The sequence below is a fragment of the Bos indicus x Bos taurus genome, chromosome 25, assembly GCF_003369695.1.
Source record: "Bos indicus x Bos taurus breed Angus x Brahman F1 hybrid chromosome 25, Bos_hybrid_MaternalHap_v2.0, whole genome shotgun sequence".
Taxonomy (NCBI): domain Eukaryota; kingdom Metazoa; phylum Chordata; class Mammalia; order Artiodactyla; family Bovidae; genus Bos; species Bos indicus x Bos taurus.
The window spans coordinates 4,368,104-4,651,092 of NC_040100.1; the positions used below are offsets into that span (position 1 = coordinate 4,368,104).

Below are 282,989 nucleotides of genomic sequence, written 5' to 3' on the forward strand. Positions count from 1 at the left end.
CATGAAGGGGGAGGTTGATTCCTGTCTCGGGGCTACAGACTGTGAAGTCAGTCCGTCCCCTCCTGGTAAAACAGGCAAGGAGGGCTGTGTCCTTTGGGTGCAGAGGCAGAGCTGCCTGCTGGTCCCCGGGGTCCGGTTCGGTGAGACCCCGTTCGAGTGTGAGGGTGTGTGCAGCGGGTGTCAGCAGTTCCTGTGGAGGGACGGAGCATCTGGCCAGGTCCAGATGCCCTTAAACTGCTCCCTTCCTGGGTCGACTGTGAGCACACAGCGGTTTTCCGTTATGGACAGGCTCCTCACCAGGGAGCTGGTATGGTGAGCATATTAATTCTAGTACTGCCTGTCCCCTGGGATAGGTCCATAGTTAACCTCTGAACTTGCCAGTCAGCATGAAAGCGATGAAAGTCACATTTCTTACTGTAAATGGATAATCGGGCATGCACATAAATTGAAACATAAATTGCTCAAGCGTGACTCCTGTGTTGGACCTGAGAGGTGGGCCCACTCCTGGCACATAAACAAGTCCAGCTTCTGGGCTGCAGGGGCCCTCTGGTGGCGAGCACCCCTGGGTGAGGCTGCTGGTGGGAGGGTGCCCCTCTGCAGAACGCTGTCACCGGGTCCCGCGAATTCTGAGCAGGGCTCCTACTTCCTGCAGAGCCCTGAGTCCCTGCTCCACGGGGCCCCCTGTCAAGAACACCCTTCAGTCTGGCTCCGTCCCGCTCAGCTTCCAGGGCACTTGGGCAGGTCCTGAGGCCCTTAACCTGCCTCCCTCCCAGTTCAGCCTCTTGGGCACACAGCGGTTCTCCATTATAAGCGGGCCTCCTCCCAGCCCTCTCTACCCTCAGTCTAAAGTTCCTGCTGTTCTCTCTCTTCCCTCGTAGAACTATTGTTACTGTTCAAATAATAATAATAATAATGTGTGTGTGTGTGTGTAGGGGAGGAGTGTTACCTCACTGGACAGAATGTGTGAGCCGGGCTGAGGCCTGTAGTCTTGTTCACGTGTGTGGCCCCCTAGTGCAGCAGTCCCTGCTCAGGGCAGGTGTTGAGTAGTGTTTGCTCAGCGAATAGAGCCCTGGGTGTGGCGGTTACAGGTGGGAAGGCGGAGACCTCGAGAGGAATCCGAGGAGTGAGCTGAAACCCCGCCAAAGGTCGTGGGGGCAGGTGCCTCTGAACCGTGGAATAACATCATCGATTTTCTTTTTTCTGATTATAAAAGTATAAGCTCCTAAAAAAAAAATTCCAGAAAATTACAAAGAGGAGAAGGAAAGCCATCTATAATTCTACCACTATCACCATTTGGTTTGTATAGCTTGACTGTTCTGTGGGTGAGTATATATGTTTTTCAGAACACGAACACAATTGCATATACTTATGGTTTCCTCCCCAGCTCTTCTCATTTAATTGCGTCGTAGACATCCTTCTGTGTCATCGAGATCCACGTTGGATTGGCTGCATGGTATGGTCATTGGAATGCAAGCCTGTCTCCTGTTGCAGTTGTGTAGATTACATTGGTTTTTTTTTTTTTGGCCATGTAAATTGCACTGTGATGAACAGTCTTCAGATTGTCATTTCAGTCCTCCAAGACAGAACCTTCCTTGAGTCTGGTGGCGGGTGGAGTAGAATGCAAACTGGGCTCTAAGCATTTCTTTTTGACCGGTTTTGTCTCCTTTGCATGAGTCATTTGATGCCCTCTGTAGAGCCAGAAATCCCCCAAAAAGTGCCCCTCTTCGTCCAAGAAGAAGGGAAATAGGTATTTTAGCTTTAGGTGCCTGAGGCTCTGCTTGAAGGAGGAGAAACGCGCTGTGAGTCCCTGTCTAGGTGAAGGATGTTAATAGCCGGTAGAATAGCAGCAGCAGCAGCGACGGTTCTGGTGGTCAGTTATTAGTTGTCCACGACGGGCCCCGTGTTGCACGGGCACTTTGTGTTTGGAGTAGGAGCTGCTCGGTTCTCTCAACAGTCCTTGAAATAGGTGCTACCGGCCCCCATTGCACAGATGAGGAAACCGAGGCCTGACCAGGTGCGATGACTTGCCTGCGGCTCGGGAGGGCAGTGCTGAGCCGTGGCCCCCCCGCAGCTGTGTGTTCCTGGGGTCCGCCCTGGCGACCACACCCCACTCGGTACCTCTCAGGAATATGAGCTCACCTGGCGGCCCTGAGAGGTAGTTTCCCTGTAAAGTGACATTAAAAAGACTTTAAAGACACCGTGTCTGTAAAAAGAGAAGCAGAAGTGTTTTAACATCTGGGGGAGCGTATTTAAAATCCAGGTGTGGCTGATTCGTCTGTTTGGCTGGAGAGGCGGTGGGGGAGAGCAGGGCCGTCCGGCGCCCAGCCGCGTGTTTCCTCCTGGGTTTCCCCCACGCTCTCTCTGGCTCGGGCCGCTTTCACCTTCCGCTCCTCTGGTCTGTGCTGTCGGTGGACAGCTGCTGGACATCTGTTGCTGAGGATGCGGTGGACGGATGTGTCAGCGGCTCTGACCTGGCCAGTATCGGCGCCGGGAGCCGAAGGGTCTCCAGGGGCGCTGGGCCGCATCTTCTGTTCCCTCAATCACCCAGCTACAGGCGCTGCCACCGCCCATTAAGATGTCTGACAAAGTTAAGGGCCTTTCTCCATCGCAGGAATAGAGGAAAAGATGAGACAAAGGGGAAGGAAATCTCCCATTAAAAAAGGACGGATTTTACATTCTTGAACACAGTGTTCTCCAACGCGAGGGAATCCTCTGTGGATCTGGGCTGCTGGAGGGGTGGCCGAGGGGGAGAGGGGCCGGGGCTTCCAGAAGCTAAAATGTTAAAGTTGAGCATGGCTTGGATGCAGATAAGAAGTTCTTTTGCCTCCTCGACTTGGTTTACAACCCTCATTTTTTATTTTTAAGGTCATCTGGGGGCAGTCTCTCCACTTGCAGCCTGGCTCTTTCAGTGTGGCCTGACCCCCGAGTCCAAGGCCTCCCACACAGCTTGAGAACTCGATTCTTTGTTCACAAAGACTTCTTCCCAGCCCCTTTCCTCCCCTCAAAATACTCCATATTTGGAGTGAGTCTTATGAACCAGAGCATGGCCAGAGGACACGTATGTATGTTCTTCTGTCCCGTAGACAACGGAAAAGTCCGCTCCTTAAAGCATGTGTGTATGAACATGGAAATGTCCCGCCAAGCCCGGAGCACACGGTTTTATGAATGTGCCGAGCTGTGTGATCTATATGCTGCTTATCTCTGAAACTGAAAAGAAGGTGATCCGCGGTGGTGTGAGATCGTAAAGGGGGCTGGAGAACCAAGGATACAGGTCCTTAAACCGTTGTTCTGTGAGCCTGGGCTTAGCAGTCAAACCCTGAAATGGGGACGTAAAATAAGGGAAGCGTCACATTTTTACATTCATTGTTACATGATTTTTTTTCTTAATAGGAGAATCTGAGTCAGAACGAGCCTGAGCTGTGGTCTGGTTTGTGAAATCAGCCCCACCTCCCACGTTCTTCTGATTAAAGACACAGAGCCGAAGCAAGTCAGCGGCTCTCGTTCTCCAGAAAGCTAGAGTTTTTATCCCCTGGTTCAGCCGGGGTCCCGTAAGGTTACTTGTTCACACGCATGGTGGAATTTTCTGCTGGAGGAGTCACAGTATCAGTCTCAGAAACATTTGCAGTAAAGTTTACGAGATGATGTTGTCTTGGAAGACGCGCAAAGACTCTGACAGCCTGTTTGGGTGGAGAACTACAGATCTGCTAATTATTGGAAACTTAGTTGATGTCAGTGCTCCTTCCCTTTGGAAGCCCCTCAGAGCTGCGTGGGTCGGAGGCAGCGTCCGACATGGCCGCGCCTGCCTCTTGGCCCGTCCTTGTCGGGAGCGCTTCCAGGTCTGCTGAGCGTTGTAGGTTTCTGCCAGAGATCCCTTGCCGGGGTTAAGAAATCTCCTATTCTTAGTTTACTGCATTTTTTTTTTAAATCAGGAAGGGCTGTTGAATTTTATCAAGTGCTGTTTTTCTGTCTGTCTGAGACAGTCATGTGTTTTCCATTAGGCGCCTTTCTGTACTGGTCAGCTTTCTCAAAAAGCCATTTGCGCGTAGTACACCCACTCACCGAAGGCTTAGAGCGCCTTTAGAGCCCTGACTGTGTGACTGCGCGTGTTTTTCCTCGAGTTTGATTTCTCCTTCATTCTGTACCTGTCTCCTTTCCACTTTGAGGTGATCCCTTTATTTCTAGACTGTTCGTGATTCTTCTTTTTCCAAAAGCCTCTCCTGTCATTTCACTCGTTTAGGGGAGAGGGAAGCACACATCCCTATGCCCGGGCTGCCCTTTGACCTTGGGCTGCCCTTTGACGTCGTCTCAGGGACTTTGAAAAGCAAAGGACAGAATTACCCTTTTTTCTTTAAAAAAAAAAAATATTTTCAGCACAGGTTTTCTCTGCCTTTAGTTTTTTTGCAAGCCTCATATCATTTAACATCAGTGGAATCATACAGTGTGTGGTCTTCTGTAGCTGGCTTCTTTTGCTTAGCATATCTAGTAGCAGGAATCAGTAGTGGGGTTTTTTGTTTGTTAATTTTTGTGTTTTTTTTTTCTCAATAATAATCTCCATTTTGTGGCTGTATCACAACCTGTTCATTGGTAGCTGGACATTTGGGTTGTTGCTGCCTTTCAGCTGTTGTAAACGGTGCTCCAGGAATATTCGTGTACGAGTATTTGTTTGAATACCCGTTTTAAGTTCTTCTGGGTGTATTCCTAGTGGAGTTACTGGGGCGTATAGTAATTGTGTGTGCAACTTTTCGAGAAACCTTTAAAATGTTTTCTGGAGTGACTGAACCATTTTACATTCCCACCAGCAATATATAAAGAAGGTTCCAATTTCTCTACATCCTTGCCAGCACTTGTTAGAACACTTCCTTGGTGTGAAGTACCACCTCATCGTGGCTTTCATTTGCATTTCCTAATGACTAGTGATGTTGAGCATCTTTCCATGTGATTCTTGGGTGTTTGTATGTCTTCTCTGGAGAGATGTCTGTTCAAGTCCTTTGTATTTCACGGGTTGTTTGTCTTTGAGTTGTAAGAGTTCTCTGTGTATTCTGGATGCTAGACCCTTATTAGATACATGATTTACGGATATTTTCTCCCATTATTCTGCAGGTTGGCTTTTCACTTTTTGATAATTTCCTTGGATGCACAAAAGTTTTTATTTGATAAAGTCCAATTTATCTTTTATTTTCTTTTGTTGTCAATTTATTTTCTTTTGTTGCTGGTGCTTTTGGTATTGTATTTAAATAATGCCTTGCCAAATCCAGGGTCATAAAGATTTACCCCTTCCTGTTTCCTTTTAAGAGTTCAATGGTTTCAGCTCTTATATTTGGCTCATTGATCCATTTTGAACTGACTTTTGTATATGGTGTGAGGTAGGGGTTCAACTTCTTTCTTTTGCATCCACATCATTTGTTGTCCCAGCATCATTTGTTGAAGAGACTGTTCTTTTAAATACTTTTTATGCACAATTCTGTCATTAGACTCTGTATACTGTTCCATTGATCTGTTTTTGTACCAGTACCACACTGTTATTAGAGCTTCAACGAAGGCATACAGACTTCAGGATATACCTACTGATACAAGCTTATTAATAATACTCAGATTATCTGTGTCTTTAAGAACCAGAGAGAAAGTGCAGGCTACTCTTTCTAACAGTTTATGTGAGGAGAAAGGAGATTGTGTGACAGCGCTGAAGGACAGCAGTAGTTCAGAGGGCTGGGGTTGGAGAGATTCGATCCAAAGAAGCTGGATGGGAAAGATAAAGGTTAAAGATAAAAGAGAGAGAGGCTGTGGCTTTGGGAGCAAGATTTTGGAGGAGGAAAGGAGTTAAAGTCAAAGGCAAGGATTTCACTGGTGGTCCAGTGGTTGGGACCTGACGCTTTCACTGCCGGGAGCCTGGGTTCAGTCCCTGGTTGGGAAACTGAGATCCCACAAACCACACTGCAGCCAAAAAAGAAGAAGGGCAAAGGCTTGGGCTTGTGTGTACTGAAAGATGCTGTTTACGCCCTGTGAAAGCGAGAGATGTCGTACTGTGGAACAGTAACACGCTTTGGTTTTTGTAATCTAGATGGGGGTAGGGGGTTGTGGCTTGAAAATTGGGCTAAATTTAAGTATTTGAAATTAAGTGGCTGTGTGAAAGCTAGTCATTCTTTTCTGTGTTCGAATTGCTATTAGTTTTTCCTTTAATGAGCACAGTACAGTCTTTCTCTATGGGGAATGAGTTTCGATTTAAAATAAACTAAGAAGGACTAAAATAAATCGTGACTTACCAAACTTAGTTTTGACCTGAAACACATGTCTCAGTCCTATGATATGAGATTTAATTTTGTTTTTATTGCTTATCATATCATTACAAAATTTCTTACAAAGGGTGGAATGGTGTAGTGCTGCTTTGTGTGGCTAGGAGGAGAAGTGATACAGAGAGGTGCTAATTATAAGAAAGTAAGCGGCACTAAAAGTGGAGCAAGACACCCCAGTGCAGCCTGGACCCCAGGTCGCCTGTGCCGTCAGTCTGTCGTGTTAGTATCATCCCGTTAAACATCCTTAAAGGTTTCCGTTTCTCTTTCTGTCTATGTATACCTGTGTATCTGTATCCTAGAAGGATGAATCTAGAATGCTAATTGTGGTTATCTCTATATGGGGGGTTGTAACTGCTTTTTCTTTTGCTTCTCATTTGCTTTTTCTGCATGAGCATGTGTCTTTGCTTTGAGTGAGGTAGAAAGATTTTAAAGATGGGTGAATGGGGATAGAGTGGTGAATCAGTGAGAATTATGCATGGAAACAGAAGACCGTATTTGCCCCACTCACAGGTTTTAATGATTTGACTGCTGTAAGTCACACTCATTGTCTGTTCTTGAAATCTTTGGAGAATTAATTTGTGTATAAATACCTACTCTCCATGCAAGTGGAGAAGTGAATATCCTTACTCACTTTTACCTGCTTCAAATAATGGAGAACATTACTTGCCTGTCAGTAAAGACTGCCAGCAGGTGTTCAGTTCCTGTTAATTACTAGATTCATTGAGTATTTTGAACCCGGCTAACCGAAGTGTTGTATGGAACTACTTTATAAAATATTCTTTTGTTATATTAGCTGTGTTGTCAGATAAAAATTAACTATCACCCCAAATCTGCAACATTTCTTTGTTATAAGGACTTAAAATCAGTTCAGGTGACGAGCCCTCGTAGTGACTTCTGTCTGGACTGCTGCTTCCCTGGATGTTAAGATGATAACGCTCCTCCAGCTGGGCGGGCATCCTCACCGACTGCGCTGCAGGGGAGGAAAGCCAGGCTCTCGCCTCCCTTAGTAGAGTCGGGGCTTCTCTGTTACCGGCTTGTTCCCATCTGATGGAGTGAGCATATTTAAAGGAAGCGAGACCTGTTGCTCCCTCAGTGACCTTGACAGTTCTGCTCTTGAAAGTCTGCCTGCTGTTTCCTTAGCACTCCCATCCCACCCCATTCAGAGACTGGGATGAGCGCTGATGGGGGCCTGCGGTTTTCTGCTCTAGAGCTCTTCGCGGACCCCCTGCCAGTCTTCCCTGAGGTGGCTCGCGGGACCCGGGTAACCGAGATCAAGGGGATAACGAGTTCCTTCTGTCCTGTCACATAGGTATAGAAACACCTGTTTTTCCCCCTCTAGGTGATGTAATTAAAAAAAAAAAAAACTTTTAATTTTGAAAGAAAGGAAAAGGAAAGTGAAGTCACACAGTCGTGTCTGACTGTTTGCGACCCATGGACTGTAGCCTACCAGGCTCCTCTGTCCATGGGATTTTCCGGGCAAGAGTATTGGAGTGGGTTTCCATTTAATTTTGAACTAATTATAAATTGACAGAAAGTTGCAGAGCCAGATCTTACTTGCTCTTCACCCATCCCTGCTCACTGGTTACGTCCCATGTAGCTAATACAATATTAAAATCAGGATGTGGGCATTGGTATGATGTGGGTGTAGCTCTTTGTCATTGTAACCCTCGTGTCGGTTGATGCAGCGACTGGTGCCATCAAGATGCAAAACCACAGAGATCTGTATCTTTCTCCTGCTGCCCCTGTAGTCCTCCCCAGGCAGTGACTGATCTGTTTTCCATCTCTATAGTATTGTTGTGTCAAAAGCCTCACGTAAATGGAACCATACAGTAGTAACCTTTTGAGATTGCCTTTTTCCACCACTCAGCATAATGCTCTTGAGTTCCGTCCGACTTGCGTGGATCAGCAGTTAGTTCACTCATATTTGTTGCCGAGTCGTAGCGCATGGTATAGATGCACCAAGTTTATCTCCCTACCTATTGTAGGACACTGATTGTTTCTCACTTGTAAATGTCGTAAGTAAAACCGGACATTTGTGTATAGGTTTTTGTGTGAACGTAAGTTTTCTTTGGGATAAATGTCCAAGAGTGGTGTTGCTGGGTCGTATGCTCAGCGTGGGTCATTTGGAGGAAATTGGTAAACTGTTTTCCAGAGGGCTGTAACAATTTATAGTCCCACCAGCCACGTAAGAGAGACCCAGAGTCCTGCATCCTGTTTTCAATGCTAGCTGTTTTAATCGGTGTGGTGCATTTTTCTAATGACTAATGTTAAATATCTTTATTTCTGCTTATTTGCTGTTTATCTTCTTCAGCGAAATGTTTCTTTATGTGCTTGCCTGTTTTCCAATTGGATTGTTTATTTTTAAAAATACGTATATTTATTTTTGGCTGTACTGGGTCGGCCTTGCTGCGCAAGGGCTTTCTCTAGTTGGGGCAAGTGGTGGCTACTCTCTGATTGCGTGCCAGGCTTCTCATTGCGATGGCTCCTCTGTGGCCGAGCACTGGTTTAGTTACTCTGCGGCATGTGGGATCTTCTCAGACCAGGGATTGAACCCACCCCCCCGGTATTGACAGGGAGATTCTTAATCCCTGGACTACCAGGGAAGTTTCTGTTGAAGCATATTTCAGTGTGGTGAATCTACCAGTCAGCAGTCTACCAGTGAAAGCACTTAGTCTCATCCATTTCTTTCTGAAAGATACGTAAAGTTGGAAGGAGAAAAGCGGCTTTCCTTAAGCATGGGGGCCACTGCTCAAGGTGGAGTCTGAGGTGGTGTCAGTATTCCTCAGAACCGGTCAGATGGATTGGAAAGAAGATGGACATAAGCAGATTTATTTTGGGGACGTACTTACTTGATGCAAATTTTATGCATTTTCAGCCAGAACTCACCTATGGCTTCAGCAAACTGGTTATAAAAATGTTCTTATCTTCCCAACTTAATGAGAAGCTTTCAAAGGCAGAGTTTTTGAAAAGAATTTAAGTGAAAAGAATAAAATGGCATCTTAAATTTTAGGTGATGTTCTTCTGACATCATGGTTGAAAATCTCGTTTGGAATCTGATGAGATGCTTCTTTCATCTTCTGTCTGATCTTTAGAGAAAGTTTTTGGGAGTCGGGGCTGATTAAAATGCCAGCGCTGACGCCCATAAAATTGTTTAAAGAATACTATTTGGAAGCTTTGGATGTCATGATCTTTTTTTAGAAACATTATTAATAGAGTTTTTTGGGGGAGAGTTTTAGATTTACATTAAAAATAAAAAACTGAGCAGACAGTACAGAGTTCCCATCTGTCCCCTCCCTGTCAGGTTTCCCTGTTCGTAACATCCTGTTAGTACTTCGGTGTGATCACTTTACTGTTGATGAACCAATGAACTCTCGTTACCTGAAGTCCGTAGTTGTCAGTAGGGTTCGCTCTTGGTGCTGTCCGATCCTGGGAGTTTTGACAAATGCGTAATGGCGCGTCTCCGCTGTTAGGGCGTCATCCAGATTCGCTGCCCTGAACATCCGGTGCTCACCCCTCCCCGCTCCCTGAGCCCCTGGCAACCGTTCATGCTTTGACTGTCTCCATAGTCCCAGAGGTCACGTGCCTGGAATCCCACAGTGAGTGGCCCTTTCAGACTGATTTCTGTCGCTTAGTAAGGTGCCTTTCCCATTCCTCCGTGTCTCTCCACGGCTGGATCTTCATTTCCTCTGAGCACTGAGTAACATTCCATTGTCTGTTTTACCACAGTTTACCTGTTCACCTGCTGAAGGATGTCTTAGTTGTTTCCAGTTTGGGGCAGTTGTTTTGTTTTTTGGCCATGCCCCTTGGCTTGCAGAACCCTCGTTCCCTGACCAGGGATCAAACCTGCGCCCTCAGCAGTGAAAGTGCAGCGTCCTAACCACTGGATCTCCAGGGGCACTAACTCCCTGGGCAGTTTTGAATAAAGGTGCTGCAAGCATTCGTGTGCAGGTTTTCACGTGGCCAGGGAGTTTTCAGCTCAGTCGGCGAATTCCTGGGAGTGTGATTGCTGGATCGTATTGTAAGGTGGTGGTTAGCCTTGTCAGGAGCTGCCGAACTGTTTGCACACGATTTTTATTCATGCGTGTTTGTGAAGCTGTTCCCACTCTGTCCTCCACCACCGATCACAGCTTCTGCTTGGGAAAAAAAAGAATCAGTTGCAGGCTTGATGTGAAAAGTTGTTTGCTTTTTCAGTTATCCAGGGTAGAAATAAAAAGTCTCATTGTTTATTATTAGTTATTCGTGATTGAGGTTAAAATGTGTCTTTCAAGATCTTTAAATGCTTCTTGCTTCAAGATGCAATATTTATCTTGAAATTTCAAGTAATGTTCAAGAAGAGCATTAAATTTTGATTAGCTTTTGATGAGTAATGTGGGGACTATCCTATCACAAGTGAGGCAGCTGAGGCACAGAGAGATTAGGTAAGTCGCTCAAGGTCACACACTAGTAAGTGGCAGAGCCAAGCTTTGAGCCAGGCGGCCTGGCTGCAGGACCTGGGCTCCTAACGGTGTTGTCTGTATTTAATGCATTGCATTCCTGGTTTGTGTTGAGGACTTACCGTGCATAGCTACATTTTAGCAATGTTCAACAGAATCATTTAGGAAGTTCGTTAAAATTCAGAGTCCCTCGCTCCTACCCAGAGGTTCTGATTTGATAAGCATGAGCTAGGGCCTTGTAACCCTATTTTAGCCAACTGCCTTCACAGGTTGCTGATGAGAAGGCCTGTGGACCAGTGTTGAGGGAGAACAGCTGTAGATAATGAGCTGGGATTGCTGATTCAGATGAGACCCAACTGATAAGACTTCCAGAGAGCTGGCTGAGTCCTTGGCTGTATGTGTACTTTCGCTGGATGGAGCCAGGGGGGTCACTGCCCTTCGCCACTGCCTTCAGTGGTACACACGCCACTGTGGAAGCCCTCCCGTCCCATGGTGGTGGTTGGCCCTTCACCCAGCAGGAAAAGCGCCCATTGTGGGCTGGCAAGTGGTCATCCAGAGGACGTTGATACATGAGTGTCGAGGCTTGTTTGGTGAAGCGCAGCCCCATGTATTCAAAAAGCTCGCAGAGCCTGCTCTCGTTCCTAGCTTCTTGCTGACTTGACCTGTCATCTCTGTTGAGCAGTGAGTCTTAATGGGCCCACCCCAGGATCGATGCGCACGCCTGAGGGGAGGGGGCCTTTGGATTCACAGCCGTCGTTTTCAAAGGTTTCTCCTTCTAGAGCTGTTAGCAGTGGTTTTTATCTGCTCTGAAAGCAACTTAGAATTGAGAAATCCTATTCCTTTATAAAGTAAGCGTTCTTCATAGCTCTTCTGCCATTGATTCTAGGATGCACATTTCAACCTCTCTAAAACTGGAATGCGTCTTACAGTTGGGCATCTTAAAATTAAACTTGGTAGTCTTAGGGCTTTTTCTTTCTTCACAGGACACAAAATAATAAGGGGACTGTGATGACCTTGGAGGGCTGGGATGGAAGGGCGGGAGGGAGGCTCCAGAGGAGGGGATGTATGCGTGTATATATATACACACACACACGTATATATAATAAAATATATATATGTTTATACATATAAAATAGCTGACTCAGGTTGTTGTACAGCAGAAACTAATGCAGCACTGTAAAGCAGTTATATTCCAATTTTAAAAGTTTAGAAAAAGAATTTAAAAAATGACGGATTTTTGATTTTCTGAAATAGGCTAACCTTGGAGACATCGCAGCCAGGCCACCGACTCGGGTTTGTACCTCAGACCAGCCTGCCCTGCCGTCGTCCCAGGTGGGCGCGCATCCGTTTCTGTCGGCACGGCAGGTGCGAATGCTCTTCCAGGGTCTTTTCAAGGAAATTCTTCCTTCTCTCTACTGAGGGTTATACGGGGCCACTTCTCCAAGAAGCAGACCTGCAGGGCAGTGAGCACGATGCCCAGCGTTCAGTGCAGCAGAGTCAGGCTGTTCTCCACGTGTAAGCACACACACTGTGCCCCTGCCACCCAGGCCCAGACACGGAGCGCGCGTTGCCCGCAGCAGGCTGTCCTGTCTGACTTCTCATTCCGCAGCTCCCCCCACCCCAGACGAACCCCTCCTCTGGTTTCTGTTACCACCAATTCGTTTTGTCTGTTCTTAGCCGGTTCTGGACATTTCCTGTCAACGGAGCTGTACAGTATGTGGTATTCTGTGGCTGGCGTCTTTCCCCTTGAGCATACCATGTCTAAGTATCAGGACTTCGCTCCTTTTGTGGCTGCACAATATTCCGTTCTGTGGGTGTGTCACACTGTGTACCCACTCATCACTGGGTGGACCTAGGCTGTCTCCGCTTCTGCCCTCTTGTGGGTGCTGGTGCTGTGAACGGCCGTGCGCTGGTGTCTGTGTGGACACGTGTTCAGCTCTCTTGGGTGAATACCTGTGAGGGGACTTGCTGGATCCCACGCAGGCTCAGTGTGGAACCTTCTGAGGAGCTGCTGGGCTGTTTGCCAGAGTGGCTGCACTTCACTGCCTTTTTAAAATGAACTTCTTTTCTGTTTTATTTTCTCCTTTGGGTTTTAAACTGTTACTTTAAGGTGAATGCTTATCTTTTCATCTTCAGCGTAATTCTTAAAGAAGCATTTCAGGTTGTGAGTTTCTAAGGACTGGTTTAGCTGGGGCATATAAGTATTGATACATAGTTTTTTTTATCATCATTCTCTTCTCAGAATTTTCTCATTTTGAGAAAATGCTATCTTATGGTATCTTCTTTGACCAAGGAATTATTTACAATTATGTTCCTTAACTTCCCGTCTGTTTAATGGGTTTTTCTAGTCACTTTGTTACTGATTTCTAACAGAATTGCTCTGTGCTCCGGAGCATGGTCTCCAGGCAGCGTTGTTGCAGTGAGTTCCACCTGAGACAGGTGAAGCCGGCCGAGTGTCTGGAGCGAGAAGAGAAAATGTCATTGGGAATCAGGTGCTGCTCACAGCCCTGGAATGGCTGGAGGACTGGGCTCTGGCCAGGTCTCCAGAGTTGAGTCACTAATGAGGACCCTGGTAGGCGGCCCCTGGAACCATTGAGGTCCGCCGGGGGTGGGCCCACAAGCCTGGATCTGGAAGCTCTCTGCTGCAGCCCCACCTCGATTCCTAGCAGCCCCTGGAGAAGGAGCGCGAGGAGGCTGTAGATGAGACCCTCTGCTTCCACATCCTCAATGGCAGGCCGGGAAGCCTTCTTTAATGCAGGAGGACCCCTGCTTCTCTTTGCTCTGTGGACTCCTGGGTTGTGCGTCCCACGCAGAGAGCCCGCTTCATCTTCAGAAGTCTAAACGTGAGCGAGTCCCGGGTGTCATTTTGACCTTTCAGTGGAGCAGAGCCAACTCATTGTTTCCACCACTCTGGTCCCATGAGAGTTCGTGCAACTTTTGATGATGGACAGCGCACAGTCACTTTTGCATAAACATCCCCCGGCGAGACTGCATGCCGCCCAGCTGCAGGGGTGTGATTGAACCTCTGTCTCCAGTCGTTGTAAGATGCATCATCATTTTATGTTCCATTAAGGAAAAAGCTGTCAAACTAGACTTAATGATTTCTTCTCCCTTAGGATTTTTTAAATTTATACTAATTGAAAGAGTTCTTGGAACTTCTTGAAGCGTTGATTTTTTTTTTAAATAGCCTTTACTAATTATTTACTAATAATTATTTTATTAGTAGTAGATTAGGTTATTTACTAATAACCTTTACTATCATGTATACATAAAGTGAAATAGAACCAAAATAAGTTGGTTGAGGTGGTTCTAAAACGTACTCACGATCAGAGCTGCACTCCACGCAGAGGAGGTGTTTGCGGGCACACACAGCCGTGTCGTCCTCTGCTGCTCAAGGGGAGGCTGACCCGACCCTTCTTAAAGGGCTCCTCCTCATGCTGTCTCGGGGAGTTCTCCAGTTCTGCAGGTTATCATGTTTAGACTTGGGGGATCTTTCCAGAGGGTACCCATGAGCAGTCTCCAGCCTCCTATCTCTTCATCAGATGGCTCTTACGTCGTGTTCTTCGCAGAACCATCAAGGACTGGCACATCAGCAGTGCCCCGGGTGGTGGGAGGCTCACTCCCAGACGTGAAGGCAGTGACCTGTATGTGTCACATTGGATTTCAGAGATGCGCAGACGTGCCTCTTAAAACTGACGGAGCGGAGGATGCCTGTTAGTTCAGCTGGTTAATTAGTCACATCTATAGCTCTTTCTTCCACCTTTAGGAAGAGTCCATTTTTACAAGTACACCTGTCAGTTTTTGCTGTATATGTTTTGAACCTGGCGTGTTAGATGAGTAGGTTTCAGACTTGTTAATTTGGGGGTTAATGGAACAATGTCAGTATCTAGTGACTTTATCTTTGGTCTCTTTTACCTGCGTTCCTGTCGCAGGGCCAACTTTCCTTTGGTGTATCACTCCCTACCCTTCTGCCTTCAATTGTCATGTATTCTTATGTTTTAAATAAGCCTCTTGTATCTAAGTGGTAGAGATGAACTTATTGGCAAAGAAGAAATAGAGTCACAGATGTAGAAAACAAACTTAACGGTTACCAAGGCGGGGGAATGTGGAGATGGCATGAATTTCAAGATTGGCATTGACGTATATACACTATGCTAAGTCGCTTCAGTCGTGTCCGACTCTGTGCAGCCCACCAGGCTCCGTCGTCCCTGGGATTCTCCAGGCAAGAATACTGAAGTGGGTTGCCATTTCCTTCTCCAGTGCATGAAAAGAGAAAAGTGAAAGTGAAGTCGCTCAGTCGTGTCCCACTCTTAGTGACTCCATGGACTGTAGCCTACCAGGCTCCTCTGTCCATGGGATTTTCCAGGCAAGAGTACTGGAGTGGGGTGCCATAAACTAATGAGAACCTGCTGCACAGCACAGGGAACTCTGTGGTGGCCTAAATGGGAAGGGATCTAAAAAAGAGGGGATATATGTATACACATAGCCGATTCACTTTGCTGTATAGCAGAAACTAGTACAGCATTGTAAAGTGACTATACTCCAATGGAAATTAATTTTAAAAGAAAAAAGAAACCAGGCGAGTTTGTCCCTAATTATACTCAACAGGCTACACAGCATAGAGGTGTCCTGTTTTGTTAAAAAAAAAAAAAAAGAGTCCACAATCAAGTCAGTTAAGAATCTTCTTAGGGACTTCGCTCCTGGTCCAGTGGTTAAGAATCCGCCTGCCAGTGCAGGAGACACAGGTTTCCTCTCTGGTCTGGGAAGATCCCACCTGCCGCAGGCCAAGTAAGCTGGTGCGCCATAACTGCTGAGCCCGCGCTCTAGAGCCTCCAAGCCCCAACGAGAGAGGCCACTGCAGTGAGAAGCCCGCTCACCGCAACTGGAGAAATCCTCACGCAGCAACGAAGACCCAGCGCAGCCAAAAGTAAAAATAAATACATTTAAAACATGTATAGAATAAAGTACTCTCCTAGTTTAATAGTTAGTTTTGCTGGTGCTGCTTCTCTGGTTACAGATTTCATGGCATCTCTAACCATGATGTCCTCAGAGCGGTGATGCATGACATTGGATTATGGAGCAAATCCATGTTTGTGGATTTAAATTTCAAAAATTTTACTCTCACATTCATAGCAGCATTGTTGACAACAGCCAAAATGTAGAAACAGCCCAAACATCCATCAGTAGATGAATGGATGAGCAAAACGGTGGCTTCCTCTGACCGGGACCCTGATGTGGCTGACATACTGCTGGCCCCGCTAGCCACGTGGGCTCCTCTGTCACCACACGAGGGGCAACCAGTCCTTAGGGTGACCAGACCCGGAGGTCCAGCTGCCGACGGCCACAGTGTCTCTCGGTGCAGCCACACCATCAGAGCAGTGGGCCCCTCCTGCTTTAACTGCCTATCACGTTTTATAGTGTTCCAGGGAGGTGTCATTTGCTTGGGTTAAACCACACTCCCCTACAGAGTCTCGGGAGTTCATCGAATTCATTCATCGAATGAATTAACGGGACCAGAGGCCAAACCCTTGCTTTCCCAGCATTCTTAGTGCCTGCAGCATTGACCAAAACTCTGAAAAATACCGTATCATAACAGAAAAGTTAGCATTGATTAGTAGTCAAGGTAACATAAAGGTTTAGGTGACATCAGTTTCCATTAGGGCTAGGTACCAAAAGTACACAGTTGCGAGGCATCTGCACGTGCTTGTTTAACTCTGTTTTATCACCTATTATCAAATTTGTTAAATTTATTAAATTATCAGTTTGATGTTGAGTGGCTAAAACAGTGAGGGTTTCTGGCTGTAGCCCACATCTGTGGAGCATTATCATCTTCTAGGAGAGCTACTGATTAACCTCATAGAGTGTTGCGTGTGTGTGTGTGTAAGATTTGTAAGGCAGTCATTAGATAACTATAGCAATAAACCAAATTGCAGCTTCTTGGTGGATCGGAATCTGTTAGCTAAATAGGTTATTAATATAATTTGAAAATTAGAACATACTTGGAGATACCATCTGCTTATACTTTGATCAGCATATATGATAATCTCCCTTTTCCAGTGATTCTGATTTGCAAAAATTTTCCAAATCTTGACATCACTGAAATGGATGTTATATTTGATGGGATCTGAGGTCTTATTAAACATCATAAAGTGTGAAAGTGAAGTCGCTCAGTCGTGTCCGACTCCTAGCAACCCCATGGACTGCAGCCCACCAGGCTCCTCTGTCCATGGGATTTTCCAGGCAAGAGTACTGGAGTGGGGTGCCATTGCCTTCTCCATTTACTGCATACTAGGTTAATAAAAATTTGGTCATTTCTACTGGCAATATGTGAAACCATTTCTCTGCTATATTTTAAGGCTGTATTAATACATTTAAAATATTTTATCAATATATTATTTTCAAAAAGTACTCCATGGTTAAACTTGTTTTAAAAACTGTTCTGTGTAAAAACAATGACTGCTGTGCCCAGTTTTGTTCACTTGTTGTCATGTTTCTCTAGTTTTTCTTTAAAATTGGAGGAAGTTGTAGTTCAGTACACACAGGCAAAGTCATATCCGACTCTTTGTGACCCCATGGACTGTAGCCCACCAGGCTCCTCTGTCCATGGAATTCTCTAGGCAAGAATACTGGAGTGAAAACGTCATAAAGTGGTGATTTAATCACTAAGTCGTGTCTGATGTTTGTGACCCCATGGACTGTAGCATGCCAGGCTCCTCTGTCCATGGGATTTCCCAGGCAAGAAATACTGGAGTGGTTGCCATTCCCTTCTCCAGGGGATCTTGCCTACCCAGGGATTGAACCTGTGTCGTCTCCTGCATTGCAGGCAGATTCTTTACCGACTGAGCCACTCTTATTAATAAGCTATTTTTGCATGCTTTATGTTTGTGGTTTATTTTAGTTTTTAATCGGTAGTTCTTCTTGGATATTAGATACTTTTAGTTTATCAGACTCTACTATCAAATAATATCACGCCACTTCACATCCAGGGTAGGAGCTCCTCACAGTGCAGTTGCATTTCTCCCCTTCCAGCCTTTGTGCTCATGTGTTCTCAACCCGACACACTTTTTTTTGTTATTTTTGCCTTAAACAGTAGCTGTAAATGTTTTTAAGAGATTCATATCATGTGGGGAAAAGGTCTACTCTCATAGTTGGCATTTACAGTATTTTCCATTCTTCCATGTAGATGCAGATTTTCTTCTGGTATCTGTCCAGCCCCACCCACCCCCGTCCCATCAAAAGGACTTTAAACATCCCTTAGTGGCTCAGCAGTAACCCCCATCCCATCGAAAGGACTTTAAACATCCCTTAGTGGCTCAGCAGTAACCCCCATCCCATCGAAAGGACTTTAAACATCCCTTAGTGGCTCAGCAGTAACCCCCATCCCATCGAAAGGACTTTAAACATCGCTTAGTGGCTCAGCAGTGAAGAATCCGCCTGCAGTGCAGGAGATGCAGGTCCAGGCCCTGTCAGGAGGATGCTCTGGAGGAGGAAGTGGCAACCCACTCCAGTATGCTTGCCTGGGAAACCCCCTGGGGAGAGGAGCCTGGCGGGCTACAGTCCATGGAGTCTCCAAGAGCTGGACACGACTGAGCAACTACACCACCACCACATCCTCAGGTCACCTCGTGATAAATTCCTTAAGGTTTTACTGCCTCAAGACGGCTGTTTCGCCTTGGTGTTGAAAGCTACCTGGCAGGGTGCACAGCTGTGTCCATTGTTGCTGTTGTTTCCGACAGGAGGGTAAGTCTATCCCTGTTACTCCGTCTGGGCTGAAAGCAGAAGTTCTCACTTCAGTCCTTTAATTAAATCACACATCCCGAACCCCAAACACCGGCCTCCCACCCGCGAGCCTCCATTTGTGGGAAGGTAGTGACTTGTCTGTGGAGAAGGAAATGGCAACCCACTCCAGTGTTCTTGCCTGGAGAATCCCAGGGACAGGGGAGCCTGGTGGGCTGCCGTCTATGGGGTCACACAGAGTCGGACACGACTGAAGTGACTTAGCAGCAGTAGCAGCAGTGACTTGTCTTACTCCTTGGAAGAAAAGTTACGACCAACCTAGATAGTATATTGAAAAGCAGAGACATTACTTTGCTAACAAAGGTCCGTCTAGTCAAGGCTATGGTTTTTCCTGTGGTCATGTATGGATGTGAGAGTTGGACTATGAAGAAAGCTGAGCGCCAAAGAATGGATGCCTTTGAACTGTGGTGTTGGAGAAGACTCTTGAGAGTCCCTTGGACTGCAAGGAGATCCAACCAGTCCATTCTGAAGGAGATCAGCCCTGGGATTTCTTTGGAAGGAATGATGCTAAAGCTGAAACTCCAGTACTTTGGCCACCTCATGCAAAGAGTTGACTCATTGGAAAAGACCCTGATGCTGGGAGGGATTGGGGGCAGGAGGAGAAGGGGACGACAGAGGATGAGATGGCTGGATGGCATTACTGACTCGATGGACGTGAGTCTGAGTGAACTCCGGGAGTTGGCGATGGACAGGGAGGCCTGGCGTGCTGCGATTCATGGGGTAGCAAAGAGTTGGACACGACTGAGCAACTGAACTGAACTGAACTGAGTGACTTGTCAAGAAAGGCGGGTGCCTGGCCTGAATTACACAAATTGCTCCTGATTCTTAATCTGAAACCTCACTGGCAGCACCTCTGTACTAAAACAGGGCATTTCTCACCACCTTCCCACACTGCTTTTTCCCCGTGAAAACATTTGTATTTGTAGAAACCACACCTGCTGGTCGTGGCTAACGGAACTGGCCTGAAGGGACGTGAAGAATAACCCTGTGTGTCCGCCTCCCCCGTCTTTGTGTTGAGACTTGAGCAAGACCCTTATTGCTGGAAAATCAGGAAGACTGCGATCATGATTGGAGCGTTCAGCTGCAGTGAATTGCAAAGAATTCTTACCAGCAGGTTTCACTTAACTTGCTTTTTTTAAAAAAAGCTTTTATTGAGATTGGAAGGAAATGTCTCATTGCATGCCCTTTTGTATATGTTCAGAGAGCTTGTGCCTCTGTGTAACCATATCCATGTATAACTTTTTCAGTGAAGAAAAAAAAAAACTAGCTCTTAGGAGAAAAATCAGCTGTAGACTTTCATCTTACCTAACAAATCCAAAGTGACAAAATGTGGATGATAAGCAAGCCAAACCCAATTTTTGCCTTCACTGGGAGAAGGCTGCTGAGTTGTGGGAGAGGTGGTGATAATTAAGAACACTTTCTTTGAACATGGCTTATCTCCCCATTTTTTCCCCATGGCACTTGCAAGTGGTAACCTGTGCATGACCAGAGTCTGTGACCGCAAAGTTCCTTTGCACACCAAGAGATACCGATAGGCTCTCTCTGACTACCAGCAGAACGTTGGTATTCACCGCATGTTTCGGCTGCCGTCTCTGGGGTCGCACAGAGTCGGACACAACTGAAGCGACTTAGCAGCAGCAGCAGAAATAATCGGATAGCGAGATATTTCAGTGAGAGCTTGAAGAGATTGGCCCTGAGTATTTCATTATCTCCTTCTATTCTTTCTATTTACTAATTCTTTCAAGTGTGCCAGGGAGCATCCCATTATTTCTCATTAATACTTTAGCCAAACACCCTGAAAAGGTGCCATTTGTACTTGAAACCTTTTTTTTTTTAACTTATGAAAAATTCTAAACCCTTAGAGTATAAAATAGGTGATGCATACCCATTTATCAATCCAATAGGTTTAACAGTTGCTACCATTTTGCTTAATTAATTTTTGGCTGAGTTATTTCTAAGTATGGATGTAACAACATCACAGCTCATCAGTTGTGCAGTGTGAATAAGGACACTTTTAACATAGTCCGTGTCACTGTCCCACCTCACAGAGTCTTTCTCTTAGAGGTGCAAATTCTGGCCAGAGTGACTGTGAAGTAAATGGTTCTTGCTTTAACTCTTCAGGGCCTTAATCGTATAGGACAAGATGGGCATTACTGAGAGAAGGTCAAGGAAGTCCATTGGTGATCATGGTTAGAAGTTTCAGGACCTTGAGTTGAATCACCCCTGTGTTTAGACTCTCTTAGGATGTACCTTCACTCTGTTATCAGCCAACCCTATTTATCATCAGGGTTGGAGGGGAGAAGCTGGAGGTGGGTTTTTTAAAACCAGAAAGTCTGTTGATGATTGAACTACAGCCCCACCCTTTCAGACTCTTGTTCTCATATATCTGCACAGGTGAACTCAGCAGAACAACAGGTTTTTTTTTTCATTATGAGGTCCCTTTTGGGAGCCCAGTCTGTGCTCTGTAGGTGTGTTTATTCTTTTGTAACAGGATGGTGTCAACCAGTTGGTTTGTTGCTTTCAGATTTCCTTCTTAATTACATTAAGATGCTTGCTGGTAGGAGTAATTCCTTGGAAAGTTCAAGGATTGGCACATCTTTGCTGTCTTGGTTTTGGAAGCATCATTCTCTGCTGGTTCTTATTTTTCCTCTTGATCTGGATACTTCCCCACCTCATTCCCCATGCATAAATAAGAAGCTGCTGGAAGCCACTAGCAGCAGCTTTAGGATGAAGCTGACACTTTGGACACCAGGATGGAAAGACCGTGTCCATGGTGACACTCTTGAGCTGCTGGGCCCACGTGTAACACACTCTGGGACCTTGTGGGTCTTTGGGTTTATCCTGCTTGGAGCTTGAGCACCTTGGACATGTATGTTCACGTCTTTTATCAAATACAGAACATTTAAGCCATTACTTCTTCAAACATTCTTTCTGTATCAGGGGAGATCATTAGATGTCTCTTGGCCTATTTCCCTAATTATAAAATTAGGATAAGAATGGCTGCTCTCAAAGTTATTTGGTGTGGGGGGAGGGTGTGGGGTGTGTGATACAATTTCCTACTCTGAGTTTATAAATACATTCTTTCTTTATAAGAAATTATGTGAACTTAAGCCTTTATTTCTACTTGGAACTGATTAAAAATATGACGATCATCAGGATTCAGTCTCATTTTTTCACATGGAGATAACTGACACGGCGCGTGTCGTGCATAGGAGTCCGCCCTGCCTCTGAACTGCAGTGTTGGCTCTGCTGAATCAGTTTCTGTAAGCCCGTGTGTATCTTTCTGGCCACTGTCTTCCAGTTCACTGGTCCAGTTGTCTGTCCCTGTGCCATGATCCCATTATCTTAACTTGTTTGTAGAAGCTCTGTGTGTTCTCTTGCTATTTGCTCAGATTCTTAATCTTTTGTTTCTTTATACAAATTAATAAAATAGAAGTTAAACACACAGTAGAGGATTATTAAAATCAGAGGCTGTTTTTCTGATAAGGTTTATGAAATAAGTCAATTATAGCATAAAATAAAGAGAATATAGACGTAAGAATGGAAAATGCTGCAGGGGTTAATCATTAATACCAGGATATTATGAAGAACTCTGTCAATTAAAATTAAGCAAGTATCCGCACTCCAGCCAGCCTTCACCCGCTGTGTTGATGCTTCCTGATGTCCTCCTTCCCTGTAGCTCCAATGGTAAAGAACCTGCCTGCAGTGCAGGGGACCCGGGTTCAGTCCCTGGGTTGGAAGATCCTCTGGAGAAGGGAATGGCAGTGCAGTGCAGTGTTCTTGCTGGAGAATCCCACGGACAGAGAAGCTTAGCAGGTTACAGTCTGTGAGATCGCAGTTGGACATGACTGAGCTCCTGACACACACACACACACGGTATCCTTCTGCAATGTACTTTCTCCCACACCAGCCTACTCAGAAGGAAGCGGTTTCGGGAGTGTGGTGCATTTACTGATGCTCTGCTGTGCATACATGTCACCCCCCTGGAGGGTGCCACATCCAGTGTCTGTCTGCTGCTTTTATCTTCTTTTCGTCCATCGTGAGTTTCATCTGTGTGAAGGACTGGGTTCAGCCATTGGTAATCGTGTGGGATTCTGTTCCATAACTATACCACAGTTTATTTTCTTATTAGTGGCGACTCCGATTGTTTTTCTCTCAAAACAGCGCTGCTGCGAGTGTCCTCCATGGGGTCTGCAAGCGGGGGTTCCTTGGCTCCTTTGGATAAATAACTGGGCACAGAATTGCTGGCTTGCACATATGCCCATCTTCAATCTCAGTGGCTGTCTACAGATTGTTCTCCAGAGTTGTTTAATTTGATTTATTTTTTTAAATTTCAGTGCCTGAAGACCTTTCACTAGAAGAAAGAGAAGAACTTTTAGACATCCGTCGAAGAAAAAAGGAACTTATTGATGACATTGAGGTAAAAAAAAAATGTCTTTTCATTTTTGCTCTTAGGTAAAATTGTAAATCAAGTAGCTTCCTGAAAATGTGAAAAAATGGATATTTAGTGTGTGCATATTCGAACCACACAGGGAGGCAGGGAGTGGGAGTTACCCAGGCTACTGGAACAGAACTGGTGCTCGCCAGGCAGACAGACTCTGGGGTGGAGGAGAAGGCCCGACTGGAGTCTAGAGCGAGTGACTCCTGACTCCAGCGTCACAGAGGGCGTCACGCGTGCTGCCCTTGGGAATTGTAGGACGAGCCCCTGTCTCGTTGACCAGTGTCCCCAGCACTTAGGACACTGCCTAGCATGTTATTGGCACGCAGGGATCTTTTGAATAAAGGGCTAAACCTATATTGAGTTCTGGCCATGCGCCCAGCACCTACCAGCTGGTGGGTGTAGAATGACGGATAAACGCAGACAGACGGGCGTTGCACCTTCTGCCCTTGTGTGATCAGAGGGCGGGTAAAGGGCTCCCACGGGAGGTGCAGGGGAGCCAGCCACAGTCTCCGAGTTGGTGTGTTCGTAATATTTGTAGAAATCGATCGGACGTGCGGCTGTTCTCTGAGCAGCTTCCTAACCACTGGCGAGCCCAAGTCCGCTCTGGCTCCCCGGCCACTGGCCGTGGGACTGAGCCATGTCCAGACAGCAGTTCCTTTCTAGGTGCTCACAGTTTGAGTCTGGAGTTTCTTGGCACGTAAGAATCATAGGATCTTGATAAAAATTTCCTTGTAGTTGAGAGAGAGTTTGTGAAACTTTTTCTTCTATGGTTACCTGTCATTCTTGGAAAAATCAGGTAACCCAGAATGTGTGCTTTGGTTGAAAGTATATTTTAAGGCTAACATTCCAGTGTACATTAGTGATCGCAGTGCCCCCGGAGCCTCGTGTGGTTCTCACGACCACACTTCTGAGCTGAGGCCGCCAAGGCCCAGGAGCTCAGAGCCGGCTCACTGGGGAGGACCTGTCCCTCCATGAGGCCTGGGCTTGCCTGAGGCCACAGGCGAGAGCCTCGACGCCTCCTGGGCTCTGTCCATGGTGCCGCATCGCACCCCGGGTGACAGAAGTCATCCAGAGACGGTGGCTGGGGCCTGGTACTGACCTGTGTGTGTCTGGCCCAGGCCATCGTGAGGACCTGGGTGCCAGCGCTGGCAGGTGGGCGTGTGGTGGCGTGGCGGGGCCTGTTGCTCCCTTTTGCCGTCTGTATCTTTTCACCCCTGATTTTACACACACGCACTCTAGGCTCTGCCTACTGGGCCCCTCTGCTCTCGTTCTGCTGGGAGGTGGACAGGCGGTCATTTTGTTTGCTCCCGAGTCAGGGTGGCTCTGACTGGGAGCTCTCTATGTCAAGAAGAGGTCCTGGTATCTCCACACTTGTGTTGTCCCGACGCACCCGAGGGCGGCTTGAACCTAGGGGCCTGAAATGTCTCCGGGAGGCAGAGGCCCCTGTGTCAGCCCCACAGCGTGCGCTCTCTGTCTCTACAGAGGCTGAAGTATGAAATTGCGGAAGTGATGACGGAGATCGACAACCTCACGTCGGTGGAGGAGAGGTGAGCGGCCATGGCTGCCCCTTCAGGCCGCCGTGGTGACGGCAGCAGAGAGGGCCGGGCCGGGGGTGCCTGTGCAGGACTGGCCCTTCTCCGCCACCCCTCACTGTCCGGCCTTGCCGCTGAGGACGCGGGCACACACCCCTCAGAAGCACCCTGCCCCGACGTGCCCTCTCTCTAACCGGGAGCTCTGCTTCCGCTCAGTGGTTCATCACTATGAAGGGAAAGAGCCTTGTGGCCGCCCTGATCTGAGCCCACCTGGGAGACTGGGGGACCCTCGGACAGGGGCGCTGGGGGGCTGTGCCTGTTTCCTCCCGAGCTGTCCTGTCAGGAGGGGACACAAACTCCCTGTGCTCTGTGCAGACTTCCAGTAACAGCTTCTTCATTGTTCCACACGCACAGCAAAACGACTCAGAGGAACAAGCAGGTCGCCATGGGGAGGAAGAAGTTCAACATGGATCCCAGAAAGGTGAGCGGCCAGCCACGAGCACGGCTGCACGTGTTATTTACAGATATCCACACCATGAGTCCCTGTTCAAGGGTCTCCAAAGGGAGTTTTCTTCAGATACAGCACGTCTGTAGGCACAGGAGAGTCTCATTTAGCTGGGTGTTCAGGCCCCTGTGAGAGTTCTCCTGTTGCTTCCTGCTGCTCTGCTTACAAGGTGTGAGTCAACTCCAGATCGTCAGGGCAGTAGTTTTGTGAACTTGATGATGATCTGATATTTGGGATTTGTAACGAGGTTTTTGTTTTTTTTCCCTTTGGAAGTTGGGTTTACAGAGTAGATGTACCAAGCACTAGAGGGCGATGATCTAACAGGGGGAAGTTTTCAAGACCAGGCTTTAAGTTCTAGGTGCTGCACGGGGAGGCTGTCCAGTTCACGGAGAGAGTCCGGTTTTCTCTCAGAACAGACAGGGCGGTGTCCGCGCTCGGCCTGAGATGCTCGCTGTCAGGGCCTAGGAATCCGATGAACCCTGCATCACACCTGCAATGACGAGGAGTAAGGTTTGCTGAGAAGTGACTCTGTCAGGAGCTGTGCAGAGGAAGCACTTAGTCCCTACCACACCCTCCTGGTTCCAGGGAACTACTGGAACATTTCAGAACTGGAGTAAGATCAGCTCCTCAGACTCAAAGGGGTCACCAAATGCCAAGCGGGATATACGGTTTTAAAAGGCCTGCACGCGTCACTGTATCGAGTGAAATATCAGGAAACTTATGGATAAAGAGAAGCTCAGGAAATTTCCAGGAAGGAGAGACCAGCCTCTCTAAGAAGAAATGAAAATCACAGCCAGCTTGTCCTCAGCCTTGCTGAATCGAGGATGAAATAATGTTTTCCACAGTCTCTGGAAAAGTGATTCACGTTCACCGCTAAGACCTTCTGTGGTCTTCAGAAACAGTCATTGGGATAGTACATGTCTAAGCCAGAAGCGAACCCATGGGTGAGATGCCAGATTAAAAAGGCCTTTTTCCAGGTGGTCCAGTGGTTAAGACTCCACACGTCCACTGCGGCGGGCGAGAGTTCAATCCCTGCTAGGGGAACTAAGATCATGCGCGGCAGCACAGCTGAAAAAGAGAGAGCAAAGAAACCAGAGCTCCCAGGAAAGTCTGGCAGCCACGGCCCCACCATGGGCCCACGGCCACGAGCACCCTCAGCAGGGGAGGCAGCCACTGCGGGGGGCTGGCAGCCACGGCCCCACCACGGGCCCACGGCCACGAGCACCCTCAGCAGGGAGGCAGCCACTGCGGGGGGCTGGCAGCCACGGCCCCACCATGGGCCCACGGCCACGAGCACCCTCAGCAGGGGAGGCAGCCACTGCGGGGGGCTGGCAGCCACGGCCCCACCACGGGCCCACGGCCACGAGCACCCTCAGCAGGGGAGGCAGCCACTGCGGGGGGCTGGCAGCCACGGCCCCACCACGGGCCCACGGCCACGAGCACCCTCAGCAGGGGAGGCGGCCACTGCGGGGGGCTGGCAGCCACGGCCCCACCACGGGCCCACGGCCACGAGCACCCTCAGCAGGGGAGGCGGCCACTGCGGGGGGCTGGCAGCCACGGCCCCACCACGGGCCCACGGCCACGAGCACCCTCAGCAGGGAGGCAGCCACTGCGGGGGGCTGGCAGCCACGGCCCCACCACGGGCCCACGGCCACGAGCACCCTCAGCAGGGAGGCAGCCACTGCGGGGGGCTGGCAGCCACGGCCCCACCACGGGCCCACGGCCACGAGCACCCTCAGCGGGGAGGCAGCCACTGCGGGGGGCTGGCCCGGGTGGGCCACTGGGCACCACCCTTGCCAGTATCACAGCCACGGTGGTCACAGAGGCCTGCATCCCCAGGGAGCTTCTGCCTCTGTGTCCTGGACCTCGGGCTCCTCAGAGGCCCGCTCCCTGCAGTGTTGGGGGCACAGAGTCTACTGTCTCGCCCACAGCCCGTCAAGTCCTGACGATGAGGACTCCAGCGAGGCCGCGGGGGGCGGCCCTGCCCCTGACCCCTTGGCATGGATTTGAGGTCAGGCAGCCTCTGCCCAGCCTGCCTACCCTGCCTCACTCCGTCCCTCACCCGGGCACCGCCCTTGTCCCCGGCCTTGTTTTCCAGGAATCTGGGTGAGGACTGTGCTCACCTCTCATCAGAACGCTCTGTCCCAGCGTGTGTTCACACTCTGAAAATGGTACCCAGGTGGCTGTACCCACTTAAGCTCCCACCAGAAATATAGGGCAGTTAATTTAGGATTGTCAGACTTGGTTTCTTCAGTAAACTTTTTTTTTTCTTTTGAAGAATAACATGGTGCACAGATTTTAAACGTACAGCTTGAAGAATTTTAACAGATGCAAATACGCGTGTTAACTGCAACCCAGACCAAGATGCAGGGCCCCTGAGTGTTGCCTTTTTAAAAGCTTACATAGGTGGAATTACAGTACACCGAGTCTTCTTACTCCGTGTCACGTCTGTAGATTTTATCCGTGCCTGTGTTTGTTCCATCTGGTCCTATGGCTTTTCATCGTGTGAATGTGCTAGAATGTACTTGATGGTTCTCTTACTGACTGCTGGGTTGTTGCCAGTTTTTAAAAATTCCACATGAGGCTGTTGGGGCTGTTCATGTATTTAAAAAATTAATAGACTTTTCAGATGGATCGTGCAAGGGAGCCCTGGCCTTGGGCCTTTAGGCTTTTAGCTAGAAGGCCATCTCTGCATTTGTAGAAACAATCTCTGGGCAAACAGCAGGATTCCCTCCTCCTTTAAAAGCTTCCTAATGTGTGTGTTGAAACCAGCTCAGAAGCTGTGTCGGAGGTAGACTTTTGCTCTCATTAGGGCTTCCTGCGAGCCCGAGCGCTGCTAGTTTGGGTCCAGCAGGCACTCGTAGAGACTGTTGGCCAGTTCCCGTAGGTCCCTCCTTGGCTGTGGATTTGACTGCCCGAGCTCAGTGGCACGGTGACCGATGAATGTGTTCAGCCACAGGTGGCGGTACATCCAGGAAGACAGCTTACACCTCAGGCTGTCTTCTCACAGCAGAGGTGGCCTCACGGTGTCGAGTGGCTCCCAGGACCCAGGGTTCTGTGTTCTTCCTGGCGTTTCCCTGTGTTGCCAGCGGCTGCCAGGGCTCCTGCCATCACATCTGCATTCACGGCAGGAAGGAGGAGGAAGGAGCCGTGCTGCTCAGGAGTCCCCTTTTATCAGAAAACGAGCAGCTCTCCAGGGTCCTCCTCACAGACTTAATCTGTTTTTTTGACCCAATCTGTTCACAAAGTCATTTCAAGTTGCAAGGGAGCATGGGGAAGGGGGTGCTTGTGACCGGTGTTGGGTTGGCCAGCCACATACGACGAGCTCCTCTCACACACAGCACAGACCCTTTTCCTGAGCTGGGCAAGTTCTGTGTTGTAGCTCCTTCCGCCTTTATAATGTCTGGTGACACTTAGGAGGGCTTATTCCGCAGCCTGTCTGTCCTTAACCCGCTTGCTTCCCAGGAGGCCTGGAAGCGCTTTTCTTTGATGGGTGAGATGAGCTCGGTGATGGGAGCACCCCACTGTGCTCTCGTGTCAGTTCGGCTGTGTCCGAACCAGCGAGGCGGTGACACGTGGTCTCTGGACCTTCCTCAGCGCTGCTTCCTTCACGCTCCTCTCCAGGGAATCCAGTTTCTAATAGAGAACGACCTGCTGCAGAGCTCCCCGGAGGATGTGGCCCAGTTCCTGTATAAAGGGGAAGGCCTGAATAAGACAGTCATCGGGGACTACCTGGGTGAAAGGTGAGTTCAAGGGGAGAGGGCCACCTGCCTGCCCAGGCCGACCCTCGCATCGGGGTCTGTCACGTGGGCTCCGGGGTTGCCCGTGCTCCCCAGGACCGAGCGAGCCCTGCAGAACCACATCCTCCCCTGTGTCCTTATGAGCAGGGGCAGGGGCGGTCCTGGGGCCAGGTGGGGTCTACGCTCCTCTGGGGCCCTCTGCTCAGCCTGGGGATGGGGGCAGAACCCAGGAGGCCGCTGCTCGCCCCAGAAACCATCGTGACCTTCTTGGGACGTTTTGCACAGAAGCCTCGGCTCTCTCGGTCGTCGTCTTGCCCCCGTTAGTTGGGGGTATGAGGAAGACTTATGTTGCAAAGATGGCAACTGCCTGCACCTTGATAAACAAATCTAACATACTCCCTAGAAAATCCAAGCGAACTTCTTTGTAGAAGTTGACAAGCTCATCCCATAATTCATACAGATATTCAAGGAACCCAGAATAGCCACAGCCGTCTTGGAAAAGAAGAACAAAGTTGGAAAACTTACACTTCCCAATTATAAAACAGACTAAAGCTCCACGAACGAAGACAGTCTGGTGTGCTGGTGTAAGAACAGACATATAGGTCATGGAACAGAGTTGAGAATCCAGAAATAGACCCTCACATAGACCATCAAACGAGATGCCAAGTCTGTTCGGTGGGGAAGATAGTCCTTTCAGAATATGGTGCTGAGACCACTGGATATCCACACACAGAAAGATGGCACTGGATCTCTCACCAAAGACCTAGATATGAGCACTGAAACTATAAAACACTAAGAAGAAAACCTAGTAATGAATCTGTGACCTTGGATTAGGCCAGGGTTTCTTAGATATGACAGCAAAAGAGAAAAACAAAATCATTAAATTCCAAAACATAAGTTGCTTCGTAGGACATCATCAAGAAAGGGAGAAGACAACCCACAGAATAGGAAGAAATATTTGCAGGTCAGAAATCTGATCAGGACTTGTATCCGGTATATAAAAAGAATTCTTACAACTCGGTCATAAACAGACAGTCGTCGATGGGCAAAGGGTCTGAGTAGACATTCATCCAGAGGATATACATACGCAGGCGTATGATAGGGGACTTGCCTGGTGGTCCAGTGCAGGGGACGCAGTTCAGTCCCTTGGGGAACGAAGATCCCATGTGACGTGGGGCAACTAAGCTTGTTCCTGCACACCGCAGCAAAGCGCCTGTGCAGCCAGAATAAACAGGCGTTACGACAAGGCCATAGGCACAGTGGCCAGTAAGCGTATGGTGACGTGCTCAACATCATGAGTCATCAGGGAAATGCAAATCAGAACTAGCGAGGTAGCCGTTCACATCCACTAGGAATGGCTGTCATTAAAGAAGATCATAAATGCTGGTGAGGATGTGGAGAAATTGGAACCCTCATATGTGGCTATAAAAAACAAGGGTGCTGCCATTTTGGAAACTCAATGGCAGTTCTTCCAAATAGTGACCTTACCGTGTGAGCCAGTAACTCTACTGGTATTCTACTAAACTCTACTCGGTTTAGTTTTTAAAAGCTAGTTATTATTGGAGGCAGCACTTCCAAACCATCTTCCTCTCTGAGCCCAGGACCTTGCTTTTTGGCTCGTGACCCTGGAGGAGCCATTTCCTGGCTCTGAGCCTCAGAATCCCTCCTGGGAGGTGGGAACGGGACTAGCGCCTGCTTCGTGGTGGCCCTGAGGTTGAGACTCTGCACCACACACCTGGGTGGGTGCCTTAGTGCTCAGCACAGGGGACTCTCAACCTTGGCAGTCGGGCTCGTATTTGGGGTCTTACCCTGACTCGTACTGATTGTGAAGTGAACTCCACATCCTACTGGGTCGTCTCCTTTGAGCTAAGCTTGAAAACAAACGCACCATGAAAAAGAACTTGTCTTTTAATCATATGACATTAAATCTCTTGAACACTTGCTTTCAGTTCAGTTCGCTCAGTCGTGTCTGACTCTTTGCGACCCCATGAACCGCAGCACGCCAGGCCTCCCTGTCCATCCCCAACTCCCAGAGTTCACCCAAACTCATGTCCATCCAGTTGGTGATGCCACGCAACCATCTCATCCTCTGTTGTCCCCTTCTTCTCCTGCCTTCAATGTTTCCCAGCATCAGGGTCTTTTCCAATGAGTCAGCTCTCCGCATAAGGTGGCCAAAGTATTGGAGTTCCAGCTTCAACATCAGTCCCTCCAATGAACACCCAGGACTGATCTCCTTTAGGATGGACTGGTTGGATCTCCTTGCAGTCAAGAGTCTTCTCCAACACCACAGTTGAAAAGCATCAATTCTTTGGCGCTCAGCTTTCTTTATAGTCCAACTCTCACATCTGTATATGACCACTGGAAAAACCATAGCCTTGACTAGACGGATAATGTCTCTGCTTTTTAATATGCTGTCTAGGTTGGTCATAATTTTCACTTGCTTTAGGAAATGTCTAATAAAAGGACTGAAATGACATGCAGTGAGGCTGTAAAGTCCATTTTCTTTCTTAGGGATGAATTTAACATTAAAGTTCTTCAGGCTTTTGTGGAACTCCACGAGTTTGCTGATCTCAACCTCGTACAAGCCTTAAGGTGAGCATTCATCCCCTGCGTGTGAAGGGAGGCTGGTTGGGCGAGTGGCTGGGCGGTGACCCTGTGGGTAACTCCAGCTACCAGAGAGAGAAACGGGGTGGGGGGCGGGGACGACGGGGACGGGCCTCTCCTGCCTCCTTGTGGCCCAGGTTCTGGCTTGGCTCCCTGTTGCTTTGCCTTCTCTCTCTTTGCCTGGTCTTTGGCAGTTGTGGGTGCCTCCGCCTTCCCACTTCTGGGTGCAGTCTCAGTGCCGCCAGGCCTGGGCCCACTTGACGCCACATTTGGCTTTGCCCACTAACCACGTGGAGGCCTAGCGTGTGCCGAGGAGGGTGTGGCTTTTGTGCCCAGGGAGGCCGCCCTGACCCGTGTTCCCAGCCTCGTTGGTAGGTGCTGGTCTCAGCCTGTCTCCTCTGCCGCAGCACCTCCCCCCAACTCCCCCCGCTTTCCTGGTGACTGCTCCCCCAGCTGTGGACTGAGGTGGCCGCTGCCTTGCTGTGGGCTCAGCCCCTGGCCTTGGCTGAAGGCCGCGCTTGTGGGTCCAGTTTTAAATTAAGCGTTTTGAAGACGGTGTCTTGGGGAGGGGCAGCCCTGGAGAGCCTGGGGTGCGCCCACAAGGACCCTGTTCTCTTCATCAGCCGTGGGGGCTCCCGCAGGTGGGCAGGGAGCGCAGACAGTGGGCGCACCTCGGTGTCCAGGGGGTCAGTGCGCTTTGGCCGCCCGGACAGGGCCTCTGCTCTCGGAGATGCCCACCCACCCCCCTGTTCTCGCCCCTGCAGGCAGTTCCTCTGGAGCTTCAGGCTGCCGGGCGAGGCGCAGAAGATCGACCGCATGATGGAGGCCTTCGCTGCTCGCTACTGCCTGTGCAACCCCGGTGTCTTCCAGTCCACGGGTGAGTGTGCGCGGCGGGTGGGTGAGGCGCGGGGGCGCCCGGGCTGGGCCTGTGCTGACGGCCCGCGGCGCTGACCCCCCCCAGACACGTGCTACGTGCTGTCCTTCGCCATCATCATGCTCAACACCAGCCTCCACAACCACAACGTGCGCGACAAGCCCACGGCCGAGCGCTTCGTCACCATGAATCGCGGCATCAACGAGGGCGGGGACCTCCCCGAGGAGCTGCTGCGGGTGAGCCGCCCCGCCATGCTCCTCTCCTCCCCATGACCCCCTCCTCCCCGTGCGCCCCTCCTCCCCGTTCGCCCCTCCTCCCCGTTCTCCCCTCCTCCCCGTTCCCCCCTCCTCCCCGTGGCCCCTCCTCCCCGTTCCCCCCTCCCCCCCTTGGCCCCTTCTCCCCGTGTACCCCTATGTCCCCCGTCCCCTCCCCAGGTAGCCGCCCCCCTCCCCGCCGTGTTCCTCTTCACCGGTCCGTGTCCTCCTCGTCCCGTCCCCACCTCTGGGCTCAGGAGCATCAGGCCCTGCCCTTGCGCCCAAGTGGGACGCCTTTAGAGGGGCCCTGGGCACGCCCTGGGGGGCTTCGCGGGGCGGCTTGTGGCGCTTGGCCTGAGCCCCGGCCGCCTTCCCTGCGCAGAACCTGTACGAGAGCATCAAGAATGAACCGTTCAAGATCCCCGAGGACGATGGCAACGACCTGACACACACGTTCTTCAACCCCGACCGGGAGGGCTGGCTCCTGAAGCTGGGTGAGCGGCGGCGCCGGGGGCGGGACCCCGCCGTGGCCCCTCTGCCTGCGCCCGCGCCGCAGCCCCCGCGGCGCCCGGAGCGCCTCCCCGCGCGGCCGGAGGCGTCGGCTCCCCGAGGTCCCCGCACAGCGCCCCCTAGCGGCTAGGCGCGCCCGCGCGGGGTCTGCTCCGGCGGCAGCGCCGCCCCCGGGCGCCCGCCGCCTCTCTTGGTTCGGTGTGGCTGACTTTCGATGCGTGGTTTAAATGTGCCTTCTTGTTGTTTTCCTTCTGCCTGTGGCTCCCACCTTTCTGTTCTGTGACGGGCTGTCCCTGCTTGTCCTGCGTTAGGAGGTACGTACCCAGCGGCTTCCTGCCCCTTGCCAGCTGCTCTCTCCTCTCCTCTCCTCTCCTCTCTGTCGGTTCGTGTGAAGCTCCGACTTGCTTGCCATCCATCTGGCCCTCGTGGCTTCAGACGTGCCGGGCTCACTTCATCCTCCACGCAGGGCAAGGTGCCGCGGCCGCGTCGCCCCTCCGCGGCTGGGCGAGGAGTGAGGGACCGAGGCGCGTGGAGATGCCGGGCGGAGACAAGCTCGCCCCTCCGCGTCCTTGGGCCCGAGCGCATCGCCCGCCGCCCAGCCCGCTAACCAGGCAGTGCGTGTTTGCACCACCTGTGCAGAGTCCAGGCGCGTGTGTTAGAACGCGGGTGCTCTCGTCTGACCTCGGAAGCTAAGCAGGGCCAGGCCTGGTTAGTATTTGGATGGGAGAAGCGTGTTAAGAATCTCTTGACTATTGACAAACAAGCAGAAGCGCATTTATATATACTGGGCCATCTTAGGGATCCATAGGGAGTTATCATTCTGGTGGGGGTTGAGATTCCTCCTTCTGGTGACATTAGAGCCTGTGAAATGAGCCAGATGAGGCAGGCACTCTGCAGACAGTGTCAGACACCAGGGCCTACAGGAATGCTGGTGCTTTGAGTCTAACCCAGAGAGGACGAACATGGGCCTGGTGGCAGTGTGGCCGGCGTCAGGGTGTGTAGCGCGGGGCGGCTGTCCTGATTGGGGATCTAGCTCTGACCTTTTCTGGCTGTGCCAGGGTTCGGAAGACTTCTGGATCTTGGCCTAAAAAGCCAGAACCGTAGCAATGGCCGTGAGTAATGCCCGAGTGACCTTCCAGACACACCTGGCTTTGAGATCCCTTCCAGCCTGTGGGGCTGGGATGAGGGCATGAGGAAGGTGCCCAGAAGAGCAGCAGCTGCACTTGGGCCCTTCCTGTTCTCTGTTGCCAGCAAGTGCCCCCCCAGGATGGTGACAGCACAGGCCTGCCTGGCAGCCAGGGCGCTCCCAGTGCCAGCTGGGTGACTCTAAAGACTGAACTAGATGTCTGACACCAGGGCTTGTGTTCCATCCTGTCATCTGGTCGAGCAGATAACCGGACCACAGCGTTGCGGCAGAGCACCAACAGGCACAGGGCCGGCTGGTGCCCAGGGGTGTCCCAGGGTCCCGGGGCCTGCTACTCCCCCGTTCCCGCAGCCCCCGCTGTGTCCTCAGACCTAAGACTGAGGGCCACAGAGCTGGTGATGGCACAGGTCGCACCTGTAGCCCGGAGCCTCAGCCCCTGGGGCTGTTCTGCTCTCAGAGCTGTTAGCGTCCCCGGGGTGTCCAGCACACGGCCGGCCAGTCAGCGCGCCAGACTCCTGCCTACGGTTCTGACCCCGCGAAGGGTCCCTGGGTGTCGGTCCCCTAGGGACCCAGGAGGCGGGTGCTGAGGCCGTGTTAGGCTGGGCCCGGGTGCACACCTGTACTTAGTGAGGACACAGCCCTGGGCCCCTGAACAGCCTACACACACAGGCAGAGAAGCCAGCACTGTGGCCATGCATGTGCTAAGTTAGGAACCGGAGGTCCTAGCGTGACCTTGTTTGGGGGTTGGTTGTCGTAAGTTAATCTTAGAGGAGACCATGCTTTCAGGAGGCCAGGGTGCCCCGCCAGAGCAGAGAGCCCGGTGGTGGTGCTTAATGATGGTCCTGTAAATACTGTGTAGTCACTGTGTTTTGAGAGTGAGTCAGATGTGTTAACACAGGAGTGTGGTTGGCACAGAGCTGGCGTGGAGAACAGGCTTGCGTGGTATGCACGAGAGCCTGTGTCTGCTAACAACCATGCAGGCAGCAGGCGTTTACAAAGAGAAAAGGGCTGCTTCTATCCATTCTAGTCAGGAGCAGCCAGGCTCCTTCCTGCAGGGGTGTGTATGTGTGTGTGTCCCCTTGTCCTGAAGCCCAGCCACAAACACATGCTTGAGCAGAGCTGGTCCGTCTCCCGCAGCAAAACCTGCTGGAGCTCAGAGACCAAGAGTGTCACCGCCGCCACCCTGAAAGGGGGCTTGGGGCTGGGCCAGGCTCACGGGTCCACCTGACCACACACCTCTGTCTCAATGCCCACTGCCCCCGGCGCAAGAGGCTCCCCTGGTTGCAAGACCTGGACCAGGGGTTGGGCTCCTCCAGACGTGCCGCTGAAGTTGGGTGTAGCAGGGCAGGAGTCTAGGTGCAGAAGAGTCAGAGGCCTTCCAGGAGAACAGAGAGCCCTGCCCATGGTTCGAGACACACCTCGAGGGAATGGAGGCCTTGGGGGTTGGAGGCATGAAGGGGCCTCAGGGTCTGAGGGCCCCCAAGGACAGTGGAATTTGGACAGATGTTTCTGACGGGGATGGAAAGTGAGATTAGGGGAGCGGGGGAATCTGGGGACCCTCTTCACAGCATGACTGAGGCTGTCGCCCCACATACCTGCCCTGCCTGCCCAGCAGCATGTGGCCATCATGAGGACAGACGTCTCGTCAGTGACCCAAGGGTGAGGGTCCCAGTCTCCGAGGACCCCTCAGTGGCACTGAAACCGCAGGCGGGGCTCCCTCCCTGCAGCCGGGTGTCCGAGTGTCTCCTACCCCCAGGTCTCCCCAAATGTCAGCCCCTGTGCCTTGATTTCCGGACAGCCTTCATGTCCCCGTCTTGGCTCCTCAATCTCAGGGACCAGGTCCGTGACCCTCAGCCACAAGGGTCTCAGCTGTCTGCACCCGGGGAAGCAGGGGCGGGGCAGCCGCTGCTCACCTCGTGCCGGTGGATCGCAGCCATCTGTCACCAGGCGCATGTTCTCTCTTTCAACTTTTGTCCTTAAACTTCATGTCGGAAGCAGAGACTAGAAATAGAAGTGGAAGCCAGTGGGTTTCTACTGAATATTTGAGAGTAAAAGATTTTCTCTTCTGTAGTTTAAGGAGAGTAGGTGCAGATGAGCTCTGTGTGTGTGTGTGTGTGTGTGTGTATGCATGCATGTGTGTCCCAGATCTTGTTAAGAGATTAATTCAATCTAATAATTCCCTGGGCCGAGGCCATAATCGATTTTGATGGATCCCAGGGCCGCCCCAAGTCCTCAGTAATGCGATGACGGCCCTGACGTAACGGGATTAAGTCCTGGACAGACCGGCAGCGGCGCTGACTTCATCCTGTTGTCATTTCCATGTGGGGAAATTAAGGCCATTCATCACGACTAACTCTTCCAGGAAGCAGACTTGGGGAACACTCGGGTCATCTGGGTGCCCGGCAGGCGGGCGGGGGTGCATGTGGGCCCCCCGGCAGCCACAGGCGGGCCAGGCCGCGCACTGTGGCCAGGACATGGGGCAGAATGTGAAACGTTTTCACGAAGGAGGAAGTGTAAAACCCAGCTCAGCCCCAGTGGCATTTCTGAAAAGCACAGTAGCTCATGTAGGGCTTGCTCTGCCCAGACTCACGGGGTCCCTCTGCTCTTAGGGGGGCGCGTGAAGACCTGGAAGCGGCGCTGGTTCATCCTCACCGACAACTGCCTCTATTACTTTGAATACACGACGGTAAGCGCAGGGCTGGGGGTCCTCCAGGTCGCGGGACCCTCGGCGGGTGTGGGGGAGGCTGGCTGAGCGCTTTGTCCCGCAGGATAAGGAGCCCCGGGGGATCATCCCGCTGGAGAACCTGAGCATCAGGGAGGTGGAGGACCCACGGAAACCCGTAAGCTGGCTTCCCTGCCACCCGTCCTTCCCTCCCGCTCCCCCAGCGCCTGGTGACAGCCCTATCTGTCTCCACCAGAACTGTTTCGAGCTGTACAACCCCAGCCACAAAGGGCAGGTCATCAAAGCCTGTAAGACAGAGGCGGACGGCCGGGTAGTGGAGGGCAACCACGTGGTATACCGCATCTCGGCGCCCAGCCCGGAGGAGAAGGAGGAGTGGATGAAGTCCATCAGGTGCGCCCGGGCCCACCGGGGCGGGGCCTGGGCTGTGGGGCGTGTCAGGGGGCGGGCTTTGTGCGCTTGGTAAGCCAGGAGGGGCGGACTCTAGTCTGTGGGCGTGTCGGGCCAGGTAAGGCCCGAGCTGGGGCTGTCAGAGGGGCGGGGCCTGCGTGGTGGGTGGGGCTGTTGTGCCAGAGGGGCGGGGCCTGGGGCGAGGGGCGCTCTTGACGGGGCCTTGTGTGTAGGACTGCCCCTCCCATCCTAACCCAGTTTTTTTAACTCTCTCTCCCAGAGCGAGTATCAGCAGGGATCCTTTCTATGACATGTTGGCCACGAGGAAAAGGAGGATTGCCAATAAGAAATAGAGCTTTCCTGGTCTGAGCAGCAGGTAAAAGTAAACTGAAACCCCACAGCAGAGTGACTGGGGGCTCCCCGCGACACCCTGGACCACCCCGACGGCCTGCCCTGTCTCTGCCGGGACAGCAGCCCCTGCTGATCTCAAGAGGCCTCACGTCACCCCTTCCCCCCGCCGCCCTCCTGGCTCCGAGGACATCCTTCTCGAAGTCCCGGCCTGCAGCTGTGCCTGGTGGTCCAGCCTTGAATATCCGCGGGCAGACAAGGGGCCCCACGTGCTCCTTGGTGGCAGTGGCGGTGTTGGCCGTTCTGGAAGCCGCTGTTTTGTGTCATAACAGGAAAGGAAAAGCTACCACTTTTTTATTGAGTTTTTTTCTCAGATATATAGGATTATAGCTTTTATATGCCTTTTTATATTCTGAAATTATAATGAAAGATACTTTCTAACAGTAGTATTTTTAGAATGGCAGCTATAAATTTAACTTCTGGACACACGTATATACTGTGCACTGAGAACAAGTTACATATACACACATATGCAGCAACTGGGGAGTTGGGTGCCGTGCTCAAGGGGAACCCGAGGGCGCCCCCTTGTGGAGGGAGACGCCCGTGTCCTTGAGGACACGCACTGGGCAGGGTAGGGTTCCAGGGGTCCAGTCTTGTGAGTCACCCAGCTCAGTCTTCGTGGCCCCACAGATAACTTTTCTAAAGACACAAATCATAAATTTTGGTTTGGGGTGTTTATCCTGTAACTGCTGAATCCCAGGACGGACAGTGTATGTATTGAACCACATGAAACTGCTCACATTTGACCCGTTTCTGATACCCACAAACAGCAGTGTCACATGGTCCAACCAGACACATGGTTCAGGCCAGCTGCGACCCCTGTCTTCACTAGTTAAGGCCTGTTGGCCAAACGAATACTTATAATGATCAGATATGTTAATGTAATGTGTAGACATATAAGGAACAAGAGATAATCTTCCGCTGTGTTTTGAGAGATTTGATCTATTACAGGAAGGGGAAGAGCAGGCTGGGGGATGAAGGTGTATAGCACTTAGGCTTTTTTGTAAATAGTTTAAAACCCCAAATATGCACTGGTGGTCAGACTGGAGAAGATCCCTGACCAGGAGGTTGTCAGGTGCCGCTGGCTGAAGGAGAGGTGCTCAAGCGTGCAGTGAGGAGCTGGGCCCATCATGCCACAGAGATGGCCCAAGGGTGCACAGGTGGGGCATTCAGGGCCGGGCCAGTGACATGCCTTTTAAGTTTCATTTCCACCACCAGGACCCCCGCACATTATATGTAGGACTCCCTCGCCCACATGGGCTGTTTCGGTGGAGGGTCCCTTCCCTGGGGGACCTCTTTCCCTGTCCTACTGCGAAGACACCCACCTTGTTCAGTCTGTACGCCTGAGAGGTCATCACCTCTCCTGTGCAAAGGCCAAGTTCAAGAAAGACCACCTCAGCCTATGCATGGAGAGGTGAAACAAAGAAAACGTTTCCTGGGAGTTGCCTCGATGCTGAGACGGAATGGCTGTTGGCTCCCAGCCTCGTGCAGCTTAAAGTCACACTAGACTGCAAAGGGGGCCACGCCCAGGACCCTCCACCAGGCATCAAACTGACTGTTTTGGTTCATTCCCAAGCATTTAGGCTTTGCTACTGTACCGATACCTCAGATTCAAACCTCTAGTTCTGAGAAAGGCAAGTCAGCATTCCTGAAAACGCCTGACTGGCATATATGCAACTCTGGCCCCAGTCTTCCATGAAAAGACGCTGCCCAGACCACCCGACCAAACACTGCTGACAACAACCGGCAGCGCCCTCCCCTCGGGCCAGCCACGCTCCTGGGCTGCCTGGGGTGCCAGCTCCATCAGTATTACGCGTGGGACAACCGATCTCTCTCTCCTTTGTTTGATCCAGGTAGGACCCTGGGGATCAGGACTTTGTCTTTTGGGTTTGCATCAGGGTGGGGTTGAGAGAAGTGAGCAGGAAACTTCTGTAAGAAATTTTCTCTGACCACTTGTGAAGGAGCCTCACCGGACGGCTGTTTGCCTGGGATGATGCAGAAGGCCGTGGTGCTCAGGATCTGTCCCTTGCCCTAGAAGTGTTACGTGAAGTCATGGAATTCCAGGTTTTGTCGTGACAGTATTAACCTGACAGGCTTACGGTGTCCTCCCCCACTAAGCCCTCAGATGGCCTGGTCCAGAAGCCCCGCTGGGTCAGGGCTGTGCGGGGACAGGTTGTGGCTGGCGGGCCTGGTTACCTGGATCTCAGTGTGATCCTGTTCGCCCCCCTGCCACCCTCCCGTCTGCACTCAGTGCTTGAATTACTCGCCTTGTCCCAACTCTGGCCAAAGAGCTTCCCTCCAGCGATAGAGGGCTGGAGGCAGGGAAGGTCTGCTGGGTGGGAGGCATGGCTTCCACAGCCCCACTCGCCCCCATTGACATGGGGGTTTAAGTGGACAACCCTGGGCCCAGACAGGCAGGTGTCCTCAGGATCACAACATCCTTGAGCAGTTTAACGTGGTACCAAACGAAGTCCAAATAGGAGCTATTTATAGATGAAGCAGCATTTAATGCTGCATATAAAGCAATGCATATTTTTCAAGCTAAAATGCATATATCTACATAGATGTGCTTTGCTGAGAAGTTAGGTCTGTTGTAGACCAGAAACCACACATTGTGATTTCTCGTTTTATTTTTTCTTAGAAAACATTTCTATTTACGGTAAATAGTTAATATGTAAATAATGTACATATATGTTGACTTCTGGAGTGTTTGTTACAATGTATATACTCCTACAATGTGCATGAAGAAATATCCTTTATCTATTGATAATTTTGTTGTAAAGTGAATGGTAAGCCTGGAGAGTGTATGGCTGTCAAATGACAAATACTGTGTTCATTAAATAAAAACATTGTTAAAATAAGATTGCTTACAGCTGGGTTCTTTAAAACGGGGGGATTGTTGGGTGAAGCAGCCCACGCTGGACTCTCTCTCACCAGCGGGGCTGAGAGCCCATGGCTGGAGCTTTAGAAGTTTTTAAGAAAGTAAATGCAGAGAAAGAAGTCGGTGAGAAGTGTCTGCAAGCACATGCGGAAACAGCAGTAAAAAAATAAGACACAAAAGGTTTAATTTGCTGCCATTTATATACTATATAAATTTTACATGCTGTATATTTACAGTGGGGCAAGTGCTTTTTTAATCTTTAAAAAAACAAAGATCAAACTTTAGACATCTCTGAACAACACAAACTGTATAAACCATACAGATTATTCAGATACAAACTGTATTAAATACAGTTTTCCCCACTCCGTCTCCTGATGCAGGACCAGTGAATTATAAGTGTATCACAGTTTGATAGCATATCCATATTAAAAATAAAATCACAGTATGATTTTGTCTGTAACTAGAAACTTTAAGGGACCAAGCTGACAACTCAGACTCCAATATCATAGTCAAGACGAGACACTGTATAAAAAAGTGTTATGTAATAAAAACATACTGTAGGCCTTACAAATAATGTTTGGATTATACATTCATAATGTAAATACTCATCATAACTGGTAAATTGATTGGAATAGTTCCACAAAGTTCAAAAACAGAACTTGTCTATAAAATACATCTTCAAATCTTGAATACAACTAAAATATGAAGCAAATTAGTTTCTAGTATCAGACATTACAGAAAACAGGCTGCTCTCAAAAGTCTGGTCGAGAGCTTGTGAATCTTTAAATACGTCTTTAAATTAAATATACACGCTGTCAGTTTGTACTTTTAATAATCCCACGGTTTCCCGGTTGGCCTTGCACCGGATGTCTACCTTGGAGGAGCATTGCATGGAATACGAGTGGTCAACCTGAGTCTGTGATTAAGCAGCATTTGAGATGTTCTAGTCCAGGGCGTTATTTTCAATGTGATTTATATACACAGTATTTTACAATGGTCAGCAGTTGTAGAAAGTGTTCATCCGTTTGGAATAAGGGTAATTAAGAAAAGGTAAAAACTAAAAAAAAAAGTCCTCCATGGTAAAATCTGTACAGTATTTACTAAAGAAGCACCACGCAGATTTGAACAAAGTTATTTTCTCTATTTATAATTTAAGCTGGGTTGGGGATGGCTTCTGTTGAACACGGTGAATCTGAAAGACAAGAGGCAGCCGCGTCAGTGGTCCAGAAGCAGGAAGTGGAACCCAGGGCCTGGTGAGCCCAGGTGGGCTGTCTCTTCCATTCCCGTCCTCCCGCCCCTTTGCAGGTGCCCCAGGTCTCTAGGAAAGCCCCCGTGCCTCCCTGCAGGCAGTAGCTGGGAGGCCAGCGGGGAGGGCGCCCTCTGCTGGGCACTCGGAGCCGCAGCCCTAGGAAAAAAGTCTGCGAATTCCTTAACGGGCCTCAGGGCTTTCCCCTTGAGGACTCGTTAAGTGTTCACTGACCGCACGGTGGTCCTCTGTAGACAGTTCACTCAAGCCTCACCTCGCTGAGAAGTCACACATTTGGACGAAAGTCCCTCCCCATTCCCCATGACCACTCCCCACCCCCACCCCCACCGGGGCCACTGAGCACCAGGCCTGGAGATGAGGCTAGAGGCTTTGATTTGCTGTAAAAAAGCACCCAAACCTCATTCAGATCAAGCCAAGCCCTTACTGTCTGAAACAAGTGCAGGGTGGGGAGGAGCGGGGCACCCAAAGCTCAAGGACAGGGGTCTTGGGAAGGGCCCCCTCCCTCAGGCCCTCAGGTAGGGCTGTGTGAAGAAATGACTTCTCCATCTTTCAAATGACTTAAGCTTCTGACCTGCCCTCGTTTTCTACAGCGAGGGAGAACGTGTCTAAGGGCCTGAACCTCACCCCCCTCAAGGGCTGACTCCCCACCTGCTCCCCTGCAGCCCCAAGCTCCCTCCTCAGGCCCCTCAGCGGCTCCACAGACGGTCAGGACAAACATGCAGAGAGGAAAAGAGCTCACCATAACTAGTGAAGTTTTTGTTTTGAGGCCAAGTTTTCAATCACCTAGAAAGCAAAGGTTAGGAAACATTTTAATAATGTTTTTGCAAAAATTTTAGTGCCTGTGCTCTGTGCGTATCACATCATTAACTTAGAAGCAGTTCTCAAACAGGTTTGTTGCCTGAAGTCAGTCCTACACGAGCTGTGCTTCCAAGGGTTTCACTGAAAACGCTTCATGGTGACTTGAGGGCCACGTCCCCGTGGGAACAGCCCAATCTGATCCCAGCAAACCAATCAGCATTTCACGTTGGGTCAAAGACCTCCAGAGCTTGATGATGCCACAGAACAGGAGTCTGGAGGAAAGGAGAGTGGTCAAGGCGCCAGCACAGGCAGGCAGGCAAAGAGGTCCGTCCTCTGAAAGCTGACAGCGGTGCTGGGCCTGGGCCCTCGGGGGTGGCCCTTGCCGGGAGGTCAGGACAGTATGGGCGTCCAAGCGTCATCAGATGCCATCAGATCGAAGACAGGAAAGGGTCCCCCCGCCTGCAGCCCCTGGAGACCTGCATGTGGGCCACCACATGTCCACTACTGGGCTTCGCGTGCCACCTACTGTCCCCTGAGCCAGCTCTGTGGGTGAGCCACGCCCATGGTGGGCTGGCGGCCTCTGGCTGTGTTCCTCACCACAGACCTGCAGCCTGAAGGGGAAGATTCAGGCAGACAGGCAGAATTCCCGAGGACCTGCCCGGACCACTTCACCCCACGCAGTCAGAAGGGACTCATCTCACCCAGCCCCTGCCCCAAACTGCGGAAATGTTTGTGGAAACCAAGGTGGAAATGCACACTGTTGCCATCTTAACAAACAGAGCAAAGGACACATAGCTTCCCTTTCCTAACGGCCCCACGAGTCTTCTCATTTGCTCCAAGCACCCCCGGCATCCACCCCTCCCCAAACACCCCACCTCTCATGATCTCTGCTTCTCCCAAACGCCAGGGCGCTGTGCGGCCATCTGTCCCTCCTCCACCAACCATCACGTGACTGTGGGCCATTGGAGGGGGTCCTCCCCGAACCAGCATGACTCCTCCCTGGGTCCAGGACACGGTAGAGAACCCATGGCCTCTGGGGCTCCCGGACGGCAGGCAGGGTCACAAGGGGGCACCTCGGGGGTCGGGGTGGGTGGGGGGTAAGCATGGAAGGCCCAGGCCGGGCTCCGCCAGCTCCGCAGGGCCACGGACGGGGCCTGGGCTGCAGCGCAGCTTTACTGACACATCAATTTCACAAAATTTTCATGTGAAATTAAAGTCTTCTTTGGACTCTTCCAACCATTTAAAGGAGAAGGCAATGGCACCCCACTCCAGTACTCTTGACTGGAAAATCCCATGGGCAGAGGAGCCTGGTGGGCTGCAGTCCATGGTGTCGTGAAATGTCGGACACGACTGAGCGACTTCACTTTCACTTTTCACTTCCACGCATTGGAGAAGGAAATGGCAACCCACTCCAATGTTCTTGTCTGGAGAATCCCAGGGACGGCGGAGCCTGGTGGGCGGCCGTCTATGGGGTCGCACAGAGTCGGACACGACTGAAGTGACTTAGCAGCAGCAGCAACCATTTAAAAACGTCCAATCCTTCCCAACCGGCAGGCCACGTGAAGGCGGCGCCCCGCCCTCGGCCCGGCCCCCTGCAAGGCTCAGCACTCCTTCTAGGGTCGAAGGTCAGGGGAACACCTGAGAAAGCCAGAAGGGCTGCCTCCAGAGCGGTCAGAGCAGGAGAGACTAGGAAGTTACAAGTGGGCCAAGCCCTGCAGGGCAGACAAGAATCCCAGCGCTCGGCAGCCTGCGGTCACCTGGGAACCCCACCGGGAGCCAGTGCCCGAGACCCGGGCCCGAGGCGTGATGCCTGCGCACCGGTCACCAGACAGACTTCCAGGGTCTCCTCACAACGGGCAGAGGTTCAGGACCCGGGAGAGAAAGGAGGTACCACAACACTTCTGTCAAACATGGCGTATGAACAGTTCTGTCCCCAATCAGACGCCCAGAGCCACACACTGCACAGGCTCCTGGCTCTACCTCGCTCAGCTTTCCCACCAGCCTCGAGGGGCCGCGCGGAGGCCTCGCGAGAGCCGGGTGAGGACGTGAGGCGGGGCTCAGCGAGACTGACAGCTGCTCCGCCCTGTGAGGCTCCTCCCCCGAGCGACCGCCTCCTCCCCAAGGGAAGGGCGCCTGAGGCCACCACTCCCAGCGCGCCCCTCACCACTGCCGCTCTCCCAGCGCGCCCCCTTACCCTGGTCGCACTGGGACAGACGACACCTGACCTCCCGGCTCTCCATCCTGAAGTGTTTGGTTTTCTCACAGAAGGGTGCCGCGCCCTCCAGCGGCAGGCCGTCTGCGAGGGGGAAGGCGCCCTCGGCTTTCCGGAAATGGTCCACAGTCTCACAGCTGGCTGCCTTGGGCAAGCGCGGTTCTGAATCTCGCCCAAAGTCCTCTGATTTCCTCGAGTGTCTCTTCTTTTTCTTCTTCTTCTTCTTGTGTCTGTGGAGGTCAGCGTCAGAGTGCGCTACGGAAAGGTCTGAATCCTGCTGATGCCTGTCGAAGACAAAGCCAGGACTAGGACCACCAGGAAAGCAAGCCGCCCCAAGGAGAACTGGTCCTCTCTGACTCACACCCCGTTCTGTGGACCTTCACTACACACACACAAGTGAAACTCTTTCCTAATCAAACATGCGGTTTTCACTGTAATAATTTAAGTCCAGGGTCATAAACTCACCAGTTTCAACCTGTCCCCACCGCAACCTTCAACTTTGGGGAGAAGAGCTCTGGCCAAAACACCAGAGGAAGAAAGGACTCCACCAACTTATCCTGCAACTAGTTAGTGGCTGAAGGAAAAAGTATCTTTACTGGGTGTGTCAGGCACACAGAGGAAGGAGGTTTGATTTCCTTTTCCTTCAAGTAACCACTCTTCACCTGTGGCTTCTGGTAATCTCTTCCCAGGGTTTCGATCTTAAGAGACACCAGTGTGTAGTAACTGTGTTTGTGCTCAGTCCTGTCATCACGGAGAAGTCATTTTCCAGAAAACTGCTGACCAATTTAGCTTTTAAAAAATACGAGAACAAACTTCCCAATGAGATTTCAAACTGAGAAATGGAAACTCAGTTTGAAATCTCATTGGACAGTTTGTTGGAGATTATCAACAGACATAGAACTATAACTACATCTGTGAATAAATAGGTTAACACTCAATCCTAAAGAAAATCAACCCTGAATATTCTTTGGAAAGACTGATACTAAAGCTGTAGCTCCAATACTTTGGCCACCTGATGTGAGGAGCAGACTCATTGGAAAAGACCCTGATGCTGGGAAAGATTGAGGGCAGGAGGAGGAGGAGACGACAGAGGATGAGATGGCTGGATGGCATCACAGACTCAATGGACATGGGCTTGAGCAAACTCTGGGAGATGGTGAAGGACAGGGAAGCCTGGAGTGCTGCAGTCCATGGGGTCGAAAAGAGTCGGACACAACTGAGCAACTAACCACCACCACCACCGTGAAGTCGGAGAATCCCAAGCTTTAACCTCCCGAATGCTGCACGTGTACTCAGTTACAAAGCACCAACTGAACGCAGCAACATCTTGAAAGACCAAGTTTTTAGGTGTTTTATAAAACTGCATAATAAGATACAGCTTAAAACAGAGCTAAGGAATCGATAAAAACAGGGCAGTCCCAAACCCACCGAGATGAAAGCTACGCACGACACAGCCCTCACCCATCCCCAGGCTGGGTGTGGAGGGCGCGCCCCCCACGCATAGCCGCCCCTCACCTGGAGTCTCGGTCCCGGTGTTTGTCTTTGGATTTCTTCTTCTTCTTCGACTTTTTGTGCTTCTTCACTTTGGGCTCCTCTACAGGGTCCTTCTGTAAGCTTCTCCAGGCTTTCTTTTCTACGTGACTCTCATTCTCGAGGCTATCGTATCTCCGTTTCCGTGACTTAATGTTGTCATGTTCGTGAAACCGTGCGGCCAGGTCGCAGCTGCCGTCTTCAGCCCCGAAGCTGAGCCTGTCGTGGGTGTACTTGGCGGCAGGGTGTGGAGGGGGCGCGTGGGCCATGCCCGCCCGGGGGCTGCTGAAGCGGTGCCGGTCCCTCTCTTTGGCCACCAGCTCGTAGCCCTTGCGGCCTCTGTAGTGGTCCTTGTAAGGCCGGCCGCCATAGGGCCCGGCCCGCTCGTACTCTCGCTCGGCGTGGAAGGGCCGCCAGTCCCGGGGCTCCCGGCTGGGATACAGGGGGGACCTGTCGTGATGGTACCGGCAGCGCTCCCAGCGCAGCCTGTCCGGGTAGTACTTCTCCCGGGTCCAGGCATGGTCGCCCTCGGCGTGGTGGTAGCGGCCCCACTCCTGGTCAGGGGCGCCCCTGCTCCGGGAGTGGTGGTGGCCTGACCTGGCCAGGGAGCTGGGGCAGGGGGGCTGCGGGGCCAGGGCGCAGGGCTCCGGCCGGGGCCGCTCAGGCCGCGGCCGCTCGTGCTCTCGGTGGGGCCGCTTCCGCCGATGCTGCACCTCGGTCCTGCTCCGGCTCTCCCGTGCATGCTCGCCACTGGACGAGCGGTCCCTTCGGCTGCGGTAATGTCCTCGGTCGACCTTTCTTAGGCTGCTGACCTTCTCCTGGACCAGACACGGCTCCGGGGCCTTCTGCCCGGCCTTACTGTCTTCCCCTCTCTCACTGCTGCTGCGCTCGGGGGGCCCCTCAGGACGGTTTTCTGTGATCGTGTCTAGCTGCGCAGAAGGCGCCTCATCTGTGGACACTCCCATGCTCTTAGAGGGACCCTCCGCATCCGAGCCTCTGTCCCGACCGCTGTGACCCAAGGGCTCGGGCTCATGGTCACCCTCAGAAGGCACAGAGGGACCTGGGCTCAGCCTCCCTGCGGCTTCCGCGGCCACCGGGTCCTGGGGCCGCTCTGGTAACGTCCCTCCCACGTCCGGGGACGGTTTGCTCTGATCGTCTGTTAAATTCCCAGGGTCACAGGGTGCCAAAAGCTGATCGTCCCCGAGGGCGTCCTTGTCGGGGTTACAAAAGGTGCTGGCACTCGGTACAGCCTCCTCAGGTTCTGCCGAAACACGTTCAGAGACTTCTTCTTTGGTAGGTTTGATGCTGGGGTCCGAGGGCGGCGAAGCCTTCTTGAATTTGCTGCTGAGATTCGAGACAGACTCCAGGTTGTCCCGGGCATCACCGGGAGGGGAGCGGCCAGCCTCCAGCTCCGCCTCCGGATGCTCCAGAGGCCTCTCCTCTGAGCCAGGTGTCCTGCAGCCCCGCAGAGACAGAGAAGGACAGGGGTCATTTACTCATTTGCTCTCTGGGTTTTTGTCAATGGGCTACAGGGACAAACACTTCATTTATTTACTAAATATTTTATGGCTTTACTGTATCTGGCTGAAACCTAAAACTGGGCTTATCATTTTTGGAAACTTCAAGTTTTCTCATTGTACATAAATGTAAAAATTTCTATCAAGCCTACTTCATTTTTCACTAATAACTCTGCAATTCTAAGTGCCTCTGGTTTTCAAATATTTTTCTAATTCTTCTCAGTAACTAAGTCCAGACCATCAAAAAAGTCAAATAATGACAGGGCGCTTACTTTTTCTCTGGATCCCTTTTCTCCAAATTTTCCTGGAGCCTCAGAGGCAGAGTAGTTACCTCCCAACAGAGCCAAGAGCTCCCTGAATTGCCAATAAACTGAGGAATCACTGCTGCAGTAAACGAATTCTGCTATGCTTTTGACGGACTCCTCAAGTTAAGGAAAGCTGCCAGAAAACAAGAAAAACCCTAAAGCGGGCCCCCTTTTTGGTCTGGGAGAGAGAAGACACGCGAGGTCACTACAGAGGTTCAAGGTCGCACGTGCAGCTGGGGTGCGCATGGCTGGGGCGCACGTGGCTGGGGTGTGACCATCACAGGTCATCTGTTCTGCTCACGCACGTTCCATCTGAAGACAAGCTGAACCAGATGAGGGGAGAGACGAAGACAGCCGTGGTGCCAGGGACTGAGTGCTCAGGCTGCCCCCTTTTTAGGCTCGACTGGGAACATTCCTGACTGGGATTCTTGCTGAGGGCATGTCCCCCGCAAGGGCCCTTCTGACATGGGGTGCATGGGGGTTGTCCCTGTGATGGGGGAGACCACAGCACCAGTAGGGAGGGGCTGAGGCAGGCAGTTCTGCAGAACAAGCCAGGCGCCCACAGCCTGAGGTCCATGTGGAGAAAACTTCAGCTCTGTTACTGGCTGCTTCACAGACACGCCCAGGTGTCCAGCTAAAGACAGTCACACCTTGGCCGAGAGCTGTCCTCCAGGAGGCCGTCACGGCACTGACATGAGGTGCCAGGTCCCGGGCTGTCCCTCTGGTGATCGCAGCTGCCGCCTCACGGCCCTGCCTTTACTCCCATCACGTTATGTACGCTAAGGTCAAGACACTGACGTGTGTTTTTTAAGCATGGAGACACACCACACTGACCCTTAATTTAATCTCAGAGCTCTAGAGAGAGCATAACAAAGCCTTTGCTCCTGAACAGAGCAAGACTCCCTGCCCAGCCCCTCTGCACACCCTCGGGCGCCTGTTGGGGGCGCTGAGTGGGACGTGCTGGCTGGTCAGACATGTACCAACAAGGCCCCGGCAGGGGGAGGCTCTGCGGGAGAGGAGGTGGGCGCTGGACTAACAGGCCCCGATAACTGTTTACCTGACTTTCCCACCAGGAAAATCAACGAGTTCTACAGATGATTATTCAAGAAGGCTCATTCCAGGCCTTCTGCGAGCGGATGCACCCTGGTCCCACATCCTGCTGCCCTGAGACAGCCGTCTTACCTAGTCTCCTCTGCCGAGCCTTTGGCTTTGCTGCCGAGTTTGAAGGTCTCTAAGATTTTGTCTTCTGGAAGAGGTGGCAAAGGAGCAGGCATCAACTAGGATAGAAAAAAAAGATGTTTTTCAGCAGTGAGTGCCACGCCTCTGCCTCCTGTAACCCAGCCATGTGACCCGCTGGACACGAGGGCAGAAGGGAAGCCCGCCTGCCCGCCACCCCACAGCCGCTCACCTTCCCAGGGAGGCCGTTTGCCTTGGGAAAGGGGTGTTCTGAGTGCAGCGCGGGCTGGCCTGGGCAAGGGGCCCCGTCCGAGGGCAGGCCGTTTTCCGTCGGGTCGCTGTCCAGACCAGTAGCACCATTTAGAGCCACAGGTTCTTGGAGCTCGTGCGGGGAGGCGTCGCCGTCTTCAGCGTCCAGAGCAGGGGAGCACGCGCTCTCGGTCAGCCCGCGGCCGTTCTCCTGGCCGAGGCCCTTGGCCTCCTCGTCAGACTCCTCGGAGGACTCGGCGCCGTAGGGGACCAGCACGCCAGCGCTCAGCCTGGGCCTGCCGTTCATCATGGGCCTGGAGCAGGCCTCCCTCGGGGCCATCTGCTTTGGGACCTTACTAGAGGCGGGCGGCGTGGGGGCACTCGAGGTAGACTGTATTGCAGAAGAAGTGGTAATGGTAGAAGAGGGGGCGGGCTTGTTGGGGTGCTCCAAAGAATTGCTGTGAAGGTTAGACTGAGACTGACCTTGGCGCACAGGTAACTTGTTGTGAATACTGATCGTGATTTTCTGTTTCTTGGGGTGTTCTGGAATAACTGAGGGCCTGTTAACTGACCAGTTCTGAACAGACGGGGAGGCGCTCACAGGACCAGTCCTGCTGACGCTGGAGTTCCCGCTGGGGCCTGACATGGGGCTGCTCGGCGTCTCCTTCAGTGGTCCCGTCCCGTTCAGGTGAGGGGGGTTCTGGGGACAAGCAGACCACAGTCAGGTGAGAGCTCCAGAAACCACCAGACTCAAGACCTCAGGCGGCAGGCCTTTCCCACTCCGGCCCTCTTTTCTCTCTCTAGGAGGAATGAGCAACACCGCCCTCTCACGCGGGCCTGTCCGCCCCGGACCTTCACAGGCCCCAGTTTTCTGGGAGTTCATTTCTGGTAAACAGGGACAATGGCTTTTGTCGGAGAACAACTGCTCTGGCAGAAAGCAGCAGGTCCTCCTGGGCATGGCGTCACACAGGTTCTCCTTCGTGGTTCTGGGAGCCCCTGGCAGTTCAGGCAGGAGGAGGCCAGCCCTGGGGACTTCCCAGGGCCCCAGGAATGCGGCGACAGTCATGTGGACGGACACGCTCGCTTAGCCATCCCTGCCTCTTTGACCTCCCACCCTTACTCAAGTAGTTATTTCGCTCCACATCCCAGCTTTTGCTGCTAAAACCCAGAAATTGCACACCGGTGGTCATGGGTGAATTCTGCCTCATAGAGGAACTTTGGCCTTCAAAATGTTTTCTTAAGTATCTGAATTAGTTGCTAACTTACCACTGGATAATGGCTCAGCTGATAAAGCATCTGCTTACAGTGTGGGAGACCTGAGTTCAATCCCTGGGTTGGGAAGAGCCTATGGAGAAGGGAAAGGCTACCCACTCCAGCATTCTGGCCTGGAGAATTCCATGGACTGTATAGCCCATGGGGTCTCAAAGAGTCAAACACGACTGAGTGACTCACTTTCACACTAGAAGTCTTAGCCGCTCATTTGTACCCAACTCTTTGAGACCCCATGGACTGCAGCCCACCAGGCTCCTCTGTCCATGAGATTTTCCAGGCAAGGATACTGGAGTGGGTTGCCATTTCCTTCTCCAGGGGATCTTCCCAACCCAGGGATCGAACCCAGGTCTCCTGTACTGCAGGCAGATTCTGTACCAACTGAGCTACAAGGGAAGGCTTCATAGTTAAGCAAAAACATTTCCTGACAAATCAGCAGCAGCAGCCGCCCTTCCACACAGGGCAGATGCTCTGCAGTTGGCCTGTCCCACGTCACTCAGGCCGAGCCCAGCACAGGACCTGCTGCCTGGCCAGCTCCCTACAGCACTGAGGCTGTGGCTCCCTGTCAAACTGAAAGGCTGTTATGACACCATGGCACAGGTGGCAGGATTATTCCACGGTGTGTACAAGCTATGTCAACACGTCTGCGGTCTCAACATTTACGTCAAGCAAAAGCCAGGCCTCCACTGAGGACGCTGATGTCACAGGAACCAGAGAGCATACCCTCTGCTCGCTCTGAGCAGCCCTCAGGGGTGTGATAGGGCCCAGCCAGACAGCAGGCAGAAAACGTCACACCCCTGAAAGGGCTAAATGGAGGCAACGCGACTGTTCTTTCTGTACAAGCATCTCTTCCTGGAGGCCAGCATGAATCGAGAACCCCTCAATATTTACTCCATGAAGTGAACGGAGTCCAGGGTGGGAGATCAAATCCCCAGTGTTTAGACAGACTCATACCCCTACTTCCTTCTGGATCACATTGTTCGTCCTCAGAGATTTCCCCTACGTTTGAAGTATTTTCTAATAAACGGCCTGAATCCATTTTTGTGGATACGAAACTCAGCTGTGGACGAGGTCAGGGCCACCACTGCAGCACTGAGTAGAGGGCTGGACCCTCTGCTCGGGAGGTTACCTTCATCATGTGCGAGGGGAGCTGTGGGCCAATGAATCCCGAGGCTGCCTGTTTGCTGTTGACAACCCGCTGACTGATGACCGGGCGGGGCGAGGACTGGCCGGGGCTGTGGGCGGAATGAGTAAGTTCGCCTCCATTTTTCACATCGTGGGACCTGGGGACAGACAGTGACAGTGCTCAGGGTAACATGGGACACCCCCCAAAGAGCTCACGCACACCCCACCCTCGGCAACAGGAGACGCGACCTGGGGAAGTGCACAGAGTCCTGGCCCAGCCCAGGCTGGCACTGGGAGCTCAGGTCAGCAGACAAAGGGCCACTGTGGATTCTGATCTGATATCTATGTATTCTAGCTGAAAGGTTTTTTTTTTGGGGGGGGGGGTAATTTTTTTAAAGCTATTTTTCTTTTGTTTTCCATTTTTCTAATTCTAAATACATATCACTTAGATCTGTGCTATCCTGAAAAGTCAGAAAGAAACAAAGACATTCTGCCTCCCCTCACCCCTTCAAGGAACCTGCTATCCAGATTTTGTGGATTTTCCTCCAGGCTTTAGCCTGGACTGATCTCCTCAACATCAGCGTGTAAAATTTCAAACTGCTTTTCCTCCATATATAGAGCACTTTCTCATAGCATTTTAAAAAACATCATAAAAACCACTTTTAACAGTTGCATTGTATTTCGTCACATGCACACGCTACCATTTATGTGATCTGCTATTGTTGGCAATTTGAGGATGTTCTGAATTTCCAGTTACTACCAATGGATATACCTTGGAGCACTCAACGGACTGCCCCAAGGCCCCACATCTCCAGGAGGAATTATCGAATCAGTAACACGCAGCAGCAGGTGGGGGCAGGCCCGGGCCTGGCCGGGGGCGTGGCTGGCTGCTGGTGCCCGGGGCTGAGAGATGACCACACCAGGCACTCAGGAGTCCCCTCACAGGGCCTCTGCTCACTGCCTCCCCGGCCTGCCAGCCCACCCGATTTGCTGCCAGCAGCAGAAGCCCTCTGTGGCTTCTCCCGTCCCTTCTTCTGTGCATTTCTTTAACCTGCCGAAGAGCTGAGAGCTACAGTAAACGTATGGCCCACTCTCAAATATACCTTCCTTACTCTCCCCACCACCGAGATGCTGTTTAACCAAACAATGGAATGTAAGCATGCTGATGAAGTGAAGCATTCTTTCTGACTTAACAGAAAAGGTGGAAGTGCACTTTCCTGACAATACCTGATATAAAAGAGGACGTAAGCTTGCTGGCTGAGTACCGATCTGATATCACTGGTAGACACGATGGAGTCGTTCATTTGGTACCAGAGGCCGTTGCTAGCCTGTAAGACAGCCAACAAAAGAGATATCAGATTCGATCAGGTACATGGGGAGCCTCAATCCAGAGACCTGTAAGAAAAAGGGGCTACCACAGGTCAACTGGAAAAGCCCCCCTTCCCTCCCAAGAATGCCAGTGGTATCTTACAGTGTACTGTAAATAGAGTAATTAAGAAAATCCACACAACTTACTTTTATGTAGCAGAAGTAATGGCCAGCATGGCAATTAAAACCAGTGTGTACCAGGACTGCATACAAAACATAAATGATCGGCTCTCCGTTTGGTTGAGACATGTACGGTCGAATATCAAGATACTCAGGGTATTTCACATCCTACACAAGTATGAAGAGAGAAAAAAGGAACATCATCTCTGAAGGTGCAGATCATCCCGTCCATACACGCAGGGCAGGGCGGGAGGCTCAGGGCACATGGCGCCTTGTGGTGCTCCAGCAGGGACCCAACACCGCAGCCTCATTTTGGAAGACAGACCTAACCCGGAGACGCCTGACTCTACGTGTCTTTAGTGCAATCCCCCTGTATTTGTTTTCTTTACGCAAGTAAGGATCCAGACTATGTGAGTTCTCCAAACCCATCAAAGCGGACAGTTAACAATCACAAGTCTGGACTTGAAGTCATTGCTTATTTTTAACAATTCAGGAGCAGGTTATTTATTCCGCATGTTACTGGATTTCTGACCACTTTCAGTTTCAGAAAGTGGGAAGAAAATGGGAAAGGTCAGTATACTACCAATCAGAAAACAAACGAATAAACAAGCAAACAAACTCTGGTCAAAGAATGGCAAGGTCTGGCTGGGAAATCTTTGGACTTGAAATGCCATAAGCGTTCCCTGAACCCACTCAGCACCTTCACCAACTATGACGCCCAAACGCGGATAAAAAGCACCAGGTGTGACCTTCAGAAAGTCTAGTCAGCTAAGGGATACAGACGAAAACACACACACTCTGTAAACACACACAGCAAACTTTGAGCTCAGTTCTTTGACATTTTATTCCACTAACAAGTGCTGGAAGAACTTAGAAAATCAGGTAATAAAACTTCCATGTAGCTGCTGGACAGTTAAGCCTTGAAAGGCTCAGCATAAACAGTTGTTAATAATATTATCTACCCACCTTAGCAATTTTTCCACCAGTAAAATTTGCAAAACGTTTCAGAGAAAGAGTAAGAACATTAGAAGATCTATGTATAGTGAATCTCTTTGAAGCTGGAACCATCTTTTTACACCTTGGGGAAAAAAACAAAAACAGATGTTTAAGAAGATTCATGTGGGTTGGTTGTTTTTTGCTTTTTTCGTCTTACCCTTGTTATTTCTCTACAACAGTCTAATTAAGTGTCCAAAAGAAGGGTACTGGATGAGAAATACCACCCTTTTCATCCAACAGTGAAAATATTAAAATTTGAAATTTGGGAGATGGCTTAATTAGCATGAGTGAAAGCCACAGGGCAGTTCTGAAATATCAGGCCACTGACATCTTAAAAATTAGATTTATAGAAGTTTCTCTCAATTCAAAACAAACTGAAAAACCGGCTGATAGAAGAACTCTGTGAAAACAAAGCCCAGATACAGAAGCAAGGAAAAGCCTAGAAACGTCCGTGAGGTTTAAAACAAAGGAAGCATCCCTCTGGTCTTAGGAGGAAAGGGGGCCTTCTCCCCAAAACAGTGAACCCAGGTACCACATTTTACTGCCCTCTGAAGATACTGTATTTTTCACACGCTGAAGGTTTGCGGCACCCCTGCGTGGAGCAAGTCTACTGGGCCATCCTTCTAAAAGCATTTGCTTACTTCAGGTCTCTGTGCCACATTTTGGTAATTCCTGCAATATTTCAAGCTTTCTCATTATTACTGTATCTGTTATGATGATCTCTGATCGGTGACCTTTGATGTTACTCTTCTAGTTATTTTGGCATTTTTAAACAAGTATTTTTAAATTAAGGTTTGTACACTGTTTCTTAGACGCAATGCTACTGCACACTTAAAAACTACGGTATAAGGTAGACGTAACTTTTCTATAAACTGGGAAACAAAAAAATTCATGCAACTCGCTTTACTGCAAGATTTGCTTTATTGTGCTGGTCTGGAACCAAACCAGCGGCTATCCCTTAAAGGGAACATCTACTTAAACCATAAGAAACAGGGCTTTCTTAAAATAGGCCCTCTTGACTTCATGGGGAAACAACAGAACGACTCAAACTTGAGGATTCTGGCAGGTACTGCCCCAAATCCTGGGAAACAACCATGAAAGAGAGAGATCCTTGACTGCTCTGGGACAAAGCAATGCTCCACCCGCCCCAACCCTTCACACCCGGGTCCCTGGAGATGCTGTGACACACACGTGCCACCCCAGGCACCTTCACACGCGGGGGCACTAACATGTGGATGGTCTTACCCCTCCCCTCCACCCAGCTCCCCAGGACTGAGGCCCCGCCTCCCCCGGGTCTAAGGAGTGTTAACACTGAGACTCGGGTGCCCTGGCCCTCGGGGAACAGAGCCAGGGTCCTCTCAGGCGGTCCTGGAAGCTCACAGGAACCTTGCCGGTCAGGCAGACACGCCAAGCCCTGTCACCCCAAGCCTGCCCTCCCCGCCCGCCAGCACCGCCATCGTACTTGCTGCACTTGTACGAGTTTTCTCCGTCGAGCTGTTCCGGCTTTACAAACTGCTCCAAGGCCTTGTTGACACTCTGAGCAGCCTGGGGACAGAAGAGCACCGAGAGCACATGACCACTCACTGCCGCTTGTCAGCAAAAGAAGAGAGGCCTCCAGAGGATAAAGCCAAGCGCAAATTTTATGTAAAAAGGCTTTTTTCATTATAGTGTTCAGTTTTACACATGTGCACACCAAGCTATTGCCCTCCCCACCCCCAATTAAAAAAAACAACAGGGGATTCCCTGGTGGTCCAGTGATTAGGACTCCATGCTTTCACTGCCGAGGGCCTGGGTTCAATCCCTGGTCAGGGAACTAAGATCCTGCAAGCCGTACAGTGTGGCCAAAACAAAAAAACAGAGGTTGCCCACCGCAGCATTATTTACAGTAGCATAAAACAGGGACAAAATCGAAGTATCTACCAGGAAGGAAGCAGGCATGGAAACTGGCTGACGCACGGCACGCAGCAGGCCCAGCAAGATGGAGTGGAAATAGCAAGTGGCCCAACAGACTAAAGGGGTAATCCCGTCAGTGCCAACAGTAAACAGACGCTCTGGAGCAGTTTATATCAAACTGTTAGCAGTGTTCATTCTGGGGGACAGGCTCACACATGTCTCTGCAGCGTTTCTCATTTTTATCGTTAGCATGTATCACACTTGAGATCAGAAAAACAAAAGTTTCAGACAACAAAAAATGGGAGAGTTCGGAAAATGCAAGAAGCAAAAGACAGTTTCTAAAGAAATAACCACCACCTAAATTTGGCTGATATAGGCATCACAATCTGGTTTTATTAAGATTAAAGGTCAAAGGGTTAATAAACATTAACCCTTTAATGTTAATAAAGGTCATTTAATAAAATTATTCAATGTTTTAAGTTTTTTATGATGCCTAATACAAAGTTTCAATAAGCTCCTCTAATTAAGTCTTAGCATATTAAAGTTTTCAATTCATATTCTCTAACAAGTGTAGTCTAAATTGTAAGAGAACTATAAATAAATAAACTATAAATAAATTATGACTAATTTTTGTTTAACTTGACTACCACCACAACTACCAAACTTACCTTTATCTCCAAAGTTATATCGAGATAGGGATCAAAAGTATCTGAAACACCTTTGCAATTTAAACATTTGACTGAAATAAAAATAAAACACAAAGGATAAGCAAAGTATAATCAGCATGGCAATATCAACTACTGAAATGACAGAACACACACACACACTTACAAAACAAAAACCATAAGGTACTTTTCTCATCTATCAGACTGGGCAAAACGTGTTCCTACTACACAGTGGGAGCCACTGATTTGGTGCACGCACACTGCTGGCCGGAGTGTAAACCGGTATAACCTCTTGGAAGAGCAATATGGCAAAACCAGAATTTGAAATCACATATCCTTCGATACAAAAATTGTAACTAATTGTCGTGCGTACACTTTTACGTGCACGTAGCGCTACGTGTAGACGAGGGTGCTCGATAAAGCACTCGTGGTGACAACAACGACGGTCAGAAACCACCCAAAGCTCCCTGGTGACTGGACGGAGCGCTACTGCAACCGCGAAAGGCCGTGTTAGACCTGCGTGTGCGGAAAACGCTAGAAAGCTTCCGGTGTGAGAAGAACCCAGGCTGTTCAAGCACAAGAAGCTCCTGGGAGGATAACCACAGGCTGGGCCAGGGGCTGACGGAGGATGGGGATGGGAGTCTGGGCCAGCAGGGAGACACACGGGCCCTTCTTAAGCCTTTCGGAGCCCTTGCATCCTTTTACACCACATGCCAGACCACAGTTATCAACCTTTAAAACCAAGAGTTTACCTCTAGATCTTAGGTAGCCTCCAAATATCTGGCAGACGAGTGTGGTGGCCTGGGTGTGTCTGTCCAATCTGAAAAAAAAATCAAAGAGTGAGATGAGAGAAGCATTCTGCAAAAATAAGAGGTGCTGTAACTGATGCTAAAACCACGTACATCCATAAAAGAATGAGAATTCACGCAAGAGAGTCGCACGATATGGGGACAGCCAGAGAACAGCCTTGCCCAATCAAAGATGTCTGGGGCAAGGAGAAGCGGTCGGATGGTATTAAGAAGGGATTCGGAAATCAGGGCAGGACTCTGGCCCTGAAGCAGGTAGCAAGAGGCAGTCACCCAGAGCAGGACTGGGACCCAAGTGTGAGGACCCTGCTCTGCAGCCCAGCACCATCCAGACACTGAGCGCCCGGCCCCTCAGCCGCAGGAAGGGAATGCAGGCCTGCCAGGGGTGTCGAAGCAACAGCAAGTGGGCTACGACGTGTCTGTTTCTCCATCCTTCTCCTGAGCCCATGTTTAGATTTTAAAGAAGAAACTTCAGGGATTGGTAACTGACCCCAATGACAAAGGGAACAAACACAGATTTCAAAGGCTAGAGATAGGAAGTACACCTTTTAAACTTTCAACCATTTTAAAATAAGGCAAACCACTTGAGGAAGAGGCTGCACAAAGTCTAACGGTGAAGCTGACAGGGGGCGGCGCACCCCTCCTGGAAGGCCGCGCTGAGTTCCGCCAGCCAGCAGGGCGGCCGGGGCGGGGCGGCGGGCGACTGATGCTGTGTTGACTCACTTATTGCTGCCGTTCAAACATGCTTTTTGCATAGCATCAACAGTGTACTGAAGGAATTCGTGGGCGTCTTCTTGGTTTCCAAAGCGGAAGTGCCTGGCTATGCCTGTAGAATTTGAGGAAAGACAAAGCCTTATCATCACCTATCATACGCGCAGGCTGTCCTCCCCCTCGAGGTTGTATCTTATGACAGTATACTGGTTAGGTAACTATTTTATGAGGAAACAGCATTAATAAGTTCCCCCTGAGAACACCTAGGATGAGCCCTACAGACCGCTAAAAGCCCACATGGGCTGGAGTTTCTGAGAGCCCAGAGACTCTGTCTTCAGCAATAAAATGATCTTGAATAAACTCAACTTTAGCTGTTATTGTTTCAAAAATTTGTCTCAAATGTTATGTTAGTGCACATATCTTAACTTGGGTGCTAGAATTCCCTAAGAGAATCTATATAAAACACAAAGTGTGAACCTACCTAATTCTATTCCAATAACCTAGAGAACATATCATATTCTCCACTGCACAGCAACATCTCAGTCCTATTTCTAATTGACTAAATAGCCACAAGCCAAAATGACAATGAAAAACAATACAGATGTATAAATATTCATATAATTTTATGTGAATGAATATATAGATATGTATTAACTTGAATCATATGAAATTGACCACATCCCACAAATTCTGACCTACAAAAATGACAATTTCATTATTTAACCATATATGTCTAGAGTTGGGGGGGTGTGTGTCCGTAGATGTATGTACATACACACACCAATAGCATTCTCTTAAAGAACTAGGTTTAAAAAAATTATGTCTGCCATATATGTGTCCATGTCTGTATACATGTGCATATCAGTATATGTAATATAGACATATAATTCAACAAACAAAATCACCCCTGGCTAAAATTTTGCTAAGACCCAGCAATGTTTAAAAAAAATTTTCATGGTCTTCTCCAGCCTGTTAATAGTACCAAAGGCCAAGATAACACTTCTTTATCCTCAGCAGCTTTTTAGGCAAAAGGATTATAAATTGTCACTGTGTAATTATCCATCCCTATAATTACCCAGCTAGATACCAGATTAAGAGTCAGGTTTTTATTTTTAAGCATTTTTTATTCCAACTCAGTTAATTAAAATAATACAAAAGCTTACTGCAAAAAACATGCAGAAAGTGCATAAAAAATTTCATGCAACCTATCAGAATCATTATAATGCAAGAGGAGATTGTAAAGTCATTAAAAATTATATAGAAACTTGTGAAATTTATCCACAAATCTGCTAAGTTCTGAGTATAAAATGTTATTTAAGAATATAATTAACTTTATTTTGATAATTCCTGTCACTATGTATAGTTAATACTTATTTATTGAATTAAAGCTAACTGAAAACTATTTAAAGAAATCGGTGGGACAATAGTTAGTATTACTCAGCATAGAAATCCAAATATCTAGGAAAAATGCTGCAAAAGTTATCAATTTTATTAACAAATTTGAGGGTTTTATAATTTTTATTTTGTTTATATATCAAACTGAATACCACCTTCTTTACTATATTGTCATCTTTTGCTTTAGGTTTCAAAATGTTTTTACATAATAAATGGTTTGCTAAAAACCTGTTATTCGTTAAAGACATATTCATACACAATAAACTGTTTGCTGCAATACCTAAGGAGCTCATCATTCACCAGTCAGATCATTAAGACCAACTGGCTAACAAATATTCATATGAACTACTACAAAGGATACTTACGCCGCATCTCATTAATGACAAACATCGGTTTAATAACATCCCCAGGATTACTGAGTGCCTGGGTGATATGTGCTTGCATTGTACACATCATGCAAAATCCTTCTGCATGACCTGAAAGATAACAGATGATAATCCTCCAAGTTAGCAAAATATGACACTGTATGTACACCAAGGGGTATTATAAATAACACAAGCACACTCCTGAAACAAGGATAACAGAACTATGTGTCCTGTTATTGAGCTATATACTTTTACTCATTTCCATTTAATTCTCCAACAAACCTAAGTGATAAATGTATATTGGCTCTATTTTACAAGACAGGTTCAGAGAGTTAAAATTTGCCCAATGCCAAATAGTGATTAAGGGGCAGGCACATAGTTGGGCTCAAATCATACCCTTCTAATTTTGAAGCCTGTGCTCTTAACTATTGTCTATACTAGAGAAATTAGAAGTTTCTTTCCTTATGCTACCATTTGTCTCAAACAGTAAAGGAATGTCTCCTTTCAAAATCTCAAGTGTTCTAGCTTTTCCACATACAGAGGTCTCTGTTGTACTTTTTTAACAGCTTTTTAAAAATATGAAAACCACCTTAGCTCATACTAAGTGGTGCTGCTGGCATCTAGTGGGCAGAGACCACAAATGCTGTTCAACACCCTACAGCAAGCAGCCTCTACAATGAAGAATCATGTGGCCCCAAAAGCCAATGACACTGAATTCAAGAAACGCCTAAAACTGAAGGCGGCTCGGTCCTGCCTAACACAGCTTGTAAAGTCTCAAAAGGTCCAAACTATTTCCAGTTAACATTACCGCGTCCCAGAGTAAAGCTCAAAAATATTTACAGGAATAAAAAGAAAATCTAGCACCCAGCAATATAAAATTGTAACCGAAGAGCACAAGGCATGCAATAAGGCAGTAAAGACCAATAACAGGGAGCAGATAAGCAGAAACAGACCTGGAAATGTCCTCAAAAACAAGGACAATAAAAAAAGACAGTTTATATATATATATATATATATGTATTTCCATGCTCAAGGATGTAGAAAAAAGGGCATGTTAAGGAGAGACACAGAAATAAAACCAAATCTACTTTACAGATGAAAGGTAGGGTTTCTGAGATGAAAAACACAACAAGTAGACTTAATAACAGATTAGAAACAAAAGAAGGAAAGACCAGCAGATGTGAAGACTCCGCAGCAGAGGTTCTCTATTATGGAACACAAGCCTCAAAAAAAAAGAACACCTCTCAAAATAACAGGAACAAAAAAGCGTATCAGTGACCTATGGGACCACCTCCAGCTATCCCCAGTACACATGCAATTGGAGTCTGAAGGCGAAGAGACAGGACAAATATTTTAAGAGATGACTGTTTCCCAAGGGCCAGCGCAAGGCAGTTTTGAAGAGCGGCAGAGCAGTCGTGCATCTGACAGGTGGTGGTTTACGTGCACTTGTACCTGTATTAAAACTCATAAAACTGACCCCCCAAGTTAACAGAGTGTACAGTAAAGACGTTAACCATATAGTAATTATAATAATTCTTATAAATGTTAATTTATTAATGTTAATAAATATGGGGCCTTCCCAAGTGATGCTAGCGGTAAAGAACCTGTCTGCCACCGCAGGAGCTGTAAGACACACGGGTTCGGCCCTCGGGTTGGGGACATCCTCTGGAGGAGGGCATGGCAACCCACTCCACTACTGCCTGGAGAATCCCACAGGCAGAGGAGCCTGGTGGGCTACAGGCCACAGGGTCACAAAGAGTTGGACACAATTGAAGTGACTTAGCACAATTATAATAAACATTTTTTTTAATGACTGAAAAGGCATACAAACGCAAAGAGTAAATTTACAGTTCTATCAACTTCAACAAAACCCAAACAGAAGGCTACTTATAACAGTGATAAAAACAAAACATTTAAAGCAGGTGGAAATAAATGACGTGTATAAGAACAAAGGTAAACCTGACAAGAGACTTGTTGGAAACGAGCAAGAGAAGAGCGCAGAGCGACAACTCTCACGCATAGAGAGAAAAGTGTCACACAGGATTTCCATCCCCCAGGAAGACATCTTTCGAAAACAAAGATGAGCCGTTCCACTTCTCAGATGACTAGTGGTACTTTTTCCTACTCCTCCCACTAAGTGCAACAACAACAACAAACCCTCTGGACATTGCATATGAAGCAGACATAAGAAAGCTGGGAAAGGTGGAGAGAAAAAGACAGATTCACAGTTTCAGAGCCCAAGGAATGACATGGCAGTGAGTTTTCTGGTTTTCTTTCTGCTTCATATATTTCCGACTTGGAGCAGAAGGAGCCACCAACCTGGAAATACCAATAAAAGCAGGGAACGATGCCACAGTGAAAGCTTCTGGCGTAGAGTTAAAAAAAGGGAGATTAGGAATGGGAACTTTCATCCATGCTGAGTGATAACAAACCACACCCCCACCTCACAACATCAGTGAGGATCAAAAGAGGGGCCTGGACTTCCACCCCCAAACCCAGTAGTAAAGAAGCATCCCTCCATATTCTGCTAAATTTAAGTAAGTCAGACACAGAAAGACAAATGCTGTTATGGTAACACATGTGGAATCAAAACAATACAACACACTAGTGAATACAACAAAAGGTAACATAGTCAGCTACAGAGAACAAATTAGTGGTTACCTGTGGGGAGAGAGAAGGGGAGGGCGTGACGGCAGTAAGAGATTAAGAAGTACAAACTATTATACATAAAATAAGCTGTAAGGATAGTGTACAAGTGTGCTTATAAATGGAGCATAACCTTTAAAATTGGGAATCACTATACTGTACACCTGGTAAAGAAGGCTGAGCACAGAAGAACTGATGCTTTTGAACTGTGGTGCTGCAGAAGGCTCTTGAGAGTCCGTTGGACTGCATCAAACCAGTCAATCCTAAAGGAGATCAACCCTGAATATTCAGTGGAATGACTGAACTGAAGCTGAAGCTCTACTTTGGCCACCTGATTCAAAGAGCTGACTCAGAAAGAGCCTGATGCTGGGAAAGACTGGAGGCAGTAGGACAAGGGGACAACACAGGACGAGATGGCTGGATGGCGTCGCCAAATCAAAGGACATGAGTTTGAGCAAGCTCCGGGGGACAGTAAAGGACAGGGAAGCCTGGGGTGCTGCAGTCCGTGGAGTCGCAAAGAATTGGTCACAACTTAGTGACTGAACAACAACATGTAACACTGTAATGAAGTATACCTCGAGAAAGAAAGAGAGGGAAAGAAAGAAGCATCTGTCCAGCTTCCCACTGGGTAGTGTCAGAATTAGGACTCTCGCCATCAGCCAGTGGTAAAAAGCCACTGCAGTCTCCCTGGAGACCGGGGCGGGGGCGGGGGGAGTGGAAAGCCCTGCTCCCATCCAGCAAGAACGTGGAGCCCACCCCCACCTCAGATGTCAACAGAGGCTGAGTGTGGAATCTGGACTTCTATCTCCACCTAATATTTCTTCCTTTGCCAGAATGGTGTCAAGAGAAAGCCAGCCAAAACACAGGTCAGATAAGATCCAATATTTAATAGCATAACACAAAAATGTCCCGGTTTCAACTGAAAATCACTCATCATACTAAGAACCAAGAACTTCTGAATGCTGGAGAAGTGAATAAAAGACAATGAATAGATACCAACCCTAAGATAATAAGATATGTTAGAATTATGTAACAAAGGTTTTAAAGCAGCCATGGCAAAAATGCCTAAACAGGTAGTTATGAATATACCAGAAACAAATAAAGCAACATAGAAAGACTCAACAAAGAAACAAAAGATATAGAGAGCCAAATGGAAAGTTTAGAAATGAAAAACACAGTAACCGAAGTAAGAAGCTCTGTGGATGAGCTAAGGAGAAGACTGGAACTGACCGAGGAAAGCATCAGTGAACATGCACACAGAACTCGTGCACTCTAAACGAGAGAGCAAAACAGACTGGGAGAGAGAAGCGGCCAGAGCCCAGGGGCCTGAGGGGCTCCAACAGAAGATCTAACGCACATGCTGTCAGGGTCCCAGAGGAGACAAGAGAAGACTGGGTTCACAGTGTAAGAAACGAGGGTGGGAATTTCCCCAAACTTGGCAAAGGATGTAATTCAAGAAGCATTCAAACACCAAACAGGAAAAAGAACAAAGAAATAGACACCAAGACACATCACATCAAACCTGCGAACACTAAAGACATAGAAAAATACCTTGGAAGTAGTGGTAGAAAAACACCACCTTACCTGTAAGAGAAAACTTGAATAGAAATGGATTTCACACCAAAAACCATGGAGGACAGAGGAAGTAGCACAAAAATTCTCAAGTGCTGAAAGAAAGGGACTTTACCCAGAATGCTACGGCCAGTGGAAACGTCCTTCAGGAGTAAGATGAGATTAAGACGCTTTCAGGAGAAGCAGAACGAGGACAATCTGTCACCAGCAGACCTACCCTAAAAGGATGACTTAAGGAACGACTTAATGAATGACTTCCTTAAGTCAGAAGCTCTCTAAACAAAAAGGAAGTGATTTGGGTTTTTGGTTGTTTTTTTTTTTTTAAAGCAACCCTGGAACATCAAGAAGGAAGAAAAAAAACATGGTAATCAAAAATATAGACAAATACACTTTCCTTCTCTTGGGTTTTCTAAATTATGTGACAATTGAAATAAGGATTATAACACTGTCTCTAAATGTGGTTCTAAATGTACGTAAAGGAAATATTTAATTACACGGTAACCAGGGAAGAATAAAAGAGACAAAAGTAAAGTTTCTGCGTTTCCCTTGAATTGGTAAAATGACACCACGAGTAAACTGTGAAAAGCTACACATAAGGAAAACCTAGAGGGACCTCTAAGAAGACTTAAAGAGATACACTCATAAACACAAAAACAAATTTTAAACGTAAGTTTAAAATACTCAAGTAACCCACGAGTAGGCAGAGAGACAGGACAAATGAATAACTGAACAGAAAACAAAAACAAAATGGCAAACTTGAGTCCTAATGTGTAAACGACTACCTTAAATATTAATAAATTTACTAATTAAAAGATCTAAATTAATAAAGCAGATTTAAAAACATGATTCAACTATTCTGCCTGTAAGAAACTCACTTCAAATGTAGTGATACAAACAGGCTTAAAGAAAAAAGATGGAAAAATATATGTCATGCAAACACTAACCCGAAGAAAGCAGGAATGGCTATATGAATGGCAGATAGAGTAGACTTCAGAGCAAAGAAAGCTATCAGAGAAAAGGACGTTATATAAAGGATCAATCCATCAGAAAGACAAGCAATCCTAAATGTGTTTATACCAAACAACAAAGCTGAAAAATACATGACTCAAACTCTGACAGGACTGAAAATGCATACAAAGAAATCCACAACTACAGCTGGAAACCTCAACATCCTTCTGTCAACAACCGAACAATTAACCAGAAAACCAGCAAGGAGAAGTCGATACCACCAAGAGCCAATGCGATTCCATCAACATTTATAGAATACCCCACCCAACAACAGAATACACATGTGTTTCAAGGCCTCACAGAACATACACCAACACAGACTATATCCTGGGCCACAAACAAACCTCAAAAGATAAAACAACAGAAATCATAAAAAGTGCGGAATGGAAAATCCTAAAAATCAGTGATAGAGAGAATACAAGAAAGTCTATAAATACCTGGAAACTGAGTAACACTTCTGAACAACCCGTGGTTTGAAGGGTTAAAATAAAAATTGAAAAGACAGCATATCAAAAGTTTGGAGACACAGTTAAAGCAGTGTCCAAAGGGAAATTTACACTTATAACAATATCAGAAACAAAAACAAGTAAATCAACACAGACCCTGCAGACACCAAAAGAAAAACAAGAGAATATATATATATTCTGTAATTAACTTGAAACGTGTAAATTTGACAACCTAAGAGAAACGGACCAACTCCTCAAAAAAGTGGACTACCATAACCCATCGAAAATAAAATAATCTGAATAGCCCTATACTTACTAAGGAAATTAAATTTGCAACTTTAAAACTCCCCCAAAAAAGAAATCTCTAGGCCAAAATATTTTCACGGATGGATCCTACACTAAATGTTTACATAAAAATTTACATCAATATTCTATACAATCTCTTCCAAAAAATAGCAGTTAACATATCCCAAACACATCTTATAAAGATCAGTTCAGTTCAGTCGCTCAGTAGTGTCCGACTCTTTGCAACACCATGAATTGCAACACACCAGGCCTCCCTGTCCATCACCAACTCCCGGAGTTCACCCAGACTCACGTCCATTGAGTTGGTGATGCCATCCAGCCATCTCATCCTCTGTCGTCCCCTTCTCCTCCTGCCCCCAATCCCTCCCAGCATCAGGGTCTTTTCCATTGAGTCAACTCTTCGCATCAGGTGGCCAAAGTATTGGAGTTTCAGCCTCAGCATCAGTCCTTCCAATGAACACCCAGGACTGGTCTCCTTTAGAATGGACTGGTTGGATCTCCTTGCAGTCCAAGGGACTCTCAAGAGTCTGTTCCAACACCACAGTTCAAAAGCATCAATTCTTTGGAGCTCAGCTTTCTTCACAGTCCATCTCTAACATCTATACACGACCACTGGAAAAACCATAGCCTTGCCTAGACAGACCTTTGTTGGCAAAGTAATGTCTCTGCTTTTCAATATGCTATCTAGGTTGGTCATAACTATTCTTCCAAGGAGTAGGCGTCTTTTACTTTCATGGCTGCAATCACCATCTGCAGTCATTTTGGAGCCCAGAAAAATAAAGTCTGACACTGTTTCCACTCTTTCCCCATCTATTTCCCATGAAGTGATGGGACTGGATGCCATGATCTTCGTTTTCTGAATGTTGAGCTTTAAGCCAACTTTTTCACTCTCCACTTTCACTTTCATCAAGAGGTTCTTTAGTTCCTCTTCACTTTCTGCCATAAGGGTGGTGTCATCTGCATATCTCACGTTATTGATATTTCTCCTGGCAATCTTGATTCCAGCTTGTGCTTCTTCCAGTCCAGCGTTTCTCATGATGTACTCTGCATAGAAGTTAAATAAGCAGGGTGACAATATACAGCCTTGATGTACTCCTTTTCCTATTTGGAACCAGTCTGTTGTTCCATGTCCAGTTCTAACTGTTGCTTCCTGACCTGCATACAGGTTTCTCAAGAGGCAGGTCAGGTGGTCTGGTATTCCCATCCATAGAAGAATTTTCCACAGTTTATTGTGATCCACACAGTCAAAGGCTTTGGCATAGTCAATAAAGCAGAAATAGATATTTTTCTGGAACTCTCTCGCTTTTTCCATGATCCAGTGGATGTCGGCAATTTGATCTCTGGTTTCTATGCCTTTCCTAAAACCAGCTTGAACATCAGGAAGTTCACGGTTCACATATTGCTGAAGCCTGGCTTGGAGAATTTTGAGCATTACTTTACTAGTGTGTGAGATGAGTGCAATTGTGCGGTCGTTTGAGCATTCTTTGGCATTGCCTTTCTTTGGGATTGGAATGAAAACTGACCTTTTCCAGTCCTGTGCCCACTGCTGAGTTTTCCAAATTTGCTGGCATATTGAGTGCAGCATTTTCACAGCATCATCTTTCAGGATTTGAAATAGCTCAACTGGAATTTCATCACCTCCACTAGCTTTGTTCGTAGTGATGCTTTCTAAGGCCCACTTGACTTCACATTCCAGGATGTCTGGCTCTAGGTAAGTGATCATACCATCGTGATTATCTGGGTCGTGAAGATCTTTTTTGTACAGCTCTTCTGTGTATTCTTGCCACCTCTTCTTAATATCTTCTGCTTCTGTTAGGTCCATACCATTTCTGTCCTTTATCGAGCCCATCTTATAAAGCTAGTATTATCCTAATACCAAAACCAAACAAAGGTGGTATAAAAACAAAAGATTACAGACCGATACATCTCATGAACAGATGTAACAACCCTTAATACAAATTCAGCAAAATATAAAAATCATTAAACATCATGACCAAATGTAGTTTATTCCTGAAATACAAAGCTGACTCAATATTGGAAAATCTACCAGAATATTCTACCATAATAAGGAAAAGAAGAAATTCACATGATCATATCAATTTGATACAGAAAAAGCTATTGACAAAAATCAACACTATTTCATGATAAAAAGCAGGAACTTTTTAAAACAGGGGGAAAAAAGGAAACAGAGAAGAACTTCCCTGACTTGATAAACAGGATACATCAAAAACCTACAGCTAATATCAAACTGAATGCTCTTCCCCTAAGATCAGAAATCAGGCAAGGATGTCACCTCTGATCACTATTTCAACACAGTGCTAGAAGTTCTAGCCAGTGAAATACGGCAAGAAAAGGGAAAAAAGGATACAGATCAGTAAAAAGTAATTAAAAATGCCCCTATTTACACATGGCATGATTCTCTAGATAGAAAAATACAAGGACTCCACCAAAAAAAAAAAAAAAAAAAGCCTAGAACTGTTAAGTGAAGTCAGCAAAGTCAGTATATAAAAATTTACAAAAATGAAATGTATTTTTATATGCCAGCAATAAACACATGAACACCAAAATTAAAAATATAACGATGCCTCTGATTCCTCAAAAAATAAAAGAATTAGATGTATAACTAACAAAACAAAATATGCTGATAACTATGCAACACTGCCTATCAAGTGGGCCTTAGAAAGCATCACTACGAACAAAGCTAGTGGAGGTGATGGAATTCCAGTTGAGCTATTTCAAATCCTGAAAGATGATGCTGTGAAAGTGCTGCACTCAATACGCCAGCAAATTTGGAAAACTCAGCAGTGGGCACAGGACTGGAAAAGGTCAGTTTTCATTCCAATCCCAAAGAAAGGCAATGCCAAAGAATGCTCAAACGACCGCACAATTGCACTCATCTCACACACTAGTAAAGTAATGCTCAAAATTCTCCAAGCCAGGCTTCAGCAATATGTGAACCATGAACTTCCTGACGTTCAAGCTGGTTTTAGAAAAGGCAGAGGAACCAGAGATCAAATTGCCAACATCCACTGGATCATGGAAAAAGCAAGAAAGTTCCAGAAAAACATCTATTTCTGCTTTATTGACTATGCCAAAGCCTTTGACTGTGTGGATCACAATAAACTGTGGAAAATTCTTCTATGGATGGGAATACCAGACCACCTGATCTGCCTCTTGACAAATTTGTATGCAGGTCAGGAAGCAACAGTTAGAACTGGACGTGGAACAATAGACTGGTTCCAAATAGGAAAAGGAGTTCATCAAGCCTGTATATTGTCACCCTGCTTATTTAACTTCTATGCAGAGTACATTATGAGAAACGCTGGACTGGAAGAAACACAAGCTGGAATCCAGATTGCTGGGAGAAATATCAATAACCTCAGATATGCAGATGATACCACCCTTATGGCAGAAAGTGAAGAGGAACTAAAAAGCCTCTTGATGAAAGTGAAAGTGGAGAGTGAAAAAGTTGGCTTAAAGCTCAACATTCAGAAAACAAAGGTCATGGCATCCGGTCCCTTCACTTCATGGGAAATAGATGGGGAAAGAGTGGAAACAGTGTCAGACTTTATTTTTCTGGGCTCCAAAATCACTGCAGATGGTGACTGCAGCTATGAAAGTAAAAGGCGCTTACTCCTTGGAAGGAAAGTTATGACCAACCTAGATAGCATATTGAAAAGCAGAGACATTACTTTGCCAACAAAGGTCTGTCTAGTCAAGGCTATGGTTTTTCCTGTGGTCATGTATGGATGTGAGAGTCAGACTGTGAAGAAGGCTAAGCGCCGAAGAATTGATGCTTTTGAACTGTGGTGTTGGAGAAGACTCTTCAGAGTCCCTTGGACTGCAAGGAGATCCAACCAGTCCATTCTGAAGGAGATCAGCCCTGGGATTTCTTTGGAAGGAATGACGCTAAAGCTGAAACTCCAGTACTTTGGGGCCACCTCATGCGAAGAGTTGACTCACTGGAAAAGATTCTGATGCTGGGAGGGATTGGGGGCAGGAGGAGAAGGGGATGACAGAGGATGAGATGGCTGGATGGCATCACTGACTCGATGGACGTGAGTCTGAGTGAACTCCGGGAGTTGGTGATGGACAGGGAGGCCTGGTGTGCTGCGATTCATGGGGTCGCAAAGAGTCGGACACGACTGAGTGACTGATCGCTAATGCAACACTGATTAACACTGATTAACTAAGTAACACAGTGTTACTTAGAGATCTAAATAAATGGAGAGACACTCCACATCCACAGATTGGAAATGTCAGCACAATAAAGATGTCAATTCTCCCCAAACTGAGATATAGGTTTAAAAAAATTCCTATCAAAATCCCAGTAAGTTATTTTGTAAATACAATCAAGATTATTGAATAATTTATATAGATAAACAAGGGAACTAGAACAGAGAAAAACAATTTTGAAAAAGAGTAAGTGGATGGAATCACTCTATCTGATGTCAAGATTTACTGCACAGCCACAATAACAAAAGACCATACTGAGGGTCAGATACTAACAACAGAACAGGGGGCCCAGAGACAGACCCACACCCAAGTGACTTCACAAAAGTATGAAAGCTCTTCAGTGAAGGAAAGCTAGCCTTCTCAACAAACGGTGGTAGAGCAACTGAACGTCCACAAACATACAAACAAAAGAACAAACTGAAATAAAAAGGATCATATATTTAAACGTAAAATATAAAACTATAAAACTTTTCACAAAAAAAAAAAAAAAAAAAAAAACGGGAAAACCTTTAGGGTCAAGGGCTATGCAAAGAGATCTTATACTCGACAGCAAAAACACAATCCATAAAAGGAAAAACTCACCTTCACCAATATTTAAACCTTTTGTTCTGTGACAGATCCTGCTAAGGGTAAGGGGATAAAAAGACAAGCTTCAAACTGGCAGGAAATGTTGGAAATACATACCCAGAAGACCTACTATCTAGAATACACAAAGAAGAAAACAATAAGATAAGAACAAAAGAACACAACTGAAAACGAACAAAAGACACAGAAAGACATCTCACCAAAGAGGATATACAGATGATAAACACACGGAGAGGAGTTCAAGACCTTGAGGCATTAAGGAAATCCGAATTCAAACCACAATGAGATATCATTGTATGCATAATTAAAGTATGGCTAAAATGAAAAACAGTGACTACATCAAATGTTGGCAGCAATGAAGAGCAATTGGAACTCTTCATACATTGATGGCAGAAATGCAAAATGGTCAGCCGTCTAAGAAACAAGTAGGCAATTCCTTATAAAACCAAATATGCAACTACCTCGTGACCCAGCAACAGCAGTCTGGGCACTTATTCCAGAGAAATAAAGACTTGTGATCACACATATGCTCTACACAGTAATGTTTACAGCAGCTCTATTCATAATATCCAAAACTAGAAACAACGCAGACGTCCTTTAGTGGACGAATGGTTAAACAAATTGTGGTTCATCCATACCGTGGAGTACGACTCAGCAACAAAAAGGAACAAATTACTGATGTACACAACAAAGTGAAGAAATATACAAAGACGTAGGCTTAAGTGAAGGAGCCAATTCCCTATTACATAACTCAATAGATGCAACATTCTTGAAATAACAAAGTAACATAACTGAAAACCAGTGGTTGCCAGGGATTAAGGAGGATGTAGGGCCTTGAGGGAAGTGGGCTTGGCTATAAAAGGGAAACATTTCCTTAGGAACAGCAATGTTCCATACCTTGACTGTATCAGTATTAATATCCTGGTTGCAAGACTGAACTGCAGTTTCACCACTCGGGGAAACTGGGAAAAGGTACACAAGATGTCTCTGTGTGATTTCTTACAACTGTATGGAAATCCAAACTTACCTCAAAATAAAAAGCTTAACTTCAAAAAAGGCAAAATAAAGACATTTTGGACCAAAAATAAAAAACAAAGCAAAAATTAGCAAAAATAGTTAAGAGAATTCCTCCAGGCATAAGAAAATTCCAGATGGTACCTGGATCTACACAGAGGAATTAAAAACAGCGGAAATGGTAAGAGTAAGAAAATATAAAAGATTTGTAAAGAAACCTCAACAAACCTCTTAAAACTTTCAACTTTTATTTAAAGCAAAATAACACAACATACTATGTGGTAACAAGATAAGCAAAAATAAAATGTATGACCACAGTAGCACAAATGCCTAGGGAGAGCTCACGAAAGTACACTGTCATACAGTCCTTACAAAACATGAGGAATGGAATTGTATTTTAAAGGAAGCTGCGATAACTTAAAGATATATGTTAAACCCTAAAGCAACCACTATAAAGAGAAAACAAAGTTGAGAAGATACGCCAATAAAGCAGAGGAAATATCACATAATCACTCATTCCAAAGAAGGCAGAAACAGATGAAAAAGGGAGCAAAGAATACAGGACAAACAGAAGACAAATAGCAAGATGGGAAATAAAAAACCCAATCATATCAATACTCTCATTAAATATAAATGATTTACACTCTAAAATAAAAGGTAGAGACTGTAAGACTGGATTAAAAAATAAGAACTATAGGCTATTTATAAGAATTTTATTCCATGTATTTTATTTCAATGTATCTCTCTCAAAATTTGACAGAACAAGTAGACAGAAAAGCAGTAAGGACATAAAAGACTATCAACTAACAACATTATCAACTAACTAAACATAATCAGCATTTACAGAAACTCCAACCAGTGCAGAATACACATCCTTATTAAGTACACAAGGAATATTTAACAAACTAAACCACATTCTAGTGCATAAAACAAGTCTCAAGTTTCAAAGGATTCAAACAATAAAAATATCTTCTCTGACCACAATGGAATTAAATTAGTAATCAGTAGCAGGACAATTTCTGAAAAATCCCCAAACATCTGGCAACTGAATGACATGCCTCTAAGCAATCACATGGGTAACCAATCAGGTAACTGTATTAAAAAATAATAATAATAAATACAAAATTAAGGAGCTCGCAAACTTGTAGGATACGAGATCAATAAACAAGAGTCAGTTGCATTTCTACGTTCTAGCAATAAACAATCAAAACTGGAAGGTCAAAATATATATTATCATTTATAATAGTTTTCAAAAATATGAAATACTTGGCAATAAATCGGATTTTAAGATGTGCACACTATACTTGTATACTGAAAGCTACGCAGCAGTGTAAGAAAAGCCAAAGGGAACCTGAATAAACAGAGATGCGCACCGTGCTTGTGGGTCAGAAGACAACACTGTTCAGATGCTGCACATCTCAAACTGATGTACAGATTCAACACAATCCCAGGCAAACTCTCGGGAGGCTTTTTTGTAGAAATTGACAAACCGATTTCAAAGTTAATTTGGAAATGCAAAAGACCAAGAATGGCCAAAACAGCTTTGAAAAAGGAGAGCAAAGTTGGAAAAGCTACCTAGTTTCGAAACTTTTAAATACACAGTAACCAGACACTGCTGTTCTCAGGCTGTGGGGCAACTTAGCCCGAGGGCCCTCGAGCTGTGTTCGGCAACGAGAAGCCACCTCATGAGAAGCACCCGCACCCCAAGAGACAGCAGTCACCACTCGCTGCAAAGAGAGAAAGCTGGTGCAGCAATGAAGACCCAGTGCAGTCAAAAATGCAAATAATAAATAAAAGAAAGAATCTGTTTAAAAGACACTGTGTTATGGAGTCAAGACAGAAGTGGATCAGTATAACAAAACAGGTCAGAAACAGATCCATATGGATACAATCAATCGATTTTTGACAAAGGTACAAAAAGAATTCAGTGGAGAAAGGACCATCTTTTGAAAAAACAGCGTTGGAACAACTGGATATCCATATTGAAAAACATGAACTCTACACCACAGACAAAAATTAACTCAGAATGGATCACTGACCTAAACATAAAAACCAAAAGCATAAGACTGCTAAAAAAAAAAAAAATAGAGGAAATCTTTGCGACCTTTGGTTAGGCAAAGATTTCTTACATACAACACTGAGCACACAACCAACAAAAAAAGAAAAACGCTGAAGTAAATAAAACATGTTATTTGAAAGACAGTGTGAAGAGACTATTTTCTCCAGTTTGAGAAATAGCATTTGCAAATCATGTACTGGATAAAGGACTTCTATCCAGAATATATAAAGAACTCTCAAAATTCAACAAGAAGAGAATTACCCAATTTTAAATCAGGCCAAAGACAGGAGCAAACACTTGGGCAAGGCAAACACACAGCTGCTGAAGAACCATATAGAGGGATGTTCAACACCATTATTCACTACAGAAATGCAAATTCAAACCACGGTAAGAGACTATCACACTACACACCTGTTAAGAGTTGCTAAGATCAGAAAGACTGACCACACCAAGGATCAGGGAAGATGTTGCGCAAATGAAACTCATTCACTGCTGCTGCTAAGTTGCTTCAGTCGTGTCCAACTCTGTGGGACCCCATAGACGGCAGCCCACCAGGCTCCCCGGTCCCTGGGATTCTCCAGGCAAGAACACTGAAGTGGGTTGCCATTTCCTTCTCCAATGCATGAAAGTGAAAAGTGAAAGGGAAGTCGCTCAGTTTTGTCTGACTCTTTGCGACCCCATGGACTGCAGCCCACCAGGCTCCTCCATCCATGGGATTTTTCAGGCAAGAGTGCTGGAGTGGGGTGCCATTGCCTTCTCCGCATTCACTGCTAGTGGGAATGTAAAATCTCATAATCCACTTCCCAGTTTGTAAGTATCTTAAAGTCAAGCGTACCCATATTATGGGACCAAACCATTCCTCTCCTAGATGCTTACTCGCAAGAAATGAACACACGTCCTTATGAAAACCTCCCAGCAGCTTCACTTGTGATGGCCCCGCAAGGGAAATAACCCAAAGGTCCGTCAACAGGTGAATGGAGAAACAAACTGGGGTCCGTTAATCCATACAATGGAATACTACTCAGCAATAAAAAGTGACTACCGATACAAGCAGCAACACAGGATGATACTGAAATAACTGCTGAGTGAAAAAAGCCAGGCGTTATAAACAAAAATACTGTGCAATCCCCCATATATGACATTCTAGGAAATACAAACTCATCTGCAGTAAAACAGAAAGCCCATCAGTGGCTGCATGGCCTGGAAGGGATGCGGGGCAGGAAGGGCTGGAAGGACTGATTTCAAAGCCACACTGAGACTTTCAGGGGCGATGAAAGAGTTCATTATTGTGGCAGTCGCTTCATGGGCGCGCACAAACGTCAAGATGCATCGGACTGTGTATTTTAAGTATATGCAGTTTATTGTTCATTGATAACGAGGGAAAACTACCGATGGCCTGTAAAGGACGGGCACCTGACTCTGGAACCCCAGGCAGCTGCATCTTTGTCTCCATCCCTCTCTCTCGAGGTCCAGGTGCCAGTGCGGGACTCTCATTCACACCCCCGTTTTATTAAGTGCAAAAATGATCAGAAAGCTGTCTGTGTTATGTCAATTATTATATATTAACATAATGATCAACTATGGACTGGGAAAAGGAAAAAATGAGGGCAAAGAGACCTTCGTTCTGTAATCTGAACCCCATGGAGAGCAAACACCTCTTGGTGGTCGACAGTCTCAGTGATTTTCCTTTGGTTACTTTAAAATTTTCTGTACTTTCCAAATTCTTTACACAGCCATTATTTTGCTCTTTGCGGGGGAAAAAGTTTTAGAAGAATGCGTCTAAATTCTCCATCAAGTAAAGGACTATTCGGGAATTTCCTCGTGGTTCAGCTGTTAGGACTCAGCACTTTCACTCCCAAGAGCCCGGGTTCAATCCCTGGTGGGAGAACTAAGATCCCACAAGCCACACACACAAAAAAGTAAAGAACTACTCAGAAAGAAATTAAGGGCTTTTTTTTTTCACCCCAATAATGAAGGCCTGGCACCTGAATATTCACATACACATTAATGTAGACCAAAGAACAGGGAGTTTTATTTATAAAAGATGAAGGGCGTTTATAATACTACATGTACAAGTTCAAAACCTCAACAAAAACGGATACATTCTAAATTCTGAATTGCACTAGTTGACCACTGAGTTGACTCTCCCCCAGTTAAAGTAAAACATGCTCTTTGAAAGACATAACATGCTTTTAAAGACGTTACATGTTTTAACGAATTTTCTGCCCTCTAGGTTGGAAACTGAGCTCACACACCAAAGGGAAAGTCCTGCACAAATTTCCAGGCATTAGGAGCTGTGACCAGAGGCTCCTCTTATGCCTGCTGCTAAGTCGCTTCAGTCGTGTCTGACTCTGTGCGACCCCACAGACGGCAGCCCACCAGGCTCCCCCGTCCCTGGGATTCTCCAGGCAAGAACACTGGAGTGGGTTGCCATTTCCTTCTCCAATGCATGAAAGTGAAAAGTGAAAGGGAAGTTGCTCAGTCGTTTCCGACCCTCAGCGACCCCATGGACTGCAGCCCACCAGACTCCTCCATCCATGGCATTTTCCAGGCAAGAGTACTGGAGTGGAGTGCCATTGCCTTCTCCGGCCTCTTATGCCTAAAGCCTGTAAATGAATCAAGCCTTCGACACAGGATGGACGCCAGGAGAGGCAGGACTCAACTCTTCTTGTCCCAAGCTGTTGGCAGTAGATATTTATGGCACGATTTTTAGCAAGTGTAGAAAGTCAGCAGTGTATTCAGAAACGCCAAATGCCGAAAAAAAAACACGTTTCTTTTTAAATAATTCCACAGACTAAATTACACGCAAAATGTTTTTCATGCAACCCGAATGCAAACCTTTGAGTCTTCCTCTGTGGTTTCTAAAAGAAACCAACTTAGTGATGACCAAATTCTTGACTTAATTCTTCACTTTCATTTCAGAGAAAAAAATGCAAGTAGGTTAGCATACCCCATCACCACACGCGTAGCGTGACACAGGACACTTACATGTCTTGGAGTGCTCGTGTGATAGCATGTAGTTGGCGAGAGGCGGCGTGTAAGTTAGACACTGCAGTGCTGCGTTTGCAAAACAGGTATTGCCCAAGTTCTGGAGCCCAGCTCCTACTCTGTGAGTCTGCTGCCACTTAAGACAGATCTTCTCAGATGGGAAGAGAACTTTTTGTGGAGGAGCAATGCCATCACCTAGGGCTAGAAAAATAAACATTTAAAACGGAAGCTTTGTACATTTCTCAAGCTAAATAAATAACAACAAGTCACACCTGAATCTGACCAAGATTCTTATGACCAGCTAACCAGAAACGCAGGGGAGAAAGGGACATTTTAAAAGAAAGCCCAGAATGCGGGAAATTCTAAACGATTGGGTTTTTCTGATAAATAAATTTCAAGGACAACAGTGTGTGCGTGGGAGGCGGGACAGTATTTAACACATTTTAAAAAACGTAAAAAAAGACTTTCACCAAATGCAAAGGGTAGACCTTGTTTGGAAGTTGGTTTCAATGACCAACCGTTAAAAACCATTCTATGACGACCGGGGACATCTTAATATTGACTGGACTTTTCACAGGAAAACATTCTAATTTTCAGAAAAGAATGATTTAGATAAACACATTAAAATATTTACAGATGAAATAGAAATTCTTAGATTTGCTTTAAACGGTTGGGAAGTGAGGAGAGGAGTTAAGTGGGTGGAGGTATGAGTGGCCAGGAGTCGATAAACAACGCTGACTGAAGGGCGCCTGAGAGTTCATTACAGTTATCCTCTTTTATGTCTACTTAAATCAACACCACCACAGCAGCAAGGGCAGGGAAGGCGACGCGGTGACACCTGCGGCGGGCGCGGACCACCCGGCCCGCCAGTGCCGCCGCCCTCCCGTCTCACCGAGTCCTCACTCGCTGACGGTCAGTCTCGATTCTAGAGGCTGGTAGTGACATCATCCCAGCTTTACCAGAAAGGAAGTGGGATTTCAGGCACCAGGGTAACATACTCGTAAAGATACTACACGAACAATTTTAAAAAATACTTTTAAGGCTCAAATGGCGAATTGACAACTATGCTAATAAAACTCAGGTGCAGCTCAAACACAACTTATTTAGGAGAGGCCAAAATCATCCACAGCCAGAGCGCTCCTTCAGAAGTCTGCCGGTTCCTCAGTGCCACCAAAGACCAAGACGCACGCTAGATGGTTCTCGGCCTGCAGCAGCGATACTGAGCATTTCAAGCACGCAAAAAGGCAGGCTTCAGCTTCGGGAAGAAGGGAGAGCCAAATTAGGAACAGAGACATGAGCCTTGAAAACGTGTGGCAAGGGCCCCAAAAAAGGGCTGGGTGGGGCGACACCAAGTCAGTCCTGAGGGAGAGAGGGGCCCCAGCAAGGCGAGAGGAGGCTGGGTCTGCGAGAAGATGTCCTGTGGCAGAGTCCTGCTTATAAAGGTCTCTAAACCTCTCTGGACACCAGTCAGGAAAACTGTTCTGTGAGACAAAGTCCCCACCAAACACCTTCAGCAAATCGCACCCCCCAGCCCACATCACAGCATCACATGTACCAAGAGGACTCAAACAATCCGAGGGCCAAGCCATCCTCCGTGAACAATGTCCTGAATGGGAATCAATCTTTTCTTACAACTTCAAAGCTATCAAATCCCCAAGTTTTAGGAGTGCCAGCTAAAGTGTCCACATCTTACTTATCTGGATGAGTTTTAACACATGTAACCACATTTATATGGTTTGATACATAATGTAATATTTACGTGATCTGCTCTCTTTCAAAGAGCTTTATGACTACAGATGACTTTAACTGGGAAAAAAAACAAAGGAAAAATTGAAAATAATGTTGGGCAGAGCACACTTGTCAAAAGTCAACTGTTTTTAAATTTTTAAGAGGCAGACATTTACTTAGGGCACGGTAGTTAATTGACAAGTTAACAAAACGCTTGTCCATCTCGATTCTCACCAGAATAAAGTTTATCCTTCAAAAAATTAGGATAATTAAAGAAATTAATAGTAACTAAAAATAATCTTACCCTGTTATGATACGTATGTTAATCATGAAGCAGAAGCAGAGGAAAATGAAGCCCGTCAAATAACGTAACTCTGCTGGCCACTCAGGTGGCAATAATTTATCTTGCAAAATAAGCCCCTCTCTGAAACTACCAACTTATGGACAGTATTTATACAGGAGTTTCCTGTGGTGATTCCGTCTTTTAAAAAGTAATACCTTGATCCTTTTGTGGTGATGGTTTTGATTTTTCAGGTACAGATGAACTTGAATAAACTACAGCACCAGGTACTGGTCCTAAAGAAAGTGTGTGATTTGAAACATCATTTAACGAAGACACAGCACCCCAGCTGGCAGAACCTGCATCCATGTCTCCAGGTGAGACAGCCTCAGAACTGCCAGGCTGGTTCTGATAGGTTGATGGGTCTGAAGATTCAGAAGCTTTGTCAACTATGGTCATTGTTCAACTCTGTAAAACACAAAAAGCATACATTTGCTTCATAAGGTCAAGAAAAGTAATCTACTTATTCTACCATTAAATCTTTGAAAATAATTAAAAGCAGTTCGGCTAACTTTCCAATCAATCACTCCAATATAAAAGCAACAGTATCTTTTTAGCTCTGTAGTAATTTTCTTGGGGTATTTACCACTGTGCTAATCTGCAGATGCCAACAATTTTTCATCATAACATCAACAGTGAAGTATTTGATTAGATCGTGTCATTCTATTTCATGCCCTCTGAAAATCTAATATTTTGATTTACAATCAAGTACCTCAATTTCCAATTCTCTACATTCACGAAGTATCTTTTTCTCTCTTTTGCTTAAACCTAGAATGTGAAATGCACTAATACTTTTGGCTCAATTTTCAATTCATATAGAATTCCTCAGGGAAAAGGCTCAACTAGCTGAAAAGAAAACCTAACTTTAAGCTTCAAGTTCAAAATGACATTGTTTGAACTATATTACTTTTTTAAAAAAATATAAGAAAAAAAATATAGGAAGTCTCACTTTTGAAACATATTTTCTGAAGAGGCTCATTTATTTGGTATACATGACTTTTTAAAATGAAGCCCATTAAGGCATTTCTGACATCAAACGGGAAAACAAACACGTTATAAAAGTACTTCACTATAATTTTCTCTCTGAACCCTACTAAAATCTTAGGACCACCGTTAATTGAGCACTTTACCTGCTGGGCATTGTGTTAGTCACTAACTTAATATTTGTAAGGACCTACGAGAGACTGGACAGAATCCACCGGGCCTACGAAATGGGGCAACCCTAACCCAAACTAGTCACCTCTGGGCACAGGCACCAGGCTCCACATTCCTGGCTGGGCTTCCTTCGGGCTCCACCAAGGCCCAGAGCACAGCCCTCCAGGAATGCCCCAAGACTGCCCAGCGGCGGCCAACCCAAGCAGGCCACTGCCTTGCAGGTGACCCTCCAGGTGAGCCTCGCCCCCTCACAGCTCCCCGACCCCTGCACCCGCTCTGCCAGCCCCAGAAGCCTCCCCAGGAAGCCTCCCCAGGCACGTGTGGCCCTCTCCTAGCTGCTGGCTCCCGCTCTGCACGGGCTGGTCTTCCCCCAGGTCTCTCCCACCCTGCCACCTCCAGCCAGTGAACACTCCCTCGCTCCCTTTGGAAGGCATTTCCTCCGGGACACTTGCCTGGACAGCCCCCTCCCCTAAGACTCGCTGAGAACCCCTCCTGGAAGCTCCCCAGCACGGAGGGGGGGGCACCCCTGCTGGTTTCTGGGGGAGCCTGCCCTGCTCCTCTCCCTCATGTTCCTGTTTGTACACCCTGACCTGGCACAGGGAAAGCTCTCCCCACACGTGCTGAACAGACGAATGAGCGGTGAAGAGAGAATGGAACCAGTGTCTCCTCTTAGCACCGGGCTGCAGGTGACTGATTAGTATCTCATTTAATCCTTAAGGACTCTGACGTAGAATTAAAACTTGTTTCAAAAAATATTCAAAACGGTGAAATAAATCCCATGCATATGACACTTTAACAAATGTTATGATGCACTGTCTACTCACAACAAGGGTTTTTTTTAAGCTTTGATTTTGTTGTGATTTTACATGAAAGCAAGATTATCACCTCTCTAAAAAGTACAACCTTAAAGAAAAAATTTGGGGATCTTCCGTAGAAATAGAAAAGATGTTAATTAGATCTTAACAAAAAGAAAAACTGAATTGAAGTGTTAAGTCAATATAAGTAAAATACAGTACAGGATCCTTACTCAGGAAGAAAGCCGGAGCAACATTATCCAAATAAAAATTACACTTTCCTCATATGACAGTCAAAAGAAACTACAAAACAAGAAGCAAGACTAAGAAAACAAGAGAGGAAGGAGTAGAGCAGGAAGAAAAGGAAGAAGCAAATTAACCTAGGCTTATTTACAATAATGTTAAAGAGCAAAAACCTTGATTTTCTGGGGTGAACATCCCTTTCAGGACAATCATTCACTAATGACCTAATAAAACCATTTTACTTGCTGCAGTTGCCTTTTTCTTGGGTGGGGGGAACAACTCTTAAAAAAAAAAAAAGGTAAAACATACAACTCAGTCATTGACAACCAAATAGCATTATAACTTGGGAAAACCCAAACCATCCATTCTCCTTCATTATATGTATTCAGCCAATGAATTCTTACCCTGAAACCATCAGGCATTAAACTGAATTCCATCTGCTACGGAGAAACCTTTCTGGAAGCCAAACTATGCTGTGTAGGATTCAGATATTATGTGTTCTTTACTCTCAGTAAAGCTTTTAAACATTACTACTATAATCTCAGGACTTTTAAGCAACTACTTCAATGAACAGTTTAAACTTCTCTCAACATCTTCTGATGACAGATAAAAAAAATTACAAAAGCATGTTTGAAAAAAATTGGGTAACAAGAATCAAGGTTGGATGGTGTGTGGAGGAATGAGACAAGGTGACTTCACAAGTGTTTCCTTTGAGTGTAACTCGCTCTAAGTACAATGTTTTACTCGGAAGTCTTAAAATGCTGTCCCTCCTATGGTATGTCTTCTCCCTTGTGGTGACTAGAGGATAGAATATATGTTACTTTTTCATTTTTAGAAAAATAAGCATCTCTCTAAACATTATGGCTCTCCTCATACATTGTGGTAATAATATCAACACATGCAAAAAGAAACTGTTACATTCTGCTTTTAATATATTGACAATGTAATCCACCTTCTAGCTGTATTTCCATTTTCAAACATATACTTTAAAAAGACAACCTGTATTTTAATTACTTGTAAATAAACACATCGACTATCTTTAAACTTCTATAAACTAAACTCCGTAGACTTAATTCAATGACACAGAAAAGAAAGTGAAACTGGCTCTAAATACAAACAAGTGAGACAGATGATTCATTATCACCAATCCATTTTGAATGAATAAATACAGTCAAAAGAGGAGAATGGTGTTTCAAATATACAAGTTAAGATTTGAGACTCCACTAACACGTGGAAGAAGCTAAAACAGTGGGGCTCACTTTGAAAAACAGGTGCTAACTAAAGAGTTTCTCAACCAGTTTTCCTGTTATTTGAGTGTTATTTAACCAACCAACGTGCTTTTCCCATCAACAAGTCAGCCCTCCTTATAGGCCTCCCGGAAAATAAAAGAGCTATTCACCAAAAACGATCTCGAGTGCATTCATCATAAAGCGAGGTTAAAGTACTAAGACCGTAAAAACTTCGGGTTCCGCCAAATCTTCTCAAACATCTGACTGCCCTCTCCCGCCACCCCCTCTCCAGGTAAGCTGGCTCTTCCTGCCCCGAAGATAAAAGACTAGGACCCCGGCACACGCGCTTTTGGGGAGGGAAGGGGACCGCGACGCCGGGCCGGCCCCCTCCTCTCCCCGCGAGTGGGTGCCTGCTCCGCCCGGCGGCCGGCGTGCGCAACTCGGGACGCCCGGCGGGGACCCGGCCAGGTGGCCGGCCCCGCGAGGGCGGAGCGGACCGGCGCTGGCGCGGTGGGCCGACCCGGTGGGAAAGTTTGTCTCTCTAAGGGGCCAGGGAGGCGAGCCCGGGGCTCCGGGGGGCGCTCGGGGCGGAGGGAGGGGGGCGGGAGGTGGCAGCCACGCGGGGTGGGGGGGGCTCCGCGGCCGGCGCCCGGCACACGCCCACCCGGGACAGACCGGTGCCGGCCCGGCCACCCCGGACCCGGCCCACGGCCTGAGGGGGCGGGCTGGGCCGGGCGGGGGCGCCGGGAGGGCAGTGTCCATGGCAACCGGGGGGCAGCCCGGCCTCCCCCGCGCAGCCCGGCTCCCGCGGCGCCGCGGCCGCCGCCCCCCTCCCCGGCGGGCCTGGCCCCGGCCGGCCGGCGGCGGCGGCGCTGCCACCCGCGCGGCGGGGTCCCGGGCGGCCCGGCCCGCTGCGGAGCGGGGCCGGCGGGCGAGGGGCCGCGCCAGCCCCCCGGCGGGCCGCGCCGGCTGAGAGGCGGCCCGGCCGGCGGCGGCCGGGGCGAGCCGGGCGATCCGCGGGCCCCACGCCGGCCGGCGGCGGGCGGGGAGGAGGCGGGAGCTTACCTGACCCGGCTCGGCGCTCGCTCCATCCCCCTCGGCCGCCGCCGCCGCCGCCGCCGCACACAGCCCAGCCGCCCGGCGGGGGACAATGACGTGCCTCCATCCGGGCACCGCCGCCGCCGCCTCCGGGTCAGCGCCGCGCCCGCAGCGCCCCGCCGGGCCGCCAGGGGGCGCGCCAAGGCCGCGCCCCGCACGCGCCGCCGCCGCCGCCGCCCAGGGGCCGTCGCACAAGAGGCGCGGCGCGCAGCTAACGGGCCGGGCGGGCGTGGGAGGGGCCGTCGCCCAAAGCGCCGCGGGCGCGGGCTGGCGCGCGCGTCACTGGAGCGCCGGGGCGGCCGCGGGAGCGACGCGCTGATTGGCGGCGCCGGGCTGCGCGCGCGGCGCGGGTGCGCTGAGGTCCTTCCCCAGCGGCTGCAGGGCGGGAGGTGAGGCCCGAGAGCGCCCCCCGCCTCAGCCCGGCGTGTGCCCTGTCTGGCCCGCGCCGGGGGGACGCGACCACGCGGGGACACCTGGGTTCCCCCCACCCTAAAACGGCAGGGCTCCGGGAGAGATTCTCCTCAGCCTAGCGACCCGGCATTTAAGGACGCAGGAGCCAGCGGGGGACCTTCGGACTTCTCCAGCCGTGTTCCTGCAAGCGGAGAATTTTCCACCCGGGCTCCAGAAGAGGCAGACCCCCAACCACCACCCCGGCCCGACCCATCCCGCCACGGGATCATCTCAGCTCCGAGCCGAGCGCCTTCTGTGGGGGCAGCTAGACCGGCTCTTGTTCCTGAGGGCCAGATCCAGCCGCTTATTGGATGTCTCCACCGCGAGGCCGAGCAGAGAACAGAATTGATTGTGGCATCTGCCTTCCACCACCACCAGCCTGCTCCTCCCCGTGTGGTTCCCTGCTTTGATGAGCAGACGCGGCCCTCTACTGCACTAACTTGAGTGCTTCCTCTGTCTCTCTCCTTCTCCCGACCCTACTACATCAAGTCACTTCCACCTGAACCTACCCAGGGGGACTCTCGTCCCTTCCTAGCCTGGCCGCTCGCTTCCTTCCAGTCACTCTGCTGTCCACTTTCAACCTTCACACTTGTGGCCCGGATCCTCTTTTTAAAAAAACACAGGTCAGATGTCGCTCCCTTCCTAAGAGCCTTTAGCTACTTTCTTGACCCACAGAAAAGTCTGCTCTTCCTGGCACGGAAGGCCTCCAGTTCCCTTTGCTCTTAGGGCCCAGCCGAAACTGCCTACAAACATCCCGCTCCATGCCTCTTCTTCCATTAGCGCCCCTCCCCCACCCCCGCCCTTCAGAATCTTACTGCTCCCCCTATATCTAAGTAGCTCTAATTTTACTGTTAAGAAAGAAGTCACTCAAGTGATCAGCTGTGCATTTGGAATCAGAACACTGAAGTTTGAGGAAACAAGAAAGGAAAAAGTGAATTTCAAGCCTCCAAAATTCAGGACCCACTTTGGGGATTAAAGATCTTTCTGGTGGCTCAGACGGTAAAGAATCCGCCTGCAATGCCGGAGACCCGGGTTCGATCCCTGTTTGGGAAGATCCCCTGGAGAAAGAAATGGCAACCCACTCCAGTATTCTTGCGTGGAAAATCCCATGGACGGAGGAGCCTGCTGGGCTACAGTCTAATGGGTTGCAAAGAGCCGGAGAGGATTGAGCAACTTTACTTGGGGATTAACACCACAATTTACTTCCTGATGAAGAATGCTTATGAAATTTCACCTGCATGGTCCTGGCAACACTATTAAGAGATTTGTAAGAACAGACCAGCCATAGGGATGGAGCCAGTAATTTGCTTGCCTTTTCCAGATGACTTTCAGGTGATTAAATACAGAAGGAAAAGGAATTAAGGAGTCAAGTGCCTGTCACCTGAGCTTTGTGATTATTTCAAAATGCTTTCTTTGGAAGCCACATGAGAAGTCTGGCTGCTGATTTCATCTTCCATTTCACATCCTATTGACAAACTGCCCCTGCCACCAGCCTCTTAATATAGTAGAATTGTTGTTCAGTCGTTCGGTCATGTCTGACTTTTTGTGACCCCATGGACTGCAGCATGCTAGGCTTCCCTGTCCTTCACTATCTCCAGGAGTTTGCTCAAACTCATGTTCATTGAGTCAGTGATGCCATCCAACCATCTCATCCTCTCTCGCCCCAGGGATTTTTTTTTTTTTTTTAATCCCTTGGCATTCTCTAGAACAGAATTTTTTTGAGATGCGGGGTTGTCCCATGGCCTTCTCCTACCTCCTCCTTCCTCTATGCCTTGAAAACAAACAGAGAGGCCCTACTCCTCTAAAGAACTTCAGGGCCACTTACTGTAGCAAACCTATGATGTAAGTGCAGAGGTTGACAAAGGATGTTAGGAAGCCCCTGCCTTCAAACAGCCAGGTCTTTGGCTTTTGCCACAGAAACTCATTTTCCTCCAGACCAGAGTTCAACCCAAAGTGAATGCTGCTGGAAGGAAATTTCACTCTGCCTCTGTTCTTACAAGCTGTGGGACCTACACAAATTACTTAGCTAGTTTCTTGACCAATGCTGTCTTTACGCCAGAGGTAAACTGACACCAGGGGCTTCCGAGGTTGCTCAGTGGTTAAAAACTCTGCCTGCCAGTGCAGGAGACCTGAGTTCCATCCCTGCATCGGGAAGATCCCCTGGAGTAGGAAATGGCAGCCCACTCCAGTATTCTTGCCTGGAGAATCCCATGGACAGAGGAGCCTGGTGGGCTACAGTCCATGGGGTCGCAAAGAGCTGGACACGACTGAGCGCACGCACAGAAAGTGACACCAAGTGCTCCGCCTCCCAGTCCAGGTGATCACGTGATCAAAGAGCAAAAAGTGTCTCAAAGGAATAAATTAGGTTTTCCAAGGGCCTCTAGATACCGAAGGAGCCTGTGGTGGGTGCTGTTATTGCCCGACCACTCCCAGCTGCTCTGTGTGTTGGCCGCTAAGAACGCAGAGTTACCCAGTTCTGACAGCTGTTCTTGGCTGATGCGGGGCTGTCTCGTGGGCAAGTTAAGCCCACATACCTCCCCCTTTTAGCCTAGGCCAGTGGCTCACTTGATGTAGGGTTCAGAAAGACCTTGCCTCAAACAGTGACCAACCTTAGGATACAGTTGACATTCCAGAGCCAATGAAATCAGAAGCAAGCTCATCTCCCTGAGACTGCATCCTTACTTAACTCCTTTTCCTGACCGTCCTTCCTCCATTCCCTTTCTCCCCAAACACTCCCCCTCCATGAAATGCAGGCACTGGAATTGTCTCAAGCCCTGCTTCTCCGTGGCTCAGCTTAAAAGAGTTGGTACCCGGTGTGGTCCTAAGAAGCAGAGTCTAAGGATAGGATTTCAGGTGCTTACTAGGATGCTGACAGCTGTGTGATGACCATTATCTTGGGGGAGGTGGATGGGAGAGTGGTAGATGGGGGTGCATTGGCTTATTCAATCTCTCTGGTGTTTGAGGACGTGGGGGAAATTTTTTAAAACAGAAATTAGGTGGCTACTGATGCTTGAAAGAGGCAAAACAACTGCCTCTAGGCACTCTCTTAACCAATATACAGCAAAGCCAGAAGGATCTGCTTAGCAGCCTGTTAAGCAGCAGTCACCTGCAGTCAGAGGGCAGAGAGTTCTGAGGACCAGGCTCAGGCTCACAGAAAAGGAGCTAAAACTTTGGGACTTCCCTGGTGGTCCAGTGGTTGAGTATCCGCCTGCCAGAACAGGGCACGTGGGTTTGATCCCTGGCCCGGAAGACTCCATGTGCTGCGGGGCAACTAAGCCGGTGTTTCCACAGCTACTGAGGCCCGTGCTCTAGAGCCTGTGCTCGGCAACAAGAGAAGCCACCACGGTGAGAAGCCGGAGCACCGCAACCAGAAAGTAGCCCCTGCTCGCCACAACTAGAGAAAGCCTTCACACAGCAACGAAGACCCAGCACAGCCATAAATACATTAAAAATAATTTTTTTAAAAAGGAGCTGAACTTTAGAAATGGTCAACTTCTTAGTCATGGTTACTCGCCAACACCACAGTCAGGGCTCTGATAAGGAAGAGGTGGGACCCTGAGACTAAGGATGAAAACCTAAGTGGTAGAACCTCAGACTCATCTGAAGCTCTGGGGCCTGTAGAAGAGGCCCGCTCCCATCCCACCCCCACGACCTGAAGACCACGCAGAAGCCTCGAAGGAGGCAGGTACCCCACAAGACCATGCGCTCTCCAGGATCTGCCCCAAAGCCTCACCTGGCTACTAGACCGATCACTAAGATTGGACCTCACTGGGACTTCCCTGATCCAGTGGTTAAGACAGACTTCCAGTGCCGAGGACTCACGTTCGATCCCACATGCCTCGGGCCAGCTAAGCCCATGAGCCACAACTATAAGACCCAACACAGCCAAAAATAAATATTAAGAAATTTTTGTAAAAAAGAAAGCATACTATCCTAAACAATGATTAAACGTGGTTTTGGAAGTCTGCCCCTCCCCACCATCAAAGCAAGATATTTGTATTCGAGTGGAGACAACCTTATTCTCATTAGCATGTTATACTTCTCTTTGGGGATAAAAGAAAATACATAAGACCTGTTGAAGAGTTTTCAGAAAAGTGACTGATTTATATGACTATTTAAAAAGTCAATTGCATGTGCATTTTCTTAATGCCATTGAACTATACACTTGAAAATGGTTAAAATGATAAATCTTATATATATTTTACCACAATAAAAAAGTCAAATCTATATATGCGTGTGTGCGTGCTAAGTGGCTTCAGTCATGTCTGACTCTGTGCATCAAATGGACTGCAGCCCACCAGGCTCCTCTGACCATGGGATTCTCTAGGCAAGAATACTGGAGTGGGTTGCCATGTCCTCCTCCAGGGGATCCTCCTGACCCAGGGATCAAACCTGCATCTCTTCTGTCTCCTGCATTGGCAGGCAGATTCTTTATCACCATTGCCACCTGGGGAGCCTGAAATCTATATATAGCAATATCCAAATTAGAAAAATAGAAAAAAATACTCTCAAGAGCTAAACAAAATACTAAAGAATAAATAATAAGCTTGAAAAACATGCAAGACCCAAAGGAAGACTATCTAAATGAAGAGACACACTTTAGTTTGTAAAGATTCTAATAGGGCTTCCCTGGGGGCTCAGTGGGAAAGAATCTGCGTACCAATGGAAGAGATTCCGGTTCAACCCTTGGGTCGGAGGATCTCTTGCAGAAAGAAATGGCAACCCACTCCAATATTCTTTCCAGGGAAATCCCATGGGCAGAAGAGCCTAGTGGGCTACAGTCCAGTGGGGTCGCAAAAGAGTTGGACACAACTTAGCAACTACACAAGCAAACAACTGATCCCAAAGAGATTTTTCTCCAGAACTTAATAAAATGCCTGTAATATAAAGAGTAAAATAAATTTACAAATGCAGTGCCTTCTGAAAGGACTCCCGTGGCACTTACTATAATGTTCTGAATGTTCATCTGGGCAATAAAGCCATTGGTTCACACATTCAACCCTTAGCTGTGTCTAGCTCCTTTTTCCTGAGACAGTTGACACTTGCATTCATTCAGCAAATATCCACCTAGGTAACCAAAGATATGGGTACTATTTTGGAAGTCAGGGAAAGAGAAATGATGAGTTAGTCCAAACTGTCCCTGCCTTAAGTAGCTTTCAGGATGTTTATATAAAACAGCTAAGCGATTAAGGACAATTGTCCAGAAAAGAAGAGTGGGAGAAAATAACACAACTGGAAAGGCATGGGTAAATGGGAGGGGAGTTCAGAGTGGGCTTCCCTGATAGCTCAGTTGGTAAAGAATCCGCCTGCAATGCAGGAGACCCCGGTTCGATTCCTGGGTTGGGAAGATCCCCTGGAGAAGGGATAGGCTACCCACTCCAGTATTCTGACCTAGAGAGGTCCATGAACTGTATAGTCCATGGGGTCGCAAAGAGTCCGACACGACTGAGCAACTTTCATTTTTCCTGCGGAAAGTACAGAGAGATTGAATCTTGAAGGCTGAGTGGCAATAAGCAAGGTGACTTGAAGACTTGGACACAGAGACTCAAAGACAGAGATGGTAAAGAAAATCAAGCCAGGAAAGGAAGATTGAATGTGTAATTCACCTTGATATGCATTTGAAAGAAACAATTCACAGCTTTAGTAGAAAAATACCTCAACGTGGAGCTGAACAAAGTGAAGGATGCCAAAGGAAGAGGCTACCACCAGGCTCAGCATTTTTCTGACTTGAAGAATGATAATCAGGGAGCCTCCCTGGTGGTCCAGCGGCCAAGACTCTGTGCTCCCAATATAGAGGGGTGGGGTTCGATCCCTGGTCAGGGAACTAGTTCCTGAATGCTGCAATGAAGAGTTCATACGCTCCGACTAATCATCCTGCATGCCCCAACGAAGACCTGGAGCAGCCAAGATAAATAATAAATACTTTTTTTTTTTTTAAAGAAGAATGACAGTCAACTCTGACAGACTCAAGTCTCAGGGGAGTTTACAAATGATCATACTAGTAACTGTTTTAAGTAATTTTACTTATTTTTGGCTGTGTTGGGTCTCTGTTGCTGCGTGGGCTTTTCTCTGATCTGGGAAGATCACACTTGCCTCGGAGCAACTAATCCGGTCCGCATCACAACTATTGAGCCTGTGATCTAGAGCCCGGGGAGCCCTCCAGCCCACGCTCAGCAACAAGAGAAACCACTGCAATGAGAGACCCGTGCACTGCAACTAGAGGTGGCCTGGCCCCTCTGCACTGGGAACTTGGAGTCTTGGTCTCTGGACCATCACTAAGCATGTGTTTCGTTGTTGAAAACCTTTGACTGTCTTCTGGAGCTTTGATAAGGGTGATTCTGACAGTTTTTTTTGGCAGGATTTTCAGTGTGAGAGTCGGCCCCTTGAGGTTCATAGGCTACCATTTTTGCTGATGTCACTGTTAAGAGTTTCTTTTTTTAATGCCAATTTTGTTTGGGCATAATATAGAAGTGATGTTACATGTGGAAAACACAGGAAACACGATCATAGGAGCAGAGGAGGGAGTTCTTCAGAGAGTTCACCAGTCTCTTTGTTCTTCTATTATTTCAGTTCCCCCACTTCTCTTTGAAAAATGGTGCAAACTATACATCAAGGTGACTTTGTCATCCATACAGATGGTGAAGTTGGGAGCAATAATTCTGACTGAGGAGTAGGATGGCTGAAACAGAGTCGGGACTACAGCCTTCCATGAACATAAAGTGAAGTCGCTCAGTCGTGTCCAACTCTTAGCGACCCCATGGACTGCAGCCTACCAGGCTCCTCTGTCCATGGGATTTTCTAGGCAAAAGTACTGGAGTGGGGTGCCATCGCCTTCTCCGATGGACATAAAGGAATGACACAAAAGTCAGAAGATGAAGACAGAGAAATGGACAGTGATGTGATAACCTCAGGTTTCAAATGAGGGAGCAGAAATAAGTTGTGAAAACATGTTTACTATGAAATAAGGGTGCAGCTGGCTGGTCAACAAAGATATTTAACAATATCTTACGTTTGAAGAAAACCATAATGTGTATTATTACCATAATGATTCATATGGTTCTTGTTGGTTTTTTTTTGGACCAATGTAAAACAAAAACAAGAATAAAAATAAGATGAGAGAGAGAGTCAATACAATCAATGGAAACCCAATTAGAGTATAAAAGTTTGGCTGATTAAAAAAAGATAGGTATGTAAAGTCAATTGGTCTCTAAGTCTTAACAGTAACAACTTAGAAATGCTTGAAGCAGTGACTTTCATCACAGTAGATGAAACAAAATAGCAAATAATAAAAAATAACTTTAGTGCTTATGTGAAGAACATGATCAAACATAACTGAGTGATATTTGCTGAATGCAGAGTTATAACACAATATTGAATAGGTATCATGTATCTCAAATTAGATTGCAACTGTGATGAAATTGATTCCAAGGGGATTCTTTATGGAATGTAATAAATTGCTTACAGGGCAAATGTATAAATCCTTTTAATTAAGTTACAAGCATAATGTCATGCATCCCAAGAGGATTACTTCTGGAAATTAGTAAAAATGATTTAAATGTTCTCCAGGCAACAAACATATTAATTTATGAGTATAGTTATTTACATGGACCACTTTCCCCTCCAAACAGTTCACACTTTCATTCATTCATCAATTTTCCATTGAGTATCCACTGAGCATCAAAGGGTGTACATCATACGGAGAAAAATGACCAAGAGACACATAAACAGTGCTTGTGTTAATGGGGTTTTCACTGTGCTTTTATGGGGAGGGGACTTGGAGGAAGAAAGAGAAATTGGCTTCAAAAATGCAACATCTAGAATGAAGGTATGCTAAATGCTATGGGAGATGGAGGCATTTCCCAGATGCTGCTAGTGGTAGAGAACTGCCTGCCAATGCAGGAGATATAAGAGACATGGGTTCGATCCCTGAGTTGGGAAGATCCCCTGGAGGAGGGCATGGCAACCCACTCCAGTATTCTTGCCTGGAGAATCCTACGGACAGAGGAGCCTGGCTGGCTACAGATCATAGGGCTGCAAAGAGTTGGACAGGACTGAAGTGACTTAGCACCCATGGGAGATGGATGTAGCACACGTCGAGATGGATGAAGTGCTATGAAGTGCAGAGTGGGAGGCACTAACCTAGTAAGATGAAGAGAAAGCTGTGAGGGGAGTGTTTTAGGTTAAAGTGTGTTCCCCGGACACACACAGTAGATACATTTGTTAGGGGAAACACATACACAGCAGATACATTTGTTACCGGAAGCACACTGATTGAAACCGCCCACCCTGGCCAGGCACCATAGTAACCATTTGCCATGAGTTGTTTTAGACAGCTGGTCCTGGTAAGGAACAGGGGACTAATAAGCCTCCACCAACCACAAGAGTTTGGGAAAGGTCAAAAGGAGGCACCACCTGTCCGACCACCTCCCAGAATCCTTCTGTCTGGCATCCATCTTGGCTGAACAAGGCGTGCACCACCAGGAAGGACTCTGAGTCAGAAGGATTGGCCAAGGACAGCCCAGAAACTAATCCCATCACCATAAAACCCGAGACTGCAAGCCATGTGGCAGAGCTGTTCTCCTGGGTTCCCTTACCCTACTGCTCTCCACCCGGGTGCCCTTTCCCAATAAAATCTCTTGCTTTGTCAGCACATGTGTCTCCTCGGACAATTCATTTCCGAGTGTTAGACAAGAGCCCAGTTTCAGGCCCTCAAAGGGGTCCCCCTTCCTGCAACACATTCATGTCATCACTCCCACCACCTGAGAATATGACCTTATTTCAAGATAGGGTCTCTGTAAAGGTAATCTAGTTAATGTGAGGTCCTTGAATTGACTGTAATCCAGGAACAGGCATCCTTATAAACTGGGGCAGTGTGGGGACTCCCTTGGCGGTCCCAGTAGTTAAGACTCCACGCTTCCAATGCAGGGGGAGCAGGTTCAGTCCCTGGTCAGGCAGTTAAGACCCCAGATGTTTAAGTGAAAATCTCTCAGCCGTGTCCAACTCTTTGTAACCCGACAGACTATACAGTCCTGGAATTCTCCAGGCCAGAATACTGGAGTGGGTCACTACTCCCTTCTCCAGGGTATCTTCCCAAACCAGGGATTGAACCCAGGTCTCCCATATTGCAGGCGGATTCTTTACCAGCTTACGTTATTATGGACATCTCTTGGTTTTTCCCTGTGGTCCATGGCCTTGGACGTTCAGCCTCCTGAACTATGAGAAAATCCATCTGTGGCACTTTGTCATGGTGGGGCTCAAACAAACTAACAAAGGGCGTGAGGTCCCGTGACATGTATAAATGCAACGAGTCAACATTTCGTTACAGACCTGAGGGATAGTAACTGGAAGGCGGGTGAAGTGGGGGCTGGGGCGGGGGAGCATTCTGGGCAGAAGCAACCAGATCTGCATTGATGGATCACGTGCTCTTATTTTCTGTATTTCACGATGCTGATGTTTTGACATCTTAAAAAGCTTGCTGGCCAGGAGAGACTGTCCCAGAGCTAGCCAACTCATAGAGATAGCAGAGTTCAATTAACCCATGCAAACCAACCCGTCCCAAGCTTCAAGACCTCACCTCTTCCTTATCTCACCCTCACACAGGAGTCAATATTTCCTGTCCCCTAAATCACCCCAGGGCCAGCTATCAGGCAACTTGAGATAGTGAAGTCACTCAGTCTGACTCTTTGCAACTCCATGGAATGTAGCCCACCATGCTCCTCTGTCCATGGGATTTTCCAGGCAAGAGTACTGGAGTGGGTTGCCATTTCCTTCTCCAGGGGATCTTCCCAAACCAGGGATCGAACCCCGGGTCTCTCGCATTGCAAGCAGATGCTTTACCATCTGAGCCACCAGGGAAAACTTGAGATACCCCTATGGTAAAGCCTTCCAGATTATTCCAACAAGCCAGTCCTAAGCTGCTCACTCTGCTGTATCTTGCTTCTCCCATTAAAACCCCAATCAAAAAAAAAAAAAAAAAAAAACCCAACCCAATCAAGGTCGGGCTCAGGCTTTCCCCTCACTCCTATCTTGTGCCCCTTAACCAAAACCCAATGCTTTCCTTGCCCCTGCGTGCCATGCGGTGACCCTGCTCTGGGACCTGTGCGTATCATCAACTTTCTTCCAAATCTTGTTCTCGTTTCCTTCTGTGGCTGCACCAACTTTAACATATGTACCCAACATTTATATTCTTAGGACACTGCAGGCTTGAAGGAGAGGGGCAAGGGGAAGAAATGGGGAGAAAGGAGGAAGAATGTCCAACTCACCTCAGTGAGTGCTGAAGACACAAATTATATACTTTCAGAAGAAATCTTCCTGTTAGGGAGTCTAATGGTCAAAGGCTAAAGAACCGACACTCCCACCAGGATCAGAGGGTCTGACCTGAGTGATGTCCGTCAGTGCTGGGAGGAAGATCAGTGTCCTAGGAGCAAAGAGGAAGGATGAGCATTAAGCAAAGGTATTCTTTAAAGTTGTTTTCTTTTTTTTTGATGTGGATCATTTTTAAAGTCATTATTAAATTTGTTACAATATTGTTGCTGTTTTTTTATGTTTTGGTTTTTTGGCCTTGAGGCATGTGGGATCTCAGCTCCCCAACCAAGGATCAACCCCATACCCCTGCGTTGACAGGTGAAGTCTTAACCACTGGATCACTGGGGAGGTCCCTGAGCCTTTGCCGGTAGCATTAATACTGGCTACCAGCTAATAGCTGAGAGGTCCCTATGCCCCCAGGAACCTCTTCTAAATGGTTTAAAAATATTAACTCATTTACTATCTACAATAAGACTATGAAGTAGGTACAATTACTATTTCCATTTTATAGATTAGAAGTTAAGTACGTCGCTTGTGAGCTCACAGTTAGTGTCAGAACATACATTCCCCAGCATTAAGCTGTATATACATGGATTTACTGTGAGACCAGAAAAGGTTAGGGACATGGGATTTCCTAGGCAGATGGGCTAGCGTGTGCAAAAGCAGCAGTAAAAGAGACGGAGGGAGATCTCAGTGTGTAGATTGTCTTAAAGCACTGCTGGAGAAAATTCACAAGTCTTTCTGAAAAATATCCCAGCTTAGTACAATAAAGGAGGATTAAGGAAGTTTTGCTACCACCAGAGTGCTTTCTCTGATCCTGGTGTTGTCAGTGTCTGTGGCAGAATGAAGTCTCTTAGAAGAGTTGCTTCTAGGGCAATAAGGTAATACATACATCAGAGATAATAAAATAATACTACTACTTGTTATCATGGTATTATATGCCCAGCACATCTTCTGTATGTCTGAATTATATGTTAACTCTTTAATTACATTCAACAACACAATGAGGAAGGGATAATTAGATTTGCATTTTACAGGTTCCAACAAACACAAGGGATGGCTGCCTAACAGAAGTGTGAGAGATCCACCAGGCAGATAAGCGGGGTGTGGGGCACACCAGCATGAAAAGGTGGCCATGGTGGTCAGAAAGGGGGCCTCGAGGGCAATCATACTGCACAGAAGTACAAATCCACTCTTGCTGGGGAATCTGAAAACATTTTCACCTAATTCGATCATAGAAGCTTTGCATGTGAGTAATACATAAAATGCCGTAATTGGGGACTTCCCTGGTGGTCTGTTGGTTAAAACTTTCCATTCCAACGCAGGGGGCACTGGTTTGATCCCTGGTCGGGGAACAAAGGTCCCACATGTTGTGAGGTGTGGCTAAAAATTAATAAAATAAAATGCAGTAATGAAAAAATTATCAAAGTCACATTGTTGATTGATAGAGCAAGTTGTAGAACAATAATGCAACATTCAGTAAGAATCCAGAAACTAAAGTCCAAAATATACATTGTTCTAGGGGCACATGGCCAGGTACAGAAGTGAATAGAAAAAGATTTGGATAAAGTGAAGAGTGCTTAATTCCAGAAAGGGCAAAGAAGAGGGGACAGAGTATAATGGCCAAATGGAACTTGACTCAAAAGGTTTTCTGGAAAAGTTTGCCTATTCCTTGTGTAATACTATTAACAATAAAAATTTTGTTTTGTCAAAGATACGATTTTGTTTTAGCTTTCACTCTTACTCATCTACGCTAACCTCTAGAAGGCCAATGTCTGATTCCAGAAAAGAAATGCACCATTAAGGCGTTGGTGAGTATAACAAAGAAAATGCCTTGAGGTAATTCCAAACGATAATAGATAAAATAATTTCAACAGTGTAAAATTTTAAAGATTGGTTCTGGGATTCCCCGGCAGCAAATTCGATGTGTCAGCTCCCCGAGGAGCTACTTTACAGCTGCTGGGAACAGGGAGGTATTAAATAATATGAAGTTCCCTTTCACAATTTTGTCTCTACGCTTTTATGTTTACAATCTTTGCTTACTAAGGGGAGTCATTCAAGACTTATTACAATGTTTTAAGTACTCATCTGAGCAATAAACTCATTCATTCACCCATTTAACTGCAGGGTCTTCCTTATGAGGCAATGTGCAGACCAGGGAGAAAAGAAATGATGGACCAGTTAGACATGAAGAGTTCTGCTTACTTGGGGAGGAAAGACCTAAATGGGGTCTGAGGGTCAGCGGGGGACTTTAGCCTTCTCCAGGGCAGGGGGGAGAGGCTGCCGGGAGCGAAGGCTGCGATCAAGCGGGCGGGGGCGCACCCTGGCCAGCCCTGCATCCCTGGCAGTCGCCCGAGGAGAAGCCCACCTGGCTGCGAGCTCTAGGGCTGCATCCACGTTGGACCAGCCCTGCCCTCCATATTCGACGGAGAAGGGGCGGAGTTTCGGCCAGGGCCCGCCCCCGACAGCGGAGCGCGGGAGGCCGAGGCGGGACTTCCGCCTCGCAAGGTGCCACTTCCGGATCCGGTGGCGATAGTTTCCGGGTCAGTTTAGAGCCGCGATGCACTGGCGGGTTGTTTGAGTTATGGCTCGCGCATCGCTGGGGATGTTGGGCTGCAGCTCGAGGCGGAAGGGCGAGGCAGAGGGCGATCTGGCGGGGACTGTGTCTGCGCCGCCTGCCATTGACTTCTCGGCCGAGAGCTCGGACCCCAAGCGTGATGGTGAGGGACCGGCCTGGGCATCTAGGTAGAAGGAGCAGCTCGTGGGTTGGAGAATGTGTGTCCAGCTCACTTCCGTTAACCTTTGAGTAGAAAAGCCATAACCGTCAGAAAATCCTCTCACCTTCACCAGGAAAATGTCAGAGGAAGATTCTCCCACCCGGTTCAGAGTTACTCTGATTTGGAAAATGACGCTCAGCGCACGGCCCCTGGAGTCGTCTCCCAGGAGCCGAAACTGAAGGATCGAAGCTAACGGAAGAAAATAACGGCTTTGGGTTACAGTTACGAAGAGCTGCCCACAAATAGGTCAATTCATTTAATTCTCATGTAACCCTGTAAGGTTGGGTGAAGTGGGATCTTTACAAATGAACAACTGAGACAGGTTAAATAATTTGTTTAAAAATCACAGCTACTAGTGGTCGGACTCCGTGTAAACAAACTGGATACAGATGTTACTTATCGAGTTGTTTGTAATATTATCGGAGACGCCTATTTCTCCCTCAGCTGGAGGCATGGCCAAATTATGGAATATCAAGTTACAAAATACTGTGTTACACTAAACATGGAAGTTGCCCAGGACATAGTTCGGAGTGGAAAACAAAATGCAAGTTGCAGAAAAATGTGTTTTTAGCCATTGTTTTTGCAAAACCAAACCCTTTCGAAACAATGCTGTCCTATTGTAGTACACACTTATCTATGTAATCGAATAAAGATTGGAGTAACATATACTAAACCGACAACTGTGTAGGGGAGGGAAGGGGGAGGCATGGGGATTTAAGAGAGTTATGGTAGAAAGGAACTTTATTCTTACAAAGTTTAATAATTTGAGAAATAAAATCCACCTGATGGTGTGAGGATATAAGGGTTATGAGAATATGGACATAAAAATAAAGGTTCTCAGGGACTCCCAAAAGAACATTAAAAGTCATTTTTAACTGCAGTATTTCATTAGTCTCAAGAAGCTTTAAAAAAAAAGAAAAGTTATCTCAAAACTGCCCTTGTTCCACATTACATGGCTTATATTGGATGGAAACTGAGAGCCGTTAAGTAAAATTAAATATCTTTTCAAATATGCATCCTGATATTTTCAGTTGAAATAGAGCTTTATAAAATGGTGATTATTATTTATATATTCATTTTTAATATTAACAACTCACTGAAATCATATATCTGACTAGCCCTATATAAAAATTGTTAAAAACACTTAACATCTCTTGCATGTTGCACTGGGGTTGAGGCCCCAAAACTTAAAGAGAGAAGTCCAGGGATTGAAATGAGAGTGACACACTCTTAATTGCCAATATCCACATTAAATCACCATTTCAAGTGTGTCTGTTGACAAAAGGAATATTAAGAAATGATTTTGGCTTGAAGATCCCTTTAGTAATTGACCTTGTTTGGGGAAGTAAAGAAGAAAGCAGAAATAGATGTGCTTACCAGAAAAGACAGTCTGTTCATCTGGGACTTGACATCCCACATTGGCAAGACCTTTCGGAGTGAGGGTTCTAATCCTGATGACATCACAGCTGTTGCCTGGTAGCCAGGCAGATCAACAGAATCTTCACAACGCATTACCTTAGGCTGTTCCTTACCCTGATAAGAGGCAGGAAATCTAGTTAAGCATATGTGTTGATTATTGCTGTGTAATAAATTACCCCCCAAGTGAGCATTTATTTTTTTCCCATGGTTTCTGAGGGTCAGGCATCTGAGAGCAGCAAAGCTTGGTGGTCCTAGCTCAGTCTCTCCTAAGGTGGCTGTCCAACCATTGCCTTGCTGCAGACATTTTAGGGTTCTGGGGAAGAAGAATCTGCTCGGAGCACACTTCCATGTTGTTGGCAGGCTCGGATCCTCATCGCCTGGGCTTCGCTCACAACATGGCGTTGTGTTTCCCCCAGAAGGAGGGATGAGGGAAAGAAAGCAGAGTGGGAGTCACAGCATCTTTCAAACTAATCTTGGACACCTTAGACCATCAGTTCTCCATGTGCTAACCATCATACAAACTACCCTTAGTACACAGAGTGGGAACTTGAAAAGGGTGTGAAGACCAGTAGGCAGAGATCTGGGGGGGCCATCTGGAAGGCTGCCTACCAAGGTATCGTACCTTCGGTCAAACTCTCACACTCCCTGATCATTGCTAGATACCTACATGTGGCTGGAGCTGTTAGAGTAAAAATAGAGGAATTAGAGACAAACTAGAGAAGATTGGGTCCCAGTGTGTAACTTGGACAATTCCTTAACATGAGATGAATAAGTAGTTAGGAAAGATGATAAAATGGATGCAACCCCCAGTTTTACACAGTACACTGAGCACCTTATTAGTGACCTTATATACTTAAATATCTGTTTATTGATCCATCAAGTGGTATCTTCTAACTCCCTATCACAGAGATAAGAAACTTATACCTCCTCCCATCTCATTACCTGCAAACATGCATGGATACACCACTAATTCTATTAAGGTTTATAGCACTTACCTTCTCTTTGGTAATCATCATTATTGATGTAACAGGATAATTGATAAAGGTAGCTATTGGGGACATTCTCTGATGTTACTGATCTGTCTCTCCCAATAGGTGACAAAGTCCGTGTGAATATCGATGTGAAGGTTTCACTAGGGTGCTTAGTGATGGGGAAGGTGAGGGAGAGACTGGGTAGGCATTTGTACATACACACATATACACAGAGACACACATCCAGACGCATACAAACACGCCTATTCTGCCAAAAAGAGGGGGCCTTCCTCAGGGATGCCAGCCCCCACTTTGAGATCCCCACCCCTGCCACGAAGAAATTTCTATCTCTTTAGAAAGTTTTGTCTTCGCTTCACCGAGAGGAAAAAGCTATACTGTACGTGCAGTATAAGTGGAGAAGGTGGGCGAAGACCCTCTGTGCGGCCAATGGCCACCAGTTGTTCAGTCGCTAAGGTTTCTGTCCTGCTTCTTGTGTGACTCTGTCCCTGCTCTGGAAGCTGTGACCTCAGGAACCATCGCTGCTCTGGCCCCCTCTCATGAACGCTGAAGTCATGAGTCTTAGTCATCTGCGTGGTACCATAGACTGCCATGAGAGTGATGAGTGAAGACCGAAAAGGAACCCTGGGGCAGCTCTTGAAAGGCCCTATGGGCCTTACAGAGGAGTCTAAATTTTGTTCTCACAAGGTCTAACCAGTTCTCCAGCCACTCCTGCTTCCTTTCTCCTCTCATGGCCTCTTTCTTTCTTTGAAATGAATGGCAACCCACTCCAGTACTCTTGCCTTGAAAATCCCATGGATGGAGGAGCCTGGTAGGCTGCAGTCCATGGGGTCACGAAGAGTCGGACACTCACTGAGCGACTTCACTTTCACTTTTCACTTTCATGCATTGGAGAAGGAAATGGCAACCCACTCCAGTGTTCTTGCCTGGAGAATCCCAGGGATGGCGGAGCCTGGTGGGCTGCCGTCTATGGGGTCACACAGAGTCAGACACGACTGAAGCGACTTAGCAGCAGCAGCAGATTCATTCCTACTCCTGGGTGTACCTACTTCTTTCTGTCTCAGGATACTTCCCAGGTCTTAATATTGATGATTTTTTTTTTTTTTTTTTGAAGAAACATAGGTACAAAGTCTGCATATGTGCTCAGTTGCTCAGTCACATCTGACTCTGCGACCCCATGGATTGTGGCCCACCAGGCTCCTCTGTCCATGGGATTCTCCAGACAAGAGTGGGTTGCCATGGCCTCCTCCAGGGGACCTTCCCAACCCAGGGATTGAACCTGCATCTCCTGCGTTGCAGGTGGATTCTCTACTGCTGAGCCACTCAGCAGTAAAGCCCACAGGTACAGAGTACCTTTTATATAAAGTATAAAATATAAAGTACCCTTTATATTTTATTTCCTTTTAAAATATGTATTTATTTGGCTGTGCCAGGTCTTCATTGTGGCATGCAACTTTTACCTATAACTAGTGAAATTCGTGCATCTTCTATGTTATCCGTCTTATGGGATTCCTTTTGGTTACAGATATGTTTAGTATTGCATGTTTATCTGTATCATGTTTCTTTTTTTTTTTTTAATTTGTAGGCAGTCTAGATATATTCTGAGCTTCCCTTGTGGCTCAACTGGTAAAGAATAAGCCTGCAATGCAGGAGACCTGGGTTCAATCCCTGGGTTGGGAAGATCCCCTGCAGAAGGGAAAGGCTACCCACTCCAGTATTCTGGCCTGGAGAATTCCTACAGTCCATGGGGTTGCAAAGAATCACACACGACTGAATGACTTCCATTTTCACTTTAGATATATTCTGGATATGGAATAAAAATTGACTCATGTTTTAGACTTGGACAAATGGGTGGATTATGTGCTAATTTAAATAGATGGTGAAGGATAGTATAAAAGTGTTAGGAAGAACATGAAGAGTTCACTTTCAGACAAATTCGAGAAGATTTTAGGCCATCTGAGAGAACAAGTCTGTGCTGCAGAGATACATCTGGGAGTTGTCAGGTTATTGGTGGTATGTAAACTGATAGCGATGCACGTGGTTATCTCCTGAGAATTTGGGGTGACGTGACAAGAGCCCAAAAAATTACACATTTAGAGAAGGAGGGTCCAGAAAGGGATACTGAGATACTGAGATGAAGGACCAGTACAACAGAGAACTAGAATTGTGTGATATCGTGGAAGCTGAGAGAGGAACGTGTACCTCCCCCCACCCCCAGTTTTTCCCTGCAGGTGGTTTCATTGCACGGTTGAACCCTAACTGCTCTTCTATTTGGAATTTGGATTTATTTCAGTGCTTTTCTATTATAAACTATACCTTGGTAGATATATATATATATACACATACATACATACATACACGGAGAAGGCAATGGCACCCCACTCCAGTATTCTTGCCCGGAGAATCCCATGGATGGAGGAGCCTGGTAGGCTACAGTCCATGGGGTCGCTAAGAGTCGGACGTGACTGAGCGACTTCACTTTCATTTTTCACCTTCATGCACTGGAGAAGGAAATGGCAACCCACTCCAGTGTTCTTGCCAGGAGAATCCCAGGGACGGGGGAGCCTGGTGGGCTGCGGTCTATGGGGTCGCACAGAGTTGGACACGACTGATTCGACTTAGCAGCAGCATATATATACATATGTACACACACACATGCTTTTTTTTTCTTTTGGTGGACATTCTTGTGTTTATCTTTTTTCACCACTCTATTTGCTTTGGATATACATATATATAATCCCATGAATGGAGGAGCCTGGTAGGCTGCAGTCCATGGGGTCCTGAGTTGGACACGACTGAGAGACTTCACTTTTCACTTTCATGCCTTGGAGAAGGAAATGGCAACCCACTGCAGCGTTCTTGCCTGGAGAATCCCAGGGATGGGGGAGCCTGGTGGGCTGCCGTCTATGGGGTCGCACAGAGTCGGGCACGACTGAAGCGACTTAGCAGCAGCAGCAGTATAGGTAGACATGTATGCCTATTTAAAAGCTTTTAACTATAAATTGCATGTCATTTTCTAGAAAGGTTGCCTTCATTATATTCCCACCAGAATGAGTTTGGTTGATGTTCATCATTTATCTAACCAATTATATTGTCCTGTTTTGGGTATCATAATTAGTGTTGCAATTAATACTTTTTAAGCTAAATCTTCTTGCTCAGTCTTAACCTGCTCCTTATGATAAATTCCCAAAAATAAAATTGATGAATCAGAAGTATTTGCATTTTTAAAGCTCTGCACATGCATAGGTAAATCACCCTCCAGAAAGCCTATGCCCGGTTCCATCAGCAGGGCATGGCAAGGTGAATCCCTAGTCCCTGGGAGTTATTTGGAGAACTACATCCTTAATTGCTTCTACCAGGGTGAATACACCAGTAGACTATGAGGAAGCTTTGTTCAAACCCATTTTTTTTTTTTAAAGAGTAGATTAAAAAAAATTCATGTGGGATCTTATTTCCCTGACCAGGAATCAAACCCTCACCCTGACACGTTGGAAAGGTGGAGTCTTAGCCACTGGACCGCCAGGGAAGTCCCTCAAATGCAATTCTTAAACAATACCATTTTTGCGCATGGCACTGGGATTGAGCACACAAATCTGAAAGGAATGTTTTTTTTTTTTTTTTGGCTGCACCAGGCCCCTTGTGGAATCTTAGTTGCGACCAAGGATTGAATTTAGGCCATGGCAGTGAAAGCACCAAGTCCTTAACCATTGGACCGCCAGGAAACTCCCTGATTGACTTTTTATTCCAGCTATGGTATCTGATCTGCGGTCTAAGAATTAACTTCCAACAGCATTGCGTCAGCGACCAGGTCATCAGAGACATCAGAGAGCAAAGAGGATTTTTGCAGCCAGTGGCTTCAAACCACTGTTGATCCGGTGTAGCCATGGGATCACTTTGAAAAGGCTTTCTAGGTTTGAAATCACCTCAGTTGAAAGTTGTCTCAAAACCAGCGAAAATTTTATGAGACTGATTCACTCTGGAATCTAGCTGGCATTTCCCGTTTTGTGGTGACCTAACGGTAATGGCATAGTCATAAAGCAGAAATAGATGTTTTTCTCGAACTATCTTGCTTTTTCCATGATCCAGTAGATGTTGGCAATTTGATCTCTGGTTCCTCTGCCTTTTCTAAATCCAGCTTGAACATCAGGAAGTTCACGGTTGATGTATTGCTGAAGCCTAGCTTGGACAATTTTGAGCATTACTTTACTAGCGTGTGAGATGAGTGCAATTGTGCGGTCGTTTGAGCATTCTTTGGCATTGCCTTTCTTTGGGATTGGAATGAAAACCGACCTTTTCCAGTCCTGTGGCCACTGCTGAGTTTTCCAAATTTGCTGGCATATTGAGTGCAGCACTTTCACAGCATCATCTTTCAGGATTTGAAATAACTCAACTGGAATTTCATCACCTCCACTAGCTTTGTTCGTAGTGATGCTTTCTAAGGCCCACTTGACTTCACATTCCAGGATGTTTGGCTCTAGATTAGTGATCATACCATCATGATTATCTGGGTCGTGAAGATCTTTTTTGTACAGTTCTTCTGTGTATTCTTGCCACCTCTTCTTAATATCTTCTGCTTCTGTTAGGTCCATACCATTTCTGTCCTTTATCGAGCCCATCTTTGCATGAAATGTTCCCTTGGTATCTCTAATTTTCTTGAAGAGATCTCTAGTCTTTCCCATTCTGTTGTTTTCCTCTATTTCTTTGCATTGATCGCTGAGGAAGGCTTTATCTCTTCTTGCTATTCTTTGGAACTCTGCATTCAGATGCTTATATCTTTCCTTTCCTCCTTTGCTTTTTGCTTCTCTTCTTTTCACAGCTATTTGTAAGGCCTCCCCAGACAGCCATTTTGCTTTTTTGCATTTCTTTTCTTGCAGGTTAGGAAGCAACAGTTAGAACTGGACATGGAACAACAGACTGGTTCCAAATAGGAAAAGGAGTACATCAAGGCTGTATATTGTCACCCTGCTTATTTAACTTCTATGCAGAGTATATCATGAGAAATGCTGGACTGGAAGAAACACAAGCTGGAATCAGGATTGCCGGGAGAAATATCAATAATCTCAGATATGCAGATGATACCACCCTTATGGCAGAAAGTGAAGAGGAACTAAAAAGCCTCTTGAAAGTGAAAGTGGAGAGTGAAAAAGTTGGCTTAAAGCTCAACATTCAGAAAACGAAGATCATGGCATCCGGTCCCATCACTTCATGGGAAATAGATGGGGAAACAATGGAAACAGTGTCAGACTTTATTTTTTGGGGCTCCGAAATCACTGCAGATGGTGACTGCAGCCATGAAATTAAAAGATGCTTACTCCTTGGAAGGAAAGTTATGACCAACATAGATAGCATATTCAAAAGCAGAGACATTACTTTGCCAACAAAGGCCCATCTAGTCAAGGCTATGGTTTTTCCTGTGGTCATGTATGGATGTGAGAGTTGGACTATGAAGAATGCTGAGTGCCGAAGAATTGATGCTTTTGAACTGTGGTGTTGGAGAAGACTCTTGAGAGTCCCTTGGACTGCAAGGAGATCCAACCAGTCCATTCTGAAGGAGATCAGCCCTGGGATTTCTTTGGAAGGAATGATGCTAAAGCTGAAACTCCAGTACTTTGGGCCACCTCATGCAAAGAGTTGACTCATTGGAAAAGACCCTGGGAGGGATTGGGGGCAGGAGGAGAAGGGGACGACAGAGGATGAGATGGCTGGATGGCATCACTGACTCGATGGACGTGAGTCTGAGTGAATTTCAGGAGTTGGTGATGGACAGGGAGGCCTGGCGTGCTGCGATTCATGGGGTTGCAGAGTCGGACACGACTGAGCGACTGAACTGAACTGACCTGAACGGTAATGGCAACCCACTCCAGTGTTCTTGCCTGGAGAATCCCGGGGACCGGGGAGCCTGGTGGGCTGCTGTCTATGGGGTCGCACAGAGTCGGACACGACTGAGGTGACTTAGCAGCAGCAGCAGCAACGGTTCACCCAAACAGGTTCAGTTCTCGTTGAGACGAATCCTGTAGATGCTTTTGATTTTTCTAAAATAAATAAATAACAACAACAACAAATGACAAAGTCACCGACGTGTCCGCAAAAAGTAAACATTTGGGTCAGGGTCCCTGCAGACGCCGGATTTTTAGACTAGCACCGGAGTCCTGGCGGGAGATGTGAGAGCGCTGACTAGCTGGGTGTTCAGGTCCCCAGGGCCGTGGAGCCGGACAGCGGGGAGCGCAGTCCCGGGTCACAGCGGAAGGATCTTGCCACTACCGCAGCGGCGAGAGGACAAGCCCCCCGGGCGCCGGCACCAAGGCTGCGCCGGCGCGGGTCCAGCCCCTCCTTCTCTCCACGAAAGGCGGGACTTGGCCCCGATACGGGGCGTGGCCTGCGACGGCGTCGCTCGGAGCGTGGGCGAGACAGGTGTTCCGCCTTCCGAGGGGCTACTTCCGGATCCGGTGGCGACCGCTGAAAGGGTCGAGTGACGCCGCTGAGTGTGGCGGCGTCAAGCTGGCTGTCGGGAGATCTGGTTGACTGGCGTCTCGCGCCCGGCGATGCTGGGGGGCGTCTCTGGGTCCGCGAAGCACGAGGCGGAGGGCGACGCGGCGGGGGCTGTGCCCGCGCCGCCCGCCATCGACTTCCCGGCCGAGAGCTCGGACCCCAAGTATGATGGTGAGGAACACGGAGTGCGGCGGCCTTCCCCGCCCCCGCCCCGGTCCGCGTTCATCCTCGGGGCCGGCAGGTGGCTGCGAGGTTCTGCCCAGGACCTGGACAAGTTGGGCTGGATCCGGGCCGGAACGGGGCCAGCGGTGCAGTGTTGAGGGCGGGCGGGCCGTCTGGATTAGGAGAGCTCGTATTGAAACAGTTGTCTGCAGCCCACTCGATCGTTTCCCTTTCTGCTCCGCGGTTTTCCTCTGCGGGCTCGGGGCTACCGACGCGCCCGGCTGTTTTCCCTCTGGCTGTTTTCCAGCTCCTGAGCCCCGGGGCTCAGGTGATGCGGTTGAGCGTTGCAAACTAGTCTACTGCAACTTGGCAGACCCTATGCGCCTAGCAGTTTGGGTTGAGTTTTCATGGTAGCTTCTCTTTGTCTTTGGCTTTACTTTTGCTTAGCTGAAGAGTTCTCATAGTGAAACAGTAAGGGCATCATTCTCTTCTATTAAGGAAGAACCCCAAGTTTTCTTGAAGCTTTTGGTTACTAGGAGATAGGGCGTAAGTTCTTCAAGTGGTTCATAAAGCGAGGGTGCTTATAACGTTGAGTCTAACCAGTTCAAAATATCTAATATATTAATGAAAGTGCAGTAGGCTTTTCAGTGGTAACCAGTTGTTTGGGCAGTTTTTTTTTTTTACCCCTTCTTTTTTCTTGAACATCAGGGTGATACCAGGAACTTTTCCAGAACTGCAGTTGATGTCAGAAGGGAGGGTGGTTTGGTGTGGACCGTTTACCTTATAACATTTGTAATTGCTTGAGACCTTGCAGACATCAACATAAGGATTTGTAGTGATCATGACAGCGGTATAATTTTGAGCAGAACTAAGATTAAATAGGGGCCCAAATGGAGCGTATGATAGGTAGTAGTTCTTTGCTCTACTTAGATATTGGATAACTATAAAAATAGTTTAAAAATACTTTAAAAGTTTCATTTTCTCAGTAAATATATTGATGGTGATAGTATAGGTATCTCTGTTCTGTAATCCAGTAGCAAAAAATATCCCAAGTGCTCAGAATATATTTTTTTTAGTGGATGAACGCATTGAAGAAAATTGAAGTATAGTTAATTTACAGTGTTGTGTTAATTGCAAGTGTATAGCAAAGTAGCTCAGCCATATACACACACACACACACACACACATATATGTATATATATTCTTTTCCATTATAGGTTGTTACAAGATATTTCGTATAATTTCCCATGCTGTAAAGTAAGTCCTTGTTTATATATAGTAGGGTTTATGGCCATTTTAGGGAGAAGGCAATGGCACCCCACTCCAGTACTGTTGCCCGGAAAATCCCAAGGACGGAGGAGCCTGGTGGGCTGCAGTCTATCGGGTCGCTAAGAGTCAGACACGACTGAGTGACTTCACTTTCACTTTCCACTTTCATGCATTGGAGAAGGAAATGGCAACCCACTCCAGTGTTCTTGCCTGGAGAATCCCATGGACGCAGAAGCCTGGTAGGCTGCAGTCCATGGGGTCACACAGAGTCGGACACGACTGAAGCAACTTGGCAGCATGGCCATTTTAAAAATAAAATTGTGCCATAAATGAATGATTCATTGATTCAGGAAGGTTTTTACTTTGTGGTAGTTCAAATAGAGTGATTATAGAGAATATACATTAAGTTGAAGCCTGAAACAAATATTAACATGTTGCAGGGGATTTAAAGGTGCAAGCTGAGTTGTAAAGGTCTTAATTTATTCCATAAATTCTTCAGTTTTCACCCTTATTACTACCTACAATTCTTGATAAAGAGAAACAAAAGGAGACTGTGATAGTGATTTAGGTAGTCTCTTAACATAGGACGCCTGTAAGATAACTATTTTTTAAAGGAAAAAGTGATTTTTTCCCACATGTATCATATTCTAGTAGCTCGGTAATATGTAAAGCATTATGTGAAAGCCCCTGCTGTAAACAGGCAAGTCTGTTCTGTAACACTGTGATAAGGTTTTCTGCACACTGAAGATTATTCTTGAAGGGAGTGATCTTCGATAAGCTTCTGAAAATTTCCTTCTCCTTTGGTTACTCATGATACGGCTGTGTTTACATATTGCCTTTTCTTTCACAGAGAAAAAAGAAGCCTAGAATGTCTAGACATACACTGTCTTTTTATATGAAAGGTTAGATCTGTGAGAAATCCTAGTTTAATTTCTTGGTGTAAAAACAGAGTAGGTAGATGACTCCTCAGCAGGTGTCTGTTGATGTGAGGAGGTCACCGTGCCCAGCAGTGGTAGCATTAGAAAAGTCACAGTCTGGATGGAACCGGCACCTGTGTCCTTCAGCAGCTCGAGTAGGGATTCTCCTCAAACCAGCATCATCCGTCTTTGATCAAAGTTTTTTCATGTTTTTTTCCCCGCCCCTGTGGAAAAGCTCGAGTTAGAAGGAGGGCCGACAGTAAACCTGTTGTCAGGCTCATTAATTTTTCTTCTCTCATCTGACACAGGTATTTCCAAAGTTTTACCTCTGATTAATCCTTCAGAGTCTTTAATTTGGATCATACTTTGCTCAGGAGGTTGAATCAGATGATTCCTTTCCTATTTGTCTTACTCCCCTTTTACATGGCAGAATTCTAGAACTCTTAATTCACACTGGGCCCGGATATTTCTTACTCTTTCTGGAGAACTTGACCTCACCTTTCCTTTCAGCCCCATACCTCTTCTCTGGACCATAACTGAAGTGAGAGACTTTCAGCCTCCACCTTCATTTCCTGTCAGTTTTGCTCCTTCCTGTGTTTGGGTGTCTGTCCATCATCTTTTTAAAGTTGTCACTTTCTTATTAGGTTCAGTTGACTCTGATGAGCAACCGTTTTTTTGTTTGTTTTTAATTAAAAAGTAGAATTTTCTTATCATAGAGGATAGGGATAAGGGTGTATAGAAGCAGAAAACACTCCTAAAAAGAAAAATCTCACCACTGTTGGCAATTCAGTACTTAAAATTTTGTTTTTCACATTATAGAGTATGTTGAAAAGGTAGAGAAGTCTGAAGAAGAAACTAAAAAAGCCAGGATCTCATCCCCCAGAAGTTACTGTTTGTGATTTCCATTTACAAACAGTATGTTTTGGTTTAGCTAGGGTCAACTTTTTGGGTGAATTTTGCATTTAAAAATATTTGTCAAAGAAAGGTATTCTGAATAGATTAAAGATTTCTATCACAGCCCAAGATAAGAGAAACCTAAGTAAGAAGGTAGGTGTTGCAAGAGGGCATCAGAGGGCAGACACACTGAAACCGTACTCACAGAAAACTAGTTAATCTAATCACACTAGGACCACAGCCTTGTCTAACTCAATGAAACTAAGCCATGCCCGTGGGGCAACCCAAGATGGGCGGGTCATGGTGGAGAGATCTGACAGAATGTGGTCCACTGGAGAAGGGAATGGCAAACCACTTCAGTATTCTTGCCTTGAGAACCCCATGAACAGTATGAAAAGGCAAGTGCTGCAATTCATGGGGTCGCAAAGAGTTGGACACGACTGAGCGACTGAACTGAACTGAACTGAACTGATGATAGAAACATTGTCTGAATAGGATAAAAGTTTAGAGAAAGCATCAGAAAATTTAAAGGCATAAAGGAAGGAGAGGGGAAGGTCCCGTTGACTCCCGTCTCTGAGGAGACCTCACTGCTAAGAATTTGCTGTTTTTGTTTGTAGTATTTCCTGAGAGGTGCTGTATACCACGTAGATGCCTAGACACTAGTGGTCAAACAGGCAGACTATAAACTGCTGCTCACTTGTAATCTCACTCTTTGTAGCTTCCGTCGATGTGTCATTGAAAGCACAGGGGGCAGAGACTTTTGTCTGTTTTGATCTTTCTATTCTTTTTGTGTATATAGATCAGTATAGCTATAAAATAAATATACTTTAAAATCGTGATCATAATAGTCTGATAAGCAGATTGCTTTTTAAATGTGAGCTTATATTAGCATTTTCTTGTGATAAATTAGCCTTTAAGAACGTTATTTTAAGATGATCACATTCTGGACTATCATTTATTTAATCTTCGCTCTGTTGTTGGAAAATAGGATTGTCTTTTTTTTCTAACCATTAGAAATAACACAGGGTTTGACCTCTATTTGATATCTGTATTCATAAATCTTTGTTAATACATGATTATCTCTTTAGAATAGATCCATGAAAGTAGGGTTTGTTTGGTCAAAGAAAACAGTTTTTTTTAAAGTTTTGATATGTTTTGCTAAAATGGTGACCAGAAAGGTTGTGTTGGTTTGTATGAAACTGTCTTGCCTCACCTTCATTAGTGTTACTAATTTATGTCCTGCTGCTTTTTCTTTTAATTTTTATTTTATTATAGTTGATTTACCAGATTGTTTTAGTTTCAGGTGTACCACAAAGGGATTCAGTTGTACTTGTACAGATACATTCTTTTTCACTAGAGTTCCCTGTGCTGTACCAGAGGTCCTTATCGGGTGGCCTACTTCTTTGACGTGCTACATTGTTATTTATGATTATCTTTCTGTGTAGGGCCATCTATTGATACAACAGCTACACAGTACTCTATATATGCTGCTGCTAAGTGGCTTCAGTCGTGTCCAACTCTGTGCGACCCCAGAGACGGCAGCCCACCAGGCTCCCCCGTCCCTGGGATTCTCCAGGCAAGACCACTGGAGTGGGTTGCCATTTCCTTCTCCAGTGCAAGACAGTGAAAAGTGAAAGGGAAGTCGCTCAGTCGTGTCCGACCCTCAGCGACCCCATGGACTGCAGCCTACCAGGCTCCTCCATCCATGAGATTTCCCAGGCAAGAGTACTGGATGTAACTTAGCAAATTTTCAGTGCTTTAAGGTATTACCCTGATCACCTTGGACATAGGTATTTGCTGTTTTCTTTATTTCCTTGGTTTATCTTTCCAAAAGTAGAATTGTTGGGTTAAGGTTTGCACATTTGAAATTCTACAGTGTACTGCCAAAGGTTGTAGACACTTACTCCTTGGGTTTGAAAGTGTCTAGTTTTCTGTGCTCTTAACCATACCAAGGATTCCAAACTTTAATTACCAATCTATGGTTGCCAAGGGGAAGGGTTTGTGGGAGGAATGAAGTGGTAGGTTGGGGTTAGCAGATAAGCTTTTATATATGGAATGAATAAACAAGGTCCTTCTGTATCACACAAAAGAACTGTATTCAATATCCTATAATAAACCATAATGGAAAAGGATGTTAAAAAATATATATATATGTATGTCTGACTAAATCATTTTGCTGTATAGCAGTAATTAACCCAACATTGTAAATCAACTATACTTCAATAAAAATAAATTTTTAAAAAGTTACCAATCTGATAGCACTGTTTCCAAACTCTGGTCCTGTGGTTATTTTACTGTGTATGTGTTACACATGGAGAAGGCAATGGCACCCCACTCCAGTAGTCTTGCCTGGAAAATCCCATGGACGGAGGAGCCTGGTGGGCTATAGTCCATGAGGTCGCTGAGTCGGACACGACTGAGCGACTTCCCTTTCACTTTTCACTGTCTTGCATTGGAGAAGGAAATGGCAACCCACTCCAGTGTTCTTGCCTGGAGAATCCCAGGGACGGGGGAGCCTTTTGGGCTGCCGTCTATGGGGTCGCACAGAGTCGGACACGACTGAAGCGACTCAGCAGCAGCAGCAGCAGTGTTACACATACTCTAAGGTCCTCCGTTTCATAATATATGTGTATTACTAGCTATGTTAAGCCTGTTTGAATTTTAACTGTGCTTCATTTTCTTACTAGCGTGTAAGAGCTCTGTATAAATAATTGTCGCCTTTTTCTTTCTTGACACATACAGTACAGATTACCGTATCTGATTTTGTGATTCGTGTTTTAACTTGAAGATACCTTTATATAGAGACGTTTTTACATGGCACATTTTCCATTCTTTTTCTTTCTCATACTCAGATAATAATTCATTTAAAATGAATAGCATATCGCCATTCATGCAGGTCTTTTTTGAGCCCACCTACAGGTCAGAGAGGAAATTGGTGAATGAACTCTCAATTTGAAAAACCTTGGCTCTTCCAGGACCTTCGGTGGTTTATAGAGATGCTTGGAGCAGAGTGTTTGGCATGGGGTCGATTTTGTTAATAGAAGGTATAGGGTACAATGGGCCCCATTCTGCAGAGTGTTTCCAGCTGATTGGGTCAGCAGCTTTTGAGAGTTTGAAGTGCCTCATCTTTCCTCCAACAGCTCCTCTTAGCAGGTTTCACTTGTGTTAACCTCTCCTTCCCATTCCTAGTATTTGAATCCTGGCTCGTCCATTTCTTTCTTATTATCTCTGGGACTTGTTCTTCCCTCCATGTTTCTTCACTTAATCCCTCTGCTAGGCTCATCCTGACTTGGTGTTGATGGTCGCGTGCCTCCTTCCAGGCTCCCCATCATGTGTCCAGAACAGTTTCCTCCCTGTTTCCTGCATTGTGATTTTGGCCTATTAAATGATGTATTTAATAAACAGTGCGCGAGAACTTATGACCTTCTGCATTGTCAACTCAGCTGCCGGCTTGCTCTTGTTTAGTAGATCGAGGATAGGCTTGGGAGTCTGTCTGAGATGCCTGCTTGCTTGTTCCTCAACCTCTGAATGGGTTGGCGTCTGCATCTGTAAAACGGGAATGGTCACATAGGGTTTCGTGAGGACTAAATGAGATTGTGCATATAAAACAGCTGGTCGAAACATATGTAGCACACACTCAGCATAGAGGTTCTGTCATTCCTCCCTTTCCTTTTCTTCACAGCCAGACTTCTGGTACCCCTGGCCGGAAGGAAGCCTGTTCCTGCTTGTTTGCTTGCTGAAAGATTTATTTTCCATTTATTCATCGCTACCTTTGCACACATCATCACTAACCAAAATTTCCTCCTTGCCTGCAGTGGCCTCTTTCTGCCAGTGCTTCCAGACTTGCAGATTTCAACTCAAAGTTCAATTCCAGATACTCTGTCTTTAACTCCAGTCCCCTAAAGTAATGTTTCGCTTTTTATTTCCTTAAATTTAAGTAGAGTCTTTTACTAATTAGCATTTGCTTTTTTTTCATTGTGAGACCTGCTTGTTGTCGTTCAGTCGGTAAGTTGTGTCCGACTCTGTGTGACCCCATGGACTGCAGCATGCCAGGCTTCCCTGTCCTTCACTGTCTTCTGGAGTTTGTTCAAACTTGTGTCCATCGAGTTGGTGATGCCATCCAACCATCTCATCCTCTGTCGCCCCCTTTTCCTGCCCTCAATATTTCCCAACTTCAGGATCTTTTCCAATGAGTTGGCATTGGGTGCTCTTCCCATCAGGTGGACAAAGTATTGGAGCTTCAGCATCAGTCCTTGCAATGAATATTCAGGGTTGATTTCCTTTAGGATTGCCTGGTTTACCATTTCTTAAATTTTGTTTTTCTGTTTTCACTTGCAGAATCTGATGTTCCCGCAGAACTCCAGGTGTTGAAAGGACCCCTGCAGCAGCCCACCTTCCCTTTTGCAGTAGCCAACCAACTGTTGCTGGTTTCTCTGCTGGAGCACCTGAGCCATGTGCATGAGCCAAACCCACTTCGTTCCAGACAGGTGTTTAAATGTCAGTAAGAATGAATTAACTTTGCTAAATAAAACTTGTACACATTCTATGTTGTTTAATGCCATGGGTCTGAGAGGCAGCCTGTGTCTAAAAATTTGAAATAAACCTTAATAATACATCTTGTAAATTTACTTTGTATTTTCCTTTGGGTAATTCCTTATGAGTGTCATCGCTGGGAACTCCAAAAAAGATTAATCACCATAAAATTGGGTGTATCTGAATAAATAAAAGGTAGGTCTTTTTGATTTACAACGTGATAATTCATAGAGTTTTCGAAGATACGTTATGGTTTAGTTCGTGAGCAGATACATGAAAATTCCAGGTACTGATTCTGAACCTGTTCTTGACCAAAGCCCTGAAACAGTTGTGACCAGTTGTCTTGACCCTCTAGCTGGGTGTCTTACAGTTCACTCCTGACACTGTTTCCCTGAAGTTCGAGTCAGCTCCCGCAGTTGAAGGGCTTAGTCCACAAGACTGCCCTCATTTCAGATGCCAGTTGCAAGCAGGAGGTGCCTGGGTGCTTGGGTACCCATGCTTGTGGCTGACTTGGTTCCAAATTGGGGGTTCCCGTTGCCCCTCAGGTTTGAGAATTTGCTGTGACAGCTCACAGTGCTTAGGGAGACATTTTATCGCTGGCCTTTCTAATGATTGTTTTCCACATTCTTACAGTGCTTTGTCAGACCTTTATCAAAATGGGGCTCCTGTCGTCCTTCACCTGTAGCGATGAGTTCAGCTCGTTGCGGCTACATCACAACAGAGCTATTACACATTTGATGAGGTCAGCTAAGGAGAGAGTTCGCCAGGTAAGCACTGAGAAATAAATGTACTCGGTGTATGACAAAAAACATCCTGATTTTAAGAGAACTATATTTTAAAACATTATGAAAACCTGATTATAACGTGGTGTTTTTTTTTTTATATATAACAGGTTTAATATTAACTTTGTTTATTCAACAGATATTTATCGAATAGCTGTTGTGTGTTAGGCTATCTTGTAGGAGTTGGGGTTCAATCCCTGCCCTCAGGGAGCTTATGTTCCTTGAGGAGGAGGCAGTAAACAATAGAAAAAGAAAGATACACGGGTTGTTAGTTGGTGGTGTTAAGAAGAAACATCAAGGAGTAGAGGGCTTAGAAAATGTTGGGAGGTGCTGTGTGAACTCTACATAGCGTGTCAGAGTGGGCCTTGCTGAGACGAGAGGCAGGAGCTGAAGTTGAGGACGGCCATGCAGAGGGGTCTCAACCTGGTCTTTGGGTGGCGAGAATATAGCTTTTTCATGAGTGATCTTTCAGGGAGAAATATCTTTAATTGCAGACTCTTAAGTGATCTTGAAAAAGCCATTGGATGGGTGGGTGTATTTTTTTAAATGTTAATTTGAGCATTTGGGAGTAGTCATATAACATTGGATTTTGGTAGATTCCTTATTCCATGAAATTTTCAAAATGTTTTTTAAAAAACAATTTTTTGATTTTAGGGTCCTTGTGAGGATAATTCTCATATCCAGAAGATCAGGTAAGTGTTGAATAGTTTTATGACCATGTAAGAAGTAAACTGATTCAAAAGAAATCAGTGTGGAGAAGTAATCCTCAATTAATCAGAAATTAGTATTGGGATTCAAAATAATGTAGTTAGGGCAGTTCATGAAAGTTAAAAGCTTTTTAAGATTTCTCATTCTCTTTTTGACCCCCTCCCCCAATTCTTTAGGGATTCTATAAGCCCCGCCCTTAATTCAGAGCACTGACATCCAGTCCCTGTCAGGGGAACACCACTGAATTTCAACTTCATGTAGAAAATGCTAGTTTAAAACCTGTAATTGTTCTGAACCATTAAGAAATTTAAGTAGATGTGTGATTGCGGTGGTGAGGGTACTCCTGGACGTTGTTACCATCCACTGCCATTGAGGGTGCCAGCTGGTGCCTGCGACCTGCTGAGTACAGGTGGACGACCCTCAGCTCCTCTGCAGCAGAGCTCCTGTAAGACGCGCTGGTCAAAGCTTCTAGCAAATTTGGATCCGTCTCTTCAGTGCAAGCGTTGAACGTGCCCGTCTCCTGAAGTTGCTGTCAGAGGCTCTTCTCGACTCTGCGCTGTGTTACTGCTCCAGCTTCAGCAGCAGACATCCCAAGATGTGAGAGCTAGAAGAGACTTGAAAGGTGATCCCTTCCGTGGATGACAGATTATTTCAGGGAATCTGCAGTGGAGTCAGGAGTTTCTGGTTCTTGGCCCAGCTGCCATGTGCACGTCTGACTGACCTCTGACCCCAGGTTTGGATGCCATATTGTCTGCTTCCAGAACAAGGATCTTCACTATACATCGGGACCCAGGCCCCTCTGACATCTCCTGAATGAGAAGCGATATTTAATAAAACAGTTTAAAATTTGTAATTCAAAAAAAAGAAATTTAAGTAAATTTGTCACTGAACTCAACTAGTCAGCTGCTGCCTGTTAGTCATCTTTAGAATTCCTGTTTTAAAACAATAATACTTTCTAATTGAAATACTAATTGCTGGTAAAATACTTAAAATTAAGTTAAAGTTATCTCTGCTGTCTGTTATGCTATTGATTTGCTTATTAGCAGATGCTTTCTTCATAGAGAATGAAGAATTTCATTTTAGCTCATCCTTTCTAAATCATTACAGCTTAGTGATAAACGAGGTTTCTCAGGACAGTAATATGGTGAGCATGACCTATCTTAGAATGTTGTGGTTCTCATGTTTTGGTATTGACTGACTGGTTATGTTTAACTTTCAGAGCAAGGGAAGTAGCCTTTGAAGCACAGACTTCACGTTACTTAAATGAATTTGAAGAGCTTGCCGTCTTAGGAAAAGGTGGATATGGAAGAGTATACAAGGTGGTTATCTACATATTCCTTCTGACTTCCTACTCTAAACAACATGTTGTATTTGAAGATGTTTTCATTCCCATTTAAAGTGCTCAAAGGAAATTTCCAGAAATCGTGTATTCTCTTTTATTAAGATTTGTCATTTGTTAGGGACGTGGGCAGGTTTTAAGTTTTTCCTAACTACGTTGGGTGATTTAGGGGGAGTCTGGAAACCTTTTGAGTTCCGTTCTATGGTTAATTTTTATTTAAAAATGTATTACTTGAAACAGTTATTTATGCTGCTGTTTTTCACAGAGCTTTTTTGCAAACATTCCCATTCTTCAAACATAGAGCTTCTAGGAGTTGGGCTCTCAGTCCAACTCTCAGAACCACGACATTCTCAGACTTGAAAAAGCTTTAGTCTGGCTGACTATGGCTGACTTCCCTCAATGTAGTTAAGAGAACTCACGTCTGTAGTGTAATTTTATCTTTTTGACTAGTTTGGATTATCTAAGGTCAAGTTGAAAAGAACTGTCTTTATTCAGTTGGAATTTAATGGTATAGTTTACTTTATCTTTTCATCTACTTTTTAGGTCAGGAATAAATTAGATGGCCAGTACTATGCCATTAAAAAAATCCTGATTAAGGGTGCAACTAAAGCAGACTGCATGAAGGTATGATTTAAAACGTTTACTTATTTTGAATAATTGAGTATTTAGGTCCTTTGGAAAGAGTTGTGTGTGTGTGTGTATTTGGCAAATAGTAGGTGGTATGGATTAACAATTTACTAAGAATGCATTACAGTAAAATAAACATCAAGACTTAATTTTTCTATAGGCACTTCAGATTGACCACATTTCTGGGTCATTGCTGGGGAAGTTAATTTTTTAAGTAAACTGTTTATATATAACATGTAACAGGCTTGTTAGGAAAAACACAGATGCTCAATTCAGGTCCAGCTCCTCCCTGACATGCTGGGTGGTCCTGAGCAAAGGACCTAGTCCTCTAAGCCACTTCTGTCTCTTGCCCTTGAAATAGCGGTGAAAAATATGGTTTATTTACCTTGGAGGGCTGGACTTGTAGGAATGAAATGAGAGAATGATTATGTATGAACCATGAGAAGTGTAAAGTACCATATGCATGTAAGGTTTTAGTTGCTAAACAACTGCATTTTTCTCCCACAAAAGTATCCCCATCATTTTAAGATAGTTTAGATTCCTCGTACAGAGGGAACAAGTCATATTTGACACCATAAATATGTAACAGATTTGTCAGTAGAAGTCAGCTCTGAGTATGTTTCTTCTCCAGGTCCTGCGGGAAGTTAAGGTGCTGGCTGGTCTTCAGCATCCTAATATCGTTGGCTATCACACGGCCTGGATAGAACATGTTCACGTGGCCCACAGGCAAGGTGAGCGGCTTCAGGAGACACAGTTGAAGGGCTGGTGAATTTTGGCCTACGGGCCACATCTGGCCTGCCTCTCTTGCGCATCCCACAAGCTGATATATATATTTTTAAAGAGTTAAAAGGAATCAAAGGAAGAATATTTTGTAAAGATTATGTGAAATTCAAATTTCATTGCCAATAAGTCAAGTGTGAGAAGCCAGGGTCACAGGAGTGCGTCCTCCCCGCCGCTTTGGCACTACAAAGCATAGTGGCATAGTGGCAGCAGGGCCCCCGGGGCCCACAGAGCCTGAAATGTTTCCTGCTGGGCCTGCCCAGCGCGTTCACTGAGCCCTCGTATAGGTGAACAGCTCTGTTTATCTTTCCTAAAATCCACCAGTCGTTTGACTCAGCTCGATGTATTTGCATTTTGCCAGAAGGTATGACGTTTTTATCTTGTAGTCTCATTTGGTATGAGTTACATTTCTTAGCACTGCCTTTGACTATAAATTAGAAAACTGAGCAGCTTTGAAGACTCTTCTTTTCTCTTCAGCCGATAGACTTTCTCTTCAGTTGCCGTCCCTGGAAGTGATCTCCGACCAGAAAGACCCCAGGTACGTGGGCTGCAGTACACGTTAGATTCCTGTCACCTCCTTGGGTTGCCTTTTGCAGCCAAGGAGCCCAGGAGTGTGTTAGAATTTCTTCTTGTTTATTTTCATTACAAAATGTTAAACTGTTTTCTTTCTCCTCTCAAGTGTTTCCTGTCAGTATTTTTAAGTAATTACTACTGCTAGACAGATTGGCTGTCTTTTTTGTTAGTTTACCAGTAAGATATACATACAGTCTGGAAGGAACAGTTGAGGTAGTACTCTTGACCTTTTTTAACATTGATTTTTATCTTTACTTTTTTTTTCCCCCCTGCAGCGCTCAGTGTGATGTTAAAAGTGATGGAAGTAACAGCTCATCCATTATTTTTGCCGAATTCACCTCAGAAGAAGAAAAATCCTTACGAGAACCTGGTGTTGAAGACAATCAGAATAACAGATTGGTGAACTACAGCTCCAGGATAGTCGCCAGAGATGCTGGTGACTTCGAATCATCACTTGAGCTCCACGAAAGTGAGGTGGCTGATGGATCTCCCAGACCCATTGCTGGGCGTCGGTTGCCGTTTCGGCATAACTCTGACCCAGAACAGAACTTCGAATCTACTGAGGAATCTTCTGAAGAAAACCTCAACTTGTTGGGGCAGACAGAGGTCGGTACCTCTCCCAGGACCTGCTGATCTGCTGTTTCCCGGTGATGGTGGCGTGGGGCCCTGTGGCTAGATCCGGCGGCCCCTTCCCAGGCTGGCCCCCTCCTTGGCTTCTCCTCCCCGCCTCTCCCGTAGCCCTCCTGCCCTCGTGGTCTGCCTCTTTCCTCCTGTCCCTCTGAACCTGCGGCCCTGTGTTTGGTCTCCCCTCCTTCCCTCAGTTAACGCTCGCCCTTTCCTTCTCTAGACATTTCATATGTACACCTCAGGGTAGGAAGTATCTCGCACGCTCTGTTTCTGTGGTATGTTAGCTTCATACTCTCAAAATGTATTTATGGAGAAAGATTTTCTGTCTTTTGGAAACTGACTTTAGAAGACCGTCCTAGCGGGGTCACCTGGTCATCTTTCAGGGTCTTATTACACTAATTAGGATTCCCCTGATAATGCTGGTGAGACTCCCATGTGCTCGAGTAACATGAACAGGGTCTAAACATAATCTGTTGTGTTGGGATCATAAAACTTTAGACACCATCCATATATTCACATAGAATTAATTCTGGCTGTCCAGGAACATGAGGCTCTGTACATGTGTTTTCGATGAAGCACAAAATTTTGAGTAGGTCCCCCTGAATTTTAAAGGAGTTGAGTGTGAGGGACTTTTCATCAGAAATCCTTTCATTGCTCTATAATACATTTGAAAATCTTCCTGAATGGGCTGCAGTGAGCTTAATTTTTGCTTACTTTTTTCTTAGACAAATGGTTAATTTCCGTTCCAGTGAAGTCAGACAAAGTGTGTGTATATACTCTGGGGTAATCATAAAGTGGTGGAATACCATACAGTCAGTCTGACACTCTATCTTAGCTTTAAAAACTGCATCTTGAGAGCAGACTAAACAGTTTTGGGCCCACGGCCTCTGTTACATTTGAGAGCTGCTTCCGTTTGCCACCTACCTGAGCCCAGCCGGGCCTACTCTCTGGCCACTCAGTGATGACACCCCATCTTCGGTATTGCTTTATTCCTCCCATCTCTTTCACTAGACTTCGGGCTTCCTGGGTAGGCATGTCTGTCCGAGCGCCTCTGCCCACAGCCCATAGCCCAGTGCTTGGCCTAGAGCAGGCGGGGAGCCTTTGTCCTCTCCAGATCCCTGTGAGCGTATCTGCAGATGGGAGCCTGCTCCGTGTCACCCCCTAGGTGCAGTACCGCCTGATGCTGCACATCCAGATGCAGCTGTGCGAGCTCTCGCTGTGGGACTGGATCGCGGAGAGAGACGGGCGGGGCCGGCGGAGTGTGGATGAGTCCGCCTGTGAGTACCTCGGGGCTGTCTCAGGGCCTAGCCAGGAGTGACAGGCAGGCAGATCGCCTTCTGCCTCTGGATGCTTGAGATTGAGGGGGAAAAGGAAAATCACAGTTTTAAAAACAAGTAGGTTGCTTGTCAGTTACTCAGACGATAAAGAATCTGCCTGTAATGCAGGAGACCCGGGTTCGATCCCTGGGTCAGGAGGATCCCCTGGAGAAGGAAATGGCAACCCACTCCAGTTTTCTCGCCTGGAGAATTCCATTGACAGATTAGCCTGGCAGGCTACAGTCCACAGGGTCGCAAAGAGTTGGACACGATTGAGCGAGTAACATTCACTGTCATAGATACATAGTTTGCTAATATTTAAGAGTAATATAGTGGCTCAGATGGTGAGGAATCCGCTTACAGTGCAGGAGACCTGGGTTTCATCCCCTGGAGAAGGGCATGGCAAACCACTTCAGTATTCTTGCCTGGACAGTCCCCATTGGCAGAGGACCCTGGTGGGCTATAGTCCATGGGGTCACAAAGAGTTGGACACTACTGAGCAACTGAGCACACAGCACAGGAGTAATATGCTTGAATTTAGGTTAGGGATTTTAGGTAGAAAAGGTCTTTAAAATGGTTTTAAGGGAAAAAATTAAATATTTTAGCTTTTTAGCCTGAAAATGTGACACTTTTACAAAAAGAGACCTTGAAAGAACCGCTTACAGAAGGGTATGTAGTCAGAAGTTTGTCTCCCTCAAGATCCAGAGCAGCCCTGTCACCCCGCCCCGCAGTTCTAGCATATCCTCTAGAAATAACTCTGTTAGGTTGATGTTAGTAAAATATTACCACACTGGTCTCAACTTAGGCTGCACATTGAAATTACCTGGGGAACTTTCCAAAAACATGTTGATAAAAAAGAATAACTCTACAGTGGGAGAAGCCTGGCAGACACCCCCTAAGCTAGTGGTCAAGGTCAGCATCAACAGTGATAAGTCATGGTGCTAGTATGTGCCCTAGAGAGGAGCTGATGAGAAGGGCAGGGTGTCTCTGTGGTCTTCCTCCCCAGAGCCCATAACCCCAGTCTAATCACGAGATAAACACAGGCACATCCCAGTTGAAGGACGTTCTACAAAACACCTGACCAGTACTTCTCAAAACTGTCAAGGTCATCATAAACAGGAAAAGTCTGAGACCAGAGGACCCTCAAGAGGCATGACAAGTAAATGTAATGTGGTGTCCTGGATGGAGTCCTGGAACAGAAAAAGGACATTAGGTAAACACTAGGGAAGTCTGAATAACCCGTGGACTCTTAGCAGGATCGCTGCGTTAATTACGACAAATGTACCAGACTGATATAGGTGTTGACAACAGGGAACCTGGGTGTGGGGTAAGTGGGCACTGTCTCCTCAGTGTGTCTGTCGATCTAAGGCTTTTTTCCAAAAAATGAAATCCTTTTCTGGGCCCACAGCAATAACTTTTATGTAATTGGTCTTGGTTGGGGCTTAGCCTTTGGTCTGTTTTGGGAAAGTTCTCTTGTTGATACTACCGTGTGGCCAAAGTTGAAATTCACTGTGTTATAATAGATTATCAAAATAGGGGATGCGAACGACTTGATTTTAGGCAAAGACTCAACTAAGTATAATTAGTCATTTGCTATTCACTCCTAATGACACTGGGACCCTTTATTTGGACTAAAACACAGGTTAGTTGGCCTACTCAGAATCTTAAGACTGGCTTCCAGCGGAGAGGAGGAGATGTAACGTCTCTCTCCAGTAGCTCCTCAGTGCCCCTCTGCTTCCCATGAACCTAGAACGTGCCAGACTTTGCTCAGCTCAGTCACGGTCAGTGGCGCCTGGGGTATCTTTAGGGCCCCCCAGGAGTTGTATGTATCCTTGTCCTGCTGCATGTGCATTGGAGTGCTGTGTGGTCGTCTTTGTGGGAGGAGCGTGGTTCATCCCAGGCCTGTGAGCAGTTGATTTCACAGCTTCTGCTTGGGAAATGAGTCCTTAAGGAAGTGCTGAAAATCTGAACGTTGTCACATGTTAATGTATTTGTAACTGCATTCATTATATTTTGATGTTAATGAGTGAAAAACTATTAGAAAAGTGAAACTTTTTTTTTTTAACTTCAAGGTCCTTATGTTATGGCCAGTGTTGCAACAAAAATTTTTCGGGAATTGGTGGAAGGTGTATTTTACATACATAACATGGGAATTGTACACAGAGATCTGAAGGTAAGTGGGGGAGATTCAGTCATTGACAGCTGCTTACTGGGAGCCTTGGGTATCGGTTCATTAAATTCAATGAGATTGTGTGCCTTTATTCACTTACCCTGGAGGTTGTCATTACGTTTATATTACATGAGTCACCGTTCCGTAGGTCTGGAACATGAAAACTTGAAGTGAAAATTAAAAGGAATAATCTTTGGGTATTCAAAAGTTCTAGCTCATTTCAGGTGTTAATACTGAGGGTGCTCTGAGTACCAGTATAACTCATTTTGCTAAAGATATTTCATGCTGACAAAAATACTCATTTTTTTTCTGCCTTGCAGGTCAAATCTGTTTCTATAATTATTCCTCTTAAAGGAAATTTAACATGGGAATTTTTTTTTCTGCTGTTTTAAAAAAATGCAGTAACTATTCCAATTTTTCATAAAAGACTGTCAAGAGAGAAAATGGAATTCACTGGTGGTACAATGGTTAGGACTCCGTGCTTTCACTGCCAAGGGCAAGGGTTCAGTCCCTGGTTGGGGAACTAAAATCTCACAAGCTGCTTGGTGCGGCCAGAAAGAGAGAAAAATATATATTTACTGCCTTGGTGTGCTTAGTTGCTTAGTCGTGTCTGACTCTCTTGCAACCCCTTGGACTATATATAGCCCACCAGGCTCCTCCTCTGTCCGTGGAGTTCCAGGCAAGAATACTGGAGTGGGTAGCCATGTCCTCCACCAGGGGATCTTCCCGACCCAGGGATCAAACCCCTGTCTCCTATGTTTCCTGCATTGCAGGCAGATTCTTTACCTGCTGAGCCATTGGAGAAGCCCTCCTTTTTTGGCAGAGAGTTTTAAATTAATTTACTTACCTTTTGGGGGCAAAAGTTAAATCCTGGAAAATGCTCTTGAAAGACTGTTTAGGAAGCAGAAGTTACTGTGTAAATCACTTTATTTTTTGAAAAGGTTTAAGAACCAGTAGTTTGTATACTTGTATGAGGTGACGGTGTAGGTGTTTCTGGGCACACGTCTAGCCAGAAAGGGTAGTGAGTCACTGGAGCTCTGTGGCCCTGTGCAGCTTGGAGGTCTTATTTCAGGAGATGAGCTAAGTCGTGATAACCATAGACAGAATTCCAGATCTTTCCCGGGAGAAGTCGCTTCAAGAGCTGTTTGTGTTTCTCCCCGTAAATATTTCTGACATTTCTTTTACAGATGTCTTCCAGGGACAAGGGCTTCTGAGATAGCTTTAGGAGGGTTTCCCTTAGGAGGTGGAATTCCGGGAGCAGGATGCCCGCAGGTAGCTTTCCTTGGTTGTTGGTCAGCCTCAGAGGGTAAGAGCGGAAGAGCAACCTGGCAAGAAGGGCCGTGTCTCGTATGTTGGAGCCACGCTGGAGGTACATGTGTATCGGAGACTCCCCGTTTCTTGTTAAGATGTTCACGTTGGCTTCAAACTCGAGCAGGAGGTTGATGATCACCTCCCTGCCTCCGAAACACGCCTCGTGGATGGCGGCCTGACCGTCGTGGTCCCGGGCGTTGACCTGGGCCCCATGGACCAGGAGCAGGCGAATGCAGCCGAGGCCCGCCGCCAGCAGCCGGCCGGCCTTGCTCGACGCAGTGCTCACCGCCAGCTTCAGGGCCGTGTTGCCCGTGGAGGAGACGGCGCAGTTGACGCTGGCCCCCCAGGCGATCAGCGTTTGCATCATCTCCTTGTTGAGTACGTCGGCAGCCATGTGAAGGGGCGTCATGCTGGACCCATTCTGGGCATTGACCTGGGCCCCGTTCTGCGCCAGGATGGACAGGACCAGGTGGGTCCCGTAGATGGTGGCCAGGTGCAGCGGGCAGTGCCTGTGGCCGCTGTCCACCCGCGCATTCACCTGGGCCCCGTGCGCGCACAGGATGCGGAGGCACAGGACGGCGTTTCTCTGGACGTCCGTCAGCATCGTCTGGATCTTGTTCCTCGGCTTCGTCCACGTGGTCGAGGTGATGGGCCAGTTTAGCAGCATCAGGTGCAGGGTGGTGAAGCCTTGTGTGTCCCTGGAATAGGCATTCGGGGCAGGTTACACTCTGCTCACAGTGGGGATGGCTTGGCGGGGCGAGCTACGCTTACGAGGGATACCATTACGATAGTCCCCTGTGATTACCCAAAAGATGGGTCTGACAGTCTGCATTGCTCTTTACTTTCTTGGGGTATCGCAGCATTCTGAGGGGGCAGGGTGGTATGCCTCACAGCACAGAGGGCCCCAGCTTCCTGTCACAGCTTGTGTCAGCTGCAACTCCTGCTAGATTCGTGGCCTCTTCCAGGCTGCATCTCAGTTACCTGTGTCCCAGCCCCTCCCCAGGGGAGTATGCAGAGTTAGCAGCCATTCAGTAAAACTGCCTGGATTCCTGCATGATCCAGGGGTTCCCACCGAAGTGAGCCGTGAAGGGCCAGGGTGCCTGCCGACTCAGTCCCTGGTGGCCCTGCACCTGCTCCTCTAACCTGGCATTTTCACCCACGTGCGGATGGCGGGGGCTGCCTCTGGAGTTCACCCTCAGAACCTGCTCCACCCCAGGCCAAGCAAGGGTTTGACAACTCAGCCCTCGTCTCCGTTACTGAATTCTCTCACAGTTGCCTTCAGAACTCCTTGATTTTGGCAGAGAAAAGGGAAGGTCTCTTAGGAACATCTGACCGCTCCCCTGGAATTGGATAACTTTCGGTTCACCTGTGTGGATTTAGCGTTAAGCCCTGCGACAGGGAAGTGGGGAAATAGCAGCATCCCCACCTTGCAGAGCTTCCAGTCAAATGTGGAAGGATTAAGCCGACAGAGCTACTAACCAGGCTGGTGGGCAGAGTTCTCCAGAGGTCTGCCACCCCATCCAAGGCGAGGAAGGTGTACCAAGGAGTCCTGGTGGAAGGGTCGGGGAGCTGATGGTCCAGTCCTGGGAGGCCTGTGAGCGGGTCTGCAGACCCCGGTGGGGCTCATGGGGGAGGGTGACGGTACGATGGGTCAGGGGCCTTCTGGAGCACAGTCAGGATTTGGGGCTTTACTTTCGTTTATACCATGTACTTTTTCCATTCATTCAGATGGTATTTATAGGACACTTAGGAAGTATCAGTCTTGGTTTAGATGGTGAAGATATATTGGGAAGCAGGATAAACTTCTTTCCAAGAAAATCTCTGCCTGTTTCTATTTTCTTGTCTCTCCTGTCTAACTTAGGTCATTAAACTCCCTGAGGGCTGTGACCAGGGACTTGATTTTGCACAAACCATTACTGAGCACTTAAAACTCACGATGCTTTTAGTGGGCTGACTGGTGTTCTCGCATTATTTCCAATTTTTCAGAGGATCTCTAGTCAGTAAAGAAATTGGTTTGTTCAAAACGTGGTAACCTGTAGTCCATCCCTGGTGGAGGATGGATGAGTCCAGAAGGACCGGGAAAAGGGCACTGAAATGTTGTGTGTCTTGATTTATTCATATTTTCAAAACAGTGGCCCGTCGCGTTAACTTACCGTGCTTCTGGGTCAGCCCCGTGCTCCAGCAGACAAAGTAGACTCTGTGCCTTGCGGTATTTGGCTGCCAGGTGGATGGGGAGGAAGGACAGCGTCTCCTTGGGGGGAGAGAGACGTTACAAGTAGCCCAGTGTAGTTGGAAATAACAGTTGTGTTGATCCCTCTCAAAGGGATTAATTATGTTTAGAATCTCTTTAATTCAGTATTTTTGTGCTATCTGCACTGAAATTATCCTTTTCTTTTGCTTGTTTTAAATGACCCCAAGCTAGTCAATTCTGTATTATAAAAATCTGTATTTTACATTAATGCAGATTTACCAAGGGAGCAGATACAATTTACTTAAAGCTTTGAAAGTCGTTTCTTGTGATGAGCTCATTGTGTAGAATTAATGGTAATTGCTATCAAGTCCCTTCGAATTTAAATGAACCCAGAGGGTCATTGCCAAGTAGGTTCTGTGTATTTTACGGCTTTGCCAAAGCCATTGGTATCATTAGCAAATTCTACGTTTTCAAGGTTTCCAAGTTAATGCCACTTATGTTGTCTATGATTAGCAGAGCTGTTTACCCAAGTTCTTAAAACAGATGTATGTAGTGGCCTTACAGCATGACTGCAAGATTAGGGCAGAGGGTGACTTAAAAAAAAAATTATAAAGGTAATACTCATTGTATAAAAATTCAGATAATGAAAAAAGTATGTGTAAGAAAGGGAGAAGTGATTCCAGCACACAGATGTAGCCTTGGCACATTTGAGAGGATGACATGAAGGCTCTCCAGCCGTGTGAGCCCCGCCTCTGCTCACACCGCCTCCCGTGTGGTCCCTGGGAAGGGGGTGTTGCGACTCGGCAGAACACAGCTCGGGGCGCACTGCCTGGCCTGGGGCATGCTGAGGGCGCTGAGTGAGCGGGCAGGGGAGGCGAGTACCTGGCTGAGGAACAGCCTGGAGTTGGCCAGGCTACAACCCGTGGAGCTGGTCAGGATGGTCATGGGCTGGTTTACGGGGTGGCTCCTCAGCAGGGCCCGGAGCGCGGCGCAGTCCTGTCGCATGATGGCCTCGCAGAGCTGGACGTGCAGCGTGGCCGCCGTGCTGCCCTCCAGGGCCTTGGGCCCGTCGGCTGCCCGCCCCTTGCTGCCTGTCTTGGTTATGTTTCCCATGAGCACAGCTTCCAGTGGGGAACCTAGGGATTCAGGGAAGGTGCAGTACGGAGTCGGTCAGTCCCACTCTCTGGGGTTCTTCCAGCTCAGTTCTAGAACTGACCTAGAACTGCTGAGAATCGTATCCATGAACACGACGCATTTTTACCTCAGAGTCCAACTTTTTCACCTGTTGTTCCTGTATTGTGCCAACAGAAGTGCTGTTTCCAGGACTTTCTCCTCAGTGATAAAAACGTATTCAGAGTGTCATCTTGTACATAAGATTGTTTTTTTCTGTTTTCTTTTCCCATTCAGCTACTGTTAAAGAAAACTGACGAAGCTAAAATAGGGGAATTTACACATTCAAATAAAACTTTTTTTTTTTGTCCAGACCATGAGGCCCGTGGGATCTTTGTTTCCTAGTCAGGGATCGAACCTATGTGCCCTTCGTTGAAAGCTCGGAGTCCTAACCACTGAACCGTCAGGGAAGCCTCCAAACAAATGACTATGTTGAAATTAAGAAAACCTGACTTTTAACTTGAGCATTTTTTAGTTGTCAGTGGAATTCCTCCCGCCTCCAGCAGAGGGGTATTTTCGCACTGGTCTGGGGGTAGGTCCAAGGGAGACGTTGGATCTGCAGTGGTTGCTTCGACAGAGCAACATGTATACGTTCAGAGTGTGGCCCGGTCGCGCCCAACCCTGGCTGACACAGGGGAGACATCTAGGAGCTTAAAAAAAAAAAGACCAGTTTTCTTTTTTTTTTTTTCCTTAAGAAAAGAAAAATCAACAGCTTTGACTTGTTGAAAGGATAGTACTTTTTTAAAAGCTTCTCAGTGATTCTGAGGTCTCAGCAGGGCTAAGGTGCGCTTGTGTACAAGCATGCTCTATGTTAGAAGCTGGGGACTTGACACCAATGTCAGTGCCCGTGTCCACCCCCTGGAATTCTGTTAGTCCAGGGAGTGGCTTGGACACTGAGATTTGTTTCAGGTTCTGCGGTGAAGCGCGGCCGAGTTTGAGAGCCACTGTTCTCATTGTGAATTCGTGAAGGGCTGCCGACTCAACATCTACTCATTCTCAGTGTTGGTTTTAGAACACCGGGAAATTGACGTATTGTGTTTGTTTACAGCCCAGAAATATTTTCCTTCATGGCCCTGATCAGCAAGTGAAAATAGGAGACTTTGGCCTGGCCTGTGCAGACATCATCCAGAAAAACACAGACTGGGGCAGCGCAGATGGGGAGAGTAAGTTTGTTTTGGTGGTGGGTTTTGTTGGTTTGTTTTTACTATAAAAAGAGAGAGAGAGACACGGTTGGACACTGTCAGTATTTAAAGAGAATCATAAGGACTTAATAACACAGGTGTGGTTTTAAAAAGCAGCACCATTCCCTGGGGAGCTGCAGGGTCTGCTCAGGGTCAGGGGTCTTCACGTGGACGGTGCTAACCCTGCCAGGCTTCATCTTTGACTTTTCAAATCACAGGGGCGCCAACACACACCTCCAGAGTGGGTACGTGTCTGTACGCTTCCCCCGAACAGCTGGAGGGATCCGAGTATGATGCCAAGGTAGGACTGGCTCCCCTTTACCCCGTTTGTAGGTTTACCTATAGTCGGAAGTAACAGAAAGTACAGTAAATGCAGGGGAAGCTCTGATACCCAAGTGATTCTGGAGATGGTGGAGGGAGGGAGATAGATTCTCTCTCACATCAAACAGCCATAGTGGGAAAGCCTCACTTTCTAACTGCATCGTTGTGAAAGACCCAGATGCTGGGAAAGATGGAGGGCAGGAGGAAAAGGGGGTGACAGAGGGTGTGATGGTTGGACGGCATCATCGACTCAATGGACGTGAGTCTGAGCAAACCCGGGAGACAGTGAAGGAAGGACAGGGAAGCCTGGCATGCTGCAGTTCATGGGGTTCCAAGGAGTTGGACGTGATTTAGTGCGTCAGCAGCTGTTTTCAAATCCATGGGTGTCTCAGGTGTCGCCGTGTATGTCACCACTCAATGGCCGTCTCCCCCGTTTTCCAGTCAGATATGTATAGCTTGGGCGTGATCCTGCTGGAGCTCTTTCAGCCTTTTGGGACAGAAATGGAGCGAGCACACGTTTTAACAGGTTTGAGGACCGGACAGATCCCCGAGGCCCTCAGTAAACGGTGTCCTGTCCAAGCCAAGTACATCCAGCACTTAACCAGAAAGAACTCAGCCCAGAGGCCATCCGCCATCCAGCTGCTGCAGAGTGAGCTCTTCCAAAATTCTGGAAATGTATGTACAACTTATTTAATACTGGGGAAAACAGGAAGTCCAACATGGAGTTTGTTGTTTTGTTTTTTTTCCCATGGCAAAAACAAGTTTATTGAAAGAACAGAAAGAGCACCTCAAGGAACAGGTGGGCCAAGCCAGGAGAGGCACTGGCCAGACGTGGTTTAAATTGTGGATCCCATTTCATGAAGAACAGTTGAGCTTAGAATAAGGGTTACAGAAACGAAATATCTCAACCTGTTCTCAGAGCTTCCAGTGCGCACTTGTCAGGCAAGCCAGGTAACCACTGCCAGCTCTCTGCGCTGAAGGAGGTCGCCTTGGGCTCCAGTTTCGAGCCTCACCCTGCCGTCAGAAGGTTTTGGTTTTCCTTTCCAGCTGTGGTATGTGGCCTTTTATGAATTGTTATGAAGTGTGTACTGGTAGAAGGGCTTCCCAGGCGGCATAGTGGTAAAGAATTTACCTGCAGTGCAGGAGATAGTGGTTTGATCCCTGGGTTGGGAAGATCCTTTGGAGGAACCCGCTCCAGTAGTCTTGCCTAGAGAATCCCACGGACAGAGGAGCCTGGTGGGCTGCAAAGAACTGGGCACGACTGAGTGCACAGCAGAAAGGTGCACGCACCAGGGGATCCAGGACAGCAGGGATGCCCAGGGGAGCTGGCCTGTCTGTGGCTGGGCCCTCCTTAACCAGTCTGAGAGCTCAGCGCTTGGGTGCGGGAGTCTGGCCTTCTCTCCCGTGAGCAGGCGTTGCCCCAGGCAGCCCCTCCCTGCCCTCCTTCCCTGCTCGGTGTTTCACTCCCGGGTATGAACAGAAACTTTCCAAGACTTAGTCTAGACTCAGAGAGAAACTCACAGGTTCTCTGGTGCTTTGCTACTCAGAGTGGGTCCTCCGGCCAGCAGCACCAGCCTCACCTGGGAGCTCGTTAGAAACACGGGCTCTGGGCTCTGCGGCCCCGACCTGCGTCGTAACAAGGTCTCCCAGGGCCTTCCCCCCAGCGTGTGGGCAGCAGTGTGCGAACGCGCTGCTTCCGGGCAGCAGACTCTGGACCAGCGGGTAAAATCACTGCCAACTTGATAGAATTCTCCGAGCCCCCTCCCCCGACACCGACCTGTTAAAAACAAAAGCTGCGGGAGAGGGGGCTGCCGTGAGTGCTTCCACAGGCCCTCCAACGGGTTCTGAGCCTCACGAGTTAGGGACCCACTGGCAACTGGTTAGTTGGTTTGTCTCCTGTTTAAGGCTTATTCGTTTTTGAGTCAAAGCAGGGAATTTTACTAGATGTAAGCAGGCAGATATAGTGGCTTTCTCTGAGCCTCTGAAAGGAGCAGATGTGGTGGTTAGCATGATCTCCTTGTGTGGAGGGAATTTTCTAACTCCTTGTGAGGATGCTGAGTGGAGACCATCGTTATTGGTATTAATAGTAAGGATTTCTCCTTGTAGAACTGTTTTCCACACCTCCACACAGATACATCTGTTTATACCCGTGGCCCTCACTTTGCACTGTGTGTAGTGCAGGACTGCGAAAATGACCACGCAGAGCTCACAGCATACAAAAGGAGCTTAATCATTGATGGGAAAAAGCCAACAGTTACTCCTTGACCTTTAAAAATGTTAAAACATTTAACACTCTGGCGTTATGTAGTTACAGATGTACACAGACATGAAAAGTTGTAAAACTACAATGGACAATTAAAGTGTTGCGGTAGTCTGGGCAGCGCCCGCCTCCATCTCGCCCCGTAACCTAGGGTTAGGAGTGAGCACCTTTCATATGGTGACTTGTCACCCTGCTTGCCAAGTTTGCAGCAGCTCCTGGCATTTCGTCTTGGGCACTTTTGATGCTGGGATCTGTCCCCAGGGGTTCTTTCCTGGGGACGTCTGCGTCCTCTTCCTGTTTGATAAGCCACCCTCACCCTGTGCTGGATGGTGGCACGATCCGCAGCCATCAGCTGTCCTGTCTGGGATGCTGCATGTTTGATTTTCCCTTCCAGCACCGTCCCTTCTCATTGCTCGGCTGCACTTGCATCTCTGTTAGCCGATTCCCTCTTTCAAAAACGTCAGAGGGTTTATCACTGGGAGACAGGAGGCAGTGCAGCTGCGCGCACACTGCCGCTGTGTGAACCGACTCACACACCCGGCGACCAGCCACCAGGGCTTCTGAGAGAGGTGAGCACTGTCCCCGATCAGGAGACACGTGGTGGGTCACATCGCGTGCTGTGGACTTGAAGAGCTCAGGCAGGCAGGCACTCTGCCTGGGTAACTGACGCTTGACCACATGGCTGGGTGACGTGTAGTAAGCCATGGGAACTGGAATCCACGCAGGTCAGGACTGTGCAGAGAGGCAGCCTGTATGTTTCAAAGGAAGAACCTGAGGCAGTGGAGCTTAAAATTTTCTCTCTTCACAGGTTAATCTCACCCTACAGATGAAGATACTCGAGCAAGAGAAAGAAATTCAGGAACTAAGGAAGCAGCTAAGTCTCCTCTGTCAGGACAAAGGAGTAAAGGGTAACAAGAGAGATGGGGGCGTGCCCGTCTAGCCACAAGGGCTCTGTAAACAGGAAAGTGGACTTGAACTCTGCTAACCGAAACAGTCAACCGGAGTGTGAATTTTCCCTCTTTACTAGGATTTGAACTCAACCTAAACAGTCAACTGGAGTGTAAATTTTCAACCTTTACTAGGGTGTAGCTGGTGTAACTTTTAATTGTATGTAGTAATCCTCTACAGGACTCATCAAAGTGAGGTTCTGACAGTGTCTTTTAAGGCTGGCATTTTGCACGTGAGACAGCTGCAAACGAACCCTGCTCTCGTCTTTCCCTTCTGCCCCGTGTGCTCCTTCTCCTGCATTTCTTACCTTAATATCACCACCCCTCCAACCCCTGACCGTGAAATGCAGGCCTCTTCCTTAGCACTTCTGAGCACTGCCTGCTGACCACATCCTCCTGTAGAATGTTCTGCCGCAGGGATGCGGTGTGCTCTGAACCTCTCTCTGCCGGAGCCCAGGCCCATGTGCTCGCTGGGCTGTTGAGTCAACAGCTGCTGGCTCCCCCCCGCCCTCCACACTACTGCCCGACTCACTACGAGACGTAAGCCAGCAGCATGGCACACGTCACCCAGCCTGTTCCTGTTCTCTTCACCTTCACCTGGGCATCACCCCCAAACCCGCACCCCCTCAAAGCTTTGTGCTTCTGTGCCCCCCAACCATCGCCGGGCAGCTGCGAAGTCCCTGCCTTTGCCCTGCGTGGTTCCGATGGGCTTCCTCACAGACCCGTGTCCCCCAAACCTACATTCCTCAAGGCAGCGACGTGACATTCACGTTTACACCCCGACTTGTTGCCGGCAGCTGTCGTGGTATATCCCACAGTGTCCATGGATTTTAAATAAAATGAAAACCGCAAGTTAATTATGTGATGCTTTTATTGATACTTGACCCTTGGCCTAAATAAAGGCTTTGATTTTAGTACGAGTCCCTTTACCAGTAATAGGCACGAAACAGCACCATTCTTAAAATTGAAACCCTTGAAGATCAGCGGCCGAGCTTCACTGAAGGAGCTTGAGGGCCGTGTGGAAAGGGGCCAGGTTTTCGCAGGCCTGCATCCACTTCTGCACATTGGCGGGCGCCATCCCCCCGCAGCCCCCCGTCTGCCGGAGCACGGACCACAACACCACATCAGCCACTGTGAGCTCGTCCCCCACGAGCCAGGGGGTCTTTCCGAGGGCAGAGTTCATGGAGCGGAACACGGCAGCCTTCTCTTTACTGCTGCCCTCTTTCAGCTGAAAAATAGCTATATCCACCCAGCTATCTATGAGGGTTAAGTTCACAGCATCCTGCTTCTGGCCAAACAGTGAGAACAGGAAGCGGGCGATGTTCCCTTCCCCTTCGATGGGACACATCGTCTGGACACTGAACTTCATCTGCGTCTTCGGCACTGAAAGGAATAAATACCACGAGACGTCAGCAAGGGCAGCCTCACCAGAGAAGTGTTCCTGCGGCGTGGCGTGGGGGTAGGGTGGGGTGGGGTGCCCCGTCAGTCATGCACCCAGTGGTACTTAAAAGGTTGCTAATATTCAAGAAAGTTTAAACTAGGTTAAAAGCATGCCAACTATATTATCAAGTAACCATTTCTGGTATTTGGTGATGACAGCATTCAAGCTAGAAGGACCTCCAACCATCTGTACCCCAGGATCTGGCAATGAGGACTGGGAACCAGGGGTCTTGTGTACCAGCGAGACCTCCTGCCGCCCTGGCCCTGACTCTCAAGCCTCACGGGATGGACATGAGCTCACTTCCCTCTAGGAGCCTGACTGGAAAGGCGCCCTGCAGTGGGATACTGAACAAGTGACACCCTGCCATCCTTTATCAGGTCACGTCTGTTAGGAGAGAACGCCAGTGTCCACCCCCACCCCCCACTATGACGACAGGCTTTGGAACGTGCCAGTGGCATCCCCTGCCTTGGCTGCATAGACCAGAACCCCCCACCCCCTGCCCTGGACTGAGTCAGGACCTACGCCTTCCCAGAGGATGGAGCGCATCTCTGGGTAAGGATGCCTCTACTCCTGCAGAGACCTCAGGGGGTTCCTAGACTCGGAGAGGGTCAGACCTGAGGGCGGACGGCCGAGGAGCGCCCCCCAGCCCCTTCCTGTTCACATGGTGGGTGTCTAAGCCCGTCCCGCCGCTCACCGTCCTTCCAGATGAGGGTGAAGCCCAGCTGGTACTCGTGGCGGGGCTGCTGCCTCGTCTGCTCGCCGAAGCACTGGAGGAGGTTGGCCGGCACGCTCCGGACGGCCGAGTGCGTGTGCACCGAGGACAGGACCTTGTAGTGGTCGCACAGCAGCCGGTGCAGCACGAGCAGGGAGAGGGGTGGCGAGGCGGGGTTCGCGTTGATCACGATGTCCTTCAGCGCCCCGTGGTCCTGGGGAGCGGCAGACCGCCACGGGGAAGGGACACCCCCCACCGACGTGAGTCAGAACCTGACCAGGCTTAGTTCGCCAAGTGTCAGCTCCTGGAAGGCGCCACCATCACCCCAGCCTCAGCTGAGGCGGGAGGGGGCCCCTGCGGCTCTCAGCTTGGTGAGAACCGGGGACAGCAGCGACTCGAGTCCCTCCAGCCCCACTGGATGCTTCCACAAGCAAGTGACTTTACCGTCAAGTCAGTACAACACGGTGGGAAGGACCCTTCTGTTTTTCCCCAAGTTAAAAAAAAATTACACATGCAATTACTCCTTTTACTAAACTGAACGCTCAACAGTATATAGTTTCTACAGCAATTTGGTTTACATGCCAATGAGGAACCCCTTGGGGCTTCTCAGGTGGCTTAGCAGTAAAGAATCCACCTGCCCATGCAGGAGACTCAAGAGACATGGGTTCGACCCCTGGGTTGGAAAGATCCCCCGGGGTATGAAATGGCAAACCGCTCCAGTATTCTTGCCTGGGAAACTTCACAGACAGAGGAGCCTGGTGGGCTACAGTCCATGGGCCACAGAGTTGGACGTGACCGAGTGACTGAGCACAGCACAGAAGAGCCCTGAGGAAAAGGGTCTTGGCTAAGGGAGACTGTGAATTAAAGTGCAGGAATGCACCGCTTTTCTGTTTTCTAAATTTAACTACAGGTGATTTACGACGCGCACCGCCCTTTTAGATGCAGACTCATTTCTGTACTTCCACACTTCATAACGAATGAACTCGTGACACAGCAGAGGCCACACGGCTTGGCTTTCTGTCCACAGCCCTGCCACAATCTGGCCTCTGGTCTGGTCTGGCCAGGCCACTCCTGACTGATGCTCTTCATGGGGACCTAGGCTGGATGCTCTCCATTTCTCCAAACGTATCGTGTTACCTGAGCCTGCCTTCTGCAGTATCAAAATTCATCTGAAGCACCGTGAGCTCGAGGAAGCCCCTCTGGCCCTGGGACACCTGACACGGTTGTGCTCACTGATTTATCCCCTACGCAGACTGGCTCCCGGGGGACTGGCTGGGCGGGGTCTCAGGCAAACAGGAACTGGGTGACGAAGGGACACGTGACTGCAGAGGGACGCGTGTTTTCAAAAATAGCTCTGGGCCAGACCGCAGCACTGCCTCGCTTGTTAGGCTTTCGAGCAGGACCATTTCTACCGTCAGTTCTAGGGGTGGTGCTAGCGGGGATTCTTGGGGCAAACACTTTTGTACCCACTTGTTAACAAGATGTTCTTTTTCTGCTAACTGAATTGTTCCCTATATCAGCTGCAGCAATTGAATTTTAATAGAGCAAATGGATTTAAGCAAAATATGTCTGAGATATGAGACAGTGTCTTGCTTTCGGCAACAAACTACAGAAGGTTTGGGGAGATATCTGTACCTGGGCAGCCAAAGCTCTGAAATTCAGGCCCTTCCCGAGGAACAAAGGTTGACTTGGAACCTCAGAGAAGCACGAGACACCCAACAGCTGCTTCCCCAGGGCTCGGAGGCTGCTCGGAGCTGCCACGAGTGGCAGGAAGAAGGGACTCCCGGGTCCCTCCTCTGCCTAAAGGTCCTCCCAGTCTCTGCATCGAGAACTGCAGAGCTGCATTAGCGCTTGCCTGGCTTCACTCAAAGCTCATGCATCTGTTCCGCGCAGGTACAATCAGAAGAGGAAAAAAGAATGTGCTTTGTGTACCATCTTTGAAAACGTGGAAACCCGGGCTTCAGTCACACTAGCACGATCTTCCAGCACCCACCACCACCACCCAGCGCTGTAATGTTCTTCAGCTTCCTGAATGAACTTACCTGTCCGAGCATGGCGTTTAAGTCCACGGTGCTGGTTGACAGAGCAGCCGGCTCGTCAGCCTGGATTATGTTGGTTACATCCAAGTCCGCATCTGGTGTCTGAATCATCTTGGACAGACCATCGACCGCAGCTTTCAACTCGTACAGACGTTTTAAAATATCGTCTTGGTGGGACTCAAGAGCTTGAAGAGATGGGTCTGAGGCTTCCTAAACAGACCAACATTAGAACATTCATTTCCTCTCACGGCAAAGCACTTTGTTTAAACTTGGCCACTTGCCTTCTACTTAGTTCCATGAATTCATCAAACTTCCTGCCTTTCAAAAGACATCCAAATGAAGTAGCAGGATCATCTCATTTTCCTCAGTCCCATAGGTCCTGAAATCAATCCCCAAATGCTATAAAACAAACAACGCTGTGACTGAAAACCACTTTGAAATTGTAAGGCTCCTACTTCAGGCACTTAAGTCTTTAAAAACAGAGAATGAGAAAAAAAACAAACACACACAGATTGTTCCTTCTATCAAACTAGTTCAAAATACTTTACGTAAATGAACAGAATAAAGACGGGGGTGGCAATAAGAATGTGATCAATAATTTATACTAATGGAAGGAAAATGGGGGCACACACAACTTAAAAAAATGTCTTTAGGTTTGGAAGTATATCCAGGGTGGGCAGGGTGGTGGTGGTAGTGTGTGTGTGTGTCAGTGCGTGATCTGTGCCCCAAATCATTTTTGCGGCAGTACTGGCATTCCCTTATCTTAGAATTATCTAGAACTTCTTCACTGCTGAAATGTATAACTTCATAAACAGGAAATACTCACATCCTTCATTCACTGAATCTCAGCATCTTTCTTGCCTGTTGGAGGACTGGTATACCTTAAGTAACTAGTAATATTTGCTGAGGTCTTCCCTGGTGGCTCAGATGGTAAAGAATCTGCCTGCAGTGCAGGAGACCTGCGTTCAACCCCTGGGTTGGGAAGATCCCCTGGAGAAGGGAATGGAAATCCACTCCAGTATTCTTGCCTGGAGAATCCCCATGGACAGAGCCTGGCAGGCTACAGTCCATGGGGTCGCAAAGAGTTGGACTAACACAATATTTGCTGAGAAATAAATCTCTACATACTTATTTAAAAAGCAATAGTGAGAAGCCTCCCAGTAGTAACAATATGCAGCGTATTTCTAGATTCTCAAGCTCTCACAAAAGATAACTCATTTGAGTCAAGAGAACAAAGGACCCCTTAAACATGAGTTATGATGCTCATAATTAGACAGAAAGGTCATCAAGGCAATGACCTTGAGTCTATAGAAATATGGGCTCACTGTACAACGTGAGTGTGGTAAGAGTGCCTGCTCACATTTCTGTGCTGGTGACTTTAAGGAACACTGAGTTCCTCCCCTCGTTGCTCATAACTGCCCTCCTCGAAGATCCAATTCATCACCAGCTGCTGTCCATTTTCCGGAATCTAGTGGCTCATAAGCTGCCTCCATGGTCACCGCCTGAGTCCAAGACACCACTTTCCTTCCACCTGGCACCCTTCTGATCCATCCCTCCTGCCCATTCCCAGGATGGTGGCCAGAAAGCAAAACAACCTCTTAGGCTAAAAAGCAGAGTCCTGAACCTGGCTTGATAAAGAGCTTGTACGATTGGTCCTCTGGCTGCCTCCTCTCCCTTCATTCTCCCCCTCTCTTTGCAAACAGGCCACACAGGCCTTTGGGTCTTCAAATGCACGGGCCCCACCTGGCCCAGGGCTTTTCCTCACGGAGTTCCCTCTGTAATACCCGCCCCCAGCTCTCAGCTGGTTAATGCCTATCTACCCTACGGCTGGATCTCCACGCTCTCAGCTTCCTCGCCTGCTGCTCTTGTTTAAGATCACATAGCAGAGAAATGCAAGATGACTGCGGTTTGGGTGGAATAAAGAAGAATAAAGAGTTCAGTGTGCCAAGTACATAATGGGGTGCTGACCGGAAATAAGTCTGTACGCGAGGTATGTGACCGATGAGGCCACCACCTGTGTGGCATCCTCAGGTTACTCGATATTAGTCCTCCTGAGTAGTACTTCCAGTCCTGTAATCCAGCCTGTGTGTGTGCGTTGTCTGTGCTCAGCTTCGCTCATTTCTACACATGGCAATAGCGCCCCGGCCCGACCAGGGGCGGAATACCTACTGTATTCAAAACCCATCAACACTCACTGAAGACTGGACCCAGTACTACATGTGGAACGTGACCTGTGATCAAGACTCCAGCATAGCTTCATCTGAGGAACCTGAGATCTGCCTCTTTTTTTTTTTTTTTTAAAAGCCTTGCTGTGCGGCATTTGGGATCTCAGTTTCCCAACCAGGGACTGCACCTGTACCCACTGCTAATATTAGGAGGGCAGCGTCTTAACCATCAGACCCCAGAAGTCTCAAAGCTACCACTCTTTCCAACGCTGGCCTGTTGTTTTGTTTGCTCAGGCTAGACTGTGACTTGGCGTGTTGTGTTTATCCATTTGTGTTATCTACATGTATTTAGAAGTCGTTTATTCTTGTGTCGCTCTCATTTCCCCTGGAGATGCTGCTGCTGCTGCTAAGTCGCTTCAGTCGTGTTCGACTCTGTGCGACCCCATAGACGGCAGCCCACAAGGCTCCCCCGTCCCTGGGATTCTCCAGGCAAGAACACTGGAGTGGGATGCCATTTCCTTCTCCAACTCATGAAAGTGAAAAGTGAAAGTGAAGTCGCTCAGTCATGTCTGACTCTTAGTGACCCCATGGACTGCAGCCCACCAGGCTCCTCCGTCCATGGGATTTTCCAAGCAAGAGTACTGGAGTGGGGTGCCATTGCTGGAGATGCTAGGTTTCTAATTATCTATCCACATTGCTATCATCTGCTAGGTTATTATCTTCTAGGTTGCAAGTTCACAGTTAAATGCCCAAAGGAAGTCAGGCAGCAGCCTTTAAAAAAAGAAAAAAAAAAAAGGACTTGGTCTCAAGAGAGATGTGATGCTCCCCACTCTGGGGTTTCCTTTTCGGTTCCATGAGTCTGTCCAGTTGAGAGGCACTGGACCGTATGTCTCCATGGGGATCGCTGGGTAAAGAAACACTGGACCATGCCTGCATCGTTGCCTTAGCTCTGCAGTGAGACAACACTTGTCTTATTTGCTTTCAAACTAAACTAACCACCTCCCTTACAGTCGAGGTAGAAAACTCTTTGGACAAAGGATGACAGGGAAAACGAGTCACAAAAGTTCTCTATTCACTCATCTGAGTCAGAATGGACTGAAAATTTCGCCTGCAGGGAAATTAAGATGTGTTTGCAATTTATAAAAACGTCAAAGCTGAGCAGTTATTTTGTAAAGGAGGCAAAGTCAAAATGCCCAATAAACATGAAAAGGCGGTGAACTGATTTGGAGGTCTGGGAGATCTAAACTAAACCATAAGGATGTCACTGTACTCCCACCAGCTTTGGGGAGGGTGCCAGCACCAGAAATTCACATACGTCCAAAATTAAAAAATAAATACAACGGAATTCCCTGGCAGGCCAGTGATTAAGACTCTGCATCTATTTCAGGGGGCAAAGGTTCGAATCTGGTTGGGGAACTAAGAACCCCTGTGCTGCAGCAGCAGCCAAATATTTCTTAAAAGCAATTTAAAAAATTGCTAAAATGAATCTCTAAAAAAAAAAGTTCGCCTACACTACAGGTGACAGCATAAACTGGGATGACCGCTTTGAAAAGCAACCTAGTCCAGCTGAATATAGACCAGCCCACTGAGCCAGCAATCCCATGTCCGTGGTATATACTCTATGTCTGCTCTTGTCCAAGAATATTCACTGCAGAACTGTTCGTAACGGCCTAAAATAGAAAACCAGCAGACGCCCGTGGGCAGTGGATGGATAAAGACGTGGCGGCACAAGTTACGCCAAGGAGCAGTAAACCAGAGGATGAAAGCGAAGCTTTCTCATGCAGCAAAGCGATTCTTCCAATCACGTTCAGAAGGGGCAGCCAGACACCGCAGGGCACGCACTGCAGGCTCCCACTGACACCAAGACCCCACTGTCCAGGGACGCACACTCAGGGGACAAAGAGAGAAACGCAGGACACAATTACCGCGCAGGAGTTTTAAGTGGGGGCGCTGACTTGTTACCCTGAATGGGTGACCCTGGCATTCGCTTTACGATTACTTAGAACTCGCCACTGATGTATTCCTCACTTTTCTATGGGTAGAATTTGGTAAAAAGTCTAAGCAGTCTTAAGCGGAGGAAAAAAAAAATGGGATAGATGTTCCAATGGGTAAAAGTTATGGTCACTCGGAGGCCGGCGGGCGCGTGAGGCTGGGGTGGGGAATAGGCGATTGGGTCTGGTCGCCTCAAGTCGCACGGTCCCGACCTGGGGCGACCCGCGGACCCTAGACCCCGAACTCCGCAGACCAGCGTGGTAGCGCCTGCGCACTGAACAGGAGGGCGGCGGCTCGGCGCCGCGGTGGAACCAGGGCGTCTGCGCACTGGACAGGCAAGGCGGTGGGACCCGGGCCTTGGCGCCTGCGCACTGAAATGGTGGGTGGGGGGCGGGGCAAGGGCCGTGCGTTCCTACCTGCACGTGGTCGGCGGACGGCGCCGGGCTCCCAGTCCTGCCATGCACGTTGGGGAGCCGGTACATGCAGGTGGGAAGCTCTACGCGGAGAGATCCGCTGCCCTCGTGATAGGGCTTTACCTGGTACATCGGCATCCTGGGAAGCAAAGGAGGGAAGGTGGCAGATGAGAGACACGAACGCTCACAAACCGTCCAAGTCTACGACAGTCTGCTGCCACCTCCTTTCCGACCCGGCTGCGGGCTTTCGGGAAAGCGCAGTTCCTGTGCTCTAATTGGCCTCTGCTCTCTCGACGTCATGGACTCGACCTTTGACACCACCAATCAGCGAGAAGAAGCTGTGGGAAGCGTTCGCGGCCTTATCCGGAAGTGGGCAGGGCACTGTGTGGGAAGCAGCCAATGGGCGGCCGGGCGCCCACGGGAGCTGCGGCGCGAACAGCTCCGAGTCCCGCCTCAGGCTCTGTCTGCATCCATGGAGCGAGCTGACGGGCCGAGGTGAGCCGAGCTTGCAGCGTTCTCTTGCGGTCGCCCTGGCTAAGGCCCACGGCGTTCCAGGCGTCTGGAACGGAAGGGAAAGTGACCACGGCGCAGACCGAGCCGGCAAGGAGACCCCGGAGCGGGCTCCTCAGTGCGCCCCACACCCGCCGCCCTGTGGGTTCACTTTGAGGTCGGGGTCCGTGGGGAATTCGGCCCCCTGTCCGGACGCTGCCACTCATCCTCGGACCTGAACAGGGAGCTTGAAATCCCAGTAGACGGAATTCTTTTCCTTGTTACCTGGTTGCGCGGGCTCTCTTTTTAAATTGAGGGTTGTTTTAGGAGTGGCTTAAGACACATGCAAATTTGCATAGCTGCACAGTTTTAAAGGACGCAGTGCTTCTGTGTGTCCTTGAGTACACGGTTACCCGCTGAGACACCGAATTCGGGGTTAGCAGATCTTCGGGTAGCATTGCTGCACAGTTGTCAGATTCGTGATCCCAAATTTTCTGTGTTTGTTTAAATGTTGTATCTCCACCAAATGTCAAAGCTGGGCCAGGATGTCCTGCCAAATCAACTAATTTTTAGAGGTACTTTTTTCCGTTTTATGTGGTCTCGTCTGCAGTTTTTACATTTAAGACAAACGAGTAGAATTTTTTGCAAGGTAAAATGAAGAGGAAGGATTTTTTTTTTTTTTTTTTTTTTGAACAAGGGTTTACCGAGGATATGGGCTTCCCTGATGGCTCAGTTGCTAAAGAAGCTGCCTGCAATGCAGGAGACCCGGGTTTGATTCCTGGGTCCTGGAGATCCCCCCTGGAGAAGGGATAGACTACCCACTCCAGTATTCTTGGGCGTCCTTGGTGGGTCAGCGGTTAAAGAATCCGCCCGCAGTGCGGGAGACCTGGGTTCGATTCCTGTGTCAGGAAGATCCCCTGGAGAAGGGAAAGGTGTACCTCCAGTATTCTGGCTTGGAGAATTCCATGGACTGTGTAGTCCATGGGGTTGCAAAGAGTTGGACACAACTGAGTGACTTTCACTTTCACCGAGGATATACTGTGTCCAGGTGACAAGTAGTGGTAAAAAAAAAAATCTGCCTGCCAGTGTAGGAGGCCTAAGAGATGTGGGTTTGATCCCTGGGTGAGGAGGATCCCCTGTGGGAGGAAATGGCAACCCAATATTTGTGCCTGGGTAATTCCTGGAGAGAGGAGCCTAGAGTGCTTCAGCCCATGGGGTCTCAAAGAGTGAAACATGACAGTACACACCAGACAGTGCGGTGCTAGTGAGTTCTTGAAAAAGGAAAATTATTTGACCAGTTTTGTGGTAACTCTGGTGGTATCATGGAGGATTAATTTAAGTAGAGAGAAAACAGAGACAAACCCTTTGGAAAATTCTGAAAGGAGGTACAGTCAGGACTTTGAGGGCCTTTGTGGAGACAGAAGCTGGCAGCCTGGATTCAGAGTGGGGATTTTTTGGGGGTGGGGGCTCCCTTTGGTCTTCATTGTGGCAGACAGGATCTTTTGTTGAGCATACAGACTCTCTAGTTATAGCTCTCAGGCTTAGGTGCTCTTTGGGATGTGGGATCTTAGTTCCCCAACCAGGAATTGAACCTATGTCCCCTATTGCAAGGTGGATACTTAACTGCTGGACCACCAGGGAAGCCCCTGGAGTGGGTATTTGAAGGCAATGATAGGAAATCCAACTGGTACCTGATTTCTGAGATGGTTTTGATTTTGACATGAACACTGCATTTCCCAGCAAACTTTTGATTTTTCAAATTGTGGGGAAATGTTACTTTCAGTTTTCAAGAAAGAAGGTCCTATTGTAAGTGTTTATTGACCCATAGCTTGAGTGGGACGTGTGTCTCCCCCATGTAGATCCCAGTATAATTAGATTTTAAATATCTATTTTACTTGACGTATCCATTCAGAAGATTTTTGACAGGTTTAAGGATTGTAGACCAACATTTATATTTATGAACATAATTATTGGATATATTAATGTAATGGATGGATTAGACCTGTTAACTGTTAACAGAGATGAATTGTTTCCCACAGTTCAAACCAGGATGAAAATACATAATTGCCTACTTGCTTTGTCTCTTGTAACTGGTTTCTTTAGTTCAGAACTTGCTAAGGCCATCAAACCTATCGATCGGAAGTCAGTCCATCAGATTTGCTCTGGGCAAGTGGTACTTGGTCTAAGCACTGCTGTGAAGGAGTTGGTAGAAAATAGTGTGGATGCCGGCGCAACTAGTATTGGTAAGTTTGGCAGAGTTTTAAACCACAAGAAATAATCAGGTTATGCTGTTTTATTCAAGAAACAGTAAGATGATCATTGATATGCTGTGAAGTTATTATTTAAGCTTAAAAAATAAGATTGTAGCAAGACAATCACTGACATGCTGAGAAATTGTTATTTTTTTAAACCTAAATTTAGCACCTATTATGTGCCTAGTACTTGGCTAGGTAGTAATCATAATAATAGCAGTTAACTTTTATTGTGTTCTTACTATGTGCCAGGCAGGCATTGTGCTAAGAACTGTGTAGGTAACATTTAGTCTGCAGAGTAATCGTATGAGATTGGGAGTAACTATTGCAATAATTATCTCCATTTTACAAAAGAGGAAATTGAGGCACAAGGAATTTGCCTTTTTTGAGCTTTAGCTAGTAAATGTGACCCCTGGGAGTCTGATTCCAGAACCTGTTCTCTTGAAGGCTGTGTTAAAATTATCGTCTTGAAGGAAAGAGAAAAGAAAAAAAAAAAAAAAAAACACGAAACTACTTTATCTGGGCTAGTAAATAGGCAAGAGGGACTTTAAAGAATAAAATACACAAGATGACAGTAGTGTATTTAAATAAATATGGTTAGGACTCAAAGTTGCATTTTGTAAGTTATAACTATTGTCTTTCACTCTAAAGTCTTTTCATGTCGATCAATTTAAGAAGTCAGTACTTTAACCTTTTTAGATCTCAGGCTTAAAGACTATGGAGTGGAGCTCATCGAAGTTTCAGACAACGGATGTGGGGTAGAAGAAGAAAATTTTGAAGGCTTAAGTAAGTGGTAGTTTGCTAATCCTATTTTAAAATATTTGGGCCCAATATTTGAGAACTTGGGGTAACACTGTCTTAGGAAACACACAAGCAGCTTTTAAAACCAGTCACTTGGGTGGGTACCCTGTGTGTTCATGGCTCTGTCATTTGCGATATCTTGGACTTAGACTCTTCACCTCTCTCTCAGCTCTGAAACATCACACTTCGAAGATTCAGGAGTTTGCAGACCTCACTCAGGTTGAAACTTTTGGCTTTCGAGGGGAAGCTCTGAGCTCACTCTGTGCACTGAGGTGATGCAATGTTTTTATCCTCTAACTTTACCCCTTCTAAAAATCTCTCTGAAAATTGAGAAGTCTGATTAGAATAATTTTTTTTACACTTTTCCATATGAATATTCTCAACTTCTAGCTTCTCTGTTCTGTTTTATTGTACTGTCAACCTACGTGGTAATATTTATGAAATGTAAGCAATGAATGAATGAAATGAAGCAAATAGTATATAATATTATAAAACAATTGTTATCCTTATTAAAGCAGAAACTTCTCAATTTAAAAGTAACATAGCTAGGCTTCCCTGATAGCTCAGTTGGTAAAGAATCTCACCTGCAATGCAGGAGACCCCGGTTCAATTCCTGGGTGGGGAAGATCCGCTGGAGAAGGGGTAGGCTACCCACTCCAGTACTCTTGGGCTTCCCTTTTGGCTCAGCTGGTAAAGAATCCTCCTGCAATGCAGGAGACCAGGGATCGATCCCTGGGTTGGGAAGATCCCCTGGAGAAGGGATAGGCTACCCACTCCAGTATTCTGGCCTGGAGAATTCCACGGACTGTATAGTCCATGGGGTCGCAAAGAGTCGGACACGACTGAGCGACTGTCACATAGGGACTTCCTTGGTGGTCCAGTGGTTGGGACTGGGTTCCATTCCTGGTCAGGGAACTAGATCTCACATCACTCAACTAAATATCCCACCTGCTGCAATGAAAGATCAAAGATCCCGAATGCTGCAACTGTGACCTGGTGATGCCAAATAAATAAATTAATTAATTTTTAAAAAAGTAACATATAGATAAATATAGATGCCATGTACTATTGATTTTAACTTATTTTGATGTTGAGGAAAAAATGTGCTAAACACTTATTTAACTGCACAACATCTTCTAAGATTTTGTTAGAGTGGTAATATGATAGCTAAACAGAGAAATAAATCTCTATTGTTGAATTCAAACGTTTTAAGATCTTTTATTTTGCAGTTTAACCAAAGCAAGTTATCAAGGCTTTTATCAAAATGAAATAGTTACAGAACTCTCTCACTATCTACTGGGGCCCAAGCTTTAGATTTTATGACAATTCCTCACCCCTTTAATCTCTCTTGATGATCTCAGAAGGATCAGCATCTTTTTAGGAGAATTTTGAGAGAACGGAAGTGAGAAAACGAGCACGTGACATCTAGCACCTGGGCGTCTTTAGCTGACCGTGCTGTGCTGGCTTTTGTTTTTTACAGCGATGTGACTATTTCTACCTGCCACACGTCTGTGAAGGTTGGGACTCGATTAGTGTTTGATCACAATGGAAAAATTCTCCAGAAAACCCCCTACCCACGACCCAGGGGGACGACGGTCAGCGTGCAGCAGCTATTTTATACGCTTCCTGTGCGCCATAAGGAGTTTCAAAGGAATATTAAGAAGGTGCGGTAAGGGACCTCCCTGGTGGTCCAGGGGCTGGGTTGCCATGCCCCCAGTGCCTGGGGGGTGGGAGCGCCCAGGCTTGACCCTGCTCAGGGAGCTAGATCCCACATGCTGCAGCTAAGAGATCACACACTGCAGCTGAAAGAGCCTGCATGCCACATTGAAGATCCCGCATGCTGTAACTAAGACCCAGAGCAGCAAAAAAAAAAAAGTACGATAAATCTAGAATCCTGACTTGCGAGAGTCTGGAGAGTGTGGTGACCAGACGTAGTTCAAGATCAATCAGGTTGGTTTGCATGACTGTTCATTCTCTTCCTTTAATTTTTTAATATTTGGAGAGGTGCTTAGCTCATCTCTTCGCCTAAAAGACCCAACGTTCGGATGATTTATCCTTTTCTTTTCTTAAAAAGAATCATCAGATTGTGTTTAGAAGGTTTTCTAGTATGGGAAATGAGTCTTTTAAGACGATTTTTTGATCCTCTCTGTATTTTTCAAGAAGGTAATTTTTCTTGGTTCCCTGAAAAGTGAATCAGTGTAACTTTTATGAATTGGAATGAAAATGAAATAGCTGCATATTATATAATTGTTGTGTTTAAAAAGCAGTTAGAAATTGTCTATATATGTATATATGTGTGTATGTAAATATGTATATATGTAATCACATGTATGTAAGTTGTTGTTTACTTGCTAAGTTGTATCTGACTCTTTGGTGACCCCATGGACTGTAGCCTGCCAGGCTTCTCTGTCCATGGAATTTTCCAGGCAAGAATACTGGAGTGGGTTGCCATTTCCTTTTCCATGGATGTATATATATATATATATATATATATATATATATATATGTATAGTATGGACGGAGGAGCCTGGTAGGCTGCAGTCTGTGAGGTCGCTGAGTTGGGCACGACTGAGTGACTTCACTTTCACTTTTCACTTTCATGCACTGGAGAAGGAAATGGCAACCCACTCCAGTGTTCTTGCCTGGAGAATCTCAGGGACGGGGGAGCCTGGTGGGCTGCCGTCTATGGGGTCACACAGAGTTGGACACGACTGAAGCGACTTAGCAGCAGCAGTAGCAGTCATGTATATATGATTGCAGTTTTGTAAAAACAAAGCAACTGGCCTAAATCAGCATAGAAAAAAGGACTGGGAGAGTAGATGCATGAATGCTACCAGTGGTTTTTCTTGGATCTACTCTCACTTTTGCTATCTTCCCTGAGCCTTTCTCTTTTGTATCTATGTTTTTTATAATCCAAAAAATTACTTAAACATATGCTGCTTAGAACTTTCTTTACCTCTAAAGCAATTTGTGCTAGTTAAAAACTTTATAAAGTTTTGCAAAGTATAGAAAAACTTTAAAAATGTTTTTTTTAATTAAAAAATTAAACATTTTTTGTACAGAGAAAACTTTTATTATTATTTTGTATTGTAAGGTAAACACATCTGTGCCTCAAAAACATAGGCACAAGAGAACTTGTACTTGCCAGAGACGACCATGGTTAATAGCTTGGTTTGTCTTTCCAGTCTCCTAGTTTCATGTATTCATAAACCCTTAGAAAAGTTTTCAAGATAAATATTAATATTAGGAAATCAAGTGATACAGAATATGAAACATTTAAATCACATGGAATTGTGTGTGGCAGAAAGTTGGTGCTGTTTCTGCTTGTCTCCCAGACTTTGCTTTGTATTCCTTAGACTTTAAATGCATATGTGTATATACAATCTTTCTACATATGTTTTTCTTTTTTTTTTTTTTAACAATTAGGATCATATTATATACACTGTTCAATACCTTGACTTTTTATATAGTATATTGTAGATATCTTTTTTGACCGACTGGTACTATATTATTCTATATCATGGTACCATTGTATGGATATACTGTAATTAATTAGCCCCTGCTTAGGTTTTTTTTTAATTTCTTACAACTACAGATTGTCTCAGTAAACATTTTCATAATACATTTTTGATTGTTTATGCCACTGTTTTTTTAGCAAGGATAGATTTCCAGAGGGGGGATCCCAACATCAAAGGGAACGTACATCTCAATTTTTATAGCAGAAAACTTGGACATTTTGGAAAGGAGCTAAGTGTCGTTAAGAACCTTATCCTCTGGAGAAGGCAACCCAATCTAGTATTCTTGCCTGGGAAATCCCACGGACAGAAGAGCCTGGCAGGCTCCGGCCCACAGGGTCACAAAAAGTCAGATACGACTTAGTGACTTAACAGCAACAACAGGAGTACCCGTAAGAGTATTACTTCATTGGCTGGCACTGCACACACATACACAAAAGAACCTTACCTCTGATTTCTCTTGGATACCGTGTTGGGAGATTCAACTCATGGATTGTTTTGTCTTATTGGAAGGTGATATGAGAACCTTGAGTTGGCTGTGTAACTTGAATCATACGATTCTTGTAAAACTGAAGTAACCTTGAGTCCTTGGGTTTGTGTGTTTTCAACAGGAGTTCGCCAAGATGGTTCAGGTGTTACAGGCATACTGCATCATTTCAGCGGGCGTCCGTATAAGTTGCACCAATCAGGTCGGGCAGGGCAAGCGGCAGCCTGTGGTGTGCACCAGCGGAAGCTCCAGCCTGAAGGAAAACATCGGATTGGTGTTTGGGCAGAAGCAGGTAGCGGTGACTGATTGTATAAAACTGTTTTCTCCCTCTTGTGATTATGGCAAGTTTCTTTTGTTCCTTTTCAATAGAATAGAGCATTGGAAAAGACCCCGATGCTGGGAACATTTGAAGGCAAGAGGAGAAGGGGGTGGCAGAGGATGAGATGGTTAGATAGCATCACTGACTCAAGGGACACGAATTTGAGCAAACTCCGGGAGATAGTGAAGGACAGGAGAACCTGGTGTGCTGCTGTCCATGGGGTCGACATATAATTTTTTTAATATTTATTTGACTGTGTCAGGTCTCTGCGGCATGTGGGGTCTCCCTTCTGTGGCCCACGGACTCTCCAGTTGTAGCGTTCTGGCTCAGAAGTTGTGGCTCGAGTGCTTAGTTGCTCTGAGGCGGGTGGGATACTAGTTCCCTGACCAGGGCTCGATTTCACTTCCCCTGCATTGCAGGGCAGATTCTTATCCCCTCCACCACCAGAGAAGTCCTTGTGGGCGATGTATTGATAATGGATAAGTAGGAGCCCCAAGTGTTGCGCTTCGCTAATAAATCAAAATTACTCTAAAACTGCAGAAAGCCACTGTTGATATTCTTTGTTCTCTTAATACGGATAGCCTGACTATGAAGGAAAACACAGAACTCTCGTTATAGCTTCCTTTCTGAAGTTTGGAAGTTGAAGTTCTCACTTGGTCATGAAATCACCATGAACCTTGACTTCTTTCAGTTGCAAAGCCTCATCCCCTTTGTGCAGCTGCCCCCTAGTGACTCCATCTGCGAAGAATATGGGCTGAGCTGTTCCCAGGCTCTGCACAACCTGTTTTGGTAAGTAGATTGCTGCCCAGAAAATTACCATCAGTTTTTTTTTTTTTTTGAGAATTTTTTTTTCCTTGGTTTTGTTTTTAAAGATCATGCTTTTAAAGTTTATAGTTCCTTATGTCCATCGTAAAACTGTAGGCAGTATGATTGCTGAGGAAGCAGGTTTATATGAAGGAGTCAGGTACTAAATGCAAACCGTGTTCTGGGTAACTGGTACGTTTTAGGGGGTTTCCTACTGAGTTAGCCCTTCTGGAGAGGCTCTGTCTAGTGAATGAATGGGATAACTCTTAAATTATGTATAATGTTTCATTTTATTGGGATCTGGCAGAGAGGGGTGGAGGCTGAGTTTATTGTCCCTGGTGCCTTACTCAGAGTCCAGTCCAGCATCATCATCCTCATTTTGTAAATAATGATTTACCCACTTGGCTGTACTAGGGTCTTGGTTGCAGCGTGCAGGATCTTTAACTGTGGTATGCAGGCGCCTTCATTTATTTATTCTTAGTTGCAGCATGCCAACTCTTAGCTGTGGCACGTGGGATCTAATTCCCCAACCAGGGATTGAGCCCAGGCCTCTTGCAGTGGTCCACTGGCTGAGACCCCGCACTCTGGATCTTAGGGAAGTCCCCCAGCACCATTACGTTTAGCGTAAGAAAAATACAGACACTTCTCCATAAACAGGGTTGGTCTTGTGACAGCCCATATTGTTTACCATCCGTCCACTTGCCTTTGGCTTATGCCTGAAATTAAAGATGAAGATTCACCTTTTTATGTTACAGTATCAGTCTTACAGAAACTCGGATATCCGGGGGTAGATCTCAGGTGAAATAAGCCCATAACCAGTGCGTTAGTTGATAGAAGTTTGCTGACTGAGAACAGGTTTTAAAAGGAAGGAGAATGTGGGCAAAGAGCCTGGATTCAGGTCCCTGGGCTCTGTGGACAGCTCGCTGGGCACTGCACGAAGGTTCTAGAATGTGAGTGTGGGGTGAGACCCGCTCCTTATGTGGAGGCCGAGGACTTAATAGGGAAAGTGAGAGCCGAAATGAATCGGTTTTGAAACCACTGAGTTACCCGTGGTGGATTTGTCAATAATGGGATCTTGGGACATTCCAGAGGGTCTGTGTTCCTTTAATGATTCACCAGAATGGAGCACAGACACACATTACCTGAAATGTTAATACCTGTCAGCTTGTCCCCGGGGATTATGTTTTTATTCTTCACTTTGAGAAGGTGCTGAGTGGTATGTGTCTGATCCTTTCCACTCTGGAGTCCTGCCCTAATGGCATTAACATTGAACAGCATCTCAGGTTTTGTTTCGCACTGTGCTCACGGCGTGGGAAGAAGTTCAACGGACAGACAGTTTTTCTTTATCAATCGGCGGCCTTGTGACCCATCAAAGGTATTTCAAAATTCGGGGAGATTAGTTTTTTCTTTTAGCCTTCACTTTTAATTTTATTTTTTATTAAATAACATTTTCTGACACAGGCAATTTACGTGGAACTTGAAACTCTGACTCAAAAACATGAGTAAATTATCTTTTTTTTCATTCTTTTAATCAATTTTATTCTAAAAGCATGTTTTTATGCAAATATATTATTTAAACCGACAATGCTATATTATTGTCATTTAAAAAATATTTTTAGAATGTCTCGCTTTCTTTTTAAAAAGATTTTTATTTTCCATTGGAGTGTAGTTGATTTGCAGTGTTGCATTTCAGGTGTACAGCAGAGTGGCTCAATTATACACATAGCATATATCTATTCTTTTTCAAAATCTATTCCCATTTAGATTATTACAGAATATTGAGTAGAATTCCCTGTGCTCTATAGTAGGTCCTTGTTGGTTATGTATAAATTATATTTTTTTAGACCTTTGAAAATGAGTACCAGACAGTGGTTTCAATTATACATCTGTGTGTGTGCATACATATGGACATATATTAATAACCAATATACTTATTATAATAAAAATTATCACTGTTAGAAGACAGTAAGCATTTTAAAAATTGACTGTTATCTAGACTCTTTGGTGTAGAATGACACATGTGCACCTGCCTCTATTTTCTCTGTTTTATCCATTTGCCAGGAAAATAAGGCCCAGATTACTTCTGCTTCAAACTAAAACTGATCATCTGGATATGATTATAGCATTTGTTAATGGTCAGTTTTGATTTTACATCTTAAGCAACATTATCCCTCAGTCATAATTTCTGTTTTCCAGTGATTGTTCACAATCACTTCTTGGTTTGTTTTTGCTGTGCTGCATGGCTGCTGGGGTCTCAGCTCCTCAACCAGGGACTGAACCTACACGCTCAGCAATGAAAGTGTGGTCTTAACCACCAGGCGGAGAATTCCTCTAGCTTACTTCCATCAACCAGATATGATTCAGCTTCTAAATTTTTAAACTGTGTTATAATGGGTGGGATTTTATGGCTTATCTGTAATGCCATTTGATAGTCTCATTATAAAGTCATATAAATATACTTTTATGTACATGCATAAGATGTATTTTATGAACATTTAAACTATCACATTTTACTGACATCTCTTCAAGAGCATCTTCATATTGGAAAAAGATTCAGTTTTATGAATCTGTGCTTAAAAATACCCCTTGGAGGGGCAAGAGGAAACCTTTTTGAGGTGATTGGTATCTTCATTAGCTTGATTGTGGGGATGGGTTCGCAGGTGTATGTATATGTCAGACTTAGCAAGTTGTACACTTTAAGCTCAATTTGTTTTAGGCCAGCTCTACCTCAAGAAAGCTGTTAAAAACGTATCCTTTTATAGAGTGTTGTTAAAACATAGGGGAAAGAAATATTTTATTCTTTTCTAATCTTTGATTCTTTGTGTAGGTTTCCAGACTTGTGAATGAGGTCTATCACATGTATAATCGGCATCAGTACCCATTTGTTGTTCTTAATGTTTCTGTTGATTCCGGTAAGTTCTGCTGAGGTTTCAGTAAGATTGGTGACTTACTCCTGAAGGAATAAAATGAAATTATAAAGCTCAGATATGACTGGAAATTTTTATAGAACAGTTGATGGCTATATACATCTTTATAAACTAAAAAATTTTTTAAATTAAAAAAGTATTTTATTTTAGACTTTTTTTTTTTTATATAGGCTTTCCTGCTTTCTACTTGGAACTTTGTTGATTGTGTTATTAGGAAGATGTGACTTTTTCATGTCAGCCAAGGGAGAAAGTCAACTAAATGTTTTCCCTGATTTTGAAAATAATTCATTTCATCTAGGTATTTTTCTTCTGATAGCTGTTATTATGATTTATTGTTACCCAGTGTTTTTTCTAGATGCTTAGAAATATATATGTGCACACCTTAAAAATATATATACCTCAATATGCCAGCAAATTTGGAAAATTCAGCAGTGGCCACAGGACTGGAAAAGGTCAGTTTTCATTCCAATCCCAAAGAAAGGCAATGCCAAAGAATGCTCAAACGACCGCACAGTTGGACTCATCTCACACGCTAGTAAAGTAATGCTCAAAATTCTCCAAGCCAGGCTTCAGCAATATGTGACTCTTGAACTTCCAGATGTTCAAGCTGGTTTTAGAAGAGGCAGAGGAACCAGAGATCAAATTGCCAACATCTGTTGGATCATGGAAAAAGCAAGAGAGTTCCAGAAAAACATCTATTTCTGCTTTATTGACTATGCCAAAGCCTTTGACTGTGTGGATCACAATAAACTGTGGAAAATTCTGAAAGAGATGGGAATACCAGACCACCTGACCTGCTTCTTGAGGAAAATTCTGAAAGAGATGGGAATACCAGACCACCTGACCTGCCTCTTGAGAAACCTATATGCAGGTCAGGAAGCAACAGTTAAAACTGGACATGGAACAACAGACTGGTTCCAAATAGGAAAAGGAGTACATCAAGGCTGTATATTGTACCCTGCTTATTTAACTTCTGTGCAAATTACATCATGAGAAACACTGGGCTGGAAGAAACACAAGCTGGAATCAAGATTGCCGGGAGAAATATCAATAACCTCAGATATGCAGATGACACCACCCTTATGGCAGAAAGTGAAGAGGAACTAAAAAGCCTCTTGATGAAAGTGAGAGGAGAGTGAAAAAGTTGGCTTAAAGCTCAACATTCAGAAAACGAAAATCATGGCATCTGGTTCCATCACTTCATGGGAAATAGATGGGGAAACAGTGGAAGCAGTGTCAGACTTTATTTTTTGGGGCTCCAGAATCACTGCAGATGGTGATTGCAGCCATGAAATTAAAAGACACTTACTCCTTGGAAGAAAAGTTATGACCAACCTAGATAGCATATTGAAAAGCAGAGACATTACTTTGCCAACAAAGGTTCGTCTAGTCAAGGCTATGGTTTTTCCTGTGGTCATGTATGGATGTGAGAGTTGGACTGTGGAGAAAGCTGAGTGCCGAAGAATTGATGCTTTTGAACTGTGGTTTTGGAAAAGACTCTTGAGAGTCCCTTGGACTGCAAGGAGATCCAACCAGTCCATTCTGAAGATCAGCCCTGGGATTTCTTAGGAGGGGATGATGCTGAAGCTGAAACTCCAGTACTTTGGCCACCTGATGCGAAGAGTTGACTCATTGGAAAAGACTCTGATGCTGGGAGGGATTAGGGGCAGGAGGAGAAGGGGACGACAGAGAATGAGATGGCTGGATGGCATCACTGACTTGATGGACGTGAGTCTGAGTGAACTCCAGGAGTTGGTGATGGATAGGGAGGCCTGGCGTGCTGCGATTCATGGTGTCGCAAAGTCGGCCATGACTGAACGACTGAACTGAACTGAATGGTATAATATATATCTATCCATATTTTTTGGAATGGGAAAATAATTTTGGATAATTTTGTATTGTGCTCTTTAACCTTAGATGTAAACATTTCTTTTCAGAAACATGATTCTAATATTAATAGCTGTATTGTATTTCAGTATGTGGATATATCTTGATTTGTGAACTTTTCATGTTTGTGCTTATTGTAGTTGTTTTCAGCTTTTGGAAATTTAAATTATTTTCTTATAGATAAATCATTATCAATATCTTTGATTGTTTCTTTAAGATAAACTCCTAAAAGTAGAATCACTGGGTCAGTGAATGTGATCCTGTTATACCAGTTTATACATCTATCAACAATGTGCTAGGGATTGTAAGTTTTAAGCAGATTCAGTAGGTGATAAAAATGACATTTTAGTTAGCAATTTTAACCTATCTTTTCATGGGTTTATTTGCTTTTTTTTCTTTTGCAGTTTCCCTACTCAAGTGCTTGCCGTAGTTCATCTGTTTGCTTAAGGTGGACTTAATCAGCATGTTTTCTATTTTGCTTTAGCATGTGTCGACATCAACGTTACTCCAGATAAAAGGCAAATTTTACTGCAAGAGGAGAAGCTTTTGTTGGCAGTTTTAAAGACGTCTTTGATAGGAATGTTCGAGAGTGATGTTAACAAACTCCAGGTCAGCCAGCAGCCACTGCTGGATGTGGAAGGTAAGAAAAACACCAGCATGTGTGGTTTCTACAGCTTGCAGTTCTCCTGGTAGTGTCTTCAGTTTTTTTGGAGGTAAAGTTTTTTTTTTTTGGCATGAAAGAAAATCTCCCTTTTTAGACAGAGAATATGTGTCACCCTAGAAAACATGTTGCTGCAGATTTTACGGTAATCTGGGTAAAAAGAGACACAAGCCGCCTCTGTTATCACGCAGGGGTCTGTTCTTACCAAGACTCACCCCTTCGCTTTCAGTAAACATGCCCTGATTTTGGCAAGTCTTTTGTCCATTTCCAGAGTTCTGAACAAGTTGATTCTGATAATTCTTGCCATTTTTTCCTATTTCTTATGGAGGAGGGAATTTGGGGGGAGGTTCTTACTTTGCTATTTGCCTTCACATCCCCCATGTGTTCATCGCTGAGTGGCACGTTGAGATGAGACTTGTCCTAGAGAGTTTTACAAAGCTGTTTTACCAATGTCCCCACCACCAGCAGTATTTAAGCATCCCATTGGATCCTCAACCTTGTAAGCACTTTTTTTTAATTTATCTGTTCTGAAGAGTATATAGCCATATCACATTGTGGTTTTAATTCGTGTCTCCTTCCTGGTTCATGTAGCACTGTGTTCATGCCTCGGATCAGCCATACAGAGCTCCTCTGGTGCAAAGTTCATGTTCATGTAAAAATATCCCCTTATTCCATTTCTGCATGGGCTTCCCTGGTGGTTCAGCATTAAAGAATCCGCCTGGCCATGCAGGAGACAGTTCAGTGCCTAGGTTGGGAAGATCCCCTGGAGGAGGGCATGGCAACCCACTCTAGTATTCTTGCCTGGAGAATCCCATGGACAGAAGAGCTATGGGATTCAGTCCATGGGGTTGCAAAAGAGTCGGACACAACTTAGTGACTAAGCAACAATAATGCCATTTCTGCACAGCCTCTGATGCCCTTCTCTGTTCGCATCTACTTAGGTCACTTAATAAAGAGGCCTTCGGCAGAGATGGAGAAGCCTGAGCCAGAAAAGAAGGATGATCCTGCCCCGTTAAGGACTCGTGGAGAAGAGAAAAGAGTAGTGACCATTTCCAGGCTGAGAGAAACCTTTTCCCTTCGTCACTCGACTGAGAACAAGTCCCGGGGTCCGAAGGCCACTGATCCGAGGCGGGTTTCTCCGAAGCAGAAAAGCAGTGCCCAGTTTCCTAGAGCTTTGGGGCCCCCCTGCTCCCAGAAGCACATTTCTGAACCTGGGGAGGAAGGGAGGACTTCTGCTCAGGGGCCCCACGACTTGATGAGCAGAGTGGAGATGGAGGAGGACTCGGGGCACGGCAGCGCATCTGCCGGCTCCGAGGAGGCATCCAGCACCCCCGAGACAAGCAGTCACCCCAGCACTGACCGTGTGGCAAGCTCCCCCGAAGACAAATTTTCCCAAGAAAATATGGAGTCTCGGGAAAAGTTACCTGAAACTGACCATCATCTTTCAGGCACAAAGTGCCATTTAAACCAAGAAGAAAGCAGCTCCACATCTGGAGTCTTGCCGCAGCCCACAAAGCTCTCATCCCCAAATGCAAAGCATTTTAAAAAAGAAGGGATTCCTTTAAATCCCAATGTCCTTGCAGAGTCGGTGAAAGCCCAGAGTGCGTCAGCTACAGTGGATGTAGCTGTGAAAATTAACAAGAAAATAGTGCCCCTTGATTTTTCCATGAGTTCTTTAGCCAAACGAATAAAGCAGTTGTGTCAGCAAGAACAGCAACAAGAAAGTCAACAGAATTATAGGAAGTTTCGGGCAAAGATTTGCCCTGGAGAAAATCAAGCAGCAGAAGACGAACTAAGAAAAGAGATCAGGTAACAATTTTCTTTAAAGAACTCTTACCATGCAGCTCTGCAACCTGAAACCTTGCAAGAATTTTTTTCCTTATATTTCATACAGATTTGGTCTAAATCAAAGCATTCTTGACCCCAATTTCATTCCTCTTCCTAGAGGTTTTCAGCCCATGGTGACTTCTCCCTGCATTGAATTCAGGGCATCTTTGGGGAACATTATTGCTATTTTCTAGCATTCCATTTAATGTGTATGAGGGAGAATTACCAAACCTATGATTTCAAGAAGATGGTATCAGATAAGGTTAAGTAAAAAAGGCAGTTTAAAGTAAAATATCCGTAATATAGATAATAAAAAACACTAGTCATTGCTACTTTCTTGACAATAATCATGTCTAACATTGTGATTCTTAAAAAATGAGGAGTTCTCTTGAAATATTTAGTTTTAAAAAGACAGTTATTTATTTTTGGCTGTGCTGGGTCTCCGTTGCGCTGTGGACTTTGTCTCGTGGCGAGCAGGGGCTGCTCTCGTTGGAGTCCGCGGGCTTCCCTCTGCAGTGGCCTCTCATCGCAGAGCATGGGCTCTGGGGCGAGCAGGGTTCAGTGGTTGCAGCTCCCGGGCCCTGGAGCACAGACTCAGTTGCGCTGAGGTACATGTGATCTTCCCGGATCAGGGATCAAACCTGTGTCTCCTGTATTGCCAGGAGGATTCTTCACCACTGAGCCACCAGGGAAGGCCAAAATATTTAACTTGTACTTTTCTTATCATTTGTTTTAAAAATATTTGGACAGAGAAAATTCTAGGGACAGAGGAGCCTGGCCGGCTACAGTTGATGGAGTCGCAAGGATTCAGACACGACTGAGCACACACCAAGCCGTAAAGCTTTGTTTCTTGAACCCGGATGCTAGGTTCTAGTTCTGGTTTATGCTGGGAGGTACACCTGCCAAAGACGTGAGAAGACCAGGGTCTTCAGGCTGGCACAGGTTTTTCCTGTGGGGAATCTGCCTGGGGAACCAGAGCAGACTCAGACGGTTCCTGAAAGACCAGTTAGATCCAAGGAGTTGGTATTTGTGCAAATTATATCAGTTTGTTGCCTCTTGGCTCCAAATCCCCCATTAGGCCTGCTTTTGTGGTCCTGATTCGTGTTCTGTCGCAGTCCTGGAGGCTGGACCATATAAGCCTTTCTCTTGGTGCACTGTTAGATGTGATCAGCAGGGGGCGGTGGAGGGACTCTGCAAGACCAAGTGGGAGCAGCGGCTTCCCCCCTTGCTTTCTGTCATGCCCTGACTTCTTACAATATCTGAGATGCACTGTTAAGTGCTTGGAGTATGAAGAATTGATTCCATTTATTTTAAACAATGTACAGACAAAGGCCTGGAAGCATATGCACCAAATCATCAATAATTTAGTGACTAAGTCACAGGGCAGTTAGGTGAATGCCTGAATAAGTAGTGTTATCTTTAGAAGGTGTGATTATTAGGGACTTTGTGTTTTTGTATTTTTTTTTTTAATCAGAGAAAGAATCTTTTAAAATGTCTTCTAAAATGGGAATTCCCTAGCAGTCCAGGGGTTAGGACTCAGCCCTAGTTTAATCACTGGTGGGAGAACTAAGATCCCACAAGCCGTGGAGTGTGGTGCCCCCCCCCCCCCAAAAAAAAAACTAAAAACTTTTCTAATTGATATTTTCTACACACAGCAAAACGATGTTTGCAGAAATGGAAATCATTGGTCAGTTTAACTTGGGGTTTATCATCACCAAGCTGAATGCAGATATCTTCATAGTGGACCAGCATGCCACGGACGAGAAATACAACTTCGAGATGCTTCAGCAGCACACTGTTCTCCAGGGTCAAAGGCTTATAGCGTAAGTGCATCTCAGTGCTCAGAATTCAGTGTCATTCACATCCCAGACTTAGCTTATAGGTGTGTCTTCTGTCTTTATCTCTGGCTTCCCTGGTGGTTACCCAGATTCTCGGTGGTAAAAAATCTGCCTGCCAAGGCAGGAGACTCTGGTTTGATCCCCGGTCTGAGACTATCCCCTGGAGGAGGAAATGGCAGCCCACTCCAGTATTTTTGCCTGGAGAACCCCATGGACAGAGGAGCCTGGTGGGCTGCAGTCTGTGGGGGGAGAGGTCATAGAGAGTCAGATACAGCTTGGCAAACAACAGATCTGTATCTATCTGTATTTTTTGGTCCTAAATGTCCTTAAAGCCGATTTCACACTTTCTGCATGTGAGTAGTCATACCTGCCCTTTATGTAGTGCTTATTTTGTGCCAGGCACTGCTGAAAATTTCGCATTTAATCCTCACATCCCTTTGAAATAGTTACTGTGTAGTACCACCGTCTCACGGGGGATAACACTGAAGACGCACACAGAGGTTCAATCACTTGCCCAAGGGCACACAGCTGATGGGTTCTTTAACGATCACAGCTTTTTAGCTATTCAAAAATGCCCATCACTGGTTGGCCAGGAAATCCTTTTGATGAAGGACAGTTTATAGTATGTCTATTTAGAGTATGTGGGTCCCCGGGAGAAGGAAATGGCACCCCACTCCAATATTCTTGCCTGGAAAATCCCATGGACAGAGGGGCCTGGTGGGCTGCAGTCCATGGGGTCGCAAAGCGTCGGGCACGACTGAGCGACTGACACGTCGCTTCACTTCACGTGTTCAGAAGGTCAGTGGTGCCTGTGTGTCTGTCCTCAGCTATGATAGAGCAATTCCAGTAATTAGTCACTGCAGAATTTGGTATTTCTCTCTCTTTAGCCAAATTGAATGTGTTACACTGACCACTTTACAAGGTGGTGTGGTTGTGTAGCATGTAAACCAGAAATCTTTAGTAAGAGTCGTAAGGAGAGGTCATGGGTTTTCATTTGGGAAATTAAACTATGTAATTAACTCAGATCCCAGCAGTAGCAGATACTGTCATGAAGATGTTACCGCTGAAACCGTCTCTGGGCTGGAACCCTTATCTAGTTTATCTGCTGAGTACTCTGTTTCCTCTGTCTCCTGCAGAATGGTTTAATTACCGTTATTTTTAGTAGGACTAGTAAAGACAGTGAATGAGCCACTTTAGAATACTGAGTTGCTCCTATCCCTCTCGCAGAGGCCATTTATTTTTTAGCCATTTTGCATAATTACAGTCTCGTTTGTGGCATTTCAAGTTGACCTGGATAATCCCAGGCCACAGTGGGTACCCGGTGGACCACACTTCGGGATGAAAGGGTAAAGACCACAGCTGCCTCCTTTCCTCCCAGGCCCTGCCTCGCTCGGCCCTGACGACCTCTCAGCTGTCCTAAGCCCTCCTCTCCTCTTCTCCACGCTTGAGCCACCCTGGCCATCCTTTGTGTTCCCTCCATAGTCCTGATGAATTCCTCCCTGGCCATCAAGCGGAAGGAAGCAGATCTGTGTGTGTGGCTCTGGGAACATCCGTGGTCCATCCTAGGGCGTTTGCACAGACTGTTGCCTAGACCACTTGTTACCCGCATCACCTGATAACTGCTTCTCACCCCCAGATCTCAGCCCAAAGGTCACTTCCTCAGAGAAGCCCTCCGTGACCACCTCCGCCCCCACTCTCCAGGCCAAGTCTCACGTGCTCTGTGCTCCTAAGTCTCTGAGTGTCTCGTCTTCCTGATTCTCTGTGTAGTTTGTAATTATAGTTTGTTTGCGTGACTTGTCTTTTTTCCCCACTAGACTGTTTGTTCCATGAGAGCAGAGGACGGGTCTGTGTTTGCTCACCTTCACAGCTCCTGTCTTTTAGTGGTTTCTGTAAATCCAGGTGGAGAGATAGGTGGATCGCTGGAAGGGGAGATGGCTGGATGAAGGATGCAGGCAGGAGAAGGAGCAGGATAGTGGAACAGATGCCATTTCCTCTGTTTTCAAACGTCTATAATGACCAAAGCCAAGTTTTCAAACTCTCTTTATTATGAGGAGGAAAAATAGCTTTTTTAGGTTATATTGTTATCATTTAAAAAAAAAAGAGTCATTGGGTAGGATGGCAGATTGAGGAAACATAAACTACTTTTGGAGTTAATTCTGACTTCTAAGAAGATCTTTTAAAAAAAAAGAAAAATGGAAATTAAAAGGAAATGCTTAGGACTTCCCCAGCGGTCCAGTGGTTAGAACTCTGCACTTCCACTGCAGGGGCATGGGGTTCAATCCTCTATTGGGGATCTAAGATCCCACATGCCTTGAGGCGTGGCCAAAAAAAAATAATTTTTTTTAAAAAAGGAAATGGAGTTTTGTGACAGGTGAGGTTCACAGCTGAAAGCATGTTATTCATGTTTGAATAAATCACAGAATTGTTGTTTCAATTTCATTTCTGTCTTAGAGCCTTCAAGATCTCGTTTGGGTCTCTGTTTTTCAGACCTCAGACTCTCAGCCTAACGGCTGTCAATGAAGCGATTCTAATAGAAAATCTGGAAATATTCAGGAAGAATGGCTTTGACTTTGTTATTGATGAACACGGTAAGTTATTACTTAGAAGGTAGGATTGCGTCCTTGTAGAGCTGAGAACGATCTCTGAGGCCCTGCACAGTGTGTTTTTTGGAGATGGACAGGCTTCCCCCCACAGCGCTTTGCATCCACCCTGTCTTTTAGATGTTCCTGACAAGTAGCACCCAAATGAAACGCATTTTTCAAATGATGGCTTTTTCCCCGAATTGTCTTCTTTCAGCACCAGTCACTGAAAGAGCCAAGTTGATTTCCTTGCCAACCAGTAAGAACTGGACCTTTGGACCCCAGGACATAGACGAGCTGCTCTTCATGCTGAGTGACAGCCCTGGGGTCATGTGCCGGCCCTCCCGCGTCCGGCAGATGTTCGCCTCCAGAGCCTGTCGCAAGTCTGTAAGTAAGGAACGCTCGCCTGCAGGGCCCCCAGGGGTCTGCTTCAGGTTGGGAGTCCTCGGTTCAGCCCCGGACAGCCCCGTGAAGTGTGGGCGATGGTCACCCTGGGCCATGTGCCTAGAGGGTCCCGTCGTCCTCAGCCAGCGTAACCTGAGCCCTGCACGGCCGCCCTGACCCACAGTTACTGCATCCCCGAGGCAGCGTCCTCCCAGCACCTCCAGCGATCCTGTGCAGCCCGCCGTGTGTCCCCGTTGTTCGTCTGTGGACCTGAGGGGTGTTAATGATCCTGGTGGAGAAGGAGTAGGTGCTGCCAGTTCTTGACCCTGTGGGAGGTTGTCCAGAGGCCCTGCGGTCAGCGTGCATTTTGCAGGGACCTCCAGGGCGGGCAGTGTGTACTTGCCAGCTGCCACCCCCCAACGCTGGCAGGGCCCTGGTGCTGTCCCCACACAGCGCACAGACTGGGAGCGGTCTCCTCTGCACCCAGGGGCCCATGTCCTGCCCTTGGCTCTAGGCATGCCAGCTTCTATCTGCTTCCCGCCGCAAGCCCTCTGCCTGGATGCCCTGTTCCACATGCCTTCCTCGCCCGCCTGGTGCCTTCCCGCCCTCCCTGAGCACCCAACTGAAGTCGCCTCCCCACGGCACTGCAGAGGACAGACGGGCGAGCTGTTCCGCTGAGGGCAGGCAGGGACGTTTGAGCGGCAGCCTGAGGGAGAGGGGCCTTGAGACATGCAAACACCTGTGGGAAGCGTGTGCCAGGTAGAGGGCGCAGCCAGTGCCAAAGGCCTGAGGCAGGTACTTGCTTCACGGGCTTGTGCAAGAGACCAAGGGTGTCTCTGAGGCTGGAGTCAGGGAGGAAGGGCTGCTTGCTTGCAGATGTGGGTGCAAAGGCCAGCGAGGGCCACGTCACGTGGTACACTCGGTCTTTTATACAGGCTGGGGGGTGGCTGTGGGGTTTTTGGTTTTTTGGTTGAGCTGGGTCTTCATTGCTGTGTGCGAGCTTTCTCTGGTTGCAGAGAGCGGGGGCTCCTCACTGCAGTGGCTTGCCCTGTCGGGGAGCACAGGCTGTCGATGCTCAGGCTTCAGCACTTGCAGCATGCTGGCTCCATGGTTTCGGCTCACTGGCTCTGGGCACACAGGCTTCAGTAGTTGTGGCTCCCAGGCTCTGGAGCACAGGCCCAGTCATGGCGCAGGGACTTAGTGGCTTGTGGCATGTGGGATCTTCCTGGTCCAGGGATCGCACCCATGGCCCCTGCTTTGGCAGACGGACTTCTATCTACTGCGACACGGGGGAAGCTCCTGACAGACTTTTAAGAGGAATCTCTGGCCCTGAGTGGAGGATGGGTTGAAGGGACGACGGGGTTGGGAGAGCAGGGAGATCTGTTAGACCGCTGTGGTCTCCAGGGTGGGAGGCCATTGCGGCGGGGTTGTGGGTGCTGGTGGAACTGGTGTGACTGGTTGGTCCTGGACGGGAGTGGGCCACAGCTCTCGCAAGGATGTGCTACCATGAGGGAGCCACAGAGGGGCTGGATTTCACAAAGGGGCCCGACGGCTGGGGCCCTAGAGGCCAAGGTTCTTCCAGACAGGACTTTGCAGGGAACACAAGACAAAGTCTTGTCCAGCCTCTCTGTAGAGTACACTGCTTCTGAAGAATGGCTGTGCTGTGCTTAGTCGCTCAGTTGTGTCCAACTCTTTGTGATTCCGCTCAGTTGTGTCCAACTCTTTGTGATTCCATCGACTGTATGTAGCCCACCAGGCTCCTCTGCCCATGGGGGATTCTCCAGCAAGAATACTGGAGTGGGTTGCCATGCCCTCCTCCAGGGGATCTTCCCCACCCAGGGATTGAACCCAGGTCTCCCACCTGGCAGGCAGATTCTCTGCTAGGGAAGTTTGAAGTGTGGCTGTTCTAACCCAGACCAGTAAAGCTTTAATTGAAGCCATCATGTCTCACACGCAGGTGATGATTGGAACCCCTCTTAACACAAGCGAGATGAAGAAACTCATCACACACATGGGGGAGATGGACCATCCCTGGAACTGTCCCCACGGAAGGCCCACCATGAGACACATTGCCAACCTGGATGTCATTTCTCAGAGCTGACAGCGCTTTCCGTTTTATAGAGCTGTTGATCGTACTGCAGGTTTTTCTGTTTTGCAAGGCCGGGCTTTAACAAACCGTTTGGGGGGTTTGTTTCTAAATGCAACTGCTACTTCCAAAGGCATCAGATCCATTTAGAAATGATCCTGAGGACTTTTTTGATCCACATGGAGCACTGCTTGCAATACTTTTCTTGTTTTGCTTTTAAATGCGAGCCTGTGCGTGTAAAGAGGCAAGAGTATATTTTACAGAAATAGAGCACTTTAGAAGTCACTGGGACCTCTGCTGTGGCCTGATGTATTTTGGTCTGTAACTTTCAGCCCTTAACGACGATTAAATTCCTAATGGTTTCACTTCATAAAGCTCATGTTACGGTTCTTTGGAGCTAGTCATCCTGAACCCTGCTAAATATTAAATTTAGAAAAGAATCTAGAAACCCAAGGGGGATTCTCTGTCCAGCTGGAAGAAGTTGAGCAGGTGGATCGGGGTCTCTCTATCTGTTTGTTGTTGTAATTTTTGTTTTGTTTTTGGCAGTGTTACGAGGTTTTCGGGGATTAAACCTGGACCACCGCGGCGAAAGCCCAGGATCCTAACCACTGAACTGACAGGGAACTCCTGGATCTCTCTTTTAAATGTTCCCCGCTGCAGCCAGAATGGCAAAGACTGTTGTGCGTGCTCAGTTGCTCAGTCGTGTCCAACTCTTTGCGACCCCATGGACTGTGGCCTGCCAGGCTCCTCTGTCCAAGAGTACTTGAGTGGGTTGCCATATCCTTCTCTAGGGGATCTTCCCGACCCAGGGATCAAACCCAAGTCTTCTGCATCTCCTGCTTGGCAGGTGGATTCTTTACCACTGAGCCACCTGGGAAGCCCAAAGACTGTTGTAGGCAAGGGGAAATAAAAGATTCTGATTTTTCTGTAACGTTGATGCTGTGATTTGATTTCCTTGGAGTGTGGACTGCAAGACGCTCTAGTTACTGAGTGTACTGGAGGGAGAATCCCTAGTGTGTTGTCAGTTTTTCATAGAATCTCGTCCTGTTTGAACTCTGCCCGAAATGGAAGTAAGCATGCCCTCTGCAGGGTCCAAATGACGGTTGGTGGACGATATCCAGTGTGGACCTTCCACCCTAACCCTGCTCTCCACCTTTCTGCCCAGTGGGCTTCCTTCATTTACAGACTTAGGAGTCCTTAGGTGTGAGGAGACAGTCAAGTAATAATTATTGTCACTCATGTAACTGCTATGCTGGTGGACCTGAAAGATCTCATTTAATATTTGCAAGAACTCTGCAAATTGGGGTTCGAGAGGAAGGGAGGCCTTCCCCAGAGGCCCCCTGTACTAATCCCAGAACCCCTGAATACTTGCTGTAGGTGGGCAAAGGGGCTCTGCAGGTGTAAGGGTGGTGGGATGGGGGCGGCGTGCCCTGGGTTGGTTCTGTGGCCCAGTCTAGCTCATGTCTTCTGAAAAATGGAGAACTTTCCCCAGCTGTGCCAGAGAGATAAATGATGCTGATTTCGAAGATAGAGGAAGGTGACCTCTAGAAACCTAAGGATTCTGCCCGGAGCTGCCAAAGAAACCTGTTCCTTTTGGACGCCTCCCGAAACTGTGAGATGATAAATCTGTGTTGCTTTAAGCCAGTAAGTTTGGGGTAACTTGTTTATGGCAGTAATGAAAAAGTAACACCTGAGTTCCTGAGTTAGTCTTGTGTTAAAGCAAAGATACTTTCACTTTTCACTTTCATGCATTGCAGAAGGAAATGGCAACCCACTCCAGTATTCTTGCCTGGAGAATCCCAGGGACGGGGGAGCCTGGTGGGCTGCTGTCTATGGGGTTGCACAGAGTCGGACACGACTGAAGTGACTTAGCAGTAGCAAGGCGAAGATACAGGCTGAGAGAGGCCGCAGGGCAATTAGCAGAGGAGGGAAAACCCAGGTCAGTTGGGTTCCATATTGCTACCTGCTCTGAAGGGCAAAGCACGTGCTGCGGCCCCTTTAAGGTCGGGGCGGGGAGGGGCCCATGGTTGCCTGGAGACCGTCCGGGTCTGGACGCCGTGCTGCCTCCGTCCCGGCCGGATCCTCTCTGGGTCTCCACCGAGGTGGTTGCCTCCGGGGGTCCTGGGGTCCCAGTCGTGCGGCCCTCTTTGCGTCAGGGCTGGCGTGACGGCCAGGTTCGGCTTTTCCTCGGCCTCCGGGGATGCGAGCGGGTGAGCGGTGGGCGGGGAGGGCGGAGGAAGGGACAGGACCGAGCTGGGAGCCTGGGCCCAGAGAATGCGAGCCCCTCTCGTGCTAAGGAAAGTAAACGGTCCGTAATACAGCCTCAACTCAGGGAGAGCAGAAGATACACAAAAGTTGGTAAGAAACAGGCCACGAGAAAGGAAGTTTGCTTTATTAGTAGTTCAGACTTCGGTGGTGGGGGAGCGGAAAGCCTGTAGTAAAGACGAGTTTAGAAGCCTCAGCGTCTTGCTTCGCTGACATTCCTGAGGTGGGGGTGCAGGGCTGGAAAGGGTGATGGGGTTTTGAAGGAAGAGGGGAGCAGGACCATGTTGGTGAGAGCAGAGCCTGGGGGGTTGGGGACAGTGAGCGGAAATCAGGTGGCCAGAGAGTGCCAGGCAGGCAGAGGGCCTGCGGCAGCCACTGCTCCCCTCAGGCACAGGAAGAGGGGTCTTGGCTTGCCTTTTGGGACTCACCTCTGCCTCCTGCTTGATGTCCTGGGATGTCTTCAGTGGGGCCAATTTTGGGGGGCCACGAATACTATGGCTTTGGAGCCCTGGCCCTCAGCTCTGGGACCTTGGGCAAATGATTAACACAAGGTTTCTTGTCTGACATAGGAGGCCTCAATCTATTGTCATGCTGTCCCAGGGAGTAGGTAGCCGATGGCTGCAAGTTTGAAAATAGGAAAGTGACAGAATAATTGATTTTGTGAATCGTCTTATTTAATCCTTATAAGCAGACAAGTTACTGTTTTTTCTGTTTGACATCTGAAGCAGAAGGACGGTTGGGAAGGGGACGGTGCAGGAGCCTGGGTTCAGCTCCTGAGCACTTTGCCAGGGGGACGTACAGAGGTGGGCTTTTACAGTATGAACTGGTGGTAGGTAAGATTTTAGAGGTTAGGTTGATATTTTTTCCCACAAAGGGTTGTCTTTCTTACTGGAACACTATTTGAAAAGAAATGATAGGTGGTGGTTCCAATTTTAAAAATCTTAGGACAATGTAGTATTGAAATTGCTTTTTATAACCTGGTGCTACTTGATCCTTGTAATTAGTTTTTCAGGCTGTAGGAAGAGAATGATAATGACATTGGGGTTGTACAACTAAAATTGTAGGGACTTTCCTCGTGGTCCAGTGACGAGGACTCTGCTCCCAATGCCAGGGGCTCAGGCTCCATCCCTAGTCGGGGAACTGGATCCCATATGCCACAACTAAGACCCGGCTCAGCCAAATCCATAAATATAAATAACTTTTTAAAAAGACTAAAATTGTAACTATGAGTGAAACCCTCAAGTATTCAGAGACATAATTTTTATTTTTCAGATAAAACTCCCCAAGTCCTTGAAACGCACAGCTTTCAACTGAAGGAGTCATTGGATACTTATCTAAATAAAGTGAACCTTAGGTCTTCTAAAGGCCATGGTGAAAGAAAAGAAAAAAGCAGATAAAAAGGGGGACAAGTCTGCCCGATCTCCCTCGTCTCCCTCCGATTATCCAGAGTTTGCCAAACAAGATGGCAATGCCCCCAGGCAAGACGCGTCGCCGAGTGCCGCACCAACACTGGACGTGCAGCCCAAGGACCCGGGAGTCAAGAGAGAGGTCAAAAGCGAGAGTCTGCCGAATGAAGATACCACCCAGTACGAAGAGCCCGTTCTGACCAAACTCATAGTAGAAAGGTGATTTTTTCTTTCTTTTAAATGTTTCTTCATGTACTTATTTGGCTGTGTGGGGTCTTTGTTGCAGCATGTGGGATCTTAGTTGCGGCAAGTGGGGCCTAGTTCCCTGACCAGGGACTGAACCCAGGCCCCCTGCACTGGGAGCCCATACGTAGTCTTAGCCACTGGACCACCAGGGAAGTCTTGACTTTTCTTTTTTCTTGAAAGGTGATTTAATGAGCTGCCTCTTCCACATTCCCTTGACTCCGACTTCCATGCTGTCTGTTTTCTGTCTGTGGATGATCTCTTATTATAGCTTTACTTTGCACCCCACTCCAGTCCTCTTGCCTGGAAAATCCCATGGACGGAGGAGCCTGGTGGGCCGCAGTCCATGGAGTCGCTAAGAGTCGGACACGACTGAGCGACTTCCCTCCCTTCCTTCCTTCCATCTCCCTGCCGCTGCTGCTGCTGCTAAGTCGCTTCAGTTGGGTCCGACTCTGTGCGACCCCATAGACGGCAGCCCACCAGGCTCTCCCGTCCCTGGGATTCTCCAGGCAAGAACACTGGAGTGGGTTGCCGTTTCCTTCTCCAATGCATGAAAGTGAAAAGTGAAAGTGAAGTCACTCAGTTGTGTCCGACTCTTAGCGACCCCATGGACTACAGCGTACCAGGCTCCTCTGTCCATGGGATTTTCCAGGCAAGAGTACTGGAGTGGGGTGCCATTGCCTTCTCCATCCATCTCCCTAGATGACTGTAAACATCTATGCCTTTAGCATTGTTCTGTCTCCGTGAGTTTTTGGTTCAAGTTTTTAATGCCCTACTGGACATCGTCCACTGATCTTGCATCCCAAAGCAAAGACTGCAGGACTTGAAATAACCACAGTCAGGATTTGAGTCTTAGCTCTAGGATGCCAGCCCCACTGCCGAACCTTTCTGAGCCTCAGGTTCTTAATGGGGGGAAATAAATGAGAATTCACACCTTGGAAGGTTTCTCTGGATGCTGCTGTTTCTGTCCCAGCTGTGGGTTCATCCCTTGGTCCCTGTTTCTCTTAGGGCATCACCATTTCATTTCCCTACATCCAGGCCTGAAGTCGTAGAACTAATGTCCTCATCATAGGTTTTCTAATATTTATTCTACTCTGGATTCTTGGAATACGCCCACTGTGGTCACGGCTGTCACAGGGCCATTTGTTTTCCACCTCACTCGCCTCAGAGCCTGGAGGTGAGCAAGGTGATAAAGTCACATGTTATCAGTTCGGAACTAAAAATCTGGGCACTGTTCTTGGCACCTTCCTTGCCCAAAGCCAGCACGTCAGCAAGCCCTATTGGCTCTACATCCAGAATATATCTTAAAAAAAAAAGCTTTAAAATTATCATAGTGAAATATACTTATTTTAAATCCTTTTACGTGTAAATCAGAGGCATTAAGTACACTCTCCACGTTATGCAGCCATCCCCACTGTCCGTTTCCAGAATGTTTTCACACCCCAGATGGAAAACTGTCCGGAATATTCCCAACGCTTTCATCTCTCTCGCCGCCCACTGGTCCCTCCTGGCAGCTCACTCTCCCCGCCAGTCTGTTCTCTGAAGCAGCCAGAGTGATCTTTTTAAGATGTAAATCTGGTCCTGTCCAACCCAGTTCTGAAAACCTTCTCATGATTGCTTCTAGAGCTTTGTACTTGATGGCAAGTCTTTATCTCAGCCCACCTGCCTGCCCACCCAGCTTCTGCCTCCCCTGGTCTCCCTCCCATCACTCCCCTCCTCGGTGTGGTCCAGCCATGCAGCTGAACTTGAGACGGCGGGCTCGTTCCTGCCTCAGAGCCTTTGCACCTGCAGTTTCCTCCTCCCAGGGATCCTCTTCTCAAGGTTCTTTGTTACCAGGTAACCTCCTCCTCATTCAGGGTCACATTCCCCGATCATTTCTTTCACAAAAATTAAATGTGGTCTGGAATTATCTTATTCATTTGTTTCCTTTTGATTGTCTGTCTCTCCTCTTTGGACCATAAACTTCTGAGGGTAGGAACTTGTTCACAGCCCAAGCCCCAGTACTTAGAAAGGGCAGGCACACAGTGGTCCTGGGGGCGTGGGTGTGATGCTTGTCGGGGGAACGTGAGATATCGTTTGCACGTCTTCACTGATACTCCTTTTTTGTTTTAATCCCCAGTCACTGGGGTTTCCTCACATGATTCACTGCCTTGAGCTTTATTTCACTGCAGCTATGAAGGGGAAAAAGTCCGTGGGCTGTATGAGGGAGAAGGGTTTGCCATCTTCCAAGGAGGCTGTACCTACCAGGTGAGTTACACGTTTTGGGACTGGGCAAGGCAGACAGTGTGGGGTGATCATCTTAGATTTGCGTCTTCAGAAACGCCCTCTGGAAAAAAAAAAAAAAGAAACGCCCTCTGATTCCAATTCCAGAAGGAATTGGAAATACTTAATGCCGATTTTATTGTGAACTCCAAGTATATATTTTAAGGCAAAAACATGACTCAGTACAATTGAAATAATCATTTTAGATTTTTTTTTTCCTTTTCCCAGTTTTAGATATTTTTTCCTTTTCCTGATTTTTATTTATTGTACAAACAACATTAAGGTCACTAAAGTAAATAACAAAGAGTAAAATTAAAATCCCAGCATCCTTTTGCCATAAATTTTTTCAGTTTTCTCTGTCCTTTTTATTTCCTGAATGGATGAATCAGTATTTTTACATGGGCATATTGATTTTGTAGATAACACCTTGAACCTTTTTTTTTACTTAGGACTACATTGCTGTATTGATGTATGCTTTTCATAAGTTAAAAGTTTGTGGTAAAATGTACATTAAATTTACCATTTAAGAAAAAATATTTGCTATTTTTTAGTGTAAATTTCAATAATGTTGGGCTTCCCTGATAGCTCAGTTGGTAAAGAATCTGCTTGCAATGCAGGAAACCCTGGTTCCATTCCTGGGTCAGGAAGATCCACTGGAAAAGGGATAGGCTATCCACTCCAGTATTCTTCCCTGGTGGCTCAGCTGGTAAAGAATCCGCTTGCAATGCAGGAGACCTGGGTTCAATCCCTGGATTGGGAAGATCCCCTGGAGAAGGGAACAGTGACCCACTCCAGTATTCTTGCCTGGAAAATTCCAAGGGCAGAGGAGCCTGGCAGGCTATAGTCCATGGAGTTGCAAAGCGTTGGACACGACTGAGCAACTGAGGACATCTGGTCTAAATAATTAAAAAAAAAAAACTTTAAAGTTTGAAATGCAAAACCCAAAGCATATGAGTTTGAGTGGTAGTTTTCCAACAGCTTAGTTAGGAGAGGAAGGCTGAATTCAGAGCTCAGTTTAACAACTGCTTAGCACTGCCTGGTGTCAGTTTTAGGGACCTGAGTTTTTCTGGACTCCAAACCTTTTTAGAACCAGATGGACGCCAGTGTGGTACCAGCTCCCAGCTGGACCAGCATTTTGTGGAACACGGTTCCCTTTTAAGAGCTGAATCCCTGGGTGGCAGTTGTATGAAATCAAGATTGGGCCTAAGGCTTTGTTGTTCTGTTTTGAAGGGCATGTTCTCCGAAGGACTCATGCACGGACAGGGGACTTACATCTGGGCTGATGGATTGAAATACGAGGTAAAGCGTATAATATGTTGCAGTTCTAAGCTAACTATGTAATTTAATGGTAGGTTACCACAGGCTCCTAGCTAGTATCAGGGTCTCCTAACCACTGGGCGGTCCAGTGGTTAGGACTCTGCACTTCCACTGCAGGGGACCTGGGTTCGATCCCTTGTTGGGGAACTAAGATCTGGCCTACTGCATGATGCAGCCAAAAGGGAAAAAAAAAGATAGTTTCATAAAAATTGCTCAGCACATGGGTTAAAAAAATCCACAGACCCAAAGAACGGAGGTGACAAGTAAGTCGTTACGTTAGGGGCCCCTCTGTAAACTGTCACCAGTTTCCAGTTTTGTCTGTATATTTGTTCGGAGATATTCTTCAGCCTCTCCCACCTTTTATAAACAGAGGTACTTTATTTACTTACTTTTTATTTATTTATTTGGCTGTGCTGGATCTTAGTTGCGGCCTTTGGGATCTAGTTCCCTGACCAGGGATCGCACCTCGGCCCCCTGCATTCGGAACTCACAGTCTTAGCCATTAGGCCACCAGGGAAGTCCCAGAGATAGTTCATTATACCCTCTCTTCTGCCCCTATATTTTTCTAGAGATCAGATCACATCCATTGACTGAGATCCATCGATTTTTACTGGCTACTTATGTTCCATGATATGGGTTTCACATATCCCATCTTGCTGGGCTGAGGGGAATATGTATTTTTAGATCCGTGTCTACACTGTGTGAGTGGGCCTGAAACGCTGCTCTGAAAATCACAGTTGCAGAGCTGCTAATGCAATGGTGTTTATAAGTCGTAATGAAAGTATTTAAAATGGAGGGCATGATGCACATATTCAAACAGCCAGGGGAGGGAAACAGGCACGTCTGGGCCAGGTTGGCAGCTGAGTGGCCTGGGCAGTGGGAGACGGGGCTGGGCAGAGCGAGGGGAGGGCGTCCCCCATCACCATCATGGAGGGAAGAGAGCACCTGAGGTCCAGGGCGGCCAGAGGATTGGGTGCCAACTGCCGTTTCAGGCCAGGCTTTCCCAGGAACGCATCTCTTCCCCCAAACCCTGCCACCTGGCCTGGCCTCTGGTTCATTTATCATCTCTGGAAGGTCAGGTGGGGCTGATTTCTGTAGACATTGCCCCCTCCAACACACACACCAGCCCAGTCAGGAGGGTTTACGGGCAGGGTTCCTGCTTCCCCAGACGCGTCCTCAGGAAGGTCCCTGGCCTCCTGGGACGTCTGGTGGGATCTCACCTCCAGAGGCTCACGTTCCTGGAGAGGAACCCGAAGCCTCCGGGCTGAGGTGTGCAGGACCCTGTGCTGTGCACCCCTCCAGGGCTCCGACCACAGGGGATTATCTGGAAGGCGCCCCCGGGGCAGGCGGTCAGCTGATGTGTCTGCAGAGTGTTGGAGTTTCCACCGGCCATCACTGAGCCTGGCTAATGGTCAGCAACTCCTGGGAAGCAGTGAATTAGCCTCCCTTGAGGCGGGTTGCAGAGTCCAGGGTTGCCAAGGCCAGGCTTGGGAGGCGCCCCTGCACCGTGTCCCCTGCTGGCTTCCTGCAGCTCTGTCAGCTCACAGCCTTCCCGGTCATTCATTCCGCCTGGGTTTCTGGTCCATGCCAGGACCCGGTGAGGGAGGCTGGGCTGTGCGGGGATGGGAGGAGGGGGCTGGGGGCTCGGGGGGTACTCAGCCGTTGCCTTGGGAGGAAAGGCTGGCGTGGTCTCCGTGTGTCCAGGTGAGGGATCTCCCCGCTTGCTTCTTTCTGATGGCCGTGTTGCCACAGGGCGACTTTGTGAAGAACATCCCCATGAACCACGGCATCTTCACGTGGCCAGATGGCAGCACCTATGAAGGAGAAGTGGTCGGCGGCATGAGGCACGGATTCGGCATGTTCAAGTGCAGCACGCAGCCCGTGTCCTACATCGGCCACTGGTGCCACGGCAAAAGACACGGAAAGGTGGGCGAGGCAGCCACACACGTGACCACGTCCTCACTCACAAACCGGAAGCATGAGCCCGACTTTATGTCTTACCGAAGATGTCGTAAGGATGACATCTTCCACATCCTTTGGATGCCATAAAATCATACGTTTCTATCTTTACCTTTTTAAAAAACCAGTTTTATGAGGTTTGATTTTTTTTTTTTAATGGTATTCCTTGTTCTAGGGCTCCATTTATTATAATCAAGAGGGCACCTCTTGGTATGAAGGAGATTGGATACACAACATCAGAAAGGGCTGGGGGATAAGATGGTAGGTATCTGTGGTCTCCTCCCCTCCCCTGCCGTGTTTCAGGTGCTAGCAAAAAGCATTTGTGGCCCCAGATAGCTTTTCCCTGAGGCTATTTAAAGATAAGGTGTAGAACTTACAGAGAATACATTTGCTGTATAAGCAGGGTGGAATATTTAGACTCAGCTGATGGAACCAAATATTTTGGGCAAAGAAATAAAATATCTGGGGCAAAATGTTAACCAAAATATTTTGGTTTTAATTATTTTAATTAAATATTTAAATTTTAATATTAACCAAAATATTAACCATAATAGTATAGGGAATTGTTTTTAAAAGATTTTTTTTTAAAAGTGCTATTCTTATCCACTTTGTCAGATAATTAAACGATCAAAAGATTTTATACAGTGATCTATTCTCCCCCCACCCACCCTCCACAACCCCCACCCCTGGGAGAATCGCTTTTGCAAACCTCGTGCCTGTTGACTGAATTTAAATACAGGGAAGACTGTATGGGCACAAGGGCTGGATTTCTTCAAAGGCGTTTAGGGAGAAAGTTTAAGATAAAGTCCTTAAGGTAAAGGAACGTGAGATAACTGGTTTTAATTGTTTGGTCTGTGGTCCTAGTTACAAGTCCGGGAACATATACGAGGGTCAGTGGGAGAACAACGTGCGCCACGGGGAAGGTAGGATGAGGTGGCTGACGACTAACGAGGAGTACACCGGTCAGTGGAAGCACGGGGTCCAGGTACCAGCCGGTCTTAGCGGAACATACCCAGAGGCAGGGCTTCCCTGGTGGCTCAGCGGTGAGGAATCCGCCTGCAATGCAGGAGACGTGAGTTCGATCCCTGGGCCAGGAAGATAACCTGAAGAAGGAAATGACAACCGACTCCAGTATTCTTGCCTGGGAATTCCCACAGACAGAGGAGCCGGGTGGGCTACAGTCCATGAGGTCGCAAAGGGTCAAACACAACTGAGCGACCGTGTAACAGCAGAGGCAGCAACCCAGCGGCAGACGCTCTTCGGACTCTCAGTCCGGGAATTGTTTGTTGGGTATCGTGTGGCAATCTGAAATTCAGGCAGTGTTAAATTTAGAAACTCCCGTGATGATTACTCAGCTAAATCAGCCTTTTAAAATTTTTCAATCTTCTTTTCCTTTTTCTATCATTTGGCCGTGCCACATGGCATATGGGATCTTAGTTCGCTGAGCAGGGATTGAACCCATACTCCCTGCAGTGGAAGTGCAGAGTCTCAACAACTGGACTGCCAGGGAAGTCCCTAAATCAGCCTTTTTTTAAAAAAAATTACTGAAGTATAGTTGATTGACAGTTTTGTGTTAATTTCTGCTGGATAGCATGGTGATTCAGTTATCTATCTCTCTATATATATATTCAGTTATATATATTCTTTTTCATATTCTTTTCCATCATGGTTTATCACTGATTACCGAATATAGTTCCCTGTACACTAACTACAGTGGAAAGTGATTGTCTGTTCATTCTGTATGTGATGGTTTGCATCCGCGAATCCCAAACTCCCAGTCTTTCCCTCCCCTACCCCTTCTTCCCCTTGGCAACCACAGGTCTGTCCCGTGAGTCTGTTTTGTACATACAGGCATCTGTGTTGTATTGTAGATCGCACGTATGATCTATATCATACAGTGTTTGTCTTTTTCTTTCTGACTTCAGTCCAGGCCCTGTCGTCTCTAGGTCCATCCATGTTGCTGACGGCATTATTATTCCATTCTCTCTATGGTTAGATCAGCCTTTTAAAACGTGCTGTTTTGTCAGCATCTAGTTTGCTCTAAAGGTCTCGCACACAAATTAGGTTCTTTGACTGGTAAATTCATCAGTCCCATGAGTCCTGTGACGACTGAGTCTGTGTGACTCCAATGCCCATGCTTTTTGCCCCTTCAAATGAGTCCCTGCATTTGATTCATACCTTATTTAAATAGATTCAGGTAAAAAGAGGAACTGTTTTGAGTATTTCTCATGGGAATTTGATTCTTTTCAGAACGGCCTTGGCACACACACATGGTTTCTAAAGAGAATCCCCTACTCCCAGTATCCTTTGAGAAATGAATACGTAGGCGAGTTTGTGAACGGATACCGCCACGGCCACGGAAAGTTCTACTATGCCAGTGGAGCCATGTATGAGGGAGAGTGGGTCTCCAACAAAAAACACGGCATGGTAAGTACAGACCTGTGAAGGCTGCATCTTAAAGGTTATGTAAAGGCATGACTTTCTCTACCTAGGAAACTGTATTAGCCATTTTGTGTAGGCTAACTTACCGATTTGTTAAGATGATGGTGTGGTGTGTTAGTTACTCAGTCATGTCCAACTCTTTGTGATCCCATGGACTGTAGGCCACCAGACTCCTCTGTCCATGGAATTCTCCAGGCAAGAATACTGGAGTGGGTTGCCATTCCTTTCTCCAGGGCATCTTCCCAACCCAGGGATTGAACCTGGGTCTTCTGCATTGCAGGCAGATTCTTTACCATCTGCGCCACCAGAGTAATTTCTAACATATCATCAATTTCCTGTATATTTAGAGTTTATTTAATTTGTGGTGTATGTTAGGGTGGTTTTGGTTGCAAGTAACAGAAAATCTAACTTAAATCTTTCTCTTCCATCCATCCATGTCTCACCTACCATGTCAGCTTCATTATTATGCTGCATTATTATTCCTCCCTCATGACTGCAAGATGGCTGTTGTGGTTCCAGGCTTCTCGCCTACATACCCCACTAAGTAGAAGGAGAGAAGAAACTCCTTTCGCAGAAATTTTCCACACATGTCTTTAGCTTTACTGAGCTGAATTGGGTCATTTGCCCACCTCTGAGTCAGACTAACTATTGGCCTGGGTTCGACAAATATCAAGATTAGTCCCCATTCTGTGATAGGCACCTCTGCTGGTCATTATTTAATAAGCCACATTCTGTGACCTAGGGGTGCTCAGGGTTATGGAGAGACGGTGGGGGATATACAGAGAGAGGAGAGGAAAATGGGAGTTGGAGAGAGGATCTACACGGTGACCTGAGACTCTATGAGCCTGACTGTGTGTGAACTAAGTGCAGATCTTAACAAATGAAAGCCTCCTATTGAAAAGATATTGATGTAAATTTATCAATGGTTTCTAAAAATCTTTCCCTAAGCTGCAAACAGCTGTCTTTCTCTCTGCAGGGCCGATTAACCTTCAAGAACGGGCGTGTGTATGATGGCCCGTTTTCCAAGGACCACATGGTGGCGTTTCCAAACCTGGAAGGGGAAGTGATGAGCTACCCGGACTCAACTTCAGAGTGTGCCTTCGGGTGCCAGTGGTGCAGGCCCTCCGCCAGCGCCGGTAGGAGCGTCCGCTTCCCGCTGGAGGAGGCTGATGAGTAACGCTGCGTCAGACTTAAAGTGTTGCTCGCTCACTCGTGTCCGACTGTTCGTGAGCCCGTGGGCTGTAGCCTGCCAGGCTCCTCTGTCCATGGCATTCTCCAGGCCAGAACACTGGAGTGGGTTGCCATTCCCTTCTCCAGGGGATCTTCCCGAAGCAGGGTTCAAACCCTGGTGTTTTGCATTGCAGGCAGATTCTTTATCACTGATATCAAAACATGTACCTATTATTTCAGAAGAAAACACAAGTTTCCTGTGAGCAACTGTTGTCTTTAAAAAAAAAAAAAAAAATATATATGTATATATATATGTAAAAGATTTATTTATTTGGTTGTGAGGGGCTTAGTAACAAATACAGGATCTTTTGTTAAATTGGGACATATGGGACTGAAATCCCTGACCAGGGGTCAAACCCCAGCCCCCTGCATTGGGAGTGTAGAGTCTTAGCCGCTGGACTACCAGGGAAGTCCCCACAACTGCCTTCTTATAGGTTTTTGAATACTCTTGTGTCACACTTTTGCAGAAAATCATTTTGACATAACGTTTGAAACATTTCAGTGTTGCTTTTCACAATTAATCCCCTGTATTTGCCTTCATTTGCTAGAAATCATGAGAAAGCTTGATGGCAATGAAAGTAATTCCTTGTTAGGCTCAAGCCTCGAGCTGGATCTGAGTTTATTGCTGAAAATGTACCCTGAGAGAGACCAGTCAGAAGAAAAGAAGCAGGTAAAAACCTTGTTAGAAATATGTATATATTTTGGGGGCTTAAATCTTAGCAGACTCTCCATAGTCTTGGGAAGATACTGTTGATGACTGCTGTTCTGTATCAAGTATCTTTTATACAACTGGGAGTCACTTGGCTTAAATATCCTCTTTTATTTAAATATCCTCTTATATCTTAAGATATAATTAAATATCTTAATTTTCCAGGATCCCAAGTGAGTGAGCCGGCTTCCTGAGAAAAAGGAAGTTCGGATGGAAGGACCCAGTGAATTACCCAGAGCTTCCCGGGTGGCTCAGATGGTAAAGAGTCTGCCTGCAATGCAGGAGACGTGGGTTCGATCCCAGGGTTGGGAAGATCCCCTACAGATGGATAGTGGCAGCCTGGTCCAGTATTCTTGCCTGGAGAATCCCGTGGACAGAGGAGCCTGGTGGGCTACAATCCACAGAGTCACAAAGAGTTGGACACAACTGAGTGACTACCACTTTGACTTTCACTTTTTTCCCAAGGGTCAGTCAACCCCTGCCCTGCTGGCTTGGTCTGAAGGCCAAGGCTGTGGTCACCTCACTCTGGAGGACATTCATTCTGCTGTGTGTTGTCATAGGCTGCTGGCATTCAAAAGAACTTCAGACCCTTAGAAATTATTCACAATGTTGAAATATTTAGAGAAAAAATTTTGTGGAGCTGGACCTCATTTCGTGAGCATGTGTCTAATCCCAACCGGCTGTTTACATCTGAGGATTGTGGACCGTGAAGTCCGACCCACTCTTCAATTTTCCAGAGCTCAGTTCAGGCACCGGCCCTCCAGGCCTCTTTGTCCTTGACTCCGTCTCTTGTCCCTCCCTGGCTCTGTTCTGTAAGGAGACTTCCTTACTGTATATGTGTCTTGTGATCTCGACTAGACTTTAAGCTTCCTGAAGAAAACTCCGTGTCCTCTAGAGCAGTGTTTTCAATAGGGCCAACTCCACTTGTTTATCCAATTGAGTTGAATTTTCAAAGGCAGGAGTTGATGCTGAGAGTGACACATGCCTGATGGAGCCGCCCAGCTGGGACTTCCCTGTCTCCATAGGGACCCCAAATTCTATTCATCACATTTTCTGATTTTTTTTTTTTTTTAATTTCGGAGGGTGACGCATGGGACACAAGGTTTGGGGAAACAGGATTCTGTGTAGGCTGCAGTTCTGTGGGTCTGAGGAGTCTAGGGGCAGCATAAGGCCACTGAGGGCCTGGGGAAAATGATAGATGGTGAATGGGGACAGAGCGGGTGTGAGTAAAGCAGCGGATGTGACTGTCGCCTATCTCAGGCTTTCAGTGTTGTGTGGCATGTTAGTTGTATGCTTTTCTGTCTGCTGCTGTTCAGGTTAAGGAGTTCCTTTCTATTCCTAATTTGCCGAGGGTATTTATCATGAAGGGGTATTAACAGTTTCTGCCAGATGCATTGGTGTGATTATGTGGTAGGATGAATTACACTGATTGAGTTCTCACACGTTGAACCAGCCTAGCCATTGCAGGATAAACCCCACTTGGTGCTGATGTATTATTCTTTTTTATATATTTCTACCTTCAGTTTGCTAATTAAAAAAAGTCTTTATATTTTTGGCCACGTGACTTGCGGGATCTTGGTTCCCCGACCAGGGATCGAACCCCTGTCCTTGGCAGTAAAAACACGGAGTCCTAACCACTGGACCACTAGGGAAGTCCCTGGCTTGCTGTTATTTTGTTGAGGATTTCTGTGCCTGTGTCTACAAGGGATATTGCTGTGTGTGTGTGTGTGTGTGTGTGTTTGTACACACTCAGTTGCTCAGTCGTATCCGTCTCTTTGTGACCCCATGGACTGTAGCCCGCCAGGCTCCTCTGTCCATGGGATTCTCCAGGCAAGAATACTGGAGTGGGTGGCCATTTCGTCCTCCAGGGGCATCTTCCTGACCCAGGGATCTGTGGGGAGCGAGCTCCGCCCCTGGCAAAGGTCATGAGGAAGGAGGCTTGGCATACGCAAAGGCGGGATCGAGCCTCAGGAGTCTCCCTGGAAATTCTCGAGCAATCTACCCCCAAAACCAGAGTCTGCCTACTTTCTGCTTTGTGCTTTCACCTACACCTCTGACTTTACGGGGGGCTATCCCCCACTACCTCTCTGAAAAAAGAGTTAGCTTACAGCTCCAGTTAATAATTCCTGGGTGTGACAGTGTTTCAACCTACAAACTCCCTTGGAAGTCCTCTAGCCTGCCTGAATAGGTTTTTCTGGCCACATGTGATTGCTCAGAGCCTCCAAACTGTGAGAGGCATGAGATGTTCTAAACTGTCTAAATACAGATTCCTTTGAGCAGTTCAAAGATTGATTAGAAATTGTATTGGTGAAGGGATTTTCACTTGTTGGGCCAATGTTTGCTGCTAAGTCTCCATATCCCTTACCTGCTGTGTCCCTGGCAGTGTATTGATTAATATATTTGGTGTAAGTAGTAGCTTTAATGTTTGTAACCTGGGACCCTTGAGTTAATTCTTTTTCTTGTTATAGCCCACCACACCTTTGCAACTTTAGGAATGCAAAGTTTATCTAATGCTTTTTGGAGGCTGGCGCCTGACTTTATTATTTTTTTTTTTTTGGCACCTGACTTTAGAATAATCACCTTTAGAGAAAAAGGCCTCTGGGCCAGAAGATGATGCAAATCACCTAAACTTTTGCATATGATAAATTTGCAGGAAGAAAGCCTGGCTTACTGCACGACTCTACCCCTTCCCCCATTATCCTCTATGCATAACTTAAGGTATAAAAACTACTTTGGAAAATAAAATGCGGGCCTTGTTCACCGAAACTTAGTCTCACCATGTCGTTCTTTCTCTTACCTTCTGGCTGAATTATTCAGCCTCTTTTCTCCACTGAATTTCCTCACTGAGCTATCCTTATTCTATTACTCTTTATATCCTTAATTAACGTTTAATTAAGCAGTTGTTTCCTGATCCTTGCCGACGCCGTCCCCGCTTCGAATTCCCTGGATCCACCGGGGCTGGACCCCGGCAGGGATCGAGCCCACGTCTCTTGCATTGACAGGCGGATTCTTTACCACTGAGCCATTGATCTGTAGACGAGAGACTTTTGTTGCTGCCGTGGAGATGGCATGAAACAGGGTAGAGTAGGACAGAGCTGTAGGGAAGTAATTCCACTGTCGAGATGACAGCATGTCTTCCCATTCTCATTCAGAATGGTTAGGGAGACTGTAACATCCCCTGAGCTCTTACAGTGAGTGGTAGGAGGTGACTGCTACTGCATGTGTGACCTCATTTAATTTAGAAAGCAAGTTTTCTTTTACCTTCGTTCTTATCAGGTCGGTTGGAGATTTGCGTGGTTTTCTCTTTTCAGGTAGAATACGCTATCTTAAGAAACATTACGGAATTAAGAAGAATCTACAACTTTTATAGCAGCCTGGGCTGTGACCGCTCCCTGGATAACACCTTTCTGATGACAAAACTTCACTTCTGGAGGTTTCTCAAAGACTGCAAGTTCCATCACCATAACATAACCCTTGCTGATATGGACAGGGTGCTCGGTGGTGAGTATTCCAGGTCCTTCCTGTCTGGTTTAAAGGGTCGTATAATATCTCAGCACCTTGAAACCAGTTAGGAAATGTTGAGGGAGCAAGGAAGGCACATGTCTGGAGAGGTGTTCCAGAAAGCAACATGTGGGCTTGTCCCCAAGATACTTAAAATGCAACTGAAGAGAGAATCTAGTAAAACAACAGCAGTAGTTGAAGACCATCCATAGCAGGGTCAGCAAAGTGAGTCCATGGGCAAAATCCAGCCTACTGGGTGTTCTTGTAAATAAAGTTTTATTGGAACATAGCCATGTTCACTTGTTGATGTCTTGTCTGTGGTTGCTCTTACCCTGCAAAATTGGACCTGAGTGGTTATGGCACAGACTCTGGCCCAGAAAGCCTAAAATATTTACCATCTGGCTCTTTACAGAACATGCTAGCTATACAGGTAGCATACAGGACATACACGGTAATGCCCTTTACCACGTCAGTACCCACCAATCCCCGGACTGTTTCCTTGAAAACCCACCGAGCCTCCCTCAGTGACTCATAATTAAATATCTCTGTGACAGAGTATGCTGTCCTATACATATGCATATGTCCTCTGAGCTATAGTTTTTATTAAAAAAAAAACAAAAAAACACCAAATTGTAAGGTCAGAAGCAGAGAAGATCAGGGAGGGCTTGGAATAGCCTAGAAAAGGCTTTAGGTAATTTTAGGTTGGGCTTGATTTCAGGCTAAAAATTTTGTGCAGTAAAATTAACAGTTTTGAAGGTTTTACTCCCTACAGCTGAACTGTGGGAGGCAGGTTCGAAGGTCTCGAATTACCTACTTGATATAGCTAATATCAACCCTGGTGGCTCAGATGGTCAAGAATCTGCCTGCAATATGGGACACCTGGGTTTGATCCCTCGGTCAGGAAGATCCCCTGGAGGAGGAAATGGCAACCCACTCGAGTATTCCTGCCTGGGAAATCCCATAGACAGAGGAGCCTGCAGGGCTACAGTCCATGGGATCACAGAGAGTCAGACACATTTGAGCGACTAATACATGTACATCAGGCAAATGTATGGGCAGCGCTTACCAATGGCGCTTGCTCACTTGCTGTTCTTTGTGTGTGTATCAACTGCAAATTTTAGTTTTTGAAGCATACTTCAAACCCAGTAAAAATTAGCAGCGTTAATCACGTAGCCCACCAGGCTCCTCTGTCCATGGGATTCTCCAGGCAAGAATACTGCAGCGGGTTGCCGTTTCCTCCTGCAGGGGATCTTCCTGACTCAGGGATTGAATGCACATCTCCTGTGTCTCCTGCATGGGCAGGTGGATTCTTTACCCTCTCAGCCATCACATCCTCTCCAATTTTCTTATTTTAGCCAATAACGACATACCAGTGGAAGAAATTCACTCTCCATTTACAACTTTACTTTTGAGGACATTTTTGAATTACCTCCTGCAGCTGGCTTACCACATTCATCACAAAGAATACCAGTAAGTTCTCCCTCTGGGCCCATGTGATAGGATGAGGGTTGAGCGAACCGTCACGGTTATCACAATATTGTTCTCTTTTCTCTGATATTCATGATTATTTTTCGTACTCTTGAAGTATAAGAAACAAAAATTTGTTACAAACACCAGTCACCCAGACCATGAGAAACAAAATTAAAAATTGTGAAAACCCTTCCGATGCAGGTCATGTGTCAGTTTTGCAAATAGCCCTCAAGTGTTTTACTCAGAAATAGTCACCACCAACTCTTCCTTAGAATTTCCTGTCTTTCTCAGAGCAAATTTGATACTTATCCTTTTTTTTTTTAATATAAAAACCTTTGATTTTGAAATAATTTTGGACTTTGAAGAGTGTGGCCAAGTTAACACAGACAATTGGTTTATACTCTGCATCCTGCTTCCCCAAATGATTAGGTCTTACAGAATCACGGTGCACTTCTTAAAATGAAGAAATTAACATCGCTACCGTTTGATTAACTGAATTCCTGAGGTTTTCACTTGTCTGTTCCAAGACCGAATGCAGGATCCCACCTTGTGTTTGTTGTTATATCTCCTTTCTTGTTGTTGTTGTTCAGCCACCAAGTTATGTCCAGCTCTTTGTGACCCCATGGACGGCAGCACGCCAGGCTTCCCTGTCCTCCACTATCTCCCGGAGTTTGCTCAAATTCATGTCCATTGAATCGGTGATGCTCTCCAACCATCTCATCCTCTGCCACCCCCTTTCCTTGTCTTTAGTCTTTCCCAGCATGAGGGTGTTTTCCTTTGACTTAGCTGTTTAGTCCCCTGCAACTGTGATAGTTTTTTTTTTTTCGTCTTTTATGACCTTGACACTTTGGAAGAATATCGATCAGTTATTTTGTGAAATGTCCCTCGATTTTGCTTTGCTGATGTTTTTCTGTCATCACCCTGAGGTTATGGGTTTGGGGGAAGAATACCGTCATATCAGGGGTACGTGACATCAGTCTGTCTCATCATTGGCGATGTTACCTGTGAGCACGTGACTCAGTGCTGTCAGCCAGGTTTCTCTAGTGCAGACTTACTGCTCTCCCCTTTCTGTGCTCGGTCTACTTGTTAGAGAAGCCAGTTATGAGGTCACTCGGCCCTCCAAGAGCGGGGGATTAAGTTCCATCTCCTGGACGGAGGAGTGATGATGGTTTCCTTTTAACCGCAGAGACCGAAGCCCGTCGCTCTTTCTGTGCTTTAAAAAACTGATGAATGAGAACATCCGCCCCAATGCCTGCCGTGTAAAAGGTAAATACAGAGCCCGTAGGATTATATGGACCTTAAGTGTTTCCAGCGTCGAGTTCTGTAACCATCGTTTTGAGTGTTGGTGTTTCCACTCCCTCTTCAGGCCGTTTATTCTGTGAGGCCCAGCGGACCCTCTATTCAATGACTTACGTGGACAAGTGCTGGGAGATCTACACGGCGCACTGCAGACCGAACGCGGCCCCTCCGCACGAGCTCACCATGAGCACGAGACACTTCCTCTGGATGCTGAGGGTAACCGCGCACAGTGCATCGTGGCTTTCTGTTTGTAGCCGTTTTTGATTTTAATTTAGGAAAGGCAAAGTAGTCTAGCTGTGACGTGCAAGGAACAAGGGAGTGGTGCACCTGGGCTGTCCACCCACAGGCAGGACTGTGGCATGCGAAGGCTGATGGGAAACTCTGTGCATGAGCGGTACCGGTCCAGGAAGCGAGCCGGGAAACCGCCCCAGCTCCCCCGACCCCCTCAGCCCACTGTCCATACACCTCTTCTCCAGGATGTTCAGGTTTCCAGCGGAGGAGTTCTCCTAACTCTTCATGCCTGGGGACATGAACCCAGCTTTCTGGGTTCTTAGGACAGAGTCTGGAGGGAAGGGTCGGTGTGGAGGGAGGGCCCTGCCTACACGCATTTTCCCCTCGTCCTCGTTTTCAGCAGGACTGTGACATTTTTAAAAGTACATATATATATAGCTGTTTGTAGTCAGCAGCCATTATGGTTTGATTCGCTGTTTCTTTTACAGAGCTTTAAGATGATAAATAAAGAATTGACAGCAACCAAGTTTGTGGAGGTCATAGCAGAGGATAATCCTTCCATGTATGATGGAATCGACTGTAACTTTGAACTTGAGGTTTGTAAAGAGGTGTCACGAACGGCCCAGATCCAACTCAGGCTGTTTGTTCTGCCTTGGGTTCCAACAACCAAAATTCTGTCTCCAGCACAGCCACCTCTCTGAGTCCAGGTCTGACCACCTGGTCACACCCACCAGACTCCTGCCTCCGAACATTTGTACTTGGTACACCCCTTCCCCAACTTTCTTTTGTTTTTTTTTTTTTTGGCTTATGTAAGCCATTTCTTGCCTGTAGTTCTGAAGGCTGGCATCAGAGAGGTGCTGGTGGGCCTGGTTCCTGCTGCGGGCTGTGGCAAAGGGTCGCCTACAGGCCCCTCTCCTTGGCCCGTCGTGGTCGTCTTCTCTCTGTGTGCCTGTCTTGGGGCCACAGTCTCCGTCTTCTTATGAGGATGGCTGCCATATTGAACTGGGGCCTACCCTAGCGGCCTCAGTTTAGCTCAATTATCTGTAAATATGAGGATACTGGGGCTTAGGACTCCCAACCCCTTTTCCAAGGAGTCGCAGTTCAAACCACAACAGTCTTCCTTTCCCAGTCTACCCCTCACCAACTCATGTGATTCTTCCATGCAGAACACGGTCACGCCATCTCAGTGTCTCTTAGCCATTCCAGTGTCAGCTGTCACAGGAGCCACTTCTCTCGTTGTTCAGGAAAAGAGGAAATACTTCTTATACTGACAGTCCTCAATGAGTGAATATACAGTAACATGTTCCCATCAAATAGAAAAGTGACTTCAAGACCTAAGGAGAGAACATACATCCTCATAGGTCTCTTAAAGGCTGTAGTTTTTACTGCAAACCGGTGTGCTCCCGTGGCATCCGAGTGTTGAACAAGGTGGCATTTCCTGGAGAATAGAGACAAACACTCATAAGAGCCTCTGGCCCACCTCGAGTTGTGTGAGGATTGACCCTTTTATATTTCCTTACATTTCAGCTGGTTTTCTTGGAATTCTTTGAAGCTCTATTAAGCTTCGCCCTCATCTGTGTTCCTGAGCCACCAACTAAATTCTGTTCAGATTTCCCAAATGATGACCTGTCTGTTAACAAAGCTGGAAGCACTTACCCAGTGACAGCTCAGGTAACAGATAATATCTTAGAATCGACAGAATAAGGAAGGGCTTTATTCTGGAATGGTTAAACTGTCATCAGAACTATCTTGGGGTTTTGTAACCCTTCAGGAAAGAACTAGTGAAGTCTTAAAGTATTTATTTATTTTTTTTAATGTATTTATTTATTTGGCTGTTGCAGCATGTGGGATCTAGTTCCCCAGTCAGGGATCGAACCCAGGTCTCCTATATTGCGAGCTCAGAGTCTTAGCCACTGGACCACCGGGAAAGGTCACTTACGTTATTTATTTTGTAAGTTAGGGGAAATGTATTTCCTGGTCTTGACGCAGGAAGCAGACTCCTAGCCACGCTAGAGGAGCTCCGTCACAAGCGTCAGAGTGCCTGCCGACACCCTTGGGGGCAGGGAGCACTGGCTGGAGCCCGAGGCTTACAGCATCTGGGGCAATGGGTTCACAGGTGCGGACACGTCCGTACTTACCGTCACGGCACACTTTAGGTGTCGTTTATCGTGAGTCAGTTATACTGCATTAAAGGCCTGTGCATCTCCATGGAAACCAGAAGCCCTCTTGTGTGTCTGTCATTGGTCAGAACACCCAGAACAGGAGTCCAAGCGCAGTAGCAAGCCAGGAGTCCGACATTCAGTTCAGCAGCACCAAGTCATCTTCGAGCAAGTTGGGAGTCCTGGTCGACATCAGCAAGATAAGGAAGTCAGAGGTGTGTATTGACAGGCAACCGGGAAGACAGCCAAGGCTGCAGTATCGGCCGTGGGCACGCACTGGCTGTGCGGTGAGGGCGCCTCTGGGGCCAGGGATCTGGCAGGAGCAGGAAGCCTGTCCTCTCATGGGCTTTACCTTCTGGGGAAGAGAGGGACGTCGTAACACAGGGACAGGAAGAGGGGACGCCTGTGGGGTGTTCTGCCGGTGCCACGCACTTGCCAGGGTCCTGCTCATCTAATGCCCAGACGCCCGGTGGGTGCTGCCATCAGCTCGAGAGAGGGGCTAGGGCACAGAGAGGCAGGGTGGCTCGCCCAGTGTCACAGAGCTGCTAAGCAGCGGCGCTGGGGCAGTTCCGCTCCAGGGTGTGCGCCCGCTACTGCACTGCTCTGCTGCTTCACACTCGGAGGCACCAGGGATGTGACGATAAGCGGGGCGGCGGTGGAGGCTGAGTGACAGGGTGGGCGGAGGGAGGGTCTTGGGAGGAAGTGACCCCTGAGTGCAGCCGGCGGTCAGCGGAGGGAGTCTGTCCTGTGTGGAGGCCCTGAGGCGGGAGTGCGTCTGTGTGGCTGGGCGGGAAGCGAGGCAGCAGGTGCAGCCACGTCGGGGCGGCCCAGGAAGATGCACCGGGGGAGGCAGCGCCCAGCCAGGGGCACCTGGCTGGAGAGAGATGGAGGCCCGCGAGCAGGGCGGTCAGTCGGCTCCCAGCCACTGAGCTGATGACAGACCCGTGAGGAAGTGCTTGGGATTATCTGCCGGTGTTTTTTGAGTGCTGCGGAATTTGAGAGAGAAAGAGAAGGCAGGGAGGATTCTAAGATTTCTTTTGGCCTGAAGAACTGAAAGGACAGAGCTGCTGTTTATCATGAAGGGGAGGACCAGGGTTCGACGGGGAGAGGAGTTTTGGGGAGGAAACCTAAGGAGCTGGGTTTGGACACGTGCTAACTTAAGGTGCCTGAGGAGATGTACAAGTGGTGACAGCAACGGGCAGCTGGAGACAGTTTGGGGTTCGTGGGCGAGATCTACTGGAGGCAGAGATGTGCGTGTATACAGCATGTGTGAGGCAATTACAGCCACTGAGAGATGGTTAATAAACATTCTCCCAACAGACCAGGGTGGTGTCCAATCTTTGGTTTCCTGGGGGAGGAGCATGCCAGTGGATACAGTAGCTCTGTTCTTCATTTCCTTAATAGGGCAAATATGCAGGTTAAAAAGTCAAACTAGCACAAGGATATCAGCCTCATGAATACTTTTCTGATTATTTACAACATAGAAAATCAGTTAGTCTATAATGATGCAGAAGTCATATTTTGCTTTATGATTTCTTTTTAAAATTTTATTATTTTTTTTATGTAAAAGCCTAAAATCAAGAAATCTGTAAGTGACGGAAAAACTTCCAAAGTGAATTTTAAATCTGCAGGAAAAGGGCTGACCTTCCTTTTATCTCAAAGTGGTGAGTATTTTAATTCTAGAACCTTGGTACTAGCAAGCTGTTGCTTGTAAATGACATCACGGTTATAAAAAGGTACAGGCATGTCAGCACCGTGAGGAGCTGGCCTCGGGGTGGCGGTAGGTGTGGGTGAGACGCCTGGAGCGCTGGGGGCCTGGGGGCCGCCTGGTGCCCGTGGCTTGCTCTCTCCGTGGATTTGCCTTTTCTGGACACCTCATATAAACGGAATCATCCGTCTTTTACGCCTGCCTCTTTCACTCACGGTTGCCTTGGGATTCATTCACGTGGTAGCGCGTATTAGTATTCTGTTCCTCTGTATGGCTGAGTAGTATTCCGTTGTGCGGCTCTACCCCATTTTTACCTCCTCTTCAGCTGGCGGACACTCGGGTGGTTCCCAGTTTTGGCTGTCATAACGAATGCCGCTGTGAACACTGCTGTGCCAGTCTTTGTGGCTGTGTCCCTTCGCCCTCAAACTCTGGCACTGGCATCAAGGCTCTCCCCATGTCTTCCGCTCTGGGCCCTTCACAGTGGCTCCTGCGGGGGAGGCTGGTCTGGTCACAGAGCCCTGCGTTTCCACAGGACCTGCGCCCTTACTCCTCTCCCATCCCCACCGTCAAAGAGCCCAAGCAATGGACACAATCAAAAAACAAATGCCGTCTTGACAGATCCCCAGTCTTACTGATATTACAGAACTATCCAAAGCATTATCCTCCTGGAATCAACTATTTTAAACACATTCCAGAGTGGGTGGGTGCTGCCTTAGTAGACGTGAAGGTATATTCCTTATCAAGTCAGTAATTTTACCTACCTTCTTACTCAATCCTAAAATCCTTTAAAGTTTTTTCTTAAAACTGCCTTTAAAGACAATGTAGTCAAAAGCCAAGGGTTTTTTTTCCCTTTCTCTGAAAATATGGGAATGTTGTAAGTTTTCTAAGATTTTAATTTTAGAAAACCGAAGTAGTTAAGCTATTTTAGAAAAAAATATAGGTACCAGGAGGCCTGAAGGAAGTGTTGACCATCATAGCTGGGGTCAGCTGATGCCATCCTTGTTCTGGGGTGGGGGTCCCTGAAGCATTTTGCATTCCCTTAACACCCACAAGCCCATGAGGAGCACAGCGTCACCCTTATGGGGGACGAGGACACTCAGCCCACCACAGGCAGTGACAGAACCGGGAACGGGAACGCACACTCCCAACGTTACTCAAGACTGTATCAATGCTCATTTCAATCAGCCTTTCTTGCAGGGAAAAAAGAAAAACACAAGGATGAACAAAAGGAAAAATTCAACATATGGATCAGTAATATGTACGTCTTTTTTGTGAACACTCTCTTCCAAGCACATAAACATGAAGAAACCCTCAAGGAGAAGGTAAAGGAAAACAGGCTGCATAATGAAGCAATGGCCCTTCAGAGGAAGATGGAAAACGAGGAGCTGGAAGCAAGGTAACTTGATAAACACCTCTTGACTCCCTCCCTCCCTCCTGGGTTCTCGGTCATCTTTCTTTCCTGTCCTCTGTGGCAACGCTGAGCTTCAAGACCAAACACTTTCATTAAAAGGCTACGATGTCAGGGACTTTCCTGGTGGTCCAGTGGCTAAGCCTCTCGCTCCCAACGCAGGGGGCCTGGGTTCGATCCTTGGTCAGGGAACTAGATCCCACTTGCCACAATGAAGACGTGGTGCAAGCAAATAAATTAAAAAACAAAACACACACACACACACACACACACACACACTCACGAGTCTACAACTTCCAAAGCGCGGCATGCCCTCGTGTGGGGCTGGGAACCTGTTCTGTCCTAAGGGAGCGACGACGCCCTTGGCCCCAGGCATCCACAGGGACACAGCGTGACACAGACCCAGATCGCCCCGGGTCACATCCCAGCCCCACCACTTATTACACCGGGGTGGCCAGAAAGTCTGTCCCCGAGTGCCTATTTCTGCCCCTGTGGAGGTGGGGGTGACCCCTCGTAGGACTGCTGTGAGGACTGAGGTAGCGCATGTTTCTGAAACAGAACAGTGATTGGGGCGTGGTGAGCGTGCAGGCATGGCCGCAGTGTCCAAGCTCAGCCCCACACACAGGTCAGTTTCCAGTGCGGATGCTCACCTGTGAAGGGCATCACGAGCCCACTGGCCTGTGGAGGAGAGTGTTAGACTTAAGAACTATCCGCTACAGCAGGACTTTAAAAGGGTTGTGTACTAGCAAAGTTGCTGCAGACAAGTGCTTCACAAGTCACCTAAGATGTGTGCGAAGTCTGAACTGACGAGATGTCGACGGCATGACTTTTTATTTCAGGCAAAGTGATGACAAACACTGCTGAGATCCAGGAATGGACTACTGTACACCACACGACAGCAGAAAACCTGCTGAACAAAATGATACTTTCTTGTGTTTGCTTCTTGTTAGGCTAAACAGCTTGAGAGAGGAAGAGGCCAAAAGACAAGACTACGAGGTGGACATCACCGTGATCAAGGAACCGGTGGACGCCCCCTCCTCGAGTTTCACACCGAGCCCCCCGAAAGAGGACACAGTGGTGTCCAGCAAATCCATCACCAGCAAGAAAAAGAAAAAGTAGACGTCACTCTGTTTGTAAACGAGGCACAAGAACAGGCAGGTGTGAAAGGAGGACACCCTGTCTGAGTGTTTCTTGAAGACTGGGGTTTGAGCCCGCTGGGTTTAGGGTTTCTATGTGGTTGGATCACCGAAATGCGTTTTGACAGCTGAGCTGAATGAAATACACACATGGGGGTATTGAATGAGCGTGTATTCATTATGTTTCTTTTTTCTGAATTAAATATAGCACTGGTGATTAAACTTAGAATCTGATCAAACCTACTAGAAAACAGCGGGAGCAGATGAAGCCCTTTACACGCTTCTGCAGCCCCACCCTCTCCAAGCCCGCATGCCTCCTTTGCCTCGGGAACCGCCCCGGGTCCACAGCCTACCTGTCCTTCAGGTGCCACCTCTCCCGTGGCCTTTGCCCTGGTCCTTCTCCACCCGCTCCCACAGCATAGCGAGCAATGCTGCACCGACCAGAGGCCGACCAACAAGGATGGAGAGCCAGTGGCACAGCTGGAGGTTAACCCAAGACCTGACGTCTCTGTTAGGAAAGTGTCACAGCTAACAGTCCTGTTAAACTTAAGAGGAACCACCCAAAGCATAAGAATACACCTAAAGCTTCCAAACTACCAAAAAGGAAGGAAACGATCATCAGATGTAAGGCTGGGAAAAAGGGGAAAAAAAAGAATGGAAACAGAAAATGCTGAAGGTGGTGGCAAAGTCCAGATCCACCTGTCGTCACCAAGCAAACGGGCTGACTCACCTCTTCCTCCCCTTCAAAGTTCCCTGGTCTAGAAACCAGCAACCAGAGACTCAAGGCAAGACCAGGATTTTTACAAACTTTTTAAACAATTTATTAGTCTTATTTTCCAGTAAAATATTCACATAATGTCAAAAGAATGGAATGACAGAGGTGTAGCCGACTACCTTTAATTCCACATAAATATTTAAAATCTAAAAACCTCAGGAATCATCAGACTGAGTAGAAATTTGACTCTTCAGAGCAAGTATTGCTTTACTATTGTCATTAATCCAGTCAATAATATGACCAATGACCAGCCGTGGGAAACAGCATGCCTGCTGAGTTGCTTTTTAAAAGATGTTTCGCGGAGCCCTTGTCAAGTCAATCCAGGAAGAATATGTTGTTGAACTGCGTTGCGCAAAGCTTCTTGACCTCTTCTGCAAAAAGAACAGAAAACAGTAAGGGAAGAAGTTCTCACTTAAGAGGTTATAGGATATAGATCGGTACCTTATTCTAATAATTCTCTGGGAATAAAGCTGGAGATAAATAAAGGTCTTCAACGAATTTGACCTTAAATCTTAGAAGCCTTGATATGTTTGTAAATTGAGAGAAAGATAAAAAGGCTTGATACACAGGAGACTTTCACACTATTTAGCATCTCTTCTTTGGGCCTGACAGGGCGCAAACCCGAAGTGCCTAAGACATCCATGAGTTGGGGGTTAGGAGTACAACTTCTGAAATCTTGAGGAATCGGACACAAGCACACGAACACTCGAGCGGCAGCCCTGAGCCGAGGACAGGAGCTCCACAGTGGCGCCACCCTCTGGACGTTAAGCTCAATTCCCGTTTTCAGAGAGGCGTGTGTTAACTGCCGTCGTTCCTAATGCAGCAACTATTTTTTTTTTTTTTTATGCTGACTTTCTGCACAAAAGGTTTCTTTTTATTCATTAACATAGGCAAAGTTATTTAAGTCAATAAATTTTTAAGGATTTTTCACACGTCCTGATTCTTTCCACTGCCAATCACCATAGCTCCTCCAGGGTTGTCATCTTCAAGGTAGCCCTTTCAAAAAGTTCAATGCAGCAACTATTAACCCTAACCACTAGGCCACCAGGGATCTCCCAAAACGCACATTTTACTACATGGTGTATAAAGCCATGGGATTTTTTTTTTCTTCAGCATTAGAGAAAATAAATTTCTTCTGGCCTGTATCAAGTTTCCCAAGAAATAGGCAAGTTTTTCACATACTTTTTCAAGGAACTAAGTTACAGAAAAAGAGACCAAGTGATGGTTTCCTTTGAGCAACAGGGGCCTCTGCTTAACAACCTTAACAGTCACGTTTGCTCTGTTCACATGCTCCATAGCACACTGAAAAGAGGGTCTGAAACATCAGCAGCATTAAAATTCTGCTCAGACACCAAACCCTACTTACCATTGACTTCAATCAGGTTTGCATTTTTTTGATTCAAAATAACATACAGCTCCCTCTGGTCGGACTTCTTCCCAACAACCCAGTAATCACTCATGGCTTTCACGATGATTTCTTCATCCTCGTCCACTCTGTAAGACAGGAGTTTCAAGACCAATTGTTTATTTTATATGTACAGCTGGACTCTGACAAACATTCTGAAATAAGAAACAGGAAACCTGAGCGACCTGAAAAGGTCAGGGAGTCAGTCCCCTGTGAGTGACCAGCCACTCCCGGGCTTGATGACATTCACCCAAGAAGGTGGTCAGGCCCTCTGAAGGGGCCTGGGATCACTTGGTGTTTGGAGCTGATTCTCATTAGAGAGCAGACACCTAACTGGAGAGGGGGTGAGAATTACCTTGTGAAATCACTATTGATGTCACCCAGAATCTTCATTAGATCCGGATGGACAGATGTGAGTGACACACTGGGTGTCTTCCTCATGTGAACTGTACTTTTTTCTGCTAAATTCATATGGTTGAAGTAGATAAACTTAAACTGGGGTTCTTTTTCAGACCTGTGAACACATGTTATTCAGATGGTAACATTCTGAAAGAACAATTACACGGAAAAGAAAGTTTCTGAAATATCATAGCATTACCCCAACTATACAGCCACAGTGTCAAAACCCTGTGTGTACAATGGCTAAGGTTGTGTTTTCAATGGCTAGGCCTTCAAATCAAGAACCTCAGTTAAGACATAACATTCGGCAGTAACTTCTTGGATATCTGTGACATATTCAATATGACTGAATTTCCCAGTGAGCTCAAGTATGCATTTTAAAAACCAAAAATATTTTAACTGTGATGATTTTCTTACAAGTACAGTGTTTTATAAACGGTAGTCACTCAGTTATTTGCCAACTAAAGAAAAACCCGGACTGGCTCACGTCACAGCCAGCTTCACCGGGAACACTTCTGCACAGGAGGCCGAGTGCGTTCCGTCTGCACAAAGCAAAGCCCTGCTGACCACCACTGCCAGCGTGGACCTCACAGCCTGGGCAGGGCACATGGGGAGGGGTGCACGAGGCCAAGACCAGGGGCGGAGCTGGCAGGCCTGACCCCACACACTCACCCCGCCATCGGGGAGGGCAGAGGGGATGCATTAGCCCCAGCCACCATTGTGGGGCAGAAAAACCCGGGAACAGCTCCCTAGGAAGCCCTGCAGACAAGGCCAATCAATACATGTGTCATCTGGATTCAGAAAACACCATCCACGTTCTAAGTAAAAGCTACCCTGATTCACCCAAAGCCAGTGAAATGCTTGAAAGTAACCAGGAAGCAGAGTACAAACCCAGACATTCTCTTGTTGATGTTAAACTGCTCACAGATGTCAGATGCCAGCACTGTGAGCTGGGGCCCCACGATGCTGTCCAGTCTGCGGCAGAAATCCAGTGTGGGCTGAATGGAGGCTACGAGTAATTCAAGAAATACTAGTGAGTGTCAGGGGCCAGGGGTTAACGAGCTCGATTTTCACTTCACTGTCTTAACAATATGCAAACTACTGATCTGGGAAATAATGAAATGATCAGAGCCCTCTCCCCTCCGAAATAGAAGAGACACAGGGCTCAGAATTAGTTATATTTAAGATGAAAAAGAGGCAAAGACTCATCGCACTGTCAATGTGGACTGCAGCATGCCCTGCGGGGTGGTAAACTGACTGGCTGCCCTCAGTAAAAGGAAGGTCAGATTCTTATTTAACAACCACCACAGCAGCACTCACGGCCCGGTACCGTTGGTCCATACAGGTATTACCTAATTCTAAAGCTCCTTTGAGATGGGCGCTCCCTGTGATCGCATCATGGGCAAGAAGGCACAGAAGCAGGCAAGCTGGGACTTTAGCGATATTAGAAACAGCGGAAGCCCTCGATGGGCGATAGGGCTTAACGCGGCCTCCGTGTTGCTACGACAACATATCTATCATTCAGGAATGGAAGGGAGCAAAGTGTAAAGAGACAAGGCTCAGACACACGTGCGTACCTACCATCGATCATAAAGCACACAGCTGCGCTCATGGCCTGGGGTGAAAGAAACCAAGATTAGGACGTGGTACAAAAAGAGGACTGAAATAACCGAACGCAGTGGCCTCGTTTGAATCTTTTTTTAAACATATCAACTTTATAAGGACTTTCCAAAGTCAGCTGAAGGAATCTAGATGGGGCTGGATATTAGATGATATTAGGGAAGTATTATTTTGGTCAGGCAGGATAATGGCAGTGCTGACGCTAACACAGACGCCCTTAGTAGTTAGAGATGCAGAATGAACTCTGAGGGGAATGACAGGATGACTTAAAATGCGCTAACAAAAAAGCAAAATGTGTAGAGGCGAGAGATATTATCACCATAATGTTAATCAAGCTCTGTGATACGTACCTGCGTATTCATTATTCTAATCTGCTTGTGTGTGTTTGAAAAAACCCCAGTAAATTAATGTCACCTGGCTTGCTTTTTTATTATAGCAAATACTGCAGTTTTGATGGGAGTAAGTAGCGGGAACCTACAGCAAGCCAGAGCGTAAATAGAACAGCCAAAAAATATTTACATTTATCAAAGTCGTGTAATAGTGTTAAAAAAAAAAAAAGGCCAAAACAGAACATGTAGGCTTGGGACTTCCCTAGTGGGCCTGTGGTTATGAATCTGCCTTCCAGGGCAGGGGACAGGTTCAGTCCCTGGTCGGGGGACTAGGACTCCACGTGCCTTGGGGCAACTGAGCCCACATGCTCTAGAGTCCGTGCTCTCCAAGCAGAGAAGCCTGTGTGCCACAGGACTCAAGGCAGCCAAAAAAAAAATACAGGTTTGTGATGAAAATGCAAAAGACTTCCTCCTCTGAGGCCTGCTCCCCCGGCAACCACTGTGACTGTCTAGATAATACGGCTACAGCACCATCACCCTGGCTGTCATGACGGATGCGGCTCCTCTTCAGCCATCACCCCTGCCCCCTGCCCGGTTTAAGCCACTCTACTTCCTCCGCTGGACGGTCACCTTGCAGCCTCAGACGGCTCAGTCCTCACGCCTCCAGTCACAGCCACTCTTTCATGAGGGCATTAACCTCCCCGTGTCCCTGGACCTCTCCGCACCTCCCCTTCTCAACCTTGTTCAGCTCTCACTTCATGTGTGCGTAGTCAAAGCTGATGACATTTATGCTCCTCTGTAACTGAATGGTAATTACTATTTGCCCATAAAGAGGCTGCAGACTGGGTGGCTTACAGGCCGGTTCCACCCAATATAGGTCTTTCTTTTTGTTTCAAGTCATTCTGACTTAGATGCCAACTAGTTTGCTACCAAAATCCCAATTTCCAGCCTCTCCTCAGGCATCGAGAGACCTGGGACCACGGCTCTTCCCTCTGGCCACCACCTGGTCTCCTTGGGACGCAGCCCCTCTGTGTGACACAGGGTCCTGAACCCCGACCCAGCTTGCCTCCCTTGTGTCTGCCATCGGACATTTGTGTGCCTGACCCCTTAGAAATTTATTTAAAGAAAAGAAAACAAAAAAACGGCCCTTTTAAAGTCTACTAAAAAAGTTGAAGAATTTCAAATACATTAAAAATGTACTTGGAAAAGTAACACACGAACCCCAAGGACCATCACTTTCTCAACAACCGTCAACTCACGGATAATCCTGCCCGATTCACCGCCCTGATTCACATATTAATAATCTCTCTCCCCAGGGAAACATCGTAATTGGAGAAAAATATAAAAAACAATCAATTTCCAGAGGGAAATTTTCCTCAGGGCAGATAGCAGATGGAGAAACGCTTATAAAAGGCAATCTACTACAACTTAGTATTTTAGTCTTTTATTACAGCTGTGAATACATATATTAAAAAAGAAGCAAGACCTCAAATCAGTAACAACCTTCCATTTTAAGAGCTTGGAAAAAAGAAGCGCAAACCAACCACAAAGCAAGCAGAAGGAGGGATATGATGACTGGAACGGAAATAAACTGGAACAGAGAACAAAAAAACAAGAGGAAAAAATGAAACCAAAAGATGATCCTCTGAAAAGAACCACAAAACTGAAAAACCTTTAGCTGGCCCATCTAGACCAAGGAGAGAAAAGACGCACGTGACTAAAAGGAATGAGAGGGGAGACCGCACTACCGACTTTAGAAGACAATAGTACGAGCCTATATATTATGACAACACTGACACCGGCAACTTGAACAACCTAAAATAGACCAATTCCTAAAAAGATACAACTACTAAAACTGACTCAGAGGAGAAGAAAATCAGAAAAGACCAATAATAAGTAAAGAGATTAATGAGTTAAACACGTCCCCAAAGACAAGTCCAGACGTAGGTGGCTTTACTGTAACCAAACATTTGAAGAATTCACACCTGTCCTCCAGAAAGCCTTCAAAAACAGGATATCAACCTTATACCAAAACCGGACAAAGGGAAGACTTCAAAACGAAAAGAAAACAGACCAGCAACCCCTCATGGCCCTGAGCTCACGCAGGTCAGCTGGGCCTCTGGGAGGTCTCTGGGAGGCCAGCTACAGATAGTCGGCCACGAGGGTGGTCAGCGGGGCCTGCACCCAGTCTCTGGATGTCAAGGCTTGGGTGAGCCTCCCTGGAAGGCAACACGCCCTGCGCTCTGTCACCTGGCTCTGCTGGGAGAAACAGGCACTGTGCCGTCTGCACGACTGTCCAGAGGCCAGCTGGAAGCCTGAGCCTGGTCACGAAGATCAAAGACCCTCTGTGCCGCAACTAAGACCCAACATAGCCAAATAAAAACCACCCAACCTGACATAAACAGGGGGCTTCCCTGGTGGCTCAGTGGTAAGAATCCACCTGCAATGCAGGAGACATGGGTTCAATCCCGGGGTCAGGAAGATCCCCTGGAGAAGGAAATGGCAACCTGCTCCAGTATTCCTGCCTGGGCAATCCCGTGGACAGAGAAGCCTGGCGGGCTACAGTCCATGGGGTCGCAGAGAGTCTGAAACAGTGTAGTGACCACACAACGTAAGCTTACATCCTGACAAGCCAGTATCCCGATGGAAACTCAGACCATCCTCGTGAATTAGCGAGCCCACAGCTTTAACGTAAATTTACATCCTGACGAGACAGTATCCCGACGGAAACTCAGACTATCCTTGTGAATCAGCGAGCCCACAGCTTTAAAAGCAGAGCGGAGGCAGAATCCACTGAAGGGTGGGCAGGCGTCAAACGACAGTGGCCTTGACGGCCTGACCTGTCCACATGCAGGACTTGTGAGTCATGGCCGCAGACAGTGACCCTCTCACAAATCACGGAGCTGTTCCACGGGGACTGAAAATAAACCTCTTACTCCAGAAAGCACCCATTTCGAGTTTTACAATAACCAGAACGTGCGAGGACACTGTTTCAAGGATCATGTGAGAGGCCTGCACAACAACTGGTGTACCTGGTGGAAGCTGTGCCAGAAAGATCTACTTTAGCATCGACCTGTAACCCTGGAGCGAGAGATGACTGTTACCTTATAAACAATTAAGTGCAGAGCTTCGTAAGTGTCGTCTGTATTTACAAAAATTTTGGGGAATCTGCATTTTGCTTCTGGATCATTAAGGTTCAAGGGGCCAGTGAGGAATCTGAAAAGCAAGCACAGAGATGCGTTGATTCAATCAGGCAGATATAAGCAGGAATATATAAACAGTGCATTCCTATAAAGGGTGGTAATACACAGCCCCTTTTTTGGGGGAAGCTAGACACTACTTAGAAAACACCATATCAGAAAATAAAGAATAGTTTTAATTCATTGCAACCAAAAGGATTTCCTTTGCTGATTATTGTCAGCAAAGCAGCACAAAGGCAGTTCAGTGTTTGTGATTTTATCTTTACCAGAAAAGATAATAAAATCCAGTACTGTCTATCAGAGGGCAGGAGTCCTACCTTCCATAGTGTTGGAGGTTTCCTGGCATTTCTGCCCTTATTGGAGAATCCCTTCCCGCCAACTGTAAACAGATTTAACATCGACAAGTGACTTCTTAGATTTTCTATATTCAACGCTTTGAGAAACAGCATTCGTATCTACTGGTTGACTCCATGCCATGTATCTGTATCAGTTTCCCATATTCATCCCCACCAAAAAAAAGCGGCAGGGGGAGAAGGATTACAGAGGAACAGAAAGGACTCACTGGTTTTAACCAGAACTTCATTGTACCCCAAGTTCCACATACGGGCTTGACAGCAATAACCGAAGGCTGACGCATGCTAGGCAATGACATCAATTACTCAATTTCATCTTGTTTCACACCCTGTGGGGAATGCCCTCTCCCAATTTTCCAGAAGCGGAAACTGAAGTTTGAAGAAGTTCACCAATGCGGCCAGCTCCTGAGTGGAGGGGCCGGGTAGCAAACCCAAGCCTGTCTGACTTCAAAGTCCCTGCCTTTGGTCATGACACTGTGCCTCCTTGTAGGTTTTTATTTGTATCACATTCCTGGTTTCTTCTGCTGAAGATACACTATTTCAATATGTGTAGGAAATGAAAAAAAAAAAAAAAAAAATCCAAATCTAACAGGCATGTTAGCTGAAGTTTATTCTTCTAAAACTTTTTGATGTTCTTCTAGCCTATGTAAGGTTTTAGCATACAACTTGAAAGACTGAAAAGCACTGTCAAATTTGACAGTAAAAACACACAGCTAACTCTCACAGACGCAGCCTGCACTGACACAAGTCCTCCCGTGCCCGTGTTCCCGCTGCCCTGTTGTACGCTTCTGTTTTAGAAGTCTGGCTCTTTAGACGTTTAATAAAGCAGCAAGAGCTTGCAGCTGCTACAACAGCACCGCCCCTCCGTGGGAAAGTCTCCTGAGGGTCCTTCTGAGGGTGTGCTTGAAAGCAGGTGCTTTAGCATCAAGTGGACCCAGAGATCAAGTCCTGGCTCTGTCGCTTACTAGCTGGGGGGCACTGGGTGAGTCATGGGGGTCTCCTTTCTGTAAGATGGAGGTGAGGTCCCCAGCTCTCAGGATGTCATGAGATAACGCAAGCTTTCTGGGTATGTATACTGTGTCTGGTGTACAGCATATACTCCAGCAACGTGAGCCACTGTATTCAAACTACCTAGAAGGGAAGTCAGGGCAGGACTGGGTCCTTCTCAAAACCTTGAGATTTCTTATCTGAAAGATATTTTCCTGTTTCAAGGCATGGCCTTAAAAAATAGAGCAAGGGAGAGTGTGTGTGTGCACGTGTGCGTGCATTCACCCTTGGGTCAAAATGATAATTTCATGGCTTATGAATACTTCACCTAATTAAAGCTAAAAATGGATGCTTTGGGGAAAGCACTGTGGTATTATTTACAGTTTTCTGCAGAAAAGTGGGAGAGTCAGTGCCATAGTGGAAAAGCCAGGCGGCAGTATAAAATCAACTCAGGACTGGATCTCCTGTTTGTAGGTGCAAAGACCACTGTTTTGTCCAAGATCGCGGGCATTCTGAGAGCTCCCAGAACCCAGCCTAAAGATCCAGTTTTCCCTCTTACACCTCTGCAGCTGCATTTGAACAAAATGCAGAAAAGCTGGCATACGTAGCTCTCCATGCTAAGTGACACAAGAGGTTTCTACACCTGCAGATTCCATGTTACGTGGATTCAACCAACTGCAGGTTGAAAACAGGGAGAAAAAGCTTCAAAGTTTCCAAAAGCAAAATTTGAATTTGCCACATGCTGGCACCTACTTATGTAACGTTTACATTGTATCAGGGTTTTTCTTAGCACGCCCCCGTGGATACCGACAGACAGCTCCATCACTGAACATCACACTAACAGTGTAAACTGTAGATGAGAACTGCCCCCCACCACGTCCCTCCACTCCCCTAAGTACCTATTTATCCATCTCTCTAGAGATTAGTACCCCATCTTACCTCAGGTTCAATATGCCTTGGAAACAGAGACGTGGTGAGGTATTTATATAAAATTCTCATGTCGTCTTGTTCTAATCCACTCCTGCAACATGAGAAAAGTACTGTGTTAAAAGCCTGGAATTGGTCTTCCGTCTTCCCATTGTTTTGTGATTAAACATCATCTCTGACTCTTTACGTGGGATTATCCAGGGAGCGTCAGCAGCTGATGGCCGCTCTGCTCCAGGTACCAGATTTCTGGGCTACTGGTCACGCTTTCTCTCACCCACCACCCTGAATACAGTGTACGCTGTGGACAAGGAACTTGGTCCTGTTATGTCTCAGACATGTACGTGGGTTTTAATTCTCTCAATTTCAGAGTAGGCAAAAAGTGGGCAGAGAAAGAAACAAACTTTCAGGGAAACCATCCACTCTGAAATGAGACAAAAGTAAGTGGCACGTGGAAAAGTGCAGAGAATCCAGCAGGCGTTGTTGGACTTGATCCAAAATCAGTTTTTCATTTTGTGTGTGTGTGTGTGTGTGTAATAAAGTTTTATTAAAGTATAAAGGAGACAGAGAAAGCTTCTGACACAGGCATCAGAAGGGGGCTGAAAGAGTACCCTCCTGGCTAGTCTTCAGCTGGATGTTATATAGTCATTGCTGCTGCTAAGTCGCTTCAGTCGTGTCCGACTCTGTGCGACCCCATAGACAGCAGCCCACCAGGCTCCCCCATCCCTGGGATTCTCCAAGCAAGAACACTGGAGTGGGTTGCCATTTCCTTCTCCAAAAAATCAGTTTTTCAGGTAAGGATATAAACAATGAGTCTGTATCTGGGGTTTTTTTTTTTTCCTATTAAATTGAAATCTCCCTTGATAGAAACCAAGCCTCTGCGTGACACCCCCAAGGCCCTTGAGGCCCTCTCTTCTTTCCCAGGGAAGTCGCAGGTTATGTTAGCAGCCTGGTCTGTCAGCACAGGAACACTCCCTGCCATCAACATTCACAGAGCACAAACGAGGAGCCCGAAACACAAACCCCAAAACAGAATGGCTCTGAGCGAGAGGGCCTTCAGCGGGCCCCGCCCCCAGGAACCTCAGTGGCTCCTCCAGGGCAGACCACCCCTCAGCTGCAAACAGCTCGGCCCCCAACGAGGCTGGGGCCCCCGAGGGCTCATGCACATTCACACAGCTCTTCCGGGGTTAGTCTTCGGTCATTGAGAACATTTAGTAACAGTTTATCTTTGCTTCTTAAGTAGCAACACTTTTATCAAAGAAATTATGTTTTTGTCCCTAGGAGACAAGACCCAAATATAGCTTGATGACAGCGAGTTAATTTCCTGATTTTATAGTACCTTTAACTTCTTGGATGTTTTAAAATAGTAGCTTCTTTAAAAGAAACTATGAAAATCACATTTACTATGCTAGTTCTTTGAAGATGTTTTTGGAAAAATACCAAAATCAAAATGGGAGTTGTAAACCTAACATTTTCTCCATCATTCATGGAACCAGTTTTAAACTCCCCTGCTCAGTAATTTTAAACAAAATTACCTTAATTTTGGTTTAAACAATCACTGCCTTATTTTGACAATATCTAAAAAGGCGCGTCCCACCCCACCCCACTCTCACCCCCACCCCCGGCTGTTATTTCCAGTTTGACAACCTGCTATCAATCCAGTCACTGCTGTTTTTATGATCCTAAAAGATGGGAGTACCTACCAGATGAGTTGATCATTATAGAGAAAGGCAGTGTACTTGACTATACTCAGGCTTTCTTCCATTCTGTTAATAAAGGACTGGATTTTCAAATAAGTCATTTTATCCAATGGGAAGAAGCTGATCCCACCAAATATGTCGAGTAGATCGCAGGACTGCAAATGCAACGTTTGCAAATACTGCAGGAAAAAAATAAAGCATAAAACTTACTAATAGCACATAGAAGCTAGTACTCTGGCAGCTGAAAATAACAGTCTTAATTCCTGGTACAATTACACACTAGCAAACAGCACATTTACAAGATTAACATGGAGGTGAACCACAGGGAACTGGATATGGAATCAATACCAATTTCAAAAAATTAAGTTCAATGTCGTTAGTGTCCTTTCAGCTGTGTTTTCTCTCTCTGAGGTGTTAATTCCTTATTAGTGCTATGCAGATTCGACTGACCTCTGCACATGGTATTATGGACCACGTTATACTAACATCACACTGGAAGGCATGCAGTCAGTGATGGTGGACAGGAGAGGAATACAGACGGAACAAGAACCAGGGGACAGTCAGAGTCGATGATTATGATCATTAAAGTGAAGAAACAAAGAAAAGTAATTCATAGAAACAAAATAATTGAAAAACAGACATTAAAGTAGTACCGGGAGAAAGATCAGTTGAGACTCATTCCTCTAAGACACACTGAATTTGACCAGGGATACTTCCCTGGTGGCTCAGATGGTAAAGAATCTGGGTTGGGAAGTATTCCTGCCTGAGAATTCCATGGACAAAGGAACCTGGTGGGCTACAGTCCATGGGGTTGCAAAGAGTTGGACATGACTGAGTGACTCACACTTTCACTTTTTTCAGGGTAAAATATGCAAAATTGACACTGAAGGAAAAGGAGAACAATGTAGGGGGAGAAAGGTCACACTCATGACCACTAAGGGGAAAAAATCTGTGTTACAGCCGCACACTTCACCTTGAGTCAGTATAGATGACGCATGTTTAATGAACACGATCCATGAGAACGTGCGACTTTGCTAATTAACCAATCCACCCCAAGAAGTTTGCTTTGCTTTGGAGTAAGCCCACACTGACAGACACAGGTGGGTCAAGGATGAAGCCAGAAGACATCTCCAAGGTGCTTTAAGGAGCTGGGCACAACTGTCAGGAAGCTCTGATTCACGAGCACAAACCAAGGGACTTCCCTGGCGATCCAGTGTTTGACTCTGGGTCTCCAATGCAGGGGGCATAGGTCTGATCCCCGGTCGGGGATCTAAGGTCCCGTTTGCCATGTGGCAAAATAAATAAATAAAAAATAAACTAAAGGTTAAAACTGGAAAACAAAAAAAAAAAACAAATCTAACCTATTTCCTCACTGGTCTGACTCCGTCCCACTATGCCTGAGTCTCCACGCCAACTCCAATTTCTAGGTTTGTTTGTATGTGAGAAGCAAACTTGTCTGTATTTCTCTAACAGTCAGTTTGATAATTACCAAGATTACAAATAAAATTCCGAATACTTACTCGATGGAAGAATTTCTCTAATCTTTCTTTTAGGAGCTTGACACCTCCATCTTCCATGGCTCTTAGAAATGTACCATTAAAAAGCTAATGGTGTAAAAGATTAAGAAAAAAAAATTTTTGTCCTTCAATTTCCCAATGTAACAAGTTCTTCTTTCTCTTTTACATAATTCTGCTTATTTCATCCCGCAATTCTTTTTGAATATAGAAAATACTTACATTAGAAAGTCTGAGTTATAAGTCACAAAATACCAAAACACTGTTAAGGGATACTGAAATTTATGTAAAATCACCCAATTGTTCTGGGCATTTTTAAAAAACCTGAACTCACATCTAAGTTTCACTTTATATAAATAATATTGCTAGACTTCTTATATCATACAAATCTTTGCACTCTCTACCTTCCTTAAGAACATGGACTCTATCATTCACTGATGCAGATATACTCTTAGGACAAGTCGGGGAAGAGAAAAGGGCTCTTTATTGCATGAATTGGTACAGGCATAAACCTCAATACTGCTTCACAGGCCCCATTATTTCCTCCCCATAACAGACACGTAGTCACCTTACAGTCATGATAAAGAATTAAGAATCATTTTAAATGACCCACGTAAATTGGGGTAATCGGCTAGACTCTCAACCTAGAGAACATGTCGTGCTTACCTTGTACATGCTGTAGCATTGTTGGAGCACCGAACTGTAAACCTTGTCCTACAAACACCACAGAAACAGCACAGATCTCATTCGAGGGAAAACAAAAAAATTATCGATTGCAAAGTAAAGGTATAGTGACTCTTGGTAAAGCAATATAACGCTCATACACATGGTCCTATAATAGTTGTGTGCTAAAACGAAGAGGTATTTAAATTCAATTATGAACCCGTAAGCCTAAGAAAGGCTATGACCAACATAAACAGCATACTAAAAAGCAGAGACATTACTTTGCCAACAAAGGTCCGTCTAGTCAAAGCTACGGTTTTTCTAGTAGTCATGTGAAGATGTGAGAGTTGAACCACAAAGAAAGCTGAGCGCCCAAGAACTCGTACTTTTGAACTGTGGCGTTGGAGAAGACTCTTGAGCGTCCCTTGGACTGCAAGGAGATCCAACCAGTCCATCCTAAAGGAAATCAGTCCTGAATATTCATTGGAAGGATTGATGCTGAAGCTCAAACTCCAATATTTTGGGCACCTAATGGGAAGAACTTACTTATTGGAAAAGACCCTGATGCTGGGAAAGAATGAAGGCAGGAGGAGAAGGGGATGACAGAGGATGAGATAGTTGGATAGATATCACTGACTTAATGGACATGAGTTTGAGCGAGCTCTGGGAGTTGGTGATGGATAGGGAAGCCTGGCATGCTGCAGTCCATGCATGGGGTCGCAAAGAGTCAGACACGACTGAGCGAGTGAACTGAACTGAAGCCTAGTTCGGCAGTTCTCTCCAGTAATTCTTGGCTGGAAAATCCCATGGACAGAGGAGCCTGGCAGGCTAAGTCCATGGAGTTGCAAAGAGCTGGACAAGACTGAGCAAACAAGTCTAATTTTTAGGAGGGCTTCAGACACGGATGAATAGAGGAAGGCAGTGGTAAGAGACAGCACATACACGTTTTTATAAGATTGTGCTCATGGAAACAACAAGCACAACATTCCCCTGTGCTGACCTTGAGAAACTTCTGCCAAAGTGACATAAGTTAAATCTGAACAAGTCACTCACTCAAGATAGTAACAATTTTTTTCCTAAAAATATGAAATAAAAAATGACACATTACCAGCAACTCCTCCTCTTGGTATTCAACAACTGGTTTTCCATCTTTACTTTGCTTTTCAATGATAGGATTCCGAACAACCTACAAATTTTGATTTAAAAAATCAATTATATGCGTTTTTAAATTTTCCCCTAACTTAAATAAACTTGAACATGTCCCAACACCAAAATTTCTTAAAGGAGCCCCCCAAAACAAATACACCAAACAGGAGTTTGATTTTTAAATTGCTACTGACTGTACTGTAACTAACCCACTCCAGTGTTCTTGCCTGGAAAATCCCATGGACGGAGGAGCCTGGTGGGCTATAGTCCATGAGGTTGCTGAGTCGGACACGACTGAGCGACTTCCCTTTCACTTTTCACTGTCTTGCATTGGAGAAGGAAATGGCAACCCACTCCAGTGTTCTTGCCTGGAGAATCCCAGGGATGGGGGAGCCTTTTGGGCTGCCGTCTATGGGGTAGCACAGAGTCGGACACGACTGAAGCGACTTAGCAGCAGCAGCTGCAGTACTGTAACTCTCCTCTGATGCAATGACCAGAGGACTTCCCTGAATTCCTAACGGTAAAGATCACCCATAACTGTATAATACAAATTCAGAAAAGTGTACTGTATATGTAAATACCATGACCATCCAGAAATTTTCTTCTGGTTCGTTGAAGAACTGTCTGTTCTTCTGCGTATGTAAAGATTTTGCAGGTTTTGATGGACTAAAGGTCCTAAAAACGGTAAAAGAATATGTTAGCGACAATCCCCCAGTGGAGGTTTTAAGAATTCACTGAGCTCTGCAAAAGCATATTGAAAGATATTACCTTGTAAACTGTACAATAGCTTCACATAATCCAACGTTTCTAATTTTTTCATTCTTTTCTACTTCATTTGGATAATAAAACAAAATTTTATTTTCCTCCTAAAGTATGGAGAGAGAGAATCACAACATTGACATAAGCAGTTTGTCTGTCTTAGCTGTCGACAATAGTTGGTATCAACCTCTCATGTCATATGTGCTAGCTGGCAAGACAAAACAAAGGCCCCTTTTAGAAAAACAAAGATTATCTTCTCTTTAGGGTGTAACAAACGCCCACCTGCATGAAAGGCAATTGTGATATTTGCTAAGTCGTATGCCATCTGAACTAAATTAGACAACGATGCTGAAAACTCCATCTTTGGATTTCTTTCTCCATGCTAATTTGTAATACATCAACGCTTGTAAGAAACAAGTGTGTGCACGTGCACAGACATACACCTCCCCACAAATTAAACCCAGCAAGTTCACAAGCATTTGGACTGGCAGCCTTTAAAAGGACCGTGATTTCCTGCCAACAAAACTTGGCGCCGGACATCCTTTGAGGAAGTTACCGTCCCCACCTTAAAAAAGTAATGATAAAAAAAAAAACAAAACAAAACCATCCGCTCCCATCCGAATTAACTTATTAATTCGGAAAAAAAAACTTTCCGAAGATCCGCCAAGCCTGCATTACAGGACTACCGTCTCCCACTCTCGTTTTAGTTTCTAGGCGGGGGACTTCCAGCAACAAAGACAAAAGCTCAACTTGAATCATCCAGGGTTGATGTTAAAGAGAAGACAGACTCCACCTGTGTGATTAACCCGACGAACCTTCACTCAATACACAGGCACTGATCTGGGACCTGCAACCAGACCCTGCCCGCGGTGTCTGGGCCCTGCAGCACACCCAGCACATAACAGTCCGATAAAGGCCAGTCGATAAGGGGAGACTGACAAGCGACGACCCCAGGCGCACCCCGCGGCTGCCCGGGCCGGACCCCATCCGGCAGCCCCCTACCCGGGGCCCTCTGCCACCCACGGACGCCCGCGCGCGGCCCCGCTCCACTTACCTCTCCCTCACGCGGCCCGAAGCGCGGGTTGTAGATGAAGAAGCTCAGCAGCGCCGGCGGGAACTGCTTTTCTTGGGCCGCTCCTGCGCCGGCCCCGGACGCCGCTGCCGCCATCCCGGCCCGGCCCCCCAGCCTCGGGAGCCTCCCTCGGCCCGCCCAGAGACAGCTGCCGCCGGAAGACCGCACTTCCGCCTCGCTCGCCGTCCCCCCGGAAGTGGTTGCCGCCGGCCCGGAAGAAGAATCCGCAGTCCAGCGTTCCTTTTTTGGCGCACTCATGTGGGTTCATTCCCGTTTGTGTTCTGGGTAGGTGTTTAATCTGTCGATGCTGTAAGAGTTAAGTTGAAGTGAAACCGTTTTTGTCTCCCCCCCCCCACCCCCCACCCCTCAGATTTCTGCCCTGGCTGAAGGAGAGGGTTGCGTTTTTGAAGAAAAATGAAATGGAACTTGTTTTGTGTGAAAGCGATTGTGAAGGTGCAATGGAAGGCCCAATGTTTGGGGTGGTTGTGTATTCAGTCAGGTAGCTTGCCCGTTTTCATAGTGCACAGGGTCCCACCACATGTTTGCTGGTCTTTTTAGATCCCCGTTTGAGAGACGTCAAGTGACTTTGTGCCTCTCACGACTTCTTTGCCTTCAGGGAGAAAGATAGCTGCAGGTGGCGAGCATGGTGTGTGGCGAAGCGGACCAGAGCGTGGCCTTCTCCCCACAGTGCCTGGTCCCAGGCCTCGGAACTCAGGGCATCGCCCTTGCCAGCCCTTGGGATTCACTAGGTTTGGAGGCCTGTGGGTTGTGGGAGCTGGAACCGCTCGTGACTTCTGATACTTGGAGTTCAAACCCTTGCAGCAGACCGCACGGCCAAACACAAGACTTTAGTTTAGGTTGCCTTGTCTCTCACAGATTAGGTGTGAAAATAGGACCTCTTATCCAACTTAATAGAATAGTCCTTCATGTTTCGGGAGGCAGTGTTGGAATCTGGGCGTGAGACTGAACTGGGTACTTACTCTAGCTCTGTCACTCCCTGGGCGGAAGTTTCCAGTCTCTGTGTCTAATATGTAAAATAACTAATAGTAAATGCTTTTCTAGTAGAAATTTCACTTTAGGAATAAAATGAGTGGGAATTTCCTGGTGGTCCAGTAGTTAGGACTTGGTGTTTTCACTGCCTGGCCCCAGGTTCAATCCCTGTTCAGGGAATTAAGATCCAAAAGAGTTAAATGGGACTGTGATTGTATGTATAGTAGCCCCAGCCCTTCAGATCAGATCAGATCAGTCGCTCAGTCGTGTCCGACTCTTTGCGACCCCATGAATCGCAGCACGCCAGGCCTCCCTGTCCATCACCAACTCCCGGAGTTCACTGAGACTCACATCCATCAAGTCAGTGATGCCATCCAGCCATCTCATCCTCTGTCGTCCCCTTCTCCTCCTGCCCCCAATCCCTCCCAACATCAGAGTCTTTTCCAATGAGTCAACTCTTCGCGTGAGGTGGCCAAAATACTGGAGTTTCAGCTTTAGCATCATCCCTTCCAAAGAAATCCCAGGGCTGATCTCCTTTAGAATGGACTGGTTGGATCTCCTTGCAGTCCAAGGGACTCTCAAGAGTCTTCTCCAACACCACAGTTCAAAAGCATCAATTCTTCGGCACTCAGCCTTCTTCATAGTCCAACTCTCACATCCATACATGACCACAGGAAAAACCATAGCCTTGACTAGATGGACCTTTGTTGGCAAAGTAATGTGCCTGCTTTTGAATATGCTATCTAGGTTGGTCATAACTTTCCTTCCAAGGAGTAAGCGTCTTTTAATTTCATGGCTGCAATCACCATCTGCAGTGATTTTGGAGCCCAGAAAAATAAAGTCTGACACTGTTTCCACTGTTTCCCCATCTATTTCCTATGAAGTGATGGGACCGGATGCCATGATCTTCGTTTTCTGAATGTTGAGCTTTAAGCCAACTTTTTCACTCTCCACTTTCACCTTCATCAAGAGGCTTTTTAGTTCCTCTTCACTTTCTGCCATAAGGGTGGTGTCATCTGCATATCTGAGGTTATTGATATTTCTCCCTGCAGTCTTGATTCCAGCTTGTGTTTCTTCCAGTCCAGCGTTCCTCATGATGGACTCTGCATGTAAGTTAAATAAGCAGGGTGACAATATACAGCCTTGACGAACTCCTTTTCCTATTTGAAACCAGTCTGTTGTTCCATGTCCAGTTCTAACTGTTGCTTCCTGACCTGCATACAGGTTTCTCAAGAGGCAGATCAGGTGGTATGGTATTCCCATCTCTTTCAGAATTTTCCACAGTTTATTGTGATCCACACAGTCAAAGGCTTTGGCATAGTCAATAAAGCAGAAATAGATGTTTTTCTGGAACTCTTTTGCTTTTTCCGTGATCCAGTATGTGTTGGCAATTTGATCTCTGGTTCCTCTGCCTTTTCTAAAACCAGCTTAAACATCTGGAAGTTCACGGTTCACATATTGCTGAAGCCTGGCTTGGAGAATTTCGAGCATTACTTTACTAGCGTGTGAGATGAGTGCAATTGTGCGGTCGTTTGAGCATTCTTTGGCATTGCCTTTCTTTGGGATTGGAATGAAAACTGACCTTTTCCAGTCCTGTGGCCACTGCTGAGTTTTCCAAATTTGCTGGCATATTGAGTGCAGCACTTTCACAGCGTTATCTTTCAGGATTTGGAATAGCTCAACTGGAGATATTCCAAATAGCCCTTAATTGTTAATTAAGCCCCAGCCCTTAATTGTTATTCAACAAGATTGCTGTCATTACTCACTCTTGAAAGACTCCCTCAACTAGCTTGCTTTAGTGTATGACAGTCTTTTGTTAGGAAGACATGTTTTGACATTACAGTAATAATTTTCAAAGAATTTTAAGGTAGCAAAATCTCCTTTCCCCCTTTTATTGCCCCAAAGTCCATGGAAACTTCTACAAAATAGACACAGAGCTACCCTGGTTGAATGTGAGGCTGAGTGGTAGAAATGATACCTAAGAAAACCTTCCGCTGGCCTTTTCCAAGAGCTGCCCCTCTTCCATCTCTGTCTCCTTGAGGGGCCCTGAAGCACTTGTACAGGACCCTGCAGCTCCAGGGAGCGTAATTTGAAAACTCCAGGTTAAAGAATTCCTTCCTTTGTCCCAGAGCAAATGCTTTTGGAAGAGTGGTAGAAGGAGCCTGGGGCTTAGGTTGAACAGCCGAATTTTAGTTCTGATTTTGTCACTTGCCATTTATATGACCTTTGATTAGTCACTTAACTTCTTTGAGCTCCAGGTTCTTCCTTTGAAAAATGAGATTAATACCTACCTCAAAGGAGCACTGCAAATATTACGTTAGATGACACAAATGAAAGTACTTTCTAATGTGCAAAGTACAATTACAATAAAAATGTGGTGAGATAACATTTTATTGCATTCTCCCCAGCATGCCTTTACTTCCTTGTTTACTTTGCATTCTGTGCCCCAGTCAGTCAGTTGCATTGATCACCACAGGAGAGAGATGATACAAAAACGAACCAAACAAAATCAGAAATCGAAATGCTTTTTAAGTTTCAAAAGCTAAGGAAGCAAGAAGGCTTAGATAGTGATGCATCCTCCTTTTTCACAGTCATAGGGTGTGCGTGGGTGGGAGGTGGGTGGAGTAAGCATGATAGACACTTGGGTGTGTTTCGCGGCCTCAGAGGAGGGAGGGTGTAGATGTACACCTTGCTCCTTGTGGAATGGGGAAAGTGGCCGGTCTTGCAGAGTGCCCCTCTGTGTCAAGCGTGATGCATCAACAGTGGAATAGCCGTGGCCACATGAATGTCTAGGCATCTAGGCAGTAAGTGGTACTTGATGCAGGAAGCAACTAAATGTTTTACTTGTACACGGAAGTAATTCAGAGAAAGCCAGACCTGAGAGGCCGTAAGATTAGAACAAAAAGAAACTAGCTGTGGCCTAGGTGGACCCACCACTGAAGTCCAGGAGACTGGAGAGGAGTGAGGTTGACTCAGTGGTCACTCGTATGGACTAAGCACCAGATACTCCTTTCCCATGCAGGGCCTCGCGTTACCCACCTCTTCTGTCAGCTAGGGAAGTAAGGGTGAAGAGGAGGCTGGATTATTGACATTGTCCTGAATTATGATTCTGTCTCCCAGCAGGACGAGATTCAAATCTAAGTCCAGTAACAGAAATAGAAAAGTAGATCCAAATCATTTAAAAAAAAAAAAAAAAGGGAAAATTAGATCTCTTGCACGAAGAATTTGTGAACTCAGAAGCAGGGGACCAAGATGGAGATGTAGGAGGCTTCTGATCTTCCCTCCTTCCCCAAATGTAGTGAATGTACAGCTACACACAGAGAAATTTCATCTGAGAGAAATCCAGAGACCAACTAAATGTGAGGTGAGACTCATATGTGAGGTGAATGAGAAAATAGCCACAGCAAAATGGATAGGAAAGTCTGAGCCTCACCCTCTGTGCAGCACCATACAACTGGGAGGGAATCTCCACCAGGGAAGCCCTGGTGGACTCAGATGGTAAAAATCCTGTCTGCAATACAGGAGAGCCGGGTTCGATCCCTAGGTTGGGAAGAACCCCTGAAGAAGGGAATGGCAACCCTCTCCAGTATTCTTGCCTGGAGAATTCCATGGGCAGAGGAACCTGACTGGGTACAGTCCCTGGGGTCGCAAAGATTTGTCCAGGACTGAGTGACTAACACACGTACCCACCCCCAAGGAATGGGTCCTCACGTTACTTGGCTTTGATAGTCAACAGGGTTACTCACAAGTTCAACGCACATAGTCAAAAAAAATTTTAATAGGTTCGAGAGCACCCCCTAGTGGGTGTATACCTGGACTCAGTGCCAAGGGAGTAGGCTGCTCTGACTGTATGAATTTCACTGTCCTGCATCCTGAAAGAATATCATTAAGGTAACATTGGACTTAAACTTCATGTTAGACGAGATGACCCGAAAAGACATACAGAGAACATTCTATTCAATAGCAACAGAATACTCATTCTTCTCAAACACACATGAAACATTTTCCAGGATAGATCATATGTTATACCACTAAGTAAGTTTTAATAAACTTAAGAAGATTGAAATCATATCAAGCATCTTTTCCACTGACAAATGGTATGAAACTAGAAATTAGTTACAAGAAGAAAACTGAAAAATTCACAAATACGTGGAGATGAAACAGCATGCTTTTGAAGGACCAATAGGTTAAAGAAGAAATCAAAAGGGAAATAAAAAATCTTGAGACAAATGATGATGGGAACGTACTATACCAAAACTTAATTGGATGCAGCAAAAGCAGTTCAAGAGGGAAGTTTATAGCAATAAATGCCTATAGGCAGAACAAAGATTTCGAATAGACAATCTAACTTTAAATCTGAAGGAACTAAAAGAAAGCAAACTAATGCTAAACTTAATAGAGGGAAGGAAATAACAAAGGTCATACTGAAAATAAATGAGATAAATACTAAAAAGACAATAGAAAATATCAGTGAAACTAAGAGCTGGTGTTTTTAACAAGATGATTAAGATTGACAAACTGTTAGCTAAACTAAGGAAAAGAAAAAGGACTTGAAGTCAGAAATGAAAGAGAAGACAGTACACTGATAATGCAGAGATACTAAGCGTCACAAGAAACTACTATGAACTGTTTTACATCAACAAGTTATATAAGCTAGAAGAAATGGATAAGTCACTGGAAATACATAGCCTACCAAGAGTGAATCATGAAGAAAGAATCTGAACAGACTAAGTACTCATTTGGAGATTGAATTAATAATAGAAACCTCCCAACCACAAAAGCCTAGAACTAGATGGCTTCACTGGTAAATTTTACCAAAATTTAAAGAATTAATACAAATCCTTTCCAACTCTTTCAAAAAATAGAAAAGAGGGAAACACTTCTAAAATTTTACAAAGCCAGCATTATCCTGACCAAAAAAGATACTACAAGAGAAGAAAATGACAGCCAATATCCCTGCTGGACGTATATGAAAAAAAAAAGAAAAATTAGCAAACTGAGTTCAACAGTACATTAAAATGATCTTATACCATGATCAAGTGGAATTTATTCCAGGGATGCAAGAAGGGTTCAGCATCCACAAAATCAATGTGACCTCCCACATTAACACAGTGAAGGATAAAAGTCATATAATCATTGCAATAGATGGAGAAAAGGCGTTTGACAAAATTCAACATCCTTTTATGATTAAAAACTAACAAATGGGATATAGAAGGAATGTACCTCAACATAATGAAGGCCATAAATGATAAAACCCCAGCTCACATCATGTTCAACAGTGAAATGCTTAAAGCTTTTCCTTTAAGATCAGGAACAAGACAAGGATGCCCACTCAAATCACTTTTATTCAACATAGTTGTGGAAGTCCTAGCCTGAGCAAGTAGGCTCAGTGTTTCTTTTTGTAAAGAAATATAAATGTATCCAAGTCATAAAAGAAGCAATAAAATTGTTGCTGCAGACGACATGATATATGTAGAAAACCCTAAAGACTCTACCAAAAACCTGTTCAGTTCAGTTCAGTTCAGTCGCTCAGTCGTGTCCAACTCTTTGCGACCCCATGAATTGCGGCACGCCAGGCCTCCCTGTCCATCACCAACTCCCAGAGTTCACTCAGACTCACGTCCATCGAGTCAGTGATGCCATCCAGCCATCTCATCCTCTGTCGTCCCCTTGTCCTCCTGCCCTCAATCCCTCCCAGCATCAGAGTCTTTTCCAATGAGTCTACTCTTCGCATGAGGTGGCCAAAGTACTGGAGTTTCAGCTTTAGCATCATTCCCTCCAAAGAAATCCCAGAGCTGATCTCCTTCAGAATGGACTGTTTGGATCTCCTTGCAGTCCAAGGGACTCTCAAGAGTCTTCTCCAACACCACAGTTCAAAAGCATCAATTCTTTGGTGCTCAGCTTTCTTTACAGTCCAACTCTCACATCCATACATGACCACAGGAAAAACCATAGCCTTGACTAGATGGACCTTTGTTGGCAAAGTAATATCTCTGCTTTTCAATATGCTATCTAGGTTGGTCATAACTTTTCTTCCAAGGAGTAAGTGTCTTTTAATTTCATGGCTGCAATCACCATCTGCAGTGATTTTGGAGCCCAAAAAAATTCAGTGAAGTTGCAGGATATATAATATCAATACACAAAAATTAGTTGTGTTTCTATACACTGACAATAAAATACCAGAAAGTGGAATTAATAAAACAATTTATAAGTATAAAAAAAAAACTACTTAGGAATAAATTTATCCAAGGTGAAAGATCTGTGTACTTAAAATTATAAAACTGGTGAAAAAAATTGAAGACAAAATAAATGGGAAGATATTCTGTGTCCATGGATTGGAAGAATTAATATTGCTAAAATGTCCATGCTACCAAATGATCCATAGATTTAGTACATTACTGATCAAAATTCTAATGATATTTTTCATAGATACAGAAAAACAGGGAAATACAAATCAAAATCACAATATCACCTAACACTAGTTAGGTTTATTTTTAAAAAAGAATAAGAGCAAATGCTGGCCAGGGTGTAGAGAAAAAGGAACTCTGCTGCACTATGAGTGGGAATGTAAGTTGGTGCAGACACTATGGAAAACAGTATGGAGTTTTCTCAAAAAAACAAAACAAAACAAAACAAAACAAAACAGGGAGAAGGAAATGGCAACCCACTCCAGTGTTCTTGCCTGGAGAATCCCAGGGACGGGGAAGCCTGGTGGGCTGCCGTCTATGGGGTCACACAGAGTCAGACACGACTGAAGTGACTTAGCAGCAGCAGCAGCAGCAGCAGCAGCAGCAGAACTTGCAGGGCAAGGTCTGTATTTCACTGGTATTATTTGGCTGCAGTATTTGTTCCCTCTCTGGGAACTACAGATGTTATGCTTCAAGTGGATGCTCTGACTAACTTTACTCAACAGGCTTTACAAGATTCTCAAAAAGCTATTTCAGCTCTTAATGCTGAACAAATACAAATTAGAAACATGGTTTTACAAAACAGATTGGCCTTATTCTGACAGCTGCACAAGGAGGAACTTGTGCCATGATTCATACCCAGTGCTGTACATATATACCTGATATGAGCACTAATGTTACTCACTTTACTAAACATATGAACAAAAGGATTCCAGCTATGGATACTCCTGAATCCTCGATTGCCTCACTTTGGGAGATGCTAACTAGTTCCTCATGGTGGAAAACTATCCAAATTGTAATGATTTCAATTGCTCTGTTTTTGCTGTTTTCTCCATCCATCTGTAACTGTGTAGCTGGATTTGTTTCTAATTGCATGACAGCTTTTAAGTTACAAAACAACAACAACAACCGAAAAATTGAACTACCTTGTGACTCAGCCATTCCACTGTGAATATATATCCAAAGGAAATGAAATTATCTGAAAGAGATTTCTGTACTCCCATGTTCATTGCAGCATTATTCACAGTATCTGAGGTGGAAATAACCTAAGTGTCCATTGATGGATGAATGAATAAAATGTGACACATATGTACACAATAGAATATTATTCAACCATAAGAAAGAAGGAAGTCATACCATTTTCATCAATACGGATGAAACTGGAGGGAATTATGCTAAGTCAAATAAGCCAGACAGAGAAAGACAAATAGTGTGTGGTATCACTTTTATAGGAAACCTTTAAAAAAAAATAGAACTCATAGAAACAGAAAGTTGAATAATGATTGCCAGGGACTGGAGTAGTGGTGGTGAAGGAAATAAGGAGAGGCTGATAAAAGCTACAGACTTTTGTTTATAAGATGAATAAAGAACTTCACTGGTGGTCCAGTGATTAAGAATTCACCTGCCAGTACAAGAGACACGGGCTTGATCCTTGCTCCGGGAAGATCCCACGTGCTATATGAGCCAACAAAGCCCATGCACCACGATTACTGAAGCCCACGTGTCCTAGAGCCTGTGCTCTGCAACAAGAGAAGCCACTGCAGTGAGTAGCCCCTGCTTGCTGCAACTGGAGAAAGCCCTTATGCCACAACGAAGACCCAGCACAGCCATAAATAAATAAATGAAATTATAAGATGAATAAGATCTGAGGCTGTAATGTGAACATGGCGACTATAGTTGATAACACTGTAAATTGAAATTTGCTAACAAGGTAGAATTAAGTGTTTTCATTAAAAAAAAAAACTAAATGTGAGGTGATGGATGTGTTTCTTACTGGTGAGAATCTTTTCATAACGTGCATACATAACATCACCATGGTCTACACTTTAAATATATGTTTTAAATGTCAATTACACCTCAATAAAGATAAGGAAAAAGAATCTGTGAGTTCAAAACTCCAAGGGAATAAGTTAAGGCATTGTTCCAGGTTAAGAAGTCACAGTTCCAGGGTGGGAGGTTCTGGATGTGTCCTCACATACGTCTGTCTCCCTGCTAACAAAAAAAGTGAGCTTATAGATGGTCAGACCTGATTAGAGTCATCCTCTTGTTCCTGTTTTCCAGTGCAGTGCCTGCCTTAAAGGATACAGTATGTTGATGGATGAATTATGGAGGTAGGGAACAGGGACAATGGAGAAATGGACTTCCGTCTTTCATAGTTCTGTCTGCTGCAAGCTGTGCAGACAGAGCTCGGATCACAGAATGATTTGACATTCTAGTGAGTTCTCTCCTCCCTACACTCAGTACTGAGCTCTAAGAGGAAGCTGTTGAGAAGAGGTCTGGGTGTGATACACACATCCAAGGCCACCTGTACAAAGAGCCACCTCCTCCCACTCTGTTGGCAGAAATATCAGACCCCTGAGTCAAGTAATCGACCTTTTTTTCGTTGACTTAGAGCCCAGAGACTGTGTCATTCTGAGGTGACCTTCATCCTGAGGGTACATTTCTCTCCTGCAGTTAAAATTGCCCTTGATTTCCATCTCTTCCTGTGATCACTTGTAAAGGATCTTCCACCTGTAAAGGATTCTTTTATTAAAAAGTGAAAAATCTGAGGTGGTTTGGTAAATCAGTATTGGAAAGTGAGAATCATCTAGGAAATATATTTATATACATGTATGTTATATATAATGTAATTTTCAGGTATTATGTAATTATGTAATAAATATAATCATATATACAAATATATGTATTACAGGTATTATGAACCAGTGAAGCCTGGTTCAGTAGTCTCTATAAGGCTCTCGCCTTCATCTGATGCTGAAGCTTGAATTCTGCAAAGCATACAGGCAGGAAGGGAAGATGGATGTAAAGAGAGTGAGGACAAGCTGGAGCCCCTGGGAACAGACTGGAACTTCTATCAGTCTCTCACTGCTCCCAAAGCTGGATTTCTTTGTCATAGAAGGAAATGCTTCTGGAGCTGGGACAGAACGAGATCCCCACACCACAGAGCGGAGCCAGCAGGTAAGGTACTCCCACACCAACCTCCAGAGCACCAGTGTCACGGCTGCTTCACTCCCACCCTCCAGATCCCAGGCAGGATGTCTCTTGCTGCCCACCCTAACCGGATACCTGTAGCCTAAGCAAGATGACAAATTACTAACCTGCCAAACAGTCCCTGCCAAGGTTTGGTACAGTGAGGTGGCGGGTACGCAGTGTTTGCTACATCTCTGTGGTCTCAGATGTATGTTTGAAATACCTTACAATTTGAGGTGTGAATCTATTTACTTGCATTGTAGAACCCCTAAGAAAAATGATGTCAAAATCCACTCCCTTCCAAAAAAGTTGACTTTTTGAAACCAGTTAAAACATTGTGTAAATGAATAGCCTTTCCAGTGAATAAATTAACAGGCCAGGTGGAAATGATCTTGGTGATTCCAATTTCATCTGTCTTCTTAAGTGTTTGCAAAGTAATACCATACCTTAACATTAGCAGAAGAGATACCAGATAGGTTTTTGCTTGAAATTGGATTCCCAAGTACTCATTACACGAAATTAAACTGTAGTCATTGTGCAGAATTACCTATGTAGCTTGTAAACCTGAACAATTCAACAAATATTTCACATCTTCACTGTTTTGCTACACTTTGTGTTTGAGCTGGAAAGAGCTGCAAAAACCTGTATGTTAAAATAATTGTATAAACATAATGTGCAGAAGCTGAAGCAAAATGCTAATATTAGAAGTATTTTAATAATTTTCTTTAGTCTCAACAATTAAGCACATACACAAAGCTTCCTTTGAGATCATATTCCATTCAATTATAAACTACTAAATTATAAACTCAAATTATAGTTGTACGAAGAGTCAAAGCCCCTGATGCCACCCTGTTTTATAAGCAATTAGGAAAAATAACAGACACCAAGTTTTTCAGCTCTGGGACCTAGTGGGCAATGTTGGCCCTCATTTTGAAGTCAAAATATCATCATTCTACTGCTGAGAACATGCTTTCTTGAGGTGGGCTGTTTGTGTGAATCCTGTGTTTGATTTTCTTTTTCTCTAGTTGCTACGCTCCCCCATTTAGAAGCCTCCAGGCTCGTCTCACGGGTCTGTAATCCTGCCAGCTGGAGAGAGCGGCTGTTAACATGTTGCTGTATGTTCTTTCACTTTTTTCTTTCCCAGGAGGCACATATTGAATAGGAACCACTTAAAAAGGAATTGCTTTGTACAATATTTATATAATGACAAAACTAGGGTAATTTTTGAAAACATTTTCTTCTTTTCAAATGATACTTACTGCTAAAATTTGGAAATGATAATGTTTCTACAAAATTTCAACCTAGATAAATAACTCCCAAAATAAAAAGTGCTAATTCACAAATGTGTCTGAATGCCTGGAGTTGTTATTACCTGCAGAGTGGAATACCCACCCCCTCCCACAAACACCCCAGATCTGAAGAACACAGTTAAAAATTGCTATGAATCAAGACCACTAAAGATTGTTTCATTTAAGCGTACCAGCTGACACTTTTAGGTGTTAAATACAGAGAGATGGCTCCTTTTGTTTGCTAGTTATTACCATTGACAGAGACTTTGGAATTAAGTTCCTAAGACTGGGTTAGAAAAATGAAAAGGTAATGTAATTGAAATGGGCAAAAATAGTTTGAATTACACTTTTGAAACAGTAAAGCAAAGCAAAGTTTCAGTCTCAGTCGTGTCTGACTCCTTGCAACCCCATGGACTATAGCCTGCCGGGCTTCTCTATCCATAGAATTCTCCAGGCAAGAATACTGGAGTGGGTAGCTGTTTCCTCCTCCAGGGGATCTTCCCGACCCATGGATCAAACCCGAGACTCCTGAATTGCAGGCGAATTCTTTACTGTCTGAGCCATCAGGGAAGCCCTTTGAAACAGTGGAATGAACACAGTTCATGAATAACTGTCTTTCTATGTATGGAAAACATGGCAATTCATCCTTTTGTATCCATCCATCCTCTAAACAATTTCCCTAAGACATTCAGAACATGGCACAGTGTCCCCTGTGAGTGTTAGTCACTCTGTCGTATCTGACTCTTTGTGACCCATGGACTGTAGCCTGCCAGGTTCCTCTGTCCATGGAATTCTCCAGGCAAGAATACTGGAGTGGGCTGCCATTTCCTTCTCCAGGGAATCTTCCCGACCCAGGGATTGAATCCGGGTCTCCTGCATTGGCAGGCAACTTCTTTACCATTTGAGCCACCAGGGAAGTTCCCTGGGTGCTCTGAACAACCCCTCCAGTGATTATTTCCATACAGATGCCCTCTTGACAGAAAAGAAATAAGAGAAGCCCACAGTCTTTACCTTGCGGGGGTGAGGCTACTTCTGCTACTCCAGTGGGTAATGGATTGCTTAGTCAGTTAAACTGTCTAAAAAGCAACATCATTCATTTTGTTTCTTCGAGGCATATGGTGTCCAGAGCCCGAGGGAAGAAGGCTACATGATCACACTGAGTTATTTAAAGGCTCTCCCTTCAGAATTGTTGGGTTGAAAGCCCTTGCTTGGGGAGAGCCAGTGGAGTGAACAGAAGTGTCAGGAGGATCAGTGTCCATGTGGTGTAGTGGTGGTGGATTGTTTTAGGGATCAAGCCTCCCAGGGCATCAGGCTTGGCCTGGAAGGCCCTCTTGCTGGTGCCTGGGAGAAACTGTCACGTACCCAGGGAAGCTACAGGTATAGAGGAACCAGCCCAATTCCTTCCAGGAGGGATGTGGAGGAGGAGAGCATGAGGGCACAGCTGTGCAATAGGAGGGGGAACAGGAGAGCTGGCCATGAAGGGACACACTTCCGTTCTGTGACCCTCCCCAAAGAGGGCTTCATTTGGGGGCTGGATTTCCCCAGTTTGAGTCTTCTGTAAACGGCCTTTATGGGTTCTGTCCTTTCTACATGACGTGTGTGCGTGTGTGCTCAGTCGCTTCAGTTGTGTCCGTCTCTTTGTGACCCCATGGACCATAGCCTGCCAGGCTCCTCTGTCCTTGGGATTTCCACAGCAAGAATACTGGAGTGGGTTGCCGTGCCCTCCTCCAGGGGGATCTTCCCAACCCAAGGATCAAACTCACGTCTCCTGCACCTTTTGCATTGCAGACAGTTCTTTACCACCAAGCCACCAGGGAAGCCCCTCTGCGTGACTTAATATTCTTCAAATCAGTACACTTTCTCTTTCCCTTTGGGTCGCTCTGTGTGGCATGCAGGATCCTAGTTCCCCGACCAGTGACTGAACCTGTGCCCCATGCATTGGGAGTTTAGAGTCTTAACCACTAGACTGCTAAACCATCAAGGAGGTCCCTCAGTATGCTTCCAAATGTCTAGTAGCCTTATTTTAAAGCAGCGATATTAAAACACAGTTTGTGCCACTTATATGTTTCTGACACCTGTTAAAATAAATACACAGCCATCACATTTAACAGTGCTGGCCCCTGCCCCCATAAAATCACCTTGATAGTACATAGCCCTGGTAGTACATAGCCCGCACTTTGAAAATCTGCTCTGCCACAAACTCCAAAGAACAGGAGTTTGAAGTAGATAAGCCACTCAGCAGGATGGTGGCAAACCCAAGAGGGGCCAGGGCACTGTGAGCTTGGGTATCGGGGTAAGAAGCGTGAGCTTGTAAACTCACTCTGGGAACGTGCCTCTGTTCCTCCCAGGAGTCCTCACCCGCAGGGTCAGCCCGAGAGAACAGCTCAAACCTGCCACCTGGAAGTCAGCCTAATGAGAATTTCCTGGCTTGAGGTTGCCCCACCCTAGTGAAAGACCTGTAACGGGAACCTGAGTCTCGCCTCAAATGTTCGGGCAATTCTGGGTGTAGTTGGTTCAGGTGGTATCAAATAAGAGCCAGGAAAATGGTGGCTGAGAAAGGAGAGAGGAGAAGGGAGAAGGAGGAAGCAGGTGAGGCGGGAGGGGGAGAAGGGGGTGGCCGGAGATTTGGTCAGAGCCAGCAAGTCTCTGATAGCCTGTTTTCCTAAGGGAAAAAAAACAGCTTGAGAATATGTCTGCTTGTCTCAGCCAGCACTGCACGTTTCCTTAGCTTTAGGGCCATTGTAGCCTCGCACTTGTTTCTGTCTTGTATTATTTGCTTTTACTTAAATCTCTCTTATAACAACCTAACACCCAATAGCAGAAAACACATAAGCAAGCATGACTTTCCGCTGGCTAAAATCTCTTCATAGGCGTTTCAGACTCAGATAATTGCTGAGAAAATCCTAGCCTGATGATGCCATTTATTTGTGACTTTTTTCCCCGAACCTCCTTTCCCTGTGCGTTTGTGCACAACGCAAGTAAGGATGGCTTAGCGCTCGGCTAAGACCAGAAATCTTCCTGAAATTCTTCCCTCGGTCTTCAAATCGCTTTCATCCCTCATGGAGGAAGAAACCACACCCACACATCAGCAGATGATGAGAAAGGTGTCTTTATTGGGTGATTTTTTTAAAAGGCATTTTTGTCTGGCCTTACAGGAATCATTAGGGCACACCCACCACCAAAAAGTCACGGATGACTGTCTAACACAGCACGGATGACTGTCTAACACGGATGACCTCACTAACACAACGGACAAACTGTAGAAGCATTTTGGGGGAAATTAATAAATTAGGGGGAGGAGGTGGGTGTCCCAGTTCCTGGGGCTTTGGAGGCCTTCCAGCCGATTCTAGCTCCACAGTCTGGGCCCTTTAAGAATGTACCATTTCCTGGAATTCTAGAACAGAAGAGGTGAGAACAGGGTCAGCGGGGAAGGCTTGGCACCTTACAGACAGGCTACTGCCAGTGAGGGTTCTGAGGAGGAAAGAGAACCAAGCGCATCGTCAGATGATGGCCATGGCCCCCTCCAAGGGCGCAGAAAGAAAAAAAGATGTCACTGACAGCCTGCGTGTTCCATCCTCCCGCCGAATCTAGTGTAACAAACATCTTTAATTTTGCATCAGAGCCCTTTGGGTTAGAACTTGCCAATCCAGTCATTTCGCTTTGACGAAATGTAGCAGCCCATTGTAGCAGCCCATCACAGTACCTGTGCTCACTCAGCCTTTTGTCTGGTCAATTCAGGACAGAAATGGGAGGTCTCCTCCCTCTGTTGGGTAGCTACTTATTGTATATTTAGGAAACATTTAATGGTTTGGGACTTTGCGCTAACTTTTCTCCACTGGACCCTAACCTTGCCCCCCAAATTTATATTACTAAGAGATAATAATAATAATAATAATAATAAGAGATAATAATAAGAGATAATAATAATAAGATAATAATAATAAAAATAAGATAATAATAAGATAATAATTAATAATAATAATAATAAGAGATAATAATAATAATAAGGTGGATGCTACAGAGTGAAGCTGAAAACTAGGATTTGTTTTGTATTTATTGGTAAGCTTTGCTTGTTTGAAAAAGCTGTCAGTGACACCTTATGAGTAAGTTTAAATAAATCTACCTTCCCTTACCTAAACTATTTTTCTATCCATACAGGCTACATTAACTCCCTTGTAGTAAGTGATGGTGGTATCATTTTGAGTAGATTTTTTACATTTTAATTAGTACCACCATAAGGAACACACAGAAGTTCTCCTGAGCTGACATGCACGGAGTAGGTAAAACATGTGGTAACATGACAGAAGCAGATGAAGATAATCCTCCAGACATGCAGTTACGATGAAATTTGAATACAGGGCTCTGCACGCAGAAGGCTGCGCAAATGGTGACTGATTTACGTGTTCTCTTAGTATTGCCTCCTTGGTATGCTAATGTCCAGGAAAACATATTTCTTTAAACCCTTGCAAGCTAAGATCCTTTCCTACTCAAAAGAATCAAATAGACACTTCAGTATGAGATGTACTTGAGAATGTCAATTCTTCCCTTATTCAGAGAGACTCAAGTCCCACTGCTGGAGATTCCTAACATTATTTTTCAGGTACATCAGGGTGTCTTGGGCCAGGCTAGTAGCTAGTACCGTGGTCAGGTGAAGGGTATTTTCTGGTTCATAGACAGTGGTCAGTGGGACTACCTTCTATGGTTTATCCCCACGCCAGAGTCTTGACATAGATCATTTGTATCCTCAATTTACTTTTATGGATGAAAAGACTGAGGCTCAGCAGGCTGAAGGTAGGGGGGTTTTAACCTGTATTTGTCTGACCTCATGGCCTAACCCCCCTGCCCCGGATGCCGCCTGAGCTCAAGTCTCTCCTGCCGTGTACAGGTGTGAACATACCATCAGCCCCGATCTTCCCGTCTCCATCATTGTCTGCAGCTGCCATCAAGGACTTGGTTTCTGACTCGGTCAGTTCTCTAGCACCACTCTCAAACTTCTGGAGGAAAAACCTACAGGATAGTGAAGATTGAGGGGAATGTTTTTAAAAACCACACACATTTCTGTGTTCGCCCCTTTCTCTTCCCCTTGAAGCAAACCATCTGTTCCCAGCAACCACAATAATCAGTCAAGATCTTAGCAAGCAAAAGCTTCTTTCATTGTCGAGACTAGTGGACCTTTTGTTTAAAAAATTCTTTTTTTCAGAAGTTAGCTGTTAAGTCAGTTTGCCAAGGAATACTCCCAAGACTAGTGACTTTTTGTCCCCAAGTCTTTGGTGCTCATATTTAGTGTTTTGTGAGTCAGCGTGGCTGACTGCCTCATGCTCTGCTCTTTCATGAGAATCTACTGAGTGACCAGCATCAGAGCTGGTCATTGAAAGATACTGGGGAGACTGGCCTCCACTGCACCCCAGCCCCACCTAACAATGTTGGGGTGCTGGTCGGGCTTAGGACAAAGCTCACTTCAGCTCTTCTTCATCCAGGTACCCACTCTGGTCGTTGTCTATGAAACGAAAAACATCCTTCACCTGACTGGCTGACATCTTAGCAAGGCCCGATGTCTGGAAGAATTTTTGGGGTTCAAAGGTATCTGGATCTGAAAAACAGAGAATAGGTTATTCTGATGCTCGTTGGACTGCATTCTGTCTCTGGACCAAAGTGATGTCAACTTAGGATGTTAAAACTACTTTACATAATATCATTGAGCTACAGGGATGCTCTGTTTAAAAAAACTTTTTTTAAAGGCCAAGTAGGGCTGTGACTGGGTCTGGATTCTGAGGCAGCCAAGACCATATGCCTTCATACTCTGATCTCCTTTCCCCCTCCCCAGATTTCCCTCTCCACTTGACTCTGTCCATCTCCTCTTCTCTGGCCTCCTCTCGTCTGTGCCTCCTGATGCCCTTTATTCAGGCTGGGTATCCAGGATGGCAGCCCCACTGGTGTAACTGATGAGAGAAACACAATCATAGGATTCAAACAGGCTACGGGGATCCACTGATTCCTTTTTTTTTTCTTCATGTTTATTAAGTTTCTTTCACCATACAGAAAGGGATTCTATGCTCAGATCTCCTATTTCTATCATGTAGTTATCTAGTTAATAAGTTCTTCCTCTGATTCCCATGCACTTTCAGCCAGTTTGCATTTTAATTTTTGTAACTTTTCAGGAGCTACTGATTTGTTCGAGAAAGCCGCCGCCGCCTCGCTTCCCGTTTACCTTGGCACTCCTGCAGGGCTGCTGCAATGTCGTCAGCACTGAGGACATCTGTGATGCTCATTTTCCACCTGTTCTCACAAAATAATCGAGATGTGGTAAATGCCTAGCAGAAACATGCACATCTCGGGGGAGCACACCCCCCAAGGCCCACAGAAACTGCACATTTGTTGAGCAGTTTTAAAGTGTAATAAGCGTATGACCAGCTAAGACATAATATCCAAATAAAAACCAAATACTGAAAAGATTCCAGCCCCCTTCGTCTCAGTGTCCTCTCTTGAATATATGCCAAAGATGAAATTAAAAAATACAAACTGAAGAAAGATTTGATGCTGCTTTCTTGTAAAAAAAAATATATATTTACATCATCAACCACTTATACAGACATCTACAAGCCATTCAGAAGTAGACCATGTTACACATGCAATGGCATTTTAATACACTAGCCAGAGAAATGCAACATTCCAAGTTTCACTTACAGAAGGACAGAGCTTGGGCTGCTTGCAGACTCTCTACAGAAGGGATGCCCTTCTGTCCCGAAGGATGGGAGTCAGAGACATCAAAAACCCATTTACCAGAGATCAAAATCCACCCATGTGTCAACTCCACGGGAAAAGAACCCGAGCACCGCATGCACCAGCCTAAAATCCATGTAGGAAAGAAGAGTCTGGGATCTGGGTGGTCCACCAGCTACTCACCGTTTTAGATTTTCCTCCAAGAAGAATCAGGAAAAAGAACTGAAAGAGCCAATAAACAGATGCGCTTTTGCTACCTCACTGACGTACCTTATATAGGATTGAAAAAGCGATAGGAAGAACCTCTTAGATTTCCTTTTCAAGGATCAGGTGGACATAGCTCAGATGTCTCGCTTTACTAATTAAACCTTTTTTTTTTCTATTTATATCTCAAAGGAATGTGGGTAGGAACAGCCAGTTTTCAAAACCAAACCTCAACAAGCCTTAACTAAGGTTTCAATTTTGCAAACCAACCCTGCTGGCCAAGTGTCAAGACACCAGAGGCCTGGTAAAGAGGAAACAGTGGTTGAAGTGAGGTAAACACATCTGAGGGGCCTTTGTCAATTGAAAAGGGCTCCGCCCTTCAGATGTTAGTGGCTGCCATCAGAGGCAGGTCTGTTGTTGGCCTCTGAAACTTTAGATGTGTGAGGCCAGCCTCAGGCCAGGGCTGACAGACTCAGGGTCAGTGTCAGATGGGTACAAAGCTTTGTCCCACCAAGGGGATAGATGGGTTAGATGGCTTTCTAAAAAAGCCTTGACTTTGCTGTTGCTCAGCTGTACTTTTTTTTGGTTGACATATAGTTGATTTACAATGTTGTGTTAATTTCTGCCGTGCAGCAAAGTGATTCAGTTATACCTATATGTACATTCTTTTCTGATATCCTTTTCCATTACGGTTTATCATAGGATATTAAATATGTGCTATGCAGTCAGACCTTGTTTTTATCTATTCTGTATGTAAAAGCTTACGTCTCCTAACCCCAACCTCCGCTCCATCCTTCCTCCAGCTCCTTCGTCTTCGGCAACCATCCGTGTGTTCTCTATGAGTGTGGTTCTGTTCCTGTTTCACAGATAGGCTCATTTGTGTCATATTTTATTAAAGATATTAATTAATCTTTTAGGCTGTGCCGTGTCTTCCTTGCTGCGAGCGGTTTTTCTCTGGTCGCAGTGATGAGCAGGGTCTGCTCTTGCTCGCGGTGCGTGGGCTTCTCATCCCGGCGGCTTCTCTTGCTGCAGAGCACAGGTCTAGTGTGCGGGCTTCAGTAGCTGCGGCACGCGGGCTTAGCTGCCCCACAGCATGTGGGATCTTCCTTGACCAGGGATTGAACCCACGTCCCCTGCACTGGCAGGTGGAGTCTTAACCACCGGAACACCCAGGAAGTCTTCATTTGTCTCATATTTTGGAGTCCACATATAAGCAAAATCATATGGGATTTGTCTTTCTCTTTCTGACTCCACTTAGTATGATAATGTCTAGTTGCATCTGTGTTGCTCTCAGCTGTATTTTAAATTGCACCTACTAAAAAGGCAAAAAAGGGGAAAATAACTACCCATTCCCAGCCCCATAGCTAAAATTTGCAGAAAATATATGAGGCCAGGACTTGGGACCTCATAATTTGTTTTTGTTTTGTTTTTTGGGTTTTTTGGCTTTCCGCAAACCTTTTATTGAGTCCTTATGTGGCCATCACTGTGCTACTTTCTAAAAAAAAATTATGGCAGAAAACATAGAACACAAAATTTGCCATCTTAACCATTTTTAAGTGTACATATAGTAGCGTTAACTACATGTGCGTGGTTGGACAACAGACCTCTGGAACTTTTTTCATTTTTCTTCTTTTTTTTTTTTTGCTGGGCCGCAGCACTTGGGATCTTACTTCCCAGACCAGGGATTGAACCTGAGCCCCCTGCAGTGGAAGTGAGGAGTCTTAGTCACTGGACTGCCAGGGATATCTCTCTAGAACTTTTCCATCCGACAAAACTGAACTCCGTACCCAGTGATTAAGAACTCCCTATGCTCCTTCCCTCAGCCCCTGGCGACCACTATGCTACTTTCTGTCTCTAAGGGTTAGACCGCTTTAGATGCTCCTTATAAGTGGAATTGTCCAGTATTTGTCTTTCTGTGACTAGTCTCTTTCACCTAGGAAAATGCCCTCAAGGTTCATCCATGTGGTAGCATATGACATTTCCTTCTTTTCGAAGGCTGAATTCACGTGTTTTAAAAGTCAAAACTGATTCCATGTTGCAATCATAATTATTCAGTGTTTTTTTAGAGAAGGATCTCAGGACTCTTACCTGGGGGTACATAAATCTGGACAACCATCTTCAATTTCCTCCCAGATATATTCCCCTGCTTCTATGCCTCTACTTTCGCTAGTGTTATCAATGAAAAGTTTCTCTCAGGATCTCCTACAGCATTTTTTTTTTTGCATTGTATAAGATTTTTATTTTTATTGAAATATAGTTGGTTTACAATGCTGTGTCAGTTTCAGGTGTACAGCAAAGCGATTCATATTTGTGCATGCATACATGTATTGTTTTTCATGTTCTTTTTCCTCATAGGTTATTACAAAGTATTGAGTAGGGTTCCCTGTGCTACAATAGGTCCTTATTGTTTGCCTGTTTTATGTATAGTAATGTATATGAGTTAATCCCAAACTCCTAATTCATCCCTCCCCGCTTTTCTCCTCTGGCAACCACAACTGTGTTTTTTACGTCCCTACAGCATCTCTTAAATTACCAAACCTCAGGTCAGCGCTGTTTCTGTCTTGCCCACATGATGTTGCCTCAAATGCCTAGCACAGTGCCTGACCTAGTTAGGTGCTTGGAAAGTATATGATGAATAGATATATAAAAACAGCAAAAAGAACCTGAAAACAAGATTTCCAGACAGCATCCACTTGGCCCAGTCTTAAAAAAAAAAACACAGTTTCTGAAAATAGGTCTTAAGAAATTAGGTTGCTGACATTAAGTTGCCATAGAAACTGGCTGAGTTCTTTCTTTCTGTGGCAGGGTTTACAACTGTCCATAGAAAGACATTTAAAAAAATCTGCTCATTTAAATGAAAACAGCATATGGGTTAAACCGAGACGCTTTAGATATTCATGCTGTTTTTCTGATAGAACCTAAAGATAAACAGAGACCCAGTAAATGATGTCTGAATCAGGAATGTAACCAGGATTCTGACGTGAATCCCACTACGTGCAATCTGGGGATCAAAATGTTGATTCACACAGAAGGACAAAGACTGTGATTTCACTACTCTGAGGCGCCTCAATCAGGGCTCAGTTGTGTCCGACTCTTTGCGACTCTAGCCTGCCAGGCTCCTCTGTCCATGGGGTTTTACAGGCAAGAGTACTGGAGTGGTTTACCTTTCCCTTCTACAGGGAATCTTCCTGACCCAGCAGTTGAATCTATTGCATTGGCAGGTAGATTCTTTACCACTGGTGTCACTTGGAAGTAGTCAGAATCGTGGAGGCAGAGACAGAAGGGTAACCACCAGGAGAGGGGAAAGGGGGAGTCGTGTTTAATGGTAGTCAGAATCGTGGAGGCAGAAACAGAAGGGTAACCACCAGGAGAGGGGAAAGGGGGAGTCGTGTTTAATGGTAGTCAGAATCGTGGAGGCAGAAAATAGAAGGGTAACCACCAGGAGAGGGGGAAAGGGGGAGTCGTGTTTAATGGTAGTCAGAATCGTGGAGGCAGAGACAGAAGGGTAACCACCAGGAGAGGGGGAAAGGGGGAGTCGTGTTTAAGGGGGACAGAGATTCAGTTTGGGAAGATGAAAACATTCTGGAGATGGATGGTGGTTGATGGTTGTAAAACAGCGTGGATGCACTTAAAACCATAGAACTGTACACTTAAAATAGTTAAAATGGTAAAGTTTATGTTATGTATATTTCACCACAATAAAAATTGTTGATTGAGTAGTCTTCCTTATTTTGGTCACCAATTCCCATGAAAGAGAAGAAAGAAGCATTGGAAATAGACCTTAATTTGAGCCCAGATCTGTCCTTTATTAGCCATGTGACTCTGGACCCCAGTTTCCCCTGTTGGGAAGTAGGAGTAATGCAAATACCTGCTCCATCAACTTCTCGGATCATGGAGCCAAGAGCAGGTCTGCAAATGTCCAGAGGGGTCTCAGTGTCCCCTGGTGAATCCCACCCCGTCCTGCAATTGCTAGAGTATTTCATTTGTGTATCTGTTCCACTCGATTGGTAGGGACTTCCCAGAATGGAGGGAATGGATACTGGGATCGACTAGCACTGTCTGCAGTGGGAAGCCGGCAGCAGGGAGAAGAGTAATTCGTGACTCCGTCAAGCTGTGTGCTTGGGCTTTGCTTCTGCCACAGGCCCTGGACTGTCAGATCATACTTGTCTCTCAGATATCTGATGCTGTCCCCAGTCACCGGTTTCTATCCAAATCCCTGCTGCTGCTAAGTCGCTTCAGTCTGTGCAACCCCATAAACGGCAGCCCCCCAGGCTCCCCCGTCCCTGGGATTCTCCAGGCAAGAACACTGGAGTGGGTTGCCATTTCCTTCTCCAATGCATGAAAGTGAAAAGTGAAAGTGAAGTCGCTTAGTCGTGCCTGACTCTTAGCGACCCCATGGACTGCAGCCCACCAGGCTCCTCTGTCCATGGGATTTTCCAGGCAAGAGTACTGGAGTGGGGTGCCATTGCCTTCTCCCTCCAAATCCCTAGTAGGGCTCTTAATCCCACAGACTTCCCCTACTCTGAGCCCACACACCTGCTGATTTTGTAGCTCTGTAATGTAGTCTTTCCAGCCACACCGGCCTGACTCAGGTCTCGTCACCGCCTGCGCGCAACCCCAGCTGTCTCGCTGGTGACTAAGTTCTTGGAAGTGTCTGAGGCCCTCTGTTCAGTGTGTGTGTTGCTGTAGACAAAAGCACAATTGACTTCCGTCCTCTCTCCGTGGATGTCTCCTCCTTCCATTTCTCAGCCTCATCTTCTCTGCATGCCCCACTGTCACCACCCTCCCCCTAGCCGCCATCATTTCTTTGGGGAACAGCCGCGGAGGACTCCTAACAGGCCAGCCCTCATCTGCTTGGGCTCCCCTTCCAGCCTCACTCGGTGGATCTTTCCAAAACCCTAGCAGTGTCAGTTCCCTAGAGCTGTCCTAACGGACTGCGTGGCTTTAAAATCTGTTGTCTCAAGTTCTGGAGGCCAGAAGCCCAAACCACAGTGGCAGCAGAGCCCTGCTTCCCTTGAAGGCTCTGACAGAGGACCCTTGCCTGCCTCTCCCAGCCTCTGGCATTTGCGGGCAGTCGTCCACACCCCTTGGCTTGCAGCTGCGTCACTCTGCGGTCTGCATTTGCGGGCAGTCCTCCACACCCCTTGGCTTGCAGCTGCGTCACTCTGCGGTCTGCATTTGCGGGCAGTCCTCCACACCCCTTGGCTTGCAGCTGCGTCACTCTGCGGTCTGCATTTGCGGGCAGTCCTCCACACCCCTTGGCTTGCAGCTGCGTCACTCTGCGGTCTGCATTTGCGGGCAGTCGTCCACACCCCTTGGCTTGCAGCTGCATCACTCTGCGGTCTGCATTTGCGGGCAATCCTCCACACCCCTTGGCTTGCAGCTGCGTCACTCTGCGGTCTGCATTTGCGGGCAGTCGTCCACACCCCTTGGCTTGCAGCTGCATCACTCTGCGGTCTGCATTTGCGGGCAGTCCTCCACACCCCTTGGCTTGCAGCTGTGTCACTCTGCGGTCTGCATTTGCGGGCAGTCCTCCACACCCCTTGGCTTGCAGCTGCGTCACTCTGCGGTCTGCATTTGCGGGCAGTCGTCCACACCCCTTGGCTTGCAGCTGCGTCACTCTGCGGTCTGCATTTGCGGGCAGTCCTCCACACCCCTTGGCTTGCAGCTGCGTCACTCTGCGGTCTGCATTTGCGGGCAGTCGTCCACACCCCTTGGCTTGCAGCTGCGTCACTCTGCGGTCTGCATTTGCGGGCAGTCGTCCACACCCCTTGGCTTGCAGCTGCGTCACTCTGCGGTCTGCATTTGTGGGCAGTCGTCCACACCCCTTGGCTTGCAGCTGCGTCACTCTGCGGTCTGCATTTGCGGGCAGTCGTCCACACCCCTTGGCTTGCAGCTGCGTCACTCTGCGGTCTGCATTTGCGGGCAGTCGTCCACACCCCTTGGCTTGCAGCTGCGTCACTCTGCGGTCTGCATTTGCGGGCAGTCGTCCACACCCCTTGGCTTGCAGCTGCGTCACTCTGCGGTCTGCATTTGCGGGCAGTCGTCCACACCCCTTGGCTTGCAGCTGCGTCACTCTGCGGTCTGCATTTGCGGGCAGTCCTCCACACCCCTTGGCTTGCAGCTGCGTCACTCTGCGGTCTGCATTTGCGGGCAGTCCTCCACACCCCTTGGCTTGCAGCTGCGTCACTCTGCGGTCTGCATTTGCGGGCAGTCGTCCACACCCCTTGGCTTGCAGCTGCGTCACTCTGCGGTCTGCATTTGCGGGCAGTCGTCCACACCCCTTGGCTTGCAGCTGCATCACTCTGCGGTCTGCATTTGCGGGCAATCCTCCACACCCCTTGGCTTGCAGCTGCGTCACTCTGCGGTCTGCATTTGCGGGCAGTCGTCCACACCCCTTGGCTTGCAGCTGCATCACTCTGCGGTCTGCATTTGCGGGCAGTCCTCCACACCCCTTGGCTTGCAGCTGTGTCACTCTGCGGTCTGCATTTGCGGGCAGTCCTCCACACCCCTTGGCTTGCAGCTGCGTCACTCTGCGGTCTGCATTTGCGGGCAGTCGTCCACACCCCTTGGCTTGCAGCTGCGTCACTCTGCGGTCTGCATTTGCGGGCAGTCCTCCACACCCCTTGGCTTGCAGCTGCGTCACTCTGCGGTCTGCATTTGCGGGCAGTCGTCCACACCCCTTGGCTTGCAGCTGCGTCACTCTGCGGTCTGCATTTGCGGGCAGTCGTCCACACCCCTTGGCTTGCAGCTGCGTCACTCTGCGGTCTGCATTTGCGGGCAGTCGTCCACACCCCTTGGCTTGCAGCTGCGTCACTCTGCGGTCTGCATTTGCGGGCAGTCGTCCACACCCCTTGGCTTGCAGCTGCGTCACTCTGCGGTCTGCATTTGCGGGCAGTCGTCCACACCCCTTGGCTTGCAGCTGCGTCACTCTGCGGTCTGCATTTGCGGGCAGTCGTCCACACCCCTTGGCTTGCAGCTGCGTCACTCTGCGGTCTGCATTTGCGGGCAGTCGTCCACACCCCTTGGCTTGCAGCTGCGTCACTCTGCGGTCTGCATTTGCGGGCAGTCGTCCACACCCCTTGGCTTGCAGCTGCGTCACTCTGCGGTCTGCATTTGCGGGCAGTCGTCCACACCCCTTGGCTTGCAGCTGCGTCACTCTGCGGTCTGCATTTGCGGGCAGTCGTCCACACCCCTTGGCTTGCAGCTGCGTCACTCTGCGGTCTGCATTTGCGGGCAGTCCTCCACACCCCTTGGCTTGCAGCTGCGTCACTCTGCCGTCTGCCTCCGTCATCCCCTGGCCATCTTCCCCCTTTGTGTCCTCTTCTTACAAGGACACCAGTCGTAATGGATCAAATACCCACCCGACTGTAGTGTGACCGCATCTTAACTAATTACACACCTGCAGTGACCTTTTTTCTAAATAAGTCACTGTATGAGGCATGCGGGTTAGGACTTCAGCGAATCTTTTAGGGGACACGATTCAACCTAAAACCCAAAGCATATGGCTCCCCTCTGCCCCTCCCCCCTGACCTCTTCTGCGAGACCACAAGCCCTTCTCTGGGTTCCACTTGCCCTTGGAATAAAGACAGAAGTCCTTCCCACGGCCTTGAAGACCCTTCCTGATGCGTCCCCTGCAGACTTGTCCAGCCTCATCTCACTATCTCCCACATCAGACCCTCAAGTTACCCACCCTTCCACCAGCCATGGCCTTGTTTTACTGTTATCTTTGCCTGAACAGTCTTCTCCTTCCTCTCGCTTTTTAGGTGTCTCACACACACAGCCTCTATAGCTCTGCTCAAATGTTACTTCTTCCAGGAAGCCCAGACTTGAAGAGTAGGTCAGACCCAACTTCACAGGCGGTTGAACCACCGTGCTTCTCTCTCACCATGCTTCTCTCAGCAGCAAAATCACAGCTGCTGGCCCTACTTGCTGTGGTCGCTTGAATCGTGTCTCTTGCCCTCAGGGAAGTAAGATGCACGCCAGGAGGGTCAGAGTCTGTTTGCTCAAGTCTGTTTCCTCATGTGGATATAAACAAAATGAGCACAGGCAAGGGCTATTTGTTCAGAGCATCCTGCAGCAAGAGAGGCACCATCTCTTGTGTTTGGCAGGGCTGTAAAGGCAGGCAGAGGAAGGTTTGACAGTGGAAAAAGAGGAAGACTCAGGTATGCTCTGATAGGAGGCTGTCACCCGGGAGCAGCCGGAGCCCGGCTGATAGAAGCTGGACATACTATGTGAGCATGTTGGGAGCATGTTTGGCTTTCTCTGATTGGTCCTAACTTGGAAGCAAGGGCCAAAGTGAAGTGAGCTGTCAGTCATTAATCCAGTCTCCACTGTTTTGGGCCAGTTGTGATGGGCATTAGTTTGGCTTCCTGGATTACTTGCTGGAGATGGTGGTCTCATTTGCTACAAGTCTGACTTACAGGCTGGCTTCTATTGAGTGGTTGCTGCAGATGGTGGGTCAGAGTTCTGAGTTCTCTTTTCATATGTGCTCTGACCATTAAACTGTGAATCTAACTAAGACCAAGCAAGGCCAAATACACAAATAATTTTTTTTAAAGGTAGAGCGCTGATGCAAAGAGGAGTCTGCATAAACAGACCTTTCTAAAAGAACCCGTATCATCCGTTAGTTCTCCATATATTTCCCAGTCACTTCCCTGTGATCTATTACCCCAAGAAGCCTAAACCCCCTTCCCTTTGTCTAATCACTTCTCTAGAATTCAATACTCTTTGTTAAGATGGCATGTAATCGAGTGTCCCTTCTTTCCTGTGAACTCCCATGCAGGTAAAATAAAGTTTTACCTTTTCTCTTGTTAACTGTCTTTTGTCAGTTTAATTCACAGGTCCCATGAACTAAACCTAAGAGATTGGAGGAAAACATTTTTTTCCCTCCATGACAGCCCCATTAATCTCCTCACTCTGTGTTTGGTTTCTCGAGAATGCTTACCACGGTCTGAATTTATTTGGTTTACTTCTTGGTTTTCTTGGAATCTCCTGAGAAGCAGGGGCCATATGTGTGGCTGGTTCAGCTTCAGCCCTCAGGGCGTGGCTCTTACTAGCACCAGGGGCTCCAGCAGTGGACAACAGAGGGCCTGGCCTCATCTGGGTGTGTGACTAGCTGTAAGGTGGGCCAGGTGGGAATCTGAAGTCTTAAGTTAAGCAATGTCCAGAGACTCCCCTGGTGGTCCTGTGGCTGAGACTCCATGCTCCCAGTGCAGACCTCCTGGGTTCAAGCCCTGGCCAGGGAACTAGACCCCACATGCTGCAAAACCTGTTGAGTCACCAGGGAAGCCCACCCACCTGTTCCCTTTGATAATTGACTTAAGATCCAGGGTTAGTGTGGTCTGGACCTGTTTCCTTAGGGAGACTTTTTTTTTAGTTGAAGTATAGTTGATTGACAGTGTTATGTTAATTTCTGCTATATAGCAAAGTGATTCAGTTATACATATATGCATTCTTTTTTAAAAATATTTTTTCCATTGTGGTTTATCACAGGATCTAGAATATAATTCCCTGTGCTATATACGGTAGGACCTTTTTGTTTATCCATTCTATGTATAATAGCTTTCATCTGCTGCTCCCAAACTCCCAGTCCATCCTTCCCCCAACCCTTCCCCCTCAGCAACCATAAGTCTGTTCTCTATGTCCATGGTTCTGCTTCTGTTTCATAGATAAGTTAATTGTGTCATATTTTAGGTTTCACATATAAGTGATATCACATGGTATTTGTCTTTCTCTCTCTGACTTACTTTCCTTAGTATGATAATCTCTAGTTGTATCCATGTTGTTGCCAATGGCATTTCTTGTTCTTTTTCATGACTGAGTAGTATTCCATTTTGGCTTCCCAGGTGGCTTAGTGGTAAAGAAACCACCTGCCAATGCAGGAGATGCAGGTTCGATCCCTGGATTGGGAAGACCCTGGAGAAGAAAATGGCAATCTGCTACATAATCTTGCCTGGGAAATCCTGTGGACAGAGGAGCCTGACGGGCTACTGTTCATGGGGTCGCAGAAGAGTCAGACATGACTGAGCAACTAAACAACAATGATTCCACTGTATATATGGACGTGGGGGATTTCTAAGGGCAACACAGGATATAGGACTTTAAGATATGATCACATTAGGATAGCTTGACTTGGCATAACAAGTATCTGGACTACTCTTAGGATGGTTAGCACTCGAGTGATACCTGGCAAGACGGTGACACTTTCAGTAAATGAATGAACAAGTCACTAGCCTGGCTTGTATGTAGTGTGGGGGGGGGGGTGTGTGTGTGTGTGCGTGTGTGTGTGTGTGAAGGTTAAATACAGATAAAGAAGAAGGGGAAGAGAAAGGAGAGAGGAAAAGAGAGGGAAACCCAGGCCCTCCTGTCACTTGAGCCTGGGTGACGTGTAACTGAGCATCCGCTTGCCCGGCTAACACAGCTCAGGCCCCAGGGAAAAGCTTCTTCACATCTCTTGCTCTGTGTCCTCAAAACAAGACAACTCCGGAGATACGGAGTCTGTGTCACTCCTGATCTCAGAGACTGGGGAGGAGGGCAGATCTGAGTGGCAGGAATCTTAGGAAAAAAACAAAAGACAAAATTAGTTAAGTTGTCAAGTCCTTTTTCAGATACGTTGACTATGATGGATTCTCATATAACAAAGTATTGTTTCCTGGTGGTGCTGAATGTCTTGTTTTTTTCCTTCTCTTGGTGTTTTAATTTGTAGTTTCAGAGGTGTTTACAAAGTAGCTTGTCATTTAAAACAATCCCACATGATGACTAAGGAAAATGTGCAGTATTAAACAACTCATGTTATTTTTGATTTGTGTCTGTATAGGTCTAGATGTAACATGAGATAAGTGTGATATCGATTTTTTACATTGACAATTAGTTAGACATTGAATACTAGAATTGTGAACTATTTCCTCTTTAGAAGAATTTAGTAAGGTTTAATGAAATTCTGTGAGTATTTTAAAACATTAAACACTTTCATTTTATTTAAATCATTTTGATTAAAATTTTGGTTTTTGTTAACTATAGTTTGTATTTTACCATTTATTTGTAGCTGACTTTGAATGCTTCAGAAGAAAACAATTTTGTGAAAACATACGTAAATAATTTTGATTTTTAAATGTTTTACCTTTATTATGTGTTTTTGATGAAAATATATTCAAACGTCATACTTTGAATATAATTGCACTTTAATTTTTTAGTCCCTGAGCTTATTATTGACAGTAGAATATTGTGTGAAAATATCATTATAAAATTACAAAGTGTTTGCTAAAAAGAAAGGAAGAAAAACAAACTTTGGAGGTTTAAAATATAACAATGTATGAATTGTGTATGTCATTGTTTTATTATTTATCCAAACGTTGTTGGGGCTTCCCAGGGCGCTCAGCAGTCAAAAAGCTACTTGCCGGTACAGGAGATGCAGGTTTGACCCCTGGGTTGGGAAAATCCCGTGGAGAAGGAAATATGAACCCACTCCAGTATTCTTGCCTGGGAAATCCCATGGACAGAGGAGCCTGGTGGGCTACAGTTCATGGGGTCGCAGAGTCAGACACGACTGAGCAACTAAACAGCATTGTTGACCCAGCAATGCTGACGTGTAAGATAATAAAAGCCAGTCATTTTTCATGTGTTGCCTATTTTGCTCTTGCAAAAAGCCATACACAGCCTATCCACTTAAATGTGTGTTAAACCGTTGTGTGTCTCACAGCTCAGAATGTTCCCAAAAGTCAGGTATTCATGTTTCCTTACAGATGAGGAAACTAAGCTGAATTTCAGAGAATGTGCCAGCCCTTATCTTCCTACTGAGATATCCCTGGCTCCCTGCTCTTTCTAAACTGAATGGACTACCTGCTGCTTTTGTCAGACACAGAGAGCAGAGTCCCAGTGAGATGATCATTATTCAGAAGGGCCTGTCCTGGCCGCAGTCAATGGAGAGGCTGCTGTGAGAACGCATGAAGAACTCTGCAGGTACTTCCCCCGTGGTCCAGGGGTTGAGGAACTGCCTTCCAACGAAGGGGATGCGGGTTCGATCCCTGGTCAAAGACTAAGACCCCACTTGACATGAAACAGCCAAGCCCGCGTGCCGCGACTGGAGCATCCACACGTGCTGCAGCTGCTGAACCCTCGAGCTCTAGAGCCAGGGGCAACCCGACAAGCCCGCACGCCACAGCGAAGACCCGGCACAGCCGAAGAAATGAGTAAATACAAAAGTTTTGTGTTAAAAAAGAACTCTGCAAACGTCAGTCTCCTCTGCCAAAAATGTCAAAAACAAACAAGAAGCCACAGCTATGGTTCAGTTGCTATGAAAAGACATTTGTCTTAACCGCTGGACTGCCAGGGAAGTCCCAGGAATTTGTTTTAAGACGCCAGCTGCCAGTGGCCTTGAAAAAAGTGCAGGTCCGGGAAAGGGTTCCCACTTGTGAGAACGCTGATGTTTCCTGGGTTTTAGTTCCTCTTACCTTTGGGTTCTTCCTCCAGCTTTCTGTTAGGACTGTATCCCATGTTTAGAACGTTGGATCCATCACTCCAGGCTTCAGTAATGATCCAACTGGCATTCTGGGTGTCCTTAGACCTCTTGTTGCCTTCAGGGCCCCCTGTACCCCTCCCCCCAGCCTTCTTACTGGCTCTCAGAGGACAGTATACAGCATTTTTCACCCAAATATTGCAGGAGAGGACAGTTCCTCCTCTCTGCCTGCCCGTCTCATGCCTTAAGTAATCCCAACGATGACAGCACTTCTCATGTCTTTTTTTTCCTCTTTGAGATTTGCTGTAATGACTCAGTGGAATTGATGGCAAACATCAGTCATAGTTTATTTGCACATTAACCTCTGCAGGGGTCTCCTCAGGCTTTGAGGAGCATTGTAGAAAGAAAATGCTGACATTGAGCTGTGCTCTTATCTTCCCGGTCCACCTGCGCCTTCGGAGTTCGTGGGCTGCACTCCCGTCTTGAACAGCGTGCGATCACCGCCGTGGCACCCTCTCCCACGTGTCTCCTTCACCCTCACCTTCCGACCCACTCACAGCACTTCTGACAGCAGACTGCGTGCTGGGTTTTCTCCACCGTGAGCAGTTCTCTGCGACACCAGCTGGGTGTCCTGCAATTTAACTCAATTCCGCTGACACTGTCACCTGTGCCTCTGACTGACCAGCTGTAAGTCAGAGGTTCCCACGACCCCTTCCCAAGAAGAATTAATTTGCTAGAGCAGCTCAGAAGACTCGGGAAAAGAGTTTTCTTACTGTTTGCTGGTTTATTATAAACGGATATGATCAAGGGCACAAATGAACATCCCGAGGGGAGAGATGCGTAGGACAAGGTAGATGGGAAGCTGCCCAGAGCTTCGTGCCCCCTGCAGGCAAGCTGCTCCCCCAGCATCTTCACATGTTCACCAGGTGAGGCTCCCCAGCTCCACACTCTGGGGGCTTTATGGAGGCTTCCTCACATAGGCAGGGTCAATCATTAACTCGATTTCCAGCTCCTCTGCCCTCTCTGCAGGATGTGGGGTGGGGGTGAAGCTCCAAGTTTCTAATCCTGGCTTGGTCTTTCTGTTGACCAGCCCTTGTCCAGGAGCCCTTGTTAGAACAAAAGAGATTCCCGTCACCCAGGACATTCTAAGGCACTGATGAGTGGTGTAGTGAACCAGAGTTAAAGACCAAATATTAGCGACAAAAGATGCTCCCAGCGCTCTTATCACTTAGGAAATCACAAGTGTCCAGGAGCTCTGTGCCAGGAGCCAGGGGCAGGGAACAACATATATACATTTCTATTATCTTACATACACAGAGAAACCTCAGGGGCTCTGTGCTGCACACACTCATTTTATGTTTATTATTTCTACGTCAGTCAGGAAGTCAACCAGTTGATCTTTTATTACTCAAGCTAGTGTAAATTTTACATCATAAAAATTTATAGCATACAGGACAGACTGTACCGATATTTCGATAACCTCTGTTGTGAGTCCTGTGATGCAAGGCACGTCTTTTCTGCCTTAAGACAGGTGATTTATAAGGAATCTGTAGATTGCATTTGAATGACTTGAATATCCTTTGGTTCCACATTGATTTGACACAAAGAAGCACTGGCAGGTCTCAAGGATTGCCTGTTTTAGAAGCCTCAAGTCCCTAAGAAGAAACCCAGTATCAAGAATGTGAAGCAAATTAGACTTGTGTGGAAGGAATCTACAGAAAACAAACACCGGGTGGTTTGACTAGAGCATTATCAGAGCAGCATGTTGAATTTTAATAAAATTTTTTGATGTGCTGTTTCAATTTTCAGTAGCAAATCAATTTATGTATAGAGGGTTGTACTTTAAAAGTTTATTGTGTAAGCAGCCCGGCTAGCTCAGTCAGTAGAGCATGAGACTCTTAAAAAGTTTATTATGTGAATGAACAAGAAACGTGATGTTCTAAGAGCTTGGGTGACTTCCCCGAGGTCAGACAGCCGGGAAAGTCAGCATGAGGGTGTCCTCCGTCTTCTGCTCGTGTATCTGTTCAAGGTCATGTCTAGATAAGAACCTGAGGGAGCCCTGAAGGTCTAGAACAGTCTCCTAGATTTGGACCCGGCCCTATGTCTGTGGTCTCCAGAACTTCTGGATGGCAATGCTCAATGACATGACAGTTGTTATGACAATGACAATTTCCTTGAAATTTCTCTTAGTGGATGGTTTTCCTGGGGATCTGATTCTTGGGGGATGTCTGTTCCATTCAAGGAGCTGCCCCTGCCCTAACATCTGCATGTTAGGGAAGAGCAGACAGGTAAGAGGGTGCCCTGGAGTAAGAGCTGTGGCCTCTCTCCTTACGCTGGGTTTCATGCGATTTCTCCTTAATTAAGTCACTTAGTCTCCATTAAATGTTACCTCCAGCCCATCAGTAAGTTGAGATGGAGATGCTCACATTTCTCGTTCATGAAAAAATCAGCCATCTAAAGCATTTTGTTTCTTTTCTCCTCTAAGATTTCATATATGCCCCAGCAGTTTGGGGATCTCCTGATATTTTTCCCCCTTGGTCAAAAAGTGATAGGTTGATGAAATAAATCACAGGGTTGGTCAGATTGCAAAAACTCCCGGGGTAGGTTTTTACTGAAAAAGTGCCCAGAAACTTCTTAGCAAGAGGTCCTGGAACATGGCGGGGGCGGGCTCTGGGGACAGCCCTGCTGCCGACGCGGCCTGCGTTGTGGCAGGTGGTGGTCGCTGTCATGCTGTTGCTGTGTTTTGTAGGGTTGGGGGGAGGCCATGCCTTGGAAATCCCGACGCTTCAGTGGAGGAAGCTGGAGTGGAAAATCTGGGTCCTACAGTAGTTATAGGACACTGCCAACCTGTTTTCCAAAGAATTTTAGATTCAGGAGAGAAAGCGTGTTGAAAAAAATCCTAAGAGCCCTAGAGATCTTAACAGTGTGAACTCCGGTTCACACGGAGAAAGTGACTCCAGCAGCGAAGGGAGTTCTAGTCCCTCCATATCCTCGCCAACACTACTCCTGTTTTTTTGTGTTTTTTTTTGTTTTTTTTTTTTTAATTAAGATGTTTTCATTGGTTTGCAGTGGCACCTTGGGGTTTTAATCTTCATTTTCCTAATGACTATGAGGCTCAGCATCTCTTCATGTCACTATGCTATGGGCGGAATGTATCTCCTCAAGTTCAAAGGCTGAAACCTAATCCCTATGTGATGATATTGGGAGGCAGGGTCTTTGGGAGGCAATTAGGTTGTGAGTTCGATTAGCTCTCGTGACTTGGATTAGTGCCCTTGTCAAAGAGACCCCTGGGAGCTCCCTTGCCCACTTCTGCCAGCTGAGGACACAACCTGAAGGGGTCTGCTGTGAATCAGGAAGAGGGTTCTCACCAGACACCAAATCTGTCAGCACCGTGATCTCGGACTTCCCAGCCCTCATTGCCTTCGTTTAAGCCCCCCAGTCTGCAGTATTCTGTTCTAGCTGCCCAAATTAAGTAAGACAGTTTATTTGCCATCTGTATTGAGAATGACTGGCACACCTCATTTTATTGTGCTTACATATATTGCACATTTTACAAATTGAATGTTTGTGGCAGTCCTGAGTCGAGCAAGTCTATAGTGCTATTTTTTTTTTTTTCCCAACAGCATTTGCTCACATCATGTCTCTGTGTCACATTTAGGTAATTCTTGTAATTTCCAGTAGTGATCTGGGATCTTTGATGTCACTACCGTTACAACTTGCTGAAGGCTCAGATAATGGTTAGCCTTTTTTAGCAATAAAGTATTTTAAAATTAAGGTATGGACTTTTTTTTAAGACATAATAGTATTGCCCACTTAATAGGCTATGGTATCGTGCAAACATAACTTTTATATGCATTGGGAAACTGAATAGTCATGAAAAGTGAAAGTGAAGTTGCTCAGTCGTGTCCGACTCTTTGCGACCCCATGGACTGTAGCCTACCAGGCTCCTCCCTCCATGGGATTCTCCAGGCAAGAGTACTGGAGTGGGTTGCCATTTCCTTCTCCAGGGGGTCTTCCCGACCCAAGGATAGAACCCGGGACTCCCACATTCCAGGCAGATGCTTTAACCTTTGAGCCACCAGGGAAGCCCATCATAAAGGTGGGCTTTATGAATAGTCATAATGACTGGCTTTATTGCAAGATGTGCTTTATCTCGGTGGTTTGGAACCAAACCCCCAATATCTCAGAGGTATTCCTATAGTTTTAAAGACAGGATCAATAACAGCATATTTGTAGGCCGATGAGAAAGATTTCTTAGGTAATGAACAATCCATGACTAAGGGGAGGGAAGACTGAGTGGAGTGATGTCCTTGAGTGGGCAGGAGGGGACGGGGTCCTTGAGTCTACTTGGAGGAGCTGACTTGGGTAGGACAGGGCTAGAGCATCTATGCATAGGATAAAAAGCAGAGTGTGTGAGTTGCAGGTGCTGGTAATAACATATGGAATTGGGGAAGAGCAAAAAGCTCTCTCTTAAAAAAAAATTATTTTGGTTGCTCTGGGTCTTAGTTTTGGCTCATGGGATCTTTGTTGAGGCATGGGGGCTTCTTAGTTTCCACATGTGGAATCTAGTTTCCCAACCAGGAATCGAACCCAGGCCCCTGCACAGAAAGCATGGTGTCTGACCCACTGGACCATCAGGGAAGTCCCCTAAAACTCTCTTCTGATGATTTCTACTTTCTCAGTGAAGAAGCAAGTTCACCTGCTGGGGATGAAGATGTGTTCGGGTTTGAGGATTAAAAGAGTGTACTGGGGAAATAGAGAAAGGACTAGAGATGTAGAGTGTGGTTTCCCGGCAGGAATTTTTACTTGATGAGACTTTTCAGACTTCAACGAGCTGCAAAACATGGCAGGCAGTGCCTGTAGTTTGACACCTCTGGATCTGAACTGGGATTCCCATTAACCAAATTTGGTGTCATCATGACCCAGCCACCTGATCTGGTCACCTCGAGCCTCCTTGTAAGCGCGTGCGGTCTTTTTTGGCCAGTGTCAGCACAGCTGAGCAGTATGATTCGCCAGTGCCTGAATTATTCATGCTTTTGACCTATTATAACGAGAACTTCGCCCAAAAGGCTAAATTATTAAGCAGTTGGGTGCGATCTTGAAGGATGCTGTCTAGAAAACTGGGACACAATGAATTTTCTTGCTGGTCTTGCTTCTTACGGGAGTTGAGCCTTTACTAATGATGCACAGTTACTCCCCAAGTGAAAGATGGCAATGCCAAGTGGCATTAATGTCCCAGACACAGAGGAGAGAAAAGACGCCTGACTAATTAGAGGAGGAGAGATCCCGACCTGGCCTGAAAGTCAGCATTTTTTAGAGCATCACAAAGGCAGTGGATGAGGACCACACCATTCCCTTAGCTTGCAAGGCTGAGGCGATTTTTTTTTTTTTTTTTGAGAAACATGAATCACTTCTAGCAACAGAAAAAAAGGAATAAATTCTGGAAATAAGACATGTTCAGCAGTGCCCTAGGGGATCTGTGAGGACTGTTTAGCACTTGGGCAACACATAGCCTCTGCATTTAGAGAAAGTGAGTTTAGCTATGCGTTTAAGTAAATAGATAATGCCAACACTGAAATCCTTAGTTCTTGAATCATTTTTGGAAAACAAAGAACGCAGACATCTAGGTGTGAACAAATGTGCCACTCTTTAAATGATGGTATGGTTGTGTGCGCTTCCCAGGAGGCACTAGTGGAAAAGAACTCACCTGCCAGCGCAGGGGACTTAAGCAACGTGGGTTCCATCCCTGGGTCGGGAAGGCTCCCCCGGAGGAGGCCACGGCAACCCACTCCAGTACACATGTGCTGGTGATGCTCAGCTGAGGACTTAACGGGGCTCCTTTGCAAATCTCCTGAGCTGGCTTTCTGACCACCGTCTCCTCCCTGGCACTCTGCCCTGCAAACTCCTGCTGCTTTGCCCTTCCCAAACTCTCAACTCAGAGAGACTCCCAGGCGCAGCCCAGGTCCCCAGTCCTCAAAGTGCAGCCTGCGAACTCCCTGCCTCATTTCCCCTCCGCCAGGGATCGCTGTCCTATGCTGACTGCCATCCAGTGTCCAACAGCTGCCGTGCTCTATGTTTTATCCAGTTTTGTAGGTGCTTAAGGTAGGAAGGGTCATCCAGTCCCTACTGTTCCATCTTGGCCGGAAGTAGAAGAGATCTCCACAGTTTTTTAAAAATTGTAAGCTACTAGGAGAATTTTTGGTTAAAGACTATATAAAGTATTAAGATTTTTTGATTAAAAGTATGTACAGGGGACTTCCCTGACAGTCCAGTGCTTCCGATGCAGGGGGCGTGGGTTTAATCCCTGGTCAGGGAACTAATATCCCACATGCTGCAGGGCAGGCCAAAAAATAGATAAATAAAACTTCCTATTAAAAAATAAGCACACAATTTAAAGACTTGAGTGTGTGTGTCAGAATACTTATTTCCAGTAGAACCCTGAGTTCTCCAGTGAAGTGAAAGTCACTCAGTCATGTCCGACTCTTTGCAACCCCATGGACTATACATTCCATGGAATTCTCCAGGCCAGAACACTGGAGTGGGAAGCCTTTCCCTTCTCCAGGGGATCTTCCCAACCCAGGGATCAAACCCAGGCCTCTGGCATTGAAGGCGGATTCTTTACCAGCTGAGCCATCAGGGAAGCCCCTCCTTTGTAATGCTGTTTGTGGCATAAATTTTGCAGCTGCCTGTAGATGTCACCAGAGAAAGGCAAGTCAGAGGACACAAAAATCCTGGAGTGAAAACCAGAGCATCATTAGCAGAGGGCACAAAATGACTGCAAGAGGGCTGTAATTTAAATGAAGAAAATCAGTCCACAAAACCAAAATATGTTAACATGGACATAGTAAAAGCCTTCCTAAAACAAACATTATCACAAGCAGCCCAATTAAACATTGCCCAAATAAAAAGCAAATAAGGAAAGATTTGGTTGTATGTTCAGGGTTGTTGTTGTTATTGTTCAGTGGCTCCGTCGTGTCCTACTCTTTGCGACCCCATGGACTGCAGCACACCAGGCTTCCCTGTCCTTCACCATCTCCTGGAGCTTGCTCAAACTCATGTCCATTGAGTTAGTGATGCCATCCAACCATCTCATCCCCTGTCGTCCCCTTCTCCTCCTGCCCTCAATCTTTCCCAGCATCAGGGTCTTCAGACCAATTTAATCAAGGTCAGATTTGATCAAACTCCTCCTTTTAAAAGCTGGGGTTTGGGCTGGAGCTTAAGCACATGTCACGGAGTTGTTTGTGTGTCTGTTCTCGTGGGTGGGATATCATTCACTTAGCACAACTTTGTTGTTCAAGATGCTGAAAATAGGGACTTCCCTGGTTGTCCAGTGGTTGAGACTCTGTGCTTCCACCTCAGTGGGCATGGGTTCGATCCCTGGTTGGGGAACTAAGATCCTGCATGCCACAAGGTTAGGCCAAAAGAAAACCCCAAAAAACAAAGACTCTGAAGATAGAGTGTCGATCAAGACACAAGATCCCCACTACCATGAAGCTAACCTTCCAGGGAAGGGGGACAATAAACAACCAAGAAAATAGACACTAACATGCAAATAAGACGTGGAACGTCTCAGTATTACTGCCTAACAAAGCCATATTCTCACATTACCATATACCCATCGCTAGGGAAAGTTTGGAGGTTTATTAACATCTGCCCGAGTCTCTTTTTGGCAAAGCATTTAGACATCTTTCTTGTTTCAGCAAATGAGTTGCTTTGCAATCCAAAAGCCAGCCACCTCCAGCAGAGGGAGACCTGCTGATGGCTGGGGCCCTGTTGGGGCCGGGGCTGCGGTTCCCGCCCCCTGCTCCCGTCCCCTGGGACTGGCACACGCGTGTGAAAGACATGTCAGGCGACCCTCAGAAGAGCTGGGATCCAGTTCAGAGGCTGCGTGGTCTCAGGCGGGCCCTGTCATCTCTCTGAGTCTGTTTCCACAGCTGTAATTGTCATAAATGAGAGCTGGACCATGAAGAGGCCTGAGCGCCAGTGGAATAATTGATGCTTCTGAACTGTGGTGCTGCAGAAGACTCTTGAGAGTCCCATGGATAGCAGGGAGATCAACCCAGTCCATCCTAAAGGAAATCAAGCCTGAATATTCATTGGAAGAACTGATGTTGAAGCTGAAGCTCCAATCCTTTGGTCACCTGATGCGAAGAACTGACTCATTGGAAAAGACCCTGATGCTGGGAAAAATTGAGGGGAAGAGAAGAAGGGGGTGACAGAGGATGAGATGGCTGGATGGCATCACTGACTCAATAGACACGCGTTTGAGCAAGCTCTGGGAGACGGCGAGGGACAGGGAAGCCTGGCGTGCTGTAGTCCATGGTTGCACAGAGTCTGACACGACTGAGCGACTGAGCAGCAGCAACAGACGGTCAGAGTGAGACCTGCCCCTCAGCGCAGCTCGAGGGTTCATGAGGACCCTGCGGAATGAGGCGCCCGAGGCTGTGCTGCACTGTGCGCATCTCCACTCGTGTCCATCTGTTGTCCGGGGCAGGCCGGCTGCCCTCTCCAAACCTCAGTTGCCCCAGCTTTAAGGAGGTTGTAAGAAGTTCCGTAAGTTCCAGTTCTGCTCAGCGTTTGTCTATAACAGTACTGTTGTTCACCTGCAGATTTGTTAAGAGGGGAGATCTCACGTTAAGTGTCCTTGGCACAATAATTTTTAAAGCGTTTTCATCCAGGAAGCACAATAAAAAACATCCAACCAGTGGTGTCTGGCTGTCCTTACAGGACCCCAGACCCTCCTGGTTCCTCCTGACGAGAACTGTTAGGCAAAATGGGTGTTGGGCCAGAGTATCTCTAAGCAGCAAATTATTCTGTCCGCCTTGAGCTTTCCCAGGCAGGAACTTCAGGGCTCTGGGGCGGCTTGGTCATTCCAGAGACACCAGGCAACTGTTTGCTCAAATCCCTTGGTATTGGGCGCAGCGCCTTTCCAGTCCTGTGGTGAAAGTGCTGCACCCAATACGCCAGCAAATTTGGAAAACTCAGCAGTGGCCACATGACTGGAAAAGGTCAGTTTTCATTCCAATCCCAAAGAAAGGCAATGCCAAAGAATGCTCAAACGACCGCACAATTGCACTCATCTCACACGCTAGTAAAGTAATGCTCAAAATTCTCCAAGCCAGGCTTCAGCAATACGTGAACCGTGAACTTCCAGATGTTCAAGCTGGATTTAGAAAAGGCAGAGGAACCAGAGATCAAGTTGCCAACATCTGCTGGATCACGGAAAAAGCAAGAGAGTTCCAGAAAAATATCTATTTCTGCTTTATTGATTATGCCAAAGCCTTTGACTGTGTGGATCACCACGAACTGCGGAAAATTCTTCAAGAAATGGGAATACCAGACCACCTGATCTGCCTCTTGAGAAACCTGTATGCATGTCAGGAAGCAACAGTTAGAACTGGACATGGAACAACAGACTGGTTCCAAAGAGGAAAATGAGTACGTTAAGGCTGTATATTGTCACCCTGCTTATTTAACTTATATGCAGAGTACATCATGAGAAATGCTGGGCTGGAAGAAGCACAAGCTGGAATCAAGATTGCCAGGAGAAATATTAATAACCTCAGATATGCAGATGACACCACCCTTATGGCAGAAAGTGAAGAGGAACTAAAAAGCCTCTTGATGAAAGTGAAAGAGGAGAGTGAAAAAGTTGGCTTAAAGCTCAACATTCAGAAAACGAAGATCATGGCATCCGGTCCCATCACTTGATGGCAAACAGATGGGGAAACAGTGGAAACAGTGGCTGACTTTATTTTTGGAGGCTCCAAAATCACTGCAGATGGTGATTGCAGCCATGAAATTAAAAGACGCTTACTCCTTGGAAGGAAAGTTATGACCAACCTAGATGACATATTAAAAAGTAGAGATATTACTTTGTCACCAAAAGTCCGTCTAGTCAAGGCTATGGTTTTTCCAGTGGTCATGTATGGATGTGAGACTTGGACTATAAAGAAAGCTGAGCACAGGAGAATTGATGCTTTTGAAGTGTGGTGTTGGAGAAGACTCTTGAGAGTCCCTTGGACTGCAAGGAGATCCAGCCAGTCCATTCTGAAGGAGATCAGTCCTGGGTGTTCTTTGGAAGGAATGATGCTAAAGCTGAAAGTCCAGTCCTTTGGCCACCTCACGCGAAGAGTTGACTCATTGGAAAAGACTCTGATGCTGGGAGGGATTGAAGGCAGGAGGAGAAGGGGACAATAGAGGATGAGATGGTTGGATGGCATCACCGACTTGATGGACATGAGTTTGAGCAAGCTCCAGGAGTTGGTGATGGATAGGGAAGCCTGGCATGCTGCATTCCGTGGGTTCACAAAGAGTTGGACACGACTGAGCGACTGAACTGAACTGAACTTGGCCTGGGAACTGGGGGATGGGGATAGAAGTGATTGTGTCAAAAGTTTGCAATTCTTGGACGCCTAGTGGAGAAGAGGGCTCAGAGGAGCATGACTAAAGTACAGCCAAGTAGTGTCTTTGTCAGGATCCAGGGGCAGGTGTAGCCCCCTCTCCGGGAGGGGCCGGAGAGCTGAGCCATCAGGTCGTGTGTGATGGAGCCCCAACAAAAGCCCTGGACACCGGAGCTCGGGTGAGCCTCGCCAACTGTGTGATGTCACCTGTGTGAGTCCATGGAGGGGCCAGCAGAGTCTCTGCACGTGGACCCCCCGGACCTGTCTGTGTTCTGGTTCCCTGGGCTGACTTTCTCCTGCATCCTTGATACAAACCACAGCTCGCAGTGAGTTCTGTGAGTCCTTCCAGCAAATCCAGACTCAGAGTGGTTTGAGGGACTCTCACAAACTGTTAACAGCAGTTGGTAGCAGCATGGACGCGTACTCCGGAGGACTGTCCCCTTACTTGGTAGTTGGAGTCCAGTGCTCATGTCTCGATGGTCAGGTGCCCCATCCTGGCACGGCGTGCAGTGGGGCTGGGAGCATGGTCATTGCTGGGAGGTCCTGAAGCTTGGCTCTGGCGACCACCTGACCACTCTGGACACACTCAGTGTCTCACGGTTTGAGGCATAGCTGCTGACCACCAGCCATGACTGGTGCCTGCTGATCCTTTCTGGGCTTCTTGCAGAAGGGACTAGAGGGTCATCCATTCTGCCCATCTCTGTCTTACCCACACTGGCTTCTCCCGAGGCCACTGCTTCTGAAATCCACAGAGAAAATTCCAGATGCACCAGGTCCTGACCACTCTGTGGGGGCAGAGATCCTTCTCTTCATATGGGGCTGCTCTGCCTCCGGGCAGTTTTTCCAGCTCAGCATCCTTGCTCCTTAACCTGAAATTCTTCTCCATTTTACACTTCTCTCTACTTTTTATTCACGTCTCCCACCAAATCCTATTTCCAATGCATAAGTCTGAACCGAAACCCCAATTTGGGGCTAAATATCATCGTTTTGGGAACCAGCTCATGCTAAATAGGGGTTCATGAAAATAGAATGTGGGATTACAAGTAGTGGATTCACATAAATTCAAAAAAATACCACAGGATCTTCCCTTCACCTGATGTCTTTGATCCACAGTCTTGACAACATAGGGAAGTGGGCACAACGTCATCAATCTGTTAAAAAATAAAATGACATCATACGAATTGCCAGATTTGATGAACATCCCGCATGTTCTTTAATTTCCCCTTAAAAAAATTAACTTCCACAAGGAGAGTAAGGTATTTGCTTTTCTGTATTCACTGTAATATACATTGAACACATATTCAGATGTCTCAGAATCATCCAGCAAAAAAAAAAAAAAAAAAGCATTAACTGGGTAACACAAGATCCCGCAGGCACACGAGGAAGTCTGTGGTTTCGGATCCAAGGAAAGTGAGCGAGCCAGCCCTGGGGAAACGCGCCGATGGCGCGCCTGTGAGCGCACTGCTGATCCCCAGCACAGACAGTCATCAGTCTCGTTTACGGAGCCACCATCTGTGAACTGCGAACCACTCGTAAAATGCGGCATCTGGTTCCAAGTATGAATTATTAGTATTTGAGGTGAGTGGTGGTATTAGCCACACAAGTAGTACACACACACACACACACACACACACGCTTCCAAAAACAGGCTTCAGCAGAGTCCCCCTTGAGTCCCAGAGAAGCCTCCACAAAGCCAGATAGAGGAAATGGCTCGGAGAGAGGGGGGTGCCGTGAAGGGTTTCTTAAGGACTCGATTCAGACCAAGGTCATGAAGAACCTGCTTCATGGAACATCCTACCTGGGAATTCTGTGCAAGGAATTTGTTTGTAAATCAGGCTGAGAAGAAACATGTTGAAGGCAAGAATACGAAAGACTGTAATCCAAGCAGGCAAGACCAAAAATATATCTTTTTTAGAGACTGTGCAGAGAATTCTTGGATCAAGCTGTCAACTCAGTGGCTGATTATGAGACAAAGTGCGGGGAGTCTGATTCCTCTCAGCCAAAGGCACCCAGCACCCTGCTGCCCTGTGGAGCTTCCAACCACAGTTCTCCAGGCTCAGAGGAGACCTCCAGCCCCAGGTCCACTCCTGGCCGAAAGGGCCTGGCCGCTCTCTGGAGAACCAGGATGGAGGGGAAGGCGGCAAGTGTGGAGAGGCTGTTCAGTTGGGGGTGACACTGGCTGAGGCTGACCACCAAGCCAGAGGAGAGCCCCCACCTACCCCTGCCAAGCCTGAACTTCCCTGAGCCCGAGTCTGCAGTGACGAAGTGGATCCCCGCTCTGCTCTGGGACGAGGCATGAGAGATGTCTGCACCTGCCAGCCTCACCTGGATCAGGGCCCAGCAGCAGAATTCTTTCCTTTCACGTGTGTCATGAGGCACGGAAGGGCGCAGGGAGCGAGAGAGGGAGAGTATCTGACCCTTGCTCCGTTACGGGGGAGTACACAGGTCAGTGGCGTTGAGTATATGCTCATTGCAGCCCCCCCACCCCGCCCCGATCTCCACAGTCTCATCTTTCTAAACTGAAGCTCTGGCCCCACTAAACGCCCACTCCCCACCCCCTCCCCCAGCCCCTGCACCAGCATTCTATTCTCTGTCCAGGTGAGTCCGGCAACCCTGGGGACCTCATCTCAGTGGAATCATACAGTATTTGTCTTTCTGCGACGACCTCTTTGTTTTGGGATCCTTCCCTCACGGTTCATCCATGTTGTAGCAGGTGTTAGAACTTTCCTCCTTTTTAAGGCTGAATGCTCTTCCATCGTATGGACACACCGCCGTTCATCCATTGGTGGGAACTTCTTGTGTTGCTTCTGTCCTTCTGGCTCTTGCAAAACAATACCGCTATGACCAAGGGGGAGCAAAGATCTAGTCCTGCTTTCAGTTCTTTGGAGCATATCCCCAGAAGTGGAATGGCTGGATCTGCTTCTGCTTTTCTTTTTAATTAAAAAAATTATTTACTTATTTGTAATTATTTTTGGCTGCTCCGGGTCTTTGTCGAGGCACACAGGGCCCTCTGTTGCTGTGCAGGCTTTCTCTAGTTGTGGCAAGTGGAGGCGACTCACTCACTGGGATTCGCGTGGGCTTCTCATTGTGGGGCTTCTGGGGGGAGCATGGGCTCTAGGCACCCGAGCTTCCGTTGTTGTGGTGCCACAGCTTAGTTGCTCTGCAACTAAGGGATCTTAGTTGGGATCTTCGAGCACCAGGAACTGAACTCCGCGTCCCCCGCTTTGTAAGGCAGACTCCCAGTCATTGGACTTATGTTTTAAAGCTTATGTTTTAAAGCGGGTTTGCACTGGGTGGTGGAGAAGGCAATGGCACCCCACTCCAGTACTCTTGCCTGGAACATCCCATGGACGGAGGGCCTGGTGGGCTGTAGTCCATGGGGTCGCTAAGAGTCGGACACGACTGAGCGACTTCACTTTCACTTTCATGTATTGGAGAAGGAAATGGCAACCCACTCCAGTGTTCTTGCCTGGAGAATCCCAGGGACGGGGGAGCCTGGTGGGCTGCCGTCTATGGGGTCGCACAGAGTCAGACATGACTGAACCGACTTAGCAGCAGCACTGGGTGGGGTAGCCAGGTCGCCTCTGCTCTAAATCCGCACAGCTATGGGGTATGGTAACGGCCTTCCCTAGTGGCTCAGAGGTTAAAGCGTCTGCCCGCAATGCGGGAGACCTGGGTTCGATCCCTGGGTCGGGAAGATCCCCTGGAGAAGGAAATGGCAACCCACTCCAGTATTCTTGCCTGGAGAATCCCATGGACGGAGGAGCCTGGTGGGCTACAGCCCACGGGGTCGCAAAGAGTCGGACACGACTGAGCGACTTCACTCACTCACGGGGTATGGTGAGACGCTGACTCGATTCTCAGCCGTGGAAAGGAATAGTGATAATAACACTAATCACAGGGTTGTTGGGAGAGGTATTTAAAACCACGGGTTTTGTGCGTTGGCTGGTGCGCGGTGCCCACCCAGCTGTCGGTCCTTTTCACGTGAAGGCTCAGGGAACTTGGGGAGCCTGCTTCGTCACGTCCACCAGGGGTCGCTGTTGCCCGCGGGGCTGCGTCCTGGCCGCACCGCACGACCTCTCGCCTCCCGCCTCCATCAACTCCCACCGTTTGGCTCCTAACTCTCTCCACTCACCCAGTTCCTTTGGACCCTACAGTTACTGGGCTCGCCATATCACTGTTTTAACCCAGGAACTAGAAGTCCCCAGTGATCCAAGCCAGGTCATCTTTTCTGATTACCCGGGCCACTTCCTCCCAGTGAGATTCCTTCTGCAGGAATCTCAGGCCATTGCCTAGGCAGATTTATCTGGGCTGATGATCTCCCCCTGCAGGTAATGACCATGTTTCATTTCCCTCTAGAGGGCTTTTACCAGACTTGAGTGAGGCATGTGTGGGAAAGTACCTCATAAAGGTTTGGGAGGCTGTCCTGAGTCTCAGGCGAGGGCCCTGAGGAGTCCTTCCTGGTTGCAACCTCCTTTGGGAGTAATTGCGGTCCCTGAGCAGGAATGGAGTCCATATGTACCCACAGGGTCTGGGCAGATGCGGCCCCTGGGAGAGAGGCTCTGGGCATGGTGACCAACTCTAAAGCTGGTAGCCACCCCTGAACCCCAGCCTTTTGGTCACTTACCTGAATGTGCGCTCAGTGTGACCAGAGATTCTGATTTTTCAAGAGAATCTGAAAATACGGGGCCTTTTTTTTCCCCCACATGAAATCTCCAACATTTTCAACATTGGCCGTTAGGGGCAATTTTTTTCCAACTCTGTGTGGGTCAATCAAAGCACTGTAGGCTGGTCTCGGTCCGTGGGCGCCCCGGCGCAGCCTGCGATGGGGTCATGTTGGAGACGTGGTCAGGGGCTGATGGTAAATCCCACTGACAATCTTGGGGATGACCTGGGTTTTTAGCTGCCCACAGGCTCTCTGGTGCTCACCTCCTCGGGACAGACCAGGACTCCCCGCTTCCCCCGTGGGGAAGGTGGGAGGAGGTGACCTTTGGGTGTCTGCCCTGGACCCAAGCTGAGCCAGTTACCTCAGGGTTCCAAAAGCCTTGTCTCATACCCCACTTTGCTGAGCTGTGCAGCATCGCTCCTTCTCCCTCAAGGCTTTCTGCCAAGGGAGCGAGAGGCACTTGATAACCCATTTACAGCCTTGCTCTGGGCTCTTACAGACAGGGAGTGTCATAGTCCCCTCTGCCGCAAGGGTGGCGTTTCCGGGTGCACATACGTGGAGGGTGCTCTCAAATGACCCAAGAAACTGCTAATTGCACACTGATGGTCAACCACCCCTTGACAGGTCAACCTCACACTGCCCATGGACAGTGTGGACGGTCCTCGGAACGGAGGGGCCCCATCCACAGGACTCAGAGGCAGGGGCTGGGAGGAAAGAGTGCCCTTGTGGGTGGGGCTGGAAAGTCCCGATGTTCCTCTCTTCACGCCCGCCCAGAGAGTGTGATCGCAGCTGCGGAGTCCAAAATAGATGTGCTTGGCAGAGGGCCTCGCAAGGTGCTGAAATGGGATTTCACATGTAGGGCTGCCATTGACGTGCAATAAGCAGCCAGATGCCCTGCCCTCCCCCCCACCACGTGCGTCCAGGGAACTGGACTTCCAGTGGAGGTCCCCGTTGGCCTTCACTTTGGACCCCAAGCCGGCAGCTGGATCAAGCAGTCCCGAGGAGGTGACCCCGTTTCCCTAAATTAGGAAATGCTGCCCAACGCTCCCCCAGACACATTTATCCTTCACCTCCTCCCCCAGGCTTCACTTCCGTGGAGTGAATGAAATCAGGTTTTAATAAGGATGATCCTGCCAAAGGCAAAATAATTCTGGTTCTTTCTCTGTAGCTCCAAAGAGCTGACTACACACTACACACACACACCCCACACCTTTTTAATCACTGCAGTTGACTTTTAGAAATAGAATTGCCCAGAACAAATGAAGGTTATCTCAGCAACATTTTTCATGATTCAGAAGTATCGTATCCAACGGATGGAGAGCCACACCCCTTGCCAGTCCCACGACTGGTAACCATGAAGGTAACCACAGATCTCCTGACCATTTCCGTGGCCTCTGTCTCTGAAGAAGGGAGAGGTGTGCACGTGTGCCGCTGGGGTCTCCTTCTACAGATGCCAGGTGGGTGTTTGGCCAGCATCCATCCTGGAGGGGAGCTGAAGCCATGAGAGCTCTGTTCTCTTCTCCTCACCAGCAAAACCTCCACTATTTCTTCTCCTTTTTCTGAGTTCTCAGGAGAGACTCTCCCCTCATTTCCCTCAGCCCTGCAGTATTAGATTTGAGAGTTCACGGTGAATCATAATTGTGATCACAGCTGGCCTGCTTGGGTCCTAATGATGGACCAGGCACTGTCATGCCCCAGACCAGTGCTGTCCAACAGAAACCTCTACCTCTATGGACGTGTCCTGTAGCTGCGCATCCAATGTAGGAGCCACTAGCCGCATGTGGTTACTGAACCCTTGAAATGTGGCCAGTAGGACTGAAGGACTGAGGCTTAATTTAAATGTATTTACAGTGAAATTGACATTAGTGGGTAGCAGTTATCATGCTGGATTAGACTCAGCATTAGACTCTCGAACCCAGCTTGTACATATTGGTGTTATTCACCCATTTTACAGATAAAGAAACAAAGCCTCCGAGGGATGAAGTAACTTGCCCCAGGGTCTCAGAACTAGCTCGACATGGTCCCAAGCCTTGTGTTTGGAGGGAATATTGTTTGGGGAGCTTAGTTCTCAACCCTCCTCTGCCCGCCTGCATGGACCTGGCTCAGGTGTGCAAATGAAGGGGTCTTTCTGAAGGTTGCATTTGTGTATTAGTCCTTCCTTTTCCCTACTTTAAAAAATGTATTTTTCTGGATAATAAGGAAATACAGGCACATCAGGGTGAAATTATACAATAACTGATAAAGTTTATTCCATTTACATCCCATTCAGCTACCCTAATTTCCCCAGCTGTTTCTTTTAATTGTGGTGTATAGATTCTGATGGATTTCTTTCATATACACTCCACCAAGATCAAGACAGGGGACATTTCCATCACCCCAGAAAGTTCCTTGGGGGCCACCTTCCAGTCTTTTAAACAATCATCTTAGCAGTTTAAGCACCAACCCTTTATTCTAATGATAACTTTGCAATCGACAGATTTTCACTGAATGAGAATTAAGATTCTGAAGTCATTGCTTCTCAGACAGAGGTCTGTGGAGCCTTGCTATGCTATGCTATGCTAAGTCACTTCAGTCGTGTCCGACTCTGTGTGACCCCATAGACGGTAGCCCACCAGGCTCCCCCGTCCCTCGGATTCTCCAGGCAAGAACACTGGAGTGGGTTGCCATTTCCTTCTCCAATGCATGAAAGTGAAAAGTGAAAGTGAAGTCGCTCAGTCGTGTCCGACTCTTAGCGACCCCATGGACTGCAGCCTACCAGGCTCCTCCATCCATGGGATTTTCCAGGCAAGAGTACTGGAGTGGGGTGCCATCGCCTTCTCCATGTGGAGCCTTAAGAATCTGTAAATATATTCTCCCAACCAAGAGTCTTCCTTTTGAAAAAGGTTGACAGTTACTCCGGATTGGGGATCCCGGGGCCTAGGTCTTCTCTCCCGATACACACAAGCCACTACCCCACTGCAGGGCTTGTCTCAGGATCGCCCTTTATGGTGGCTGCCGTCCTGTGCATGGAGGATGTTTAACAGTATCCCTCGCCTCTATCCACCAGGTGCCGGTAGCAACCCTCCCCCTGAGTTGTGACAACTAGAGACATCTCCAGGTCGGGTGACATCACCCCTGGTTGAGAATCACAGCCTTGCTTACAGACTTAGGTCTGGAGAAATTAAAGATCTTGAAATATGTTAGACTGGGGCTTCTATAAAAATAAGGATAATATTAATAATAAATGAGGGTCACGTTGGGGAATTCTTACCTAAGTGCTTTTCTCCAGTGAAGCTGCTCTTGTCCTGCCTCCCTGACAGCATCAGGGTTCTTGCTGGATAAGCCCTCCTGGCAAAAGAAGGCTTTGTGATTAAAGCTGCCAGATTCTGAAAAAAACTACAGAGACCCTTGAGAGTTATTTTTTCTTTCACTTGAGATGTGGCCCAACTTTAAATCAGTGCCCTCGGCCCTTATCTGCTATCCCAGTGAAAATTCCTTATAGGCAGGTAACAGGTGTGTGTATTGAGGTGAAATTCACACGACATAATGTTAATCATTTAAAAGTGAACAATTCAGTGGAATCAGGCACACTCACAATGTTGTACACCCACCGCTCTATCTCCAGAACATTTTCATCACCCTGAAAAGGAAACCCCACACCAATAAGCCATTGCTCCTCACTCTCCCCCTTCTTTCTCCCCTGACAACCACCAGTCTACTTTCTCTTTATAGATTGGCCTGTTCTTAATATAGCACATGCATGGAATTTTAGAGTATTTGTCCTTTTGTGTCTGGCTTACTGCATTGAGCATAATGTTTTCAGGCTTCATCTGTGTTGTAGCAGGTGTCAGTATTTCATTCCTTTTCATGGTCAAGTAAGATTCCGGGATATGTCCACTCACCCAGGGGTGGGCATTTAGTTATTTCTGCCTTCAAGTTACTGTAAATAATGCTGCTCTAACCGTACTAGTGGCTGGGAAGGGATTTGGTGTTTTTATAGGAGGTATGTGGCCTTTCCGGGTGGTGCTAGTGGTAAAGAGCCTGCCTGCCACTGCAGGAGACATGAAAGACGTGGGTTCGATCCCTGGGTGGGGAAGATCCCCTGGAGGAGGGTGTGTCAACCCACTCCAGTATTCATGCCTGAAAGATCCCATGGATGGAGGAGCCTGGCAGTCCATGGTTCATAGGGTCACAAAGAGTCAGACATGACTAAAGTCACTTAGCTCGCATGCATATATCTGGCATATAATCATTATAGAAAGTGAAAGTGAAAGCGTTAGTCTCTCTGTCCCGTGTGATTCTGTAGTTTCTCGGTCGTGTCCGACTCTTTGCAATCCCATGGACTACAGCCCGTCAGGCTCCTCTGTCCATGGAATTCTCCAGGCAAGAATACTGGAGTGGGTAGCCATGCCCTCTCCAGGGGATCTTCCCGGGTCTCCTTAATTCAGGCAGATTCTGTACCATCTGAGGCACTCATACCAAATATCCTTTTCTAGAGGAGCCAAGATATCCACGTCTAGAAGTAGTCATCACAAATAGACTTTTTTATTTATAGACTATAGGTGTGCTTGGTTGCTAATGGCAACTGAAGCAATATTTCAGATTTACAGACCTGGCCACAGATAGCAACAGAAGAGTCTCATTTCCTTTCCCAGAATATAAACTTTCTCTGATTCACAAAGAAGTCTCAATGAAAAATGTCGAAATTAATAGCAATAAATATCCAGAAGTTACTGAGCGGTTAACCACATGTCAGATTGCGGGCTCTGTTGTATGAAACAGCTTCTATTTTTATCTCTGTCTTACACACCAACTCCCTAACGCTGAATGGCTATTAAATGGGAAGTAAATGGCTGTTTGGTGTCCTGGGGTTCGTAAGTGGCCAAGCAGAGACTGAGGCTGGGCAGACTGAGCCCAGGACCTGTGCACTTACCCATGACCTGTGCCATCTCTGGAGGTGATCCGCTCCCTTTGAATACCAGATGCTGCGGGAGGAGCTGTGGTCTCTGGGCCGGCAGCAGAGTCTAGAAGCCCTGCGATGGCCCTGGGGAAACCAGCCCCCTCTGAGCCTCAGTTTCCTCAGTTTCTTTGCTTTCCTATCTGAAAGCAAGAGAGCTGGACTGAGTGCTTAAGGCCCAGCTGCTCTGACACCCCAGGACACCCCGTCTCGGGGAAGAGAGCAGACCTCTCACCTTTGCCCGTGGAAAACAGCCTCCATGGCCTTTGGGAAGACAGTATCGGTCATCGGCACGGCTGGGCCGAGAAATAACCAGCAAGAGGGAGTCTCCTCGTTCCGGACTGTTTTGTCCCCAGTCTCCCTCTGCTAACACTTGAAATCAAAATCAGGCCTGAGAGTCTGGAGTCTGGGGATGAGGGAGGCATCCTCAGAAAAGAACCTCACATATGGGGCCTGGGCCCAGTGCTGACCCACCCACACATGGGCTGGGGACAGGACATGCCCTCTTGCCCACCAGCCCCGGGGCTGACTGGCACTGCCCGCCTGCCAGTGGGACCCCACAGACGCTGAATCCAGCCCAGCACCAAGCCTGGGTTCCAGATCTGCTGGTCGGCGTTCTGTTTAATCAAGAAAAGTGGATCCCTGGACCCTGCCACCACCACGCTGAGCTAATGCTTTGGAAAGAGGTGTAGGGTTTGCAGCCACGGAGGGCGGTAAGGAGCCTTTCTGCTTTGTCATTATGACTCTTGCCCGAGTAAGCCAGAAATAGCCGTGGTGGGGCTGGGGTTCTGCCTGGGAAAGGTTCCCCCTCAGAGAGCAGGTGTCAGTGCGGCCTTCTGTGGAACTCAAAAGCCCTTATCTAATTAACGGGTCAGAAAACCTATAAATCTCTTTTATGACTGGCCAAGGCAAGTCCTCTATCGTGAACTAACCCATCCCCCTGGGAGCAGGATGACGCAGGCAGGAATCAATAAAAATAGATGCCCGGGATGCGGGTGGGGTCCTGGGCAAGTCCCAGCCCCTCTCTGGAGCTACTTCAGGCCAGCTGATATGTGACGTTTCAAACTTTCACATGGAGAGGGTACTATGTGTAAGCCGTGTATTTCTTAGGTAATTAAATCTTAATTTTTGAATCTTAAAATTTAAAAGACCATTCAGTTGGAAACCGCCATGGTTTTTCTCCTGCAGACCTTAGGAACGTCCTGATCTGCATGTTTATTATTTTGCTCTCAAATTGAGTCTGCTTTCCCTGTTTTGTTTTCCTCATAGCTGTTATGTCTTTAAAATTATCTTAGGCATTGGTTTACTTTGAGGGGAAGGAGGAGTCTGTCTCCACTTGTTAAAATGTAACAGTAAGAACGTCATATAGAGGTTATTCCGGTGCCAGGCTCTGTTTAAAGTGCCTTGTATGTAAATTAATTCATTCAAATGTTACAACAGACCCTAGGAGAGAATATTCTTTTAATATACCCATCTTATAGATGAGGACACTGAGGCTCAGCGAGGTGAAAAGGTTTGCTCAAGGTTGCTGACTCTAGCGGAGAAGGCAATGGCACCCCACTCCAGCACTCTTCCCTGGAAAATCCCATGGACAGAGGAGCCGAGTAGGCTGCAGTCCATGGGGTCTCTAAGAGTCGGATACGACTTAGCGTCTTCACTTTCATGCATTGGAGAAGGAAATGGCAACCCACTCCAGTGTTCTTGCCTGGAGAATCCCAGGGACGGGGGAGCCTGGTGGGCTGCCGTCTGTGGAGTCGCACAGAGTCGGACACGACTGAAGCGACTTAGCAGCAGCAGCAGCAGCTGACTCTAGGATCTGGCTCTTAACCGTCAGCCATGCCATCGCCGGGACCAGCTTGCTGGTCCTAAGGGCAGAGTTCGTGGCTGAGGGATCTTTTGGGGTGAGTTTGCTGACGGCGTCATGGCACATGGTACCGAGAGGGAAACTGCTGGTCCAAAGACGCTGTTCCTGTCAGTTCATCCCTAGGGTCTGGCCTGAAAGAGGTTGCTGAGCCCACTGAGAAAAGGCCCCTCAGAGATGCTCAGCACCTGATCCCCCGACCTCAGTTCTCCAATTAGTCCCCACCCTCCAGGGACTCGACAGCAGAAATCACTTCTCCCCCATGTGTCTGGCAGCACAAACTTGGCCTCCAGGCTCCTCCTGGAGAAAGGTGGAGAGATTCTGCAGCTCACCTTTGGGTGCCCCCGGATGGGGCGCTCCGGGTGGCCAGGAAGCAGGGTGCCCCCTCCTGCAGGATTCCCCACCGTCACGCACCCTCGGCTGAGCCGGTGCAGAGACCCCGGGCCTGGCATCCAAAGGGGACCCGTGGCAGCAGGACTTGCCAAGTCATCACCTCTCGCTATTTTTATCTTGAGGGAATGCACCTGATATTTGCAAACAGACCAGGAAAAGTGTCTAAATCTGGGGAAGGTTCTTGGCCAGATCGGATTTCTCATGATTTAAGCAGAAAGTTTAAACTTCTCCTTAAGCCCAGAGCCAAGGACAAAGGACAACGTGCTGGGCTGCGCCCCAGGATGTAGGCTGAGCCGAGAGCCGAGCAGGCAGCAGGGGAGCGGAGAGGCTCTGAAATGTGCTAACTTGCCCCCGCTGCGAGCAGACAGACGGTGCCCGGGACGGGGCCTGCCGGCCAGCGTCGACAAGATAGACAGGTCCTGTGCCCGGCAGCTCAGGTTTTGTTTCAGGAGCAAAGGAACGGAAACAGTGTAGACTCGGATGCTGAAAAGAGGAAACGAGAGTGGGATTCCCTGGTTTGTTCCCTCCCTGTCAGTGGAGGGGGTCTTGTCTCCTGGGCTCTTGGGGACCCTCACTGATGTTGACCCCAAAGCTGCTGACTGACCCTTGGGTTGGCAGATCTCCAGATTTCCCCCCAAACTGATGAAAGGAATTGTTGTGCTTAATTTTTTTTTTTGAAGTTCAGTAGTGTTTCTGTATTTTAATTAAAAATTTTTTCTTTATTGTGTTAAAATACACATGCCATAAAATTGACCATCCAGAGGAACCAGAGATCAAATTGCCAACATCCGCTGGATCATGGAAAAAGCAAGAGAGTTCCAGAAAAACATCTATTTCTGCTTTATTGACTATGCCAAAGCCTTTGACTGTGTGGATCATAATAAACTGTGGAAAATTCTGAAAGAGATGGAAATACCAGACCACCTGATCTGCCTCTTGAGAAATCTGTATGCAGGTCAGGAAGCAATAGTTAGAACTGGACATGGAACAACAGACTGGTTCCAAATGGGAAAAGGAGTACGTCAAGGCTGTATATTGTCACCCTGCTTATTTAACTTCTATGCAGAGTACATCATGAGAAACACTGGACTGGAAGAAACACAAGCTGGAATCAAGATTGCCAGAAGAAATATCAGTGACCTCAGATATGCAGATGACACCACCCTTATGGCAGAAAGTGAAGAGGAACTAAAAAGCTTCTTGATGAAAGTGAAAGTGGAGAGTGAAAGAGTTGGCTTAAAGCTCAACATTTAGAAAATGAACATCATGGCATCTGGTCCCATCACTTCATAGGAAATAGATGGGGAAACAGTGGAAACAGTGTCAGAGTTTATTTTTTGGGGCTCCAAAATCACTACAGATGGTGACTGCAGCCATGAAATTAAAAGACGCTTATTCCTTGGAAGGAAAGTTATGACCAACCTAGATAGCATATTGAAAAGCAGAGACATTACTTTGCCAACAAAGGTTCGTCTAGTCAAGGCTATGGTTTTTCCTGTGGTCACGTATGGATGTGAGAGTTGGACTGTGAAGAAGGCTGAGCGCCGAAGAATTGATGCTTTTGAACTGTGGTGTGGGAGAAGACTCTTGAGAGTCCCTTGGACTGCAAGGAGATCCAACCAGTCCATTCTGAAGGAGATCAGCCCTGGGATTTCTTTGGAAGGAATGATGCTGAAGCTGAAACTCCAGTACTTTGGCCACCTCATGTGAAGAGTTGACTCATTGGAAAAGACCCTGATGCTGGGAGGGATTGGGAGCAGGAGGAGAAGGGGACGACAGAGAATGAGATGGCTGGATGGTATCACTGACTAGATGGACGTGAGTCTGGTTGAACTCCGGGAGTTGGTGATGGACAGGGAGGCCTGGTGTCCTGTGATTCATGGGGTCGCAAAGAGTCGGACACGACTGAGTGACTGAACTGAACTGAACCATTTTCACGTGTACCATTCAGTCGCATGAAGTTCATTCACATTGTTGTGCAGTCATCACTACCATCCATTCCCATAACACTTGTATCGATACAGCTGAGACTATCCCTGTTTAGCACTAACTCCCTTCCCTCCCCTGCCCCCACTCCGCAGCCACCATTCCACTTCCTGTCTCTATGAATTTGACAACTGCAGGTGCCTCATCTAAGCGGAATCGCACAGAATTTGTCCTTTTGTGACTGGTTTCTTTCACTCTGCACGATGTCCTCAAAAGTTCATCCACGTTGTAGCAGGTGTCAGAACTTCCCCGACCCAGGGATCGAACCTGTGTCTCCGCATCTCCTGCATTGGAGGCGGGTTCTTTACCAGCTGAACCATTAGGGAAGCCCCAGCACCTCAGTTTTAGGGTGAAGATGTCCTGGAGGAGGGAATGGCAACCCACTCCAGTAATCTTGCCGGAAAATCCCACGGACAGAGGAGCCTGAAGGGCTACAGTCCACGGGGTCGGGAAGAGTCGGACAGGACAGCACACAGACAGCTCTCATACTGGAGGGCTCGAGTTAGACCCTCAAGGCAAGCTTGTAAATGTTGGTGTTACTCACCTGTGTTACAGATAAAGAAACAAAGTCTCTGAGGGATTAAGTCACTTGCCCCGGGGTCACTGAATTGCATTCCATTGTTACAGAATTTTGCTTATTTATTCATCTGCAGATAAACACTTGGGTTGCTTCCCCATTTTAGCTATCGTGAATAATGCTGCTATGAACATGGGTGGGAAAATCTCTCTTCAGACCCTGCTTTCAATTCTTTTGCATGTATACCCAGAAGCGAAATTGCTGGATCATATGGTAATTCTATTTTTAGTTTTTTGAGGAAACATCCTCCTGTTTTCCACAGCAGCTTCATCATTTTACATTCCCAACACAGGGCACCAGGGTTCTAATTTTCCCACATACTCATCAGCACTTGTCATTGTCTTTTTTTTTTTTTTTTTTTTAATGTAGTAGACACCCTCTGGGTGTGAAGTGGTATCTCATTGGGGTTTTTATTTGCATTTCTCTAATGGTTAGACATATTAAACATCTTTTCCTGTTAACTATTTGTATATCTTCTTTGGAAAAATGTTGACTTGAATCCTTTGCGCATTATTAATCATATTATTATATGAAGATCCCTGGGTCGGGAAGATCCCCTGGAGGAGGGCATGGCAACCCATTCCAGTATTCTTGCCTGGAGAATCCCCATGGACAGAGGAGCCTGGCAGGCTGCAGTCCATGGGTTCGCAAAGAGTCAGACACGACTGAGTGACTAAGCACAGCACAACCATATTGTTTGGGGGATTGTTGAATTGTAGGAGTTCTTTATATGTGTTGGATATTAACCCGTTATCAGACATAAGCTTTGCATCTAATATTCCCCTGCTTTCCATGGGTTACTTTCTCACTCTGTTGATGGTATCCTTAGATGAACACAGGTTTTAAATTCGGAGGTATTCCAATTTATCTATTTTTTCCTTTGCTGCCTGTGGTTTTGCTTAACGTTTAAAAAGCCATTTTCTTGGAAACCCCCATGGTTTTTCTCCTACTGTTCTTGGAAATGTCCTGACACGCGTATCATTGTGTTTTTCTAGTAAGGTCTTCCTTCCAAGTGATTCTCACGGGTTCTGCCTTCAGTGCGTCCTGGGAGATGGTGTCTGCAGCCTGGCCGTCTGCACCGCCCCCAGGTGCCCACATCGATCTGGAAATAATGCCCCAGTGACTCACTGTTTGGGGTTAAGGCCCCCTTGGAGAAAGGCAGGCTGTTCCTGGGGTCCTGGCTCTCGGACCTGTTTTAGGCAGAGAGCCCTGGGCGGTGGGCTTCCCCAGGGCTGGGCCTAGTCTCAGCCCTGAGACCAGCCCAGGAGAGAGGTTCAGAGCCCCCAGTGTCACCCTGCCTAGAGGCTCCTGTGCTTCCTCGATGTGGCCCAGGGGGAAGGCGGCACTGCCCACGTGGAGAGAAAGCTCCGGAGAGGACCCCTGGGTCGCTTCTCTGTGCTCTTTCCCCTGGACTCCCCGTTCTCCACGTGCGTGTTCCCTCAGGGGGCCTGGAAAGGGCTCCTTTCGGTCAGTCTTTTCCATTCTGACACTAAGTCATTCTCTGCCGTAGACGATCTATTTTGGACCTCCTTTTTTTTTTTTTTGGTCTGCTTGCTTCGTGCGTGTGGGTCTCCCATGGGCTCCACATGAGAGATGCTTCATCCCCTGGCTGATTCTCAGAAACAGAGCCAGCCACGTGGGGCGAGCCGTTCGCAGGCACAGATGGCACTGACGGGGGCTGGAGTGGGGGAGGCAGGAGGTGGGCTCTGGTTCTCCACCTGGACCGGCCATGGGGACAAGGCCGTCCTTCGAAATCAGAAGGAGACGACCACAAAGCTGCTTTGAAAGCCACCCTCCCAGAGCCCTGGATCTCGTGAACACACCCCACAGTTGCTTTCCATTCCCTGGGCTGAGGTCTGGTGGTTTGTAGACTGACATCTTTTAAATTCAGATGTCTACACATGGACACCCTCTACCACATGTACGTTGGTACCACTTAGTGATGCCAATCAGTGGCCCACTGATCTGGGTGGCGGAATTTCAGGGGCACAGGAAGATGCTCTCTACGGGTCTGGCCCTGAGCAGCTGGGGAGGGGGTGGAGGTGGGGGTGGGGCGGGAGGGTGGGAGAGTCAGAGGCCCGGGGGGCTCTGCTGCGCCTCCTCCACGGCCATCGCCCAGGGCCCGCGGGGCTCCTGGGCGACTCTATGGCCCTGTGGCTCCCCTGCACTCTGCAGTAACTATTTTAGACTCCCCCTTCTCTCCTCCCCCCTCAGACCCCTGCCCCTTACCTCCTCCCAACACCGCCTCAGCCAGTGGCCTCACCTCCCACCTCATAAAGCTCATATCTGATAAGGGGTTATTAGCCAACATATATAATGTTATACACGTTGGATATTAACCACCTCTGTGTGTGGAACCCGCCTGGACTCTGCTGCGTGAGCCTCTGCCCTTCGCTGACTGTAATATATATCCTTTTGCTGTAATAAACCATCACCGGAGTGCAGTGGCTTTGCTGAGTTCTCTGAGTCCTTCTGGGAAATTATGGAACTTGAGGCGGGCTCTGGTCCCCCTGAACTTGCACTTATCCTTGCCAAAGTTTGGTAGCATCCTATACGGCCCATGTAGGTGCCTGTGCCACATGGTATCTGCTCCCTTCTGGGGGTCCTCTTGGGGTCCCTTAAAGGCTCAGGTCCTTCCCCAGCCTTGGCCCTTTGAGCGGCTGCTTTAGTTCCTGGGGTTCCTGAAGACGGTCTGGGATGTGGTCAGCGTGCACCCTCTCAAATTTATTTATCTATTTATTTTTGGCTGCACTGGGTCTTTGTTGCTGACCATGGGCTTTCTCGTTGCGGTGAGCGGGAGCTGCTCTCCGTTTGCAGTGGTCGGGCTTCTCATCGCAGCGGCTTCTCTTGTTGCAGAGCACAGGCTCTAGGAGGTGTGGGCTCAGTAGCTGTGGTGCATGGGCTTAGTTGCTCTGCGGCATGGGGGATCTTCCAGGATCAGGGATCGAACCCGTGTCCTCTGCGCTGTTGGCAGGTGGATTCTTAACCACTGGAAGAAGCCCAAGGACGACATCTTGATGCAGGAAAGTGCTCAGCTGGCCAGGCCACTCCTTAAAGGGGTGAGAGATTAAAAACAGGCCACCCGTCCAAAAGTAGGAGAAGGGCAAAATAAATGATGGTACAAAGACCAGATGGGATGTTAAAAACTCTTAAAAATAACCACCACGGGGGCTGCAGCCATGTATGCAGAATGTCCACATTAAAGTAAAACAAGCAGGATCCAGAAGTGTCTCTGTGTTGACTCGAACTGTGTAAAGATACACCCGCAGGTGAGCAAAGGCCAGACGCTGGTGTGGAGGATTTTTGTTTGTTCTTCCCTTTGTTTGGTGACAATGCAGCTGATACAGCTTGAGAGGGAGAGTGAGGACGGAGCCTCACGGGAGGGAGACGGGCGATTCGCCTCCTGCCTCTGCTCGGAAGAGCTGGCGGGGAGCGCGCCTCGGTCTTTTCCGAGGCGCTCCGCACGTAAGGGTGCGGGCTCCCTCGCGGGGGTTATACCAGCACGTTCCCAGGTCCAGGCTGCCATTTGCACCTGCCTTTCCTCCAGCGGGAAACGTGTCCCAGCTAATTTCAAGGCGCGTGGATTTTCTTTGGTGATTGTTGGTGATGGTTTTTATTAAGGTAAAATATATCTAACATAATATTTACCATCTTAGCCTTTTATTAAGAGTACAGTTCAACAGCATTAAAGGCATTCACACTGCCGTGCAGCCATCCCTGCCATGGTTTCTGGAACTTTTCCATCTTCCTAAACGGGAACTCTGCTTCCATTGAACAGTGACCCCCCATCATCCCTTCCTCCACCCCCTGGCAACCTCCCTCCTGCTTTCTGTCTCTTGAATGTGACTGTTGGAGGAAGCTCCTGTCCTTGGAATCATATTAATACATCATTTGCCCTTTTGTGACTGGCTTGTTTCACTGAGCCCAAGGTCCTCAAGGCTCATCCATATTCCAGCAGGTGTCAGAATTTTCTTCCTTTTGAGGCTGGGACTTGACTAGCCATCTGGTGGTTAGGACTCCACACTTCCATTGCAGGAGGTGCGGGTTTGATTCCTGCTTGGGGAACTTAGATACTGTATGCAGGTGGCCAAAAAAGAGAAAGCAACATTTTTTTTTTAAAAAAGGGAATTCCCTGGTGGTCCAGTGGTTAGGACTCCACACTTTCACTACTGAGGGCCTGGGTTCAATCTCTGGTTGGTGAACCAGGATCCTGCAAGTTGAGCAGCAAAAAAGAAGAGGGAGAATTTTCTTCCTTTTGAGGCTGAGTAACATTCCATGGCATGGATGTACCCCGTTTTGCTTACCCCTTCTCCTAGCTTTGAGCCTCCCTGAACTCCCACACCTTATGGGTCCATCAGCATCAGGAATGTCATTAAACACATGGGGTCACCAACCACCGTGGATGTGCCTGCTTCAGGCATCGCCCCTGTTCACACACCTGCTCCATCGTTCCATCTGACTCCACCCACAAACACAAGTACGAGGAGAAAACTATTCAGAGTTTCAAGAGTGAGAGCAGAGCATGAAGCTGAATGTGGGGCTCCTCTGAGCATGGGGTCCTGCCAGCTGCTCGTGTCACTCGCCCAGGAAGCTGGTCCTGTTCTGCCGACTCTGCTGGCAGATTACGAACACAGTGAGGAAGGAGACGGGCTGGGAGGAAGGCGACAAGCAGAGGTGACAAGGAGTGTGGGCAGGGGCATTCATTCTGACGACACTGTGGGCACTTGGAGAAGACTGGTGGTACCCAGGGCGGCAGCCTGTCCTGCTCCCCACAGGTCTGCGCAAAAGGAGAGGCTGCAGGATGTATTTTCAAATGTCCACCTAGGGATGCAGTTCAGAGGTCAGTCACGGTTAACAATGAGCCACCTCTCACCTCCCTGAGGAGGAGTCAGGAAGGCATCAAACTGAAAAATGGAAAGGATAACAACACTAAATCCTGATGCAGACGTGGGGAAATGGGAACTCACAGCCTGCTGGTGGGGGTAGAGACTGCCTCACTCACTACAAAAAGGCCTAAAGACTGGAGGCTGCTCATCCCTCACCACCCAGGACTTGTGTTTCTAGATATATTCCAGAGAGAATGTCTTGCATGGGTCACTGGGCACAAACTGCAAGGATGCTCACTACAGCACTGTTTGTAATAGCCCCCAAATTGGAAGTAACAGAAATGACCATACTTAAGCAAAGCAAAAATGGATGTGTTAAAACAAAGGGCTTTCAGGCAGTTAAAATGAACATCTATCAAGAATAAATCTCAACATGCTGGGTGAAAAAGCAGTGAGAAGACTGTTTAGCGTGAAAAGGTGCATTTGGAAACACAAAAGACAATGCTGTCCATTGTTTATGGACACTACTGAGGTCGTTCAAGCAGAAAAGCCTGGGCAGGAAGGATACAGGCAACTTCAGGGTAGGGCTGGCCTCCAAGCAGAGGAACATGAGCTCCAGCAGGGAGGCAAAGGGGATTTCTTGAAAGTCGGAAACGTTAACACATATTTATTCTGGGTGGAGGGTGCATGAGTGTTTATTTCACTCCATGTAGTTGTCTGTATGTTTGAATAGTTCCATAATTAGTGATAAGAAGAAAAAAGCAGCCCTAAAAATGTTTCCCTTTTGTTCTTCACTCCTCCTCAGTCCCTGCCATTTAAAAACAGGGAATCCGAGGCCTGGGGGTGGGGCGACAGAACTGGGGGCGATGGGTGGGGATTTTAACAGGAGGGTGGCAGACAGTTGAGACCGGGCCGCTTCCTTCGCGGATCCAGCGGGACTCCGCGCCCGCCCGGCTGTATCCATGGCAACCAGGGTCGTGCTGCGGCTGGACCAGTCGGAGAGTCGGGCTCCCGCGCGCCACCTGGCGGCCTTTCTGGTGGCGCGCCCTGTGAGGGGTCCTCAGGTGTAAGTCGGAGGGGCCGCACTGAGGGGCTCTCCTTAAATATAAAGAGCACCGTTTCCGTGTCGCCCCAGGTCCCTTGCCCTTAGGGCAGTGGCAGTGCATTTCAGAAACCGCTTTCATGAGACTTCCACTACAGCTATTCACCACGAAGGGCTTTCCAGGCGTCTTCTGGCGCCCTGTGCTGCTCAGGGCATTTATGGGTGTGTCTTTTCATGGGGACCCCCAGGGCCCACGGTTACAGGTTCCTTGGAAACCCCGAGAGAGGAAAAGTCTTTAGGACATGCCTGTGTGGACTTATATATGGCACATGACTCTTTTATATGGGTTTTATAAATTTGTTTTTCTTTAAATTTGTAGAAAGTGTGGAAAGTCACCTCACCACCTACCCATAACTAGAGGTGACATTTGAACCTTTATCCTTCCAGTTTCCCTCTGTTCCATTCGTTTTTGAGGGGCAGGTTTCTTACAAAATTGGAAGTTCACAGCTGTCAAGTGAGTTTTCGCCAGGGCTCTGGAGATGGGGACACCTGTGAAACAAGGCCAGCTCCTTTGCTTAACTGCCGCCTCAGGCGAAGGGATGAGTTTCTCTATACCTCAGTCTTCTAACCTGCAAATTGGGGATATTAGCTGTGCCTACCTCATAGGGTCACTGGGGAAATTTCAATAACGTAATGCATATGAAACACTTAGCACAGTGCTGAATACATAGTAAGCAATGGAACCTCAGCCATCACCAAAATTACAGCAAAGTATCAGTTCAGTTCAGTTCAGTTCAGTTGCTCAATTGTGTCCAGCTCTTTGCGACCCCATGAATCGCAGCACGCCAGGCCTCCCTGTCTATCACCAACTCCCGGAGTCTACTCAAACTCATGTCCATTGAGTCGGTGATGCCATCCAGCCATCTCATCCTCTGCCGTCCCCTTCTCCTCCTGCCCCCAATCCCTCCCAGCATCAGGGTCTTTTCCAATGAGTCAGCTCTTCGCATGAGGTGGCCAAAATATTGGAGTTTCAGCTTTAGCATCAGTTCTTCCAATGAACACTCAGGACTGATCTCCTTTAGGATGGACTGGTTGGATCTCCTTGCAGTCCAAGGGACTCTCAAGAGTCTTCTCCAGCACCACAGTTCAAAAGCATCAATTCTTCGGCACTCAGCTTTTTTACAGTCCAACTCTCACATCCATACATGACCACTGGAAAAACCATAGCCTTGACCAGACGGACCTTTGTTGGCAAAGTAATGTCTCTGCTTTTGAATATGCATGATATAATTATAATATTCTGCTTTCCACTTTTTTCATTTAATACAGCATGAACATGTCCCTTAGTTTTTTTCTTTCCATGTAGGCCAATATATATTTTCTATTATCTCCAATAGATATATCCAATAACTTATCTTTTTTTTTTTTTTGGCCTTGCCACCTGCCTTGTGGGATCTTAGTTCCCCAACCAGGGATCAAACCCATGTCCCGTGCAGTCGATGTGCATAGTTCCAACCACTGGACCTCCAGGGAAATTCCTCCCATAACTTATTTAACCTCTTTTCAAGTAGATCCTGACTTTTCCTTTTTTACAAACAACTCCACAGAGTGTATTTCTTATTAGTTGCTTCCTTTATTGATAATTCGTTCCCTTTTATGCTCAGAAAGACCTTCCCCTCCCCAGGATCAGATAAACATTTTCTACTAAATGTCTTGTTTCTTTATGGCTTTTAATTAAACTCTTTAATCCATGTGGAATGTATTTCGATACCATAAAGTAGGAGCTAAGAAGTCTAATTTTATTCTCATTCACAATAACCTAATTGTCCCAGCATCATTAATCAAAGCAGCCAACCCTTCCACATTAATTTGTGAGACCACCTTTAGATTCTGCTAAACTTAGTAGATTCTAAACTTATCTCCACGTTGGCTCTCTGTTGGGCTCATTGCTCTGGCTCCCACCCACGTGGGCTGGATGGTCACGGCTCTGTTGGTCACAAGGCATCACTTTGTTGAGTCCCATGGACTCCACCTCCCAGCGCTGGCCACACGTGACAAACAGGAGTAGCCAAGCCTTGGGCCCTTCTCCAGGCTGCGCTGACCACCTTCACTACCTTTTCCCCACTATGAACTATCCTATGTTCCTGTTAAGCCCAGAACTCAGCTCCTCCACGCCCAGCCGCATCCCTCCACGGTCATATCCATACTTAGAAATGTCCCAGCACTTACGTATTCAGCCTCCTCATGCGCAACAGATTGTATTTTCCGAAGATGGCCTCACCAGTGTATTTATTTATCCTCCATGCTCTTCTTACAGACCTTGACTGACTTGCCCCACCCCGAGAAGTGGAGTCAGAGTGCTGTCCCTGGGAGTCTGGACCCGGCGCTGCCCCATTCAGCGGAGCAGCGTGGGCAGAGGGAGGCCGTGTGACTTCTGGGACAAGGTCACAGAACAGATGCAGCTTCTCCTTCCTTCTCTCCCCCTCTCCCCTCCTCGCTCCTCTCTTTCTCCCTTTCTCTCAGCACTTGCCTTCAAAATCCACTCACTAGTTTTGCAGGAAGCCCAGGCCTCCTGAAGAGGCCATGTGTGGGTGTTCCAGCCCGCAGCCCCACTCCCCTAAGAGTCCAGCGGCTCCAGCCAGTATCAGTGGCCTGACATGTAAGTGGATGAGATGCTTTTGGTACCTGGCCTTCCAGAATTTCAGCTCAGGACTCAAACATTAAAAAGCAAAGACAATGCAAGGAACGGAGGATGGGGAATTACTGATTAATAGGGGCGAAGTTTCTGTCTGGGATAATGAAAAAGTTCTGGAAATACTGGTGATGGTTGTACAAACACCGTGAACGTGCCTAAGACCACTGAACTGTATTACTTACGATGATCAAAATGATAAGTTTTATGTTATTTATATTTTGTCACAATAAAAGTAGACACCATACTTATCAACGGTGTGAAACTGGGCAGGTTACGTGATCTCTCTGGATCTCAGTTTCCCGAACCATAAATATGGACATAACAAGTTATTTCAAGGACTTGTTGTGAGGATTTAACAAGATAAATGCATAATAAATCACTAGCAAAGGCTTGGCACGTCTTTAGGGTTCAAGAAATATTGACTCATTCACTGCTCATAACAGCTCTATAAGGTAGGTATATGGTATCAGTCTTACAATCTCCGTCTCACCACTGGAAAAAGTGAACCTTGGGGAGATCAGGCAGACATGCCCAGGAGTACACAGGTAGTGAGGGGTTGGCCCCTGTGTCTCCTTGCCAGGGCTGTCAGCAGTCCACAGACGAGGCAGCTTAAACAACACAAGTTAATCTTCTCACAGCTCCGGGGGGGAGGAGGTCCAAGATGAGGGTGTCGACAGGGTGGGTTTCTTCCCAGGTCTCTCTCCTTGGCTTAGAGACAGCCGTCTCCCACCCCGTGTCTCCACCTGGTCTCCCCCTGTGCTTCTCTGTCTTCTAATTATAAGGACATGAGTCATAAGAGTTTGGGACCCACCCATATGACCTCATTTAATTGAATCACCTCTTTAGAGGCCCCGTCTCCAACTACAGTCACATTCTAAAGTCCTGGGGCTTGAGACTTCAGCCCATGAATTTGGAGGAGACTCCAGCACTCCAGCCTGGGGAATCCCATGGACAGAGGAGCCTCGCAGGGCTACAGTCCACGAGGTCCCAAAAGAGTCGGACACCTCTGAATGACTAAACAACAACAACAGTTGAGCCCATAACAGTTCCCTTCCTGTTATCTTGGGGTTCTCATTCTGAATGAAGTGGAAGGGTCAGAGACCTGGGTGCCAGCATCTCCTGTTTCTAGGGCCCTGTGTCTAGACCAGGAGGAAACACGCAGTTGGGAAGGTGCATTCAGGGTGGACTGTCTGTTTCATGCGAGGTGAGCCTGACCTGCCTCCACAGCCGCCGTCATCGCCTTGGCAGGACTAGAAAGTGCTGGAAGAACTGTGCAGAGAGACGGTCTTTCAGACAGGTTCAGGCCAGCAGCGTTCAGCTCTACACAAAGACCCGGGAGAAGGGAAAGAGTATCTGTTAGCTAAGTGGAAAAGAACAGCCCTTCAATTAATGATTCCCTGGGGGCTGTGGGGGTGAGGCCTGGTAGGGAGGTGGCTAGACAATAAAAATTTCCATCCTCAGTGGCTGTGAAATCCACCGGGGTGTCCTAGAAGAGGAAAGACAGACGTCAAGTAAAAATAAACAAGCAAGATGATTTCAGACAATGACGGGGCGGCCGTGAAGACAGCGAAGCCGTGTGATGGGGTCGGGGGTGATGGGAGGTACCCCGTTTCTGTAGGATGGTCTGGAGGGCCTCTGAGAACAGGTGGCGTTTGAGCAGAGGCCGGAAAGAGGAGTGAGTGGAGGAGAGGCCTGGAGCTGAGTTGCCCTGCCTCGGCACTGTGGATGTTGGGGCAGGATAACTCTTGGCTGTGGGGGCGTCCTGTGCCCTGCGGGGTGATGAGGAGCCCCCCCCCCCACCCTCCCCTCCCCACCTCTGCACTAAGTCATGGAAACCAGAAATGCCTCTAGACATAGTCAAATATCCCCTGGGAGGCAAAATCGCTCCTGTGGAGATCCACCGACCCAGAGGAAGGGCGTTCCGGGAAGAGGGAACAATCAACATGAAGGTTCCCGAGGTGGGAACAGACTCAGCAGATTCTCTGGGAACAGAACTTTCCGGAAGTGGAAGTTTTCAAGGAAGTGACAGTTCAGGGGTGGAGTCCAGGGAGGGAGAGGTGGCTGGAGAGGCAGGCAGGGGCCTGATGCTGTGGGGCGGGGACCTCGCGATCCCCCCCAGGGTGAGGACGGGGAGCAGGTCTGAGGGCAAGTGCTTGAGTGTCCTGGGTCTGCTGTAATAGAGCACACGAACTTGGAGGCTTAAGGCCACAGAAATACATTCTCTTATTCTGGAGTGCATATGTGCATGCTTACTCGCTTCAGTCGTGTCCGACTCTTTGCGACAACACGGGCTGGAGCCCGCCAGGCACCTCTGTCCATGGGATTCTCCAGGCAAGAATGCTGGAGTGGGTTGCCATTTCCTCCTCCAGGGAGATCTTCCCGACCCAGGAATTAAACCCAGGCTTCCCTCATTGCAGGTGGCTTCTTTACCATCCGAGCCACCAGGGATTGGCAGGCAGGTTCTTTACCGCCAGTGCAACCTGGGAAGCTGTATTCGGGAGGCAAGAGTCCGACATCGAGGTGTCAGCGGGGCCAGGCTCCTTCCTGCCTCTTCCAGCTTTGTGTGGCCCCAGGCCCTCCTTGGCTGCGTCACGTGACCTGCTTCTCCCCGTGTCTACTGAACCCACCCCAGCAGGCAAGGAGGAGGCGGTGGCGGAGGGTGGGGTGGGGGTGGGGGGCTGCTTCCGACCCCCCAGGCAAGAAGTGGTGGGGCCTGGGCCAGGGGGCACTGGGGAGACAGAGCGCCTCGGTCAGACTGGGCTGCACACACAGCAGACCCGCTGGCCGTGCCCCCAGCGTCTCCCCCATCATAGGGCGGATCCAGGCCACCCCAGCCTGGTGCTGTGTGGGGCTCCCCTGCTCTCTCTCCTGCAGCACTCCCGGTGCTCCTGGGCTCAGAAGTTTCTGAGAAAGCACCATTTAGCCTCCGGCTCCGGCCTTCCCTTGAAGCGTTCATGTGAATATTCTTCAGGAACGGAGGTTAGGAGCCCTGATCTCCGAGCCCAGGGCTACACAGAAGAATGTCGCTGGTTTCGGGGCCTGCCCTCAGCAGCACCGGGCTTGTTTTTCAGGTTTAGGTCAATGGAGGGTTTTTGTTTTCTACAGGAACGAAACCCAGGGCGCTGGGTCTCGTCCTACTGGGAGACATGGGGCATCCTGGCAGATGGGCCCAGGTGTTCTGGGCATGTCTCGCCCACCCCCGACCCCCACCCCAACCCGCACCGGGAGCCCCTGCCTTCCTGGGGGTGGGGCAGGACCCCTCCAGGAAGGAATGTTCCACCTAGGGAAGCCCAGCTCCCACGCCAAGGCCCCCCTGTGGAGGTGGGGGCCGAGGGCAGGCGGGTCTCAGGGTGAAAGGGAGGCATTGAGAGATCAGGGGCGGGGCGCAGAAGCGAATGGGCAGGGGCGGGAGGAGGGGCGTGTCCCGGCTGGTCCCTGGACTGGGGGTGCACGTGCCGCTCAGCCCACAAATCGGAGCAGCCCCCAGGACTTGCCCGAGGCAAGCGGAAAGCCCAGGGCTCCGCCGGCACAGAGCTGCCGCTCAGAGCCCGAATTCTTGGATGCAGACAATTCACCTGCTCCCCCGCCACCTCGCCCTTCCACGGCACTCACCGCTCGTGGGGGCACAGGAGCGTTACTGCCCGCGCCTTCCACGGAAACTCAGCACGCAAACCCGCAACTGGCAGACGGCAGGTGACAGGGGACCTCTGACCACCACCCCTGCAGCCCCAGCGCCAGCCGGCGGGGACTCAGCCGAGAACTGCCCCTTCCTGACTGTGCGTGCCCGCTTCTAACTTAGGACCAAGCGGAGCTGCCCTGGCATCACACGAGGCGGCGGGCTGCTCACCCCCAGGCCGACAGCCTCCTGAAAGGGCAGACTTGCAGCCTCTCCCTGCTCCCGCTGGGAGAAGCAGGCGGCGTCTCCGGCATCTCGTGGTTTCTACCTCTTCCGTGAGGCCCACGGAGTTGTTGTTGTTGTTTTCTTTGCCTTCTCTTTTTATGAAGATGAAATCCACACAACACGAAACTATTTTAAAGTGAACGATTCAGCGGCATTTATTACGTTCACAATGTTGTATGAACACCATCTCAGTCTAGTTTCAGAACATTTTCATGGCCCCCAAAGGCCCACCCATGCTCTCCCCCCAGCCCCTGGGGCTTGGTGGGCCAAGTTTATATGATGCTGACCAAATTATTTTTATTTGGCTGTGCCAGATCTCTGTTGCCACGTGCAGGATCTAGTTCCCTGACCAGGGATCGAACCCTGGCCCCCCTGCATTGGGAGTGTGGAGTCTTAGCCACTGGACCACCAGGGAAGTACCCTGCTCAGATTATTTTTAACACTGCCCTTCTCTATAAGACAAAATTGTTTTCAGTAATAATTATGGAAAGATGATGATTTTCTAGACTTGTTCCTTGATTTTCAAGCCATCAACAATTTAGGAAAGAATTCATTTCTATTTTTGAAAATGTGATCCCAAATCAGTACACTATTTCACACGTGAACTAAATGTTAACACTTAATAAAAACATCACACCTTGCAGTTCGCACTTTGTTTCACAGTTCTAAAACGAAATGCAAATCCCCAAGTGGTCCCCTGAGAGGACAAAAGTGAAGAAACTCAAGTTCTGGGTCTGGTCTTTATAATCTCTGTCCCTGGAAGATGAAGAGACACCACAGAGGGGAGAGACACAAACGATACCAAAAGTTGGCTCTAACAGCTCTGCGCCGTTCCAAAGTGGTCTGTGCCCGGTGGGACCAGCTGCCTAAGTGTGAGCTCTGCGTTAACCTCCATGGAGAATGCAGTGCTTGTAAATAAAGATGTGGGGGACATCCCTGGTCACCCAGTGGCTAAGACTCCGAGCTCCCAACGCAGAGGACCTGGGTTTGATTCCTGGTCAGGAAACTAAACCCCACATGCTGCAACTAAGAGTTCTCATGCAGAAACAAAGATCCTGAGTGCCGCAACCAAGACCCAGCGTAGCCAAATAAATAAATCTTTCTTTAAAAAAGAAATAAAGACATGCAAATTTGAATTTACATCTGTGTTTTTAAAACCCAACAGTAACTGCAGCAAATTGAACAAAAAGTAAACCAACCATAATCCTTTTTCTCCCCAAAGAGGAGTATTTTATCATTGACATTACTGAGAGTTGTTGGCACAAGGTGATCATAAAAATCAAATGAACATTGGATCAAGCTTATTGCTATTAAATCCTCAGCAGATAACGCCCTTCCTCCTTGCCTGCAGTTGGGGTGGGTGGTCTGCTCCTCCAGCACCTCCCTAGTTTCCCATTGGCTGGGGGCTCCTGGGAGAAAGATGGAAACAGCTTTCCAATCCCTCCCTGGACGCAGAGGGGAAGCCCACAGCCCTGGTGGAGGTTGGTCATCCCCATGTATATCAAGGAGAGCCTGCTGCTGCTAAGTCATTTCAGTCGTGTCCAACTCTGTGCAGCCTACACTTCGCAAAAGAAAGGGAAGAGACAGAAGAAATCAATACTGAAGCGGGCAGGTATCGCCTCTGAATATACATACGGACCTGAATATACATACAGATGCTGAAGGTGAAGCGCCAATGCTTTGGCAACCTGATGGGAAGAGCCAACTCATTAGAAAAGCCCCTGACGCTGGGAAAGATTGAAGGCAGGAGGAGAAGGGGATGACAGAGGATGAGAGCTGGATGGCATCACCAACTCAATGGATGTGAATTTGAGCGCTCTCTGGGAGATGGTAAAGGATAGGGAAGCCTGGCGTGCTGCAGTCCATGGGGTTGCAAAGAGTCGGACACGACTGAGTGACTGAATGACAAATACATACAGACCAACAATGGCCACACCATACAACAAGATAGAACTCTGACCCCCAGCCTCTGCAACACCCAGTCCAGAGCCATCAGGACTTGCCTAGCTGCCAGTTTCTCATGTTCACTCAGCGTATTGTGGTGTTCATTTTATGATGTATGTGGGTTGAATCACCACGTTGAACACCTTAAACTTAGTGTGGTGTGTTAATTGTATCTCAGTAAAACTGGAAGAAAAAACCACTTTGGGTGACTGAATGCATCGTGGTATCCTGGGTTGGCCCCAGGAACAGAAAAAAGGACATCCGTGGGACAGTTGGTGAAATGTGAATAACGCCTGCGTTCTAGAAGTCAAGCTGATACTGCATGGCCCCAAATCAGAGATCAGATCAGATCAGTCGCTCAGTCGTGTCCGACTCTTTGTGACCCCATGAATCGCAGCACGCCAGGCCTCCCTGTCCATCACCAACTCCCGGAGTTCACTGAGACTCATGTCCATCAAGTCAGTGATACCATCCAGCCATCTCATCCTCTGTCGTCCCCTTCTCCTCTTGCCCCCAATCCATCCCAATATCAGAGTCTTCCAATGAGTCAACTCTTCGCATGAGGTGGCCAAAGTACTGGAGTTTCAGCTTCAGCATCATTCCTTCCAAAGAAATCCCAGGGCTGATCTCCTTCAGAATGGACTGGTTGGATCTCCTTGCAGTCCCAGGGACTCTCAAAAGTCTTCTCCAACCACAGTTCAAAAGTATCAATTCTTTGGCGTTCAGCCTTCTTCACAGTCCAACTCTCACATCCATACATGACCACAGGAAAAACCATAGCCTTGACTAGACGAACCTTTGTTGGCAAAGTAATGTCTCTGCTTTTCAATATGCTATCTAGGTTGGTCATAACTTTCCTTCCAAGGAGTAAGCGTCTTTTAATTTCATGGCTGCAGTCACCATCTGCAGTGATTTTGGAGCCCAGAAAGATAAAGTCTGACACTGTTTCCACTGTTTCCCCATCTATTTCCCATGAAGTGATGGGACTGGATGCCATGATCTTCGTTTTCTGAATGTTGAGCTTTAAGTCAACTTTTTCACTTTCCACTTTCACTTTCATCAAGAGGCTTATTAGTTCTTCTTCACTTTCTGCCATAAGGGTGGTGTCATCTGCATATCTGAGGTTATTGATATTTCTCCTGGCAATCTTGATTCCAGCTTGTGTTTCTTCCAGCCCAGCATTTCTCATGATGTACTCTGCATATAAGTTAAATAAACAGAGTGACAATATACAGCCTTGACGTACTCCTTTTCCTATTTGGAACCAGTCTGTTGTTCCATGTCCAGTTCTAACTGTTGCTTCCTGACCTGCATACAAATTTCTCAAGAGGCAGATCAGGTGGTCTGCCCCAAGGCCCTGCCATTAGCCACATTCCTAGACTGCCTGGTGTGGCCCAAGGCCTCCAGGTAAGTGAAGACACTCTTATCATCAGCACAGACATTCCACGGATTACAGGTCACTGCCTAGGATCCAAGGGCAAAGGCCAGACCTCTTTGTGGATGGGATCAGTCCTTTACTGCCTATGAACTGTTTAGCATAAAGCTGACTTTGGTGGCTTTGAAATCACCACTGCCTTTCAGCAAAGCCAAAAAGGGGCCAGGGAGGCAGGTCTGAAAAGCCGCAGTTGAGTCCCAGAGACACTGGGGGACCCCGTTCATGGTCCTCCCATCAGTCTTCCTTAAACTTGCCCATCAGTGGCTCCCTGGGCGTCTGGGAACCTTTCCAAACAAGAATGTTTGGAAGGAGCGGGACTTCCATGACAGTTCAGTGGTTAAGACTCTGTGCTGCCAGTGTAGAGGGCGTGAGTTTGGTCCCTGGTCACTGAAGCAGATCCCACATGTGAAAGTGTTAGTCACTCAGTCGTGTCCAACTCTGCGATCCCAGGGACAGTAGCCCGCCAGGCTTCTCTGTCCATGGAATTTTTGAGGCAAGGATTCTGGAATGGGTAGCCATCTCTTTCTCCAGGGGATCTTTCTACCCCACATCGTGGGGGGGACTGTACCCCCCAATGCCATTCACACCTGATCCCTTGCGTCGTCTCCACAGCTCAGCCCATGTCCCGGCCGGGGTCAGCTCTCCCCTGGAGGAACGTGCAGCCTCCCAGCTGGTTCCCGCATCCCTTCTCCCCGCTCCTCTTCCCTCCTCCCCAGTTCCATAAGATGTCAATCAGACTGTTTTATCTGTTTCTCCATTCTGAACCTTCAGTGGAGGGTTGAAGATATTAAGGAATTGTTTATTTTTGGTGATGCTGGTATTGTGGATTGTTTTTAAAATCAGACACATTTATCTTGGCAATGCCAGGTGAAATATTGGCAAATGAAAAAGGTAGGGTGTCTGGAATTTGCCGAGTAACAGGGCAAGGGGCAGGAGGAGCTGAGACGGGGGTTGGCCTTGAGTTGAAGATTCGCTAAAGCTGGTGACCAGTGTGTGTGCTGGGGGGCGGGGATGGGGAGCTGTCCTTATAGTCCATCGTCTACGTTTGTATGTTTGACATGTCCCCGGCCAGAAGTTGAGTGGAAAAAACCCTTGGGGGTCCCTTGCAGTGAACTGGACAGAGTCCAAGCCCTGGACCCGTCGCCCCCTCACCCTGTGGTCTGGCCTCTGCTCTCCCCACCCCCACCCTCTCTGGGCACTAGCACACACCCTGCAACACGCCGCATACCAGCTCTAACACTCACCCCTGGTCTTCCCCTGTACCGAGAGCCCTGAGCTCTGTCCTTAAGTCACTCCAAAAGTCTGCTCTCCCCGGTGCGGGACCCCCAGGCTGGCTGGGTGCCTTGGGGGCTCTCTGCGTATCTACAGCCCCAATCATGTCGTATTTCTGACACTGTTTGCTTATTGCTCAATGCGTTCATTCATTCTAGCAGTCAGTCAATCAGTCTCTATCCAGCATTTTTAGTGAGCATTGAATCCAGCCATTGGGGATACGGTGGGAACCACATCAGTTTAACCCGGCCCAAGATCTGCCTCATTACCGCCCAGGTGATGGAATAAAACTGCTGAGATGGGGAACGATCAATCCACCTGGAACTCCATCCCTGGCTCACAGAACCTGAACTGCAGGAAAAAGAGGCAATGTTGGGCGTTGCATGTCTGAGTAAACAAGCATAGAGGTTCAGAGTGTCCCAGCGTCCTTTCAGGTGGGCCAGAGACCACACGTTGGACCTCACGGTGACTTGAGGGAAAGTCTCCTCTTTAGGAGTCTCAACAGGGTCCGCTCTCCCCTCCTCAGTGCAGCTCTGGCTGAGAGGTAGGACCCCCAGGCAGCATTCAATCTTGTAGCAATAAAGGAGAATTCTGCAGACACCACATCAAGCCCTGGTGATAAAGGACAGAAACCTTTGACTATTGCCTGTCTCAGAGGCTCTACAACCCTAGACTTGTTTTTAAGATTAAAAAAAAATTTTTTTTTTTTGCACCAGGAGCAGCATGTGGAATCTTAGTTTTCTGACCCAGGATTCAACTTGTGCACTCTGCAGTGGAAACACAGAATCTTAATCACTGGACAGCTAGGGAAGTCCCAGACTTATCTTTTTTAAACGAGGCACTCAAGTGAATTTCAAGGAAAAAAATACCGACACATCATTAAATCCCACAATCTCTCTGAATGTTCTTTTAATCTTTCTTGAGAGCCTTGGGTTTGTACACAGTTGTAATCCATAGGTACAGATATATGGGGTTGTTTTCTCTTCTTCTTTTTCTTAGTCTGGCGTTTACTGCAGAGACTCCGTGTAGTGTGATGATTTAGCTTAAAGACCTTGTAACTAGCTGCCTGGGTATGAATCCCAGCTTGCTGTTTGCCTCTGGGCAAGTTACTTCATCTCTCTGCCTCCATTTCCTTGTCTGTAAAATCAAGTTGGTGACAGTACCTCCCTCACTGGGCTGATGGCAAGATTAAATTAGTTAATATGTGCGTGCATGGGGCTGGGCCATGGCTAACGCAAGTGGGCAGCTGCCCAAGCCAGAAACTCAGAGCCACACGCTTGCCTCCCCTCCTCCCATATGCAATTGATGACCACGTTCTTTTTTTTTTCTTATTTGGCTATGCCAGATTGTAGTTGAGGTCCACGGGATCTTTGATCTTATTTGCGGCATGTGGGATCTAGTGCCACCAAGGGTGGAACCCAGGCCCCCTGCATTGGGAGCGCGGACTCTTAGCCAGTGGACCACCAGGGAAGTCCTGATGACCGTGTTCTGAGTTGCATCTAGGGAGGGTTTCTCCAGTCCTCTCCTTTCTTTTCATCTCTGCCGTCGCCACCTACCCCATCACTTCCTGCTTGAATGGTGCAAGTGTTCTCTCCTGACTGGTCTGCCCTCTTCACTCCATCCTGCTAACTTTTCAAGATAGTGATTTTGTTTCCTTTAGATAAATACCCAGAGGGGGGATTGCTGGATCCCCCCTTCCATTGCATGGAAGTTCTCTTTTTAACTTTTTCAGGACCCACCATACTCCTTTCCATAGTGGCTGCAGCAGTTTACATCCCTGTCGACAGAGTGCAAGTTTCCCTCTTCTCAACACCTGTCTCTGGTCGTTTTGACGACAGCCCTCCTAACAGGTGAGACAATAGCTCATTGTGGCCTTGCTCTGCATTTTCCTGGCGATCAGTGATACTGAGCACCTTTGCATGTACCTGTTGGCCACCTGTATGTTGTCCTTGAAAAAAAAATGTTCTGTTCCTCTGCCAATTTTTAATTGGATTATTTGTTTGTTTTTGCTGTTGACTTGTATAAGCTCTTTACATATTTGGGGCATAAACCATTTTATCAGATACATGATTTGCAAATATTTTCTCCCATTCTGAAGGATGCCTTTTCATTTTGTTGATGGTTTTGTTTTCTGTGTAGAAGTGTTTTGGTTTCCTGTAGGTCAGCGTTCTTTATAAATTCCCCCAATATTTGTCCACCCTCCTCTCTCCTTGCATATTTAGCCCCCATTCCTGCCTGTCTCTGAGATGAACCTTTTCTCAGAAATGCCGAAAAATATGTGTGGGAAATGTTTCAAGTGATGGCCCTGGTACATTTGGTGAGCTGTCAGAATTATCTGCCTTTTAGAAAGATGTGTCACTCAAAGATGCTGCCACTAAGAGAGAACGGAATTCTGTGGAGCTGTGTCTGTGTTGTCTGGTACGTAGCCTTTAGCCACATGCGGCTGTTCACATTTAAATGTGAAATTCAGTTACTTTGTATGGTGACGTGGATTCCTTGAGGAGAGAGGCTGCATCTCACCTATTTTATTTTTTACATCCTGCTGCCCCTATTATAAAATCTGGCACAGATTAGCCATTTGATGTTATTTTTAATTTTAAAA

The 282,989-nt window shown here is 47.1% G+C and overlaps 9 protein-coding genes and 2 long non-coding RNA genes across 21 annotated transcripts; 6 read left to right on the plus strand and 5 right to left on the minus strand.

Annotated features, from left to right (window-relative positions):
* Window positions 1-22,832: 22,832 nt before the first annotated feature.
* Window positions 22,833-40,463, plus strand: CYTH3 (cytohesin 3). The gene is made up of 12 exons (XM_027527521.1): window positions 22,833-22,940; window positions 24,444-24,508; window positions 24,908-24,974; window positions 28,623-28,741; window positions 31,250-31,330; window positions 32,107-32,219; window positions 32,304-32,452; window positions 32,853-32,964; window positions 36,734-36,810; window positions 36,893-36,964; window positions 37,043-37,197; window positions 37,475-40,463. Exons 2-12 carry the CDS (start codon window positions 24,471-24,473, stop codon window positions 37,545-37,547), a joined length of 1,056 nt encoding a protein of 351 aa, XP_027383322.1. The 5' UTR covers window positions 22,833-22,940; window positions 24,444-24,470; the 3' UTR covers window positions 37,548-40,463.
* A 179-nt stretch (window positions 40,464-40,642) lies between these two features.
* On the minus strand, window positions 40,643-83,798 carry USP42 (ubiquitin specific peptidase 42). The gene is made up of 18 exons (XM_027527493.1): window positions 83,665-83,798; window positions 79,337-79,586; window positions 77,111-77,311; window positions 60,251-60,361; window positions 58,503-58,605; window positions 57,726-57,793; window positions 56,977-57,047; window positions 55,878-55,960; window positions 54,386-54,497; window positions 53,447-53,587; window positions 53,159-53,259; window positions 51,936-52,089; window positions 49,521-50,237; window positions 49,295-49,389; window positions 46,276-47,745; window positions 44,743-45,044; window positions 42,490-42,533; window positions 40,643-41,675 (listed from the first exon to the last, which is right to left on the minus strand). Exons 2-17 carry the CDS (start codon window positions 79,575-79,577, stop codon window positions 42,526-42,528), a joined length of 3,978 nt encoding a protein of 1,325 aa, XP_027383294.1. The 5' UTR covers window positions 79,578-79,586; window positions 83,665-83,798; the 3' UTR covers window positions 40,643-41,675; window positions 42,490-42,525.
* A 13,187-nt stretch (window positions 83,799-96,985) lies between these two features.
* On the plus strand, window positions 96,986-97,897 carry LOC113883641. The gene is made up of 2 exons (XR_003508698.1): window positions 96,986-97,172; window positions 97,303-97,897. It is a non-coding gene; the product is annotated as an uncharacterized LOC113883641 (long non-coding RNA).
* An 8,168-nt stretch (window positions 97,898-106,065) lies between these two features.
* On the plus strand, window positions 106,066-133,061 carry EIF2AK1 (eukaryotic translation initiation factor 2 alpha kinase 1). 2 transcript variants are annotated; one of them, XM_027527511.1, is made up of 16 exons: window positions 106,066-106,297; window positions 113,707-113,865; window positions 114,535-114,668; window positions 115,338-115,375; window positions 116,611-116,710; window positions 117,274-117,354; window positions 117,989-118,088; window positions 118,615-118,675; window positions 118,986-119,316; window positions 120,503-120,614; window positions 121,759-121,866; window positions 122,726-122,826; window positions 128,544-128,658; window positions 128,895-128,977; window positions 129,439-129,672; window positions 132,066-133,061. In XM_027527511.1, exons 1-16 carry the CDS (start codon window positions 106,180-106,182, stop codon window positions 132,195-132,197), a joined length of 2,007 nt encoding a protein of 668 aa, XP_027383312.1. In that variant the 5' UTR covers window positions 106,066-106,179; the 3' UTR covers window positions 132,198-133,061. The 2 variants fall into 2 exon arrangements, with proteins under 2 accessions (XP_027383312.1, XP_027383313.1); XM_027527512.1 differs by lacking the exon at window positions 121,759-121,866 and having other exon boundaries at window positions 106,067-106,297.
* On the minus strand, window positions 123,710-127,762 carry ANKRD61 (ankyrin repeat domain 61). The gene is made up of 3 exons (XM_027527529.1): window positions 127,208-127,762; window positions 126,288-126,385; window positions 123,710-124,832 (listed from the first exon to the last, which is right to left on the minus strand). Exons 1-3 carry the CDS (start codon window positions 127,436-127,438, stop codon window positions 123,887-123,889), a joined length of 1,275 nt encoding a protein of 424 aa, XP_027383330.1. The 5' UTR covers window positions 127,439-127,762; the 3' UTR covers window positions 123,710-123,886.
* On the minus strand, window positions 133,058-141,229 carry AIMP2 (aminoacyl tRNA synthetase complex interacting multifunctional protein 2). Its single transcript, XM_027527522.1, has 4 exons — window positions 140,970-141,229; window positions 136,400-136,606; window positions 134,340-134,571; window positions 133,058-133,587 (listed from the first exon to the last, which is right to left on the minus strand). The coding sequence occupies exons 1-4, from the start codon at window positions 141,102-141,104 to the stop codon at window positions 133,199-133,201; spliced, it is 963 nt and encodes a 320-aa protein (XP_027383323.1). The 5' UTR covers window positions 141,105-141,229; the 3' UTR covers window positions 133,058-133,198.
* Window positions 141,230-141,241: 12 nt separating this feature from the next.
* On the plus strand, window positions 141,242-164,757 carry PMS2 (PMS1 homolog 2, mismatch repair system component). 2 transcript variants are annotated; one of them, XM_027527498.1, is made up of 16 exons: window positions 141,242-141,461; window positions 143,559-143,698; window positions 144,407-144,493; window positions 144,678-144,780; window positions 145,989-146,172; window positions 148,635-148,802; window positions 149,521-149,618; window positions 150,909-151,008; window positions 152,461-152,545; window positions 154,932-155,087; window positions 156,050-156,917; window positions 158,591-158,758; window positions 161,261-161,361; window positions 161,570-161,739; window positions 163,694-163,877; window positions 164,369-164,757. In XM_027527498.1, the coding sequence occupies exons 1-15, from the start codon at window positions 141,265-141,267 to the stop codon at window positions 163,835-163,837; spliced, it is 2,769 nt and encodes a 922-aa protein (XP_027383299.1). In that variant the 5' UTR covers window positions 141,242-141,264; the 3' UTR covers window positions 163,838-163,877; window positions 164,369-164,757. The 2 variants fall into 2 exon arrangements, with proteins under 2 accessions (XP_027383299.1, XP_027383300.1); XM_027527499.1 differs by having other exon boundaries at window positions 163,694-163,868; window positions 164,369-164,576.
* Window positions 164,758-165,670: 913 nt separating this feature from the next.
* RSPH10B (radial spoke head 10 homolog B) lies at window positions 165,671-190,789 on the plus strand. Of its 8 annotated transcripts, none has more exons than XM_027526505.1 (20): window positions 165,671-165,761; window positions 167,360-167,712; window positions 169,908-169,983; window positions 171,229-171,297; window positions 173,068-173,241; window positions 173,450-173,535; window positions 174,139-174,259; window positions 175,525-175,701; window positions 176,693-176,852; window positions 177,495-177,616; window positions 180,967-181,156; window positions 182,512-182,626; window positions 183,813-183,892; window positions 183,993-184,141; window positions 184,645-184,752; window positions 185,684-185,827; window positions 186,405-186,530; window positions 187,886-187,979; window positions 189,221-189,419; window positions 190,382-190,728. In XM_027526505.1, exons 2-20 carry the CDS (start codon window positions 167,456-167,458, stop codon window positions 190,548-190,550), a joined length of 2,616 nt encoding a protein of 871 aa, XP_027382306.1. In that variant the 5' UTR covers window positions 165,671-165,761; window positions 167,360-167,455; the 3' UTR covers window positions 190,551-190,728. The 8 variants fall into 8 exon arrangements, with proteins under 8 accessions (XP_027382306.1, XP_027382307.1, XP_027382309.1 ...); XM_027526506.1 differs by lacking the exon at window positions 165,671-165,761 and adding an exon at window positions 165,862-166,032 and having other exon boundaries at window positions 177,540-177,616; XM_027526502.1 differs by lacking the exon at window positions 165,671-165,761 and adding an exon at window positions 165,863-166,032 and having other exon boundaries at window positions 190,382-190,789.
* A 575-nt stretch (window positions 190,790-191,364) lies between these two features.
* CCZ1 (CCZ1 homolog, vacuolar protein trafficking and biogenesis associated) lies at window positions 191,365-207,606 on the minus strand. Its single transcript, XM_027526510.1, has 15 exons — window positions 207,396-207,606; window positions 206,351-206,448; window positions 206,164-206,257; window positions 205,545-205,622; window positions 204,440-204,487; window positions 203,780-203,863; window positions 202,263-202,438; window positions 200,575-200,656; window positions 198,613-198,674; window positions 198,200-198,311; window positions 194,728-194,761; window positions 194,038-194,155; window positions 193,103-193,261; window positions 192,709-192,836; window positions 191,365-191,713 (listed from the first exon to the last, which is right to left on the minus strand). The coding sequence occupies exons 1-15, from the start codon at window positions 207,507-207,509 to the stop codon at window positions 191,658-191,660; spliced, it is 1,443 nt and encodes a 480-aa protein (XP_027382311.1). The 5' UTR covers window positions 207,510-207,606; the 3' UTR covers window positions 191,365-191,657.
* LOC113883144 lies at window positions 207,603-219,123 on the plus strand. 2 transcript variants are annotated; one of them, XR_003508577.1, is made up of 4 exons: window positions 207,604-207,698; window positions 208,030-208,162; window positions 217,503-217,768; window positions 218,806-219,123. It is a non-coding gene; the product is annotated as an uncharacterized LOC113883144 (long non-coding RNA). The 2 variants fall into 2 exon arrangements; XR_003508578.1 differs by lacking the exon at window positions 208,030-208,162 and having other exon boundaries at window positions 207,603-207,698; window positions 218,806-219,119.
* Window positions 219,124-222,182: 3,059 nt separating this feature from the next.
* Window positions 222,183-226,877, minus strand: OCM2 (oncomodulin 2). The gene is made up of 5 exons (XM_027526511.1): window positions 225,973-226,877; window positions 225,278-225,345; window positions 224,527-224,659; window positions 223,967-224,076; window positions 222,183-222,463 (listed from the first exon to the last, which is right to left on the minus strand). Exons 2-5 carry the CDS (start codon window positions 225,336-225,338, stop codon window positions 222,438-222,440), a joined length of 330 nt encoding a protein of 109 aa, XP_027382312.1. The 5' UTR covers window positions 225,339-225,345; window positions 225,973-226,877; the 3' UTR covers window positions 222,183-222,437.
* Window positions 226,878-282,989: the final 56,112 nt, after the last annotated feature.

What these genes read in the sequence shown, in the direction of transcription:
- CYTH3 (XM_027527521.1), top strand. Translation starts at nt 24,471, where the DNA reads ATGACGGAGATCGACAACCTCACGTCGGTGGAGGAGAG. An exon ending in CGGTGTCTTCCAGTCCACGG is followed by an intron (nt 32,220 to 32,303) that starts GTGAGTGTGCGC and finishes GACCCCCCCCAG; the next exon opens with ACACGTGCTACGTGCTGTCC. An exon ending in GAGTGGATGAAGTCCATCAG is followed by an intron (nt 37,198 to 37,474) that starts GTGCGCCCGGGC and finishes TCTCTCTCCCAG; the next exon opens with AGCGAGTATCAGCAGGGATC.
- USP42 (XM_027527493.1), bottom strand. Translation starts at nt 79,577, where the DNA reads ATGACCATAGTTGACAAAGCTTCTGAATCTTCAGACCCATCAACCTAT. An exon ending in AGGCTACCTAAGATCTAGAG is followed by an intron (nt 57,048 to 57,725) that starts GTAAACTCTTGG and finishes TTTTTATTTCAG; the next exon opens with TCAAATGTTTAAATTGCAAA. An exon ending in TCCCCTCGCACATGATGAAG is followed by an intron (nt 50,238 to 51,935) that starts GTAACCTCCCGA and finishes GCTTGTCCCCAG; the next exon opens with AACCCCCCTCACCTGAACGG.
- EIF2AK1 (XM_027527511.1), top strand. Translation starts at nt 106,180, where the DNA reads ATGCTGGGGGGCGTCTCTGGGTCCGCGAAGCACGAGGCGGAGGGCGAC. An exon ending in ACTTGTTGGGGCAGACAGAG is followed by an intron (nt 119,317 to 120,502) that starts GTCGGTACCTCT and finishes GTCACCCCCTAG; the next exon opens with GTGCAGTACCGCCTGATGCT. An exon ending in GAACAGAAAAAGGACATTAG is followed by an intron (nt 121,867 to 122,725) that starts GTAAACACTAGG and finishes TTTAACTTCAAG; the next exon opens with GTCCTTATGTTATGGCCAGT.
- ANKRD61 (XM_027527529.1), bottom strand. Translation starts at nt 127,438, where the DNA reads ATGGGAAACATAACCAAGACAGGCAGCAAGGGGCGGGCAGCCGACGGG. An exon ending in CCAGGCTGTTCCTCAGCCAG is followed by an intron (nt 126,386 to 127,207) that starts GTACTCGCCTCC and finishes TCTCCCCCCAAG; the next exon opens with GAGACGCTGTCCTTCCTCCC. An exon ending in GGGGCTGACCCAGAAGCACG is followed by an intron (nt 124,833 to 126,287) that starts GTAAGTTAACGC and finishes TGCCTATTCCAG; the next exon opens with GGACACACAAGGCTTCACCA.
- AIMP2 (XM_027527522.1), bottom strand. Translation starts at nt 141,104, where the DNA reads ATGCCGATGTACCAGGTAAAGCCCTATCACGAGGGCAGCGGATCTCTC. An exon ending in TAAACGCCATGCTCGGACAG is followed by an intron (nt 134,572 to 136,399) that starts GTAAGTTCATTC and finishes GCCGCTCCCCAG; the next exon opens with GACCACGGGGCGCTGAAGGA. An exon ending in CACCCTCATCTGGAAGGACG is followed by an intron (nt 133,588 to 134,339) that starts GTGAGCGGCGGG and finishes TATTCCTTTCAG; the next exon opens with TGCCGAAGACGCAGATGAAG.
- PMS2 (XM_027527498.1), top strand. Translation starts at nt 141,265, where the DNA reads ATGGACTCGACCTTTGACACCACCAATCAGCGAGAAGAAGCTGTGGGA. An exon ending in TAATGTTTCTGTTGATTCCG is followed by an intron (nt 152,546 to 154,931) that starts GTAAGTTCTGCT and finishes ATTTTGCTTTAG; the next exon opens with CATGTGTCGACATCAACGTT. An exon ending in CTTTGTTATTGATGAACACG is followed by an intron (nt 161,362 to 161,569) that starts GTAAGTTATTAC and finishes GTCTTCTTTCAG; the next exon opens with CACCAGTCACTGAAAGAGCC.
- RSPH10B (XM_027526505.1), top strand. Translation starts at nt 167,456, where the DNA reads ATGGTGAAAGAAAAGAAAAAAGCAGATAAAAAGGGGGACAAGTCTGCC. An exon ending in AAGGGCTGGGGGATAAGATG is followed by an intron (nt 173,536 to 174,138) that starts GTAGGTATCTGT and finishes CTGTGGTCCTAG; the next exon opens with TTACAAGTCCGGGAACATAT. An exon ending in TATGGACAGGGTGCTCGGTG is followed by an intron (nt 181,157 to 182,511) that starts GTGAGTATTCCA and finishes TTCTTATTTTAG; the next exon opens with CCAATAACGACATACCAGTG.
- CCZ1 (XM_027526510.1), bottom strand. Translation starts at nt 207,509, where the DNA reads ATGGCGGCAGCGGCGTCCGGGGCCGGCGCAGGAGCGGCCCAAGAAAAG. An exon ending in AATGCTACAGCATGTACAAG is followed by an intron (nt 203,864 to 204,439) that starts GTAAGCACGACA and finishes TTACACCATTAG; the next exon opens with CTTTTTAATGGTACATTTCT. An exon ending in CAAGGCATATTGAACCTGAG is followed by an intron (nt 198,675 to 200,574) that starts GTAAGATGGGGT and finishes ATCTGTTTACAG; the next exon opens with TTGGCGGGAAGGGATTCTCC.
- OCM2 (XM_027526511.1), bottom strand. Translation starts at nt 225,338, where the DNA reads ATGAGCATCACAGATGTCCTCAGTGCTGACGACATTGCAGCAGCCCTG. An exon ending in CTGGATGAAGAAGAGCTGAA is followed by an intron (nt 224,077 to 224,526) that starts GTGAGCTTTGTC and finishes ACTATCCTGTAG; the next exon opens with GTTTTTCCTCCAGAAGTTTG. An exon ending in CGGGAAGATCGGGGCTGATG is followed by an intron (nt 222,464 to 223,966) that starts GTATGTTCACAC and finishes CTTCTGTTCTAG; the next exon opens with AATTCCAGGAAATGGTACAT.